Source organism: Chrysemys picta, chromosome 1, assembly GCF_011386835.1.
Source record: "Chrysemys picta bellii isolate R12L10 chromosome 1, ASM1138683v2, whole genome shotgun sequence".
NCBI lineage: Eukaryota > Metazoa > Chordata > Testudines > Emydidae > Chrysemys > Chrysemys picta.
This window is the reverse complement of record NC_088791.1, coordinates 295,326,610-295,614,967: the sequence shown is the minus strand read 5'-3', so window position 1 is coordinate 295,614,967 and position 288,358 is coordinate 295,326,610. Positions and strand designations below refer to the sequence as shown.

At 43.8% G+C, this 288,358-nt stretch overlaps 4 protein-coding genes and 1 pseudogene across 17 annotated transcripts; 3 read left to right on the top strand and 2 right to left on the bottom strand.

The window, feature by feature from the left end:
- The first annotated feature begins 39,591 nt into the window (after nucleotides 1-39,591).
- On the top strand, nucleotides 39,592-41,255 carry LOC135984005 (olfactory receptor 5J3-like; annotated as a pseudogene).
- Nucleotides 41,256-46,588: 5,333 nt separating this feature from the next.
- Nucleotides 46,589-47,694, bottom strand: LOC135984004 (olfactory receptor 5AR1-like). The gene has a single exon (XM_065598171.1). The coding sequence runs from the start codon at nucleotides 47,553-47,555 to the stop codon at nucleotides 46,611-46,613; it is 945 nt and encodes a 314-aa protein (XP_065454243.1). The 5' UTR covers nucleotides 47,556-47,694; the 3' UTR covers nucleotides 46,589-46,610.
- A 29,350-nt stretch (nucleotides 47,695-77,044) lies between these two features.
- Nucleotides 77,045-127,949, top strand: RUBCNL (rubicon like autophagy enhancer). Of its 6 annotated transcripts, none has more exons than XM_042842714.2 (17): nucleotides 77,045-77,181; nucleotides 77,864-77,937; nucleotides 96,767-96,868; nucleotides 98,521-98,641; nucleotides 104,876-105,565; nucleotides 114,375-114,451; nucleotides 117,207-117,414; nucleotides 118,427-118,531; nucleotides 120,728-120,770; nucleotides 121,026-121,158; nucleotides 121,571-121,716; nucleotides 122,520-122,584; nucleotides 123,651-123,889; nucleotides 124,869-124,930; nucleotides 126,544-126,697; nucleotides 126,819-126,909; nucleotides 127,423-127,949. In XM_042842714.2, exons 3-17 carry the CDS (start codon nucleotides 96,797-96,799, stop codon nucleotides 127,530-127,532), a joined length of 2,316 nt encoding a protein of 771 aa, XP_042698648.1. In that variant the 5' UTR covers nucleotides 77,045-77,181; nucleotides 77,864-77,937; nucleotides 96,767-96,796; the 3' UTR covers nucleotides 127,533-127,949. The 6 variants fall into 6 exon arrangements, with proteins under 6 accessions (XP_042698648.1, XP_042698647.1, XP_042698646.1 ...); XM_042842713.2 differs by lacking the exon at nucleotides 77,045-77,181 and adding an exon at nucleotides 77,258-77,429; XM_042842712.2 differs by lacking the exons at nucleotides 77,045-77,181; nucleotides 77,864-77,937 and adding an exon at nucleotides 77,258-77,429.
- A 31,368-nt stretch (nucleotides 127,950-159,317) lies between these two features.
- On the bottom strand, nucleotides 159,318-208,261 carry LRRC63 (leucine rich repeat containing 63). 4 transcript variants are annotated; one of them, XM_042842709.2, is made up of 10 exons: nucleotides 207,972-208,261; nucleotides 202,166-202,284; nucleotides 195,613-196,422; nucleotides 192,027-192,164; nucleotides 191,034-191,194; nucleotides 188,269-188,367; nucleotides 181,038-181,174; nucleotides 165,622-165,705; nucleotides 161,912-162,151; nucleotides 159,318-160,504 (listed from the first exon to the last, which is right to left on the bottom strand). In XM_042842709.2, exons 1-10 carry the CDS (start codon nucleotides 207,992-207,994, stop codon nucleotides 160,321-160,323), a joined length of 1,995 nt encoding a protein of 664 aa, XP_042698643.2. In that variant the 5' UTR covers nucleotides 207,995-208,261; the 3' UTR covers nucleotides 159,318-160,320. The 4 variants fall into 4 exon arrangements, with proteins under 4 accessions (XP_042698643.2, XP_042698644.2, XP_065449612.1 ...); XM_042842710.2 differs by having other exon boundaries at nucleotides 202,166-202,312; nucleotides 207,972-208,208; XM_065593540.1 differs by having other exon boundaries at nucleotides 161,912-161,971; nucleotides 202,166-202,312; nucleotides 207,972-208,190.
- A 27-nt stretch (nucleotides 208,262-208,288) lies between these two features.
- LCP1 (lymphocyte cytosolic protein 1) lies at nucleotides 208,289-275,364 on the top strand. 6 transcript variants are annotated; one of them, XM_065593563.1, is made up of 17 exons: nucleotides 208,289-208,371; nucleotides 208,970-209,060; nucleotides 250,825-250,915; nucleotides 252,696-252,859; nucleotides 253,408-253,537; nucleotides 253,885-254,017; nucleotides 256,192-256,273; nucleotides 258,622-258,787; nucleotides 260,551-260,693; nucleotides 262,208-262,303; nucleotides 262,864-263,059; nucleotides 265,177-265,255; nucleotides 265,556-265,670; nucleotides 269,156-269,289; nucleotides 270,092-270,215; nucleotides 271,820-271,944; nucleotides 273,839-275,364. In XM_065593563.1, the coding sequence occupies exons 3-17, from the start codon at nucleotides 250,849-250,851 to the stop codon at nucleotides 273,969-273,971; spliced, it is 1,887 nt and encodes a 628-aa protein (XP_065449635.1). In that variant the 5' UTR covers nucleotides 208,289-208,371; nucleotides 208,970-209,060; nucleotides 250,825-250,848; the 3' UTR covers nucleotides 273,972-275,364. The 6 variants fall into 6 exon arrangements, with proteins under 6 accessions (XP_065449635.1, XP_023960202.1, XP_042698645.1 ...); XM_024104434.3 differs by having other exon boundaries at nucleotides 208,337-208,468; XM_042842711.2 differs by having other exon boundaries at nucleotides 208,341-208,409.
- The last annotated feature ends 12,994 nt before the right edge of the window (nucleotides 275,365-288,358 follow it).

Genomic DNA, 288,358 nt, shown 5'->3' with positions numbered 1-288,358 from the left:
CATTCTGGTCTCCACGTGTTTCTAGATTGATGAACCAGTAGATCCATCCCTTCACACGTAGTTTTTATCCATAGATTGAGGGAGGAAAACAAGTTTGCCTGTTTTGTGAACTCCCAATGGCTTTCTTGAATTTCAACGAACTAGTCGATTGAACTGAACTGTTTGAATAAACTGAAATGAAGACAATATTTTCTGCACCTTTCAAGGAAGTTATTGCTGTCCAAAGCTAGGCTAGCATTTCAGCTAACTTTCCTTCCAGGGCCTTAGCTACCACATCAGTGGTGCGACTGTCTGAAAAACTTGGCAGTGAACATATTCCACTTAATGTTCTTTTTTCTCTTCTATTTAAATTATTTAAAAGATTGTCATAAATTTTGCCCTTATCAAAGGTTGTCAATTTCACGTTTAATTCTGACAGCGAGGGAGACAAGCCACTGGAACAAATTACCCAGGGAAGAGGTGAAGTCTCTGTTTCCTGGTGTCCTCACATCACAACTGCCTTTTATTCTGGAAGGGTCCTTTTAGTTAATTACAAGCAATTGGGCTTAATAGGGTGCTGAGAGTCTGAAATTTCATAGCCCGTGATATAGAGGCCAGATTAGGAGATTGAATTGTTTCACAATCTGGGCCTCTATGAAAAACTCAGTGTGGGGTGAGGAACAGACTCTGCTGTTTTACCAGGTGGCCTGGTTGCTCCCCAGAATCAATAATGAGCAAGTGGGGAGATCCAGGGTGCAGCTCAAACCTCCAACCAGGCTGGCCAGGGGCAGGCATCAGGCTGCCAGGGAATGGTGAGTGTGGCAGTGACTTCACAAAGGCCTTAGGCAGGAACTCAGCCTATTGGGCAAAGATGATGAGGCGTCTGTGACCTCACAGAGCTCCCTTGACAACAGCCAGGCAGGACAGGGATGCAGGGCAGGGGGAACCTCAGAGACCCCCTGTAGCCTTGCTGCAGCAAGTCTCCATCTCGCGGTTCTCTCAGAGGACCAAGAGACCGTTGTTGTGGAGGACATTCTGAGGAATTTTTTTTCATATCGGTGTGGATTTTTTTGAAAGAAATCGTCATCTGTGTAGAAGGTAAGAAAAAATATAGGCTCTAAGGACAAGATAGGGGACTCTGTCCTAGCAGATTCTCAAGTAGAGGTATAGAGGTTCGATATCTCTGTACTGGGCACTGGTGCAACCACTCCTGGAATATTGTGTCCATTTCTGGTGTCCACAATTTGAGACAGATGCTGATAAATCAGAGACGGTTCACAGAAGAGCCACAAGAATGATGAAAGGATTAGAAAACCTGCCCTGTGGTGACAGACTACAGGAGCTCAATCTAAGAGAAGGTTAAGCGGTGAGCCTATGGGAACAAATATTTACTAATGGGCTCTTCACTTTACCAGATAAAGGTTATGAGCAGACAATGGCTGGAAGTTGAAGCTAGACCAATACACACTGGAAAAAAGGCGAGCATTTTAAACATCAGAGTTTGGAGCAATTCACTGAGGCTTGTGCTGGATTTTCCACAACTTGCCTGTTTTAAAATCAAGATTGGGTGTTTTACTAAAAAATCTGCTCTAATTCCTATGGGAATTATTTTGAGGGACGTTCTATGGCCGAAGCAAAACAGAAAGTCAGACTGCAGTGGTTTCTTCTGGGCTTGGAATTTATGAATCTGTGACTCGCTGGGGGTGTTTGGAATTTGATCATTTTGCTTCCCTCTTCCTCCTTCCCTCTTGTCCCTTACATTGGTGTTGTAAACTGAAGGGCATTGTGACTTTAGAACAGTGGTTCCCAAACTGAGGTTCGTGAACCCCTGGGGGTTTGCGAAATGTTACAGGGGGTTCTCGGGAAAAAATTCCCTAATGGCGGACAGAGCTGCCCCTAGGGACCCCAGGCACCATGGGGCCAGCAGCCCAGAGCCCCTGGACTTCCAAGAGGTAAGCAGATCAAAGCAAGCATATCTATCACACTGAAGAGATTTAAATTTCAAGACTCCTTATAAGAAATGGAAAGGGAGGTAGATATTTTTGGCTGTTTTTAAAATGAAATAGGCAGCTAGGATTGTTTTTAAAATTATTATGAAGAACAAGTTTAAACTTTGTTGTAATGTGCGTTGTTTGCCTGGACTGCTCAAGACCTGAATGCTTGTGTAGGAGGAACTCTTTAAGTTGGCTTCTTAAATACCTTTATGCTTGTTTCACATCTGATACTCCTTGATGAAACATAGGAGCCTTGTCTTATAACAGGCTTATTCCAAGTGATACAAGCTACGAAAGTGAGATCTTGGAAGAGTGTTGCCGTTTTCATAATGTAATAAGAATACTGTAATGATAAATAATAATTAATAATGAATAGTGTGTAATAAGCATGTCATAAAAACAAATTGTATATTTCCAAGATCACTTCTTTTCTAATTTATACTCAGGTAAAGTTGAAAATCCCTGGAAATATTCATTTTTGGGAGGGGGTTCATGAGACTTGACATTTTAGTGAAAGGGGTCCACAGGCTGTTAAAATTTGGGAACCACTGCTTTAGAGTGAATTCAGACATGCAAATCACCTGTGGAGAGTTAGCTCTGACTAAGTCAGTAAATGAGCCTGCAGGTTTCCATGGGAGCGATGCCCAAGGCAGGCCGCAGGCTTCGGGTTGATGCTCAGGGTTAGTGGAGTCAGTGAGTGACAGGGGGGCTGAGTTACCTCTGGGGTCACAGTGTTACTGCTCGCGTTCCTCTGCCTGCTGCACCGCCTCGGCAGTGACGGTCAAGGGGAAGGTTTTGTAGATTTGAAACTTATAAACCAGGAAGCGCAGAAGAGGAATGGCTTAGACAATTTGGCAGTAAAATGGAGGTTTTGTGGCAATATCCTGTGCAATTAATATTGGTCCAGGGACGGAGACAGCATTCCTGCCCCCCTACCACCTCTTAGCTGGGCCAACATAAAAGAGACTAACTAGAGTTTTGGACACTTGTTTGTTTAAGACTGAGTAAATAAGGTGCAACAAATTACTGATATGATGAATTTTGCTGCCTCCTCTCCTTTAAGAGAATATGAGCAGTTTATGATTCTCTCAAATGAAGTAGTTCTTCTAAAATCAAGGGGAATACCAATCAATGGCTTTTTCAGAACCAAACCCCCCCAAAGAGATTTTTTTTTTAAATAAAAAAAAAAAACCTTTTTAAATTTAAATTTAAAAAATCCAGTTTAAAACAAACCTATCAAGTATAAAATTTGAAACTATGACAAGCTATGTTAAGGCCTATAGTTGCTCTAGCCTAGGAAAGTCATTGAAATAAATACATCGATGAAGAAGTCCATGTTTGCTGCCAAGTTTCAGAGGAAGTCAAAGCACTGAACTGTTGGAAGTCATGGCCTAAGCACCTGGGGGTGCAGAAGTTGTTGAAATACTCAGCCAGATTTCGGCAGCAATAGCCTCTTCTGCAGGTGCAAAAAGACTATTTTCTTCATTTCAGTTGATGCAGCTACTTCATTCCAATTTAAGAAACTGATTGGGAGTTGAAAAAGAATGAAGGCTTCTTTTCCTCTTGTAATATATGAATAAACGCTAGAGAGGAGGAGATGTGAGCTACTACCTCTAAAATCTGGAAGGAGGTTTATGACCAGGAACAATCAGCTCAATGCACGAACTAGAGATACTTCTTTACCTCAGTGTGTTTGAAATGAAAAAAAATGTTTCAGTTAACCTTTTTGTTCTTATGTATCCTGCAAAACCAGCATGTTTTAATGGTTACCTATTCACAGAATCCTAGAAGACTAGGGCTGGAACAGACCTCAGGAGGTCTCTAGTCCAACCCCCCGGCTCAAAGCAGGACCAACCCCAACTTAATCATCCCAGCCAGGGCTTTGTCAAGCTGATCTTTAAAAACTTGTAAGGATGGAGATTCTACCACCTCCCTAGGTAACCCATTCCTGTGCTTCACCACCCTCCTAGTGAAAAAGTTTTTCCTAATATCCAACCTAGACCTCCCCCACTGCAACTTGAGACCATTGCTCCTTGTTCTGTCATCGGCCACCACTTAGAATTTCATGAGAATCAATCTTTCATTAGGAAAATCACTCAAAAATATAAATACAAATCATTTGGAATGAAATCAATCCACCTTGATCTTTAGTGTCTGGGGGTGTGGGCCTCTGAGGCTAGACTGAGACCCTCATTGGCTAGAACCACCCAGGGAGCCAGTAACAAATTCCAGTCCTGTTAGCATCCAAGCCTCCATAATCCAAGGAATACCTGACAGCTGCGGGAGACAGAGGGGTGCTGAGAAGGTCTAACTCATGATTGCCAACACAGAGATGTGTTATTGGCTTTGGATGGGGGACAAGTAGCAAATGCGTCAGTCACTACAACAGGTCACCCTCGGAGCCAGGGAGACTAGCACTTCCCAGCTCTGGAAGGGAGTGTTCCTCTAGCGGTTAGTGCGGGAGCCTGGACAAAGGACTCCTGGGCTCCATCCTCGGCTCTATCCCTGACTCCCAGTGCAACCCTGAGGCAGTGGCTTTTCCTGCCAAGGCCTCTGTTTCCAACAGTAGGGCTGGAGACACTCCCCTAGAGCCCTTGGGCCCTCACATTTCAGGAATGTGCGTGAGATACTAGGAGACCTTGAGATGGGAGGTGTCCTGCTGTTCGTCGGTCAGTGTTGTGAATCCCTGGCTGCTCGCCTGAGTTTATCCATCCCCTGGCAATAAAACATTGTCTTGTTTTCACAGTCACTTTCGATCTCCCGACTTCTACCCCCTGCCCTGCTGGCAGGGGATTCTGCAGCACCCCTTCTAGGCCACCTGGGTGCAGAGGATCGAGGAGGAGGGTAAAGGAAGGACCAACAGCAAGCATCTGCCATCCAGCTCCATCCCATCTAGAGTAAGTAAGTGGAGTTCTCCAGAGCCATCCCCAGTGTGGTGGAAATATCCTACCAATAGGGCTCCCAGCCCGTCCCTTGGCAGAGTTTGTTCCCCAGGATGAGGGTTCCTGTGCCCTGGGGTGGGATGTGTGGGGAGGAGGAATTGCCTCAGCGGAGGGGAGGTGGGCAGGGGAGCAGGCAGGCCCCATTAATGAGAGGCTGCCTTGAACCCAGACTCACGGCTGCTCCCCACTCAGTTCCAGGATGGAGCGGCTGAGGCAGATGCTCAGGAGGAAGGCCAGGCAGGTGGCTCCAGAGCCAGAGGGAAAGAACATCCGGCTTTCTGAGGAGGAGAGCGGCCCCTCTGGCCCCACGGGCGGGGAAGAGGCTGGTGGCCAGCATAAACAGAGGAGCTGCCTGGCATGCTGCAGGAAGTGGATGACACCAGCTCCCCTAGCTGACCCTGAGGCACCTTCTGGGCCCAAATGGAGGTGGCCCCGGGTACAGCTACGGAGGAGGGAGCCAGGAGAGGGCAGGAGCCGGGCAAGGCAGCTCTGGGGCTTCCTTCACAGGAAGCCAAGGAGCCAGGAGCTGCACCCCAGGGCCCAGCAGGAGCCACCCACCACCCTGGCAACTGTGGAGCCCTGCGCCAGCCCCACCCTGGCCACTGAGGAGCCCCCCGCCAGCCCCACCCTGGCCCCTGAGGAGCCCTGCGCCAGCCCCACCCTGGTCCCTGAGGAGCCCCCCGCCAGCCAGGAGGAGGAGCTGAGCGACTCTGGGACAAACACCAGCAGCTTCTCGTACTCCCAAGGGGGCAGCAGCTCCTCTGCATGGTCTGACAGGCGTGTGGATGAATGCTCCCTCTTTGCAGGTGAGGGGAGACCCAGGGGAAAGGGAGGAGGACTGGGGCGGTGGGGGACTAGTAACCCCCTGTGCCCATCGGCTCGCCAAGGTGCCGGGACTGACCCATGTGAGCCCCACTAACACTAGTGGGGGGGGCACAGCCACACCCCGCGGCAGGGGATTCTGGGTGGAGTTGGGGATCTCCAGCCTCCCCTGATCATGTTGGGGGGGGGGCGACTGCCACGGGGCCCTGAGGCTCATGGGGCTGAGGGCGTCTCTCGCAGGGGCAGGGTGGGGCCCGCGCTGCCATGGGGCTTCTTACAGAGAAGGGGGAAACATGGAGCCTTCTCTGTCCACTGCATCCCCCCAGCAGCAGAAGGGATTATACTTTCTCCTTCCCCCCTGGTGCAGAGCCCCCCAGTGCCCATGAGGATGAGAAAGAGGAAGAGGAGGAGGAGGAAGATGTGTCCCTGGAACAAGACATCATCACAGAGATCCAACAGTATCTCCAGGGCAGAGATGAGGTACAAAAATCCCCCAGCTGCACTGCCACCGAGTCCGTCCTGCCCCTTGTTCCATCTCCACCCAGGCAGGGGGGTTTTGTCCAAGAGAATCCCTCACCCCCAATGGGGGGACACGTATCCTCCGTTCTCTGGCACCCCAAAGTGGGGACATTTGTCCCACACAGGCCAAGGTTTCCGCTCCCCGCAGACACTGTCCAAGTTACAACCCCGGTCTCTGCCGGGCAACACTGGTTTCAGGAAGGGGCGGCTTTCCCTGTCCAACCCCATGGAGGTCCTGATCCCTAGAGTTGGTTTGGGTTGGGCGGGGAGGTCCCTATGTAACAGGCTCTCTCTCTCTCCCCCCACCCCAATCCTAGCTGATGGGGAGCAGGGCCCATCAGCTCCGCTTCCTCGACGCTGTGCTGAGTCTGTGTGTCTTGGCACAGCAGCAGGGGTGGGACACCCTGGAGCCCTATATTTCCAAAGCGGCCCTTGTGGAGAGCATTGCGGTGAGTGGGACCCCGTGCCCGGCCCCTGGGGCGAGGGAGCCAGACATGGGAGGAAGCGTTAGTTGGGTTGGAGGGGGAAGCAGAGGACAGGGGTTCCTGGGGTGAGGGCTGGGGAGCAGGGAAGGGGATTATTGTGACACTGATCAGGAGCTGGCAGTGGGGAATTGTAAGCCCGGAGGGGAAAGGAGGGGAGGGGAGGGGGGAATTGGGTGGGAGAGGGGGAAGGAAGTTTGATGGATGGGAGGAATGGGGGGGCCCAGCTGGTTGGGGGTGGGGGTGACACTGGCTGTTTCTGCAGAGCACTTTGGCCTCCACCCTGGGAAGTGCCTCTGCGTCTGCGAGGCCTGGTCTCACACATGGTTTTGTTTCCTTGGGGTCTCCCAGGAGCTGATTGAAATTCTCCCTGTGGTGTCAGAGCCGAGCTCCATCATTTCCAGCTCCATGGACGTGGTTTGCAGCCTCAGGTATCAGGACCCTCCCGTCCAGCTGCCCTAACCCTGGTGCTGATCGGGCCCAGAGCTGGGAGTCACAGATCCTCCTCCGCCTAGGTTACCCCCAGCTGTGGCTGTTCCCATCCCCCAGCAGAGGAGGCGGGAACGTCCCCTCTTTCCTGGCTGGGGGGTGGATTTCACTCCAGGAACGTTACAGTGGCCGTAGGGAGGGGATCACTGTGGGGGAGGGGGAGATGTCCATGCCAGTGCCAGCACCATGCTGGTGCAGCAAAGTGTACGACAGGCTCCTCTCTTCTGCCAGCAAACTGAAGCCACCACTGTCCCTGGAGCTGGAATCTCGCCTCCTGCGGGCTCTTCTCCACCAGATCTTCACCATGGGCACTGGGAACGACACCACCCACTTCCGGGTAGGTCCTGATCCTACTTCTCTGTCCCCGGAGCAGGAGCAGGCTCTGGTCCCTGCTCCCTCACATTGATAGAGCTGCTGAGAATAGGGGAGGGGTGAGCAGAGCTGGGAACAGGCCCACAAGAAACTGGCCGTGGGGGCCCCTTCCCTCCAGAGGGGATTGCATTACCCCTCCGTGGCTGATCCCAGCCTTCCCTCCTCTCCTCATTCTGTGCTCTGCTGCCTGGACTCTCCCGGGGATCCTACTTCCCACCCACTGCAGTTTGGCTGTTCCATAGTCTGCTGGGTACCAGGCACTGTGCAGAGAACTGCTAAGAGCAAGGATTGAAGAGGCAGCAGGCATCTGGCCATGAACTTTTGCTTAGTCTCTCTGGAGTGATGTGAATGGGAGAGGCCAGGATGTGCCTTTTGAGTCTTGCCAGGGCTCCTAGAGAATCCTCCTAATTGTCCCCTGACTGGTGTGGCCCCATGTCCCTTGACTGGCGGGTGCTCCCTCCTCTTGCAGGCTCTCCACAAGAGCTTTTTGCAGAGCCTGGACAGCATGCTCAGGGGCCTGCTGAGCGAGACCCCCAGCTTGGAGAAGCTGCAGCACCTCTTGGAGGTGAGTAGAATGGGACGGTCTGGGGTGGAATTGCCCCTGAACCCTGTGGGAGGGCAGCAAACGAGAGATTAGAAGAGCCACATTTCCATTGTGTCCTTCCAGCTTGGACCCAGCCGGCCACACTTTCCCAGAGCTGCCAGTGCAGGGGGAAGGAGCTGGGACTGTCAGCCAGCGCTCTGCCCGATTGCATTAAGCACTAACAGTGAGCAGCAGGCCTGGCTGGGGACTGAGAGACTGCAGGACATGGGCCTGTGAGATGCAGGACATGGGCCTCTGAGAAAAGTCTCTGGCTCCTTTCTAGGGAGACCCTGAGATACAGGAGGAGCCTCAGGGAATCAGCTCTTCTGTCCTAGGGACACTGCAGTTCCCGGAGGGATTGTCCTCACGGCCGTTCCATCCATCCTACCAAGGCCCTTGCAGCTGGGGTCTGGGGTCCAGGGCATGTGCCTTGATCCTGACGTGCTGTTCATGGATCAGGGGTTCAGGGCAAACGGACCAGCCCTAAGACTGACCATTGTCCCAGCCTGGAGAGACGATGAGCTTGTGCTCAGCTAGGGTTACCATATTTCCACAAACAAAAAAGAGGACACTGGGGGGGGGGGAAGCCCTGCCCTAGCCCCCGCCCCGCCCCATCCACTCCCTCCCACTTCCCACCCCCTGACTGCTCCCCTCAGAACCCCAACTCCCCCTGCTTCTTGTCCCCTGACTGCCCCCTGCTGAGAACCCCCTACCCTAACTGCCCCCCCCCCAGGACCCTACCTGTCCCCTGACTGCCCTGACCCTTATCCACTCGCATGGGTGGCAGGGTTGTAGAAATTTTGGTGGTGCCCAGAACCCCACACCCCACCTTAAGGCTCTGGGAGGGGGGTTGGGTGAGGTCTGGGGTGCAGGTCCTGGGCTGGGGATTAGGGTGCAGGAGGGGTGCAGGTTCTGGGATAGCGTTTGGGTGCTGGGTGCAGGCTCCGGGCTGGGGCAGGGGGTGGGTGTGCAGGAGGGGGTGAGGGGTGCAGGCTCTGGGATGGAGTTTGGGGGTGAGAGGCGGTGCAAAGGGAGGGGGTGCAGGCTTTGGGAGGAAGTTTGAGGGCAGGAGGGGGTGTGTGGGAAGGGGGAGGGGGATTGGGAGGGAGTTTGGGGATAGGAGGGGATGCAGGGGTGAGGGCTGTGGGTCTGGGGATGAGGGGTTCATGATGCAGGAGGGGGCTCAGGGATGGAGCAGAGGATTAGGGTGTGTGGGGATGAGGGCTGGGGCTGGGGGGTGTGGGGTGTTGGAGAGGCTCAGGGCTAGGGTGGAAGGGCAGGGTAAGGGCAGCCTGTCTTCCCATTAGTGGATGGGGGCACTAGGACCTGGGGGCAGCAGACAGCAGTTGCTGCTGGCTCTGGCAGTACACGCAGACAAGGGAGAGACAGACAGGGAGGGGGGACCCACGGAGGGGGGGTGGCAGGTGGAGGCTGGGGACCCATCCAACACTCCCCCGCTCCCTGACTGCCCCCCCCTTACCATTCTGGCTCCACGTGGGTCGGTTTGTGTGTTACACAGGACTACAGAGAGAGGGAGGGGGGAGCAGGGGAGGGCTCTGGCTGCTGGAGGCCAATGGGAGTGGGTCAATCGGCCTAGCCGCCCAATGAGCAGCCACACTCTGCATGGAAGGGAGGGAGGGAGAAAACCTCCCCGGACATTTTAACCTTGTTACCAATTCCTCCCGGACGGCTATTTAGAGACGCGAAAGCCGGACATGTCCGGGGAAATACGGACGGATGGTAACCCTAGCTCAGCAAGACGTGGGCAGTGTCATGGACCCCCTTTTCAAGCTCTGCGACCAGGGGTCAGCTGTTCCACCCTGAGCGCAAGGTGTAAGCCCCATGGGGACTGGGAGAGGCTCGTTTGTAGAGCATGTACGCCTGCCCACTGACCCTCCCCTGCCTCCTTCTCCCGCAGCACATCCATGTCTGGCTCCAATCAAAATGGGCCCTGGAGAGAGCTAGGGCCATACAGAGCAGCGCTGCCCTGCTCGAATTCGCCACCTCCCTGCCTGGATTTGACGTAAGTGACCTTTGACCCCAGCATCCTGCAGAGTCAGGGCTTGAGTCAAGTTCCTCATCCCTTGGCTAATTGGTCCCCCCTGGGTCTGCAAGGGACTGCGTTCCATAGGCCACGGGCTGGCAGATTTGTGCCTGGCCTCAGGGCCTTTGTTATTCTGGAGCAGCTAGGCAGTAAGTGCTCATAGAGGGCCTTTGCCGTGGTCCCTTTGCTCCAAGCTCCCTTGGGGGCAGAGAGCTCTCGCTCCTCTCGCCCAGCACCTCCTACAGAGGGGTGGGAGCAGAGCTCTGGCCCAGGGGCTGAAGGGAGAAGGTTGATGGATTCCCCTCTCCTCCTCCTTCCACCAGACCTCCTCTGACTTCTCCATGGCAAGCGACTTTGTGCTGCAGCTGGGTCTCCATGTAGCCCACCCAGCCGAGGACGTCAGCCGGCAAGCCAGGGGTGCGATATATTGGCTGCACAGGCTCCTGATGCAGAAGAGGGGTAAGAACCTAGCTGGGCAATGGGACCTCATGGAAACAATCCTCTCGGAGACTAGCTCCAGCTGGCCATTGGGACGCCTAGAGGACTAAGGCCTCTCTGTTTAGACCCACTGTAGCAGGGAAGAGGAACCCCAATAGTAACAAGGCCCCTCCTTTGAGACTCCCTCTGCTGGGCAATGGGACCCTACAGAAAGAAGGCCCCTCCTCTGAGACCAATCCCACCTTAGATGATGACTCTTTCTCTTCCCCTCTCTCTGAATTAGGGAGATGAGTGTGAAAGTGCCAGGGAAATTGGCTGCTTTATTTCAGAGCCCGGCTCTTTCCCCAGCCCAGGGAAATAGCCCACCCACAGGGCAGCCAGCTCGTGAGGGGACAGGAACAGAGCTATTGAGAGACATGGAGGGAAAGAGCCCATCATGAGGGCAGGGGTAGGAGCAGAGACCACAGGGGAAGGACACAAAGCTTGTAGGATGTCACCAGTTGGGTAGTCAGGGCCAGATCCTGACTTCAGTGGGTGTGGGGGGTTCTCAGTATTAGACACCACCATTAACAGGCACCCACTCCCAGAGCACAATGACTCTAAGGGTCACATGATTACTGTGATGACTAAAACAAATCCCCCTTCTGGTACTAAACCGCCTGGTATGGACCCTGCGATTCCATTGGGCTGTGGATGCCACGAGGACCCTGGCCAGTGTGCACCCAGACGGAAACCGGCAGTGAAAGCGGAATGTCAAACCTCCCCAATGGGTGTGTCTTTCTCCCCCAGGGCTCAACATCACCGAGGGAAGAGAGCTGTGGTGCCGGGAAGGGCTCCAGGATACCGAGCGCCTGGGCTATAGAAACCTGGCCAGGGTGGGAGAGGTAAGGACTCTCTGCTGGTGCATTGCAGCAGCTCAGGTGTGGAGCTGTCTCCCCCTGCAGTGAGTGTGTCATGGACACAGGGCAAGAGCCTGCTACTTATTTGCAGCAGAGTATGTGAGGTTCCTGGGAATGTCAGTGGGGTGAGGCGTGGGAATGAACCAGATCTAAAAGACCCCTCACCTCTAGCGGGTGAGCTGCAGGAGATATCGCTGCTGGGAGCAGTAGAGTGTCTGGGTGAGCTGGTTTCAAAGTGCGGAGACCCATTTCCAGCATCTCATGGCACCTGGGTTGAATCCTGCTCCAGAAAGAGCTATTGGAGGCCTCAGTGCCTGCAGCCTCTTACTGAAGGGGGTTCTTTGGTCCATGGGACCCCAAAGGTTGGCTGCCCCAGGACTCTTCTCCACCTTGTGAGCCACCAGAGGGATTTGGAGCCTGGTTCTGAGCCATTGCAAGGGCTCTGGTTCTGTTGGTTTTAGGTCTTTGGTGAGCTATTCACTGAAGAGCAGAAAAGAACTTTTCTTCAGGGGGCGCTGGAGGCCATACACCACCCCCTGCTCCATGTCAGCCAGGCTGGGCTGCTGCTCACCTACTCCATCATCGGGAAAGCCGGCCAGCTGCTAGGGGACGAGGTAACCAAAGAGGGATCAACTGGGGAGGGAACCCCAGGGCCTTTCACCTCCAGGCCATTGACAGTCACTCCCATCCCATCCCCATGCGCTGACCTGGGAGCAAGGAGAGGATGAACCCAGGCAGGTGCCATTGGTAGGTGCCAGCTTGTCCCCTGAGCAGCTCAAAGCAGGGCAGACCCAGCTCTCCAGCAAGGCTATTTCCTAACAGGCATCACATCAACACGACACGCTGCCTTTGCTCATGCTAGGGGCTGCCAACTCCCCTAGCCACCTCTGTGAGCCTTTCATCCCCTCCGGGCCTCAGGCCGGTTCCTAGTGCTCTGGGATCATGTTATCCTAGCAACCACCTGCTCTGGGAGAGCTGGAGGAGTCAGTCAGCGGAGGCTGCTTAAGTGCCCCATTCCCCAGAGCTACTGCCCATGGCATCATGTTAAGGATGGGGGATCCCTTGGGGAAAGGTGTCCACTTCCTCTCACCCCCCGGCACTACTGCCCAAAGCCTCCCATCCCCTCAGCTGGAGGGGGCGAGGGCGGCTGAGGGGATTCTGGGGAGCGGAGCGGAATCCCCAGCTGTGTTGGGAGGTAGAACAGCTCTCGGGGGGACTGAGAGGAGTGGGGGCAGGAGTTCATTCCCCAATGGTGGGAGAGGGGATGGGAGTCACTGGAGAAGAGACGAGATTTTGTCTCGGGGGTTGGGTGGGGGAATCCGTCCCTCAGACATGGGGGGTAGGGAGGAAATTTTGCTGGGTCCCGGTGCCGTTAATCCCCTTTGTTCTCATGGGTGTCCGAGTCTCTGATTGATCCTTGTTCCCTGGCAACAGGGGGACATTAGAGCAAACGTGATGCACAGGCTCTTTGCTATCAGGAGATCTGGCCTGGTGCCCCAAGGACTGGAGGGGCAGTGCTCCACGTATCGGCCTTGAAGACCCACCCCCCGCTTCACATGACTAGAAGCCCCCAGCCCCTGCCACAGGTACTGCTCTGTCTCACTGTGCCTGGGGGGGAAGGGCTGGGGGAAGCGGCCATAGAGCCCACAGCACTGAGAGAAAGCCAGGCCGAGTACCTCTCTGTCACCACCCTGCCCCACCCCGACCCCTGGAGCTGGGGCCAGGCCAGATACTGGTTCGGAAGAATCAGGCTGTGGGGCTGGCCCAGAAATGAGAGCATCCGCAGAACCAGGGGTTATGCTCAATAGCCATTGCAGTCTGGGAGGGGTGGCCTGACATGGAGCCCCTCCCCTGTCATCACTGCTCACACCTTCCCATGGCCCGTGTCACCCCTGACGCAGCAAATGTCTGACCATCCCCCACCTCGGGCCCAATCCACCCACCTGGTATCTGAACCCTTCCCAGCCAGGAATGAAACTAGCCCCTAACAGTCTGGGGCAGGGAAGGATCCTCCCCATCTGGCAGGTGGGAACTGAGACGTAGAGGAAGGGCTGTGGGCCTGGTCACACAATCCTGGGTGGAGATCTGGGAAGTGGACTGGGTCCCAGCCTAGAGCCTTTCCCGCAGGGGCACTTTCACTTTCTGCCCTTTATTCTCCTCTCCAGCTAGGGGGTCTGTGAGTGTGAAATGAACAGGGAGGGTGATGGGGTCCTGGCATATAGCCTGGATGGGAGCTCCCCTTGGCTTGGACCCCAGGGTCAGAGACATCTTGGTCATCCTGCTGTCCTTCTTCTATTGCTAGGAAGGGAGTCCACCGATGAGGGGTCTTTCGGGCTCCAGTAAGCCATCCTCATTCCCTCCCGCATGTACCACCCTGCCCTGCCCTGCCCTGCCCTGCCCTCCGGTTTCCGCGCTGTTGCCTCTGGCTTGACTCTTGACTCAGGTCTCTGGCTATGACTTTGGTATGACCCTTCTTGGCTCCAGATTTTGGTTATGAACCCCGCCTCAGTATTTTCCTTGCCTTTCTCTAGCCTCGCTCCAGTCCCTCCACCCACCCGCTCCAGCATTGCCTCCTCCTCCTGATCTTCCCCAACCCGTCGGATTTTGACTACCTGGATTTGACCTTCGGCGTGTCTATGGACTTTGGCTTAAGAATGGACTTGGATGATCTTTGGTCTGACCACCCGGCTTCGACCTCTGGCCTGGACTTGGACACTGGCTCTGGTTCTGCTTCTGTTTTGTTGATAGACTCTGATCTCAGTTTTGATCCTGGTGTGTCTAGCATCACTCTTAGCCAAGTGCCATCCATGTGCAAAAGGGGACCCATCACACCAGGTGTGAACCATGGCCTCACTACATGAGCCTGGCCCGGTGCTGCCCCTACTGGAGTTGTGCAATGGAAATGACTGAAAATGTAGGGGTTCCTTTAAACAACCTCCACCAGCATTCTTGACTTGGATACCCGGCCATAGTATAATTGACCTACCATCAATCAAACCCTAACCCCTCCCTTGATTCCTTAAGCCCAACCCCTTGACCCCTTAGTCCCTCCCACCTGTCACCGGAAATCCCGCCCCATGGAGGTATTACTTCCGGGGTCAAGGCGGCCGCATGACCAGATGCAAAGGGATGTCATGTGACACCTCTAAGAACTCCTCCCATCACCCTCTACCAATCAGAATGGGTTTCATCCCAAAAGGACCACCCCGAGAGGAGATTTGACCAATCAGGGTGCCTTCCAGGGTGGGGGTGACCTGTCCAGAAGTGGGCCGTGTGACCCCTCTAAGAACTCCTCCCACCACCCTCTACCAGTCAGGTTGGGTTTCGTCTTGAAAGGACCATCTCAAGAGGAGATTTGACTAATCAGGGCGAGGTCCGGGACAGGCTGACCTGTCCAGAAGTGGGCCGTATGACCGCACTAAGAACTCCTCCCAAGGCCCTCTGCCAATCAGAGTGCAGCACCATTACCCCATCAGTCCCAGCGCTGGACAGAAGAGGCCATCTCTTACCAACGACACATGTTTTAGAAATTGTGGAAAGGCTGTTGAGAGGAAAGATGAACTCCTTCACCAACCCCGTGAAAACTTCGGACTTTGTTTTAGCCCCGACTGTCTTTGACCATACGCAGAGAAAGCGCTACATCAGCAACAGTTTGAGGAGGAGGAGGAGGGAGCGACCGAGGGGAGCCCTTTGGCCCGGCTATTGATGGATATGCCGGAACCCGAACCAAACTGCTTGTGAGACACCCTGATGAGCATGGTGGCCTCTCTTTGTCCACCCCCTTAGAGGTGAAATGCGATCACGGCTTGCGGGAGTCACAGGCGGACAAGGTGAACGGAAAAGACAGCGCTCAGGTAAATGAACGATTAAGAAGAGACGGTCGAGGTCTTGCGGCCAACATAGATCTTTTGGAACACCTCATTGCCCATGACGGAAGATAGTACGTTCATTTCTGCCATGGCATTCAGAAACACACCCCATTGTTTAGGTACATGTCTGCTAGGAACAGAGCGCGTCTGGGTGATGGCCCTGCCTAAGTCGAGCATGTTAGAACCATTAGCCACAGAACTTTTATACACAAAAGCCCCTTTATCGTTCCATGAAGAGATATTTTCGTCCTGGCCCAGTTTATTTAGCAATACTAACGCTTATTCACGTTATCCAACACCTCCTGAGCAACAGAGTCTGAGGTCTTTGGTGTTTCTGGAGGTTTGGCAGTTACACTCTGTTCCTGTTCTGGTAGAAACAGACTTATTTTCCCTTTATCCACATCGTTCTGCTTCACGTACATTAGGTACTTTTGAAGCCCGGCGCTGTAAAGTTTAGCCTTTTTGTATTCGGCTACATCAGTTCTTTGAAGTACAGACTTCATTTCAGCATCCAGTAAGCGAGTTGCGGTCGTTCTAATATTTTCCTCTGCCAGAGGGGGAGCCCTTAATTGCTCCAACGGGTGGCTGGGCACCAGGTACATTTTTTCTGCATACTCCATTATCGATTAGTTAAAAGCCCCGTTATCAGAGGGATAGCAAAACTTAACAGAGGGCCGATAAACCCCCCAGACTTCTTCACCAGATGCTTCTTTCTTTTAAGTGAAACACTTTTATTACAAAAAGAACAGCAAAGCGTGCGTCTCTTTTTCAGCACGCGCACTTGATTCTGTGTTAAAGGTACGTTTCCTTTTAAGGTATTGAGCGCTTTTTCTGAGATGGCCACTACTAGATCGTCAGAGGCCTAACACAGTATAGCCCTCCTTTGCTGCGGGGACGATTTGCTAAGTCATTTTAAAAGGCCCAGGTTGCTCTTCACGCAGCTAGACAGGTTTTTGGTCAGCAGCCCCGGCTGTTAAAAGGGGGCCTGGCAATAATTCATCTCTTTTTATACCCCCTGTTGTTCTTTTCAAAGTATAAACCGCCGGCCAGTCTGGAGGGAAAAGACCAGTTCTTAGCCTATCAGCTTCTGGTGTGGAAGGATTTAAATCCACCACCAGGTAGCCATAAGGTCTTTTGGTAGCATCCTCAAAAGCTTCTAGAAGGAATTGAGCTTTGCCGGGGTACATTTGCCGAGCGAGCGTAGCGATTTGTCATTTATCCCTGGGGTTTTGTACAGAACCATGTACTTTGTATTTAGGTTAATCGGGCGACTCTTTTTTCCCTAGCAAACTCCAGCATTGCAGGAGTTTTCAGTCCTTCGTTTTTTATTCACACCCCCTAGAGCGCATGCTCTGGGTTTGTGAATGTGTGTGGTTCTGGGCACATACAGAGCCCCTAGAGCGCATGCTCTGGGTTTGTGAATGTGTGTGGTTCTGGGCACGTTCAGAGCCCCTAGAGCGCATGCCCTGGGTTTGTGAATGTGTGTGGTTCTGCTCACGTTCAGAGCCCCTAGAGCGCATGCTCTGGGTTTGTGAATGTGTGTGGTTCTGGGCACGTTCAGAGCCCCTAGAGCGCATGCTCTGGGTTTGTGAATGTGTGTGGTTCTGGGCACGTTCAGAGCCCCTAGAGCGCATGCTCTGGGTTTGTGAATGTGTGTGGTTCTGCGCACGTTCAGAGTCCCTAGAGCGCATGCTCTGGGTTTGTGAATGTGTGTGGTTCTGCGCACGTTCAGAGCCCCTAGAGCGCATGCTCTGGGTTTGTGAATGTGTGTGGTTCTGGGCACGTTCAGAGCCCCTAGAGCGCATGCTCTGGGTTTGTGAATGTGTGTGGTTCTGCGCACGTTCAGAGCCCCTAGAGCGCATGCTCTGGGTTTGTGAATGTGTGTGGTTCTGCGCACGTTCAGAGCCCCTAGAGCGCATGCTCTGGGTTTGTGAATGTGTGTGGTTCTGCGCACGTTCAGAGCCCCTAGAGCGCATGCTCTGGGTTTGTGAATGTCTGTGGTTCTGCGCACGTTCAGAGCCCCTAGAGCGCATGCTCTGGGTTTGTAAATGTGTGTGGATCTGCGCACGTTCAGAGCCCCTAGAGCGCATGCTCTGGGTTTGTGAATGTGTGTGGTTCTGCGCACGTTCAGAGCCCCTAGAGCGCATGCTCTGGGTTTGTGAATGTGTGTGGTTCTGCGCACGTTCAGAGCCCCTAGAGCGCATGCTCTGGGTTTGTGAATGTGTGTGGTTCTGCGCACGTTCAGAGCCCCTAGAGCGCATGCTCTGGGTTTGTGAATGTGTGTGGTTCTGCGCACGTTCAGAGCCCCTAGAGCGCATGCTCTGGGTTTGTGAATGTGTGTGGTTCTGGGCACGTTCAGAGCCCCTAGAGCGCATGCTCTGGGTTTGTGAATGTGTGTGGTTCTGGGCACGTTCAGAGCCCCTAGAGCGCATGCTCTGGGTTTGTGAATGTGTGTGGTTGTGCGCACGTTCAGAGCCCCTAGAGCGCATGCTCTGGGTTTGTGAATGTGTGTGGTTGTGCGCACGTTCAGAGCCCCTAGAGCGCATGCTCTGGGTTTGTGAATGTGTGTGGTTCTGCGCACGTTCAGAGCCCCTAGAGCGCATGCTCTGGGTTTGTGAATGTGTGTGGTTCTGCGCACATTCAGAGCCCCTAGAGCGCATGCTCTGGGTTTGTGAATGTGTGTGGTTCTGCGCACGTTCAGAGCCCCTAGAGCGCATGCTCTGGGTTTGTGAATGTGTGTGGTTCTGGGCACGTTCAGAGCCCCTAGAGCGCATGCTCTGGGTTTGTGAATGTGTGTGGTTCTGCGCACGTTCAGAGCCCCTAGAGCGCATGCTCTGGGTTTGTGAATGTGGGCGTTTTCACTCACAGTTTCCTCAGGGTTTGGTGTGGCGGCGGCCGCTAAGGAACTGGAGTTGTAGTTGTGCTGTTGCAATACCTCGGGGAGGATAAAAAAAAAAAAACTTTACAAAACTGAACTTTACCATCCTTCTCACCCACACCTATGTATTTACTTAAAATACAAAACCTCATAGAACAACCAAACCAATAAGCAAAATATATTTACGGGGCTTCATCGATCCATCAATCACTGATGCTGGTGAATTTTCCTTTTCAGCTCTCTCTTTCCTTTTTCTTTTGAGCTTGTTTTCCCTCTGGTCTAAGGATCTCTCATGTTTTGACCGTACTGCGGAGCCAACAACATTATTATAAAACACATGAAACCGTCTTGTAAACTTAAAAAATAAAATATTCACGAAGGTGTTTTTCTATTTAAAAAGTCACAGCTTTAAAACAAATAATCCATTTCAGGCTGTACAACAAACACAGGTTTTGAGTTTATTTCTACCACTTAAAAAACAAAACAAAACAAACAACAAAAAACCCACAATTTTTTTTTTTAAAATACATCTCATTTTGCAGAATAAAAAACCAAACTGCTTTTAAAATCCATTTTAAAACATATTTTGCACAGTAAAAAACCTTGTTAGTTTGAAACAAACCAAGTACTTTTTAAAAACCTACACCTATGCCTTGCACAGACCCCTCTCTCACACAAAACAGCAGCTTTATAAAACACACCAAACCAAGTTTGCAGCCCTATACTTTTCAATACCCCCCCCCATGCATTTAAATGGCCCATGCTTGTTCTGTCCCTCAGCCATGTGTGCTTGGGCCTTTGGGTTAGTTACTATTATTCCCCCAATTGCCTCAAACCCATTAAAAACAACACATTATGCACAGTAAAAAAACCTGTTAGTTTGAAACAAACCAAGTACTTTTAAAAACCCTACACCTATGCCTTGCACAGACCCCTCTCTCACACAAAGCAGCACATTTAAAAAAAAATACTTTTCAATAACGCCCCCATGCATTTAAAAGCCAATTTCAAAAAAGTTCCCTTTCACTATGGGATAAAGTGTTGCAAGCACATGCTTGTTCTGTTCCCCCCCATTTGTGTTTGGGCCTTCAGGTTAAAGAACAAGAACAAATTGTAGTTAGTATTGCCACCAAATCCCTATACAACTTGCGTAATACCTAAAGTTTTAAAAAAAAGTATTAAGCACAACTATAGTTAAAATGGTTTTTACCTTGGCCTGTTGGTGAACTGCAGTTTAAAGTTACTGGTTCCATGCTAAGCAGATCACACTGCAAGGAAGATAGACACCATTAGGGTTACCATATCTCATAAATTAAAAAAGAGGACCCTCCATGGGCCCTGGCCCCGCCCATTTCCCCACCCCTAGCCCCGCCCCAACTCCGGCCCTTCCCCATCCTAACCCCGCCCCTTCCTCCCTCCCACTCCCAGCCAGGGGGAAAGGGCTGCCCTAGCGCTACCGGCTTCAGGGTTTGCCGGGCAGCCCCCAGACCCTGCGCCCCCAGCCGGCGCTTCCCCAGCGCAGCTGGAGCCCGGGAGGGGAAGCGCCCAGCCGGGGGCGCAGGGTCTGGAGGCACGGGGGCTGCCCGAAGCCGGTAGCGCTCGGGCAGCCCGGCTCTTAAACAGAGCCGAAGAGTCGGGGAGGAGCAGAGCCGCCATTTTCCCTGACATGTTCGGCTTTTTGGCAATTCCCCCCGGACGGGGGTTTGACTGCCGAAAAGCCGGACATGTCCGGGAAAAAGAGGACGTATGGTAACCCTAGACACCATTATTTTCCAAAGACAGCATGGGCAAAGAGTGGCATTTCAGAGTTAAAGACAGCAAGCCTTACCTCTTTCTGCAGTCCAGCAGCCATTCAAGAATGTTTCTGTTGAAAAGGACAGTCTCCAACATACCTGAGCTTTTTATAGCATCTTAGCCCATTGTTTCAAACAGACTTCAACATAGTAGCTAGCATGTTAATTTAATCACCACAGCTCTGAAAGAATAGATCCTTAAGGACTTTAGGCACCTCTCCCATAGCACACCCTTTTGTGATCTGGGGTGGGGGAACCAAGTTGTCTGCACAACAGGGCTATTTTTTTAAGTAAGTTAAAATAAATTTTTCAGTAGGGCCATCTTACAGTATCGAACAGTACCCATTTCCAAGTGGGGGGCCCTTTGCAGATATTAATGAATGTCTTGGGGCTTTTTTATTAAACATGTCTTTCATGCTTAAAGTTTGGGGGGGGGGGGGTTCCTAGAAAGAATGACCCATAGCAATCAACCAACTCCAGGGCCATATTTAAACCGTCCAATAGTGTCCCACCAACTCCTGGGGTCATATTTAAACTGTCCAATGGAGTTCTGCCAACTCCAGGGGTTATATTTAAACTTTCCAGTCGCATCTGCGAATTCCTGAGGTTTTATTTCATTTCATATTAATCAGAACTCACCATCCACACCCACCCACCCCCATTACTATGGGTGCACCCCCATCAAATTTAACCCTATGGCAACAAGGGTAAAGAATCGCAGTCACCCTGGCTATTCAGTGAGGGGGGGAGGTGTAGTTAAACCCATTCAGTTCAACTCTATTGTACTCAAACACATGTCTGAACAAGCCCTGTTTGTTTTATTGTAAGCACATTTTTTTAGGATTTTTTCCCCCTCCCACAACATACATTTCAGCTTTTTGCTGTAAATGGGTCACTTTTACACAAAAACCCCACAAGAGCTAGGTGCTCACAAACAATTTATTTTTTATTTAAAAGTCATACAGCTCCTTGAAAACAAACCAAGATGCTTCATGAAAACTTTCAGAAAAGAAATAGTGTAAGCACCCCACTGCTTGTTTTTCGATTTACACAACCCCCAGTTCCTAACCCATTACACCTCCTCCTCGACCGTCGCTTCTTAATCATTCATTTAGCTGTGCGACGTCTTTTCCATTCACTTTGTCCGCCGGTGACTCCCCCAAGCCGTGATTGCATTCCACCTGTAAGGGGGTGGACAAAGACAGGCCTCGGGGCTAAAACAAAGTCCAAAGTTCTCACGGGGGTAGTGAAGGAGTCCATGTTTCCACTCAGCAGCCTTTCCATGATTTCTAAAACACGTGTTCTTGGTAAGAGATGGCCTCCTCTGTCCGGCGCTGGGACTTATGGGGTAATGGTGCTGCAATTTGATTGGCAGAGGGCTTTGGGAGGAGTTCTTAGTGGGGTCATACGGCTCACTTCCGGATGGGTCACCCCGCCCCAGATCTCGCTCTGATTGGTCAAATTCTCCTCTTGAGGCAGTCCTATCAGGGCAAAACACATCCTAATTGGTAGAGGGTGGTGGGGGGAGCTCTTAGAGGCATCACACAAGCCACTTCCAGACGGGTCACCCCACTCCGGAACTCGCCCTGATTGGTCAAATCTCCTCTCGGGGTGGTCCTTTCGGGATGAAACCCATCCTGATTGGTAGAGGGTGGTGGGAGGAGTTCTTAGGGGGGTCACATGACACACCTTGCTTCCAGTCATGTGGTCACCTTGATCCCGGAAGTAACACCCCCATGGGGTGGGACTTCCAGTGACAGAAGGGAGGGACTAAGGGTAAAAGGGTGGGGCTTAAGGGGTCAAGAGGCAGGGGTTAGGGTTTGATTGATGGTAGGACTATTATAGTACTGCTGGGTGTCCGAGTCAAGAATGGTGGAGTAGCTCCAGAGACGGAGATTGGTTAAAGGAACCATAGAATCATAGAATATCAGGGTTGGAAGGGACCTCAAGAGGTCATCTAGTCCAACCCCCTGCTCAAAGCAGGACCAATTCCCAACTAAATCATCCCAGCCAGGGCTTTGTCAAGCCGGGCCTTAAAAACCTCCAAGGAAGGAGACTCCACCACCTCCCTAGGTAACGCATTCCAGTGCTTCACCACCCTCCTAGTGAAATAGTGTTTCCTAATATCCAACCTGGACCTTCCCCACTGCAACTTGAGACCATTGTTCCTTGTTCTGTCATCTGCCACCACTGAGAACAGCCGAGCTCCATCCTCTTTGGAACTCCCCTTCAGGTAGTTGAAGGCTGCTATCAAATCCCCCCTCATTCTTCTCTTCTGGAGACTAAACAATCCCAGTTCCCTCAGCCTCTCCTCATAAGTCACGTGCTCCAGACCCCTAATCATTTTTGTTGCCCTCCGTTGGACTCTTTCCAATTTTTCCACATCCTTCTTGTAGTGTGGGGCCCAAAACTGGACACAGTATTCCAGATGAGGCCTCACCAATGTGGAATAAAGGGGAACGATTCACGTTCCTCGATCTGCTGGCAATACCCCTACTTATACAGCCCAAAATGCCAATAGCCTTCTTGGCAACAAGAGCATACTGTTGACTCATATCCAGCTTCTCGTCCACTGTGACCTCTAGGTCCTTTTCTGCAGAACTGCTACCTAGCCATTCGGTCCCTAGTCTGTAGCAGTGAATGGGATTCTTCCGTCCTAAGTGCAGGACTCTGCACTTGTCCTTGTTGAACCTCATCAGGTTTTTTTTGGCCCAATCCTCTAATTTGTCTAGGTCCCTCTGTATCCGATCCCTACCCTCTAGTGTATCTACCACACCCCCTAGTTTAGTGTCATCTGCAAACTTGCTGAGAGTGCAGTCCACACCATCCTCCAGATCATTAATAAAGGTATTAAACAAAACCGGCCCCAGGACCGACCCTTGGGGCACTCCGCTTGAAACCGGCTGCCAACTAGACATGGAGCCATTGATCACTACCCGTTGAGCCCGACGATCTAGCCAGCTTTCTATCCACCTTACAGTCCATTCATCCAGCCCATACTTCTTTAACTTGGCGGCAAGTATACTGTGGGAGACCGTATCAAAAGCTTTGCTAAAGTCAAGGAATAACACATTCACTGCTTTTCCCTCATCCACAGAGCCAGTTATCTCATCATAGAAGGCAATTAGGTTAGTCAGGCACGACTTCCCCTTCGTGAATCCATGCTGACTCTTCCTGATCACTTTCCTCTCCTCTAAATGTTTCATAATTGATTCCTTGAGGACCTGCTCCATGATTTTTCCATTGCACAACTCCAGTAGGGGCAGAACCGGGCCAGGATCATGTAGTGAGGCCATGGTTCACACCTGGAGTGATCTGGCTACTTACTTGCAGAGAGCCTGCTTTTATGCAAAAAGTTGCACAACCTGATGTCACATGCTGCATCTGATAATTAGGTCCAGTGGTAGGAGCCTAGGTCGCAGCGAGGTGCAGGATGGCACCTAGGCTAAGACTGGTTTCAGAGTAGCAGCCGTGTAAGTCTGTATCCACAAAAAGAAGAACAGGAGTACTTGTGGCACCTTAGAGACTAACAAATTTATTAGAGCATAAGCTTTCGTGGACTACAGCCCACTTCTTCGGATGCATATAGAATGGAACATATATTGAGGATATATATATACACACATACAGAGAGCATAAACAGGTGGGAGTTGTCTTACCAACTCTGAGAGGCCAATTAATTAAGAGAAAAAAAACTTTTGAAGTGATAATCAAGCTAGCCCAGTACAGACAGTTTGATAAGAAGTGTGAGAGTGAGGCTAAGACTGGTGCTAGAATCAAGATCCAGGGACACACCAGGATCAAAACCGAGATCAGAGTCCATCAACAAAGCAGAAGCAGAACCAGAGCCAGTGTCCAAGTCCAGGCTATTACCCCATGCTGTGAATCTCACAATTGTTGGCTCCCAGGAAATCTGCAAAGGTTTTCCTCAAACTTCATCTGCGAGGATTTCCAATCTAACACTCATTTGGGCACGGGACAAATGGAAGACAGATTTCAAAACACACTATGGACATTTTAACTGTCTGATATGCTATTGGAGCTAACTAACAGTCACCTGACCTTGCAACCCTTCATCAGTGATGTATCTGGGAACAGTGTCATCTATTCAGGTGACATACTCCTCTTTTCGGAGAACCCAGAGCAGCACACACACCTCATCCGGACCTGGAGAGGTTTCGGCAGCGTGGTCTCAACACAGAATTGGTAAAGCCTATCTCCAGCGAACTCTCCACAGAGTTTAGGGGGTACATCCTCTCCCCAGAAGGTGTTACGATTGATGCAAATAAGGTGGAAGCCATTCATAAATGGGACAAAGTTTGAAGTCCTCAGCGCTTCCTAGACTTCACCAGCTTTACTGCTGCATCGGCCCAGGGTTCTCAGAGCCAGTAAACCCCGAGAGCTTCCTCCACAAAATGGCCACATTCGTTTGGTCATCCAAGTTCCAACAAGCCTGCAAACAGCTCAGAATTGCCTTCACCACTGCATCTATTCTGACGCACAGCATTCATCATGGAAGTAGACGCATCTACTATGACCACCAGGGCCTGCTTTGTTTGGTGCTGCCAGAGGTGGACTGAAATTCAGACTTAGCTTGACACACGTGACTTCTGCGCTTTCACCAAGGCACCACGCACCTAACTTCTTGGCATCTCTGGCCTCTGAAGACCCTGCTCCGTCCATGGCAGCCATTGCCAAGAATTTCACTCATTCAAATGGCCACATGATGGAACTGACTCTCATAGATCACCTGACCAAGATGGCGAGCTTCATCCCTCTGTGCACGAGTACCTTCGGCTAAGAGGACAGATCAGCTCCAAATTTCCAAAGGCCAATGACACCTTTGTTTTGCTAATTATAGATTTCCCACTGATTTCATGCCACACTACGAATAGTCACTCCGCACTTCCCAGCTATCGACCTGGGTCAACGAATCCACCACATTCAAGAAGAACGAAGGGAGCCCCTCGAGGACACTAGGAAGGAGTCAGATATTATACGGACTGCTGATGACAAGAGGGAAGCCATTTGCTGAAGGGAGGTAGCAAGTCCCTGGCACTGACCGAATCCCTAAGCCCCGTCTGTTGCAGCAGTTCCTGACCCATCCCCCTTGGATGACCTTCTGATCCCATCCTCCTCCCCTGGCTCTAGGGAGCAAACTCTGGGTCCCTTCCCTCACTCTGGCACAATCCGTGCCCAGAGGGACCGAGCCCCTCACAGACAATGGGACTGTCCTACCTTCTCCTCCTTGTGGGGGGGACTACTACCCCCATTTTACAGACAGGGAATGAAGATGATGAAATGACCTCTCCAAAGTCACACCTGGAAATGTGGAGGAGATCTGGGAACTGGACTGGGTTTTACAGGAGTGCCCTCCCCACAGAGGCAGCTTCACTTTCTGCCCTTCGTTCTCTCCTCCCCCCTTGGCCCGTCTTCGATGGGGATCTCTGAACCGGGAATGAGCAGGGGCTTCCTCCTCCTCTGTCTTTGAATGTCTGGGATCTGTCCCCAGCAATGCAGCCTGCAGCTGGCCCAGCTTGGGGAGCCATGACCTCATCCTGTGAAATCGAGACGTGCTGGCTCTCAGTCATGCTTCGACGGAAAACCACGCACCCCACACAGAGGTAGGAACCAGCCATTCCCAGGTTGTTCTGAGGAGCCAGAGGATTCCTCCAGGAGCTGGGGAAGGGCACAGTGAGCAGTCTGTCAGAGGTAGGGGAGGATCGTGTAAGGGGAGGGTCTAAGAGAGGAGGAGGGTGAGCTAGGCTCTGTATTTGGGCTTGGCAGGGATCAAGAGAAGGGACGGGGCTATTAGAGGCAATGCGAGGTGCAAGGGGTGTCGGAGATGGGGGCAAGGCCTGAAAAGTTCAGCTACTTTAGATGAGTTGTGCCAGAGAATCACCGGTTGAGGTGACTGAAAGCTCTGAACTGGGGCTGGCCGAAAGCATCCTCCTCAGATGGGAACATCCCAAAAGTCTGCAGAAGCTCAGCCTCTGAGGTGAATGTTGTGGCCCAAACCTCTCTCTGCTCTGTACCTCGCAGGATTCCAGCCGGCTGTTCCAATCCAGGAGGAAAACTCTGCCACTGAAATCTCACAGCCCCTGTGCAGTGAAGTGCCACTTAAACCCACTGTGATGCACAGACCTTGCCCTGGCTGTCTGCACAGGCCTGAATTTCACCCCTTCAGAGTGTAAGGAAATAATTGGCTGAAGGCCTTTTTTTCTTTTTGGATGGCTGTCTAGTGGGGAAAAACTATGGGGATTTTTAACCTGTTTGGCTCCCATGACTGGTGCTTCAATGATGCAGACAAGTGCTGATGCATTGGTTGATTTCCCCACCTTGTAATCTACTCTCTTCTTCTCTTTTAACAGGTATTCTAAGGGCACCCCGTGCTTCATATGGGCATTCTTGGGTGGGCAGATTGCATCAGACCTGCACTTGAATAAATAATAGTGAATGAAATATGCAGACACTAAAGTTCTGCAGCCAAATTCTCAGAAACCTTCCTCTTCAATGGAGGATCAGGATTTTATTTCTAATTGATTTGTTTAAAAAGTGCTAAGCAGATGCTACACTGTAATAAGAGGAAACAGAAGCAAAAACTGAAAGAATGTTACTGAAACCAATGAACAGATGCGGAGAGTGGAAACACGGCAAAGCAAACAAATGACTACTATGAGTAAATAACCTGAAAGCAAATGGAGAAGAAAAGCTCATCTGGGTAATTGTGGCTCTTGGGACAAAAATCAGGTTCCTGGTATGTAGCCTGGCTGAGATCATACCTTTTCCCTGGATCCCAGACCTGGGCTACAGACGTCATTCTCTGTGTGATGTCCTTATTTTATTCCTAGGGAAAGGATCCCCAACAGAGATGTAAGGATCCTGGACTCTAATGTCTGCAAGAAGCTTCAGCCACCTTCACAGGTAGAAGTCACTGTCTTTCCTACAATGCCACTAGTGCTCTTTCTGCTCTCCAGATCTGCTCCCTCCAGCAGGACAGAGACACCCCTTAACTCCCCGAGTCCTGATTTCCTACAATTCAAGGGGCTGAGGGTTTGCATTGCCTCCACCATCAGAGACTTTTTCCTATGGGAATCTCCCTAGAGCAGGGGAGAAATCTATTCTTCCATTAGAATGAGACTGCTCAGTAAATCCACTCACACTGACCTCATCTCAGCTGCTTTGTTTATCCGAGATTAGTGGTATCTTTGGAAAACACTTAGGGTGCCGGGGTGTGAGGTGGAGCAGGGGAGACGGGCGCTCCAGCAGATTCCCCTGAAGAACACCACCCTGTCTTTCTCTGGTCAAGCTCAGACTCGCCGTGCATTGTGGAAGTGAAGACCGGATGGGTGCTGCTGGATTGACCTTGATGTGCCATGTCCTTGTGTGGATGAAGGACCTACATCTCAGGGATGGCCAGCAGCAGATGTAACACATGTGTCGAGGAATAGGCTAAACAACCTACACTGATAGGTAAGTAAAATCATGGCCATGTGTAGACATCACAGGAATTGGGGATTGAACCAGGGTCCTTCAGCACAAGCCCCTCTCACTCAGTGTCAACCAATCCAGCTCCACCCACTAGATTACATCCTTATCCATTGTCACAGAACCCAGGAGCCCTGATTCTCAGACCCGGGCCTTACATCACCAGGCCAAACCGCCTCCCATTATGGGCGTTGTAGAAGGGACCATTGGCAAAAACCCCTCTTCATTCCCCCTGTCAGAGACTGCAGCCACGGGTGACAAGAGAATGAGCTGAGATCTCCCCTGTGGGAATCCGAGGGGCTGCACATTTGGGGTTTCACAGGGAAGGCCTCTGGCAGCCGTTGACAGAGTGTTCCTGGGAGGAGATTTTCCGTCTCTAACAAAGGGTTTCTGTTCCCCCAGATCTCAGCCGCTCAGCAGAATGCAGGAGAGCCGAGTGCTGATGGGCTAGAGGGGTCCCAGGAGTCGCTGTGCGGCAGGTGCAGTGTCTGCAGTCACCATGGGCCAAACCCTGCGCTCCAGACAACCCAGGCTGTTTCCCTGGATTGCGAAGGGGACTTTGGCTTGGGGAATCAGTTCTGGTGCCTGTGTCTACAACTGGGATGTTTTCATGAGGCTACTCAATGGTCCATGAATCACCATGTGAGCAAGGGGAGAATGGACATTAGAGAGCGAGGCTGGGACCTCTGCAGAGCTGCTGCAGTCGAGCATCCACAGCCAGAAGAGAGACGACGGGAAACGCGCTTAGATGGGGGCCACAGCCACAGCAGCTGTCTCATCAAGCTCTGCTCACGCTCTAGACAGCAGAGGCAGGACAAAGAGCCACACAGTGAGAGCCTGGGTTGCAATTAGCAATATGCCATTTTTTCAGTGGATTATGCTGTCCTGACTGTCTATTTCCTGTAAAGTCCACATCCAACCTCCCTGGATGACCTCAGTGGGAGTTAGGTTCTCCGTGCCCACAGGACAGGGCTGGCCTTACCATGAGGCGAACTGAGGCGGCTGCCTCGGGTGACAGACTGTGGAGGGCACCACTAGGACCCAGAGTGTAGAAAATTGTGTCTGCTGCTGGTGCATATGTATCCTCTCTGCTCTAGACGCACAGAGATGGTGGCGTGCTGGGCTGGAGGAAGGAGGGCACAAGAGATATAACAGGCAGGCAGGAGAAAAGGTGAGATGGAATAACAGAAAGCAACAGGAGCTGCAGGGAGAGAGAGGAGGAGGAGCCTCTTATGTACCTCTCTAGCACCCTCAGGAGCCTGGATTGAGTCACACCAGCTTCTCAGGGAGCTTCCTGTTTCCTGCTGCTTCCCTGAACCCACTTGAGGAGAACAGGCAGTGAATTGAGGTAGTAGGAGCCAGTTAGGCCCTTAAGACGCTGATATCTTCCCTCACTCAGGTCCTGCTACCAGCCTGCTTATTTGTCCTCTGGGGCAGCATTCAGAAAAAGAAAGAAAGCAAAAGAAGCTTTTCTATCTAAGCAGGAAGGAGCTCTCCTGAGATACATAGACACAAATGTTCACGGTGAGCCTTCCGGTCCCAGTGAGGATGTGAGTGGTGAGGAGATGCCTGATCGTCCAGTTAGTCAGAGTGCAGGTGACCTGGCAGCTACTGCAGCATCTATATCTCCATCTCCAATGGATGTAACCAGGCAGATTCCTGAAGAAAAGTGTAGATCAGAGAGGAGTGTGGTGGAGGCGCAAGAAACAGCTGCTGCTGAGTTTAGTTCCTTAAATCTAGATGATCCAGGACGGTGGACCCACTTGAGCAGTAGCCTGAGGGACTTCCTTGTACTGCATGGGCCACAGCAGGTGAAAAACGTCATGTTCCCCAAAGACAATGAAAATAGAAGTTTCCTTCCAACACATTACTTGTGTGAAATCCCCAATGGTGACAAAGTGGAGAGGCCATGGCTTATGTACTCAAAAACCCAGAATGCTGCATACTGTTTTTGTTGCAAACTCTTCCAGTTTAATGTTCCAGCCACATTGGGTTCTACAGGAGCAAAGGACTGAAAAAATCTGGCTAGAAATCTGGCATGCCATGAGAAGGCAGCAAATCAAGCGAGAGCATTCCATAGGTGGAAAGAACTTGAGATGAGACTAAGGTTAAAGGCCACCATAGATGATCAGCATCAAGAGAAGATTGCATCAGAGTCTCTTTACTGGCAAAATGTTCTGAAAAGGCTCATTGCCATTGTGAGAATGCTTGCTACCCAAAACCTAGCACTGCGTGGCACTTCAGATCAGCTGTATGTGCCAAACAATGGAAACTTCCTTAAAATTGTGGAGCTGATGGCTGAGTTTGATGCTGTACTCCAGGAGCATCTAAGAAGAGTCACCACCCAAGAAATGGACACACCCCACGACCTTGGAAAAATAATTCAAAATGAGATCATACAATTACTGGCAACAAAAGTCAAACAGAAGATTGTGGCAGATCTGAAGTCAGCAAGATATAACTCTGTTATTCTGGACTTCACACCAACATCAGCCATACGGAACAAATGACTTTAATGGTGCGTGTTGTAACAACAACAGAACCTAGTGAAAATGTCCCTGCAATGGTGGCTGTCAGAGAGCATTTTCTAGAATGTATTGACACTGATGATACTACAGGAGCTGGAATTGCAAATATGCTTCTTAAAAAGCTGGAAGATATGGGAATTGCGATAGCTGACATGAGAAGTCAGGTCTACGATAATGGTGCCAACATGAGAGGAAAGAAGAGAGGAGCGCAGACACTGATCCGAGTGTTAAACCCTCGAGCTTTTTTTGTCCCATGCAGTTCTCATTCATTGAACTTGGTGGTCAGTGATGCAGCATCAGCTTCTAGAGAGGAGCTGATTTTTTTAATAAAAGAACAGGAGTACTTGTGGCACCTTAGAGACTAACAAATTTATTTGAGCATAAGCTTTCGTGAACTACAGCCCACTTCATCGGATGCATAGAATGGAACATATAGTAAGGAGATATATATACAAACAGAGAATATGAAAAGGTGGGGGTTGTATCACAGGCTGTAGGTGCTCTTCCTAATTTGAAACAGGTACGTCAAAACTGAAGATCTGAAAAACAAGTCCTAGGTTAGAGAATTGTCTTTTGTAACTATAAAAGTAACCTACAAGCTTCAACGAAAGACATGCTGGAGGCATCAGCTCATCCACACATCTTCCCAAATCTAGCCTGGGAAAGAAGATGTGCTTGACCACATTCCCAGAATGTTAACACATCCAAGGGATTGTGGACCAAAGTAGAAGCGAGTTTGAAAGCTGGTGACTCTCTCTCCCCAAAAGATGCTCTGTCCCTAGCCCTCAATTTGAATCAAAATATTTCCAGAGTAAAATTCTTCTTCAGAAGATACCAAGAGGAACTGCCCTCTTTCAAAACAGCTTGCATCTTCTATTCTCAAGGACGGCTCTCTGTGCGGACATGGACTACCAGCTTCTGTGAGGGCAGCTTGACTTTACTGCTTTGGAAATAATGGCCGAGGTGTTCATATTGAAAGAGGATGTCTTTCCTTAAAGGCAGCTTTAGCCTCATTCCTGTCAACAATTATGAGAGCTGGTGGCCATTTTGAAAGGCTGCAATTCTCTGAAGAAGAACGATTCACCATTAAAACTTTCGGAACATGTTCCCCTTGCCTATGGAGTTTTTACACACATACACATAAATTCTTATGCATTAACCATTTTAGCAGAAAATTTCAGCTTTTTCTCAAAAAAAATAAATAAATAAAGCTTGAATGCTGGACATTTTTATTTCGCTTCTCTGGACTTTTTCAATTCTAATATATCTTTTTTTTTTTTAGATAGGGCAACCAGAACTGCACAAAGTATTCAGGGACTGAGGATACAATGTATTTATATACAGGCAATATGATCTTTTCTTTCTTATTATTTATCCCTTTCCTAATGGTTCCTAACATTAAGTTGGCTTTTTGAACCACCACGTCACTTAGTTTTCAGAGAACTGTCCACACTGACTCCCAAGATCTCTTTCTTGAGTGGTAACAGCTAATTTAGACCCATCATTTTGTATGTCTAGTTAGGATTATGTTTTCTAATGTGCATTACTTTGCATTATCAACACTGAATTTCATCTGTCATTTCCTTGGCTGATCGTCCAGTTTTGTGAGGTCCCTCTTTAACTCTCCGCAATCAGGTTTGGACTTAACTATCTTGAGTAGTTTTGTATCATCTGCGAGCTTTGAAACGTCCCTCTTTACCCCTTTTCCCAGATAATTTATTAATATGTTTAATACAGTTCTTTATGGAGCCCCGTTGTTTACCTCTCACCATTGTGAAAGCTGGCCATTTAGTCCTACCCTTTGTTTCCTGTCTTTTAACCAGCTACTGATCCATGATAGAACCTTCCCTCTTACCCCATGACTGCTTAGTTCGCTTAAGAGCCTTTGGTGATGGGCTTGGTCAAAGGTTTTTGGAAAGTCCGGGTACACTATATCCATTGGATCACCCTTGTCTACAGGTTTGCTGACCCCGCTCCAAGAATCCTAATAGATTGGTGAGGCATGATTTCCCTTTATAAAAACCATGTTGACTCTTCCCTCAAAAATCATGTTTATCTATGTATCTGATAATTCTGTTCTTTGCTATAGTTTCAACCAATTTGCCTGGTAATGAAATTAAACTTACTGTTGTAATTGCCAGGATCATCTCTATCATTTTTTGAAATCAGGGTTATATTAATTTTCCTGCAGTCATCTGGTACAGAGGCTGATTTCAGGGATAGGTTACATACCACAGTTAGTAGTTGTGCAAATTTCATATTTGAGTTCCTTCAGAATTTGTGCGTGAATACCATCTGGTCAGTCAGTAAAGACCAATGCAAAAAGTTCATTGAGATTCTTCACAATGACCTTATCTTCCTTGAGTGCTCCTTTAGCACCTCAATTGTCCATTGGTTGTTTAACAGGCTTCCTGCTGCTGAGGTACTTAAAAACAACTTTCTGTTTTTGTGTCTTTTGCTAATTGCTCTTCAAATCCTTTTATGGCCTGCCGGATTTTATTATTACACTTCACTTTCTCTTAAGCTTGGTTTTCCTCTGCTAGCCTTGGGACTTGCTCATGCAAAACTCCAGGTGACTATGAAATGCTACCTTGCTTTGAAAAGGCTGCCCCGGGTCACTGTAAACACTTGCTGGGTTGCATCACCCCATAGGAAGGTAAAATCTCCCCGGGAGTCTGAACTAAGGTGGAGTTGCTATAGGAGCTCACAACGGGACACAGGGGGTGCTGGAGCTCCACCAGCCAGGCCCAGAGCATTTGAGGCTGTGTGTCCTGCCCTTGGGAAAAGAGGCGACCCTTTCGACAGTACTAATGAAAACGAGCTTGCATGCACAGTGATTTCGAAATAAATTACTATGTGAATTGTTTCAAAGACTATGACACTATCAATAGTGGTTTGTTAATACGTCTTGCTGTGAAGGGGACATTTTCAGTTAAGTAAAATAACAGGGAAAAAGACCTAAAAAGTTCTTTTCAAAAACCACCCACTGCCCCAGATCCACCCAAGACTTAGTTCTTTGGTCATTTCCATTGAAATAGGGAGGACCTGGGTTGGGTTATTTAGGGAGAAATAAATGGATTGACACTGTGTTAAATTTTTAAAGGACTTATTTCTAAAATTAATTTTAATTCAGAAATTAATTAACAGATTCACTAGCAAATTCTCAGAAAATTCATTCTTTAGTCAGGGCGTAGTGCTGTAAATATGAGGAGGACATGGCTTAAATATGTCAAGAGGGAACAGCTGGACACAGACAGATTAATAGGGGAGTACAAGGAAACAAGGAGTTAATATTATCAGCATGAAAGGCAGTGACCTCAGCACACCACCATCAGATCTCTTGATGACAGAATCGCACAATTAAGTAACTAAGACTCACGTTGCAGACAGACATTTTTGGTACAGAATAATTGCCCTCAGATCTATTGTTCTGTTGGGAGCGGGGGTGCGAGAAGAGATTTTTACTCACATGCCCACTATTTCTATTCCCGTTTTCTTGCACAAGGATCATTGATCTTCCACATTTGGGTGGAAGGATGCCCAAAATAAAGCTCCAATTTCTGATTCTAGTCTATATAGACTTACATCACCATCATATCTGAGCATCGACCAGCAGTGTATTAAGTGACATGATTATTTGTTCTCACTTCTTCTCCCCATTGTTCCTGGGGGAATTCTGTACCATTGCACAGTGCAGAATTCACACCACATTAATATTCTGTGCAGAATTTCCTCCCTTTCCCCCAGATTTGGCATTGCAGAGCTGCTGGCTGCCACTAGGGGCCGCTGGACCCAGCAGAGTCCAGCTCCCAGCTTGCACATAGGAGATGCTGCCAGGGTAGGGAGATGGAGATGAAGGGCTCCTGGCACACCCTGAAAGGAGGAGGTGACATGCAGGAAACTCCATACAAGCACAGGGCCCAGCATCAGGTTGTTTCTCCCTCTGGCTCCCTGGACTTTGGAAAGGGAGGGGTGTGAGGGTCTGGGCTTGGAAGGCTGCAGCTGGGCTCTGGGGGATGGGAGGGGGTGCAGGTGTCTGGGCCAGGGGGGCCCTGTGGCTGGCAGGTATTTTGAAAAATTACCAAAATAATTGAAACCGGTGTGATTATATAGTGTTATTTTGACAAATTAAATACGCAGAATTTAAAAATATTGTTTTGTTGCAGAATTCCCCCAGGAGTACCCCATGGAGAAAGCTCTGTACAGTGGAGTATATTGTTGTGGTTGAGGTTTTTATTATTATTATGATTATTATGATCTGGTTTGCACAGGTTTTACATAGATGGAACTCCAGGGGATTTCAATGCAGTTCCTCTTGATTTGCATCTGTTTATAGCTGTTTAAGAGAGACCTGAATCAAATCTGACTTCAGATTTCAGTTTTCAGTGTAACGGCCTCGATACCCGCCTGTCACGAGCACCCCCTCTCTGGCCGATAAGTGCCTACGGTCACTCCATTTGGAATGGGGCAGCACCCACTGGTTCAGATTCTCTCTTTAGAAGGAATTTGGTCTGCAGAAGCATTTGGATTCACCGGTCTTTTTATGAAATCCTGGATAAACACATAGAAATTGCCAGATTGGATCAGACCTGAGCTCCATCTAGTGCAGTATCATGTCTCTGATAGTGGCTAGTATCAGAGGTTTCAAAAGAAGGTTTAATAGCCTTCAATAGGCAGATGTGGACTAATCAGCCTTCCCCACATCCTGCCAGGATCTCTAATAATTAGAGATTGGTTTAAGCCCTGAAGTGTGATGTTTAGTATCCCTTAAGCAACCGCATCCATACACTATGCCATATAAAGCTGTCAAATCCCTCCAGTTTCTTTGCAGTTCTGCTTTAACAGCTCTCCTAGGATCAACAGACATTTCCCAACTTCTCAGCTCACCCAGAATAAGAGCTCAGACCAGCAAGGTACTGAGCTCGCTAACCCCAATCCAAGGAAACATAAGCACATGCTTAACATGCTTTAGACTGTAAGAAGCCCCATTGAAATCAAGGACTCTGGGGCTCTGGTCTCAGTTTGCACCTCCAGTCGCTACTGTAAAACTAATAACATTGAGCTACGGGCAAGTTTCAATCACATGCCAGGCTCCTTCTAGGATCCTTTGATTTTATATGTATGACCCAACAGGGCTCTCCTCAGGAATGGAGAGATTGAAGTGGTCTGAGGTATCACAGCCTAAACCCTAGGCCCGCTGCCTTTCAGACCCATGACGCCCAGTCAAACATTTCCCCTCTTTTCCATGCAATTTGCTCCCTTCTGCCTCCTGCTGCTGCCACCCCCTTTCTGCCCTCACCCAAACACCGTGGAGTTTTCATCTCACTCCCCTGCCCCCAACACAGCTCAGACCCAGGGCAGGGGGAAAAGCAATTCTAAAGGCTGGGGAGCCTGCTGCGTGACCTACAGAAGCAGCGGTATCCGAGAGCTGAGAACTGTGCAGGCAGAGGAAGGGGGCAAAAAACAGAGCCATACCCAGCTACTAGCACCAGCCATCTTAACAAAAAGCATCACTTAACCCATGACAGAATCATAGGACTGGAAGGGACCTCGAGATGTCATCAAGTGCAGGCCCCTGCACTCATGGCAGGACTAAGCACCATCAAGAACATCCCTGACAGGTGTTTCTCTAACCTGCTCTGAACAATCTCCAATTATGGAGATTCCACAACCTCCCCAGGCAATTTATTCCAGTGCCTAACCACCCTGACAATTAGGATTTTTTCCTAATGTCCAACCTAAACCTCCCTTGCTGCAATTTAAGCCCATTGCTTCTTGTCCTATCATCAGAGGTTAAGGAGAATAATTTTTCTCCCTCCTCCTTGTAACAACCTGTTAGGTATTTGAAAACTGTTATGTCTCCTCTCAGTCTTTTCTTTTCCACACTAAACAAACCTAATTCTTTCAATCTTCCCTCATAGGTCATGTTTTCTAGACCTTTAATCATTTTTGTTGCTCTTCTCTGGACTCTCTCCAATTTGTTCCCATGTTTCCTGAAATGTGGCACCCAGAACTGGACACAATACTGCAGTTGAGGCCTTATTGCAGCTGTGTAGAGTGGAAGAATTACTTCTCCTGTCTTGCTTACAACACTCCTGCTAATGGTGGATTGTCTGTCACTTGAAGTCTTTCCAACTGGATATCTAGCTAAAAGATGTGTGAGAGCTAAAAAAAAAAAATAATTATGGGCTTGATACATAAATTATTGGGCAAGGTGTTGTTATGCAGGAGGTCAGATTAGATGATCACATTGCCCTCTTCTGGCCTTAAACTGTATGAAAAATCAGTTTGACCCAATCAGGGGCGGTAAATTGTAAGGCACTATTAGGCACTAATTGTAAGGGTAGGGTGATTTCTTGGCATCTACACAGAACAAAGTTACAGTTGTTTGTTTGCTGTAACTGCGCTTTTTCCATAGTTTAACATGTCTGGATTTCTTTTAAGCCTAACGTTGACGCTGAATTCACTGAGTGCTCCCGACGGAAAGAAAGACTGAGCCATTCCTTTGCAGTTACACTGCTCTTGAGAGTTCTTCCTGTGGCTTAGCAAAACAGCGAGAGCTTTCCGTAAAACTAAGCAAAGGCAAATAAACAAATCTACGTAGCATGTTAGGGCACCAAGGAGGGCATTGTAATGAGCCCCTCTGTGCCTGGCTTGAGACTGTAATTGGAGGTGTGACTTCAGAGACTTGATCTCTAAATGACACAGAAGTGAATATATATATATATAAAGGTATTTGGTGCCCTAACATGATCCCTTAGGGATGAAGAGTGATTGAACTCTCTCTTCCACCAGTAGCTATGATACAATACTTCTTTCCTTCAGTGGAGGTGGGATAGCTATTTTCCTTCAGTTCTGATTCCTGGACATAACTTTCCATTTTCTCCATTTACTTGGAAATGTGCTGTTTTTGCAACATTTTTGCAACTTGAGACAGACATTGTTCATTTTTCTGTCTCAGGATAAATTACAGGGGCAATGGATATGGTTCATGGAAGACCCTGAAAGGTCCAGATGGATATTAGGTAAGAATCCGGTATTATACATAGAGATGAATCTGACTTACACACTTCAGATCTGGAATCAGATTCAGATCCGACTTCTGCAATCTTTGAGGATTTTCAGATTCTGGGCTTTGGCTACAGCCAATTATAGAGATAAGTCAGGGCTGTAATTTATTGTTGTTGTGTTATCAATTAGAGGTCAATGCCCCACTGTACTAGGTTCTCTGGAAACACATAGTAAGGGAGAGTTCCCCCCCTCAAGAGCTTACAGTCTATTAAACAAGACAGAAGAGGGTGGGCGAAAGGAAGGATTATTACCCAAATTTTACAAAGAGGGAATTGAGGCAAAGAGGAAATCTTTGCTTTGTCCAGAATCACATAGGAAGCCTGTAGCAGAGCCAGGAATTAATGGCCGATCTCAGAATCGTGCCCCTAGTGCCAGTCTGACCATTATCCAGTGTTGTGTATGCGTGTGAGTGGGGGAGGGGGGAAGATGGACACTGGGATCCGGTGGGTTCTGGTGTGGCCAATCTCTAACCATAAGGGGGAAATAACAATAATTATTTGCACTGCGGCAGCCCCAGTCATGGCCGTGTTTGTTTGAAAAATGTAACCAATGGGTAGCATTGGAAGGGCGGAGGTGGTAGATGACACTGCAATAGCAGATGAGCCTCACGGTGTTGATAGCCTGTGAAGGGCCTTGGATTGAAAACAAGCTGGTTGTGTTTGATAAAATGGGGAAGGGGGAGCCAGAAGAAGGAAACAAATGGAGAAAGTCTCACTTTTGAGGCGTTACATAGTTTTGCCTTCATGTCTCTTCAGCCTTATTTCTTCTTTCTTTCTCTCTCCACTCTCCTCACACTCCTCTTCTATACAGCAATTTCTCCTTTTATCTCATTCTCTCACCTGTGGCTTCATGCAACCCCCCTATGCTCCCTCTTCAAGCATCCTCCCTCCCCCTCCTTCAGATCCTTGCCTTGCACATTGCTTTCCATTGTCGCTTCTGTGCCAAAATTATTTCTTCACCATTTCCCACCTGTATCATATTCCTGTGTCACGGCGAATGACCTAGAGAGATGAAGGACCTGGCAGTGTGTACCACTAGTAGGCATAAGAAATTGGGACTGGAGTCAAGTGGCCAGAAATCTCCTAGAGCAAGGATAGCATAGATTGAAGGCACAGTTGCCAATTCTCATGATATTTGGTGCTTCTCTTAAAGCCCCAGGTCCTTCAGTCATGTGATCAGTTAAGAATCTCCGATTTTTTTTAAGTATGTTTCTAGCCCTAAGGGTTGCTAAGAAAAGCTTGAAAATGTGACTCTCTCCAGGGCCCAGAAACATTGTTCCATTGCAATTTGCTGACTGAGTGAAATTGGGACATTTCGTGAAGAAGGGCCAATTTCACTGCAGCACCATGGAATTGAGGAAACTCTGCCTGCATCCGAATCCTGCCTGGTTTCTGCTAGTTCACCTGCCCAGCTCCTTTGTAACCTGCCCAGTGGCCTGCTAGCAACCTCAGAGCTTCCAGAGTCCATGGCCTTGGAGCAGACACACATGCCGATTGCTCTGGGGGCTGGGAACATCCAAAATTGTCAGTGTCCATGACTCCAGGGATCCGTTCCCTTTTTCAGAAACTTTTCAAAAACTGTGGGTTTGTTCCTAAACCAAATTCTGAAAAATAAAAATCTTGCACAAAACAGAATTATCCTTCCCTGCCCCATCTCTAAACCCCGTGTGTATTATTTTTTAAAGATTTCAAGATTTTAAGCCAATTGCATGATGTTTGGAAGCCTGATTCATGGTTTTCAAATGCTTGAGATTAGCAACACTGCCAGGGGATGTGTTACAAAGCAGTAGTAACCAAGTGACTGGGACATAACAGACATTGTAGTCATCTAAAAGGATTATCTGGAACAGGGTGACCAGATGTCCCGATTTTATAGGGGACAGTTCCGATTTCTGGGTCTTTTTCTTCTATAGGTTCCTATTACCCCCACCCCCGTCCCGATTTTTCACATTTACTGTCTGGTCACCCTAATCTGGAAGGATTTAAAGTATGAGTGCTTTCTAACTTACCCTCAGTGAGCAGACAATATAAAGTACCAATCTCAAACTCAAACACATGCCAGGTATATTTCATTGAAGAACATTTGTGATAATGGACATGAATCTGGAAACTCCCTATGGGGAACTTGATGCCTAATTCCAGTCAATTTTATGGAGACTTGGATGTCTAAATCTCCTAGACAGCCTTGAAAATCTCAGCCCTATTAAAAAGTGAGTGTAAATCTAAAGGTCCATCCCAACTCTTCCCAGACATCATGGCGGTTGGTTTCCTGTAAGATATTCACTACCCACATTCAAGCCCGGCGGTGTCATTCAGATTTAATTCATGCCATGAAATTTCCTTCTTCCATGCAGCTCACTCTTGTTATCCCAGCAGGTATGGTTTCATGCACCCCTGTATAAATGGCTGAGGGCAATCACAGCACGGTGACCCAGTTCATACTCCTGGGGCTGACAGATCGTCAGGAGCTGCAGATACCCCTCTTCGCGGCGTTCCTGGCGATCTACATTCTTACGCTGGTTGGGAATCTTGGGATGATTGTGTTGATCAGGGTTGATCCCCGACTCCATTCCCCCATGTACTTCTTCCTCAGTAACCTGTCTGTGGTTGACCTCTGCTACTCCTCAGTCTTCGCTCCAAGGATGCTGGTGAATTTCTTAGTGGGGAGTAAAAGCATTTCTTACTCTGCCTGTATTGCCCAACACTTCTCTTTTGTCGTGTTTGTGACCACAGAAGGGTTCCTGCTGGCCGTGATGGCATACGACCGCTATGTAGCCATTTGTAACCCTCTGCTCTACACCGCTGTTATGTCTAAGAGAGTCTGTATTCATCTAGTGGCCAGCTCATATGTAGGGGGGCTCGTGAACTCACTGACCCACACATGTGGCTTGCTGAGGTTGTCGTTCTGTGGGCCCAACATCATCAATCATTACTTTTGTGACACTAACCCATTGCTGAAGCTTGCCTGCTCTGATAACCACATCAATGAGATTTTGCTTGTAACGTTCTCTGGAGTTATTGCCATGTCCACCCTCCTGTTTGTCATAATCTCTTATCTGTACATCCTCTTCTCTATCCTGAGGATCCGCTCCACCAAGGGCAGGCTCAAAGCCTTCTCCACCTGTGCCTCTCATCTGACAGCTGTCACCATGTTCTATGGACCTGTGAGCTTAAGCCACATATAACCCAGTTCCAGCTACTCACTGGAACAGGAGAAAATCTCTGCTGTGTTTTATACCCTGGTGGTCCCCATGTTGAACCCCTTGATCTACAGCCTGAGGAACAAGGAGGTTAAGGATGCTCTTAAGAGGGTGATAGACTGGAAAAACATTCCCAGCTAATTTGTCACCATGACAATTCCAGTCAATTGAGAAGAACAATTGGAAGAAGGGTAGGAGTATGCTCTATGTGTTACTGCCTTGATTTGTGTATCACAAATGTTGTACAAGAATTAAATGAAACTCAAAGAACTGATGTAGCATGTGGAAATTATGTTTTACAATTGCTTGAGAGGAACAATGTTACCTAAGGTCCTGTCATTATGTGGCTGTTGGAATATAGACACCTTTCCTTGTTTCTTGACCATTAATCTATTTGAAATGGTGCCCTGCAAGGTTATCTGAGATTAAAAATAAAATAAACTTGCTTCTAGGTTTAATTTCTTAATGTGATGCTTTAATTAATGCTCAGTATGTAACTTGCACTATGAGAATTCAACGCTTTTGCTCTCTTTAGTGTCTGGGCCTCATACGGGCTGCCACAATTGATCTCTATCCCCTTTATAGCAGCCCTTAACCTAGTTGAAGACTGTTATCAGGTCCCTCCTCGGTCGTCTTGTCTCAAAACAAAACATGCCCAATTTTTTTAAAACTTTCCTAATAGATCAGGTTTTGTAAACCCTTTTTGTCATTTTTGTTTTTCCCCTCTGGACTCTCTCCTATTTGCCCACGTCCTTTCTAAAGCGTGGCTCCCAAACCTAGACACAGAACTTCAACTGAGGCCTCACCAGTGCCAAGCAGAGCCATACAATCACTGCCTTGGTCTTACACACAACACACCTGGTAATACACCCCAGACAGCCCTTTTCACAACTGCAGCTCATTGGTGGCTCATACTCAACTTGTGACCCACTTGAACTCCCAGATCCATCTCAGCAGCACTTCTCCTAGCCAGTTATTCCCCACATTGTATTATGCATTTGATTTTTCCTTCTAGAGTGAAGTACTATGCAGTTGTCTTTATATTGATCACATCTGTATTCATACTAGTGCTATATCCATCTATTCTTAACCAGTGTTATCGTATATACTTAGGCTTGGAAGGAATAGATTTTTCTCAATCAATGTTGGTCATTATTGATTTCACCATATGCACACAAACCAATGAAAAAATTATTGCCATCAATAATAATTGAAATTTACAGATAGGCAGAATGAGAAAAACTGCAGCTTGAGAATGTATTAGCGTTTGATTTAAGGATATTTATTTTGTATATTTTGACATGTGATGTTGACAATTTGTGTTTTAACATTTATAAAGCTTTAACTTTTTGAATCTCAGTGTCGGCTGTCATTAACAAAATTATGTCTGACCTCCCATTGTCTGATCCCCCATAATTTCCCGCAATTGTAAAGATTTAAACATTTAAAATAAAAAAGGCTTAAAAATAAAACATTGATATTATCAATTAAAATTATAAAAAACTTAAAAATCAAATTCTGACAAGGCTCTAGCAACTTGTTATTCAGCTTTATTCTCAATCATCTTGTTGTCACCTTGTGTTGCTCCCCATCTGTTTGTCATCTGTACCGTTGTCTCTTATTTTCAGCTTACATTACAAGCTCCTTTGGCCAGAGGTTGTTTTTTTGTTATATGTTGGTACAGCACCTAAAAGAATGGGGTTGGGATTAAGCCCAATACTAATGAATTAATGAAGTAGTATCAATAATAATGGTCATGTAATGTTACTCCCACCAATGCCATATATTTCAGAGGGGTAGTCGTGTTAGTCTGTTTCAGCAAAGAGAACCCAGAAGGTTCCAGCCCACGATAGCTTATGCCCAAATAAATTTGTTAGTCTTTAAGGTGCCACAGGACTCCTTGTTGTCAATGCCAAATAGTGATTTTATAGGTTTACTTACAGCAATGCTATAAATTGATAATATATTTTAAGGGCTAGAAAGGACAATGACATCGTTTAGTCTGACTGTATAACTCAGGTCACAATTCTATACAGTTACCCTCTGTATTAAGCCCATTAACTGGCATTTATTAAGTGTATCTTCCAGAGAGCCATCGGGTCTTGATTTCACAGCAGCTGTAGCTGGATAAACCGTCACTTCCCATGGTAGTTCATTCCAGCCATTAACCACCCTCACTGTTGAAAATGTGAGCCTCATGACTAATTTGAATTGGGATAGTTTTACTCTGAGCAACACGATATATTGTTCATTAGAACTGGGGGGAGAGGGGAGTTGGACCAAAATACTTTTTTTCTGAGGAACGCAGATTTGGGTTAACTGAAATATTTTATGAATCTGTGTCAAATGAGATGAATTGTTTTGCTTTGATCTAAAACCTCAGAAAAATCTAAAAGGTCTCAATATTTTTAGTTTCCCATTTAAAAGACTTTTTGTTTCAAAATTTACTTCAATTTTATTTTAAAAAAATAACAATTGCAAAAACAGCAACTGATCAAACAAAACATTTCATTCAACTTGTCAGTCAGCCAAAAAAATTGAAATTTTTGAAAAAAAAAAATCAATTTGGGTCAACCAGAAACTAAATTTTTCATTTATGTTTCAGACTAGCCAGCAACCCAAGAAATCAGCTATTCACAGAGCTCTTTTGATCATACAATTTTTTTTCTCATCATTGCTATACACTGATTAGCCCTATTCTCACCACTGACACAATTCTATTGCGTTAGGAACCGGAATCTACAGCTAGCTAATGTAACTCCCTACATGGCCGCATAGAAGAATGCCATTTTCTGGTTTAGTTTAATCCAGTAAATTAAGAGTGTCCATACCAGGAGCTATTCAGGAATAGCTCTAGTGCCTTAAATTCACATATTACCTTGCTCAGGAATAGCTTCCCAATGCAAACAAGCCCCTGTTCTCACCAACACTGATTTAGAGCTTTACTTTCACCCCTCCATGCAGAGGTGGGACACTGAACAGCAAGGTTTAGCAGTGGGGAAATGAATTTATTTGATGTTTTTCCATCCCGAAGAACCCAATACAATTGGGCAAACATTCTGGTGTAGCTGAATGTGCATTTTTCTCTGAAAAAAAGTTTCAGCCAAAGAATTTTGGCCAGCTGTAGTTAGGATACTTTCTACCCCATGGAAATGCCTTACACTTAAACTCTGCGAGGTAGACTTGAGCCAAGGGATAATAGAGTTTAGCCCATTGTGATTAATGGTGAGGGGACATAAATCCACTGAAGCACACTCAGATGCAACTTCCTCCGGGATTCAAGAGTTGACCCGCTACCCAACCCCATTCACGGGGGTTCTTTTTATCTTGCATTAATAAAGTTTCAATGAAAAATATTAGAGCGCAATATTGGATCAATCATAGAATCATAGGATTGGAAGGGACCTCAAGAGGTCATAAGTCAGTCCCCTGCACTCATAGAAGGACAAAGCACCATCTAGAACAACCCTGACAGGTGTTTGTCTAACCTGCTCTGAAAAATCTCCAATGATGGAGATTCCACAACCTCCCTAGGCAATTTATTCCAGTGGTTAACCACCCGGACAGTTAGTAAACTTTTCCTAATGTCCAACCTAAACCGCCCTTGCTGCAATTTAAGCCCAATGCTTTCTGCACTGGAAAATACTGATTCATCAAAAATGAAATATTCTTGTGGGAAAATTCCAGTTTCAATGAATTACTCATTTAAAAAAAATTGAAAGAAAAAAGAAGCTTAAAATTGTCTAAATGTTCATTTTTGACATTTTCAAAACGAAAAGTTGCCTTTTTTTAGTTCAAAATTAATGTTTCAAAATGTTAATTAGTTCATTATTTTGTTTAATGTTCATATAATTTGAACTATTGGAACAAAATATTTTGATTGATCAAAATCAACTTCCCCCCAGCTTTTTGGTTTGTGGAAAAAAGGAAAATATCAGCTTTGGGGATGGGACATTTTTAAAATCTCCACAATTTTCATGGGACAGGAAAACCATTTCCTGCCCAGGTTTAATCTTTGGTTCCAAACTAAAATAATCCACTCAGTGAATAAACAAGCATCTCCCCCAGCCTCCAGTAGAAGAGGTTTTATACTGTATTCAAACCTGAAGCCAATTCCTTATGGAAAATTTCCATATAATTTTATTAGAAAAATATGTCAACGTTCTATAATATTCTTAAACCGACTGTAACTGAGCATGCGGCTGTATCCAGTCAATGAGTGTTATGTATTGCGGTATTAATGTTAACAGAATACATGGGCCAAGCAGCTAGCTACATTTCAGGGCCCTGGGGATGTTCCAGTTGGAAGTAGAAACTGATGGGCTCTGGTATTTTGTTTTAATGCAGTCTCCTGTTTCCCTGAACTCAGGAGGTCCTAAGAAAGAAAGGACCAATTTTTTACTTTACCACCCCCAGCTTATGTAGCCGCAGTGACAGAAGCTCTCTCTAGCTTTTTCCGGGGTTATGCTGTGCTCATGCCTACTGCATGGCTCTCTCACTTTTTAGTTAGTTGAGATGGTCTGGAACTGTTATTAATGCTGCTGTTGTTGAAGTCTGATCCTGCTTTTTAGAAGACAAAACAAGAAAAGACTCCGATTGACTTCAGTCAATATTGGTTCAGACTGCAGGAGTTTAAGTGGGGATATAAAGGCACCAAACTCCCATTCCAGGGAGTTGTCCAGGGAACTGGATGTCTAACTGCTCATTGAAAATGTGTATTTGCTCATGGGCAGTGGCTGATTGCACGATGGGGTTTCCAATCCTGTACAGGTATTAAAGTGTTGAAAGGAAAATAGTCCTTTTATGTTATGGCACTATAGCGTCATTCCATTTTGTACATATATGGAAAAATCATAAGCAGTATTCCTAGGAGCACAAGAAGTGGATTTAAGTGATCGATGATTCAGACAAAACTTCCCTGGACTAACCAGAGCATATCCAGTATGAATATTCAAATGTCACCGTGTGTAGGAAGCTTGCTGGTGCTATGAATATTGATAGCCGCATCACACTAGTACTTCATATTGTGTACTAGTACATCACAATCGTACATCATTATAAATTGATTGGACTACATTCATTCTTGATCTGTCCCCATATCATTCTCTCAAGACAAGGGAGTTACTTCAGGGACGAACCTGTCTCACTGTTTACAAAGTCCAAAGAAAGCCAAAGAAAGCAGACCATTGATATACACCTCTACCCCGATATAATGCGACCCGATGTAACACGAATTCAGATATAACGCGGTAAAGCAGTGCTCCGGGGGGGGGGGCAGGGCTGCACGTTTCGATGGATCAAAGCAAGTTCAATATAATGCGGTTTCACCTATAACGCGGTAAGATTTTTCGGCTCCCGCGGACAGCATTATATTGGGGTAGAGGTGTAATTTCAGGATTGCCAGAGAAACTCTTTCATAGGTTGGAGAGAAGATAAATAAACAAAAGCCCTACATAAAACGGCAACAGTTTTCAATGAGTAAAACCAGTGGTTCTCAACATTCTCCAGCCTGTGACCCCATGTTAAACAGAAAAAAAGGTTTGAGATCCCTCTTAAGTTTTGGGATGCTCCCCTTCCATCTAACCGTGAAGACAGGGAGGCTGGTTGTGATGACTGGAAACAACCTCCTCTGTTGAGAACTCAGGAGTAAAACAACGTCCTCTTCATGTCGGCATGATGCAGCGGTGAGAGAAGATACTCTGATTTGGTGCAGGCTAGCTCTGCATGACGAAGGTCAACTCTGCATTATTCAGACTAAGTCCCTAAGCTCACCAGAGAGGACTTTTCTGGGGAATTTATCATTACACATTCCGAGAACATGGCCGATCGACCTAAGCTGAGCTTTGATAATCGTTACCTCAGTTCTGGTTGCTTTGATTCAGTATGTTTAACAGTGCCCTCCACTGGATGAAATCTCAGAACCGAGGAAGGATACATACAATCTTCTCATCCTCTCACCTGAACTCCAACCTGGCCTAAAACATAACAGGCAACGGCAATTGTCCTTTAAGCCAAATATCAGAGCATCTTGCTGATTCTGCATAGTGTCACAGACCCTCATTCATGGATCTTAAAAACAGCAATTTCTAATATTGTATTTGACTGGGTTCCATTATATGATTTTCTGTACATCACATGGAGTGGCTGAGTCATAGAAATAAGGATAATGACAGAGAACTCACTCTTATTCCATCTACTGTTTATTGGTTAAAATATAATGATTATAATGACCAAGAAAAAATCTTCTTGTATATCACCCTTTTAAAGGCATCATTTACCTCCTTGTTTCGCAGGCTGTAGATCAGGGGGTTCAACATGGGGATCACGAGGGCATAAAACACAGAGGTAACCTTGTCTTGGTCCATCACGTGGCTAGAACTGGGTCTTAAATATATACATATCAGCGTCCCATAAAACATAATGACGACTGTCAGGTGGGAGGCGCAGGTGGAAAAGGTTTTGCGTCTCCCCTTGGCAGAACGGATCCCGAGAATGGCCAGAAGGATGCACATGTAGGAGATTAGGACACCCAGGAAAGTAGTCATTCCAATTACAGTAGAGAAAGTGAAAAGTACAAGGTCAGTGACATGGGTGTCAGAACAGGACAGCTTCAGCATAGGGGGCACATCACAGAAGAAATGGTTGACAACATTGGAGCTGCAGAAGGACAGACTGAATATAAATAGAGTTTGCACAACTGAATTCACAGAGCCACATACATATGTACCAGCCACTAACAGGAGACAGTGTCTCTTGGACATAATGGCTCTGTATAGCAGAGGATTACAGATAGCTTTGAAGCGGTCATACGCAATCACAGCCAGGAGGCAACATTCATTGGTCACAAAGAAACAGACGAAGAATAGTTGTGCCGCACACTCAGTCAAAGGAATGGTTCTAGTCTCTGCTACAAAGGTCATTAGCATCCTGGGAGCTATGGCAGTGGAATATCCAATATCTACAATGGACATCTGGCTTAGGAAAAAGTACATGGGGGTATGAAGTCGGGTTTCAACCATGATTAACGCTATCATCCCAAGATTCTCCATCAGGCTGACCACATACATCACTAGGAACAACATAAAGAGGGGGATCTGTAGATCTGGATGATCTGTGAATCCTACGAAAATGAACTCGGTCACCATAGTGTGGTTTCTCTCTGCCATTTATTCCAGAAACGCTCTCCTCTGCTGGTGAAAAAAAAATAAAGATTAAAATTAATCACTGGCCAATAAAGTACTGAGTACAGATCCCTCATAATCCCTGTGATTGTTCCTGGGAAACAGTGTATAAACATAGGAAAGCTGAAATACATCGAAGGACACTCCTAGGGAATGTTCTCTTTGTATTCCCCACATGCTTTCCATTAGAGATAGTACATGTTCCAGCTACAGAAATATTGTGGACTCTGTGTTAGGGTGACCAGATGTCCTGATTTTATAGGGACAGTCCCAATTTTGGGGGCTTTTTCTTATATAGGCACTTATTACCCCCCACCCCCATCCCAATTTTTCACACTTCCCCTCTGGTCACCCTACTCTGTTTTAATATGCATGAAACCATCCAGTGGGTCAAATCTTCTATAAAATAAGAGATACATAGATTGGGAGTGTTTAGTTTAGAAGGGAGGCAAATAATCTATCAATGTATGCAAGTAATCAATGCTATAGAGTTTATTCATGGTGTTTGATTTTCTCTTCCTAATCAAAATGACCTCAAAGGGCACAAGTGATGCTCAGTGCCCCTTTTATATAGGTGCCTAAATATAGGTTTAGGACCTAATATGAGGCAGCCCCAGTGAAAAAGTTTGGTATCACTAAAGTGTCACTGTCCTATTGGAGTCAGTGTATGTTTTACAGACATTCTTTGTAACTACATGCATTATTTTTCCTCCCTGTTACAAATCCTCCTAGAGGTAATAACACTTGTAGGTGGTGTGGACTGTAACTGATTCTATGATTACTTTTGACTCAGATTCACAGAGCCTAGAAATGAGAAAATGCATCTCCTAGGGATAAATACTAAGTTAACCTGTGGAACTCCTTGCCAGAGGATGGTGTGAAGGCCAAGACTATAGTGGGGTTTTAAAAAGAACTAGATAAATTCATGAAGGATAGGTCCATCAACAGCTATTAGCCAGGATGGGCAGGGATGGTGTCCCTAGCCTCCGTTTGCCAGAAGCTGGGAATGGGCAACAGGGGATGGATCACTTGATGATTACCTGTTCTGTTCATTCCCCCTGGGGCACCTGGCATTGGCCACTGTCGGAAGCAGGATACTGGGCTAGATGGACCTTTAGTCTGACCCAGTATGGCTGTTATGTTTCTATGGAATTTCACTGCTACATGCACAAAGATGCTCAAAAGATAATAATAATGACATTTCTTACCAGTCATGGTGTAGGTGTACACGCAGGAAATTCCATTGTATTTGGTGGAGGAAGATATGGACTGGTTTGACTCCTCATTAACCAATTGACTTCAGCTGAACTATACATTCACACTTGTGTGACTGAGATCAGAATCTAGTCAGTGACATGGTAACACAACGTGAGATGTGTGCGGATGGGACCAAAGCACCTCATGTCCAATTGTAGTCTTTAGGATAGAAAGAAAATGAGTTGGAGATAATTTGTGAGTTTCCTAGTTACTGGAAAAACACAGGTCTCTGGATTCTGCATATTCCTTCTGTCTTTACACCTGTGCTAGACGAGTAAAAAGAAATGAAATTATTTTTAGTAAATATAGGGAACATAGGAATTTCCATACCAGATCAGACAAATGATGCATCTAATTGAGTATTGTCTATGCATTAGCAGTCTTTGTTGTGTGCTTCAGATAAAGGGGCAAAGTCCTCACAGTAGGAAGTTATTCAATAACATGCCTATAGGGTGTCGGAGAAAAACAGAGTTCTCACTATTTGTTTAGGTATAGCAAGTCAGATGCTTTATTAACTCTCACAATTGCGCAGAGGGAGAGAGCTAAGCAGGTCTCTCAACAGGTAAACAATTACAGCAAGCATTTATACCTTTTGTTACAGACAATAATGAGCAACAGCTGCATTTTGTTTATACATAGGCCATCTTGATATCTCATTTCCTCACTTGTTTTGACTCTTGCCAACATACAATATTTTCTATACCTTATCTACACAAGGTCTTCTACACCTTATCTATACCAGGCCATAATGACTTCTTACACAGTTCTTTCTCACCCGCCTCACACAATCCTCGCTTCTACAAATCTCGCGTTATCAGGGTTACAGTTAGCCTGACTCTTGCTAACGAACTGTCATGTATTGCATCCCCTTCCTGTCAGTTCTTTCTCTGCTTCCACAACCCCCCCCCCCCCCCTTTTGTACTACTAGTACAACAAACATTTTCAAATCTCTATTTGCATTAAATCTCAGAATTCAGATTCTACATCAGATGCTTCAACCTTAGGGGTTTTGATTGGATGTAATGACAATGCATGATGAGCATGGACATGAAAGGTATTACTATTATTACGTCCTTTACAACAACAATAACATACTCCTGCACAACACAAGCAATAACATTCCCATAGCGATAATATGATGGGGTTGTTGTACAATCTTAGTCATAGAACACAATACATCATACTTAGTACATAAGGTGGTTACTCTATAAGCTGTCTGAAAGGCATACTTTTTAACTTGATACATATTTTGAAGCATGTGAATTTGCCCTTGTACTTCAGAGATTTTCTGAACCTCTGGTAACAGTGAAAGCAAATTTTGAAATCGATCAGGTACTAAACTAGTCCAATTAAAGGGTATCTGGAACCTAAGGACTACTTGCAAAATTCTTTCTGCAGGCCAGTAAATAATATGATTGCCTGCCGTGGTAATGAGATTAAAATGTATGTCTTGCAATGTGGTGGCTTTAACATACACACAGCTATCATTAGCTTAAAAAAATAAGTGTCCTGTCAGGGTAGTTCCTTGTCCCCTACCCTCCCAGCAAACGTAGTCATGAAGAGTAACAACTTCTCCTGGCTTCAGTTTACGGATACACTGAAGCTGTGGGGGTTGTAACGGCCAAAATGTCCATTGACTCCCTAACCCCATCCAAATGTCAGATGTAATCCCAGGAGCACTGACTAAAAATCGATTGGGCATACCAGGAGGTCTAATTTCCCAGATATCTCGGTGAATTACCCAATCCCACATGCATCCTCCCCATGGACCCGGCAGGATTCGGTATGTGGGAGCCCACACCCCCTGAACCGGTCCATATGCTTGGAAGGAGCACTGAGAACGTCCACACTTCCACCCAGAAAGTTTCCAAGTATGTCTCCATGGCCACAGATCAGATGGTACTCCTGATGTGTCTGTAAGGGAGAGGGGCGGCACGTGTGGCAATTCGGCAGCGGCAGGTCCCTCACTCCCTATAGGAGTGAAGGACCTGCCACCGAACTGCCAATCGCAATTACGGCTTTTTTTTTTTTCCGAATTACCACTGCCGATCGCGATTGTGGCTTTTTTTTTTTGCTTGGGGTGACAGGAATGCTGGAGCCAGCCCTGATTAGAGGGATATGAGAAAAGTCTATAAATTGCTGGTAGAGAGTTTTCAGGGGGATGACTGGTAGAGAGCAGATCAAGAATGTGTTTCTCCCTGTCTGACAACACAAGACTATCCATTTACAATACTTTCAGTAAAATAAATATTTTGGAAAGCCTATATGCAAATTTCTCTGCCTGTGAGCTGTTCCTGTGTAGCAGTCCCCGAAGCCTCAGGAGGTGTTTGAGATTCTCATTGGTGAGACATAGTCACTGATTACCTGGCAGCCAAGGGAGCAGGTGTGATGGGAGGCACCTAACCCCCTGCCGAGGAAGAGATGGTGTGGGGCAGCTCGGAGGTTGTGGGAGCCAGTAATGACTGGGGACATGAAGCAGACACTAGTGTCCAGCGTACTGTTGGAATCAGGGCAGTCTGGGATAAGGAAGGAGAGTATGGATGGGGGTCAGAGTGTAATGGGAGATTGAACCATCTGAGAAGCAAAGATCAATGGTTCTTTTCATCGGTGAAATGCCTGAAGTTACACAACAACAACAACAATTGGAAACAAAACTGAGTAAAGGTTAGGAGTACTTGTGGCACCTTAGAGACTAACAAATAAACATGGGGAAATAGTTTTACTTTGTGTAGTGACCCATCTACTCCCAGTCTTTATTCAAGCCTAATTTAATGGTGTCCAGTTTGCAAATTAATTCCAATTCAAAGCTTTTTTTGTTGGAGGATTGTGACTTTTAGGTCTGTAATCGAGTGACCAGGGAGATTGAAGTGTTCTCCAACTGGTTTTTGGATGTTATAATTCAATGTGATATATGCCATCATGTGCCAGCAATGCCCCCTGCCCTGTAAATTGGCCAAACCGGACAGCCTCTACGTAAAAGAATAAATGGACACAAGTCAGACATCAAGAATTATAACATTCAAAAACCAGTTTAGTTTCCCCCCTACTGTTCCTCACAACTTCTTGTCAACTGCTGGAAATGGGCCATTTTGATTACCACTACAAAAAGTTTTTTTTTCTCTCCTGCTGGTAATAGCTCACCTTAACTGATCACTCTTGTTATAGTGTGTATAGTAACACCCATTGTTTCATGTTCTCTGTGTATATATATATCTTCCAACTGTATTTTCCACTGAATGCATCTGATGAAGTGGGTTTTAGCCCACAAAAGCTTATGCTCAAATACATTTGTTAGTCTCTAAGGTGCCACAAGATACTCCTGTTCTTTTTACGGATACAGACTAACACGGCTGCTACTCTGAAACCTGAGTAAAGGTTGTGACACCCAAGCTGCAGCTCTGTTGCTTGCAAGGGAAGAAAGACCCTGAGACCCACCAACACGCATTCAAGGCCAGGAAAGGTTCCTGTGCTGGCCTTGAACCAACAATCACAAAGTAAAATTCAATTTCAACAGCACTGCCTGCCTGACCATGTACACGCCGCTCCCCACTCCCACAACACCCAGCGTTTGCTCACCTGTCCATGTACACCCCGCTCTCTTCCCCCACAGGCACCAGTGCTGTCCCCCATCCATGTACCCCCTGCCTGCCCCACAACCCCAAACGTTGTCCACGTTTCCGTGTATGTCCCCATCCCCAGTGATACCCCTCACCCAGGACCAAAACCAAGTGCCAGATCCCACAGGGACAGCTCACAGCAATACCTCCACAGACTAGGCTAAACTCAGAGTCTGTCTGTGCCAGCAACAATTCGGGCTGTGCAGGGAAGGAGAGAGGGACAGACCCGGTGGGAGGGAGAGAGGACGTGGACACTAAAAGTAGCCAGTGTGAGTAACTCTTTCTCAAAATGACATGAAGCTTTAACATATTGCAGCCCACTAGAAACCCAGACATCCCTTCCTGAAGCTGCTTTTACGTGTTGGCAATTGCTGACATTACCACAAGGCTGTAGAGGGGTTGCTCACAGGAGGAGGGATGGTCCAGATGGGGAAGGTGTGAGAGACATTCTGCTGCAGTTTGGTAGAAATTACATTACAGTCTAACACACTCATCCCACCCCAGGAGGCCTCAATATGCCTCTTTGGTCTGTACATAAGCCAGGATTTCCACATACACACGCAGACACACTGTGCATTCTGGGACCTCCCTGGTGAAATTTCCAACACCATCTGGTTATTTTTACTGCCTTTTGGTGATTCTCGTCCTTTCCAGAGATGCAGGGGCAAGAGAGAGCTGACCCCTCTGTCCCCTCAGAAAAATTGTTATCCTGATTGTTCTGAACCTCTAAGCCTGTGAGTGTTAGATTTCAGCAACTCTCCTGTCAGTTCAGCATTGGTCCAAATGAGCTCACCCGGTCTTAGAGGCCAGGGGATGACTCCAGTTTAAGTCACTGGAGGCTCATGGCCAGGGTAAATCAGGCCATTTATTTAAGTCCCTACATGTGGATTTAGGGTGAACTCCTGTTGGGCCGTGTTGGGAGTTTGCCGTTGATCTGAATAGGACCAAGATTTCACCCTTAATGTTTATCTTTTGGCTACCAGCTGTGAAAATCATGACAGATGGGGATTCCAAAACACATGGGCCCTGATTTTGCTGTCAGGAAGGTCAGTGTCAATTTGGAGTGACCCACTGAAGGCAGAATGTGAGAGCAGAATCTGGCCAGTGTGTGACCCATTCTTCTTGTGAACCCTCTGGTACCCACTGAGGAGGCTTTGGTTGAACTTTCTAAAAGGGGAGTGAAGTTCCTGAACTGGAAAAATTGAGGGACCCAGAGGAAAAACCACACAGCCCAAAAAAGGAAGCTACTGAGACAGATAGAGGGACACAGTAAGAGACAAGGAACTGATCTGAAAAACAAATATTTGTCTAAACTACTTCCGATGCATTTGTATTTCCCATTGTAAATCTCTTGAACTGTTTAGCTTTTTACTACTAAATACTAAACAGTTCAAGTCACCATTTTGGTGAATTCCTGCCTAGATGGTTCTTAACTTGAACCCTGGAACCCTTCCTGATCCCTCAGCACTAACTTTAATGCAGAAACAGGCAACTCACCAAAATCCACTCAGCAGAGAGAGGAAATCTCCTTACAGTGACAGGAAGGCAGAGCCCTGAGAATCAGTGTATGAATCTCACGTCTGACACTCAGTGTGTTGGACAGGAACCTTTATGATTCTCCTGTACAGTCTCTGTGAACTCTCTGGTTGGCCAGGACTCCCAGACAATTCCCTCAGGTCTGTGAACAGCGGGAAGAATAGAAAATTGACTCTGGAGAACTACAACTTGAGAGCCTCCACGGGACAGAAGAAAATATTCACCGATAACAGGAGCTCAGATTGTCAGGGCAAACTGAGTCTTGCAGACTGTTCAACCTAGCAATTGACACTAGGTTTATTTTTTGTGTGTAGTGTACTGCCATCTGCACTATGTGTGGGAATGCTGCCACCATACACGGGACCAAAACCCATTTTCAATTGATCGTAGCAGTATACCGCTGCATACTGCCAAGGCAGTTGTAATATACAGTGCATTAGCTCTGAAAACTCAATGCCACTCTGTGAAGGCCAAATGAAGTGGTCCTTAACTGATGCAAACCTAAGGGTGTGGAAAAGGTTTTCTCCTTCCAGGCTTATGGTATCAAAGCTATTTGCCAGTATCCCTTTGTGAAGTCTAAAGTGGATATCTATCTGGCAGCTCACAACTATTCTAATATTTCATCTACTCTGCATCAGATAAACATCAAATTTCAATACTGTGTTGACTTTTCAGAAATTGATGCAGAAACGGGTTGTGATATCCCGGGTTAGAACTAACACAATGGAATTTCTCCACTCACTGTATGATTCCTTCACTACTCCCAGGGCCAAAATGACCTGGAGTTCATCTCACATGATATCCCACATTTTACAAGGGAACAGCCAGGGAGTTTCCCTGATCTGATGCATTGGGGTTATGTCAGTATGGTGGTATTTTAGGTAGGTGTGCCTGTTGCGTTGCACTCCATATTCTTTATTGAAATATGCTTATGAATATGAATATGACAAAACTGGAATATGTTTTATGCAAAATACCTCATGTAAGGGATCATTGAAAAAGTTATCATCTGCTGAATGTGTTCTTCCTATTTGTATGCATTAATCATTCTTATATTTGAAGTTAGAAATATGAAGTATAAATCTAAGGTCCTATTGTAATTATGCTAAGTGAGGGCCATTAAGGAACTTGATGATTCTTATGCAAAAACAATTGGCTATGAATGGATTTGTTTTCCCGTAAGTCTGTGGGACCCCTGTGAGGAGGAGGGGCATTGGTGATCCCTTTTAAAGACATGTGTCTGTGTCACCTGATGCTGGAATGCATCTTGGATTTTATATTTTTTCACGAGGTGGGGGGAAAGTTTAAACAAAGAGACAAAGATTCCCACCTTTTGGGCAAGTCTATATAAGAGTGTGAAGCAGGACAAAGAGGGAGTCAGTGGGGATACCCCTGCTTACCAGTTTCTTAGTGTATTAAGCTTAGCTTTTCATGTTTGGTTATTTTGCTTAGTAACTTACTTTGTTCTGTCTGTTACCACTTATGATTACTTAAATCCTATCTTTTATACTTAATAAAATCACTTTTGTTAATTAATAAACCCAGGGCAAGTAATTGTTACATTGCGGGGGGGACAGTCTGTGTCTTTACTTCGAGAAAGAGGGTGAACAATCTGAACTTATAATGTATAAAACTTTATACAGTGTCAGACAGATTTATCTGGGGTTCAGGTCCTATTGGGGCTGTGTAGTTGGGTGCTGAGGCAAGTCCCTTTTAACTGAGCCTTCCCCCATCTCTGTGTCTGTGCTGGAGGAGGCCTGGAGGGTCTGACTCAGCAAGACAGAGGCAAGGGGTGCCCAGGCTGGCAGAGAGGTTAGGCTCAGTGGTATCTCAGCATATCAAGTGTCAGTCCCAAGGGGGTTCCCGCGAGGGAACCCATCACAGTGGTGTAGATGCAAGGATATGTGCCCAGCTGATTGCTTTGAGACACTAGTGGTGATTTAAAGTGAGTTTTAAGTGTGGTGCCGGGAGAACAGACAAAGTAGTTACTGGTTGGTAACCGGTGGCCTCAGACTTTTACAAATCTTTCCTAGTAACCACAGATGCATCCGAGTGTGGTGTGGGAGCAGTCTTAATGCAGGAAAGACTGGATCAAGAATTCCAATCTGTCGTGTTTCTCAGCAAAAAACTGTCTAAGAGGGAAAGCCATTGGTCAATCACAAAAAATTCCTTAATAGTCACAGGTTACCCTGCTCACTGTGGAACCTAGCTTTCAAAGGCTCCTGGATGCACAGCGCATCCCGCTGGGCTCTTCTAATCGCCCGGCTGTCTGGCTGGGCGTAATCAGCAGCCAGGCGATGTGCCTCAACCTCCCACCCCGCCATAAATGTCTTCCCCTTGCTCTCACAGAGATTGTGGAGCACACAGCAAGCTGCAATAATAATGGGGATATTGGTTTCGCTGAGATCAGAGCGAGTCAGTAAGCTTCTCCATCTCCCCTTGAGACGTCCAAAAGCACACTCCACCACCATTCTGCACTTGCTCAGTTGGTAGCTGAAGAGTTCTTTTTCACTGTCCAGGCGCCTGTATAGGGCTTCATGAGCCAGGGCATTAGCGGGTAGGCTGGGTCCCCGAGGATCACTATAGGCATCTCCACATCCCCAACAGTTATTTTGTGGTCCGGGAAGTAAATACCTTCCTGCAGCCGTCTAAACAGACCAGAGTTCCTGAAAACACGAGCGTCATGAACCTTGCTGGGCCATCCGACGTTGATGTTTGTAAAACGTCCACCAGTGCTTGCAGCACCATTGAAAAGTAGCCCTTTCTGTTAATGTACTGGCTGGCCTGGTGCTCCAGTCCCAGGATAGGGATGTGAGTTCCAACTATAGCCCCACCGCAGTTTTGGAATCCCATCGTGGCGAAGCCATCTATGATGACCTGCATGTTTCCCAGGGTCACTACCTTTGAGAGCAGTAGCTCAACGATTGCGTTGGCTACTTGCATCACAGCAACCCCCACGGTAGATTTGCCCACGCCAAAGTGATTCGCGACTGACCGGTAGCTGTCTGGCGTTGCAAGCTTCCAGAGGGCTATGGCCACTCGCTTCTGGACAGTCAGGGCTGCTCGCATCCGGGTGTCCTTGCGCTTCAGGGCAGGGGACAGCAACTCACAAAGTTCCAGGAAAGTTCCCTTACGCATGCGAAAGTTTCGCAGCCACTGTGATTCATCCCAGACCTGCAGCACTATGCGGTCCCACCAGTCCGTGCTTGTTTCCCGGGCCCAGAATCGCCGTTCCACAGCATCAACATGACCCATTGCCACCATGATGTCCACGGCGCAGGGTCCCATGCTTTCTGAGAGGTCTGTGCCACTCTCAGACTTCATGTCCTCACCGCGCTGCCGTAGCCTCCTCGCCCAATTTCTCAGCATCTGCCGCTGAAAAAGGTGGATGATAAGGTGCGAAGTGTTGACAACGGCCATAACTGCAGCGATGGTCGCAGCGGGTTCCATGCTCGCAGTGCTGTGGTGTCCGCGCTGTCACTCACCAGAACTGATTGCCCGCCGGCGCTTTCAGGGAAGGAGGGCGGGCGTGACGGTTGAATGACGAGAGTTACCCAAAACCACCCTCGACACATTTTTTTCCCCAGCAGGCATTGGGGGCTCGACCCAGAATTCCAATGGGCAGCAGGGACTGCGGGAACTGGGGGATAGCTGCCCACAGTGCACCGCTTCCAATGTCAACACTTGCCCCGTTAGTGTGGACTCACAAAGTCGAATTACTGTTCTTAGTGTGGATACACACATTCGACTTTGTAATATCGGTTCCACTAATTCGATTTAAGTAAAATCGAACTACTCTCGTAGTGTAGACGTACCCCTAGACTCTGGTCCTCAGTCATCCTGGATTTCATAGTGGAACTCACCAACTCTCATGGCCACACAATGGTCTTGACTGTCGTAGACCAACTGACTAAAATGGTGCACTTCATCCCCTCTGCTGGTGGGTTGGAGCAATGGTCTCAAGTTGCAGTGGGGGAGGTTTAGGTTGAATATTAGGAAAAACTATTTCACTAGGAGGATGGTGAAGCACTGGAATGAGTTACCTAGGGAGTTGATGGAATCCTTAGAGGTTTTTAAGGCCCAGCTTGACAGAGTCCTGGTTGGGATGATTTAGTTGGGGTTGGTCCTGCTTTGAGCGAGTTGGACTAGATGACCTCCTGAGGTCTCTTCCAACCCTAATCTATGGTTCTATGATTCTATGAAAACAAAACAACAAACTGGGGGACTTTGGGATTTAACAAAATAAGCAAAATAACTGGATTTCATAAGCCATCTACAAAACTGATGATGTTCCTGATGCTTTGTCTACATTACAAATGTTTTCCTCGTATAGCTATACCAGCAGAGCACTGTAGTGTAGACACTGCATATGCCAACATAATTATTTTTTCTGCTAGCATAACAACACCTCTTCCCCAAAAGTTATGCCAACAGAAGTGTTCTTCTATCAGCACAGCTGTGCTGGCATAGCTAAATTGGCTAGGGGATGTAGTTTTTAGATACCTCTGGCAGACATAGCTATGGCAAAAACACTTTGTAGTGTAGACCTTGTCTGAGATGTTAAGGTTATGATTGTCAGTTTTTCTATCCTGGTGTTGGGCATAAGAATGAAGGAGGGAGGCAAACTCCCCTTTCTCCACTTCATTCTGGGGCCAGTGCTGCTCCTCACAGCAGTTAGAATGTTAGGCCTGCTTTACTATGGGCCATGGCCTCAAAGGAAATAAAATAGCACTCTTACCACACACCCCTCTCCTGGTCCCTCTCTGCCCCAATCCATCTGTATGCTCAGTGTTAGGATGTGTACACTGGTGGGGGTCCTGGGAGAGCACTCTGGAGTCTGTTTTCTGTCCATTTATATCACCAGAGCAGCATAAAAGGGCCTTAATTCTTGGCTCTTAAGAATCTGGATTTCTTGTACCTTTACCATTATTATATGATCACCCTGCCCCTTCTTTCTACTTTATCCTCTCTCTCTCTCTCTCTCATAATTCTCCAACCCCCAAATAGCTATGCGAGTCTTGTTTTTAGGTCTTGACTGTCGTAGACCAACTGACTAAAATAGTGCACTTCATCTCCTCTGCTGGTGGGTTCACGTTATCCACCTTCATGGGCTTCCAGACCATATCACCTCGGACTGAGGCCCGCAGTTTATTTCATATTTTTGGCGTGAAATATGCTGGTTAATGGATGTTTACACTTTTACCTCCTCCGTGTACCACCCCCGGACAGAGATGGCGAACCAAATACTAGAGCAATATCTGAGGTGCTTTGTCAACTGCCATCAAGATAACTGGTTCTCACTCCTGCCTTATGCCATGTTCTCATACAATGCCGACCATGACTCCATGGGACAAAGTCCCTTTTTGGCAAATTGCAGGTTCCACCCTTGTTTCTACCTGGTCTTGCCGGCAACCTCCCTGAACCTAGCAGCTGCCAACTGAATACAACGAATTCATCATATCCAGGAGGAGCTTAATGGCCACCGTGAAGACACACAAAAAAAGAGTACAAGCAGTACATGGACCGTCGATACCAGGAAGGCCCAGCTCTCACAGTGGGGCAAAAGGTCTGTCTTGAAGCAAAGCAACTCTTACGAACAGGCTGTCCTGAAAGCTAGGCCACCAGTTCTTCAGATCATTCCGGATTTGTCAGCAAATCAACCCCATCACCTTCAGACTACAGCTCACTCAAGATGTATCCTGTTTTCCATGTATACCTCCTGAAGCCTTACACAGAAGACCCCTTTTCTGACCAGTTCTAACATCTGCCTCTGTCAGTTCAGGTCCAAGGCTAGGAAGAATATAGTCTACGCTATCCTTGACTGATACTGTACTATCTCATTGATTGGGAGGACTATGGTCCTGAAAAGCACTCCTGGGAACCTGCTGCCCATGTCCATGTCCCTGACGTGGTAAAAAGCTTCTATCAAGACCATTTGGATAAACGAGGCCCAGCACCAACCCAGAGGAAGGGTGCCCGTAAAGGTGGTGGTGGGTAATGTAAGGATAACCCATGTCTGTGGAAGCTGACATTCCCACATCACCATCAGGAGGCCATGTAGAGCCACCTCCCAGGAGCACTGTGGAGATTAGGCACCACAGGAAATACCACCCAATGGGTCCAGAGTGAAAGCACCCCGGGGCCCTCTGATTGACCTCATGTGCCCTATTTAACACTGGAGGGTGCCCCACGAGGTTGTCTGGGCAACCACACAGACTTCTGGCCTGCTACAACTCCAACCCACACCATGCCTTCTGATTGCCAGTCTCCGACCCCAGCTTGACTCTGACCCTGACCCTTGCTTATCAGTCCTGACTCTAGTGATTACTCCAATCACTGCTTGCTGACTGCCATCTTTTGGTTATCTTTGACTTGTGGACACCAGCCCAGGCATGACCACTAGGCTTAATTGCCTATGTCATGGTCTCTTACACTCATGTGCAAAACAGAGGTAGCTTAATAAAAGATACATCCCACTGATACCTACTTTTTACTATAAAAAAATAACTTTAAGGATTTTAATTAATTCTGCCAGTAGGGAATTCTCTACCAATGTTGGTCAATATTCACAAGTTTATTTTCCTCTTTAGAGCTACACTCCAAAAATAAATAAGTAAACACCTCCCAGCAATGCTTCATCTCATTTCTCCATTGTCTCATTCTAGGTACTTCCTAAATCTTTATCCTAGTTCTGGGCAAAATGACAGGGCCTGGATTCCACATTCTGCAAACATTGTTTCTAAGCAGGACAAGTTTTCAGTGTCTCTTGGTAGAGTGCACCAGGGAAGTTATATACAACTGAAAGTGAGAGTCTGGAGGCGGAACTATCTGGCCGGCCCCGGAGGAAGTGAAAGTGTGACAGGCTAGTCACAAAGAGGACCAGCCAGTTGCCGAGGAGAGATGAAGAATGAATAGCCATGGGGTGGAGTAGGCCAGACCTTCTGTTGCAGGAAACTTGGTTCTCAGGGCCTTAATTAGTCCAATAAAATGGTCCAAAATTTTGTTGTTTGGGAATCTTAACATGCAACAACAACTACTATTATCCTCTACAAGGCCCTACAAGCCCACTTTTCAAAAGTGCTGAGTATCTACAACTCTAACTGACATAAATGAGAGACACGAAGGCTCAGCACCTCTGAAAATGAGAATCTACACTTCTGCATTTTCAGTGTCATGCTTGGGAGAAAGAGGGACACTTGAAAACCAGGCACTACACCCAGGCCTGGTGAACAAAAATTATATAGAAGAGGTTTTCCACTTAACTTGCTGTACATGTCAGTGTAGAGCTCTGGGATGGATGGATGAACTTCTAAATTTCATCTAATTAAATCTAAATTTCAGCTAGTCTCATTAGCACCACTTCATTAAGTCAGTAGTGTTGGGGGGAGCTACGGTGATTGATGTGATGCTGTATGCAATATATGGGACACTTTATGATATTGTTGATACCAATATTAGAAAATTGCAAGGAATCTGAGCAGATATGCCATGTGAGGTATCTGCAAAAATGTTATAATTTGCCAGGTATGATAATCTTGTTTATATATTTGTATCACCTTTGTATTATGATTAATAGATATGTATGGTATATCTATTTCCAAACTTGTGCTGTGTTTCTGGGTGATAGCCCTAGACAGACTGGCATCAGCACTGCCTAGCCTGTTCGATGGCCCACTGAAATAAACCAGGGAATACACCTTATGACTCAGCAAGGCATGCGGGGCATTCCTATGACAGAACTCTAAGGCTTTTCCAGGCCATGTGCTGTAAAGCTTGTGTTTGGGGACAAAGGAAGTATAACCCGCATGGCAAAAGACTGTGAAAGGCAGCTGCATCTTCGCCATTTTGTTTTCAGTCCTGCTTCTGGTCCTCATTCCTGTTTCTTACCTCTGGAGGAACTTTGCTACAAACGAAGCTCTTGTTGGATATATATATATATATACACACACACACATTGTGATTCATATATCCATGTAATATGTTATAGGTCATTGAGGCCTGGTATGAATGACGCGTGCTTGACATGAATGCATGTGTTGCAAGTTAGCAACCGAAGCAAGGACTATTAGAATTCTTTGTGCAAAAACAATCTTACGTTTCGAGAAAAATATGGAAAATCATCAGAAAAGAAAATAACACCAGAGGGACTGATGTAAAATTGTATAAGAATTGGAGGAAATGGCATGCCTTGGATCATGGTGGCCCACCCAGAATTGTCTCTTTGGAATTGTGTGGGTAGAAGGCCTAGTAAACAAAAGCAAAGAATCAATGATGTGATGGAATGGACTATAAATGGATGCCTATAATTTCTTCAAATTGGAGTCGTTCATTGATCCAGAGTCCAGTATGGATATAGATGTGTTTTTTGCCGGCTCCCCACATCTTATGATCTTATCCTGATGGAAGGAACCTCAACTGGCCATTGGGAACAGTCTGACCTTTGGACTCTGGTATAGTATGTTTGGGGTGTGATTGTGGAGTGAATAAGGTTTGTTTTGTAATCAGTAAAGAGCATTTAGAGTATTGTATACCAACACTGTCTGGTATCTGCTTGCTCCCCTCCCATAGGGAGACCTCTATTGCGGGTCTAACAACTGGTGGAGAATGCGGAGGGGGGAGAGATTAAGGAATGCTGGATTTCGAGATGGGGCCTTACAGTATTAGGGGAGTCCTTATTTAAGACTAATAAGGTTGACCCTTATTTGTGAAATTTGTGAGAAAAAAACAACATGTGGGGAGATGCCACACAGTGTTTGTGTAATAATATTTAAAACACTGTTTAAGAAGATGGGCTTAAACTGCAGCAAGGGAGGTCTAGGTTGGACATTAGGAAAAAGTTCCTAACTGTCAGGGTGGTTAAACACTGGAATAAATTGCCTAGGGAGATTGTGGAATCTCCGTCTCTGGAGATATTTAAGAGTAGGTTAGATAAATGTCTATCAGGGATGGTCTAGACAGTATTTGGTCCTGCCATGCGGGCAGGGGACTGGACTCGATGACCTCTCGGGGTCCCTTCCAGTCCTAGAATCTATGAATCTATGAATCTATAAGAGAAGTAAAGGGGTGGAAGAGGCACCCCAGTGGACTAAAATTAAAGCCCCTTCTCTGTTAGAGAAGGAGATTATTGCATTTGGGACATGCTCTTGGATGGAAGGTGCGGTGGAACCTGATGTAATACTTGATACCTTATGTCATAAATATAAAGGGAAGGGTAACAACCTTCTTGTATACAGTACTATAAAATCCTTCCTGGCCAGAGGCACAAAATCCTTTTACCTGTAAAGGGTTAAGAAACTCAGGTAACACTGGTCTACAATTTTTGAGAAGTTGTCTGCTTCAGAGATAAAATGTGCTATTTATTATGTATTTTGATGTGCTGAATTCAAATATGACAATTAAAACAACTGATTGGCTACTGTTTCTAAGATATTTAAGTTTTTACATTTTATGTCTGTGTATATTGTGTAGATAGTAGAGTTTTAATCATAAATTGTAAACCTAGGTCTTTTCATGTGTTTATGGTTGCTTTACATGATAATATTTCACCTGTCCTGTTTATGTAACACTTTAAAAATCAGCAAAAAGGTTATATAAATAAAATTTATTATGAAACAAAAGGCAAAAAACTATTATGTACATAGTTTAGTCCTATTCAGTGTCTACTCGGCGCTTCTTGGCTTGTCTCTTGTATTCATTAAATGGAGCATCTCTTGTCACTGTCCAGCAATAGTCTGCAAGCATTGATGGGCTCCATTTGCCCTGATAGCGTTTCTCCATTGTTGCAATGTCCTGGTGAAATCGCTCGCTGTGCTTGTCGCTCACTGCTCCGCAGTTTGGTGGAAAAAAATCTAGATGAGAGTGCAAAAAATGTATCTTTGGTGACATGTTGCAACCAAGGCTTTTGTATGCCTTGAGGAGGTTTTCCACCAACAACCTGTAGTTGTCTGCCTTGTTGTTTCTGAGAAAATTTATTGCCACTAACTTGAAGGCTTTTTTGCCGTCTTTTCCTTGCCACGCAGTGCATGGTCAAATGCATCATCTCAAAGAAGTTCACGAATCTGAGGACCAACAAAGACACCTTCCTTTATCTTAGCTTCACTTGACCTTGGAAATTTTCCACGGAGGTACTTGAAAGCTGCTTGTGTTTTGTCAATGGCCTTGACAAAGTTCTTCATCAGACCCAGCTTGATGTGTAAGGGTGGTAACAAAATCTTCCTTGATTCAACAAGTGGTGGATACTGAACACTTTTCCTCCCAGGCTCCAATGACTGTCGGAGTGGCCAATCTTTCTTGATGTAGTGGGTATCTCTTGCACGACTATCCCATTTGCAGAGAAAACAGCAGTACTTTGTGTATCCAGTCTGCAGACCAAGCAAGAGAGCAACAACCTTCAAATCGCCACAAAGCTGCCACTGATGTTGGTCATAGTTTATGCACCTCAAAAGTTGTTTCATGTTCTCAAAAGTTTCCCTCATATGGACTGCATGACCAACTGGAATTGATGGCAAAACATTGCCATTATGCAGTAAACCAGCTTTAATACTCGTCTTCGATGAATCAATTAACAGTCTCCACTCATCTGGATCGTGAACGATGTTGAGGGCTGCCATCACACCATCGATGTTGTTGCAGGCTACAAGATCACCTTCCATGAAGAAGAATGGGACAAGATCCTTTTGACGGTCACAGAACATGGAAACCCTAACATCACCTGCCAGGAGATTCCACTGCTGTAGTCTGGAGCCCAACAGCTCTGCCTTACTCTTGGGTAGTTCCAAATCCCTAACAAGGTCATTCAGTTCCCCTTGTGTTCTGAGGTGTGGTTCAGAGGAGGAGGATGGGAGAAAATGTGGGTCCTGTGACATTGATGGTTCAGGACCAGAAGTTTCATCCTCTTCCTCTTCCTCGTCTGACTCAAGTGAGAATGATTCTAGTGCATCAGGAACCAGCAGTCCTTCTCCGTGGGGTACTGGGCGTATAGCTGATGGAATGTTTGGATAATGCACAGTCCACTTTTTCTTCTTTGACACACCTTTCCCAACTGGAGGCACCATGCAGAAGTAACAATTTCTGGTATGATCTGTTGGCTCTCTCCAAATCATTGGCACTGCAAAAGGCATAGATTTCCTTTTCCTGTTCAACCACTGGCGAAGATTTGTTGCACAAGTGTTGTAGCATATGTGTGGGGCCCACCTCTTGTCCTGATCTCCAATTTTGCAGCCAAAATAAAGGTGATAGGCTTTCTTAACCATAGTGGTTATACTGCACTTTTGTGATGCAAAAGCCACTTCACCACAAACATAGCAGAAGTTATCTGCACTGTTCACACAAGTACGAGGCATCTCTGCTCACTTTGGCTAAACAGAAATGTGTCCCTTTGCAAAATCAAACACTGACAAATAAGCGAGCACGACACTGTATGATTTCTAGATCTGATATAGGGCAATTTGTTCAGCAGAGTGATGTAAGCTTCATTATGATTGCATCATTCATGACTTCTAGGAATAACATGATGCAATTCATATCATGTATGACGCAATACCAGCTTCAGATTGCATCATTCATTGTTTTGCCTAAAAAGCAAGTACTGTCCAAACCCAGTCATAGATTTATTCATAGATCCAGTCAAAGATGTATTGTAGTCATTTCTGGTTTAAATTGAGATCCCTTCCCTTTATAACTCACTTATCCTCCACCATTCCCAAGTCAATGGTCGTATATACTGACCCAATAACATATCTTGAAAACTAGAGCCAATCAACAATTTTAAGCATCATTTTCGTTCTCAGTGACCCAGAATTAGTAAAGTTTGACTACATTTATTTCAGAAGCATTTTGGCTGTAGAGCAGTGTAACATGACTGGCACCTGACCAAAAGGACCAATAAGGGGACAAGATACTTTCAAATCTGGGGGGGGGGCTTTGTCTGTCTGTTCTGGGTGCTTGCCGGAGACAGATCAAGAAAGCAAGCAATCCAACTCCATTAGAATTAGTAAGTACTAGCAAGAGAATGCGTTAGCTTACTTTTATTTTGGCTTGTGATTTTCTCTGTGCTAAGAGGAAGATGTATTAGTGGTTTTCTTTGTGTAACTTAAAAGTTTTGCCCAGAGGAAAATTCTGTTTTAAATCTGATTGCCCTGTAAAATTATCTTCCATTCTAATTTTACAGAGGTGCTTCTTTTACCTTTTTTCTTTCTAATAAAGTTCTATGGTTTTTTTTTTAAGAATCTGATTGGCTTTTTAGTGTCCTAAAAAATCCACGGTAGGTCTGTGCTCATCTTCTTTATTCTCAAGCCTCCCCAGGAAAGGGGGTGGTAGGGCTTGGGGGGATAGTAGGGGGGAAGACAGGGCTCCAAGTGGCCCTCCCTAAATGTTTGTTTAAATCACTTGGTGGTGGCAGTGTTTACCTAATCCAAGGTACAAGGGAAAAATTGTGCCTTGGGGAAGTTTTAACATAAGCTGGTAAAAATAAGCTTAGGGGGTCTTTCATGCGGGTCCCCACATCTGTACCCTAAAGTTCAGAGTGGGGAGGGAACCCTGACACCTTAGAAAACATGTTTGAGAAATATGTACAGCTGTACAAGCCTAATGCCAGTAAAAAGCAAATGGCTGTTGTGACAAGCTGTAAAAAAGGAAATTTGCATATAAGGAGGAAGTCTGTGCAGAGTTACAAACATTACAAGAGAATTTTAAAACTTGCCAGGAAAATTTGGAATGAGAAGTGAGGCAGGCACAGATCATGCAAACTCAGTTAGAACAAATGGGGAAACAAAATAGGGAATTGGAGAAAAGAATGATGGATTGGGAAAAGATTAAAGCAGGCAAAGATAAATTAGACCATCAGGTGATAGCAATGAAACAGCTAATTCGAGATTTGACTAAGGAAAAGGAAGAGGAGATCTCAAGCGTTTCTCACAGTTGGTGCCAGAAAACTGTAGCAGCATTGAAAAAGCAAGTAAAAATACAGGAGCTGCAACTTGCCGCTGTGTGTCAAAAAGAGAGAGATTTGGATTTGGATTCCAATAATATCTGGTAAGGAGAGGATCTGTGAGGGAGTCAAGACAAAAGGGAATTTGACCAACCTTGAGAGGGGCTTTATACTAAGTTGAGGGAAGAAATAAGAAACTGTCCGGGAGAGCGTAAGCCAAAAAAGTCTGTAGCAGTGATAGAATGGAGATCAAACATTAAGGATGTAGTGGGGGAGATACAGTCAGAGAAGACACAAATAATTCCTGGAGTTCATCAGACTTACCACTGATGGTAAAATCATTAGGCCCAGTGAATATGAAAAATTTAGCTATATGGCTGGTACAGTGGGCAGAATTAGGAGGAACAGAGAATTTAAATATGAATGAATCTTCTAGGTTAATCAGGGTGTTGAGGGTGATGTTAAGAGGATTTAACTAAGGAAACACATCTGGAATTTTGCAATTATAACTGGACCCTGGTGGTGTTTACTAAAAGCGAAAGTAGAATGGGAGTGGGGGCCCGAACAGGAAAAAGCTTTCTGTAATTTAAAACAAGCTTTGATGCAAGCTCCAGCATTGAAATTCCCAGAGATAAACAAGCCATTTGTAATTAAGTTGGCATCAACCCAATGCAGTCTAGCAGCGGTATTGATGCAAGAAACTCATGGGAAGTTAATACCGGTAGCATATGAATCTAGAAGATTAACCCCTATGGAGCAGCAGTTTGGGATCTGTGAAAGAGAATGTTTAGCTGCTCTGTGGGCCATTGAAGCTTTTTCTTTGGCTACTGGCACAGCCCCTATTATAATACAAACATGTCACTCTCCCCTGAAGTATATTTTATAAGGAAAACTGCAGGGGAAAGGAGTATCAAATACCAGGATGGCCCAATGGACCTTGATGTTAACTAGCAGAGATGTTACTTATGAGAATAACAAACAAGCAATAATGTTACCATATGCCCTCCTGACGGAAGGAGAGGAGCATGAATGCCCACTTCCAGAAACTGAACTGAAGTTAGTTGAAGAAGCACTCCGGGAGATGAAGTATTAAGCCTCGGAGAAAAAGAGGTTTGGTTTACAGATGGTAGTTCATACCATGAGAACTCTAAGCCATATACGGGATATGGAGCTGTACAAATTGATGGGGAAACTATTTCTGGTTCTATGAGTATGACTTCAGCTCAGGGAGCAGAGGTCAGAGGTCTTAGTGATCTGCTTAAACAGAAAAATAATGTTGCAGACTGTCTAAATGGATTCAGACTTTGTGGTACAAGGACTATTATACTGGATTGGGATTTGGAAAAAGAATCATTGGGAAACAGCTGAAATGAATAATTTGCTCCAAAGGAAATCTATCTATGATTGGTTGAAAAAACACCCAGGAAAATTAAGAGTAAGACATATTAAAGGTCATCAAAAGTGAGAAGGAAATGAAAAATATTGGAGTGATAAAGCAGATGCTTTAGTTAAATTAGCAGCAAAGGAACCCTTTGGGAGTTATGGTAGTTACTAGAGCTGAAGCCATAAAACTGCGGGGTTAAACCTGAGGAAAGATGGGGAAACTGGAATATACAAGGTGACTATGCGGTGAATAAGAAAACAGGAGAGGTAAGTGGGTACCTGACAAACTTCAAAGAGAAGAGATTATTAACCTGTGCCACTCTATGGCCCACCAAGGAATAGAGAATACTCTCTTTAAAGTAAAACAAATAGAAATATGGTCTAAGGTGTGAGAGGACGTAGAAAACTTTGTTAAAAAACAACATAAGGTGTGCAGCAGATGGGAATAGACCACCAAATTCGGGACCCTTGTTGCACCAAAGAATTGTGGGGCCATGGAGTGGAATACAGGTTGATTATATTGATAAATTGCCTAATACCCAAAGGGGAATCAGTATTTATTAGTGATAGTAGATTCCTCTTCTGGATGGGTGGAGGTAATTCCCACCAGAAATCATACTGCAGAGACCACTGCCAAGAAGTTGTGGGAAGTAGTGTTTAGTAGATATGGAACTCCAAAAGTAATTGATTCAGATAATGGGCCACATTTTGTAGGAGGAGTCATTAAAAGTTTATTAAAAGCCTTAGGAATAAAGCAACAACTACATATCCCCTATCATCCTCAATCATCAGGGACAGTAGAAAGGATGAATCAAACTATTAAACAAGCTCTACGTAAAGTAGTGCAAGAAATTGGCAAAGATTGGGATGATAAATTGCCAATGGTGTTGGCGGCAATCCAAAGTAGTGATCGATTGGGTACTGGCTACCAGCCTTATCAAATTCTCTTTGGAAGGCCTATGAGATTGTGGAGCCATTTATTGTACCAAGAAGAAGAAGGGGAGGAGGTATCAGTTACACAATGGGTAAGGAAGTTACCAATAGAACTTAAGAAAATTGAATTTAAACTGACTGACGCCATTGAAAAAGCAAGAGACTGGATTCTCGTGTGGCTCAGTACAGTAAATTATGGAAAATCGGAGATAAAGTATTGTATTTGAAATAAACATTGAAAAATCATGCCCTGGAGTCTAAATGGGTTGGACCATTTTCCATCATGAATAAAATTTTACCTACTGTAGTGCAGATTAACAAGGGGGGAAAGGGAAAGTGGATCCACACATCACAATTAAAGTTATGGCCTAAAGATTAAATAATGTTCCTTTCTTTTTCTTTTAGTTTATTTTACAGAGGGAAAAGAATGACCAATTGCACCGAAGATTATCCTCTATGGACCTTGGATTTGTAGTGTGGATACGGTGCTACAATTTTTGTAATCAGTTTATTGCTTATGCTTGCTTTGCTTTGCATTTTGTGCTTAGTAGAAGAATTGTGTTGAGTGCGTTATATTTTAGGAAGAAAAAATATAATACTGGAGCTTGAGCAAAGATAGAAATAATTAGTGTAAGTATTTAAAATAATATTTATTAATAATAATAAAATAAATAAAATAAAAAATAAAAGCATCAGACATTATTCCTATGGAATAAGGGCCATGGCTTCAATATTGAGGATCCTCAGAATTCAAAAAGGGTGGAAATATAGTTTTTGGCTTTTATGTTTTTTGAATATTTGGGGAAATGTATGGGGTACATGGATATACATATGGGAGCACCTCTAGGATGGAGGTATGGATCAAAGGGGATAATGCATTTGACTATTTGTGGGACAGAATGGGAAAAACAGGACCAAACAAAACCAGATGTAAAGAAAAACCCTTTTGAAGTAAAATTTGAAATATGTTGGTAAGGTGGCAAAAATGTGACATGGGAATATCTAAAGCCAAAAGATTTGGAAGAGCAATGGAGATATTTGTACATACTACGGGGGGAAGGTCACCTAAGGTTTAGATTTTGTGATGATGAGAACAATCTGAATATGAGTACTCTGAACTGTACCTTTTGGAGTTTGGGATTTGATGTGGTCACCCTAGATGTGACTAATGAACAAGAATTGGCTAATACTCATGTGGATGGAATGAGTCAATGGCTCTTAAATTATGGGAATATGGTGTAATAGCAAATCCTTCCGTAATGATAAGATTGAGTTGCTTTAGGAAAATTAATGGGGGAATATATTTTCGGGGATATGGTCAGTTTTTATGTTTATTAATCAGATACCAGTAAACAAGAGTGCTCCAAGAATCATGGCAGACAAGCACCCATATAGGAGGGGAGAAGTAATCGAAGCCCCAGCTATTGTGGATCAAACAATCTGGTTGGAAAGAGCGCAAGTAAACATAAGCCCACAACATCCAGAGTGTATGCCATATGCCTTGCCTCTATTACAAGCATGGCAACAACAATGGGGAGATAGGACTACACGAAATAAGAGAGGTATAGGGGAATATATCATAGGTAGTATCGTAGCTGGAGCTGGAGTTTTAAACTCATTTGATATTGAGACATTATAAGGGAAAATGTCAGCTTTGGGTAAGATTTTGGGGGCTATACACACATGTGATACAAAATTTTGGTGCGTTATTGGAACAAGGAATAAGAAGTGTGGAACTCCAATTGAAACAAAACCAGGCCTTAAAAATGTCTCTAAATGTAAATCTATTTGGTGTGTCTGAAATTGACAATAAAACTGTACTAGCAATACGATGTGTACAGATGCAAACTTATGCGATACAATACATAGAGAGAATAGTTAATCTGTTAAGTAATGGGCAATGGCCTTTTGAATGGTTCAAACATCCTCATATATGGACTCAACGAATTACAAGATGGAAGAAATATATAGAGTTTAATTGGGATCAAGCCACTCTGAGGAGAGAGTGGAAAGGCAGAATGCTGTTACACAACACAGGGAAGCAAAGGAAAAGCAGCAATGGCTTGGGTGTTGCCAAAAATTATTAATGGAGAATTACGGCAAATAAAAATAAGTTGGACACACTTGATTCAAGAAGAAGGGGATTATAAATTAGTAGAATTAACGAAACATTGTGAAGAGTGGAGATGAAGCAAATGGGTGTGCCCACAACTAACTTGGTTCCTAGAGAGATGTCATTTGAACCATTCAAGCGGACAATGTACCATGCAATATTTAGCCTCTAATGTCACAAAAGTGTTTGATTTAGGCAATGGGTGTATCTGTGTAGTAACCACTGAAAAACATGTATTTTGGGGAAGTATGACAGAAAAAGGTTCAATTGAGTCATGTAAATGTAATGTAACAGAGGTCATTATTAATGGAAGTATTTACCGATGTCCTCTATTTTTAAAAAAGGAAATTGTTTGGAACCAAAAGATATGGACCGATCCATTGATTTGGGGATACATTGGGAACAATGGGAAAAATTGATAGATGAAAGTGAAAAAAATCAGGCAATATGCAAAAGATATATCTAAGTCTGCTCAGCTGGGGAAAATAAACATTTTGATCCGCAATGTTCAAATATTAAAATTGGGGAAAGAAGAATTGGTAATTTCTCATTGGTATGATGTTTTAAAAGGCTGGTTTCCCAGTGTCACAGCTCTTCTAAATTTAATGCTAAATCCTATTGTAATATTATTTGCATTAATGATTTTGTTAACCTTTATTATGCTATGTTTATACTCCCGAATAAGAAAGCAACAAGAAGTTTTGGAGCAAGTGATATATAAAATTGAATTGCTTGCAAAATTATAAAGTAATACAATAATTAATGGCATTAATTATGTATCAAAAGTGGGTAACGTTGGGATATGTATATATACACATTGTGATTCATATATTCATGTAATATGTTATAGGTCATTGAGGCCTGATATGAATGATGCGTGCTTGACATGAATGCGTGCATTGCAAGTTAGCAACCGAAGCAAGGACTTAAGGTCAAGGACTATTAGAACTCTTCGTGCAAAAACAATCTTATGTTCCAAGAAAAATACGGAAAATCATCAGAAAAGGAAATAACATTAGATGGGCTAATACAGAAGTGTATAAGAATTGGAGGAAATGGCATACCTTGGATCATGGCGGCCTGCCCAGAATTGTCTCTTTGGAATTGTGCAAGTAGAAGCCCTAGTAAAGAAAGGCAAAGAACCCATGATGTGACAGAATGGAGTATAAATGGATGCCTATGATTTCTGCAAATCAGAGTCATTCATTGATCCAGAGTCCTGTGTGGATATAGATATGTTTTTTGCCAGGTCCCTGCACCTTAAGATCTTATCCTGATGGAAGGAACCTCGACTGGCCATCGGGCCCATTCTGACCTTTGGAATTTGGTATAGTATGTTTGGGGTGTGACTGTGGAGTGAGTAAGGTTTGTTTTGTAATCAGTAAAGAGCATATAGAGTATTGTATACCAACACAGTGTCCGTTATCTGCTTGCTCTCCATCCCATAGAGAGACCTCTATTGTGGGTCTAACACTCTGAACAAGGACTGAATGACCTATCCAAGCTGTGGATGTGTTCCAGAGGGATTTTCAAGCTAGCAAACTCACCAACACTGCTAAGAACTTGATATATGGACTTTGTAGTCTTATGTATTTATCTGACTGCTTTACCATTTAACAACTCTCTTCTTGTTCTTTTTTTTTCTTTATAATAAACCTTTAGTTTTAGGCCCTGTCTACACTGGCAAGTTTCTGCGCAGAAAAGCAGCTTTCTGCGCTGTAACTCCCGAGGTGTACACACTGCCAAACCACTTAGTGCGCAGGAACTGCGCTGTTGCAGCGCTGTAAAAAAACCACCCCAACAAGAGGTGTACAGATTTCTGCACGGGGGCTACAGCGCTGCAGTGCCAATATAGACACCAAGGCGATTACAGCACTGCGATTGGCCTCCGAGAAGTGTCCCATAATGCCTGTTCTGACCTCTCTAGTTATCGGTTTGAACTCTACTGCCCTGCCCTCAGGTGACCAACCATCATCCCCACCCCGTAAATTCCTTTGGAAGTTTGAAAGTCCCCTTCCTGTTTGTGTGGTGATGCGTGCAGTGGTCTCAACGCATCTTTCCAGGTGGCCATGCCTGCTCCATGCACCAGGTGATCCCCTGCTTAGAGCAATGGTGACCTGCTGGATCTCATCAGCATTTGGGGAGAGGAGGCTGTGCAGTTCCAGCTGCGCTCCAGCCGTAGGACTTATGATACCCACTGACAGATTTCATGATGCATGATAGAAAGGGGCCAGGACTGGGACACACTGCAATGCAGGGTAAAAGTGAAGGAGCTGCGGAATGCCTACCACAAGGCACAAGAGGCAAACCGCCGCTCCGGTGCTGCGCCCACGAGCTGCCAGTTCTACAAAGAGCTGGATATGATACTCGGCAGCGACCCCACCTCCACTGCGAAGGTCCCTGTGGATACTTTGTTGGCTCACGTGCCAGTCGAGAGTGGACCAAGCCAGGAGGAGGAAATCTTGGATGAGGATGTGGAGGGGGAGGGGGACCCAGGGGCAGAGGATGACTTGGCGACCAGAGATGCATGCAGCCAGGAGCTCTTTTCTACCCCGGAGGAGCCTAGCTGGTCAGAGCTGTCGGAGCTTGGCGAAGTGCAAACAGGAGAGGAGGCCCCTGGCAAGTTGATCTGATTTGGGGAATTGCTGAAGCGAGTTGTTGGGGGTAGAAGGGCCGGAGGGTTGCAGAAAGCAGGCTTGTCTCCCACTGCATGCCTAGTCTGAGCAGCGGAACAGGCGTTGATTGATTCCGTCACTTCACGGGAATCTCCCTCAGAGATCTCCAGGAAACTCTCGTGGAGATACTGGGCAATCCGCTGCCACAGGTTCTTTGGCAGACCTGCTTTGTTTCTTGCCCCATTAATGGTAACTTTCCCATGCCACTGTGCTGTCACGAGTGGGGGAGGGGGGGTGAAGCTGCACACAGGTGAGACACATAGGGGCCAGAGTGGAAGCCGAAGGCTTGGAGAAGACTGTCCCTTAATTCCCTACTCACCCTCAGCAGCGACATATTGATCACATCCTGTGGAAAGTGTGGGGACAGGAATGATTATCAGGCCCCCCCTACAGTGATGGCTCTCCCCAAGACCCATGTGTCCAGTGTACAGCAGGGTCCGGGAGGAGTGATTTACCTTGCCCCTGAGGCTACTCACCATTTTGGGGGTCTTGTGGCTCATGTGTGCTTGCCTGGGTTCAGCCATTTAGTGACAGGTGTGTGAGTACTGGCTGTGTTCTAAGAACATAAGAACATAAGAAAATGTTGCATTTAAACTTCACAGAGATGACCTCAGGAGTGCAGCCTCCCTCTTTGTTATCGGCGGCAGAACAGCTGCGCAGAATTAGAAAGCGGCCAAGAAGAACTAAGGAGGCCTTTCTGCATGAGGTTATGATGCATACTCCACTGCCAAGAAACAGGAATTGAAGGAATGGTGGGACAGCGAGAAGAGGGACCTTTAGGAGAATGTGGCACACCAGAATGAAACCACAGAGTGGCTCTTAAATGTTATGGAGCACAAAGAAGACACGCTCCAGGTGATACTAGCTCTTCAAACCGAGCAACTCCATGCCCGCCCTCCTGTGCAGCCGCTGTCGCAAAACTCTTTCCCATGCTCTCCCCAGACACCACCAACACACTCTTATCAACCTCCTGGCTCCAGTATATACTCATGGCATTCCACTCCTCCCTCCTCACAGTCCAGCACTGTGGACTCCCACTACCCACTGCACTCAACACCCATTCCTCTGCAGTTTTTCCCTGCTGAAATACAGTACCCGCTGTATTGTACTCCAAAGGAGAAGGTTGGATATGATCCCTGGACATACACAAATCTTCAGCTGTCCCGGGACCCCTCCTCTTCCTGGGACTTTCTGTTCCCCCATTCCCCCTCCCTGCTGATGTATTTTTTCAGTTGACTCTCTCCTCCAGTTGTTGTCTTTTAATAAAAGGATTGTGTTGGTTTGAAAGCAATCTTTATTCTATTAATTAAAAGCAAAAAGAGCACTGCAAAGCAACATATAATTATGTTAAACCCCCTTATTGCATCATGTGCACCAATCACCTCCTAGCATTACAAGCACTGCAGTCCCGAGCATAGCAACAAATATTAGTGGCTTTCAGCTTCAAATTGCTGCCTCAAGGCATCCCTGATACTTACAGCCCCACGCTGTGCCCCTCTAATAGCCCTGGTCTCTGGCTGTTCAAACTCAGCCTTCAGGTGCTGAGCCTCTGTGGTCCAGCTCTGAGTGAAGCTTTCACCCTTCCCTTCACAAATATTATGGAGCGTACAGCTTGCAGCTATAAGCATAGGAATACTGTAATTGGCCAGGTCCAGCTTCCCATAGATACATCGCCAGCGGGCTTTTAAACTGCCAAATGCACACTCAACAGTCATTCTGCACTTGCTCACCCTTGTTGAAATGTTCCTTGCTGTTGTCAAGTTGCCCTGTGTAGGGCTTCATAAGCCACTGCATTAAGGGGTAGGCGGCGTCTCCCAGCATCACAGTTGGCATTTTGACTTCCCCTACAGTGATCTTCTGCTCCGGGAAGAAAGTCCCTACTTGCAGCTTCTTGAATAGGCCAGTGTTCCAAAAGATGTGTGTGTCATACACTTTCCAGACCAGCCTGCGTTAATGTCTGTGAAATACCCACGGTGAGCCACAAGTGCCTGGAGAACCACTGAGAAATACCCCTTGCGATTAATGTACTCAGTGGCTAGGTGGTCTAGTGCCAGAATTGGAATATGTGTGCCATCTATCACTCCTCCACAGTAAGGGAAGCACATTTGTGCAGCCATCCATAATGTGACGCATGTTGCCCAGAGTCATGATCTTTTGGAGCAGGATGCAATTAATGGCCCTGCACATTTTCATCAACACGAGTCCAGTGGTCGACTTTCCCACTCCGAACTGGTTAGCGACTGGGCTCCCGGGCTCCGGCGGCGCAGGGTCCTGAGGCATGGGGGCTGCCCAAAGCTGGTAGCACTCGGGCAGCCTGGCTCTTAAACAGAGCCGAAGAGTCAGGGGAGGAGCAGAGCCGCCATTTTCCCGGACATGTTCGGCTTTTTGGCAATTCCCCCCGGACGGGGGTTTGAGTGCCGAAAAGCCGGACATGTTCGGGAAAAAGAGGACGTATGGTAACCCTAATGGTGAAGTTATCACAGCATCTGATCTCAGGGACGGGGAACCCACGGAGCCACAGCAGCTCATCCTGCCCTGCACAGTTCCCCCTGGATGAGATGAATCGCTGCCAGCCCGGGGGAGAGACGCGCTCCCCAGCTAGGGTGACCAGATGTCCTGATTTTATAGGGCCAGTCACGATATTTGGGGCTTTGTCTTATAGAGGCACCAATTAACCCCCACCTAGGGTGACCAGACAGCAAGTGTGAAAAATCAGGACAGGGGGTGGAGGGTTAAGAGCCTGTATAAGAAAAAAAACAAAAACAAAATTGGGACTGTCCCTATAAAAGTGGGACATCTGGTCACCCTACCCCAACCCCCTGTCCTGATTTTTCACACTGGTCACCCTTTCCCCAGCCCAGCCAGCTGTGTGTGACATTCCAACCCTGGCTAGCTGCGGAGGAAGTGAGTTAGTTTCACTTTCATTCCTCAGAGTCCGCACGCAACCCTCGCCCTCCCTCCCCCCACACACTTTCCCTAGCACCTCACCCAACCCAGCCCTGCTGGAGGGGAGGAGGGAGAGAGGGGTGCTCCGTGGGGGGGAAGGGGGAAAGGGGTGGTGCTCCGTGGGGGGGGGGAGAATGGACGTTATGGGGGGGGCAACAAAGGATACTGCCAGAGCCACCCCGTCTGCCTCACCTCACGTCGGGGGAGAGAGTAACAATCACAGGTGAGTTCCTTCCCCCACCCCTTCCCAGAGACCCCAGCAGCCAATCCCCTCCCTCAGACTGTGCTGCAGGCATTCGGCTCTCTCTAGGACCCAGCGCAGCTTTTACATGCTCCACTGCTTGCCGTCTGTCCGGCAGAGTGTGTGGTGCCCCTGGAAGAGCGGTGCCCTACGCGACTGCCTATTCTGTCTATGGCTAAGGACGGCCCTGCTTAGACACAAAAGGATTGGCTGGCAGCGTGGTTTTTGGGGTAAGATCCAACCTACTTTTGACCTGGCAGTGTGGCTGGCCCTTTGGGGTTCAGAAAAACGTTTTGTATAGTGAGCAGAGTTTCTAAAATAACTTCTCACTCTACTGGACCTAGGTGCTGATTGTTAGCCAGAGAACTGGAATGCAATGAGGGAGCTGTCTGATTTCTTTTTTGTTTTACTTCTTGATAACCAGTGTGGGAGATCAGATGTACAGTCTGTGACTGGTTGGTGGGTTTAACTTCAGTGTTAACCACCAATGTTGGGAGTATCTGCTCTCCCTTTTGCAGCCTGCCCTGACGCTGGCATTTCCAGTGAGGGCTACCCCAAGCACATCAGATCACTCACAATGGGCACCATGGAAATGCTTGCAAATAAACAATAATTTGAAATGAATTAGTGTCTCTTCAATTTCTCTCTCACTGTAACCAATTAGCTCATTAGACAGACAACATAACCCCTCATCACCACAGCATTGGAGCAACTGGATATACTCCATACCCATCCAAAGTAAGGAATGTATAACGTTCTTTTAGCTTTGCAGAACATGTTTGGTTGTGCATGTTATACACTAAACTTGGTTATAACCTGTTTTAAATACCTTATGCTCCCTCACTCTAAACCAGATAAATACTGACCTCCCTGATAATTTACTCTTGCTTTAAAATTTATTTATTGCATATTTAAAATTTAGTTTTTTAGAACAGCCTCATGAAATGCATATATCATTTTTGATTGGATCCCATAGCAATCATGTACTGTTACACAAGCATACTACCAATTTTATGACATAATCTGGACTATCAGAGAACAACAGTGAGCAATTAATTCATGTTAGATTAATTTTTTAAAAAAGGATTAAACATTTCTTAAAAACAAGACATGTGGGTGCTTGTTTCAGTGGAACAAGTTGTTCACATGATGCAGATTTTTGGGATTGCAGCACTAGCAGATTTAGTCTTTGGCATTTTAAAATTAATGAACTAGTTAAAAGAAAAGTCATTTGTAACCTGCAAGACAGAAAGTGAACCCTTAATATATTGGTGTCAGCATATGAATGCATTTAATCAAACTGAATTTCTCCATTTTAATTTATCATCATGATATTAATAGCCCAGAATCACAGACCTTGTAAAATTATGGGCAAAAGATAATAATGGATTGGTTGGTTTTAGGAGGTTTCTACAAGGTTTGCTGTTCTCAGCAAATTTCAAGATTTCATTTTTTAAAGAAATTCATTTTTTTAATCCTGTCTACTACAAATGTATAAAGCGACAAAGAGTCCTGTGGCACCTTATAGACTAACAGACGTATTAGAGTGGGGTTCCAAAGAGGATGGAGCTAGGCTGTTCTCAGTGGTACCAGATGACAGAACAAGGAGCAAAGGTCTCAAGTTGCAGTGGGGGAGGTTTAGGTTGAATATTAGGAAAAACTATTTCACTAGGAGGATGGTGAAGCACTGGAATGAGTTACCTAGGGAGGTGATGGAATCCCTAGAGGTTTTTAAGGCCCGGCTTGACAAAGTCCTGGCTGGGATGATTTAGTTGGGGTGGGTCCTGCTTTGAGTGAGTTGGACTAGATGACCTCCTGAGGTCTCTTCCAACCCTAATCTATGGTTCTATGATTCTATGAAAACAAAACAACAAACTGGGAGACTTTGGGATTTAACAAAATAAGCAAAATAACTGGATTTCATAAGCCATCTACAAAACTGATGATGTTCCTGATGCTTTGTCTACATTACAAATGTTTTCCTCGTATAGCTATACCAGCAGAGCACTGTAATGTAGACACTGCATATGCCAACAGAATTTTTTCTGCTAGCATAATAACACTTCTTCCCCAAAAGTTATGCCATCAGAAGTGTTCTTCTATCAGCACAGCTGTACTGGCATAGCTAAATTGGCTAGGGGATTTAGTTTTACATATCTCTGGCTGACATAGCTATGGCAAAAACACTTTGTAGTGTAGACCTTGTCTGAGATGTTAAGGTTCTGATTGTCAGTTTTTCTATCCCGGTGTTGGGCATAAGAATGAAGAAGAGAGGCAAACTCACCTTTCTCCACTTCATTCTGGGGCCAGTGCTGTTCCTTACAGCAGTTAGAGTGTTAGGCCTGCTTTACTATGGGCCATGGCCTCAAAGGAAATAAAATAGCACTCTTACCACACCCCCTCTCCTGGTCCCTCTCTGCCCCAATCCATCTGTATGCTCAGGGTTAGGATGTGTACACTGGTGGGGGTCCTGGGAGAGCACTCTGGAGTCTGTTTCCTGTCCATTTGTATCACCAGAGCAGCATAAAAGGGCCTTAATTCTTGGCTCTTAAGAATCTGGATTTCTTGTACCTTTACCGTTATTATATGATCACCCTGCCCCTTCTTTCTGCTTTATCCTCTCTCTCTCTCTCTCTCATAATTCTCCAACCCCCAAATAGCTATGCGAGTCTTGTTTTTAGGTGGTTGTATTTTTTAAAGCGTGCATACAGAATTTTTTATGTTCTGTAATAGGGCTGTTGATTAATCGCAGTTAACTCATGCGATTAACTAAAAAAAAAATAACTGCAATTAATTGCATTGTTAAACAATAGAATACCCATGTAAATGCATCAAATATTTTTGGATGTTTTTCTACATTTTCAAATATATTGATTTCTATTACAACACAGAATGAAAAGTGTACAGTGCTCACTCTATATTATTTTTATTACAAATATTTGCACTGTAAAAATGAATAACAAAATAAATAGTATATTTCAATTCACCTCATACAAGTACTGTAGTGCAATCTCTTTATCGTGAAAGTGTAACTTACAAATGTAATTTTTTTTGTTACCTAACTGCACTCAAAAACAAAACAATGTAAAACTTTAGAGCATACAAGTCCACTCAGTCCTACTTCTTGTTCAGCCAATTGCTAAGACGAACAAGTTTGTTTACATTGACGGGAGATACTGCTGACTGCTTCTTATTTACAATGTCACCTGAAAGTGAGAACAGGCGTTCACATGGCACTTTCATAGCTGGCGTTGCAAGATATTTACGTGCCAGATAGGCTAAACATTCATATGCCCCTTCATGCTTTGGCCACCATTCCAGAGGACAGGTTTCCATGCTGAAGATGCTCGTTAAAAAAATAATGCATTAATTAAATTTGCGACTGATCTCCTTGGGGAAGAATTGTATGTCTCCTGTTCTGTTTTACCCGCATTCTGCCATATATATTTCATGTTATAGCAGTCTTGGATGATGGCCCAGAACATGTTCGTTTTAAGAACACTTTCACAGCAGATTTGACAAAACGCAAAGAAGGTACCAATGTGAGATTTCTAAGGATAGATACAGCACTCGACCCAAGGTTTAAGAATCTGGAGTGCCTTCCAAATTCTGAGCGGGACGAGGTATAGAGCATGCTTTCAGATGTCTTAAAAGAGCAACACTCTGATGCTGAAACTACAGAACCTGTACCACCAAAAAAGAAAATCAACCGTCTGCTGGTGGCATCTGACTCAGATGATGAAAATGAACATGCGTCAGTCCGCTCTGCTTTGGATCATTATCGAGCATAACCCATCATCAGCATGGACGCATGTATTCTGGAATGGTGGTTGAAGCATGAAGGGACATATGAATCTTTAGTGCATCTGGCACATAAATATCTTGTGACTCCAGCTACAACAGTGCCATGCAAATGCCTGTTCTCACTTTCAGGTGACATTGTAAACAAGATGTGGGCAGCATTATCTCCTGGAAATTGTAACCAAACTTGTTTGTCTGAGCAATTGGCTGAAGTAGGACTGAGTGGACTTGTAGGTTCTAAAGTTTTACAATTGTTTTATTTTTGAATGCAGTTATTTTTTGTACATAATTCTACATATGTAAGTTCAACTGTCATTATAAAGAGATTGCACTAGAGTACTTGTATTAGGTGAAGTGAAATATACTATTTCTTTTGTTTTTTACAGTGAAAATATTTGTAATAAATATAAAGTGAGCAGTGTACGCTTTGTACTCTGTGTTGTAATTGAAAACAATATATCTGAAAATGTAGAAAACATCCAAAATATTTAAATAAATGGTATTCTATTATTGTTTAATAGTGCAATTAATCGCGATTATTTTTTTTAATCGCGCGCTTAATCGCAATTAATTTTTTTAATCACTTGACAGCCCTATTCTGTAGCCATGCAACAGGATAGAAACAAAAGTTGTTTACATTTACAGGTACACATGTGCATTACAGACTTTTCAAAGACCACTATGATCTCTGCCTCAGAAGCTGTATCTGTGCAGATTGGACACTGGATGGGGTGGGCCGGTACCCTGAGGTGGCACTGAGCATTCTTTCTCTCAGGTGCTTGGCTGGCTGGTTCTTGCTCACATGCTAAGGGTCTGATTGCCAGAATGTTCCCACAGGTTAGATTGGGGGGGGGTGCTGCCTTCCTCTGCAGCATGGAGTCCTGGGATTATCTGGGTATATCTCACTTAATCAGTTCCCTGCCACTGTAGGGCCCTTGGGCATGGGTGCACTTCATTCCCTTCTATTCTCTGCCTGTGGCACATAATAATTTAGTCTCCTATGGGCTGTAATATTTTGGTCTTATTTTGGTTGTTGAGTTTAGTGTGTGGGTGCTGGGTGGGGTTGGTGCCTGTGATCAGGAGGTCAGACTAAATGATCTGGTGGTCTCTTCTGGCCTTAAACTCAATGACTCTGAGAATTTACAATCATGTTTTCTCAGCTGCTTCTGATATTCAAATTGTGGCCTCAAGGCTTATTCTTCCTCCATTATGCCAAGTATTCCCATCATCCCTGTAATGGATCATACATGAAAACCTCAGCAACCACCACTAGTGAAAAGCAGTAAACTCTTCTAACCACTCTCCCCACATATTTCTAGTACCAGATGTTCACCCCTATTAGGCTCTACTCTGTCCTTCCTTTGCACTGCTAATTCCATTGGCTCGAAAACCACCTAGATACAAATTTAACCCTGCCTTGTAGTGACACCCCCCAACACTGTAATGTCTCTTTAAAATTAATTTAATCTAATCAGGAAATCACAGAAACTAATATGCATTAATCATCTTTCTATGTTCTTGCATGGTGTTACTACAGGGCAAAGTTAAAATTGTTTGGGTACCTTAACTGTGCATTCCCATATATTAACAGGTTTGGATTTCTTCAAAGGTTAACTTTGTCTCTGAATCTCCTGGACTTGCTTGGTTTGGGGGTAACTATAACATTCCTGTAATTCTTTTTTTTTTTTTTTTACCCTTACATTGACAATATGTACTTTCAATCTTCAACTCTATTTTCATGTAGTTTTTATCTGGGAATTGAGAAAGTGTGATAATATCACCACAGTTAAAGTTGCAGGATGCATTTACTCTGGCCTCCACTTTCACTTCCTTCTAATTTAACAACAGCAGCAGCAAAAAGCACCTTTTAAGCATTTTCTCCCATAAACTTAGCCCAAGCATGTTATTTATAAAGTTAAAAAAAAATCCTTTAAGCTCTTTTATTTTTTAAAGTTATGTGTTGAAAAATCCTTATCTATTCCTCTTTTTAAAGAACAAAGTAGTTTCTCCACACACATGAGCACAGCTTGATATAATCGCTACACATTTAGCATATACCTAGTCTGCAGTGAGGGCCAGTGACTTGAACATACTGGAAGAAATGTATTTAATAAATTAGAGATAAATGTCTGACTCTTGTTCCTGCCTACAAACCCTTCTCAGGCACACCTACACCGAGAAGCTCTGTCACCCTGACTCTTTCATTTGCTGAAGATGTCCAGATGCCGCAACTTGCTTGGTTATAGTTGAACTTCTACATTTCAAAAAACCCATTTCCCAGCTCCAGTTACAAGCCTTAACCTCTTCCTGGATAGCAGAATATTCTATCCACGGCATTTCTAATGCACCCATGTCCACTACACAACTCTTCCCCAACCTTTCTTACACTTTTGTTGAAAAGGCTCCTGGAGCAGGTTTCCTCTGACACATTTTTGGTGCACAAACCAGACAACTTGAACTTGTATGGCTGGGGGACTGATCTTGGTCATCCACTTCACAAACCTGGGTTTATTTCCCTCTGTTGTTCAATGAAGAATGGGACTTACTTATTCTTCATTTGCCTAGTTGTCCACCACACCTATCAATGCCATCAGCAGAAAGGCCTTAACTAGGTCACTAGAGGATGGTTGTGAAAGGGGTGCTGTTGAAGGCACAGAAGGTTAGGGAAGGAGCATGAAATAGGAGATGGAAAGATTTTTGACAAATGAGGCAAGATGAATCACAAATAGCTACAAATTTGTGATTTTATCAGTTGTGCAGTATGACTCAGACATGATTTGTTTTTCAAAGATGCTTTGTGACAAACATCCTACACTACTTAGAACACACGAACCTCTTTTTTAAATAGAGTAGTGTAGATAGAAAGATGCACTGAAGTGATCTGAAAGTCTTTAAAATGCCACTACCCTTCTTCAGCTCTGTTTTGCTCTTTGATATACTGATATTTTGCAATTATATAATCCAAAAGATCAGAGGACTTTTCAAGAATGAATTGAGCCTTAGTATGCCTGTAAGGTAGGGCAATATGATTATTTTACAGGCATAGGTACTGGAGCACAGAAATATTAACTGACTTGCCCAAGGTCACACAGAAAGTCTGGCCGAACCAGAAATAGACCTATATGCCCTTCTGTCTTCATTCATATTTATTTGCCTCTCATAATCATGAATGGATTTTATCCTCACAACGCCCCTGTGAGGTAGGGAAATATTACCTCAGTTCTTCAGCCGGGGAACTGAAGCACAAGGTACATTAAATAATTTGGCCAACGGTCACACAGGAAGTCTGCAACCAAACTAGGGATTGAACCAAGGTCTCCAGAATTCCAGCCCACTTCATCTTCCTGAATGACTCCCAATGCTGAAAGCCCACATTTTTAGCCACAGCTCAGCTTTGGCCTTCTGTTTACTGCTCCCAGTAAATTATTCCTCTATAATTTACACTGCCTTCCATGTCCTCTCTGGTGCTTGAGTTGCTAATAGTTTCCTTTCTTTTTTGCATATACATTATCACTTTACATACTGTCAGCAAGTTTTTAAAACCATGACTTCGGATCTGTTTTTCTTGGCTTTATTTTTAGCACTGACTGAGACTATCAGAAATTGCAGTTTGTTAAATTTAGTGCCACTTTAGTAAAGCCGATTCTGAGAGCTGACTAGCAGATGTTTGCTCTTAGGGCAGATCTTCACTACAGTGGGGGGTCGATTTAAGATATGCAAATTCGACGTATCGGAGCCGACTTACCCCGCTGTGAGGACGGCGGCAAAATCGACCTCTGCGGCTCCCTGTCAACGGCGCTTACTCCCACCTCCGCTGGTGGAGTAAGACCGTCGATTCGGGAATCAATTGTCGCATCCTGACGAAACGCGATAATTCGATCCCCGAGAGATCCATTTCTACCCGCCGATTCAGGCGGGTAGTGTAGACCTAGCCTTAGACTTATAGACTTTAAGGTCAGAAGGGACCATTATGATCTTCTAGTCTGACCTCCTGCACAACACAGGCCACAGAATCTCACCCACCCACTCCTATAATAAACCCCTGACCTATGTCTGAGCTATTGAAGTCCTCAGCTTGTGGTTTAAAGACTTCAAGGTGCAGAGAATCCTTCAGCAAGTGGCCCATGCCCCACGCTGCAGAGGAAGGTGAAAACCCCCCAGTGCCTCTGCCAATCTGCCCTGGAGGAAAATTCCTTCCCGACCCCAAATATGGTGATCATCTAAACCCTGAGCATGTGGGCAAGACTCACCAGCCAGACACCTAGAAAAGAATTCTCTGTAGTAACTCAGATCCCACCCCATCTAACATCCCATCACAGGCCATTGGACATATTTACCACTAATAGTCAAAGATCAATTAATTGCCAAAATTAGGCTATCTCATCATACCATCCCTTCCATAAACTTATCAAGCTTAGTCTTGAAGCCAGATATGTCTTTTGCCCCCACTGCTCCTCTTGGAAGGCTGTTCCAGAACTTCACTCCTCTGATGGTTAGAAACCTTTGTCTAATTTCAAGTCTAAACTTCCTGATGGCCAGTTTATATCCATTTGTTCTTGGGTCCACATTGGTACTGAGCTTAAATAATTCCTCTCCCGCCCTGGTATTTATCCCTCTGATATATTTATAGAGAGCAATCATATCTCCCCTCAGCCTTCTTTTGGTTAGGCTAAACAAGCCGAGCTCTTTGAATCTCCTTTCATAAGAATGGTTTTCCATTCCTCGGATCATCCTAGTAGCCCTTCTCTGTACCTGTTCCAGTTTGAATTCATCCTTCTTAAACATGGGAGACCAGAAATGCACACAATATTCCAGATGAGGTCTCACCAGTGCCTTGCACAACGGTACTAACACCTCCTTATCTCTACTGGAAATACCTCGCCTGATGCATCCCAAGACTGCATTAGCTTTTTTCACAGCCATATCACATTGGCGGTTCGTAATCATCCTGTGATCAACCAATACTCCGAGGTCCTTCTTCTCCTCTGTTACTTCCAAGTGATGTGTCCCCAGTTTATAGCAAAAATTCTTGTTATTAATCCCTAAATACATGACCTTGCACTTTTCACTATTAAATTTCATCCTATTACTATTACTCCAGTTTACAAGGTCATTCAGACCTTCCTGTAGGTTATCCTGGTCCTTCTCTGTATTAGCAATACCTCCCAGCTTCGTGTCATCCGCAAACTTTATTAGCACATTCCCACTTTTTGTGCCGAGGTCAGTAATAAAAAGATTAAATAAGATTGGTCCCAAAACTGATCCCTGAGGAACTCCACTAGTAACCTCCTTCCAGCCTGACAGGGCACCTTTCAGTATGACCCGTTGTAGTCTCCCCCTTAACCAGTTCCTTATCCACCTTTCAATTTTCATATTGGTCCCCATCTTTTCCAAGTTAGCTAATAATTCCCCATGTGGAACCATATCAAATGCCTTACTGAAATCGAGATAAATTACTCTTTCCCAAAGCCTCCATGCAGTATTAATGGATCTTTATATTAACTGATCTTTAAATATTAGCAGATGTCATAGGGTTCTTAGATACAGATCAATCAGTACACCGCTGCATGTATTTTAATAAGGTGATCTTTTGACTAGATGTATGAGTAACCACACTTATTATGTAGCAGGCAAACGATCTTCAGATTAAATTCTTTTTTAAAAAATTTCACTTCAAAGGGATAAGATTGGGCTATTACTATTATTTATATTGTGGAAACACCTAAAGACCCTTATTAGAATCAGGGCCCCATTGTACCAGGTACTGTACATACATATATTTATGTATACAATAAAACCAATAATTGGAGAGTATAACATCATATGGCCATTACACAAAGAAAACTGAAATGTAGTATTAAAAACATGAATCTCTATAAGCTTAATTATTATTTATTTCCACTAATGGCTATGTGGTAAGTGCTAGCCAATGAGAAATGAGGCAAGATCCCCTGTTGGTCCTGTGTACTATACATTAGGAGACACCTAAAACCAGGGTGGATAAAAATCAATGATTAAAAAAAAATGGATTTTTTAAATTTAAATCAGATTTTTCTGATAAAATGCTTTTTGAGGAAAAACCTATCTAAAGATAGTTTTAATTAAAATACGTTATATCTCAAAGATATCTCATCATGGAATAGGGATTATAAATTCTAATTCAATAGTATGAGACAATATATTCATGTAATGTTTAAGAAAAGTTTTGTAAAAAAATTCCAATAGTTCATGGATTAGGGACCCAATTTTATGGGGTTCCAAGGGCTTCTGTATAGGTTATTTAGGTTAATCTTTCTATCTATCCAATGGGACTCAGTGCTCAGTCTAGAAGATACCATCAGAGATGCTTAGTTTTGCAGTTCTCAAACTGTGGATTTGTGTCTCCAGAGATAACATGCTTGTTAACAGCAAAAATGTTTTCAAATAAACAAAAGTGAGAAATAACAGACCTCAACCCTATTGTCCCTCTGCAAATTTGTATACAGAGTCAATCCCTTACTTCTCTCTAAAAGTGTAAAGTTTCAAAAAAGTTCAATGAATAGAAGATTGTTGGGGGCTGAATAGCTCTGGACAAGGAGAAGAAGTCTGGAGATAAATGTGAGACGGGAGGGACAGGCAGTAGAAACAAAAGTGAAACTGTTTGAGCAGCATATCCGAGAAGTCTTGAGGTCTTTCTTCATTGATTTGAGATCTACCATACCATTTTCTTACTAGAAGGGCAGGGCCGGTTCCAGGCACCAGCTGAGCAAGCTGGTGCTTGGGGCGACAGATTGTTGGAGGTGGCATTCTGCCTAATCCTAGGGTGGCACGGCCGCTTTTTTTGTTTGTTTTTTTTTGTTTGTTTGTTCTTGTTCTGCTCCAGCCGCCCTGTAGGGGGCGGTGGTGCGGAGAACCAGAGCGCCCTGCAGGGCAGTCCTCTTCCTTCCCTCCCCACCGACTGGAGCGGAGCCCTCGCGGCAGGCGGCAGGAGGCGGCGCAGCGGGAAGGGCTGCCTGGCAGCGCCCCTGATGTAGCCCTAGCTGCCCCCTTCTCTCTCTCTCCCGCCCGCTCCCTTCCCCTCCCCCCCCCAGCCAGTCCCCTCTAGCCGCGCCGCAGGGTTTTTTTTTTTTTTTGCTTTGCTGTTCTGGCCGCCCCGTTTTTTTTTTGCTTGGGGCAGCCAAAAAGCCAGAGCCGGCCCTGTAGAAGGGAAAACCTATAATGGCAGCAGGCCGTAAATGAGACCCAGTTTGGGAATAAGAACCATTCAAGAAATATATGTTTGCTGATGATGTTTTAAAGAAAGTCACACCAGCAAACTGGTGGAACTCACTTAAGCTCTTGGATTCAGAGACTGTTGAAGTGATAATCTCACTTTTAACTGCTGTTAAAAATATTTTCATAGAATATCAGGGTTGGAAGGGTCCTCAGGAGGTCATCTAGTCCAACCCCCTGCAGGACCAATCCCCAATTAATTCATTCCAAATTGAGAAATCGTTTGGGACCTGAAAAAGCAGAAAAGCTTGTTTTTCTTTTCCAGATTATGAACAAACAGGAAAATGAAGATGAAGGCGGCGGAGTTAGCTGTAGAAGCCAATATTTTAAGTTTCTCGTGTTAACCTGGCTGACATAGTCGGTTTAATTATTGTTTTTTAAATATTTCATTTAACTATTTTAGTTAAAAACAATTTTAACAAAAACAAACCTGATTTTAAAAAACTTGAATGTTTAATTAAATTCAAAAATTCATATGCTTGTTTTGTTAAAATATTATCTGTTTTCTGTTGAAGAAAAAAATCCAGAATACATAACATTGTTGTTTTAGTTAAATAAAACAATTTAAATGTCTGTCTGGTGATGTTCTCTTTCTAATACAGCATGACAAGAAAATCCTCCAAATATTAATGATTAACTTGTTGATTTGGAGATAGTTCACCTCCCAATGACTTCATAAATATCTGCTTCAATTACCTTTGGAAAATGAAATAACCAAACAATCATTCAGTTTCTGATATAGCTGTAAAACTAATCTGAAAAGTTTTCAAAATAAATCATTTTAAAAATGTACAGTGTGTACCTTCTAAAAATGAAACCTACATCTATCTCTGAGTTGTGAAGAATATGTATTAAGGTTATAACAACCAACAAGCATGCACTTTTATGTAGAAAACCATGATTAAATCGAGTCTTCCTGACTAGTGATTTAATCCACCCTGCCTAAAACTTTGAAGTATGTCTCAGGATTGATGCCATAGTTGCCTGGCTGGGTTAGAACAGAAGGATAGGGTATGACAGGGTGCGTGTGTTTTAACAGGATCCCTGGGGCCCCGCAGTCAGTGACACTGCAGCCATGCCCCCAGCCAGCCCAGCCTGTGAGCGGGGACACAGAAGGCTCCCTGGGCGTGGGATTTCCTCTCAGGCTGTTGGCTGGGCGTGCGCCCGGCTCGTACGGGAACAGTCCCTGCCCTATTCCCACCCCCTCGGGAGCGGGAGGTCAGGGCAGGTGGCAGGAAGAAGACCGAGCTAGGGCTGGAAACTCCAACCAGCGTCTTTCGCTTCCCCGCCCGGCGCCGCAGCTAGCAGCTGTAACTCCGCCGGGCAGCAACGTGAGTCCGCCCTTCCCCAGCCCGACAGCCGCCGCCGCAGCCCGGGCAGAGCAGGGCGCTCGCCTCCTACCGGGCAGGCGGCCCCCGGGGCGGCGCAAACAATCACCAGCCTGCGCGCGGGGCGGAACCCCCTGCGCTCCCCAGCCTCAGGGGTAAGGGGCCGGGCGGGCGGGCAGAGCGGGCTGGGAGCGCGGCGATGGGGTGCTGCTAATCCGACAGACAGACGGTGGGACCGGCGTTGTGGAGGGAGTGTGTGACTGGGGACATCTAAGGGGGCGCTGGTTAATGGGAGGCAGGTGGAGGGGGTGCTGATTAATGGTGGGGCGGGGGGACAGGTGGAGGGGGCGCTGGTTGCTGGAGGGGACAGGTGTAAGGGGTGCTCTTTAATGGGGGTGGGGGGACAGGTGGAGGGGGCGCTGGTTGCTGGGGAGGCAGGTGGAGGGGGCGCTGGTTGCTTGGGGGGGCGCTGGTTGCTGGGGAGGCAGGTGGAGGGGGCGCTGATTATTACTGTGCTGTGGGGATGGAGATGCGGGTTGTGAGTGGGCACCATGTGGCTGCACAGAGGTAGGGTGACCAGATAGCAAGTGTGAAAAATCAGAACAGAGAGTGGGGGGTAATAGGCGCCTATATAAGAAAAAGCCCCAAATATCAGGACTGTCCCTATAAAATCGGGACATCTGGTCACCCTACACAGAGGTGTGGCGAGCGCTGCATAGAACCTGTGGCATGAGGACAGCGGCCCTGAAGCTACAGTTCCCCGGGCTGCTGCTGGTGCGCACGGAGGGAGCCGGGAAGAGGTGGGCTGCTCCTAGGGTTAGGTTTCGAAATGATCCAGCCGCATTCCCTATTGCGAAGAGCGAAAACAGTGACTATTGGGGGGGGCGGCGGCGCTGAATCGCTCCTTCGGCCCCATCCCGAGTAGTGCGGGCCATGGCTGGGACTGGAAACATCAAGGGCAGCTCTGGCTTCCAAGCCTCTTTCTGTCCTTGTCAGCCTAACCTGGTGCTTTCCCCAAGCCCTCGATTTCCTATTGCCAGTACTGATCAAAGCCTGTTCAGACCTGAACCAGGGCCGGGGCTCTTTCTGTACGGGGGGGGGGGGGACTGGATAACGGAGGGCTTAAGATAAACAGTCACAGCCAGATTGTCATTCAGATGTTGCACAGAGTGACTCCCCTGGTATACTTGTGAATAGATTGCATCAGCTAATAAGTAGTCAGGAGTGGATGCTAGGAGAATCGGTCATAAGAAACATGCAATACTTGTGTGAGACTAAACCTGTTCTTATTAAAAAACAAACAAACAAAAAATAAATCCCACCAACCACTAAGGGTAAAATTTAAATTAGTTTTCTCTGTAATTTATTTTTTACTTTAGCATGTAAGTATTTTTATAACTTTCTTGCAGGAAACCACGTTTTTGGCTGTTTAGAGTTTGAATATCTTTTGGCAGTAAGATACACAGGAATTTATTTAATGCTTTTATGTGGCTTTCCCCCAACTTACTCTATTTTATGCAAAGTTAGTGGCTTTCTCTGGGGGCATAATAGGCCTACTCAATATTCCATATCTCTAGAATCAGTTCATGTTAACTCAATGCTCGGGGGAAAAAAATACAAGTGGCAAGTAGGAAACTTTACCAGTCAAGTGCGTTTGTGGGCTTGAGCTGTCAATTTCTGAAGAATTTAAGCCCCCTGCCCCATTTTTTAAATTTTATTTTTGCCTTTTTGGTTGCAAAGAATGTGAATGGGTATGGGGCTGTCTTCCTAAGTCTGCGGACATTTCCAGTCCTACTGTTGCTTTCCTAAGGGCAGCAAAGACAAACTGGCCTAATTTAGTCAGCTTTAAGTGCTGCTGCTCAGAATCTTTTGACAGTAGTGAAACCATCAAGAATCACATCAGTCTCACTCTGCTGCTGCTTGGGAAAATTATGAAGTGTAGCAGAGTCAAGCTCTGAGGGTGTATCCACACTACAAAAAAGGATGTGTTTAATACATGCTAGTAGTTAACACATGTTAAAAAGTCCTAGTGTAGACAAGGCAGTTGTAGTTTTAAAATGTATTAGCTGGTTGAGATAACCACATTTTCCCTAGCATAGACAAAGCCTGCATTTATTCACAGGAAAATAAGGGTGAGGTACAAGCAGTTGGAACTACACTCTCTAAAGCCCTGTTTGGACAGGCAAAAAGGTGCATTTTCACTCAAGTTTGCTTAACATAATTGAAAAGCCCTCTTTGTTACTAGTTAAGCTGCACCACTAACATGCTTGATGCCCTCTTAGCTGCCCTCTTGTTGCCAAAAGGTGTGTGTGTGGTGCGGCGGAGGGAAGGTCTAGAAGCTAACACTGCTTCCACACGTTAGCTTACATCTTAACCAGGGTTAAGAGGGCTTTCAATTGAGTTAAACTAACAGGATTGAAAAAAACACACCCTCCTTTTTTTCTGAGACACAAGGTGCATGAGGTAAATATCTTTTATTGGACCAACTTCTGATCAGGTCTGGGAAAGGTACTGAGTGTCACAGCTAAACACAAAGTTTATTTAGCATAAATAGTTAACACATATTCTAAGGGACCATTCAAGGTGAAATGGCCCATTTACATCCTGGCAGTCATAGGACAAAAAAGAGGGGCTGGTGGTTTACAGAACGTTGTAATGAGACACAAATCTAGTATCTTTATTAAAACTGATTTTTAGTGTGTAGCGGAGTTATGAATTTAATTTCCCAGGCTTGTTTTTGAAGGTACGCTGCTACCTCAATATAACGCGACCCGGTATAACACGAATTCGGATATAACGTGGTAAAGCAGTACACCAGGAGGGCAGAGCGGCACACTCTGGTGGATCGAAGCAAGTTCAATATAACACGGTTTCACCTATAAGGTGGTAAGATTTTTTGGCTCCCGAGGACAGCGTTATATCGAGGTAGAGGTGTATTGTGCAGGGTTCCTTTGAGGATGTGGACTGACAGATCAGATATGGAGTGGTCGTTTTGTGAAAAGTGTTTTTCCACGGGTAATATGGTGTTTTTGTCTTTTATCATTTTTTCTGTGTGAATTCATTCAACAGGATAGTGATTGTCTGGCTTCATCCAATAGTAGTTATTGGGGCATTTAGAGCACTGGATGAAGTATACCACATATTGTGATAGGCCTGTGTAGGACCCGTGGATCTTGAAAGATGTATTGTGTGTGGTAATGATCATTATAGCAGTGGAGATATGGCTGCAGGTTTTGCATCTGTTGTTATGCCAGGGTATGGTGCCACTTTGAGTTGGTGAGTCTGTGTCTGTAGAGAGCTTGCTCTTGATGATGAAACTGGGGGGGTGGTTTGAAGGCAAAAAAGAGAGGGTTCGGGAAAGATTTCTTTCAGGATGTAGTTCCCGTCGAGTATGGGTTGTAATTGTTTAATGATACCTCATACGGATCCCAGTGTGGTAGGTGACAACTAGGGGAAAAAAGCCTCCGATCCCACACCCCTTGTATTGAAGAAGGTTCTCTCTGGGGTATTGGATGGCCTGTTCCACGATGTGATCTACTTCTCTAGTCGAGTGTCCTTATTTGGTGACTGCAGTTTTAAGTGTGTTTAGATTTGTGTCCCAGAGGTTCTCCTCAAAACATATTCTGTGGTATCTGAGTGCCTGTCTGTAGATAAGATTTCTTGGTGTGTTTGGGTGGTTACTGGATCTTTGAAGATAAGTGTAGTTATCTGTGAGTTTCTTGTATATAGTCTGTAGGGTTCTATTGCTGAAGCTGATTGTGGTGTCCAGGAAGTTGATGATGGTTCGGGAGTTTGATAGATGGGTGGTGGATGTTGAAGTTGTAGTGGAAATCTGAGTGAGTTTAGGTCGTCTGTACAGAGGATGAACATATCATTGATATGTCTCAGCTATATCACTGGTTTTCTGGTATACTTGTCCAGAAATTCTTCCTCAAGATGGCCCTGTCAGATGGGACCCTGTGGGAAGTAGAGGATGAGAAACGTGTTTATTTCCAAGAGCTGGGATTTCAAGCTTCATTCATCTGTTAGCTAAAGGTGGATACAAAAAATGGGGTCCTCTTCCTGAGAGAATCTCAGAACCACCAAGGCAAATATTGAGTAGGGTTTCTCCAGGGCATTGCTTCTGCTCCTTGTACGTGTGGTTCCCTCATCTTTCATATCAGCCTCTGCCTAGTATGTGTTTCTGGTAAATTTGATATGCTGGTTAAATCAGTTGTGAGTAATGTTTCAGCAATTACTTTGATCAATATGTTATAACAGGGGTCGGCAAAGTTTGGCACGCGGCTCGCCAGGGTAAGCACCCTGGCGGGCCGGGCCAGTTTTATTTACCTGCTGACGCGGCAGGTTCGGCCGATCGCGGCCCCCACTGGCCGCGGTTCGCCGTCCCGGGCCAATGGGGGTGGCGGGAAGCCGTGGCCAGCACATCGCTCGCCCGCGCCGCTTCCCCTGACCCCTGTGTTATAACTAAAATGTTTAACAGAAGAAAAAAATAAGCCTCTTCCAAAATTATGCTTAAAGAGCTGCTGTCTCCTCCTCATTTTAGGTGCTCAGATTCCATGGTGATGAGTGCAGCATAAATGGCAAGGTTCATGGGAAAACCTGGAAAAAAAATCCCAAATATTACATTTACAAACAGATATGCAGAAAACTTCTTTAGATAACTGAAAGTGTAAGAAAAAATATTCACTTTCTTTTTAGCCAGTTTCTCCGCCCCTGCCCCATGAAATTCAGTAAAATGGCTATTTTCATATTGAAAGCATGTTCACTGCAAAGCTGCCTTCACTTCAAAATGGATCTTGTTCTATGTGATAATATATATATTTATTTAATGTGGTGGTCAGTTTTTAGTGAAAGGAATTCACAAAAAAAGTAAGGGCCCAATTCTGCTACTCTTATTCATGAATAGTACCTTCCTTTGACAAGTAGTCCTGTTGACTTAATTTGACTACTCATAGAAGTAAAGTATTCAGCATGAGACACGTAGTGGAATTGGGCCTCAAGTAAATTTTCACATGCATAATGATATTTAAGAATTCCTTATTTGAGTATTTTTCCATTTTATTATAAATGTTTCATACACATCTATAGTAGGCTCATTATTTGCATGAACAAACATTGGACTATACATGCTGCTGTGTAAGCAGGTGTGACTACTGAAGTAGCACCTGCTTTATACCAGGGCTGAACCTGGCCTAATCTGCTTTATAAAGATGAACAGTGATCCTTATCAGAAGATACTTACACATATATCAGAGGATATTTCTGCAACAGCATTTTCTTAAGTTAGCTTTTTTAGGGCCCTGATCCTGCAAATACTTATGCACATTTAATTATATATATTTGAATAGTTATTTGAAGCCGGTGGGTAAAGTTATGCATTTATATAAGCATCATGGTCCTAGATTGGTAATCTCAAGTCTTGAAACGGTTTGAATTTATTTGTAAAAGACAGCACACATCTGTGGTACTGTACAAATATTAATAAATACTGGAGCATAGAGTTGGACTTCGGTAACAGTTGATCTGGTTTAATTCAATCTTCATCAGTGTTTCTAAGACTTTCAATATTCTTACTTTGTATTCTATTGTATGTAAAATAAAGATTATATTATCCTGTTTAACTATAAAATAAACAAGCTTTTGAACTTACACAAAGCTCTTCTTCAGGTCTTCTTTCCCAGACTTGAAGAAGACTTCTGTAAGCCTGAAAGTTTGTGTCTCTCTCCAACAGATGTTGATACAATAAAAGATACTACCTCACCTACTTTGTCTCTCTAATAATTTATTTAAAACATTTTTATTGGAACATGATCTATCATCTAATGGATTCTTGTAAGATTGGTCAGGTTCACTTAAAGGGCTACGTAGTACTATGGAATACATATGTGGGTGGCAGAATTTGATTTTTATTTTTTAGATGGATAATATTGATGTTTACTTTTAAGCATTTGTTTTTATTGATTTTACATTCCCACAGTTGTGGGAAATTGGTGAGGAATCAGACAATAATTATTTCCTGAGAGTAGACATTGAGATTCATAAAGTTAAAGCTTTGTAACCATTAAAACACAAATTGTGGACATCTTGTCAAGATATACAAAGTAAATATTCTTAAATAAAACTCAAATAAATTCTCAAGCAGCATTTTTCTTATTTTGCCTATCTGTAAATTTTGATTATCATCGATGGAAATAATTTTGTCAGTTTGTGTGTACATGGTAAAATTGACATTTACTAACAAAAATCTAATCCTTCCTAGCCATATATAATATAAAGTTAAAAAAAAAAAATCGTTATCATGCCACAGACTTATTTTTTTAAACAGACCCTCATTGGTTATACTAGGGTGTTCCGAGTTCAATAGATATGACACAATAGTGCCCTAAGGCTTTGTCCACAATAGATTTTTTTTTTCCTAAAAATTTTCCACTGTTGTAACATCGATGCTGTCCACATGTGATAGCAAACAAGGCTGAATTAAGGCAATCTAGCACCTTGGGCACATTCCACATGGGTGTGGAAGTAGGTTTCAGAATTAAGATGAGGGGGGCTATTCAGACCACTTGGAGCTATTGTTTTAGCTGTTTGAAGGCATTAATTAACCAGGTCACATTTTCAAGCTTTTCTTTGCTATCAGGAGGACTAGAAACATTTTTCTGATGTGAAAATGGGGACTGATCTCTTCGTGTGACTCTAAGAGACAGGGCCCTGTAATGCCTATTCCTTAATCCAGTCCTGGTACTAGCTGGGAATGCTACTGTAGTTTGGTGGACAGTATATTAACAATTGCATGGTATATCTGTTCTGAACTGCAGTTTATATTATGTATGAATACTGTGAGTGCAGATGGGGAAAAGATAGCTAAAACTGCTAAATCTTAAAGAAGCACAAAATCTTATTTACAGATATCCTGGGCAAAAAAGCAAGAGTTGAAATACACAACAAACAGTTGTTTCCAGAATAATAGACGTTAGAAGGAAAGAGACTGGCAGTTCCAATACGTTTTTTTCTATCTCTTAGCCCAGGCAGGTTCTAAATTGTGCTTGGTAGTAAATGGGAAGGTTAGAAACTGCACAACAGTTAAAGCTTTATGTACTGTTAAAGCTTGTCTGAATTAAAGACTGCAAAACAAAATGAAAGCATGATTAATTTAGTAATTGTTATCACCTTTTCTCAATTGCTTCCAGGTAATTTAAAAAAATGAAGATTTTTCCATCATGTCTCTCCACACAGGATCACTAACGAGGTACGATAGAACACAGGCCTTCAGACAGTTAAGTGCTCAAGAGGTAAAGCAAGATGTTCTTGGTTCCTTTTTTTTTATTAACTGGAAATCAGCTTATGTTATCGCTTTTCGTTTAATTTAGGTGCAGTAGATGCTATATCCTTAAACTGCTGTTGGTTTCATGATGAACTTGGACTTTAGCCCAACACAAATTGAAAACCAAATGTATTATTTATTTTATGAAAAACTAAAATTGGTTGTGACTAGTTAGTTTTGATTACAACAGTGCATTGTATACCTCTGTTAGGTTTGGACATTGACTTCAGATAACTCATTTATGACTTTACAGTAAAATTGTATCTAACTAAAATATTTGTTTGATAATTAAACATATCTAAGAGAGTTTCCCTTTTCAAGCTTTTTCCAAAACCTGAAATATTATCTCATTTAATATGGAGTTGTTTTGAAAGTAATTAAAATCTCTTATCTACATTCTGAGACTAGTAACTGCTTCTGATAAGATCTAACAGGCAGCATCTTAGAGTAAAAATATATTCAGTGTAAATGTTATAGTTGTAGAATACTTGTGGTAAGGTGTGGTGTTGACTTGTGTGATAATTAGGGCATTAGTGTCCTAAAAGGCAGCACTTCTTTACTGATTAATAATGAGTACTCAAAAATAAGTTTTAATCAAACGAACTGGTTGCTAAATATTTATGTTCCTATAAGAAATGTTGGTCTTGATAGTGCTAGTTTATTGTGTGTGTGTGTGTGTGTGTGTGTGTGTGTGTGTGTGTGTGTGTGTATGTATTAAATATGACAAGTTTGGAAATGTCAGGTTTTTAAAAATGTATCTTGTGAAAAAGGGTCTAAAGCAAATCTGATGTTTAACAGAATATTTTCCTAACCTTTTAGGTTATTGAATTCTAAATATGTCAAGCATAAAATAATATATGGTTGTCCCCAGTAACTATTCTCCAGCTAAAATGGAAATACTTCAGTTTTGATTTGGATACCTATTCCTTCCCAGATTCCAAAGGAGCTTTGCTCTGATCTTTAAACTAACGGGACTGTTGTCTGCTGTCAGGCTCTTGTGCAGCTTGTGTAGTTTAAAAACAGTACGTATCTAAGCAGCTTCTCCCTTCCAACTATTAGTTTACAAGAATTACAGTTCCTTTTTCTTTTCTTAACACTTTCAGTGTTATGCCAGTGTGTTTAAACATCTTACTTCAACACAAACTAAGGACCTATTCCTGTAAATGGCACATGCTTAACTTTACCACGAGTAGTTACATGGAAATAAATAATATTCATGGTAGTAGAATTAGGATGTGCATAAGTGTCAGCAGGATTGGGACCTAAGAAAACAGGATTTCTTCCTCTTCCCCTTAGATATTTTGCTTCCCCCCCCCCTCCCCTAAGGTATTTTAGTAACTTTGTTTTCTCAAAAATAACTAAAAATAAAATAGTTGTATTGGCCATTACATTTGTGAAGCATATCACTTTTTGTTGCCAGTACTGAACTGTTATGTTGTTGTGACCTAAACAATGGAAATGCAACAATATTACAGTGAGAGATTAGAGCATTTTTGTAATACAGGTTTGACTAAACTCTGACTTTCTCTGCAGTGCTTAATAAAACATTGTGCAGTGTTCTCCTGAGAGAACTCCATAATCCAATTGTCTTTTTTTATTTGTTTTGGTTTTTTGTCTTAGTTGACCAAGCAAAGCAATAAGGTAACTGTCTCCAAGTCAGTGTATTCATCGAATGCTACAGCGTTTGCTCCAGCAAGGATTAGCTGTCTTGCTCAGACACCTCAAATTTCAGATCTCTCAGGTATGACTTTTATAATCGATTTTCTAATTTATAGTCTTAATTGTTGATTGCATGGCATGATAGTCAGCCTGTTAATAGAAATGGTAGAGATTTGTATAGTCCTTTAATTACCAAGAGCTAACTGACTGAAATTGAAAATTTATTTGTTGGCTGTTGAGATGAGTCAGTACAAAAGTGCCTCCTTCACTCTGCCTCACTTCCTTGCCTTGAGAAGAACTGCCATCCTTTCTGGTCAGAACAGCAATCTGAGTGCTCAAAAGCTAAAATGAATGCTTCTTCCCATTAATAATCTGAATAGTATTTGAAAATAAAGACTTTGCCCTTACTCATGCAAATAATAATAATGTTGTTGACTTCAACAGGCTACTAGCTTGAATACAATTTGCAAGATGAAGCCTTTAGTAGGAATATATTAGTTGTAATTTCAAAATTTGAGCTTAAAGTAACATTTCTGATGTTGGCAACATAGGAGCCCAGAGTAAAGATGAAAGTTTATGATGGTGGGTTAGCCAGTCTAGGATTTTAGCCAGTGCTGACCCAGAATAAAACCCAACCATTGGAAACACTCAATTTTGAGGCAACAATCACATTACTTCTACTTGGACAGTCCCTTCCATTGTTCACTTAAGCTTTGCTTTAAATGATGTGGATAGAAAGCTGGAGAAATCAGTAGAGAACATTGAAAGCCTCAGAAGGCAAAATAATCTTTGTCATTATTACTTTAGTGCCTAGGAGTCCTACTTATGGGCAGGACTCCATTGTACCAGGCACTGTAAAAACACAGAATGAAAAGACAGTCCTTACTCATAGAGTTTACAATCTAAGTATAAGACAAGAAACATCTGGGAGTAGAAAGAAACAATGAGACAACATTGGTCAGTGTAATAGGTAGTGGTACCAGTGACCTAACTGTTTTTTTGTAGGCATCCTGGCTTAGAGTTTTAAGGTGGTAGCTTTGCACATGTTTATGGGGAGCTCCTCCCGAGCATGAGCAGCAGCATGGGGGAAAGCACAAAAGTTCTTGTTTGAAACTTTAACAAGTGGATTATAGAAGCTGATATTATGGGCCGATTGGATGCAGGAATCAATATGGTTGGAAAATCGTCCCCAGAGAATAGTTATCAGTGGTTCACAGTCATGCTGGAGGGGCATAACAAGTGGGGCCCCGCAGGGATCAGTTCTGGGTCTGGTTCTGTTCAATATCTTCATCAATGATTTTGATAATGGCATACAGAGTACACTTATAAAGTTTGCAGATGATACCAAGCTGGGAGGGGTTGCAAGTGCTTTGGAGGATAGGATTAAAAATCAAAATGATCTGGACGAACTGGAGAAATGGTCTGAAGTAAATAGGATGAAATTCAATAAGGACAAATGCAAAGTACTCCATTTAGGAAGGACCAATCAGTTGCACACATGCAAAATGGGAAATGACTGCCTAAAAAGGAGTACTGCAGAAAGGGATCTGGGGGTCTTAGTGGATCACAAGGTAAATATGAGTCAACAGTGTAACACTGTTGCAAAAAAAGCTAACATCATTCTGGGACGTATTAACAGGAGCGTTACAAGCAAGACATGAGAAATAATTCTGTTCTACTCCACGCAGATTAGGGCTCAACTATAGTATTGTATCCAATTCTGGGTGTCACATTTCAGGAAAGATGTGGACAAATTGGAGAAAGTCCAGAGAAGAGCAACAAAAATGATTAAAGGTCTATGAAAATTTGACCTACATATGAGGGAACATTGAAAAAAATGTGTTTGTTTAGTTTGGAAAAGAGAAGACTGAGAGGGGACATAACAGTTTTCAAGTACATAAAAGGTTGTTACCAGGAGGGAGAAAAAATGTTCTTCTTAACCTCTAAGGATAGGACAAGAAGCAATGGGCTTAAATTGCAGCAAGGGAGGTTTAGATTGGACATTAGGAAAAACTTCCTAACTGTCAGGGTGGTTAAGCACTGGAATAAATTGTCTAGGGAGGTTGTGGAATCTCCATCATTGGAGGTTTTTAAGAGCAGGTTGGACAAACACCTGTCAGGGATGGTCTAGCTAATATTTAGTCCTGCCATGGGTGCAGGGGACTGGACTAGATGACTTCTCGAGGTCCCTTCCAGTTCTATGATTTTATGTCAATAGTAAATGAGAGATGATAGGTAGAAGGAAGTGTAGACTGCGAAGGGCCTTGAAAATGAAGACAAGCAGTTCATGCCTGCAGGGGAGAGGGAGGTGCCAGTGGAGGGATAATATGGTCAAAGTGACCGTTTAGGAGAATGATCTTTGTGGCAGCATTCTGAATAGATATGAGTGGGGCAAGGTTGCATTTCTGAAGGACAGAGAGAAGAATGTTGTAGTAATTGAGGCGTGAGATGATAAGAGCTGGGATGAAAATTTTAGCTGTATGGATGGATAGGAAAAACCTTATTTTAAGAGATATTACACAGAAAAATCTGAACGATTTAGACATAGCCTGGATGTGAGGACCTAGAGAGAAGTCCAAGTCACAGATGATAACCAGGCCTAAATGACAGGTGGAATGATGGTGTTGTCCATAGCAATCAAGAAAGTGTGAGAGGGTGGTTGGGGGTGGGAGTGAGACGATTAAGAACTCTCTTTTAGTCATGTTGTGCTTCAGCTGACGGTTAGACATCCATGAGGAGATGTCGGAGAGACAGCCTGAGATTTTAGTTTGGATAGAAGGAGGCAGGTGTGGATTGAGGTTGAGCTGTGAGTCACTAACATCAAGATGATAGTTGAATTCATGTTGGCAGATGAGATGACCCAGAGATAAAGGAGAACAGAAAGGGACTAAGGACAGGACCCTGTGGAACTCCAGTGGAAAGTTGGAAGGGAGGATGAGGCAGATCCTCTAAAGGACACATTGAAAGAGTGATTAGAGAAGTAAAAGGAAAAGATGGAGTCATGGAAGCCAAATGAGGAAAATGTTTCAAGAACAACATGGCTGGCTATCTTGAAGGCTACTGACCAGGAGTGGATTTACCATGAAACAAACCGTGCAGTGGCATGGGGCCCCCAAAATGCAAGACAAATATCTGACAACCTGCCCCCGAGTACCGGCCGGCGATGCAGCAGGGCTCAGGCAGGAAGGCTGCCTGCATGCTGTGGCCGGTGGCCCCACGCCGCCCCTGGAAGCACATCTCTGTGCACCCCTGGCGGGGGGCGGAGGCAGCTCCATGCGCTGCCCCTGTCCTGGGCAGAGCACGGAGACGCGCTGCCCCCTTTTCCCCAAGGGGTGCACAGAGACATGCCAGCAGCAGAGCTAAGGCGGCTCCCTGCCCACTCTGCCTCCCGCTTCACTCCCAGAGGCAGCCAGCATGTCCCTGTGGCCCTTGGGGTGTGTGTGTGTGTGTCTCCGCGCGCTGACTACAGAGCACCCTGAACGCTGACTACAGAGCAGCCGGGAACTGCAGCCAATGGGAGCTGCGGGACAGCGCCTGTGGTTAAGAGCCGGTGCTAGAGGGGTGTGTGTGCCAGTCGCTTTGAGAGCCGTGCCGTCCGAGGTAAGCGCTGTCCCTCAGCCCAGAGCCTGCACCCAGGGCTGGGGGTTGGCAGGCAGAACTTGCGATTGGAAAGACTGGCAAGAGTCAAAGGTAGAGGAGAGGCTGTGTTTTGAATGTTTTGTCTTATATGAAGGATGATGTGCATTTGGGGAGGGAGACATGCAAATGCAACCTATTAAAGTTATCAAACTACTTTCCCCTATTCCCCCCCCCCGGAAAACAAATCAAAGTACAGTAGAACCTCAGCGTTCTGAACATCTCGGGAATGGAGGCTGTTCATAACTCTGAAATGTTTGCAACTCTGAACAAAATGCTATGGTTGTTCTTTCAAAAGTTTACAAGTGAACATTGACTTAATACAGCTTTAAAACTTTACTATGCAGAAGAAAAATGCTGCTTTCCCTTTATTTTTTTAGTAGTTTACGTTTAACACAGTACTGTACTGTATTTGCTTTTTTTGTGTGTGTGTGTCTCTCTGCCGCTGCCAGATTGTGTACTTCCGGTTCCAAATGAGGTGGGTGGTTAACTGGTCAGTTTGTAACTCTGGTGTTTGTAACTCTGAGGTTCTACTGTACTGCCCCTTTTTTGGGTTTCTGAAAGTCTTTTAGCTTTGAGTCTATGCTGCTTAAGTAACAAATCACTAGCAATGTGATTTCCACGAGCAGTGGGATCAGTTCATTAATGTTTAGCAGTTTTTCAGATGCACCTTAGATTTCTCTTTTTGAGACATGCTTTTACAATATTGAGGCTGCTAGGCTGAGCAAAGTGGCTGGAGTTTTTCTTTGAGTCCCTAAATTAGTGAACTCTCTTATCTAACAAACAATTCCAGCACAAACTGGCTCCCAGTTGAGTGGGCCTTAGTGAGATTTGTTGCCAGTTGTTTTTAGTTGAGATTCATTTCCTGACAATATCCAAGGAGACAACTCCTGGACAAAGGTCTCCCAGACTTGCCACTTTGTTCCGCTTGTGGTTCTTGGCATTCCCTCTGGTCCTAATAAATCGCCCTTTGCTCTGGATATGAATCTTGTTGTTTGCACCTATTCTCAGACTTATCTGCCGTCAATGATACACATGCCCATTTCTTTGTCATGTGAGGTCTGATAACTTATCTTGTAACATCAACCACATGACAAGGCCCTTCATTTCATGACTGATGGTAAGTTTTTCCTAAATTTCTTGATGAAGAAATGTCTGGTTCTACAATTCCATAATTTGAAGTTACTGATTGCAGTGCATACTAGTACATCATATTCATGATGTCAGACCTGTTTTTAAAAATCTTAACCAATTTCTTACCTGTTCTGTTGATCTCCAACTTTGCAGTAATTCACTTAAAATTGTGAAATTGTAGAATATAGAGCTTTTGATTCCTTTCGAGGAACTCTGTGTGTTACAGTTGTTTGTTGAGGGTCCAGACAAAATGCTGCTGCCATTCTGAATAATGGATTCATGGTCATTTTGCCCTTGTCTTGTCTGGGATTGAAAGGTACACATAACTTAGTGTAGGCCAAGCAGTGTATTCTTTAACCTGTTCTAAGCTGGCTGAGCCAGTATTGGGCCCATACTTTCAGTTGGTATCTCCTCTGGATCCAGCAGGAGTATGAGTGAGTGCGAAGGCAGCCTGCAGTGAAAGCGCCATATGCCCTTGCTTTCTGTCCCCACCAGCTAGGGTCTTGTCAGGATCCAGCAGGAGTATCAGCGAGTGGGGAAATGCTTCAAGAATGGTAATTTTTTCTATGAAAGAAAGCAAATAAAAAATGTGAAGATTCTTGTAAAAGCATTCTGTAGGTATCCATTGCTGCTTTTTTTTTTAAGTGGATTCTATCATATTTTATGCTTCAAAAATAATTCCTTATAAAGATCTCAACTTGGTGCTTGTTTCCATCTATTTACAGACTCAATAAGAGTCTTCATAAAAATGACGTTTGCAACTGTAAAGGATATAAATAAAGTTTAAATTATAAATATTACACCTTTCATTACCTTTTTTGTTTAGTGGGAATCTTTCTTGCCTGCTTGTCTACACTTATAGTGCTGCAGTGGCTGTAGTGGGAGAACTTCTCCCATCAGCATAGATACTCCACCTCCGCAGTAGACAGTAGCTGTGTCGATGGGAGAAGCCCTCCTGTTGACATAGAGCTGTCTGCACTGGGGATTAGATTAATATAACTGCATTGCCAAGGGATGGATATTCCATACCCCTGAGCAACAGAGTTATATCGACATAAGTCTGTAGTGTAGACCAAGCCTAAGTCCTGCCAGTGAAGACTCTAGCACTTCTTTTTTGACACAAAGTATATGACTCCTTTGCCTTTTGTAGTAATCTGTATTCCTCTGCCTTGCTAAACTGTTATGTTCCATTCTTGCCTTAATGCAGGAGGTAGTGTAAGGACTGGAGCAGTGTGTGTGTGTGTGGTTTTTGTTGTTTGTTTTTCCCTGTTCAGAATTTCCTGAAGGCTCTTTCTTTTGAGCTCACATGTAGTTTCCAACAATGATACATGGGAACATACTGGGACAACCAACCACAGTTTAAATGTTTACTAAGTATACATGCTTGGCTAGGTTGCAGGTGACAAGATCCCTAACCTTCCAGGTGGTGTTGGGGAGGTTCGTTTGGATTTTTTTCCCCATTGAATGTATTCTCTACTCATGCTGTAACTAGGAACCTTTTTTGGATGACTTCCTAACCTCTTGATCCCTTACTTTTCCTAAACAGATGAGTACTCAAGGCCAGCTGTGATTGGGCATGCAGGAAATTTTAGATCATTCCTGGACAGTACTGCAGCCATCAAAGAAATTCTTGCATCTGTTCTAAATGCTTCTGGTATTAAACCATCTTCACTACCAGAGAAAACGGTATTGCAGACAACTGAAGATCCAGACAGCGATATGGAACACTGGGAGGAGAGTACTGATGGTGATTCTAATGATGACAGTGACCCAGATTATACACATCACAATGTTGCTTCTACACAAATGGACATTAGATTTATGAGGCATAAGGCATCTTGGGATAATACTCAGTGTAGTTCTTCTAAATCTTCACTGGATTCCTCATCATGCCCATTTTATCCTGGCAGAAGCCCTATCACTTCGGCTTTAAATAGCTCATCCCGTTTGGAAGTGTCTCCCCTGAAATGTGATTACTTTACCCAAGTGACATTAACTGGAGGCACTATCACATCATTGGCGAACTCTGCTATTACGTGTTCAGAAAAAGATCTTAAAAACTCTTCAAGTTCACCAGACCAGCCTTTGGCTTTTAAAGGAATCTCTCCAGATTCAACAGCTAATGAGCTGTCAGCAGCATTTAGAAATTCTGAGACTTCAGAACCCATGCCACTCAGAGATGAGGGCAGCAATGCTTTCCACCCGCGTTCACAGTCAGTGCCCTCTGATCAGCAAGGTAACTTTCATTTAATCACTTCCAACCTTTTCCTGTTAAGACTTTTGTAGTACTAGGGGATAGACCCAAATGAAACTGGTCTCATTGTGATAACTGACCACGCAAACACTGCCACTTGAGACTTGTCTACACTTGAAATGCTACAGTGTAGACCAGAGGTGGGCAAACTCCAGCCTGCGGGACCCTCCTGCCCGGCCCCTGAGCTCCTGCCCCGGGAGGCTAGCCTCCGGCCCCTCCCATGCTGTTCCCCCTCCCTGCAGCCTCAGCTTGCCCTGCCGCCAGTGCAATGCTCTGGGTGGCGGGGCTGCAAGCTCCTGGGGCAGTGCAGCTGCAGAGCCAGGGCCTGACCCGCTCTGTGCTGCGCAGTGGCATGGCTGGCTCCAGCCAGGCGGCGCGGCTGCCTGTCCTGGTGGTCTTGGCGGCGCGGCTGTAGCGCCGCCAGCCACTGATGCTCCAGGCAGCACAGGCAGGGAGCAGGGGGGTTGGATAGAGGGCAGGGGAGTTCGGGTCAGGGGGTAGGGATGTGGATAGGTGTCGGGGTGGTCAGAGGGCGAGGAACAGGGGTGTTGAATGGGGGCAGTCAGGAAGGAGAGGGGGGTTGGATGGGGCGGCAGGGGTTACAGGGGCGGACAGGGAATGGAGGGAGGGGGGTTGGATGGGGCAGGCGTCCTGGACGGGGCAGTCAGGAAGGAGGGGGGGGGGATGGATGGGGTGGCGGGGAGCAGTCAGGGGCAGGGGTTTCAGGGGCAGACAGGGAACGGGGGGTTGGATGGAGCGGCGAGGGGTCCGGGGCTGTCAGGGGACAGGGAATGGGGGGGTTGGATGGGGGCAGGAGTCCCGGAGGGGCTGTCAGGGGACGAGAAGCAGGAGGGGTCGGATGGGGGTGGGGATGGGCCACGCCTGGCTGTTTGGGGAGGCACAGCCTCCCCTAACTGGCCCTCCATACAATTTTGGAAACTGGATGCAGCCAAAAGGTTTGCCTGCCCCTGGTGTAGACACTACCTACTCTGATGGGAGGGGTTCTCCTGTTGCCATAGATAATCCACCTCCCCAACAGGTGATAGCTATATCAATGGAAGAATTCTTCCGTCAACCTAGCACTGTCTACACCAAGAGTTAGGTTGGCTTAACTACACCACTTGGATGTGGATTTTTCCCACCCTTGAGCGACGTAGCTCTGGGTCAACCTAAATTTATAGTGTAATCCAAGCCTTGGAATGGGACAGAGTAAAGATGCAGGAATAACAAATTAAGAACAGCTGTTCTCTGGGGACAAACTAATCAGTGAGACTCTGAACACATGCTAGTGGGTGCGTCTGCTATTTTCTTGTTATAAGAATGCTAAGTGATTCTAATTTAGTATTGAATCTCTAATAGAACATAAGTCATTTAACTCTAATAATGCAGATAATGTAACTTAAGAGACTACTACCTGACTTTATCTTATCTCAGAATTTCCCTTATGCTAAAAGTAAATAAAGTAAATCTTGGCATTTTTTGCTTTAGCTAATGATTGAATGATGTGCTGGGGCGGCTGCCTGGGAGACCCTTATGATTTTTGACACCAAATTGCATGCAAGAAAGAGTGGTGATTTCCCTGACTCTGATGGGAATTAATCTCCTTTGTGGGTACTGCTATATCATCCTATGCCACAGTTGACTTATACCTTCTGCAGAATATATATATTTTTTGCTTTTGGAATAGACCAGATTTCACCAAAAGGCAGGTATCCTCAAAGGGATGTTATCTTCAGACTTGAACCAAAAGCTCTTCATTTGTCATCCACCTCCTTCAAATGATACAAATCTTAACACTGTGCTGTATTTGCAATATACTCATATTTTGTTCCTAAAAAAAACAAAAACCCCACACCATATTTATTCCTAAGAAAGTGCATATAGTAAGTTTGCTTGTTCTGGAGCATCGCCTCCTGGAATTGTTATGATAAAGAACTTCTGTTTTATAGGAATCTATTTGCTCATCAGTTACTCCCCAATGTTCTTTGTGAGCACATAAACAGGATCAGGGGGAAGAGTTTTGCAGGAGCCCCTTGTTCTAAATACAGTGTGAGCAACATTGCTGCTGATAAGCTTCAGTTTTTGTTTGTTGAGTCATATGAATGGTACAGTCCCAAATTGTCATCAATGGAAAATAAAGTTCTCTATTATGAAGGTGCAGGACAAGTAGTGACAATAGGGGAGATGGCATGGTCTAGTCTAGTGGACAGGGCACTGAACTAACAGTCAGACCTGGGTCTCTTTCTGTCTCTGCCACTGGCCTCCTGTGTGTGTTTGGGCAAGTTGCTTCATGCCCTTTTCCCCTCCCATCATTTGTCTGTATTGTCCTTTAGATAGTAAGCTGCTATTTGCAGCAAGGACTGTCTCTTCTCATGTGTTTGTACAGTGCCTAGCACAATGGGGCCCAATCTCAGTTAAGACATCTGTCTGCTACTCTAATACAGGTAACTAAAATGGTAACTGATTTGATTTCTACTTAAAGGAGACCTAAAGGTGGAGAGAATGGGGGTTTGTGCTCTCTTCCCCTTCTTTGTGATTAGAAAAAAGGCTTGAAATGTAAGGCTTTTCTCTTCAGAATTTGATTTTTTTTCTGTTTTTACCTTAGAAATCTCAGGAATGTCAAATCTTTTGTACCCTGTTTTGCTGAAGGTCTCCGAGGCGCCAGAAACATGGATTGGGCATTCCCTCAAGGCCTGCTCCAAAACCCATTGGAGTTAATGAAGACTCCAATTAATTTCAGTGGGCTTTGGATCAGGTCTTCGGTTATTAAATGAAATGGTGGAGGTGCTGAATCTTCACCAAAAATACTTTCAGTTCCATAGTTTGTCAGGCATTTTGGATTAAACAAAAGGTAATAATGTGAGTAAAAGTCATCCCCAGCCCTCAGTGAATTGGGTTTCCTTTCATTGGTATCTGATATCATAATCGTATTAGCTCCTCAGTCATCCAGGAAACATAAGGTTGACAAGGTGTGAATTGCTGGTGTAAGGGTGGGAAAATCAGGCTGCCCTGGTATCATAAATAACTGCTTCCCCACCCCCTGAAAAACCTCCTCAAACACATTTGTTTCTGTTTTTGTTACTCTAAAATCAACATTGCACATGTGACAGACTCTGTGGCTCCACCCTCACGTACTGTAGTCTCTCTCATCTGTAAATGGCTAATGTCATGTTAATTCAAAACATGTATTGATCCTGCAGTGAGCTCCTTAATGGGCAGACCCCATTGCAGGATCAGGGACTTTAACAATAATTAGTTATTTGGGACATATAGTTTCATAAACACTGTGAGCACTTGATTAATGTGGCTGTGATGATTGTGGTTTGCTCCAGTTAGGCGCTTTGTTCACTGAACCAGGCACAATGTATTTGGATCCTGGCTGGACAGCGGCGGCTCCAGGCACTAGCGTTCCAAGTGCATGCCTGGGGCGGCAAGCTGTGGGGGGCGCCCTGCCGGTCCCTGTGAGGGCGGCAGTCAGGGAGCCTTTGGCGGCATGCCTGCGGAAGGTCCGCCGGTCCCGCGGATTCGGCAGCAATTTGGCGGCGGCTAGGGGGAGGTTGAAGCTGCGGGACCGGCGGACCTCCCGCAGGCATGCCACGGAATCCGCGGGACCAGGGACCTCCCGCAGGCAAGCCACCGAAGGCGGCCTGTCTGCCGTGCTTGGGGTGACAAAAAAGCTAGAGCCACCCCTGTGTCTGGAATAGACAAGGGAAGAAACAAACTCACCTATGTTTGTAACCAAGTACAGCTAGTCATGCAGGTTTGGATAGTTTAATCCTGGCCAAGTCAGCAAACTGTTGCCAGGGATTGTTATGCATTGATGTTGCATGGAACTATCTGTCTTATTGCAAACAATGTAGGCTTTTGGCATGTCTCATGAGTCTGATGATGTTGGCTAGTGTAGTGGTCATCTGGAAAACAAATGCCAGAATGGGTTGAGGGGTGCTAAAGATGAAGTAAACACTCTAAAAATGTCCTTGCCTGTGTTAATACCGAGGGGTGAAAACATTATTTACTGTAGATCCTAATTCCCCCTCCTCCCCCACATCAGTTAGTCCTCAGAGGTGCTAGGGTCCTATCATTTGAGCCCTGCAAATCCATGGATATCCTTATCTGTGGATGTAGATGTGTATATATGCGGACCATTTTTGCAGATTGCGGATCGGATGCGGATACAAATTTTGTATCTATGCAGGGCCCTACCTATCAGGCATAGTGGAATAGGTCTTTGTCAAATTATGACTTCTGTTTTTGCAATCTTTTCCATTCTGTGTGCTGACTACAATTTTGCATTCTGTGCTGGAAAAACCGTTGTCAAGGCCAGTCTGTTGCGCTGCATTCCAGACTGGTGCCCAGCCCAGGAAAGATGCTTGACACCTTGTTGAGTGACTATAATTTAAAAGCCCCCAGATCATCAATTTTGACTGTCTTGCAACTGCACCCAATCCCATGGAATAATGAACTCTCTACTCAGAAGTCTGATGGTGGGAAGGGGCTGGAATGTCTCAGTTTGGGCACCTGGGAAAAAAGCATAGACTGTATTTAAGAAGGGGTGTTTCTCAGTGGAGCAGGGCCATTCACTACCACTTCCAAGAATATCTGGAGGGAGGGGGAGAGAGAGGGACTCTCTACCTAGCCTGAATGCTGAGCATACCTTTGATTCTCAGAAGGATGAGATAAGATTGGAGGACTGGTGTGTATCTCACTCTCACTCTCACTCACACCCCCCCCCCCCGGACATTTGTTGTTTTGCAAAGATATGTAATTTTCTAGTGCTTGTTAAAGTAAAGTGACTGTGCTTAAAAAAATTCCTTTGCTGAACCTGTGCTCCTTGCCTTTCTGCCATGTTGTCCCCAAAGGGATTAAACTAAAAGCCAAGAATGACCAGAGAGTAGGTGGAATTCTGTGGGAGTGTGTCAGCAACTTAAGGGCTCTGGAGGCTGAGGTACTGGTTCCAAGGTCTGGGGGAGGCAGTCCCACATACAAAGGAAGGGCTCAGACATGGGTGGCGGGTGAACCAGGGGGCTTGGGAAAGCTAGCCCTCGGCTGGCCGGTTACTTCTGCCTGGGCCCTGCCCCTCCGCCCCCCCCCCCCCCCCGACTGGAGCCCAGAGTCGCCCCCTCACCAGCCCCAGGCTACCTGAGCATCCCCCACCAGGTGGGCAGGCAGCACGAGCACTGGCTCCAGCCGCCCAGAGTCCCTGGCTGCAGGCCGGCTCCCACTAGCCTCAGCCCAGGGCAAGGGCACCGGAGTACTCCCAAATGTGGGGAGGCCGGGGGGGGGGGGGGGAAGCACCTCATTCAGCTCTAGCAAAGAAAATAGATTCATAGATTCCAAAGCCAGAAGGAACCACTGTGATCATCTAGTCTGACCTCCTGTGTGACACAGGCCAAAGAACTTCCCCAAAATAATTCCTAAAGCATCTTAAAAAAAAAAAAAAAAACAACTCTTGATTTTAAAATTTGCTTTGGTTCTTTATACTATGCTTAGAGCTTTAAACTTACTGTGCCATCTCAGAGATCATACAACTTCCAAAATCCTCAACTTCGGGCCTCTGCTCCTCTCTTCAGTCAGTTAAACCACTGGCTAGTGGCCTAGGGCAGAGAGTGGTATGAGAGAGCTTCTTCCCTCACTGGAACTGTGACTGTGAAATTGCACTGAGGCAGGAGAAAGGGGCTAGTAAAAGAGAGCAGGAAGCCGAAAGACCAGAAATGAACTGCTTAAGTTTAGAGTGGGAATTATACCAGAGTGTTTTCTGGTTGGCATTCCATTAATTGTCAGCTAGATTCCTACCTGAAAGCAAGCTTCGTCCCTCTCAAATCCACTCCCACTATTTAAATGTTGGTGTGATTCCTGCTGTCCTGTCTCCCACTGCTAAGGAAAAAACCCAGGAAAATGAAAGGCTTGATGTTTAAATCCAGACAAACTGGTTTTTAATTAGGGTGACCAGACAGCAAATGTGAAAAATCGGGACAGGGGTTAGGGGGTAATAGGAGCCTATATAAGAAAAAGACCCAAAAATCAGGACTGTCCCTATAAAATTGGGACATCTGGTCACCCTATTTTTAATGGAATTTGCTTTTTAACTATGAAGCTGTTTCTACTTATCCTGTGAAACTTCCTCTGAGGACCCCTCCAATAATCTCTGATTTAAAAGGGCCACACTAAGGACCGTTCCCTCCTCCCCCCCGACTTCAGTACAGTTTAATTTGAAATGCAAATCTCTACCTTTGCTAGGTAACTGTTTAAATGAATTGCTTTTCCTGGTCTTTGAGGTGATAGGTGTGTGGCAAGCAAAATGGCTGTTACTTCCCTTTAGCTTTATTTTTTTGCCTAGGCTACTCAGAGTAACCAGTTTCCTAATGTGACTGTCTGAAATGTCCTTTCCCAGACCCCAGCAGGGTTAGAGCAGCGATGCACAGTGCCTAGCAAGCAAATTGACAATTTTGTCCAAGTGGGTGAGGTAATTTCTTGTATTGGACCACCTTCTCTCTGTCTCTTTCACTAACAGAAGTTGGTCCAATAAAAGATATTATCTTACCCACCTTCTCTCTCTAATATCCTAGGAGCCACATGGCTACAACACTGCATACAGTTTTATCTGTCACAGTTTGCAACATGTTGCTGTCAGGCCCCACCTAGCTTCCTCCTACAGACTGTGTGTAATCCCTGCTGTTATAGCCAGCTGGCACAGTTCTCTCCTTCCACACCTTTACCTGACTAGGCAGGTGGACATTTATCCTACTTGGTAGCTACAAAGTATGGCTAGCTCACTCATACTGCAACGGTGCATACAGTGATCTGTTGCAGATGTAAGTTGAGGCTGCAAAGATGTTAAAATCTGAAAAGGAAGTAAAATTTTTAGATTGTTATAAGTTTAATCAAATGTTTTGGTGAAACTTGGCTGAGTTAAAACTTGAATGAGAAGACAGACTTCTAAAGAGGAAAATACTCTTACTTAGTGTGATCCTGTGTTAGGTCTTTTTGTCTTCCCCTGCCTTATCCTAACTAAGTTCCTTCAGCGAGAAATTGAACCCTTTTGTAGTAAGATGGGGAGGACAGGATTACTTTATCTTCAATGTATGCAGTGTTGTTGTAGCCGTGTGGGTTCCAGATAGACAAGGTGGGTGAGTTAATATCTTTATTGGACCAACTTGTGTTGATGAGAGAGACAAGCTTTGGAACTTAAACAGAGCTCTTCTTCAGGTCTGTGTCACAGCTAAATACAAGATCAAACAGTTTAGCATAAGTAGTTAGCACATATTATAGTTAACACATTCTAAAGGACCATTCAAGGTGAAGTGTCCAATTATAGCCAAATAAAAACACTTAACGTATTGAGAAATGTTCAGTGCTAATTAGTTGGAAGGGATGACTTGCATAAACTATTCTTATGTGTTTTCGGGAGTCTCTCTCTGTTCATGATAGTTTATCATTTTAAGCAGAAGGTCTGTGGTGGAGATGGTCTAGTTTGAAAAAGACAGACTGTTTGCTTGTCATCTGGATGTTCTAAATCATTTTATATTGTGGTATACCCAGAATGTGCCAGATGCTGTGTGAGTACATAAGAAGCCAGGCCCTGCCCCAAAGTCTTTTTAACTGAAACAAGTCAATACATGCAAGGTAGGGAAGAGAGAAACAATATACAAGCAAAGTGGTCAAGGTGGTGGTAAGCACAGGTCTTATTATCATATGCTCCTTTAAAATAAATAAATTAAATATATAATATATTTGTTGTGACTGTATAAACTATCCCCTTGCCCCTCTATCTTGTCAATATTAGTTGGCTAATTTCTTGTAGTAGTGGTTCTTAAGGATTTGAATACAAAATACATATTAGAATATGAGCCAACTCATTTTAATGAAGGTGAGGCTTTAATTTCAACAAGAATTAAGACCCATTCCAGCACATCATGTTGATGTGATTGAATGTAGGTACTCAAGAGCTATAGAGAAACAAAAGTATGCTCTGCTCTGTCATAAAAAGGTGCTGAAAGGGATGAGATAGTGCTTTTGTTTTCTATATTAATCAAAATCACCAGTAAGCACTGTAAAAATGAAAACAGCAGCTGCTACTTTGTAAAATGAGAAATGCTGCATCTCTATGTATGGTGGTCCTACATATGCTATCATGCAGTAGGGATTCAGGAAATATGGAAATATACAGCAAACTTTTCTGAACTTCTTGCATTCATGTGAAACCAACACCCACACTGTCTGCAGCTGGCCCCTGTATGATTAGACCCCCACTGAAACATGTATTGTGCTAGTGTGAGTCTTATCTTCCAGCCAGTGGCTAACAGTTCTGAGCACCATTAACTTTTCATGTGCTTACTGTAATAACACATGAAGTTTCCCAAGGGTAGCATACGGAGTGCCCTGGCTTTGCCATGTGGCTTTTCTTAACTGCTCGGGTCCACACTCCGGTTTGTAGTTCACTGTGGTGGTATTTTATGTGTTTGGTAGTGTACTAAATGAACAGCTTTGGGTTTTGCTTAGAATTCTGAGGCAGGTTTACAATGAAGTTATGTGTTGCAGTGTATTTAAGCTTTGTTTCCCCTAAACTTGACATACTTTCTCCAGGTTGCCTGGATAACTTAAGTACTGTCTGTATTTTCAGAAGACAAAGGCCTCTCAAACTGTCTCTACCTTTGATAATTCTTCCCCCTCCCACCCCCGGTGACAGTTTTGGAAAACAAGGGCAAGTTTTTCTCTTGGAAAGCACTTAACACATTGTGGCTAGTGCAAAGAAACAAATAACTAATAATAATGCTTATTGTTATGCCTACAGGTGCTACTTCATCTTTAAGCATTTCCTTGAACCGTTCCCTGCAGGATATCTTCATGCTTCCTGTAGATGTGGAGAAGGTGAGAGCATTGCTGTCCTGGATCTATTGCACCAATATTCTAGTACAGAATAATCACTTATGAATAATTACACTTGATTGTTTGTTAGTCAGTCTACATAGAATTGATTCCTTCTGATCGGCTTTAGAAGAACAAACTTTAGTGATGCCAAAATTAGTCTTTTACAACTTGCTGTTTTTTCTTTTTTATTCTGTTTTAGGATGAGCATTCTTACAAATGAAAATTCAGCCCAAGCTTTTCAATATTGCCCCATCTACACACCCTCCTTTCACTCACTCCAGGGAATGTAATACTTTAAAGATACTCCCTTTTCATTCCAAACATTTTCCAAACAACGTTTTCCCCTTTCCTATTCCTCCATTTTATCTGCATTATTTCATGCTATTCTGTGAAAGTATAGCACAGGATTTGTTTTGTGCTTGTGTTATGTGAAGGAGTAAATAACACTTCCTTATTCACTTTCTCCACACCAGTCAAGATTTTATAGACCTCTATCATATCCCCTCCTAGTCATCTCTTTTCCAAGCTGAAAAGTCCCAGTTTTTTTAATCTCTCCTCATATGGAAGCTGTTCCATACACCGAATCATTTTGGTTGCCTTTCTCAGTACTTTTTCCCATTCTAATATATCTTTTTAGATGGGGTGACCAGCACTGCACCCAGTATTCAAGGTGTAGGCATGCCATGGATTTATATAGAGGCATTATGATGTATTCTGTTTTATTATCTAGCCCTTTCCTAATGGTTCCTAACATTCTGATAGCTTTTTTGACTGCTGCTGCATTTTTAGCAGATGTTTTCAGAGAACTATCTACAATGACTCCAAGAGCTCTTTCCTGATTGGTAGCAGCTAATTTAGACCCCATCATTTTGTCATCCTGCCAATCAGTGGCAAAGCAGGGAATAAAACCCAGGTCTCTTGAATTTCAATCCAGTGCTCTGTCCACTAGGCAGCACTGCCCCCTCTATATACATGATCAGGAGTCTGTCATCTTAGAGGAAAGATCAAAGTGCTCAGTCATTATGAAAGGGAGAGGGGAGAATATAACAAGCATTAAAGGGTTCAGACACCAGGGATGGTACAAGGGGTTTAACTAGAAGTAATGGGATAAAACTAAGAGGGGGGAAATAAGATGAATATCAGGAGAAAACTTCCTGACAGTTGACCTCTATTAGACGACGGAGTAGTCTCCCAGGGGAACTGGTAGAAGATTGGACAAAGCACTAATCTATGTATTGAAGGTTACAATCCTGCCCTAGGAGGGAGAGGGAATAGATGACCTAATAGGTCTTCTCCACCTTTCTTCTATGACCCTGAGCTGTTTCCTAAAGGGAAGGAGCTCAGTGTATAAAAGGAAGGTGGCGAAAAAGGGGTGAGAGCAGAGTTCATGTAAATGCCACATGGCAACACAAAGTCTTGCAGGAAAGTTCTTAACCATTGGACATGGCAGTATTCTGAGATCTGCCAGTGACCAGGTATTAACCCCCATTCAGCATCCATCAAACTTTCTCTGAACCACCTTGCTATCAGTATTTCCCCTCCAGGAAAAAATGACTGTTTAATTCTCTTTCCTTTTTTAATGGTATGTCCCAAATCTTGTTGAAAGGTTTCTGTGGCAAACTGTTAACCAAAGAAGTAGTGATAATCGAACAACATGTAGTTTAAGATACAGTTTCCTCAGGCACCCGTGTGAACTTCTTGAGACATTATATGAGGACCTGTACTGTTGAGAAAATGCCATTTTATTGGAATTGTTTAGAAATAAAATCTGTTGTTCACCTCTTTGTCCTAAAGATGGTTAAAAAGTTGAAGAATGTCTACTGAAGTTTTCATTTTTAATTGTTCTTAAGTGATGATAATTTAATAGAGCTTATTACTACAGCTTTCCATTACACTGCTGTGAAGAATGTTGCAGTTACAACTGGTGCCATTTTTAGAGCAGTAACTCAATTTTTTAGTGGATTATTTGATATCTGCATTCACAAGTTGCAACACTAGATCCTGAGGGTATTTTTAAGCAATGAGCTTTCCTATCAGGCCTTGAAGTTGCATGCAAGCAAGCAAGCAACTGCACAGTGGGAGCCAGGGGATCTGTGTTCTGTCCCCGGCTTTATCAACAATTTCCTGCGTGACCTTTTGAGCTAGTCATACAAGTTTCCATTTTTCCACCTGTAAAATGGGGTTAATTATACCTTGCAAACATTAAAGAATTAAGTCGGTGAGATAGGCAAGTGCTTTTGCACTTCTGTTATCATCCCTCATCTGAGAATCTCAAAGTAGTATTAAAGCCTGCCACACCTCGCCACTTCAAAATTAATATGCACACGAATGTGTTTATATATACCTCACTCCTTTAATTAAATCCTAGTAAATACGCTACATGGTTTAAAATATGCTTACTAAAATTTATGTTGTAATCTTGGGAATAAGCCCTTAAAAATGCCTAAATATACACACCTGCCAAGAGAGTACTTAATTAAGCATTTTAAGTTTCTTCCTTTTGATTTAAAAGAGGGAAAGAAAATAAATGCAACAAATACGCTTTAAAAAAATTAAGACAGACATAAATTGAGTTTCTTGGATACTGTACCTTTTACCCGCATTGTTTTATTTTAATTTCCTGCAGCTTCTTAAATTAAAGGCCAGGTATGCTTTAACTATGCATTTCTTGGCTTGTTAATGTTGGGAAGAGAAGCTGACACTAATTACACTAAGAAGTAAATTAGTAATTAACATTCCTCTTTTCTGTGTCCAGGAGAATGCACACTTCTTTGTTGCAGATATGATCATAGCATCTTTGGAAAAAATGAAGTGCGGTATCCTAAGTCAACATGCAGAGCCCTGGAATACAGAGGAAACCAGTGGATCACTAGGCAGCTATCAGACTGATTCAGAAATATCCTCTTATACCAGAGTAAAGACACAATCCGCTTCTTCTGCTTCTTCAGACAGTGGCTATGAAGGCAAGTTATTTAATTTTAACCCATAATGCAGTACTTCTTGCCTGCCTTTGTGTGATTACCCTACAGAAAGAGTTGGGATAGGTGTTTCACATAAGTGAATTCCTTGTCCTGTCTAATCTTCACTGACTCCCCAGACAGGCTGTCAAAAATAAAAGGTTGCTTGTCCTATGAGATGTATCCCTGATAAATTTGATTCTCCAAATGATTCCCATGCTTGCCAGTTTTTCTTTAATATTCACATCTGTGTATCTTTTTTATGGTTTGTATCTCTCTTTGGAGTGTACCCGGGGATATATGTAGTTCTTTGTGCTGGACTGTGATTCACTAGAAATTGTAGTTCACGTTCCTTGTTAGTGAAACTGTCAAGTTAGGATTTAAAAAAAAAAAAAAACAACAACCCACCTTCAAGTGCAACGTTTGTAATGTGGTTTCTTCATCTTCCTTTTTTGTATTACGGGATATGGAGTCTGACTATCATCATTTGCTTTATAACTTACTTCATTATTTCATGGATCAGTCACTAGACATTTGAGTAGGATGAAATCTCAAGCAGTATTTGTGCACATGTAGTATGAGTCAGGGTAACAAAGGCTTATGGTATTGTAACACTGTACAGTACATGAATTTGTAAAATGGGCATGTCCCAAAAGGGATTTTAATACATAGGATAACATGAATCTAAATGATGTAACTTCTTGGGGGGAAATCACTGAAGTAGAAGTGTGTGGAGTGGGGGAAGCACATTACTATTAAATATTTATAATTGCAATAGCTAATACAGGCTTCAACCAGATCAGGGCCCGTTGTGTCAGGCACTTTACAAATACAAAATAAATGACAACCCTTCCCCCAAAGAACATACAACCTAAAAGTTCATTCTACATTTAGTGTGTGGCTTTTGTTTGATGGAGAGGGAGGAGAAGACAGTGACAGAATGTTTAAAATAGTGCACAGATCAATATATTAATCCCTCCATGAAACTCTTATTAATGGATCATTTACTTTGTTAAAGGTTGTGCTGTGCTGCAGGTCAGCTCATCAGTAAATCCACCGTCACATCATGAGGCCGGTAGATTTCCCTGCGATAGTGACTCAGACGATGAATTTGTAATTATTGGTAAGACTTTCAAACTATGCAGCTGTAAGTTACAATGAGTCTGGATAGATTTACTAACTACTTCAATGCCACTTTTCCAGAGCTACATGTTGCCATGGTATGTATTTTATAGTACAAACTCACAGGTGTATGATAAAATTTCTCTCTTGGTAATCATGCATTACTAATAGGAAAAGTTGAAATAGCTTTTCGTAAGTGCTAAAACTCTGTCATACATAATAATAATACAGGAGTTCATTTCTACAGCAAGAATACTTTCCAGTGGTTGACGTGTATATTAACGTGCACATGCAATGTATGTGGTAGTGCCCAAATTGCACACACCACAGATTCCCCATATAGCCGCTGAGACACCGGAGTTCAATTCCCTGCTTTGCCACAGGTTTCGTGTGTGATCTTGGGCAAGTCATTTAGCATCTCTGCTTCCATTACCCATCTGTAAAAAATCTGAAAAGCTAACGCAATTCAAGAGAAAGAAGGGAACAGTCTTACAGAAGAAAGGGACATCATCAATAGGTGGACAAATTACTACTCTGATCTATAAAATCACCAGACAAATGGAGATCCTAGTGTAGACAGCCCAGATTCAACAGGGGAGGATTACTTTCCAATACTGCGTGAAGAAGTGGAGACAGCTGTGAAATCACTCAAGAATGGAAAGGCTACAAGTATTGACAATATCCCAGCCGAACTGATGAAATTCGGAGGAGAAATAGTAATAGATGTACTCACCAAGATCTGCAACAAGATCTGGCAGACCGATGAGTGGCCTTCCACGTGGACATAGTCACTAATCATCACTCTGCCAAAGAAAGGTAATTGTATCAAAATTACTGGACCATAAACTTATTTAGCCATCCCAGCAAAGTGATGTTGAAAATCATATTGAATAGATTGAAGTGGAGAATATCATCGCTGAAGAACAGGCTGGCTTTCGTGCTGGAAGAAGTACCACAGAACAGATTTTCAATCTTTGTGTTCTATGTGAGAAGTACTTACAACACCAGCAGGACATCTACCATGTCTTTGCTGACTTCAAGAAGGTGTTGAGTATGGCACGAAGCGCTCTGGGCAACCATGAAGAAATACAATGTTGGTTGTAAGCTTCTTCTTACCATTAAACAACTGTATGCCAAGGCCAGCAGTGCAGTTCTTGTCAATGGCACAATAGGAGAGTGGTTTTGCACCACTGTTGGAGTCCAGCAAGGTTGCCTTCTTTTGCCCACACCGTTCAATATCTACTTGGAGCGCATAATGACTGGTGCCCTAGAAGATCACATATGCACAGTCAGCACTGTGGGGTGAACAATCTCAAATCTTTGGTTTGCTGATGACATTGGGATCAGCTCACATATCACTGTCAGTGGACAAGAGCTGGAGACAGTGAAACAGTCTTTGGGGGCAATCATCACTGATGAAGGATCAAAGGCAGAAATTCTGGCAAGAACTGTGCAAACAGCAGCAACAATGGCAAAGCTAAAGCCAATTTGGAGGAATAAGAACATCTCCCTGGAAAACAAACTGAAACTGCTGCACGCACTGGTCATCTCCATTTTTCTGTATGCATGCGAGACATGGGCCCTTATGGCAGAACTTGAACGGAAAATACAGGTGGTAGAGATGAGATACTTCCCTAAAATCCTGGGCATCTCCTACTTCAACCACGTCACTAATGAAGAGGTGCAGAACGTCATCACCCAATGCACTGGGTCATATGAAGACCTCCTGACAACCGTGAAGAAGCACAAGCTGAAGTGGTACGGCCATGTAACAAGATCATCTGGCCTATCCAAGATCATCCTCCAAGAGACGGTACAGAGGAGGAGGAGAAGAGGTAGACAGAAGAAGAGATGGACTGACAACGTAAAAGAGTGGACAGGAATGGACTTTGCGGAGACTCAAGCACTGACACACAATCATCAGGGGTGGAGACAATTGGTTGATTGCTCATCAGTGATGGCGCCCCAACGACCAATGCGGTTATGGGAGTGATGATGATGATTGATGAAAATGGGATAATAGCACTTCCTTACCTGACAGCCCTCTTGTGAAGATAAATATATTAAGAATTGTCAGGTGCTCAGATACTATGGTAATGGGAGCCATATAAGAACCTAAAGTAGATAGAATACAATGGTAGGAAGTGGAGGGTTTTTGCTTTTGTAGGGCTAACAAATTTTTCCTCCTTTTCTGCAGAACTTGAAGACTTGGAAAATATTGCAGCATCTCTAGATAAAAGGTAACTTTTTGTATTTCTCATAACTTAGTAAATAGCCGGGTGGCAATACTCTTCCCTGCCATATTGTGATTCTCCTAAAGAGAGGCAGGAAGGGAACATAGTTTGTTTGATGGCTGTGGCACAAGGGTCCTAGAGGGCATAGGTGAATCAGAGTGGGGGGGGGGGAGGGAGGGAAGGTGTGTGAGGAATCTTCAGGGATGTGGAGGACACCAATCTATTTATGAAATGCTGCCATTTGGCTTGCTTAATTTTCAGATTATCTTTTGATCCGGGCTGCAATTCTGCTGAAGTAACAGCACAGAAGCTTTACCGAGAGTTCAGGAAACATTGGTTACAGACAGAAACTAACGTTCAGCTGTCTAGGTGCCTGATCAAAACTAAGGCGAAAGTAAGTCTTTGAACAGAAAACAATGTGCTTATTATTCAGAGCGTTCAGTGCAGCTGCCTCATTGGCATGGGGAGAAGGAGGATGCTTAGAATGATATAACTGTGTGTTCAGGGTTTGGTTATTTTTAAGCAATTTGGGGCGAGGGAAGGGGGAGTCTGTCTTGGTTAGAAAGCTCTAATGCATTTAATGCAATGTAGGACAATCATGTAAACGGGATCTCTGTGAACACAAGAAGTCCTTCAAGAGTTGCTACTAAACATGACTGGGTATCAAAACTGTGATTGTACTGACAGCTGTTGGAGTGTTGAAGGTGACATTTCATTGCATAGTCTGCAAAGCATGTTAGCTTCTGTTCAACTACTAGGTTGCAGGTTAAATTCCACACTTAAGTCTATCTTTCTGTCTTCAATAGTATGCAAATAAAGAAAAGATTCCAAAGGAACTTGAGTCTAGTGGGAATCTGGCAGAAGAAATAAAGGTCAAAGCCAGATTAAGAGGAACCGCAGATTGGGCCCCACCTAGGTTTCAAATAATATTTAGTATTCACCCATCACTCAAGTAAGTCTCAAGTACTTATCTGTCTGTGGGACTAGTCATTTTGTTTCTGTTATACACTAAGCCCAGTCCAAAGCCTGTTGAGATCAGTGAAAAGATTTCTGTTGATTTCACTGGGCTTTGGATCAGGCCTATTGTTCAGTACCTTGTTCTCCAGTGTTTCACTGGAAGTTATGTAGTAATGCCTATTTTTGCTGAGTCATTATGTCCTGACTAACACTGTCTATATACTGTTACTCAATATGGTGAGTTACTTTTTTTGAGGGTTGTGGGGTTTTGGTTTTTTGCTTCCCTGCTGGCTCAAGACTTTTTTTTTCAGCAAGCAAAAGACTATGCAGAAGAATTATGAATCTCGCTCTACTTAAAGTGCTGTCAAATGCACAAAGTAAACAAACTAATAACTTTTTTTTCTGCCAACTTCTGTTAAAACAATCTTGGGTGTTACTTGTAATTAATAACGGGTACAAAATGTTCAGACAAATGTGATTTTTTTTCCAGTATCCCTTTAAGCTTTCTTAATGAAAGAATGGGGAAGTATCGTACTTCTGGCATACCATGATCTCTGGTACCAGTGTCTGCATATGCTACAAAGATTAGCTTAGAGTTCCACTGTAAAATAACATACAGAACTTCTCTTTTACAACTGACTTCTCTTCCTACATTGTGGGGTTTTTTTGAGTAACATGATCAGACTTCCAAGTTGAAAATATTCATAAGTATTAGTGCAGCTGTCTGTCATTCTGGGAGAATGTAACTGATCAGATATGCTTTTGGATAGTCTGATTTAATTCTCTCTGTTTGTACAGGAGAGATGCCGTTGTAGCTGCACAAAACTTTACTTGTGCTGGTTGTGGAACCCCAATAGAACTCAGTAAGTATTGAAACACAAACACAACCCTCCAGACATACCACACCAAGCAACTCCCAGTTGTTTGCCAACCTATATTCCTGCGTTGACAGGATATATTTTGCAGTTCTGGCAATACCTTAACTAGAAGAAAACACTCCAGGTTGGGGATGCACGTAGCACAATGCACAATAGGATCATATCACCACCTGAAATGTTATTACAGCCTGAACACAACGCCCTTCTCCATCAGCTGTAGGCTACTTATTTATCCACAGTTAGAAGTGGTGACTTTCAACAATAAAACTGGAAGCATTATTTATGATGTTGTAAAATAGCTTGACTTTTTTGAAGTAGGCTAATAGTAAAATATAAGTCTCCAAGCTGCAAATCATAAATCTTAATTAGAAAATTCTTTTGAAATAGAATTCGTAATCCTTACCAATTGATACTGTCAACTGGCCTTAAAAAGAAAGGGGGTTTATAAGTAGTTTTCTTATTTTTAAAGGCTTGACCACAAAACCCTGTTGAAGTTATAAGAATCTTTGAATACTTTTTTCACAAACTGCTTAATGCATTGTAATGTTCAGATGTATCCACTTCATCGGGTCTCATTGCATGGGAAATCTCCAAAATGAGTGTAAAGCCCTATACTGGTTCCATTATACAAAGAGAGGCATTCGCTCATGCCTGACAGAACAAAATTAATATTTGAGTTGACATCAGGGACTCAGAGAATCATTAACAATAACTATGCAAAGGAATTAGTGAGGTTACACCTGTAACCAGAAGAACCAATCCTGAACTTGTTTTGTGGGAAGCAGCCAAAAGTGTTTCCAGTAAGGATCTGTGTAAATTTTGATGGTGATAACTATGATCAGTCTTGCATAGGCAAAAGAGAGGTTTCCATATTTAATTCAGAATACTAAATCTGACCATGAGTCTACCTCTTAAAAAAACAACCTCACCCAGCCTGTTTTTCTGTAGATCTGACTTATTTATTACTGGATTGACACAGTTAAAAGGCAATACCGTAATTCTTTAAAGAATCATTCTTCTAAAAACTATCTTCATTGTTCATCTTCCACAGAATACATCAGGAGACTCCGCTATTGTGATTACCTGGGGAAGTACTTCTGCGACTGTTGCCATAGTTATGCGCAAACTTCCATCCCTGCCCGAATATTGATGAAATGGGACTTCAAAAAGTACTATGTCTGTAACTTCTCCAAACACCTGCTGCTCAGCATATGGCAAAACCCCATCTTCAATGTGTCGTGTATCAACAAAACCCTCTATACAAAAGCAAAGGAACTGAACAGAGTCAGGGTAAATGCAGCTTCTCTGTAATTGAAGTGTGTGGCATTGTCCTGCACACTGCCAGAAGAATGACTAGACCCCAGGAATCTGGTTTAATTAGGTTGCCGCTTTATTAAGTAACATATCTGGGAACTATCTGGCAATAACTCATCCAGTGCAGGCCATTCTTCATTTGTTAGCTGTACCACCTGCAGGGCAGGAGGTCTGCTACCAGCCTCCCTTTTCTCCCGCTGTTCCAATCCACCTGGTACTAGCACCGTCCACTCCTATGAGGGTTAAAGGGACGGGGAAGAGGGGTTTTTCTCCTTTCTGTACCAGACATTAGGAGCCCCAAACCTATTTCCCACCTTGTTTAAGAGATGCCCTCTCCTAATCCACTTCCAATTTCAGTTTATCAGGGAATTGGATGCCCTGTTGAACAAGTACCTGCCACCAGGAGACACTAGCAGTTTGATTGGCTGCCGCTCTCTGCCCATGAAGCAGCTATGTCTGGCCAGCTGGGGAAAGAAAACAGTTGGCTCCTCTAAGGATTTCACACTCCCCCCTGCCCTTCTTGTGGGCACACTGACCTCCCTGTGGGTTGGGGAGAGGAGGGTGTCTCTGTGGCTGACTGGTTGGACAGAAGGGTGCAGCACAAGTCTATTGGCTCTTGTGTACCCAAGGGAAGGGCTTATAAACCCTTCCCTGGGGCATAGCAATTGGTTCTATATAGTCTTTGATTCTGCAGGAACAACTTGCAGCTTCGGGTTGTATATTTTGGCTATGCATACTCACTTGTGGGGCAGGCCTTTTGGTGTATTATATAGCTGATCTGTTTAACCCTCTGCTGTATTTTTTCCTAATTTTAAACTAAACCTGCTGTATTGGTGAAATGCTAGTTTTTAAATATCACTGTCTAAATTAGTGCTCTTAAACACTTCTGAATGTTTAAGTATGCTGCTCTGCTTTTCATTTTAAATACTACATTTTCCTACCCTTCATCCTTTAGGAGATACAAGAACAGCTTTTGCATATTAAAAAACTACTGAAAACCTGCAGGTTTGCTGAAAGGTATGGAGCATGATTAAGTATAGTAAATACTTGGTAAAAGTACAATAGTTGTTCATGGAGCTTCCCCCTCCAGAAAAAATTTTAATCACGCACTTTTTAAGGATGTTAGTTCCATATGATCATCAAAAATTCTGATATCTTCCTTTCTCCCGCAAATTTATCTATTGCAAATGTCAAGTGATAGTGTATTTTATAAGGCAGCTTGTTTCTCCCCCCCCCCCAGTATCTTTGTAGAAACCCCTATGAGAGATGATTAGATGTGTGTAATTATTTTTGGCAGAATTTTTTTTCATCCTTCTGATACTATTCCTCTTGGAGGAGCAATGTGAGTGTCCTTGCTCAGCAATGTAATTTCTATTCAAAGTTTTTCTAAGGTGACTAGAGTGGTTATTCCATATGTTGCTCAAATGATGGCTCTTTAGTAGACTGTATTCATTCCATCTTCATTTAACTAATGACACAAACCAAGCTGTAGAAAATGTGCATATTCTGTCTGAGTTAGGCAGCTCTGACTACTTTCTTTCATTGCACAATCAGCCTAACTTCTCTGTGGTTGTAGGGAACATTGGTGCGTTTAAAGAAAAGTAAGATGTTCTTCCAGCAAATTTTATTATTTTTTGTCTAAATCAAACGCTTGCCTGCAATGCTTAATGTAATAACTATAAAATGGAAAAATAATGGACCTCTGTTTTGCACCTGCAATTAATTGTGGGTGCATATCATAGCACTTGGACATTGAGCTGAGTTCTAGGCAAGACATTTAAATGCTATTGCTTACACCCACAGAATTAGAGGTCTTTTATAAACCAGGCAAGTAAATAATTTTTTTTTTTTAAAGTAAACTTTTAGTCTCTCTCTCTACTATAGGGCTAGGGACAATAATGATTCGATGACTGATGAAAATATTATTGTCAAAACTAAGCATTTTTGATGCACTCCTTCTCCATCCAGTTATGGTTAGCAAATGAAAGTTAAAATGTACAATAGTGGTCATCTTGCGCTTGTTGCAATGGCTGTATAGTCTAAAAGGCTTTTTAATACGCCCCCACCACCAAAAGCCCCCAAAACAAATCAAAACCAACAACAACCTACTGCTTTTTTATGCATTAAAGTAGCAAATTATCTATGCTGTTTCTGTGTGAGCATTCTATGGATGATCAGTGAATTGGTGGGATTATTGCATATGACAAGATTGATGCCTAAACAATTGAGAACAGATTTTTTTTTTTTAGTTTAAATACTTACTGAACTCAAACTTTGGGAGAAAAAGCTATATTAAATAATGACCCCCATACACCCTCGCCCACAAGTCAAGAAAGTTCTCACTGTAGCCTTCCAACGAACGCTCCAGCAGAAACTGGATAGGCAAGACTTAATATTCTTTCTTCTAAGGTTAGTTAAGAAGCAGGAAAAAAAAAATTATCACTTTCAGGCTTTTTGCAAAATTCACAAGTTTAACTCCGTTAAACTAAGTTCTGCTGTGTATGGAGATATCAGTTTTATGTTCTTCCTGGTTGATTAGACTTAGCTGTCTACACTTAATTACATGTTTTGCTAAACATGCTCTCAATAAACATGTCACTTTGTAATTTATCTTTTTTTTTAATCTGTAGTGTATTGAAAGAATTTGAACAGGTCTCCAGCCACCTGACGACAGAGCTGCATCTGTTCTCAATGGATGACTTGGTGAAGATTAAACGAGGGCTGTTAGTGCCTCTTCTCAGGGATATTCTAAAAAGCTCCATATCTCATGTAGAAAACTGTGAGGTAAGGAAATCTCTGTGTCTGGTGTATAGCCTGAAGAATAGCTACAACTGACCATATATTTTTAGAAATATGAATTTTTAATAAACATCAAAAAAGTAATGAACTTTTTCAATTCTTCTAGCTTTGTCAAGCCAAGGGATTTATTTGTGAATTTTGCCAGAGCTCGGATGTACTCTTCCCATTTCAGATTGCCACATGTAAAAGATGTACAGGTATGTTCCAGCCCAAATCTATTGCTTTCTTGTGAGCGTGTGCGCACATGCATGTATAATGTTTCAGGCCCTGATTCCGCAAGGTGCTTAAGCACGTACCTAATTGTAAGCACATGAGTAGTCCCACTGATTTCAGACTGTCTTGTCTCAGTGAGTTTATTGTATATTTGAAAACTTGGGTGTGTCATCTGAATGTAAGTTAAAACAAAATTCAAGTGTGTTCTTGGTATGGGTTTACATATCTCAGTTTGAGTTTGAAATAGCAAATGTATTACTGTTACATTGGATTTTTCTGGACCTAATCCAGTGCCCATTGAAGTCAATGGAAAGACTCCAATTGACTTCAAGGTTCATTGGCTTGGGATCAAAATATGGAATTAACCTTGTTACTTTGTGCTTCATTGTCCTGGTCATGAGTTGTCTTCAGTTACTTTCATATCTGGATAAACTACCATCCTACAAGGAATACAATTATTGATGCAATTTTTCCCACCTGCTTGTGTGTGTAAACAGTTTGCAAAGCGTGCTTCCACAATCAGTGTTTCAAGTCTGGAGAGTGCCCCAAATGTCTGAGAATAGCTGCTCGGAGGATGTTTTTGGAAGCTCCATCTGTGGCGATGTGAGACTGGATTACTATGAAGAGGCACGCAGGTTTCTGTATATACCTCTGAAGAAACTAGATACAGATACATATAGTGTCTGTCTACAGGTTGGATAATGTTGTTTTAAACATTGGTATTTTTAAATCATCCTGCCATGTTAACATTTTTTAATGTGACTTTTTAAAAAAAGAATAAGGTTTGAATATTATGCTTGAATACCTATCCTGACAGAAAATAGTTTTTAATGTGATCAGTTTAAGTGTATGTTAATGCCATCATTAATATTTTGCTGCTACTGGGTTTTTTACTCTTTTGTTTCTGAACTTAAGTTTTTATTATTATTATTAATATTGTTGTTATTTTATATTTGACAAGTTGACAATTCCCATATGTAACTTTGCATGCAATGTAGAGACAATAAACAAAATTGAAAAACTCTTTTAACCTTGTCAGATTTTTATTACAAGCAAGAAGTGATAAAATGTGAGGAATTTTCTCTCCTCTGTTGAACCTATACTACAGAAATGCCTTGACTTGCGAGTTTGATTTTTAACAAAAACCTGAAAATGTTATCCTGGTAAGCATCCTAACTCAAAATGGTGGATCAGTTTTGTTTTAAAAAGAGACCCGCGCTAATCTCTACAGCAGCACTTTCCAACCTGAGAGATGCCAGGCTACTTGGGGAGGGTGTGTAGAGAGAGGGGGAGAGAGGTCCATGACCCTGAATCCACTCTGTGCAACACTGCAGGCTTGCTGACTCCTACAGGCCAAATACTGGGTATCTCTTTGAAAACTGACTGCTTTCCTTACCTGCTCCTGCAGATGCTTCTAATGAAGCCAGCCATGGAAGCGGCACATGCACATAGAAGTGTTGAACTGTTGCCTGAACCTATATCACTCCTACTCCTGTGGTACTTGCCTCAGCAGTGACAGCACACATGGTTCAAGCTTCACTGCAACACCAATGGACACCCACTGACAGAGATCCCCAAAACTTACAGGAAGGATTATTGTGAGTTATTGTAGATATTGATCTGGATAGCATGTCCCAAAGGTACTTTCACCCTAGCTAAATGCCTTTAAGACACTGGATCTGCTTCTGTCATTCAATGTCTAATTTCCTATGGGACTTTCAAACACCCTTCCTCTTAAATATCCATTCAAACACTATCGCTATACTAAAAGAGAATGGGACTCTGAAACTATCTGTTGCAATTCACTTCCAAGCTGAAAATCTTTCACAATACACATTACAAGTGAGGACATTTCATATACAGTTCTTATCTTCCTGTGGCTATAAACAAAATGTAACTGCTTATTGCAAAGACGTAAGATTATCATCTATTACTGTTATCTAAGATCTGCAAACAGACATGAAACTGCTGAGAAGGGAGTGATGTCAAATGGTGAGATTTGGTGATGGGACACACCTACAGAGTTGGCTGCGTTTAATGTGATGCAAGTGTTCGTTGCTTCATCTATACACAAAACTGAATAAGCCACATTAATGGATTTGCTATAGGAATTTACATTTTATGAAAGAAGTTGCCTTAATCCCTATATAGAACAATTTGCAGGACTACTGGGTTTGTTTGAATAAGGGGAAAGTGTTCACTTAAACTTTATTTGGTTGTGTGTGCTTTCCGTGAATAATCTAATGAATGAGCTTTCTTGCACAAATGTTTGCAGAAAGAGGAATGTTAAGATGAGTTTGTTTTGTGCACGTGCACACACATAACCTATGCTAATTTTAATCGGGCTACTTGAATACCACTTGAATCACCTGACCAATCATTGCTAAGCATCACCACTTGAATTCAAACTTTATCAAAAGTTGAGTTTAAAAACAATAAAATAGGCCTTTGAATAAATTTGAAAATCACAAGGTACTTGTGGACAGCTTGTGAAGAGGGAGAGGGTAAACATGTTTTAAAAAATCCTTACAAGTTTTTTCACTTAGCCCATTTATTATATAACCACAGAACATTCATATCCTACAGTGCTCTTCCCTTCATCTTGTTCTTTTGGAGCTGCTGAAATTCTGTAGTGGACTAGCGCATACCTCAATCCCCTGCAGTATGCTGGCTCGCGTGGCTTGGTGGCTTGGTGGAAGCGCAGATCCAAATAAATGATATGTTTCTTTAAATTAGAAGTGTGTATGTCTGGGGATACAGCATGAGTCTTTCACTCTTTGTTAATTTGGTCATTCATAGGCCCTGTAAAGTTCTCCAGTAGTCAAGGGTATCTTTGGCACCCTACAGTGTTTATAATCTGTCTTGTTTTGGAATTGGCTGTGTATGGGGCTGTTTTTAACAGTATCAAACCCTACTGAAATATTTGTGTCTGTTCACAGCCCTACTTCATGCTCGTGTTGAAGAGTTGCTGGAACAAGTAGCCCCAACAGGACATTATGCCCTAAGACCTTCACAAGAGTTTAGTAAATAGTCATTTGTCTCTTGGCCATGGCTGGAATGAGGCTTTGGGGGAAGCTAAACTTCCCCCACAGTTTGTTTAGTGATACCCGGTTGATAAGATGCGTTTTCTGAGGGGGTTGCTCAAATAAACCCAGTCTATTTTTTTGCTATTGGTATTTTGAACCCAAAGAAACAAAGCCGTGAAACGGAGAACACTAGCATAGTAAACCCCAAATGTTGCTGTCATGTTAGAGAGACAAGACAAAATAAGAAAAGGAGTTAGCTGTAGGTGATGTGAATTAACATGGAAAGAGGGACTGAAAATGCCCAGTCTGTGGAGCATGTGAGCTGAAAGTATTTCATTTTAGCCTGTCTTGAGTGTAATTAACTTATCCCATTACAAACTGTAAACCGTAGACTTGTATGACTAGGCGTAACTTGTTATATTCCCCGCTATGTAGCACAGAAGGTGCCAAGAAGTTTGTCACAGTTCTACACAAGGTTATAGAGGCTGTTGTTACATAAGTGTTTGTAATGAAAAAGCTCTCTTGCAGAAGCTGCCACCAAGAGATCAAGACTCCAATGATGAGGGGCATGTAAATTGTCCTTGGCACAATACAGAGGAAGCTGGTAGTGATGTTCAAAAGTGGTCAATTGCCACCTGTATGGGCCCTGGATTCTGGCAGCACTGGGGCCTGTTCTGCGCCCTATCATAGCAGTCCACTCTGGCAGCTGAGAATAACCTGAACACAAGAGGCCACTTGTCCCCCTTTCCCAGGCTCCATCCCCAAACCAGGGGACAAGGTAAATCCTCTGTGCCAGCACGGGATTCTTCTTGCAGCAGAAGAGTTCCCAGATAGCTATGGGCATATAGCAGCTAAAACAAGTCTGAAAATGGTGCTCTGTGTATCTTATTTGGGGATAACTTTGGAAAATGCTTGGCTTGGACAGAATGGGTCCAAGGCATTAACATGTATCTGTGGGCATTAGGACCAGGTGTCTCCATTTTCCCCCATCACGTGGGCTTCGGAGGAAAGCAGCTACAAAGAGCCAGCCAGAGACTCCAGCTGGCAGAGGCAGAAGCAGCCAAAGTTCCTTTGGGGAACTTTCTACGGTTTTGACGGACTTCCTCTTCTGGGAGTTTTGCCATTGACTTCAATAGGGGCAGGACTTCACCCCAGTTGTTCTGGCTGTTTTAAGAGGTGACTGGCCAATATAGTGTGGTGAATGTCAAACATGTATTATCATTCTCATTCTTAGCCACTTCTGCACTAACTGTCGCTTACATGCATTTGTCATGTCTGCTTAATTAAGATTATAAACTCTTGGAGCAGGGGCTGTTTTGCTAGGTGCTTTGGGGCCTGGCTCCTGATTAGGGCCTGCTACCATAATGTAAATAATGAGGAAGTTAACCTTTGATGGCCAAGCATAGCATGTGAGCACAAGTACAGGTTTCACTGCAAGACTAAGAAGATACTTTGGACAATTCAACAGCTTCACCTGAGCTCTATAATTGCAGCAGTAGATCATGCACCATTCAAATTAATGAATGAAAATATTTACATTATTAGGAATCATGGTTATGAACATGTATTTCTATATGCAGAGCCTAAGTTAATTGTTTCAGTAGATGGAATCTCAACTCTATGTATTTTCCACGTATGTCTGAATTAGTTAACCTATACATTTCCAATGAAAGTCATCCCCAGGTCTGCACTTTTAATGTGGATGGTGATGTTTGAAAGCCAGATGTAGCTGTATTTTAGTTCCATCAGCCAGTGATCTGAACACTGTAAAACAGCTCAAAGCTTCTCACAAAGATTGTATCTGTACTTATTTTTATTTTGCACGTGTTGTAATAATTGTAGTACTGTTCACAGGTGAGTCTTTGACCACTCATTTCACTCTGGAGAATCTATGTTACATCCCTGTCAAACACTGAAATGCTAATTAGGTGGAAGGCATCCTACAGAGCTTGTGTAAAAGAAGGTTTCACCAGTAAGAAGCCTGTTTGACTGGTCTGATGAAGGTGTAACCACAGACAGATAATGGGCTTCCAGAGATTTCAGTGAAGCAAGAAAAAAAGCCATTAAAAGATAATTCCTAAGAGCTCAACAGATGGGTAAAAAAAGGACCGGGGTGATTAATGTGACCTGGAAGGTGAAATACTTGGTTTGTAAGTAGATATGCTATTATAAATATACACACTTCAAAGAAGGGCTGGGCATTTCTCTGGATCACAAGAACATCCAGTTATTGTAGTCAATGCTAACAATTTTTTTGAAGGAATATTGACCCTCCTACTTCAGGATTTAAGCCCATCTAGAATGAGACTTTCATGGACAGCAAGTTCTCCTATATCTGCCCACTGTGGCATTCCTTACAGCTTCCCTCTGAAGCATCTAGTGTTTGCCTGTCAAAGACAGGATACTGGACTAGAGGGACCATGGGCCTGATCCAGTATGGTAATACTTGTGCGCCTTTGTAAACCCACAAAAGAATATGGGCATTGGGAATGAGGTGGATATGTTGGAAGATTCATTAAGCACTTTCTGTAAAACTTCGCAGAAGTTCTTCAGCGCAGGAGATGAGTGTCTTTTAGGTAGAGACATTTAAAGTTAGGTGGCAAGAGATTGAAGGTAAATATCGGAGAAGGAAGCAGTTAAGAAAGACAAATCTGAGACCAAAGAGAGACTATTTGGCAAAGATAGTGACATGGTGAGAGGGTCAGAAGTGACCACTCGTTCACAAGGGAAATGCCTGGCTGTGAAGTGTTGCATAACGTTTTATTTAATACATTTCTATAATTCAGTGTTTCCCAATTGCCTAGTCTTTCCAGAAATGGTGAAGTGGTTACTGTTTAAAACTGACCTCTAAAGAGAGAAGAAAATAGCATCACTCTTTTTGCTTCTTTATGAGGTATATGCATGACCTGAAAAGTTTTTTTTTGTGCATGTTCTTTGCTTAGAAAAACCAGGAATGTCAAATCATATCCATTTTTTTTTAAACTGATGACTCAAATTTCATTTGGAAGCTTTCTCAGCACTGTTGTAAAACCTTTAATCAGGTTTTACTCCTACACATGCAGTGGGGATTGAATTAAGTCACCAATTTTCATCATGATTTAAATCAACAAGCAGGAACCCTAGATTAAATACTTGATTTTAATCTTATGTATATTTTTATTTTCCCAAAGACAGGCTAATTTTCATTGGTTGGTATAACCATTAAAACATGTTGATTGGCAACCAGATATAAACTTTACACTAAATGTGGTACTTCTTTTTACTAACCATGAGGATACACTATATCGATTAATCTCTCTTTAACCAATTGTATAGTTTAAACAATAATTTGGATTCTTTTTTATATTGTTTTTATGTTAGAAAATGGTGAGTGATTCATTTCTTATTTGCTAGCTGTATTTGATTACAAATTGGGATTCAATGGAAAATGCACAAAACCAGCATTTTAAAATTGTTTTTTTATTAGTTAAAATTACCTTAAATGTATTGGATACGTAACAACAAAAGTCTATTTGTCAAAACATGTTTTGCATTTAATATTAACTTTTATTAACCAAAGGAAATAGTAACTGTGGTTAGCCAAGTGACAGATTGTTTCTGGTCAACATGGGCCAGATTTTTAAAGGCATTTAAGACTCCTAAAAATGCAGAGAGGGGAGTAGTGAGGTTTTCAAAACCACCTAAGCAGGTTGGGTACCTAACCCCCAATGAAACCAATGGATATTAGACAGCTACTTTGGAAAATCCCACTAGCTCCTATCTGCATCTTTAGGTGCCTAAATACCTTTAAAATCTGGCTCTATAGCTTTCAAATTTTTAGAATTAGTAGAGCTCATACTCTCCCATCTGGTTTTGATTGATGAATTGGAAGAGGAAATCAAACAGTATGAATAAAAATTGCTTCCTATCTCAGTCGGGGTTTGCTTGCATGTTTTCTCTGATATTCTAGCCTTAACTTATTGGGATCCACAAGGCAGCTTCTCTGCCCAGCTCTAGTTTTCAGTCTGAAAACAATAGCCTTGCAGACCCCTCAGTTGCAACAACTGTGATTGATGCTGATGGTTAGCATCCTGTTACACGTTTCAGTTCTCTTTTCATAGTGCCAATACAGATTAACTGGAACTGCAGTAGTGCAGTGACTGACACCTTTGCATTGGATATTATTACTAAATCATAGCATGAGAGTTGCTCTGAAGCATGCAATATGGCAGCTGAATGCACAGGAGCAGAACACCACCCCTTCACCTCTGCTCATAAAAGGAGCTGTAATGGGGGGTACTGGTCCTTTATACCTAAAGGGGGCCAGAAGATGCCATCCCAGGGGTATGTTAGTGTTAGCCCAGGCTCAGGAAGCAGCCAAAACTGGAAGAAAGGCAGCACTCCTGGGGAATTAACAGTGGGATGGGAAGATCCCAGGACACTGTTATTTTAAGGGCCTTGAATCAGAAGCCCTGTAGTGTGTGTGTGGGGGGGGGGGGGAGGGGGGGGGAGGGGCAGGACTCCCCTCTCTTTCAGCCAATCGGGAGGGATGCTTAGCAGGAGGGTAGGATATATGCCACCTTTTCTTTCAGAGAAGGGCATGTGCTGACAGAGGAAGAAAGGCAGAGCTGGAAGGCTAGACTTCTGCTGGATAGAATAAAGGCTCTGTGGTAAGCAGGAGCATTAGATATGGGTTGGAACTATGGGGTTACTGTGGTGGACTTTGTGTTTGGGATACTGAGGACTATTTTGGGCTACTGACCCAGTTTCAGGGGAGGTCTGGTGATAGCCTTGAGAGAGGCTATCCAGCGCTCCCAAGGGGCACCGAAGAGAGGGTGCTATTGAAACACCTCTGGCCACAAGGGGGAGACAGGCGAATGGTGTCCCTGCTATGGAAACCACCGCTAAAGTCAATGTCATGCTGGGGATTTCCCCAGCCTGGGTGTGTGCCAACAGAGTTGGCTTTCACTGCCCTCTCTGAAGCCCCAGTGCAGGCTGTGGGGCAGAAGTGGGAAGGGGCGGGGCAGAGGTGGGGGAACAGCCAGAGCAATTCTTAGCTCACAGTGGTCTCTTAGGAACTATGGCAACTTTATGCAGGCCAGAGAATCCCGTGAAAATCAGTGTCGGTTCTGAGCCCAGCGTAACGAGAGCACAACAGAGAACTTTAATAAAGAGTGAGTGGAACATGCTGCTTCAGGGCCAACACAACGCTTAACTTTAGTCTCTTAATAATTTGCATAGTATCGTTTCCAAAGAACAAGACGTAAGCACGTTGCTAGCAGTCATAGAAAAGCAGAAGTAACTGCACAGCTTCCTCTTTTTCAGAACCAATGTCTGTTTGGTTAACTCATAGTCTTCCCTTTTACAGGGCGAATGTGCTTGAAAGTGTGGTTTTGAATTCGGCATGTGTCTTCTTTTATTAGTAACACACTGACTCAGAAGTAGGGTGATCAGACAGCAACTGTGAAAAATCGGGACGGGGGTGGGAGGTAATAGGAGTCTATATAAGAAAAAAAAAAACCCAAATCGGGACTGTCCCTATAAAATGAGGACATCTGGTCACCCTACTCAGAAGGTGGTGCTCAAATCCCAGTTTGGTTGAGGCTCGGGTTTGGACTTTGAAGCTGAATCTGGGCCAGGGTTTGGGCTTTAATGGCACTGAAATCTTGGAGCTGTTCTAATGAGATTTTGGCCCAAAAGGAGAGTGGCTGTTCCAGCTTGTGAGATTTTGGGTGCATTTAAGAATATAGTTCAGTACTTGCATCCATCTGCAACCAAGTCCACAGGTGTTGGTTTGGTTCCGGGGATTTTAATTGTTCCTCCTGCCAACCACTCAGTTCTAAAATTCAAAGGGCTATACGGTTAATGTTCTATTTCTGACCCCCTTTAACAAGTAGTAACCTTGTATTGATGTAGCTAGTTTTTGACAGACCCCTCTGCTTTAATAGTTTAAATAGGAATCACTTCACTATTATAAGAACAGGAGTACTTGTGGCACCTTAGAGACTAACAAATTTATTAGAGCACAAGCTTTCGTGGGCTACAGCCCATTTCATCAGATGCATATAGAATGGAACATATATTGAGATATATATACACATACAGAGAGCATGAACAAGTGGGAGTTGTCTTACCAACTCTGAGAGGCCAATTAAGTAAGAGGAAACAAAACTTTTGAAGTGATAATCAAGATAGCCCAGTACAGACAGTTTGATAAGAAGTGTGAGAATACTTACAAGGGGAGATAGATTCAATGTTTGTAATGGCTCAGCCATTCCCAGTCCTTATTCAATCCTAAATTGATTGTATCTAGTTTGCATATCAATTCCAGCTCAGCAGTCTCTCGTTGGAGCCTGTTTTTGAAGTTTTTCTGGTGTAAAATAGCCACCCACAGGTCTGTCATTGAATGGCCAGACAGGTTAAAGTGTTCTCCCACTGTTTTTTGAGTATTATGATTCCCGAAAGCTTATGCTCTAATAAATTTGTTAGTCTCTAAGGTGCCACAAGTACTCCTGTTCTTTTTGCGGATACAGACTAACACGGCTGCTACTCTGAAACCGTTCACTATTATAATGTAGCTACCTCTAGGCTGAAATGCAGCAACAGTGCACAGCTGCACTGCACAACCATTTAGAACAGGAGGGGAAGGAGAATCATGGTTAAGCGAAATGCCAGGAAGAATTCACTGCAGAAGGTGGGATAATTGAAGGAAAATGGGGTTTTTGGTGGGATAGTCTCTGGCTGAGCCCATGGTTTTTGCCACTTCATCAACCTCCTGAATTGTAGCAAGCTTCCTTTAACCAGGAATTGAACTCTTTGATGTCCATTTGTGCAATTGTTAGATTAAGTAGAGAGCTGGCATAAGAGTGACGTGAGAACCCGCCTCACTACAGAAGTGCACTGCCGCTGCAGGAGCTAGACTTGAGTGCTAGAGTATTAGCCGGAGGAGCATCCAGTTAGCTCATAAATGTTAATTTGTATTTAAAAGTCAGACAAGAGAAAAGCCAATGAAAGCTTCCCAAGATAGTTAAGACTATTGTCCCTCAGCCTGCGCCGCTTCCAGAAGCTCCCATTGGCCTGGAGCAGCGAAGCGTGGCCAGTGGGAGCCGCGATCAGCCGGACCCGCGGACGCGGCAGGTAAACAAACTGACCTGACCCGCCAGGGGATTTCCAAGCTTGGGAAACACTGGTTTAGTGTAATGCTGCCTTTTTGAGGCATTTTCTCTTTAAATATGGCTGCCCTGGGCCAGAGGAAGTGGGGCCTTTCCCCACCCCTTCCATTGGCAGTTCCACCCCTGTTCTGCCCCTTCCACCTGCGGCCCTGCCCATGGCCTCACCCCCTTCTGCCTCTTCCCCTGCGGCCCCACTCTGTTCCAGCCATGGTCTGCCCCATTCCATCCCCTCAGTGCGGCCCCGCAATGTGTTTGCTCCTTTCTGCAGCTCCCCAGACTGGAGAAGTTCTGTCCCCCCTCCAGCCATAGCCCTGGGCTGCAGTGAGGAGTGAGAGCTCCCCCAGCCCTGAGGCCACGGCACAGGGCGAGAGCTCCTCCAGTCCTGGGACTGCAGCCTGGGTTGGGATTCTGGGGCTTCCCCCACCATCCCATGCTTCTGCCAGGGTGTGGGATCAGGGCACAGGGACTTCCCCTGTCCTGCCCAGCACTCCTGCCATCAAGCGGGCTTGGGGAATGGGGGCACCCATTTTTCCAGGACCCCCAATTGGTCGTGGCCCCTGGGCACAGGCCCCATCGTCCCAGTGGCTAATCCACCACTGGCTATGATATATGGAGATATATATGTCTAAAGATGCTGAATAACGGCCTTAGCTGTGGAATTAGAAGGCCTGGTCCTGTGAGTCTGCAAGTGTCCTCAGTACCGTCCTTGCAGGACAAGTTTAGAGACAGGTGGGGCATGGCTGCCCTCAGGATGCTATTTGTCTGATAAGCAAATTTCAATAACTTTTATATGTTCTGTTTATGGCCCCGAAAGCAGCTTTAAAGTGTTACAACCACTGTACCAGAAAAAGCCCAATCACTGCAGGATCCTTGAAAGGAGGAGTGCATTTTATCCATGGACATGTCACAGTCCTACTTCAACAGCAGGTGGCAGCAAAACTTGCTTTCCACTTGTGCTGATTATGTTCATCTACTGCCATTTGTTTCAAACATCTGCCCTCAGATATTGGTCTGTTAGTGACAAACCTTCTCACTTCCTGAATCACAAGAGATGTTGTGCAAAATACCCTTTGATTTACAGAGGGGGCCTGTAGTAGGTCCTAGCCGGGGCTCGACCCTTCCGGGCAGGAGGGGAGCCACACCGACTCACTACTATGGGAACAAGCAGTCAGTTAGTCCCGAGTCTCCGGCTCTTTTGTGCAGAGTCGGAGCAAACACAGTAGGCTCAGGCCCTTGTTGCAGGGCTGAGCGAGCAAATAGTTCAGAGCCCAGGCCCTGGGTCAGGGCGGGGCAAACACAGTTAGCTCAGGCCCTTGGTTGCAGGGAGCCGAGTCAGCAAGCAGTTTAAAGCCCAGGCCCTGGATCAGGGCGGGGCAAACACAGGTAGCTCAGGCCCTTGTTTGCAGGGAGCTGAGCGGGCAAATAGTTCAAAACCCAGGCCCTGGATCAGGGCAGGGCAAACACAGTTAGCTCAGGCCCTTGGTGCAGGGCTGAGCGAGCAAACAGTTTAAAGCCCAGGCCCTGGATCAGGGCGGGGCAAACACAGGTAGCTCAGGCCCTTGTTTGCAGGGAGCTGAGCGGGCAAATAGTTCAAAGCCCAGGTCCTGGATCAGGGCAGGGCAAACACAGTTAGCTCAGGCCCTTGGTGCAGGGCTGAGCGGGCAAATAGTTCAGAGCCCAGGCCCTGGATCAGGGCGGGGCAAACACAGTAGGCTCAGGCCCTTGTTGCAGGGCTGAGCGAGCAAATAGTTCAGAGCCCAGGCCCTGGATCAGGGCGGGGCAAACACAGTAGGCTCAGGCCCTTGTTGCAGGGCTGAGCGAGCAAATAGTTCAGATACGGTACGCCTAGGCCTTCTGTGGCCGAGCGCTGGGTGAGGGGGAAGCCTGCCACCCGTGAGCGGAGGGTGGCAGGGGGGAACGCAGGCCCACCCACTCCACTGCGTTCCAGCCCGGGGCCCTAACAGCGGTTGCTGCCGCTGCTGGTCAGTGGGGTATCCAGACCGCAACACACTGACATAGGCTCACACTCAGTTGCAGCCGGACCAGGGTCGGCTACCCCCGGGCTACTTCCGTGATCCCCCTCAAAGCCTACCTCGTTCGTAGCGCCGGGATCGGGCCAGTCCACCTGCATGGGCTCCTCTCTGCCCGGGCTCGGCGGCAAGTCTGGTAGCTCTGTTGGGAAGTCCGGCCAGTGGTCCTCAGGCGGCTCCTCTGGATAGCAGCAGGGGCGAAGGGGTTCGGGTCCAGTCTCACCCTCAGGGTTAGTGGGGTGCGGTTCCCAGGGGTTCTCCCAGTAGCGGGCGTGAACGGGCTCCGGCAGCTCCTCCTCGTAGCGGGCCCGGGGTAGCTCGGGCCAGCTAGGGTCCAGGCCTTGGTCTTCCACGGTCTCCTGGCCGGGAGCTCCCGGCCGCACGTCTGCTCCCTGTGGTGGCTGGCCGCCGACTGAGCTCTGGCGGCCGGCCTTTATACTTCCTGTCCCGCCCCTTGACTTCCGGGGGGCGGGGACAGGCGGTGGTGGTCCCGCCCACTCTGGTGCCTGCACGTGGGCTCCCTCTTCAGGGCAGGAGGGGAGCCACACCGACTCACTACAGGGCCTTTCCCACAGCTTCTGCTTGAGCCAGGTGAAGTAGGAACAAGAGGAAAGCAGCAAGCTGAGATAAAATATTTTCCCCACAGCCAAATGTAATAGTTGTTGTGCGCTCTTTTACTTCTCGATTAGAGTGGCAGCACATACAAACAGCTGGGAAAACAACTTCCTAGGCATTTGGTTACTCTGGTAAAGTTTTGTCCACCTTTTATCACATCATTTTTATATCCTCTGTCAGACAAATTGCACTCAGATGTTTTGTGAACTTGCATTCTAGAAGGCAGCACACCAAATGTGGCTTTTAAGGAGCTTTTCTAAAACGTGTGAAGTTACCGAACTTATTTGTGCATTGTTACCTTACTGCACATGCAAATTGGGGGTTTGCACATGTAAATAGCCACTGAAGCATCTAACTGTCCATTTTTGCAAGCAAATGCATCTGTACAAGTTCAGCAAATGCACCTACGAATGAAGTGCACAAATTCTGAAGATCTGGCACTTATATAAATCACAGAAATCAGAACATTGTATCATCACTTATATTTGTGTCCTGTTCAGAACCAGGTACATTATTGGTCCTTAACAAATAATAATGGAGCGCCTAGTCAAAGCCAAATAATAGAAGAAGGGAGAGCAATTAAGAGGAATAGGCAAAGGAGAGAATGTCTTTCAGTTGCGATGTACGAAGAAGTGTAGGCCTTGCCTACACTGGAGATTTGCTCTGGATACAGCCATCAGTTGTCAGCAACCGTATAGCTGTGGCAGTGCAAACCCCAAGTGCATACAAAGAAAGCTGTGATTTGAAATTGGGGGATCTGTAGTAGTGCAGCAGGATAAACTTCACCGGGGCAAACTCCAACTTTCCTTGTCTACAAGAGGCAGGGCCAGCCCACAACATTTTGGCACCTGAGGCAGGGAGCTCAAATGATGCCCCCATACCCCCTTGCTTGGGCCAAAACTTTGAAAGGTCTCAATTCTGCCTTCTTCCTGTTCTACTCCTCTGCTATCTACCCCAATAAAGGAGAACTAACAACTTAAAATGCCTTGTTCAAAAATGTTAAGTAACACTTAACTGTCAAATGCCTGAACAGCAAATGTAACTTTTCTTGTCTGCATAGTAAACACTGGCATTTTTATCTGTTTGAATAATCAAAGTGGTGCTTTCCGCGCCTTCTTGGTTGCAAAGATTTGAACTGCTTCCTGCTGAAGGTCCACAGTCTGGGCCAGCTCATGCGCTGTTGAGATGGTTGCAAGGCCGACCAGCCTCTCCTGTGTCATTGTGGAGTGTAGATGTGTTTTTATTAACTTCTGCTTGGAGAAGCTGCGTTCTCCACTGGCAATTGTTACAGGAAGTGTTAGAAGTAGGTGCAGAGCAACAGAAGCATTTGAAAAGAGGTTGGTCATCTTATTTGTGCACATATATTCCAGAACAGCCTTTGGAGTTGATCCTGCTGAAATGTATCTTGAAAGGGCTTTCAGTTCATCACCTAAATCACTTGCATCAATATTGCGCATGTCATCATGTGTCAACTCTAGTGCCCTGCATTGCTGGTGTAGGTCTTCTTCAGGTATAGTGTGGAGTTTTGGAATATCATACAACATCCCAAATAGACTGCTGTGTTCCTTGAGCTGCATGAAACGTTCAACTGACTGTATTGCACAATCTAGCACCTGGTTAAAGAATTCAACTTTGAATTGTTGTTTGGGGTCTCTCATGGGATTATCCTGTGCCTTGTAATCAAAATGTCGTCTTCTTTGGTGACTCTTGTATTCTTGAATGGGTGGGAAAATAGCTTCAGTGTGAAGTTCCTCTGCCAACTTCTGTGCACTCTTCAGAACGTTTTGAAATCCCTCATCTGACCGGTAAGACTGTAGGTATGACTTTGCTTTGTCCAGTTGTTCCATTGCTCCAGGTATATCAAGCACCTTGGAGTCTCTTGCTTACAACTTTTATTTCAAACAGTATGTCATGCCACAACACTAAGTCACACAGAAATTTGAAGTTATGTATGTTTCTGGTGATTCTATTTCCCTCTGCCACTGTTCTCCCACGAACAGTTCCTGTCTTAACATTATCCTCCATAGTGGCAACTATGGCATCATCTATCTTCCCAATTTGGTGTTTGATAGGCTTTATCACCTCCACTCAACTTTCCCATCGTGTAGCACTCAGTGGTTTCAGTGTCAGAGAGGATGTTCCCAGATGTTGCTTCAAAATTTGCCATCGATGAGTTGATGCAGAGAAAAATACATAGATGCTTTGAATTAAATTAAAAATTCAGCAGCCTCACTAGAAGCTGATGCTGCATCACTGACCACTAAGTTCAATGAATGAGAACTGCATGGGACAAAAAAAGCTTGAGGGTTTAACTCTCAGATCCATGTCTGCATTCCTCTGTTCTTTCCTCTCATGTTGGCACCTTATCATAGCCCTGACTCATGTCAGCTATCGCAATTCCCGTATCTTCCAGCTTTTGAAGAAGCACATTTGTCATACCAGCTCCTGTACTATCATCAATGTCAAAAAATTCTAGAAAATGCTCTCTGATAGGTACCATTGCAGGGACAATTTCACTACGTTCTGTTGTTGTTACAAAACACACCCTTAAAGTAATTTGTTCCGTATGGCTGATGTCAGGTGTGCAGTCCAGAATAACAGTAATATCTTGCTGACTTCAGATCTGCTACAATCTTCTGTTCGACTTTTGTTGCCAGTAACTATATGATCTCATTTTGAATTGTTTTTCCAAGGTAGTGGTGTTTGTACATTTCTTGGGTGGTGACTCTTCTTAGATGCTCCTGGAATACAGCATCAAACACAGCCATCAGCTCCACAATTTTAAGGACGTTTCCATTGTTTGGCACATACAGCTGATCTGAAGTGCCACGCAGTGCTAGGTTTTGGGTAGCAAGCATTCTCACAATGGCAATGAGCCTTTTCAGACTCTGATGCAATCTTCTCTTGATGCTGATCATCTATGGTGGCCTTTAACCTTAGTCTTATGTGACAAAATTCCTACTCTATGTTGGTGGGTTCTGCGCTTATTGGCGGATTTTCTTGCCTCAGAGATTCACCATGGGGTTGGGGAACAGCCCAGAGACCTTCCCCTCTGGAAGAACCCACAGTCCAGGTCAATTGGGAGGTTTGGGGGGAACCCGGGCCCGCCCTCTACTCCGGGTTCCAGCCCAGGGCCCCGTGGACTGCAGCTGTCTCTAGTGCCTCCTGTAACAGCTGCATGACAGCTACAACTCCCTGGGCTTCTTCCCCATGGCCTCCTCCAAACACCTTCCTTAGTCTCACCACAGGACCTTCCTCCTGGTGTCTGATAACGCTTGTGCTCCTCAGTCCTCCAGCAGCACACCCTCTCACTCTAAGCTCCTTGCACCTCTTGCTCCCAGCTCCTCACACTCGCACCACAAACTGAAGTGAGCTCCTTTTAAAAGCCCAGGTGCCCTGATTAGCCTGCCTTAATTGATTCTAGCAGCTTCTTCTTAATTGACTCCAGGTGTCCTAGTTAGCCTGCCTGCCTTAAGTGGTTCTAGCAGGTTCCTGATTACTCTAGTGCAGCCCCTGCTCTGGTCACTCAGGGAACAGAAAACTACTCATCCAGTGACCAGTATATTTGCCCTCTACCAGATTCCTGTACCCCACTGGTCTGGGTCTGTCACACTCATCTCAAGCTCTTTCCACCTCTGGAATGCTCTCTGGTGATTTGCTGCCTTCTCATGGCATGCCAGATTTCTAGCCAGATTTTTCCAGTCCTTTGTTCCTGTAGAACCCAATGTGGCTGGAACATTAGACTGGAAGAGTTTGTAACAAAAACAGTATGCAGCATTCTGGGTTTTTGAGTACATAAGCCATGGCCTCTCCACTTTGTCACCATTGGGGATTTCACACCAGTAATGTGTTGGATGGAAACTTATATTTTCATTGTCTTTGGGGAACATGAAGTTTTTCACTTGCTGTGGTCCATGCAGTACAAGGAAGTCCCTCAGGCTACTGCTCAAATGGGTCCACAGTCCTGGATCATCTAGACTTAAGGAACTAAACTCAGCAGCAGCTGTTTCTTGCACCTCCACCACACTCTTCTCTGATCTACACTTTTCTTCAGGAATGTGCAGGTTACATCCATTTGAGATGGAGATATGGATGCTGCAGTAGCTGCCAAGTCACCTGCACTCTGACTAACTGGAAGATCAGGCATCTCCTCACCACTCACATCCTCACTGGGCCGGAAGGCTCACTGTGAACATTTGTGTCTATGTATCTCAGGAGAACTCCTTCCTGCTTAGACAGAAATGCTTCCTTTGCTTTCTTTCTTTTTCTGAATGCTGTCCCAGAGGGACATTTTCTTCTTTCACTCATGACTGCTGTTCTGTGCCAGCTATGGTGGCTCTCAACACTCAATTGAAGGGGACAAATAAGCAGGCTGGTAGCAGGGCCTGAGTGAGGGAAGATATCAGCGTCTTAAGGGCCTAACTGGCTCCTACTACTTCAGTTGACTGCCTGTTCTCCTCAAGTGGGTTCAGGGAAGCAGCAGGAAAAAGGAAGCTCCCTGAGAAGCTGGTGTTAATCAGTCCAGGCTCCTGGGGGTGCTAGAGAGGTACATAAGAGGCTCCTCCTCCTCTCTCTCCCTGCAGCTCCTGGTGCTTTCTGTTATTCCCTCTCACCTTTTCTCCCGCCTGCCTGTTATGTCTTTTGTGCCTTCCTTCCTCCAGAGAGAATACATATGCACCAGCAGCAGACACAATTTTCTACACTCTGGGTCCTAGGGGTGCCCCCCCACAGTCTGGCACCTGAGGCGGCCGCCTCAGTTCGCCTCATGGTAAGGCCAGCTCTGACAAGAGGGATTTGCACTGATGCAGCTACACTGGTCGCTGTCTAAGCATGGCTGAATTAAAGCCAAGTCCTTACCATACGCGAGGATGGCGAGTTAGGCTGGGACACATGTAGGCTGTTCCAGATAGCAATAACTGCTGAGGAACAGACTGTCACACTAAGAGTAGCGAGGTTGTGAGTGAGGACAGAAAGAAGGCTTGCATCTGATGAGCAAGAGAAAGTTTAATAGCTGGAGCAATTTTGTTGACACTTTTGTAAGCCAGATGGAGCAAATGTGTAGTATTATTAGGCATTAAGCTGTTGTAACTTTTCCTGTTTTTAATTTTGGTCCCCAGCAGTTGCTTGCCCAATATACATGTGCTTGTTACTGCACTGAGTTACAGTCTGCTCTGTCTGCACGTTTGTAGAGGCCTACAGCAAATGATCACTCTCCGACAGAAGAGGTCTTAACTTCTGGGATGAGTTATAGCAGGGGTCGGCAACCTTGGCATGGCTGTAAGCACCCTGGCGGGCTGGGCTGGGCCGGTTTGTTTTCTTGCCACGTCTGCAGGTCCGGCCAATCACAGCTCCCACTGGCTGCGGTTCGCCGCTCCAGGCCAATGGGGGCTGCGAGAAGCCGCGGTCAGCACATCCCTCGGCCCGCGCCGCTTCCCGCAGCCCCCATTGGCCTGGAGCGGTGAACTGCTCCAGTGGGAGCCGCGATCGGCTGAACCTGCGGACGCGGCAGGTAAACAAACCGTCCCGGCCTGCCAGGGTGCTTACCTTGGCGAGACGTGTGCCAAAGGTTGCCAACCCCTGAGTTATAGGATGTACCAAGTAATCACTATCTCAATTCTTTTTGCCTGGAAGATAAATGGTATAAAATCTACTAACAAATGAAAGAAATACATATTGGAGAGGAGCCTCTACTGCAGGGAAGTAGTTAGCTGTCAAAAGTCCAGATACAATCCAAACCTACAACATTTCATTTCAGAATTAATGTTGCCAAGTCAAGACTATAGCATCAGGGAAAAGAGACCATGCACTTAAAAGCAGAAGAAGTGAACATAAGACTCCTGCTGCCCTTTGGACATGCTTCTTTTGTATGCTGGGGCAGCTTTGCAAACCAGTGTCAAAGTGTACCTGTATTAGGTGTAGAGCTGCAGTCTCCTGGCACAAGCAAACAGACAGCACATGGTCCCAAAACATAGGCTTCTTCTATTTAAGGGAGGTAAATCTATAGCTAGTCCAATAGAGAGAGGGGAGGAGTTGATGGAGACAGCACCAATTCTGGGCCCTGGGAGGATACAGGATGGCACTAGGGGGCCTATAAGGGAAAATAGGAACAGACAGGGGTTGCGACTACAGGGAACAGGGGATAGATTAGTAGATCGCACTGTCATCAGGCAAAGGCAGGTTTATGTGATTGGGAACTCCTTACTGAGGAGGTTAGACAGGCCTGTGACCAGGGCAGACCCAGAAAACAGAAGTGTGTGCTGTCTACCGGGCGCTAAGATACGGGATGTGGACCTGCAGTTGAAAAGGATCCTAAAAGGAGCAGGTAAGAACCCATTGATCATCCTTCACATAGGAACGAATGACATGGCTAGGTTCTCGCTAGAGAGAATCAAGTAAGATTATGCCAGGCTGGGGAAGACGCTTAAGGAAATCGAGGCTCAGATTATCTTCAGTGGGATTCTGCCTGTTCCTAGAGAAGGGCAGCAAAGGGCTGACAGAATTGTGATGATAAATAGTTGGCTAAGGGAGTGGTGCTATAAGGAGGGCTTTGGGATGTATGGCCACTGGGAGGCTTTCAGGGACTGACAACTGTTCTCACGGGACGGACTTCACCTGAGTAGGGAAGGAAATAGATTTCTGGGAGGGAGGCTGGCTCATCTCATCAAAAGAGCTTTAAACTAGGAAGTTAGGGGAGACGGTTGGGAGATGTCCAGTTAATCTCCACGCCAGATTCCAACATTGAAAAGGAGGGTGATGAGATAAGAACAGATATAGCTAGGGGGAAGGGATTGGACATAAGAAGGAGGGGGGGGGGGATGGACAGTACGGGGTCCGTACCAAATTCCATAACTAATGGGAGAGAGGCTAAACAGCATACATTAAGATGTTTATACACCAATGCGAGAAGCCTAGGTAACAAAATGGAGGAATTGGAGCTCCTGGTCCAAGAAATGAAACCAGATATCGTAGGAATAACCGAAACATGGTGGAACGGTAGTCATGACTGGAGTACAGGTATGGAAGGGTATGTGCTGTTTAGGAACGACCGGAACAAAGGTAAAGGCGGGGGAGTAGCATTGTATGTCAATAATGAGGTAAACTGTAAAGAAATAATAACTGATGGAATGGATAAAACGGAGTCTGTCTGGGCAAAAGAACTACTAGAGCCTCCCCTGGGATAGTGTTTGGGGTGTGCTATAAACCACCGGGATCTAGCCTGGATACGGACAGAGAACTATTTAATGTTTTTAGGGAAGTAAATACTAATAGGAACTGTGTAATCATGGGAGACTTTAACTTCCCAGATATAGATTGGGGAACAAATGCTAGTAACAATAATAGGGCTCAGATGTTCCTAGACGTCCTAGCTGATGAATTCCTTCATCAAGTAGTAGCTGAACCGACGAGGGGGGATGCCATTTTAGATTTGGTTTTGGTGAGTAGTGAGGACCTCGTTGAGGAAATGGTTGTAGGGGACAACCTTGGCTCGAGTGATCATGAGCTAATTCGGTTTAAACTAAATGGAAGGATTAACAGAATTAAATCGGAGACTAGGGTTTATGATTTCAAAAAGGCTAACTTTAATAAATTAAGGCAACTAGTTAGGGAAGTGGATTGGGCTAACATATTTATGGATCTAAAGGCGGATGGTGCCTGGGATTATTTCAAGTTGAAGTTGCAGGAAGTGTCGGAGGCCTGTATCCCAAGAAAGGGAAAACTGTTAGTAGGCAGGAGATTTAGACCGAGCTGGATGAGCGAGCATCTCAAAGGGTGATTAAGAAAAAACAGAAAGCGTACAAAGAGTGGAAGAGGGGAGGGATCAGCAAGGAAACCTACCTTATTGAGGTCAGAGCATGTAGAGATGGAGTGAGAAAGACCAAAAGCAGTGTAGAGTTGGACCTTGCAAGGGGAATTAAAACCAATAGTAAGAGGTTTTATAGCCATATAAATAGGAAGAAAACAAAGAAAGAAGAAATGGGACTGTTGAAGATTGTAGATGGAGCGGAGATTAAGGATAATCTAGGCATGGCACAATATCTAAACGAATATTTTGCATCGGTCTTTAATGAGGCTAATGAAGGGCTTAGGAATAGAGGCAGCGTGGCAGAGGGGAATAAAGGAGGGGGGATTGACATTACCGTATCCAAGGTAGAAGCCAAACTTGAACAGCTTAACGGGACTAAATCGGGTGGACTGGATGATCTTCATCCGAGAATATTGAAGGAACTGGCGCGAGAAATTGCAAGCCCGTTAGTGATAATTTTTAATGAATCTGTAAACTCGGGGGTGATACCGTTGGACTGGAGAATAGCTAATGTGGTTCCTATTTTCAAGAAAGGGAAAAAAAGTGACCCGGGTAACTACAGGCCTGTTAGGTGGCGGCATAAGGGCACCCGGGCCCTCCCTCTCTCCTTTGACCTTGGGCCCCTATATGTCCAAACTGCCTCATTTCCTAGTCTCCAGGGTCACTTCCTATTTCCACCTGTTTGTCTGTATTTGGGGCCTTTTCCCTGACCTCTTCTCAATTGTGTTCCACCAAACCTCTCCCAGACTCCATTCCTGGCTCCATCTCAACATGCTAATCTCAGTTCAAATGCTGGATCCCTATTGAGCTCTTCCTCCACAGAATTCAAGCCCCTCATAAACACCTGCCTCATGCCTGGTCTCACCCAGTAAAAAGCTAGGGCCTTTTATATAGTCCTGGGCCCTGCCCTATGGCTGCAGCAGGCCAGGCTTACAGCCTGTGGTCACATGATCCCCTATTGGATTACAGTTCCCAGAATGCCAGGCCTGTTGCAACAACATACCCATTCATGTACAGTGCCCGCTCCTGCTCCAGCTGAAGTCGATGGCAAAAACCTTTCATTGCTCACTGTCAACAGGATCAGGGTTGGGCCCAAAACTAATCACACATGAAAATCTCTCTATTAAATGTAATTATTCGCTTGATCAGAACCTGTTTTCTTCAAATAGAACCACTGTGAGGAAACTGAGTTGTAAGTTTGAAGGGTCAATAGCAAGCCATTTTTGAGCTAGAGAGGGCAACGAAACATTAGAAAAGGGTCAAGGTTTCAAATCAGGGTAATATTCTTAATGAGTTTTAGCTAACGAGGTTTCTTCAGCTTTTACTGAACCGTTTTCCTTTGCCTTCAGGGTAAATGGGAGAATTTTAAAATCCGGAATTATAGGGAAGCTAAAATAGAGCCATATAATGCAAGCTGGCTGTGCCCTTAGCTCTCGTACCGTCTATCCATAATGACCTATGTAAAAATGAAATGTATCGTCATGTATCAGTATGGCTCCTGCTTTTTCAGGGTTTATTTATTTCATTTTTCAGGGTTTATTTTTTTTTTTTTACCAATTTTTGAGTTTTATATACTTTACTCATTACAGTAGTATATGCTGTCATGAGTAATCTCTTTGTAATGTCCCCTAGGGCGCTTTAACATAGTACATTTCAAACGGCACTGCGTTAAAGCACACTAGGGAACCTTTAGTGTGCACCAGCAGGGTCTACACGGACTAGTTAATGCACAACACGTTAGCACACTTTAGCCAATCACACTCCAGTAGTCTGCATTACTGTTCTTTGGAGAGAAGCCCTTAGATACAAGTAACCATTTCCAGTGTTCATTGGATAAACACCAATTTCAAATTTTTTTGGTATTGTTTTTTTAAAGTCTGTGTTTATCAGTTAAAAATAATAATAAAAAAAAAACCAGAAGCTCTATGCATAAATTCCTGAAGTAGGGACAATACAGTTAATATTGAAATAAATTAATCTGGCAAAGAAATGTAACAGATTGGTCATTGTTGCCTTATTAGCATGGCATGGTCAAGTTTGAGCCTGATTTTCCTCTCTCACCAGTTTGACACCTCTGTTACCTATTGATTTGAATGGCGTTTCTCTGGAACTACACATGTATACATACCCTACCAAATTCACAGTCCATTTTGGTCAATTTCATGGTCATAGGATTTTTAAAATAGTAAATTTCATGATTTCAGCTATTTAAATCTGAAACTTCACAAGTGTTGTAATTGTAGGGGTCCTGACCCAAAAAAGAGGGGTTTTTTTGGGGGGGAGGGTTGCAAGGTTATTGTAGGGGGGTGGAGGTACTGCTACCCTTACTTCTGCACTGCTGCTGGCAGCAGCACTGCCTTCAGAGCTGGGCACTTGGCCAACAACCACTGCTCTCCAGCTGACCAGCTCTGAAGGCAACACAGAAGTAAGGGGGCAATACCATTACCCACCTAGAATAGCCTTGCAACCCCCCTGCAACTCCCTTTTGGGTCAGGACCCCCAATTTGAGAAACGCTGGTCTCCCTGCTGAAGTCTGTATAGTATAGGGTAAAAGCACACAAAAGACCAGATTTCACGGTAGGAGAATAGATTTCATGGTCCATGATGCATTTTTTATGGCTGTGAATTTGTAGGGCTCTACGTATAAATGAGAGGAGAATCAGACCTGAACGATTTAGCAGAGGCAGTTAGAAAAAGCAGTGTGATGTGAACAGGTGTCAGTGTTTATTCAGCTGAGATGCACCAGCTTTGTTTTAATCTGTATGTTTTGATTACATTTGTCACCTCACCTTGTCAGAAAAATGATGTGAGTTGCTCCTGCTACCTTGTTTTTTAAGAAGAGAATGATACCAAACAATACAGCTTAAGACCTTTTTTTACATTGTTCTATACAAACACATATCAGAGGTAGTTAAAGCTTCAGAATAAAACATACCAGTAGGGGCTGCTGGTACACAAGTAAAGATTGTTCTACATTAAAGGCTTAGGAACAGGTCCTTCCTTTCTCCTCTCACCCCCCCTCCCCCTTTTCACGGTGAGTGGGCGGAAGTAGATGTGTGTAAGTGGGTGCGTAAAGCCCAAGTGGCACTGGTCTGAGCTTGGTCCTAGCTTCTGCAGAAAGAACAGCTGGATTCTCCACACAATCCCTGAGTACACTTCATACCCTCCCATTTTCTTTATCTTTGTCCATCCTTAGACTATTTTTTTAAAGTTTATTCATGCATAACAGACACCAAGCTTTTCACAGTGGTAATGTAGCCATGTTGGGCCCAGGTTACTAGCGAGACAAGATGAGTGAGGTAATAGCTTTCATTGGACCAGCTTCTGTTGGTGAAAGATGCTTTGGCACTCACATAGAGCTCACATAGATCTCTTGTTCAGCTTTAACACTATCCATTACCACCAGGCTACATAATGCAAGCACTCGGTTTTCTGCCCCTTGGAACCTGGCAGATGTGACTAGAAGCTGGCTTTTATGCGTATGCTACAGAAATGCTGCGCAATGCAGCCTCTCATTTGGAATTCCATTAGCCTAGAATCTATTGCTGAATTCCCCAGGGCAAGCCTTTTCGCTGGTCCTAAAAATAAAGAAAAACAATACTTGAAAAATCTCCCGGGCATCTGATGTTATCAAATGTTTGGCCTTTGGAAGAAATGGGAACATGAGTGCCTTAATGATCTTCAATCGGCAGAAAAAGCCCTTATAACCATAGTTGTTTGCAGTGGTGTGGTAGCTGTATTGGTCCCAGGATACGAGAGAGACCTGAAGAAGAGTGCTGTGTAGCACAAAAACTTGTCCCTTCCACCAACTGATGTAGGTCCATTAAAAGACATTGCTTCATCCACCCTTTTATCCCTTGTGACCATAGGCAGCCAGGCATACGTAAGAGAAGCTTCAGGCTGCTCTAAACCTTGATGCTGGTCAAGTTGGCCATTGGACGGGGGACAATAGAGGTGGTTTAAACTGACTTTTGCGCCCCAGCTTTGATCCTGCAATATGTGTAGCATGATAGGACTAGAAGATCAGGCCCCAAGAGCTTTAAACAGTTAAATCCCCCTCCTCAATCACTGAGCTTTTTTCTCTTCACTATTGTGATGTCATAATCTCACTTGAATTCAAGATTCTCATGTGCCATTAAAATTTATTTACACGCCACTTCTTGTGATCACACAGGTCCTCTCACACTGATGTAAATCAGGAGTAAATCTCTTGAAATCAGTGTGGTTTGGCAAAGCTAGTGTGAGAACACCATCTTAATATAGTTTTTTTGCTGCACAGTCACAAAACATCATCATTTGCAATAGTGTTATCTCAGGCCAATCTTCATTAGACAAAGCACAGATACTTGGGACGCTCTGCCCTTCCTCATGTAATGAGCTCATTCTGTGGTTTGCCAACAGCTAAAGTGTGGCCATGTTGCAACACATTTCTACAGTAATGATGAAGTGACCCAGAGATATGCAGCGATGGTATCAAAATACAGCAACACCTTTGCTAAGTGACTAGAAATGTGGCTGTAACATGCAAGTCCTCTGCTGGGTAAGTTGCTGGGTGAGCCACTTCATTTCAAAGTTTGCACTTCTTAGCATACTGAAGCAGTTCCTGCTACATGTACGAAACTGCATATTGCTTTCCTGTGCTGCTGTGGTTTCCTGAGCAGAGTTCGCAGAAAAATGTGAGGTGCCTGCCTGTACCAGTACAGGCTACATTTGCTAAGGGTGATAGTACTAATACTTTAAACAAAAAGAAAAGAGAGAAAAAAAGCCTTTTCTGGAGATTATCCCTCCCCCATTGTAATCAGTGCTGACGTCCCCCAATTTAGGACCACAAAAATAATATCTCCTGCAGTAAACAGGGCATTCCATTTTCTACCCTGAAAGTTTTATGCAAATAATGCTATATCCTGTTTTGCACATCTGAAGAATGTATTCTTTCATTTGCATAAAGGCTCCACCCTCAAATCCTTCAGTTACTTATTCCTCCTCCTTGTAAAATCCATACATTTTCTTTGTCAGACCCATCAATTCCCACTTTGTTTTCCCTCCGTTTCCATGTCCACAACTGGTTCTGCACTGGAATTTCCCCAGGTCCCTCCCAAGTCTTCCCCCTGCCCAGATCTCTGGGTCCCCAAGACTGTCTCTTCACTAGGAAAAAGGTGTGCTCATAAACTGAGTTAACTAATTCGAGTTAATCTTAGTGGACACAGCACAGTCTGTAAGCTGCGCTGCACACAAGTCAGCAGGCCAAGTTAAAGATGAAGGCCCAGATCCTTAAATGTACATGCCTAATTCCCATTGAATTGATTTGATTGATTTAAGTTAGGGGCCCCCAAAATGCAGCACAAATATCTGGCAACCTGTCCCCCAGTCCTGGCCGGCGACGCAGCAGGGCTCAGGCAGGCAGGCTGCCTGCATGCTGTGGCTGGTGGCCCCATGCCACTCCTGGAAGCAGCTAGCTGCTGGCACGTCTCTGCACACCCCTGGCAGGGGGGGAGGTGGCTTCGTGTGCTGCCCCTGTCCCGGGCAGAGCACGGAGACCCGCTGCCCCCTCTCCCCAAGGGGCGCACAGAGATGTGCCAGCAACAGGGCTAAGGTGGCTACCTGCCCGCTCTGCCTCCCTCCCTCAGTGCCGCTTCACTCCCGGAAATGGCCAGCGTGTGTGCGTGCGTGTGTGTGTGTGCTGCTGCCGCGCCGATTCCACAGCTCCCATTGACCGGGAACTGTGGCCAATAGGAGCTGCGGGGGCAGCGCCTGCAGGCAGTGGCTCACGGAGACCCCTGTTCTCCCCCGCCTAGGAGCCGCTGCTGGAGGGATGTGTGCACCGGTCGCTTTGGGAGCTGCACTGCCTGAGGTAAGCACTGCCCCCCCTAACCCCCTCCAACACCCCAACCCCCTGCACCAGCCCAGAGCCTGCACCCCACATCCAAACTTCCTGCCAGAGCCCACACCCCTTCCTCCTCCCCTACCCCAACTCCCTGCCCAAGCCCAGAGCCCGCACCCAAACTTCTTCCCAAAGCCCGTCCCCCCCCGCCCCACCGCACCACAACCCCCTGCCCCAATCAAGGTACCTCACTCTATTTTCATTTACTTCCCATTACTTAAAATATAGGAGGAGGAGGAAGAAAAAAAGAATGAAAAACGGGGATGGGAGATAAGAGAGAATGTTCTTTTTCTTGGCTGGGTTCCCGGGGGCGGGGAGGGGCGGGGGCTGAAAATGAAGCTGTGCACAGGGCCCCACTAACTCTAAATCCACCACTGAGTTACGTGGTCCAAACTTTTCAAAAAAAGAGGTATCAATATTAGGTTCATTAGGTTTGGGGTATGAGAACTGGTGGAAAGTTAACTGACAACATTTTTTTCCCCATAGAAAAATATCATTTTGTCAAAGCTGAAATGGTTTTCAGAAACGTATCTGTTTCGACAATATGGTCTCAGGTCCAAAATAGAATTTCTGGTCAAAACAAGAAAGCCACTTCCCCAGAACAGTTGCTAGCTGGGTGGGTAAGGCACACACCTGGTTGGAATGCGGCAGACCCAGGTTCAAGCTCCTAGTGAGGCAAATAGAAAGGAGCATAAACGCTGCCAAATTAAGTGCAAGAATGTAATAAGAAAAGCCAAAGAGGAGTTTGAAGAACAGCTAGCCAAAAACTCCAAAGGTAATAACAAACTATTTTTTAAGTACATCAGAAGCAGGAAGCCTGCTAAACAACCAGTGGGGCCCCTTGATGATTGAGATACAAAAGGAGCACTTAAAGACGATAAAGTCATTGCAGAGAAACTAAATGGATTCTTTGCTTCAGTCTTCACAGCTGAGGATGTTAGGGAGATTCCCAAACCTGAGCCGGCTTTTGTAGCTAATCTGAGGAACTGTCACAGATTGAAGTGTCACTAGAAGAGGTTTTGGAATTAATTGATAAACTTAACATTAACAAGTCACCGGGACCAGATGGCATTCACCCAAGAGTTCTGAAAGAACTCAAATGTGAAGTTGAGGAACTATTAACTAAGGTTTGTAACCTGTCCTTTAAATCCGCTTCTGTACCCAATGACTGGAAGTTAGCTAATGTAATGCCAATATTTAAAAAGGGCTCTAGAGGTGATCCCGGCAATTACAGACAGGTAAGTCTAATGTCGGTACCGGGCAAATAAGTCGAAACAATAGTTAAGAATAAAATTGTCAGACACATAGAAAAACATAAACTGTTGAGCAATAGTCAATATGGTTTCTGTAAAGGGAAATCGTGTCTTACTAATCTATTAGAGTTCTTTGAAGGGGTCAACAAACATGTGGACAAGGGGGATCCAGTGAACATAGTGTACGTAGATTTCCAGAAAGCCTTTGACAAGGTCCCTCACCAAAGGCTCTTATGTAAATTAAGCTGTCATGGGATAAAAGGGAAGGGCCTTTCATGGATTGAGAACTGGTTAAAAGACCGGGAACCAAAGGTAGGAATTAATGGTAAATTCTCAGAATGGAGAGGGGTAACTAGTGGTGTTCCACAAAGGTCAGTCCTTGGACCAATCCTATTCAACTTATTTATAAATGATCTGGAGAAAGGGGTAAACAGTGAGGTGGCAAAGTTTGCAGATGATACTAAACTGCTCAAGATAGTTAAGATAGTTAAGACCAAAGCAGACTGTGACAAACTTCAAAAAGATCTCACAAAACTAAGTGATTGGGCAACAAAATGGCAAATGAAATTTAATGTGGATAAATGTAAAGTAATGCACATTGGAAAAAATAACCCCAACTACACATACAATATGATGGGGGCTAATTTAGCTACAAGTCAGGAAAAAGATCTTGGAGTCATCGTGGATAGTTCTCTGAAGATGTCCACGCAGTGTGCAGAGGCGGTCAAAAAAGCAAACAGGATGTTAGGGATCATTAAAAAGGGGATAGAGAATAAGACTGAGAATATATTATTGCCCTTATATAAATCGATGGTACGCCCACATCTCGAATACTGCGTACAGATGTAGTCTCCTCATCTCAAAAAAGACAAACTGGCACTAGAAAAGGTTCAGAAAAGGGCAACTAAAATGATTAGGGGTTTGGAACGGGTCCCATATGAGGAGAGATTAAAGAGGCTAGGACTCTTCAGCTTGGAAAAGAGGAGACTAAGGGGGGATATGATAGAGGTATATAAAATCATGAGTGATGTGGAGAAAGTGGATAAGGAAAAGTTATTTACTTATTCCCATAATACAAGAACTAGGGGTCACCAAATGAAATTAATAGGCAGCAGGTTTAAAACAAATACAAGGAAGTTCTTCTTCACGCAGCGCACAGTCATCTTGTGGAACTCCTTACCTGAGGAGGTTGTGAAGGCTAGGACTATAACAGCGTTTAAAAGAGAACTGGATAAATTCATGGTGATTAAGTCCATTAATGGCTATTAGCCACGATGGGTAAGGAATGCTGTCCCTAGCCTCTGTTTGTCAGAGGATGGAGATGGATGGCAGGAGAGAGATCACTTGATCATTTCCTGTTAGGTCCACTCCTTCTGGGGCACCTGGCATTGGCCACTGTTGGTAGACAGGATACTGGGATAGATGGACCTTTGGTCTGATCCGGTACGGCCGTTCTTATGTTCTTATGTTCTCTACCTGCGTCTGAGTGCTCTAACCTCCAGGCTGTTCTGGGGTGCATTGGTCAGTCTCTCTTGAAAGATTTCAAGAGTGCTTGTTTTTTGTTCTGTATCAGAATGAAAAAAATGTCAAAGCCTCAACATCTGTTGCAAAATGGAACTGTTGTCTAGCCTGTCCTCCGTGGCCTCTTTTTCAGCAGTATAAAACATTCCCAAGTCCAAATGAAACCAGTGGCAAAAGTAGTTACCCCACACCTCTGAAAGTCAGGATTTAGGTGTGTTAAATTGCGCAACCAAAAACAGGAGCATCCCAAAGTCAGTTGACATTTGAAAATGTTCCTTTTGGTTCACCACATCTTTTAGGAGCCCAGTTTAAGGGTGTGGCAGATAGTTTGCCACCTCTGGAAAAAAAAAACTGGGCCATATCTTTAGCTGTTGTAAACGCTCATAGTTCCATTGACATTAACAAAGTTCACTGATCATCTGCAACTAAGGATCAAGCCCGCTTTGCTGAGTTGTTTACACTGCTCTAATAAGCAAGGTTGAAAACATATCTGGGGATATAGTGGGAGAGGAAGCCTTTTGCTGAAGCACTCTCTCACTGTTGGTGTGCCCCCTTGTGGCTGGGTGTGGTGTAACAGGCTTTTCCCCATCTGGTTCCCCCTGCTGACAGCTGCTTCAGCCCTGTGTTGGGCTCTCTTCCCATCACTTGTCCCTTTGGCCATGTTTACTCCTGGGGGAATTCTGCGCTACTGCAACACAGACTTCATGTCCCCCACAGATTTATTTTTTCTCTACAGAAAATATATTCTGCTTGAGAGGAGCTGCAGTTACAACTTTCACCCACCAGTGGCTGCTGTGGCACCAGAACCGAGAGCAGCTGGCTCACTATAGCAGCCAGCAGCCAATAGGGAGGAGGAGAGGCTGTGTTTCTCACAGCGCCCTGCCCACAGGGCCAGATGAGGAGGCATATGATAGGGGGAGGGGGACATACAGAGCAGGGCACACAGGGCTGCTGGGGTGGGTCACATAGACTGGGGGACTGAATGGGACTAGGGGTGCAGAGACACATGGCGATGGGGGGCATAGGGGCAGGGCCACATGGGGGTGGGGATTGGCTGAATGGCGGTGCAGGGATACATGGGGGTGGGGGTTGGCTGAGTGGGGGTGCAGAGTTATATGGGGAGAAGGGGAAGCTTAGTGGGGGGTGCAAGGACACACGGGGATGGAGGGAGGAAGGGTGGCTGAGGTGGGGGTTCAGGGACACATGGGCACAGGAGCAGATGTGCCTGACTGAACGGGAGCAGTTAGCAGTCATCCAGGGGCTGCATGGGGGAGGGTCCCAACTCCCTGGCAATCCCCCCCCCCCCCCAAAAAAAACCCTTGTATACTTCTCCCACCTGCACACAACAACCCTCCAGTTTCATTCCCAGGCTCCTTCCCAGCACTTACTTCCCTCTCCCTCAGCTCCTCCATTACCCCTGACTCCCCCCAGCCTTTGCACTGCTTCTGAGGGGTGCTGGAAATACATTTCTGTATAGTAGTTTAAATGAATTATTACTCAGAGTTCTGTATTAATATGCCTAGTAAGGAATCTCTTTGTCAGAAAACATTTCCTGAATCTTTTTTGTTGTTTGTATTGTTACAGACATACTTGTGGACAGGTATTTTGAAATAAATTGCCAAAATAATTGAAAGTGGCATAATTATATTGTGTTATTTTGACAAATAAAATATGCAGAATTTTGCAGAATATTTTCTGCAGAATTTTTAGGTGCAGAATTCCCCCAGGTGTACAGGTCAGTTTAGTCTTAGCCCTTTTGGGGGGTAACAAAGTCCAACAAATAAAAGTTCAAATATGCTGACAAAAAGTTCTTCAGTCCTCAGAAACCTGTAGTCCTCACACCTTTCTTTCAGGGCTCTCCATCATCCTTGGCCCTTTCTCAGAGCTTCACACCACTTTACCAGTGGCTGGTAGGGAAACCCAGCCCTCCTACTCCACTGAGCTCCAGTCCAGGGACCATAGGTCAGACTGGCAAAGTTCATGGCCCCAGATTTCTTGCTGTCACCTCCTTAGGACACATCTACACTTAAAATGCTGCATTGGCCAACTTGTGCTGCTGTAACACTTTAATGAAGATGCTGTAAGTTGACAGGAGAGAACTCTTGTGGGTGTAGTTAATCCACCTCCTTGAGAGGTGGTAGCTACATTGATGGGAGAAGTTCTCTCACCAACATAGTGTTGTCAACACAGGAGGTTAGGTTGGTATAACTATGTCGCTCAGGGGTGTGAATTTTTCACACCCCTGAGTGATGTAGTTATACCAACATAGGTCTGTAGTGCAGACCAGACCTTAGACTTCTTCCTCCCCTACCTCACTCACCTTACCGCCTTCTCCCCTACAACCTCTCTAGGTTATTCTTACTTTCAGGGCCCTCACCTGGAATCCCCCAACAAAATCCCAAACCCACAATTAAAATTTAACCCCACTTCTGCCTTCCTTGGGCTTGACCTTTCATCCCTCTTTCAGTTCCCCTGCTGTATTCCCTGACTGACTCCCAGGACTCCCTCCTTAGAAGTCCAGCTGTTACTTTCTTTCAGGGCATACCTCTAGAACCAGCTCCACCCCAGTGGCTGCTCCCTGTCTCTCCTAGCCATATACCAGCCTTCTCTACACACAGGCAAGGATCCCAGGGCTTACTCCTCAACTGTCCTGGTCTCTCTAATCCCAGAGAGTGACTGAAGACTTACTTTTTCTCCCCCCACAGCATTCTTCTACTCTGGGTTCCCTCTCTAATAACCACAACCCAGTTTGGCTTCTTCTCTAATTATGTCTGGCTCACCCTCCAGTTGCCACCACGTGGGTTAAAATTGGTCTCTCAGGCCCCCATTAACCCCTTCATGGTCTGTGTGGGATAAACACCATTATAACTTCAAACAAGCAAAATGCTGAACTATGAGCATTTCTGCTGTGACTATACTTCCCTGAAATAGAGGAGATTCTGGGGAAAGACATCAGCCATAAAAGATCTCTCCACAGATGCCACCAAAATCGTGTGCTCCTATTGGCTGCTGCTGCTGGTCATTTTGAGGACAGCAAGCCCATCAAATCAAAACTGGCAACGGAGGGTGAAGAAATTCAGACTTCCTACTTAGGAAATCTGACAGACAATCTTTTGAAATTTGCAGAGCAAATTTTTCTCCTGCCCTCAAGTTTAAGTTTTATTAATTTTCCAGCAACCAATGTTTTGTATTTGACAATGTCACATTATATACAATGTTATTAAAAGCAGACATAGCCCCAAAAATCCTTTAAATACAAATTACAGGGTTCCTTTGGCAATCTCCTATCTTAGATTTTCACATTAAAAAAATTAAGGACTATACAAACATATACATACATGTAATCGGCCAGACATTAGACTATTGGAGTCTCTCTCGTATTCAAATAAATGAGAACGCTATCTAGCAAACTTCACTTTAGCGTGAATTTCCTTTATCAAAGCTATTTGTAATAAAATATGCACTATGGCCAAGATTTCCAAAAGCAACTAGTGATTTTGGATGCCAACCTGAGACAATTTAACAAGGTCTGATTTTCGGACTGAGTGCTCAGCACTTTCTGAAATATCAGGCCTCCTTGAGGTGTCTCCAGTTGGGTATCCAAAAATCATTAGTTTTTGAGAATTTTAGCCCACATACAGATTCTGCACCTGGATTACCACCAGTATATTAAGTATGGGTTGCAGACATGTTCAAGAGGCACCTTTTTGTAATTGTGCATTTAAGTTACTAATAGCCAACTTAGTGTAGCACTTTAAAGCACTTTTTATACCAGTGGAAAAAAGCAGTTTTACTAGCATACTTTAATCATGTTCTATTCAAATCAAAACCAGGTTACAGCCACACTATTCCTCTGGGAGCTATGGGTCTGTCTACACAGCACATGAGAAGGCTAGTGAGTGATCCCGAACAAACCTAAACAGACAAAGACTCCTTTCGAAATAAAAATAGAACATTTAGGCCAGAAAGCAGCTTAAGGAGTATATGATAATTGCACAGAGAAAGTGATCCTAAACATTCCAGTATCACAAGCTATTTTCTTGTACAACATGACCTACAAGACCTCATATTTCTTAACTGCATTACATCATCAGTTTCTCTGCTGCAACCCAGATCAATTTCCATAAAGCATTCGAGTCAAAGAGTCAGTCTGAGACATGAAGCTGCTGTAACAGGATGGTGAGCAGGCATTAAAGAGAAAAGGAAGTTTGCGGAATCTAAATATGTTCCTGCAAGATCGAATGAGACGAAGTCCTTGACCATACAAGGGTCCTTTGCAGCAGTCACAGACTCTACAGCTAAAATGGAGAGAAAAATGAGTTAGAAACATTGCACATGACTATACACACACAGTACATTCCAGTCAGGGCCGGCTTTAGGAAGTGCGGGGCCCGATTCGAATAGTTTCGACGGGGCCCCGACAGGGATGACTAAAAAAAACCCACGTTAAAAAAAAGCACGTGGGGCTTGTACTCACCAGGCGGCACTCCTAGTCTTTGGCGGTGGGTCCTTCACTTGTTCCGGGTCTTCGGCAGCACTGAAGGACCCGCCGCCAAAGACCTGGAGCGCCGCCGGGTGAGTAAAAATTAAAAAGGTGCCTCTAGCCAGGGAAAGGATTCTCTGCCACTTGCCCCGCACTCTGGGCGACCCTGCCACTGGGTGCAGGGCCCTCTTAAGCGTGGGGCCCGATTCGGGGGAATTGGTGGAATTGGCCTAAAGCCGGCCCTGATTCCAGTATCAGAGGGGTAGCTGTGTTAGTCTGAATCTGTAAAAAGCAACAGAGGGTCCTAACTAACTGTTAGTCTTAAAGGTGCCACAGGACCGTCTGTTGCTTAGTACATTCCAGTTCACTTTCTGCATCCTCAACTAGAAATTAAGGGATCTAGCTGGCCTCAGATTGATTCTGAGACTGATGGTTATGGAAAGTTCCTGCACTTCCTGAACTACATTATGGTGTAGGCTGCTCTCTATTCCAAGGCGGTAATTACTCTAGCCCCAAGGGTGTAGTTATTCTTGTATGGCTCCAGTGGGGAAGGAGGAGAAGTGGAAGTCTGAGGCAGACAAAATGAAGATAGAGAGATGCAGTGCATGGGTGGAGATAGCGCTGCCACTCCCAGAAATGGAGCTGGTATTTCTTTCAACTTAGGTTGTTCTGAAGCTCACAGCTCTCTTGAACAGACTGGTTCAGTGCACAACCTCAACATGAGGCTGCAGCAAACATTTCTGGCTGGAATATACTATGGTGATAGGTGGCAGTACAGAACCCTAAGCTAGTTAAATGGATCAAAGCAGTCATTTGCACATGATGTTTGATGAACTTGATTAAATGTACAGTTCCATGTATTATCAAAAATACATAGGTCTGGTATGCATTCAGATACATGCTTAGTATACCTGCATGGGACTTGTTATATATTGACCAATAAGTAACAGCAATATTATTGATCAGCATTATTTTAGTTTAATGTGAAGATGTCAATAACTTCTCTTAGCCTATTCTGTGGCTCACAATGCATGGCATGCAGCTCCTACAGTGGAGATCTACAGAGGTGGTTTCATGATGGAGAAAGTACACATTACCAGGTCTAAAGCTGGTGTCGTTCTGACATTGCCAGAATAAGTGATTAGGGGCCATTGGTACATTTCTTGTGTAACCAAAACTCCCATGGAAGCCAGAGTGGCAGCTGGAGATTTTTGTCACTTACTTGTTTAATATTTCTTGAGTATCCTTTGAGATCTCAGTATATCTTTGCCACATGTTGTTTCTGGAGAAGCAAAGGGCAGCCAGATCAGTAAGTCTCTGTGGTTGGTTCTGGCTGTTTTCTTTCCATAAGAAGGGATGCATTAAATTATTTTCTGTGTAAAGGAGTTTCAGGGGAAGTTTCAAAACCTCACAAGGCAAAGCACAAAGCTGATTTCCTTCAACATTCAGACACTCCAGTGCTCTGTAATTTTAAAGACCACCAAATTATGTACACAATTCATCTCAGCTATAATTGTACACACAGCCTACTTCCCACTTGCTGAGTTACTGCACCAAGATGGCACAAGTATCTGTATGTATAGAAGGCTAAGATTTAAAAAAAAAATACATTTTAAGTGTTGATGCAATGATGTGCACAAAGAGAATTATTTTCCAAAGTACAATTTAAACAACTAGTGCAACTGGAAATAAGGGATTGTGTGTGTATCCAACGGAATGCTTAAGCAGGGCCGGCTCTAGGCACCAGCAAAACAAGCTGGTGCTTGGGGCGGCACATTTTTAGGGGCGGCATGGCCGGCGACAGAATGCCGCCCCTAAAAATGTGCCCCGGCCTCCGTAGCTCACCTCCGCTGCTGCTGCCACGGCGCGCGAAACAGTTGATTCGCGTGCTGCTGCTCCCCCTCCCTCCCAGGCTTGGGCGCCTGGGAGGGAGGGGGAGAAGCGGCGCCCGCGCCGCGGCCACTCGGAGTCTCCCCCTCCCTCCCAGGCTCTCAAACCTGGGAGGGAGGGGAGATCCCGAGCGGTCGTTTCGCGCGCCGCTGCTACCCCTCCATCCCAGGCTTGAGAGCCTAGGGGGAGGAGGCAGGGCTGGGGATTTGGGGAAGGGGTGGAATTGAGGCAGGGCAGGGGGTGGGGTAATTAAATAAGAGGGGGGGCGGCCAAAATTGTTTTTGCTTTGGGCTGCAAAAATCCTAGAGCCGGTCCTGTGCTTAAGACAGGTCTCCAAAACACACACACAGGCCATCATCAGATTGCTCAAAAACTTAATGGTAAGTGTGTATGTTCTTAACTTCACACTCTTGCTTATTAACATGTAAGTATACTTCAATATCTGCCCTCCTTCTGCTCACATAGACAGCTGCTGATATACCCACAAACTTTCTAACCAAAAACAGAGACAGATTGACCTTTTGTGGGAAAAAAATTCCTCTTGCATACTGTCACAGTTTAGGGCAATGGCACCTGTTTTCCCCCTCTACAGTCCAGCAAGGGGAACCGTTCTCAAGTTACCAGCTCTCCCAGTCATTAGCTGTTCTGGGCAGAGACCCATCTCTCTCTCCCTTCTGACTGGAGTATCTCCAGGATGTACAGTTCCCTGCCTTCACTGTGTTACTCCCAGCACAGACAAGTTGCCCAATGGCACCTACGTGCTTTCTCTTTAGGGATGGTTAACAGGTGTAATTGTTGCACTTATAAGGTATCATACAGCACTTCCTATGCAAACCTACTTTATTCTTAAGTTACAAAGCATTACAGAAAAAACATATTAAAACAATAAAAGAATCTACACACATACTAATAAACAGACCAATCCTCACCCCAGACCTAACATGGGCTCTGGAAGGAGCAGTCCTTCAACACCCCACATTAAGGGTTGCTTTTTAGAAACAAATGAATCACAGCTTCAGTTCAGAACATGCCAACAGTCATATGGGGCCTCAGTGGGCCCTGCCCTTCCAACCCTTCCCTAGAGCAGTGGTTCTCAACCAGGGAGACATATACCCCTGGGGGTCAGGGCCGGTGCAACGTATTAGGTGATCTAGGGTGCTAGCATTTGGGGGGGGTGGCATTTTCTTCAGCGGCGACTGCGGCAGCCGGATCTTTGGCTGCCCCGGTCGTCGTCGGAGCAGAAGTGAGCTGGGGTGGGAAGCTGCCACACTGCTCCCCGGGCGGGGGGAGCTGCCTCAGGGTAGAGGGGGGGTGGGGAGCTGCCACGGGGGAGGTGCCTCAGGACGGGGGGGGTGGGGAGCTGCCACAGGGCTCGGGGAGGGGGCGGAGCAGAGGTGAGCTAGGGTGGGGAGCTGCCGCACGGCTCCCTGGGCCAGGGGGTGGGGAGCTGCCACGGGGGGGCGCCTCAGGGCAGAGTGGGCAGGGGAGCTGCTGCAGGAGGCAGCGCCTCAGGGCGGGGAGCTGCCACAGGGCTCGGGGAGGGCGCAAGGTGGAAGTTTCGCCTAGGGCGCGAAACATCCTTGCACCGGCCCTGCTGGGGGTATGCAGTGGTATTCCACGGGGTACATCAACTCATCTTGATATTTGCTTAGTTTTACAACAGGCTACATAAAAACACAAGCTAAGTCAGCACAAACTAAATTTCATAGACAGTGACTTGTTTATACTGCTCTATATACTGAAAAGTGCAATATTTATATTCCAATTGATTTATTTTATAATTATATGGTAAAAATGAGAAAGACAGTAATTTTTCAGGAATAGTGGGCTGTGACAGTTTTGTATTTTTATGTTTAATTTTATAAGCAAATAATTTTGAAGGGAGGTGAAATCTGGGGGTACACAAGACAAATCAAACTCCTGAAAGCGGTACTGTAGTCTGAAAAGGTTGAGAGCCACTGCCCTAAAGGACTGGGGCCCTTCCTGGAACACGGGTCCTGTCCGTTTGCTGGATCAGGAAGAAGGCCATGAGCCAGTTTAAAACCAGGCTGTTTATCCAAAAACCTTTTCTTTGTCTAAAAACCCTTTCTTTGTCTGTTGGTCCCTGGAGAATCCACTCTGAACTGGTATATGTGAATCTCTCCAGAGGGTGGCTTCAAAGGGTTTATAATGGAAGAAGTATATTAGCATCCCCATCCCTACTAGAGAAGGTACATACAATGCCACAATAACACATATACAATTGCTTTTAATACAATATACCCCAAAGGTGTTAACCTTAATTCTAAAAGGTATCTGAATTCTATGTTTTTTTCAGAAAAACCTTTTCCATCTGTCACAAAGTTTCTGTTGTATCATTCCCATGAAGCCAAAGTATTAACCTCCCCTGCCTATCACACACAAACACACTGAGGATATGTCTACACTGCAAGTGAAGGTGTAATTGTGGCACAGGAGACGTACCTGTGCTAGCTTTAACCTAGCTAATGTGTAATAATAGTAGTGAAGAAATGGGAGCATGGGCTAGCAATCAGTGTACAAGGGGATCCCGGGTATGTATTCTGGTGCCCATGCTAAAACCCCTGCACCCACATGGTCACTACAATTGTTACCCATGCTAGCCGGATTAAAGCTAGCGCACGTATGCCTACCTGCACTGCAATCACACCTTCACTTGCATATTCTGAGAAAGACAATGTGGTTTACATGATTTGGGTGCATACAATTACAGGGCTCATGCATGCAAATTAGGCAAGTGCACATGCATATGGGCACAATGATCATAATTTGTGTGAAGTTACCTGATTTACAAGCATAATCATGATATTTAAGCAACTGGACACACATTTAATCGTAAAAATCAGACCCCTGTCACAGGGCAGTGGGCCAGATTGTGATTTCTGTTATATTGGTGCAAATCCAGAGTAAATCCATGGACATCAGTGGCGTTACTCCAGATTAACTAATAACAATCAACTTCCTAATAGGCTCACAATATTTTTACACATAGGTCTGGTTCCAGTGTATATTATGTATCAATACCTGAGATTCCTGATTTCATGAGGGATAACGCTAATATCATTGAAGGAAACATCCAGATAACTAAGATATGGTAATAAAAACAGCCTGAAAGAGAGAAAACACAGTACATTACAGAAGAACTAGTTAAATACATTGATCTATGCTAACTGATATATTGTCTATATCTTATTTATATCTACTGTGGCAGAGCTCTGACCTTGTCCCCATGGGTCCTGCGCTTCTAGGCGGTATATGCTAGCCTCAGTGGCTCACTGTGACCCTCCACGTAGCCCTTCTCTCTCTAGAGCCAGGGTTACAGTCTACTGAGCCCTTTTCATCATAAGCCAGCAAGGAGGTTGGTGAGAGAACTCCCACAGTCTCTGTTGTCCCTAGGGCTTGTTTTAGAACAGTTTAGCCTCCTGTCCTGACAGGGGCCTGACTTCCCCTCCCAGGAGGTGTTCCTCTAGTGGTGGGTTGGGGGGAACCCAGGCCCACCCTCTACTCCGGGTTCCGGCCCAGGGACCCTAATGGTAGCAGCTGTTGGCAGCCAACCTTTCACTGCCAGCATTGCTACATTTCCCTGGGCCACTTCCCCACAGCTCTCCTGCTTCTCCCTTCTTCATCCTTACCTTAGGGCTCTCTTATCAATAATTTGAGGGTATCTTCATTAACCAGCCACACTACCTCTCCTCTGGCTCCCTGGCTCTCCTCTGCCTGACTGGAATGAACCCTTTTTAGAGTATCAGCGGGGCCTTAATTAGAGTCAGGTGGTCACATTAGCTTAATGGCCTCACCTGACTCTTTGCAGGTTAATTGGAGTCAGGTGTTCTCATTAGCCTGGAGCAGCCCCTGCTCTGATCAATCAGGGAACAGAAAACTGTTAATCCAGTGGCCAGTATATCTGCCTTCTGCTATTCTGCTGTACCCAACTGGCCTGAGTCTATCACACTACCTATAAAATCTGTGATGGGGCAGCTGCTATCAGTGTTAACTGTTGAAAGTTTAAAAAGACTGATTTACTCCCATACAGGTGTCTGGAAGGGAAGAAGTCCTTTCAAAACCATCCATTTCTTAGGCTCATGGTGGTCAAAAATGAGCAGAAAACAGAAAACATTCCACTAAGATGTGGTGTCACCCCAAAATTGGAAATAACTCCAGGCACAGAAAACAGAAAACATTCCACTAAGATGTGGTGTCACCCCAAAATTGGAAATAACTCCATGCACAGAAGCTAATGTGCTGACAATATAAAGCAATATTATGAGTGAAATAGCTGCATTATGAATTTATTCCGAACAGGATTCCTCCTCACCTCCCTCCTTGGTGTGTGTGTGTGTGTTTGTGAGCCAAAATCCCCACCCAGAGAGAGCGAGAGAGAAAGGTTGAAGTACTGGTAGGTTAAGAGTCCCAAAGCGTATTCAACTCCTTCAACTCCTATACTATATTCTGCAAATCCTCAGAGGAGTCACTTGAGTGAAGCCAGCAAATGGTACACAATAGCAGCAAGACAATCAGCCAACTGTACTGTCACTGCTGGCAAGAGGTTCAAAGAGCCACACAGAGACAGACCTGATAGGTGTATTAGGCTGAGGACTGTGGCATTGGGTTTTCCTGTGTAACCATGGCCTGTGTGCATTTGACAGGCCAATGCAAGGAGTAGAATAAGCCCAAGCAGTGGCTCCATTAGAGACCTCTAGAAATTGTGAAAATATTATTCTCCAGTACTATTTGTTACTAGCTGTGATGCTGGCAGGCCAGGTACCAGCTCATGCGAAGGGCCAGGCCCTCACTGAACACTAACAAATACATAGCTGGAAACCAGTCTGACTTACCTGGGTGTTAGTATTGTTAAGATAAATATTAGAGTTGTAAGAATGTGTTTGGTGTTTAGACCTTATGAATAGTGTAGGATGCTGCATGTGCGAAAAAAATGGAACCAGCTGTGAAGCAACTCAGAATACCATGGCTCTACTGTCGCGACAAAAAATATGTTTTGTGTTGTTTGTCTTGTCTTGTTGCTAGCATTGTTGTGTATTGTGTTTTTTTTTTAAAAGAGATTACTATATTAGGAAAAAAAATCATGAACATAAAATTTAAGCACAAAATAAAATTACCAAGGCTACAGAAGTGGTATGTAGGTGTGGACCCCCCAAGGTTATAGATGCAGACAATGGGGTGCATTTGTGGGGGAAATTTTTACCATGATGATGCATGCTTTGGGAATTAAACAAAAGTTTCATATCCTGTACTGACCCCAATCCTCAGGACAGGTGGAAAGAATGAATCACACCATAAAGAGGCACTGCGAAAAGTAGTAGACCACACCGGTAAGAACTGGCCTGAAAAGCTGCCCTTGATCCTGGCTGCCATCTGCAGCAGTGACAGGCTGAAGCCAAAAATCCAGCTGTACCAAACTGGCAACCGATGCGGTTAATGATTAATCCTGAATGCCTCACTAGAGATTCTGAAGAACACCCTAGAGCAACCCAGCATGACTACTTTCAGTGGCTTAAACAATTGCAAGAAGACAAAACTATCTTACAATATAGGGTGAATCATGCCATTGAACAAATGAATACAAAATTGTACAAGCAAAAAGTCACCGACTCTGAGCTATGGGAAGCCGGTGACCAGGTAATGTATTTAAAGCTAGGGAAAAAGGATCATGCCCTGGATTCTAAGTGGACAGGTCCCTATTCCGTAGTTGACCATCTTGGCCCACTAGTGTACCATATTGAAAAAGACGGCAAACTTAAGTGGGTTCATGTGTCACAGATAAAATTGTTTTCCTAATTTGTTTGTGTTTAATTATTACACAATTATATTTAATATTTTATATATTTTATATTATATTACATATTATATTTAATATGGACTAGAAGTATACCTGCCAATAATCACGTGAATTTCTCACGATAGAGATTCCCTCACACACTACCTGATCCTAAGGGAGTCCTGCCAGAAACCTGCTAAGGGTAAGATGTTGTTATTTTGGGGGATATTCATAAGCTTTTGGGGTTCAGGGATAACATATGTACATTGGGGGCTACAATAGTTTAATTGGACAGAGTGGAACAGGGTTCAGGAAATACCCATACATAACAATACCCTGTATGGGACCTTCACACAAATTACATTGCAAGCCTGAGTTAATATAACCAATGAGGATCATGACTGCGTGATTGAGGTGATAACCCCTATGGAGCCGATTATGGATTTGAATCCTTTTTGTGAACCCAGTGAACCTGGTTCACACACCTTTCTACCATTCACACCAGGACCATTAGAGGCGTGCACGATTACAGTGTGGGTGAACAAAACTATTTTTGTGGGCAACCTAACAGTGCTACTGTTAAACGGCCTTCCAATCATGGAAAGTCCCTACCCACATTTACTTAAGAAATAACCACCAATTAAGGCATACATGGCACCCAGGATAACAACGCTACACATCACAGTTAATTGGACAAAGGATAATGTAACCATCACACGGCCCGAATGTGCACCATACAGCACCCCCTTATTCAACGCTTGGTATGGCTCTTTGAAACAAAAACATTCTCCCCTTCAAGGGAAGAGAGCTCTAGCCAGTACTATACTGGGAGGCAGAGGAGCTGGAACAGGAATATTAAATTCAGTGGATCTGGAAGCATTAAAAACAAAGGCCTGTGCGGTAGAAGCTTTACACCACAGAATAGCAAAAAGGCAAGAACACCAAATCACTGAGTTGGTACAGACAGGGGTGGAAACGTTAAATCTACAGTGGCACACTTGGGACCACATCAATCATCCATTTTGGGCTTACTATGCGAGACATAGCTGATAAAATAGCTATAGCCTTATGGTGTTCTGAGCAACAGCTGTTAGCCATTGTTTTAACAGAAAGAGAGATGGATTGGATTCGAGCCAAGGATATGTCTGCCTTAACTCCCCTTCTCAGCAGACAGAGAAATAATCTTCTCCTCCCTTATATTTCAGAATGGTATAAGCTTATGGACTCAGACGTATACACAAACACCCTAATTGGACACATTGCTAGCCAGGTGATGCGGATTCACCCTGCCAGATACCTGAACACCCTATAGTCTTTCTTAGCACTCCCAACCCTACAGGGAAGGCATATTTGGGCCCCACGATTGGCAGGAATGTATTTAAATAATAAAGAAGAAATCAATGATCGCCCCATGGGTATAAAAAAATGGACTACTCGACAGTGGATATGCCCCAACTTGGCAATTTTAGAGGAGCATTGCGCCGTTCAAATAAAAAATTTAGCAACATGCTACTGGGATGAACTAGATAATAGCACCACCAAAGTATACTGTGATGGGGAAAATTATGTTTGTATTATTGGACTGGAAAAAATTGTGTGGCAGGAAAAGTATACTCAGAGGCCACCTGTACAACAATGTATGTGCAATGTGACAATATTGCGAACTCCCACCATGACTTACTAATTTCCAGTTCATAAAAATAAGGATGTTAACCTAGTAGATACCAATAATATGCCCTGAGTTTTATTTTTATTTTGGGGGTTAATTGGACCACTTCATACCAATGGCTAGCAGGGAATAAGCAGATTAGTCAATTAACTGCAGCAACCCGGACAAAAGTACTAACACGAAGTCTGGCTATTTTGCACCAAGGAACTGAAATTCTGAAAGTATCCACACAAGCTCAACAAATGATGGTGCACCATTGGTATGGCATTTTTAGAGGCTGCTCCCCTTCATGGACATCAGTTTTAAATATTATGATTCATCTCATAATTGTTTTCTTTGTACTAATTGGAACAATATTTGTCATAATGTGCATTATGTGCTGTTGGATGAAAAGAATGTACCTCAGATTAAAACCACAAGGGCAGGTCTACACTGCATTGGTATAGCTGCACCGATGCAGCTATGCCGCTATAGCACTTAAATGAAGACTCCCATACACTGATGGAAGAGAGCTCTCCCGTTGGCATAGTTAATACATCTCCCCGCTAAGCTCTCCGGTTGACATAGTGCTCTCTACACAGGGGTTACCGTCAATATACTATGTCACTCAGGGGTGTGGATTTTTCACATTCCTGAGTAGTGCAGTTATATGGACGTAGGTCTGTAGTGTAGAACTGGCCTCAAACAGGAAAAGAAGTATTAATTAACGTAAAGTGCTAGTCCTTCAGACAAGAGAGTCTTTGAAACCAAATGAGCCATTGTAAGACATCAAAAGGACAAAGACTGTTGATTGCCCTCCTGTAACGATGCTGGTTCTGGCGGGACCCAACTGAGAGTGCCAATTCAGGACAAATTGCTAAAACAGGGCAGTCACCGCCCAAAGCTGGGGTTTTTCCACCTCTAAGGCAAACCAAACCAGCCAGACAAAGAAGACGTTGATCTTACCCCACTGGCTAACCACAAGTCACACAAGCAATTGCCTTAGACACTCCAGTTTCCCAGTATCACCACCAGTGCCACTCGTTATGGGGACAAATGGTTATGAAAACCAATACCCTAATAAAAGAAAAAAGGTTCTCTCGATCCCGAAGGACCAAGCCCCACACCCAGGTCAATATACAAATCAGATCTTACCCACAAATCACGCTGTTGCCAATCCTTTAGAATCTAAAATCTAAAGGTTTATTCATAAAAGGAAAAAGTTAGACATGAGAGTTAGAATTGGTTAAATGGAATCAATTACATACAGTAATGGCAAAGTTCTTGGTTCAGGCTTGTAGCAGTGATGAAATAAACTGCAGGTTCAAATCAAGTCTCTGGAATACATCCCCAGCTGGGATGGGTCATTCAGTCCTTTGTTCAGAGCTTCAGTTTGTAGCAAAGTCCCTCCAGAGGTAAGAAGAAGGATTGAAGACAAGATGGAGATGAGGCATCAGCCTTTTATAGTCTTTTCCAGGTGTAAGAACACCTCCTTGTTCTTACTCTGGAAAATTACAGCAAAATGGAGTCTGGAGTCACATGGGCAAGTTCCTGCATACTTTGCTGAGTTACAAGGCGTATCTGCCTTCTCTCAATGGGTCAATTGTATAGCTGATGGTCCTTAATGGGCCATCAAGCAGGCTAGGCAGAGCTAACACCAACTTGTCTGGGATGTCTCCCAGAAGCATAGCTTAAGTTTGAAATACAGACAGTATAGAGCCAATATTTATAACTTCAACTACAAAATTGATACACACATATAGACAACATAATCATAACCAGCAAACCATAACCTTGTCTTAGACACCTCATTTGACCCCCTTTATACAAGATTTGGTGCCACTACAGGACTTTGGTTGCAACCATGTTCTATATGGTCCCAGTTCAAATCAATAACATGACACCTCCCCACTCAGGTGAAGAGGAATCAGGAGCCGACACTTGTTCTATCAGTGTGGACTCTGGGGAGAAGGGGATAAAAATCCCTGACAAGGAGAAACTGGATCTTTATACATCTGGACTCTGAGAGGCAAGGATTCCTAAACATAAGCAAGCGATCCCCATGCTGCTTGGCATGGGTCAGTCCTAAAGCACATATAGAGCTGCTTATTATAGAAGCTGATATTACCTTTTTAAATCCAAGACTGTAACTAATTTGTGTCTGTATGTTTCTTGCTTTAACCTTGTAAATAACTCTTTTTTTTAGTTAATAAAACTTTGTTTTATTACACGATTGGCTATTGCCTTGATTTGAGATCGGAGTACAACTGACCTGGGGTAAGAGATTGGTCCTTTGAGACTGGAAGTAACCTGAATATTGTTGTGATTTTTGGTGTAAAGTGACCATCTGTCACATAGTCCAGCTTGCCTGCGTGGCAAGATAGATTGGAATGCTCAAGGCGACCGTCTTTGACTCCATGGTAAGACTGTTCTAGTGCTTTAGGAGTTCACACTTGTTACTGGGTTGGTGAAATGTAATTATAGAACAACCAGTTTGGGGCGTCTGCCCTGCTTTTTAACAGTCTGTCCTGAGGTTGCCACTTTTGGTCAGGAGCCACTCCAGCCAGCGTGACACAAATACTAAAATAGCACTGAAGCCTCAATCAAGGTCAGGCACTGTGCAACTACACAGTAAGAGCGAGAGCTTACAAACTAGATATGAAAGATGGAGGGTAGAGGAAAAGGGGTACCTACAATTAAAAAGCAAAGCGATCAGGGAAAGGTTGGGAAAGCCATGATCTGAAGTTTGTTTTATCGACTATCTTATGGGAAACGGCCCAAGGATGGTGGAGTGGATGAGTTGAGGAAAGCATGGGTGAAGGAAAGGGAATAAAAGTACTGAGGTGGGAGGCAGGAAAAGAGAGTTAGGAGTACAGAGGGTTGGAATTATACAATGAGCCTTCCTTACACAGAAGATCCACGGCTTTTTACATATCTTTACATGGCATAAATATAACAATGCATCCTGCCAATTTCAATGAATGCACGCCACTACTTTGCATCCAGTAAATATATTATTAAAATTTTCCAGCTTCTTGTTAGGCAATTAGGTTGCTTGGTTTCACTTCTACAGCAGTTCTTCCCATATTGTAATGAATCATTTGTTTTGCAAGATATCAAATGTTCTTTCCCTTCCCAGCCACCTGTAAGCTGTGTTTTAGGGAACTTAATGTTAAATGGTTTACAAGGCAATCATTTCAGGAGTAGAGAGGAGCATTATTTTTGACTATTGTTGATTAGTGGAAATTAGTTGTGTGTCTTTCTTTCACTTTCTGTGCACTGTCTTCTCAATTAAACCCAATAAATAAATTTGCCAGAAGAATAGTAGTTGAGTTACAGAATTCCTTATGATATATCCATAACTAACAAGGACAATACCAAAGAAGGAAGATCTACAGATCACTTAAAGAGGCAGTGCCAAGAGAAAAGAGGTTATATGTAGATATATAATAAAATTTCAGGATTGTCACCTGGTTGTGGTCTGATCTACACTACAAAGTTAGGTCAACCTTGCCTTGCATCGACCTACACTTAAATTTGTCTCCCTCCGAATGTAAGTGCCCCATTACAGAGATGCAGTAACACCACTTACCCAAGCAGCGGTGAGCCATGGTAACGTACTGGGGTTGAGGAACCACAAGCGTAGACACTGCATTACTTATGTCGACGCTATCAGTCCTCCTGCAGCTGTCCCATAATGCCTGACACTGACCACTCTGGTCACAATTGTGAACTCTATTGCCCAGGGGTCTGGAGACCCGAAGGCCTCCCGCCCCTCTAAAGTCCTGGGAGTTTTTGAAATACCTTTTCATGATTGTCCAGCCTGGTAAACACACCTACCAGCTCTCCATTGTTGTATGCAACTGCCTAGCTGACCATGCCAGCTTCACGCCCAGAGATGCTCTGGCTTGGAGTAGACAGGAGGTATTGGATCTCCTGGGCCTGTGGGGAGAAGAGGCTGTGCAGGCGCAGCTACAGACTAGCCATAAAAATGTGGACACCTACGAGCAGATTGTACAGGGGATGCAGGAGAAGTGGTATGGCAGGGATCAGCAGCAGTGCTGCATGAAAGCAGAGTGTGGCAGGAATACCATAAGGTCAGGGAGGCCAACAGTTGATCCAGTGCCAAGCCTCATACCTGCCGCTTTTACAAAGACCTGCATGCCATACTTGGTGGACACTCCATCACCCACAGACAACCCTGGATACCTTTGAGGAGCCCGTCAGAGGTCCCTGGCATGAACAGCGAGGAAGAGGAGGAAGAGAGATATGTAGCTGTGGGGTGCAGCTATGCCGCAATCCAGAGCCTGTTTGAGATTTGCTTGCAGACCAGTGAATCCTGGCAGTTGAGCAGGGTAAGCCCAATGCAGGGGAAGGAACCTTGGATAAATGTGTAAATGTATTTCCCATTACGGTGATGTACTAATGAAGCCCCCAACTTAACAGGACACAGCTATCGACGTTTCATTAAATTTACTCATACTACAAAGAGAAGTGGAGTTGTTTATGTGCTTTTCATTTCCCTGTACAGTTAGGCAGGGCGGACCATGTGAAGCAGTTTGTTTATGTACACAGGGGTGTCCCTTGAATCCTCCAGAGAGATCTTGATGAAACTTGCATGGAGGTACTCTGCGATCCCCTCCTTATTTCTTCCTCTGAGGTAGGATGTTTTCCCATGCCAGTCGGTGATTACTGCAATGGTGCCAGCCCATGTTAACAGGCCAGCACCATATGGGCCTGAGCAGCTTCGGGCAGTCAGCAGCAGCTGTGCTCTCTGTGCCTTTGTTCCTCTCCGGAGTGAGATATCTGCTACAATCACGACCACCTGTGCACAATGGTGCCATTGTTCAGTGCCATTGCCATATACTCATGGTTTTATACAACTGAGCAATTCCTGTCTCATTTCCCTCACCTGTGGTGGGCCATGCTCACCATGTTTGGTGCTGTGAGTGGTGCCATGCACAAGCACTCCAAAGCAGAAGTGTCAATAATCATGTCTGGTTTAACACTTTAGGGGAGAGAGGGAAAGGAGTTCTGAATCTTAACGTTCACTTTCTTTGACACTAGTACCTCTGTGTGTTTTATCTGTAGCTGCTGCCATTGTGGCTTTGAGGGGTTCCCCCTCCACACTGATGGACTGGCTGTGTCAGATAAGAAGGAGAAAGAAAAGGTCTCAGGATAACGTGTTCAGTGAGATTCTGCAATCCAGGGCTGCATCAGACTGTGAGCAAAGTGCCTGGAGGGTGAATATTGCAGACTGTATTGAGAAGGAAAGAGCAGACAGGAGAAAGACCCAAGAGTCACAACAGGAAAAGGAGAGGGAGATGCATCAGGATATAATGGGGCTTCTCCAGCAGCAAACACAGATGTTGCAAACTCTTGTGGCCTACTGGTTCAACAAGCCCATCTCACTTCCTTTTGCAGTGTTTGGAGAACTCCATTATAGCACCTCACTACATCACTTTCCCCCAGCATTCCACATGGCCTCGGTGGCTGCATCCCTACCCTATCACTCCACCCCGGGAGCCATAAACAACCACAGCTTCACATGCACCGACCTATGAAAGCCCCGGTTGCTGTATGTGTAGCTAAAATGGACATGAACTTTCTTTCGCCCTGTTAAATTCTGTTCTATTAATTGAGTAAGTTTTTAATGTATTTGCTTTTAAATTGCACAGATTTTTCTTTGCACCTGTTTTGTTACTCAAATTCTATTATTTGGAGAATAATTCATCTTTATTAGTTCAGAACATATCCCTAGCATTACTGAAAGCAACCACTTACTGCTTTCCGTACCGCGTGACACAAAACTCATAGAATCAGTGGCAAACAGTGTAATAATCATAAATGTACAGCAAGCACCACACATTTCCTAACAGGCCCCCACACTGCAGAGCCAGGCAGACTACAGTACATCGCAGTGCATGACTATGGCTCACTGTTAAAGTGCTCTTTCAAAGCCACCCTGAGCCATATAGCTCCATGCTGAGCTCTTGTAATCACCCTTGTGCTTGACTGTTCAAACTCAGCAGACAGCTGCTCTACCTCTGCCCTCCACCCCAATGGCGACTTTCCCACCTTTGCTTCACAGATATTGTGCAGGACACAGCAGGCAGCTGTAACCAGTAGGATATTTTTTTCACTGAAATCCAATCTTGTGAGTAAGCACTGCCAGCATCCATTCAATCTACCGAAAACATATTCAACTGTCATTTTGCACTTGCTGAGTCAGTAGCGGAATCTTTCCTTGGTGCTGTCGAGGTGGCCAGTGTATGGTTTCAGGTCCAGAGGAGCAAGGCATAGGCTGGGTCCCCCAGGATCACTATTGGCGTTTCAATATTGCTAATGGTAATCAGCTGGTGCTAAAAGGAAGTCCCTGCTTGTAGCTTTATGAACAATCCTATGTTCTTAAAGATATGAGAATCAGACTCTTTCCTGACCAGCCAACATTGATGTTGGTGAAACTTCCCCAGTAATCCACCAATACTTGCATAACCAGAAAAAAGTAGTCCTTTCAGTTGAGTGGCAAGGTGGTCTGGTGCCAAAATAGGATACATGTCTATTGCCCCACCGCAGTTCAGGAACCCCATTGCTGTAAATCCATCCACTATGTCCTGCACATTGCTAAGAGTCACAATCCTGCATAGCAGGAGGTAATTAATGGCTCTGCACACTTGCATGACAATTGCCCCGACAGTCGATTTTCTAACTCCAAAATGATTACCCACTGACTGGTAGCAATCTGGTGTTTGAGACCATCACTTGCTTCTTCGCTCTCAGTACAGCACTCATCGTGGTGTCCCTGCGCTGGAGGGCTGGAGCAAGCTCAGCACACAGATCGAGAAACGTGGCTTGGTACATCCGAAAGTTCTGCAGCCACTGCTCACCATCAGCCTGAATTACAATGCGATCCCACCAGTCAGTGGGCCCAGAAGCAGTGCTCCGCCATCTGCAACTGCTCCATGAATGTCACCAAAATACTTGAACTGATTCTTGCTATGTCCCACAGCAATCTGTCCTCCATAACATTGTGATGTTCCCTGCTGATTCCGTTCTTCTTGCGGCTCTGCAAATACTGGAGTATCGGCGTGTGTTCTGTGATTGCAACACTTACAACAATAGTGCAGAGCTGTGCAGGTTCCATGCTTCTGTCAGAGATGGTGAACAGTGAGGAGGGCTGTGCAGATTCATGGGATTTTTTAAAAAGCTGTGAAAATTATGGGCTATGCATGACATTATGGGATGGAGAAAGTTGCACACTGGAAAGTTGACCCCTTGCTACCTGTTACCCCTCATGACTCATTTTTTTCCTCACCATGCATTGCCAAAACTTCCCCAAGACAGTGCACAGGATGGTGGTGGGTTGCACCCTGGGACACCTAGCTATGGTGCACTGCATTGTGCATTGACACACTATGCTTACGAAGTTGCTTATTTCCTACAGAAATCTTTTCCTTATTTCCCTTCTCTGGGCCTCCCTCTAGGACACACTACAGTAGTGAGCACTACTATGCTCACTACAGTGGGATCCTGCCTTTGTTCAGCTGCAAAGGGCTTGCAGCTAACAGCTGGAACAGTTCTGTCAGTGACAGGCACTCCACCCCCCTCCCTTCCTGATGAGGTGCTGCCTTCAACTGCAGTGCAAGAGAGAGTCTCAACTCCACCCACACCTGGAAGCATGCTGCTTCACTTTGCTGCAGAGGAATCAAAGAGACTTTCTCCCTTTCCTTCAGCAATTCCTGGGACTTTACCCTTTTCCTCTGGGGTCCGAGCATAATATTCCTTCTTGCAGAGCTCCATGGAAAAAATCATTCCCAATAAGCATGTCAATGGGGATATTTTCATTCTCAACTGATGCTCACAGTCTCTCTCTTTTTCTGCTACCTGCAGTCTGTTCAACTCTAACTTTGCAACTGCATCACTCTCATCCATTTTTATGCCTTTCTGCTCCTATTTCCCTTTCCCAAAATAAGCAAACAGAAAATAACAAGTGTAACTTTTTTTTACTGTATTCAGCCAACCCACGTAAAATCTCAGCACCAGTGTATGAAGTGCAAATCTCACTCAGAACAACAAGCTGTGCATTTCAGTCTGCTCGCTGCACCACTATGACATGTCCCCGGGATACAACCTAGACTGTGAGACCACTGAGTCCCATTACATTCTCCAGCCTGGGCTGTCTCTCACAATGCTATGCTAGTGACAAGCAATAAATCTCTCCAGATGTTATGATCACTCACCCATCAATATGTAGCTACACACACCCAGCTGAGTTGTATGAATGCTCCCTAAGCCACACATGAACTGTATAAAGAGACACAAGCAAATGTCCCCAGCCCCAAGCCGTGCACTCCAGTAATGTGCCAGCTTACACTGCTCAAGACTCCCTAGACAGTGCAAGCTCATTAATTAATTTGCCACTTCGTCAAAGGAAAGTGAACATGCACCAATCTTTGTAATCTAAGCAGATTCCCCAAGCACTTCAACCCAAAACACACTGTTTTAGATAAAATATAAAAGAGATTTATTAACTACAGAAGGCTAGATTTTGAGTAATTATAAGGGGTAGGCATAGAGATCAACGTTGGTTATATAAGAAATATAAATAAAATTTCAGCCTAAATTCTACAGACAAAGCAAGATTTCAATCAAGCAGTTTCTTGCCCCTCTAGATGTTCTAGCAGTTTACAGTTCTTATTACACAGGCTGAATTTCCTTCTTACCCTGGGACCAATCTCCACAGTTCAAAGTTTTTGTCTTCCAAATTTCTTGTTGCCTTCAGAGTAAGTATTTCAGCTAGGGTTACCATATTTTGAGTGTCCAAAAAGAGGACACTCCACAGGGCCCCGGCCCTGCCCCCAGCCCCGCCCACGCCCCTGCCCCAACTCCACCCCTTCCCCAAAGTCCCCACCCCAACTCCGCCCCCTCTCCTGCTTCCCACGAACATTTGATTCGCGGGAAGCCTGAAGCAGGCAGCAGGTAAGCGGGGGGGGGGAGGAGGCGCGGCCCAGTCTGCCCCCCCCAACCGAGCGGCTCCCTCCGGCCCAAGCCCCCGGCCCAGCACCTCCGACCCCGCACCGCCGGGCCCGTGCCGGCCCCGCACCCCGGGCCAGCCCCCGGCTGAGCGCCTCCGGCCCAGCACCTCCCTATTTTCCCGGACGTGTTCGGCTTTTTGGGATTTCCCCCCGGACGGGGATTTGAGTACCAAAAAGCCGGACATGTCCGGGAAAATCCAGACGTATGGTAACCAATTTCAGCCCTTTCCTTGCCAGCTTCTGTGAGCAGGGCCTGCCTTTGGCTCACAGCTTACCTTTGCTTTATGTTAGCAAAGTCTTGACCATTACTTTAGTTCAGGCCTTAGGCCTCATACCAGGCCTCTGATGCCAAGGTTTATATCTCAAGGCCTCCTCTTACTACAATATGCACTGTAAAAATGATAAACAAAAGAAATAGAATTATTTAATTCGCCTCATACAAGTCCTGTAGTGCAATCTCTTTATCACGAAAGTATAACTTACAAATGCAGATTTTTTTTGGTTACATAACTGCACTCAAAAACAAAACAGTGTAAAACTTTAAAGGCTACAAGTCCACTCAGTCCTACTTCTTATTCTACCAATCGCTAAGACAAACAGGTTTGTTTACATTGACGGCAGATACTGCTGCCTGCTTCTTATTTACAATGTAACCTGAAAGTGAGAACAGGCGTTCACATGGCACTTTTGTAGCCGGCATTGCAAGGTATTTATATGCCAGGTATGCTAAACATTCGTATGCCCCTTCATGCTTCGGCCACCATTCCAGAGGACATGCTTCCATGCTGATGATGATCATTAAAATAATAATGCGTCAATTAAATTTGTGACTGTACTCCTTGGGGGGAGAACTGTATGCCTCCTGCTCTGTTTTACCCGCATTCTGCCATATATTTCATGTTATAGCAGTCTCGGATGATGACCAGCACATGTTGTTTGTTTTAAGAACACTTTCACAGCAGATTTGACAAAACGCAAAGAAGGTACCAATGTGAGATTTCTAAAAATAACTACAGCACTCAACCCCAGGTTTAAGAATCTGAAATGCCGTCCAAAATCTGAGAGGGACGAGGTGTGGCACATGGTTTTAGAAGTCTTAAAAGAGCAACACTCTGATGCGGAAACTACAGAACCCGAACCACCAAAAAAGAAAATCAACCTTCTGCTGGTGGCATCTGACCAGATGAGGAAAATGAACATGCGTTGGTCTGCACTGCTTTGGATCATTATTGAGCAGAACCCATCATCAGTATGGACGCATGTCCTCTGGAATGGTGGTTGAAGCAAGAAGGGACATATGACTCTTTAGCGCATCTGGCACGTAAATATCTTGCACTGCCAGCTACAACCGTGCCATGCGAACGCTTGTTCTCACTTTCAGGTGACATTTTAAAGAAGAAGCGGGCAGCATTGTCTCCTGTAATTTGTAACCAGGCTTGTCTGTCTGAGTGATTGGCTGACCGAGAAGTAGGACTGAGTGGACTTGTAGGCTCTATAGTTTTACATTGTTTTATTTTTGAATGCAGGTTTTTTTGTACATAATTTTACATTTGTAAGTTCAACTTTCATGATAAAGAGGTTGCACTACAGTACGTGTATGAGGTGAATTGAAAAATACAATTTTTTTTTTACAGTGCAAATATTTGTAATCAAAAATAAAGTGAGCACTGTACACTTTGTATTCTGTGTTGTAATTGAAATTAATATATTTGAAAATGTAGTAAACATCCAAAAATATTTAAAATAAATGGTATTCTATTGTTGTTTAACAGTGCGATTAATCGTGATTAATTTTTTAAATCGCTTGACAGCCCTACTATATATACATTCCTAGAAAGCCTTTTTTGTAGGTGTAATTTACAAAGCCAGTATGGAAATGAATTAGTGAATGAATATAATGTAGGTCACACAAAAACCTGAATCCTTGTTTGAGCACAGAAATAGTGCAATCTAATCTATTAATTAATAGTAAACACCTTACCCAGTGGGAAGGACAGATAGTAAATTGAAGGACATGTTAAGGATCCTAAGTGTCTTGAGTTTGTGGACATCCTCAGGGATCTCTTTGATGGGGTTGTTTCGGAGCTTCAGTACTTCTAAGTTTTTAATATTATATACCTTAGGGGGGAAGAGGTAATGGAAAAAAAGTTATTACCACAAAGACAGTCTGATTCCTGTTATGGCAAGAGTTTCTACATTTACATTACATTACATTAGTAAGTGACACTGTAAGAACTAGAAACAAAGAAACTGTCCTAATATTGTATGAATCTTGTATTTAATGTATAGCAGTAGCTAATTAGTAATGTTATTTTAGTTAAAGTACCTTATCATGTGGTTTCTGGGCCTGATCCTGATCTCACTTATACTCCTATAGTATTATAGGTTGGGCTGGTAGCACTGTCTACTATTAAGATTGCCCTACACTTCCCATTACAAAAACATGTTTTCAGTTCCTTATAACTTAGCCAAACTAACTGTTTTGGCTGAAATTTTCCATGCTGGATGTCTGCCACAGGCGAATCTTTTTGGAAAATTTCAGCCAAAACAGTCAGCCATTTTGAAGAATGAGGCTAGGGAAAAATACATTATTTTGACTATGTTAAAAATTTGATTAAAATCTTTTTTTAAAGTTCTAGCACTCCCATACTTTGGGATTTAAAATGTGGCAGAAGGGTGGCCTTTGTGTCCAGTGGCGTAGCCAGCTTCTCAGTGCAGGGGGAGGAACCATAAAAAAGGTGCCCCTACTTGGCTCCTCCTCTGGCCATGCCCCTCCTTGGCTCCTCCTCCGGCCACTCCGAGTCCCCGTCCCCGGCTCCTTCGGCCATGCTGCGGCCATGCTGCGCCCCCCCCCCTCGGAGGGGCTTGGTGGAGGGGGGGGCCGGGCACGGGGGAAGGGGTGGCGGGCGGGCGCTGCTCGCTTCTCCCGGGGGTTGGTGGGGAGCGGAGCAGTGGGGCGGGCAGCAGCTGGCGGGCAGATCCCTTCTCCCCAGCAGCTTCCTGGTTCCCTCGCCCGGGCAGCCCAGCATTTTTTTCAAAAGCGGAGCCTGCCGGGCCGCTGCTAGGCTCCTGCAGGCAGGGCCGGCTCCAGCATTTCTGCTGCCCCAAGCAAAAAAAAAAAAAAGCCGCGATCGGCGGCAGCAGTTCAGCGGCAGGTCCTTCGCTCCTAGAGGGAGTGAGGGACCTGCCGCCCCCGAATTGCCGCAGGTGCCACCCCTCTCCCTTAGCCGCCCCAAGCACCTGCTTGTTAAGCTGGTGCCTGGAGCCGGCCCTGCCTGCAGGCAGGGGGGAGGAGGGGCAGCACGGCCGGACTCCGGAGGAGCCATTTGGGGGGGTGGCGGGCGTGGCCGGAGGAGCGAAGCAGCCAGACTCCTCAGCCATTGTGCCCCACGCTCAGCGCGGCTGCCTCCTGCGGCGGCTCAGGGCTTGGCGGCCGAGTGCTCCACAGCTGGCAGGCAGATCCCCTCTCCCCAGCAGCTTCCTGCTTCCCTCGGCCCAGAAGCAGGAAGCTGCCGGGGAGAGGGGATCTGCCCGCCAGCTGCGGAGTGCTCGGCCGCCGAGCCCTGAGCTGCTGCAGAAGGTGGCCGCGGCGGCGATATTGGGGCCGTGCTGAGCGTGGGGCGCGATGGCTGAGGAGCCCGGCCCGTTTGCTCCTCTGGCCGCGCCCGCTGCCCCCCCCCCCAATGGCTCCTCCAGAGTCCGACCATGCTGCCCCCCTACTTGCCTGCAGGACCCCAGCGGCGGCCCAGCAGGCGCCGCTTGTGAAAAATGTACTGAGGGGAAGCGGCTGCTTCCCCTGATCCCCCCTAGCTACGCTACTGTTTGTGTCACGGATGTGACTTTTGCTGTCCCTATGAAAATCAGCCCAAATTTGGCCAAGTTATAAGCCTTTGAAAAATTACAGTTCACATATGATCAGTAGAGACTTCTTTAGATTTTAGCAGCTAATTTCCCTAAAGATTCTGTCTGCACTAAGTATGCACTGACAGGTCAGAGCAGGACTTTCCCAATGATGGCAGCTATGGGCTGCTGCAGCCAATACCATATCTGGGTCCAAGCACATTAATTGAGAGATTGAGAACACGGGTGAGCTAATGACCCCCCCGCCCCGCTTGGCCAATGCAGCATGGAGGAGTCAGAGAATGGGAGTCAGGAGGGAGTTCGGGGACTGGCTGGGTACAGAATCTGGGACAGGTTGGAAGGAGACTAGGAGACAGGAGGGGACAATGGGAATGGGGAACCAGTATCATAGAATAGAATCATAGAATCATAGAATATTAGGGTTGGAAGAGACCTCAGGAGGTCATCTAGTCCAACCCCCTGCTCAAAGCAGGACCAATTCCCAACTAAATCATCCCAGCTAGGGCTTTGTCAAGCCTGACCTTAAAAATCTCCAAGGAAGGAGACTCCACCGCCTCCCTAGGTAATGCATTCCAGTGCTTCACCACCCTCCTAGTGAAATAGTGTTTCCTAATATCCAACCTAGACCTCCCCCACTGCAACTTGAGACCATTGCTCCTTGTTCTGTCATCTGCCACCACTGAGAACAGCCGAGCTCCATCCTCTTTGGAACCCCCCTTCAGGTAGTTGAAGGCTGCTATCAAATCCCCCCTCATTCTTCTCTTCTGGAGACTAAACAATCCCAGTTCCCTCAGCCTCTCCTCATAAGTCATGTCCTCCAGACCCCTAATCATTTTTGTTGCCCTCCGCTGGACTCTTTCCAATTTTTCCACATCCTTCTTGTAGTGTGGGGTCCAAAACTGGACACAGTACTCCAGATGAGGCCTCATCAATGTCGAATAGAGGGGAATGATCATGTCCCTCGATCTGCTGGCAATGCCCCTACTTATATAGCCCAAAATGCCGTTAGCCTTCTTGGCAACAAGGGCACACTGTCAACTCATATCCAGCTTCTCGTCCACTGTAACCCCTAGGACTTTTTCTGCAGAACTGCGGCCTAGCCATTCAGTCCCTAGTCTGTAACAGTGAATAGGATTCTTCCGTCCTAAGTGCAGGACTCTGCACTTGTCCTTGTTGAACCTCATCAGGTTTCTTTTGGCCCAATCCTCTAATTTGACTAGGTCCCTCTGTCTCCTATCCCTACCCTCCAGCGTATCTACCACTCCTCCCAGTTTAGTGTCATCTGCAAACTTGCTGAGAGTGCGTCCACACCATCCTCCAGATCATTAATGAAGATATTGAACAAAACCGGCCCCAGGACCGACCCTTGGGGCACTCCGCTTGAAACTGGCTGCCAACTAGACATTGAGTCATTGATCACTATCTGTTGAGCCCGATGATCTAGCCAGCTTTCTATCCACCTTATAGTCCATTCAGCCAGCCCATACTTTTTTAACTTGCTGGCAAGAATACTGTGGGAGACTGTATCAAAAGCTTTGCTAAAGTCAAGATATATCACATTCACTGCTTTCCCCATATCCACAGAGCCAGTTATCTCATCATAGAGGGCAATCAGGTTGGTCAGGCATGACTTGCCCTTGGTGAATCCATGTTAACTGTTCCTGATTACCTTCCTCTCCTCCAAGTGCTTCAAAATGGATTCCTTGAGGACCTGCTCCATGATTTTGCCGGGGACTGAAGTGAAGCTGACTGGTCTGTAGTTCCCCGGGTTCTCTTTTTTCCCTTTTTAAAATATAGGCACTATATTTGCCTTTTTCCAATCATCCGGGACCTCCCCCGATTGCCACGAATTTTCAAAGATAATGGCCAAAGGCTCTGCAATCACATCAGCCAACTCCCTCAGCACCCTTGGATGCATTAGATCTCGACCCATGGACTTGTGCATGTCCAGCTTTTCTAAATAGTCCTTAACTTGTTCTTTCACCACTAAGGGCTGCTCACCTACTCCCCATTCTGTGTTGCCCAGTGCAGCAGTCTGGGAGCTGCCCTTGCCTGTGAAGACTGAGGGGGGAAAAGCATTGAGTATTTCAGCTTTTCCCACATCATCTGTCACTATGTTGCCTCCCCCATTCAGTAAGCGTCCCAAACTATCTCTGACCTTCTTCTTGTTGCTAACATATCTGTAGAAACCCTTCTTGTTACCCTTCACATCCCTTGCTAGCTGCAACTCCAATTGTGCTTTGGCCTTCCTGATTACACACCTGCATGCTCTAGCAATATTTTTATACTTCTCCCTAGTCATCTGTCCAAATTTCCACTTCTTGTAAAGCTTCCTTTTTGAGTTTAAGCTCAGTAGGTGGGAGATGGGAGAGACAGAGATTGCATGAGGAGCTGTGGGGAATGCGGGACTGACTAGGTAAAGAGACTAAGATAAGAACCTGCTGTGTGTGTGTGTGGGGGGGGGAGTATGTTATCATCTATCAGTTACTCTGTTAGTTCAAATGGCAGAGGTCTTTGTGATGGATCCAAAGATTCCAACCCTGCTGATGACCCATGTGGGCCTCAGTACAATGTTTTTCAGTTTGCTTTTTCAAAAACCTAGGCAATTACACAAAAACTATGTTAAGCAAACATTATTAGGCTTGCAAAGTCAAACACTCAAAATTTGGAAATGCCAAAATTAAGGTTGCCAGGACAACCTTAATTTGGCCGTTATATGTATGTATTATGATACAGTCTAATTACAGGTTGTGTAATACAGGAGGCTGTTGTCTGCAGGCACCCTGCTTCATTTATTGCAGTTGGAAGGTGTGTGGTGAATGAGACAGGGGATTGTAGGAAGAGGAATGATTGTCTCATAGAATCATAGCAGTGTAGGATGGGAAGGGACCTCGAGAGGTCATCCAATCCAATCCCCTGCACTCAGGGAAGGACTACGTAATAACTAGACCATTCCTGACAGGTGTTTGTACAACCTGTTCTTAAAACCTCCAATGATGGAGATTCCACAACCTCCCTAAGCAATTTGTTCAGTGCTTAATTACCCTGACAGTTAGAAAGCTTTTCCTAATGTCCAAACTAAATCTCCCTTTCTGCAATTTAATCCTATCCTGAGAGGTTAACAAGAACAATTTTTCTCCCTCCTCCTTATTACTATATTTTATGTACTTGAAAATGGTTATTATGCCTCCACTCAGTCTCCTTTTCTCCAGACTAAACAAACCCCATTTTTTCAATCTTTCTCATAGGTCATATTTTTTAGAACTTTAATCATTATTGTTGCTCTTCTCTGGACTTTCTCCAATTTGTCCACATCTTTCCTGAAACATGGCACCCAGAACTGGACACAATACTCCAGCTGAGGCCTTATCAGCACAGAGTAGAGTGGAAGTGGTTAAAGAAACCGAATGCTGCCCTGGAGAATTTGATTCTACTCCTACCTCTGCCATAGAGTTCCTATGCGATACTGGGCAAATCACTTAAACCAAACTTTTACCAGGTGGTCACTAATTGTGTGTTCCTCATTTTATGGGTGCCCAGAGTGAGACCCTGGGGCTTTATGTGCAGAAGTGCTGAGCACTCACAGCTGCAGCTGAAGTCAATGGAAGCTGTGCTTTGAACATACATAGGGCCCTACCAAATTCATGGCCATGAAAAACGCATCACAGAGCATGAAATCTGGACTCCCCCTCCTCCCCCGGTGAAATCTGGTCTTTTGTGTTCTTTTACCCTACACTATACTGATTTCACCGGGGGGTGGGGGGGAGACCAGCGTTTAACAAACTGGGGGTCCTTTCCCAAAAGGGAGTTATAGGGGGGATCACGGTATTACCACCCTTACTTTTGTGCTGACTTCAGAGCTGGGTGACCAGAGAGTGGCGGCTGTTGGCCAGACGCCCATTTCTGAAGCTAGCTTCCCGCCAGCAGCAGCGCAGAAGTAAGGGTGGCAAAACCATACCATGCCACCCTTACTTCTGCGCTGCTACTTTCAGAGCTGGGCAGCTGGAGAATGGCGACTGCTGACTGAGGGCCCAGCTGTGCAGGCAGCAGCGCAGAAGTAAAGGTGGCAATACCATACCATGCCATCCTTACTTCTATGTTGCTGCTGGAGACGGCTCTGCCTTCAGAGATGGGGTCCCAACCAGCATCCACCGCTCTCCAGCTGCCCAGCTCTGAAGGCAGCACCACCGCCAGCAGCAGCGCAGAAGTAAGGGTAGCAGTACCGCCACCCCTCCTACAATAACCTTGTGACCTCCCCACAACTCCTTCTTGGGTCGGAATCCCTACAATAACACCACCATGACATTTCTGATTTAAATAGCTGAAATCATGAAATTTACGATTTTTAAAATCCTATGACCATGAAATTGACCAAAATGGACCGTGAATTTGGTAGGGCCATAAACATACATATACTGTGCTATATAATGGTAAGTACTCTGAAAAATCAGGTTCCAGGATCACAAACGGGGCTCCCAAAATTAGTGGATAGTTTTGACTTTAATCTCTTTGTGCCTCAGCTCTCCATCTGCAGAAGAGGGATAATAAATACCCACTCGTCTCACAGAAGTGTGGTGAAAAATCAAGTCACCAATGCTTGTGAAACACTCAGATGCTATAGTTCTGAGCGTTATACAAAGCCCCTGAGAAATTTAATACTTCTGACTTCAGAGTAGGATTTGAATAATGTGCAGTAAGTAAAGCCTACAGCCACACACTGAACAATGAGGAGAAAAAAATATTGACTAGCTGCTTATTAGTTGAGTACTGTCCATCCTGTGCACTGAACGAGGCATGGATTCTGTGGAAAAAGTAGTATGTGATCATGTAATTGAGGACTGGATCATAGCATATGCACAAGGGAGTTGAATAAAGATTGCACAGGCAACTTTAATTCTGGAATTTCCTAACTTTTGAGTTCTTGACTTTGCAACTGGATTAAGGTTCTTTCAGAGTATTTTTTGTGTGTAATATTAGTATCAACCCATAGATTGGTGCCCTATAAATGAGGATAAGTTTAAAACAGGAATAACTTCCCATTGAAGTCAACTGAGTGACACTAGTATAAAGCAAGATCGGAATGAGATCTTCAGACACAGATGTAGAGATATTTCTAAATCTTGTTGGAATCTTTCCAGGCTCACATTGATTCTTACTATCCCATAAATAACCAGAAAAGTAAAGGAATGATGTTTTTCCAATATCTGAGCTATGCAATTTGCATCTCTTATTAAATCATTGTTGTTTGGAAGTTACATTTTTTTATGTTTAGTTTAATATTAAACTGTAAAAATTCAGGCTGTCTTACAGTTTTACTCTTAATAACAATAAGGAAAATAACTGGTACATACCTCCCTGGGAAAGAAGTGTAAGTCATTGAATGACAGGTTAAGATACACCAAAGTGTCGACTAAAGGTGTAAGGTCTGGAAGGAGAGTCAGGAAATAGGCCTAGAAGACATAAGCAGTAGAAAAGATATATTAACTAAATAAAAATCAACTTTTTTTATCAAGAGGAAAAAAAACAAGCTAAGAACAGGCTCCACCAGGACTTAATTTAAAAGATTTATCATTAAAAAAATAGACAAATCAGCAACATGACTCCATTGATAGATACATAGAATCATAGAAGTGTAGGACTGGAAGGGACTTTGGGTTATCTAGTCCAATTTCCTGTACTCAAGGCAGGACTAGACTATTCCTGACAGGTGTTTGTCTAACCTGTTCTTAAAAACCTTCAATGACGGAGATTCCACAACCTCCCTAGGCAATTTATTCCAGTGTTTAACTATCCTGACAGTTAGGAAGTTTTTCCTAATGTCCAACCTAAACCTCCCTTACTGCAATTTAAGCCCATTGCTTCTTGTCCTATCCTGAGAGGTTAACAAGAACAATTTTTCTACCTCCTCCTTCTAGTAACCTTTTATGTACTTGAAAACCGTTATCATGTCCCCTCTCAGCCTTCTCTTCTCCGGACTAAACAAACCCCATTTTTTTCAATCTTTCTTCATAGATCATTTTTCTAGAACTTTACTCATTTTTGTTGCTCTCCTCTGCACTTCCTCTAATTTGTCCACATCTCTCCGGAAATGTGGTGCCCAGAACTGGACACAATACTCCAGCTGATGCCTTATCAGCGTGTCTTGCTTACAATATTCCTGCTAATATATCCCAGAATTATGTTTGCTTTTTTGCAACAGTTTTACACTGTTGACTCATATTTAGCTTGTGACTCTAAACCCCAGATCCCTTTCCACAGTTCTCCTTTCTATGCAGTCATTTCCCATTTTGTGTGTGTACAACTGATTGTTCCTTCGTAAGTGGAGTACTTTGCATTTGTCCTCATTAAATTTCACCCTATTTACTTCAGGCCATTTCTCCAGTTTGTCCAGATCATTTTGAATTTTAATCCTATCTTCCAATGCACTTGCAACCAACCCCTCCCAGTTTGGTATCGTCTTCAAACTTGATAAGTATACTCTTTATGACACTTTCTAAATCACTGATGAAGATGCTGAACAGAGCCAGACCCAGTACCAATCCCTGTGAGTCCCCACTTGATATGCCCTTCCAGCTTGACTCTGATCCACTAATAACTACTCTCTGGGAATGATTTTTCCAACCAGTTATGCACCTACCTTATAACAGCTCCGTCTAGGTTGTATTTCCCTAGTTTGTTTATAAAACGGTCCTATGAGACAGTATCAAATCATTATGCAAGGAGCATCAAAAGATTTGCCTAGCTGAGGGCCATATTGGCAACTCAAAATTCTGTCTGCCTTGCCTCTCAGCTCCCATTTCATTGATCTCCCCTTCCCTCTTGCATCAAATTTAAGCTACTTGTTCCCACTTTCTATGCTCTGCATGGCCTAGTTCCTACTTTTATCTCTTATTATGCCCTCTTTGAACAAAATATACTGGGCTCTTTCCTGTGATCTTCCTAAGGTGCATGGAATGAGTACTCTGGGGCTGTCTAGCTAAATAGGTTCTGGGATGTACACATGATGTTTGCAACTCAGAGCTCCAGAGTTCTAGAAAGTGAAGCTTCTTCTTTTCATTTTTTAAAAGCCTTTTCTTTCAAAGCTAGGGAACCCCATACAAAAATCTATGGTAAAAAAATATGAATTAATGATTTTGACTCAAATCAGGAAATTAAGTTACAGTTGCATGCACAATCTTTGTCTACACCCTTGGTATAAATAGTTTGATACAGTATTTAATTACATCATATATTATAATCTCAATACATTAATATACTTTTCTCTACAACCTTACATCTATTTATGTGCAGTAACTATTTCCTTGTAAGCTAGAATTCATGAGTCATTTCTATGAAAGTTACATAGTAAACCACACCTACTAGCAGATACTACAGATTGAATACAAACTGGGAGCAATAATAAATAATTGAATAAATATTAAGCATTATTATACTGACAGATCAATTGTCAATGCTTTGACTCAACAGATCCATACATTACATGAAAACAGAAATAATTAAAAACAGCAAGTACATAACAGGGCCGAATTGATGCCAGGCAAGGTTCTAGAAACTTTAGACTGTGATGTCTCTGGCCTTCTAGAAAGAGGGTTGGGCACCTTTTCCCACCTTCAGGATCTTGCCACTCCTACTTGCATGGTGCTGAAGCAATCTGATGGCACTACAGGAGGAGAAGAAGCAGCAGTGTGTTCAAACTCTGTCCACTATTGCTGGAGGTGCTGGGAGCCAGCAGATGTCACATAAATCATGAGGTGCATCGGAAAAATGAGGAGAGACACACAACATAACGGAAGAAGAGTGAGGGTGAAAAAGGGGAGGAAATAGATAATACAGAGGGAGACCAAGGTGAGGCAAGAGAATTAAGAAGGCGCATCTAGAACAACCAATCTTAAGACTACTCTAAAATTACTAAACAAATCTTAAATGATTTTAGCCATTTTTAATTTTTAAAAAGTGGCCATATACTGAGAATTTTAATACCAGGTTCTAGGTGGATTAAGTTAAGAAAGCCAAGTTATGAATCCCAGGGAAACTGTGTTTCTAATTAAAGCAGCAGTTGACCATTAAGGATAGCGATATGGAGAGTGGGTGCAGTTGTAATTTTTAAAAGGTATACCTTAAGATTAAGTTCAGTTCTGCTATGCATTATGCAATATAAAACTGCCATTCTGGCCCTGGCCATCAGTTGTTCTTGTTCATCCTGCTCACTTAACAAATTCTGGTACCCGAATCCCTGGATACCCTTTATAGTATCATCATCAAGGGTACGATCAGGTTCTGCAAGTAAAAAACACATGTAGTCAAATATGGAAATAAACATCGAGATTAGGAAATAAAGAACTAAAGCTTCATTATGTAGATCCCAAATTTATAGCCAAATCCTTCCATGCACTGTTAGGCCTTACTCAGGCAAAATTCCCTGATACAAATCAGCATCTTAGCAATGCCTGGGTAAAGACTCCAGAATTTGACCCTTTAAAAGCATTCAAATTTATTCAACTTTTTTTTTTGAAGGGTGAGCAGCAGAATGGGTTTCAGCTATTGATAAAAGGGCCTGAGCAGTGACTTTGGAATTGGAGCAGAACTTTCCTAAAGTTTGGGAGCATTTTGTTCCGGTCCATCTGTAGCTTCAACCCACAACAGATGATGTTAAAGAGATTGAAGATTTTGATTCTGTTTAGATAAACCATTACAGTTTACATTTTCAGAAGTGGCAATTGATTCTGAGGGTTTTAATTCTGGGAAGCTCAAACCATGGCACAAGCTTGGGATGAATTTCAGGTTTGGTTACAAAAGCTTTCTACCACTCTTACTGTTAACAGCCCAAATGGATTCCTCACTCACTAGTTTAAGACCTTAAAATCCAAAAGCCCAACAGAGTGAAAAGCTTTGTCTCTGAATTTCCTTCCTTTCTTGGTTTTATTGTAATTGTACATTTCTATTATTTATTATTATAACATCCATTTCATTCTCCCCTTAAAAATGGCATGCATTATTGGGAGTTGATAGTAGGACTGCTCTTCATCTTTTATATTGCCATTACAAAACCGCCACTACAGTGCTGTACATAGTTTATTTCATACACGTAATGTATATATCTTGCCCCTACCTGAATAAGACACCTTTTTGCTCTGTCCATGAGGGTACAGCTTTATATTGTCCATAAAAGATCCTTTTCCTTCATCACCTTCTTCTAAAATCTGTTCAAACGAGTTAGATTTTCTCATTTTCTCCTCCAAAGCCATTTCTGAAAAAAGTTGGGAGTGGTGGTAGAAGGGGTATGTGAGAAATGTATTAACTTAGTCAGACTACCCCATTTCTCATTTACAGAAAGCACCATTTACACAGCTCTGGCAGCATAAATGGACCAGCAAGTCAGTGTTTGCTTTTAAGGCCCCTTTACATTACCAGAGCAGCATAAAGGGACATAGGCCTGGTCCACACTAACCCCCTACTTCGAACTAAGATACGCAACTTCAGCTACGTGAATAACGTAGCTGAAGTCGAAGTATCTTAGTTCGAACTTACCACGGGTCCACACACGGCAGGCAGGCTCCCCCGTCAACTCCGCATACTCCTCTCGCAGAGCAGGAGTACTGGCGTCGACGGCAAGCACTTCCGGGATTGATCCGGGATCAATTTATCGCGTCTAGACAAGACACGATAAATCGGTCCCAGAAGATCGATTGCTTACCTCCGGATCCGGAGGTAAGTATAGACCTACCCATAGTGTAAATGACCACCAGAGAACGGAATTTCTTATCATAGAGAAGCTGGCATGTGTCATAGGACAGCTATCTGCAATTCCTGATGCACTATTTCGCTAGTATTCCTAGCAGTCATTTAAAAAAAAACCCCATACCTATATTCCCACTAAAATGCACTGTAGGCTTATCTTAGAGTTAAGATTGATGCACTGTTTTTCCAGCCAATGCAAACCATAAGAAGAAAGGAAATATGCATCTATGTCATCAACAGCCCATCTGCACTCCACTCATCAGTTCCCTTTCTCAACCTCAGCTCTCTCCCTTCCACCAATCACAATTCACTTATCTCCACCCATTTTGAACAACCAATGTGCAGCCTCAACACCACAACCACATTAATGGTTGTGTTCATATGATTAAATATAGAGTTGGTGTGGTTTCATGTTCCATTTTACATAATTCTATACATAGTTTTGTACTGGGGTGTGTAAAAGAGATAGAGGGTAAGATTGCAAATGGTGGCTGCAAACTATGTTTTTATATAACATTCAGGAAATGTTAAATAAATGGGTGATTTATCTGGTTGGTGATGGGCCCAAATTTGGAAGCAATTTTAATGTAAAAGTAACAGAATTGAAATATGCACATGTGTCTGCTGGTGTGTTGTATTTACAGTGGGAGTTGAGGGCCTATTTGTTCAGGATGAGGGTGGAGATATATATTAATATTGACAGTTCTGAACTACAGATCGTGCAATCAATTTAACGACAAAATGCCATTACTATCTGGTTACAGTGTGTATTCATTTTAACGTTCCATGCAACCCTTGAAATAAGTGTCTCTCTAAGAAATATTTTAAGAAAATAATGGGTGAATATTGCCTACTCAACTTTTTTCTACTCATCACCCTTCTCCAGAAAAAATACATTAAAAATGTTTACAATATTTCAGGTCATAAAAGGTCAAACCTGTAAATTAGCACAGAGAAATAACAGAACTGGACTGTCTGACCAGTCCTAGAATCAGGTCAGATTCTTACATTTTCATTAGCAAACAAAAATTACATTTAGTGACAGTTAAGGCTTGCTTACTTCCCCTTTGTGAATCACTACTAATTTAGCTACAGGAATAATTGCTCACCCCTTTCTAGAGGCATCAGAGGAGACTAGACACACTTTCACAGTGAGTTACCCACCTATTTAGTAGTTAATATAAAATTGGTGAGTGGGAATCACCAGTTGATTCTATCCCTGGCTCTGGAAGAGGAGTGCAGTTTACAGTGGTGAAAGATAGGCTAACCAAAACTAGGTTAGTTGTTCTAAAAGGTCATGGCACAGTGGCTAAACTTGGGATTGTGTATGCCATAAACTTGGCTTTTAGGCCACCAGTGATTTCACAGTAAGCCCTATCTCTTGGCATGTTATTTATCGTTGAATTAAAATTCAGTGGGTTTGCTTTGGCACACATTTTCTGTTACAGCTGAAGAGGTATAAAATATAGATGAACAATACCAATGTATAACTGATATTCTAGGAATCAGCATGTGAGGATTAACAATCTGGACAAAAGATAGGTCCCAGAGAGTTGCAGAGTTTTTGCAAAAGGGATGCAAAGAAGAGTGAGGCAATCCAGGGAGGCAGTGGAAGAAGGAATCATAAGAAAGGGTAATTTTATTATTATTCTCTATCAATTCATTTTTCATCACACCATCATGAAAAATTCAAACAATGCTCAAAGTTTATATTCTATGTTTTGGTTTTTGCCTATTCAATGACATATTTTCTATATATATATAAAAGGTTAAAAGTTATGCTGTAACACAATCTTAACTGTAGCACAGGCCCTGCTGCACCATAATTTTATCAAACATTATTTACTTAGAGGTAGAAAATTGGAAGAAATATGGTTCTCTAGTGCCTGTCTCTCTTGGGAGCAAAGGAAGTTGATTGTGGGAGATACACTCATCTTCTCCTAATCAAAGATCTCTGTGTAGTGCTTTAGACTTGGAGGAAAGCCATAACAACCCAAGATCCCTGGTAACATGGGGCCTGATCCTGCAAACCATTACTCTCCCGTGTGTAGTCAGTGGGGCCATCTACATGAATAAAGACTACTTGCATGGCAACAAGCCTTTGCAGGAATGACCCCATATTGTTGCCTTGATTTGTCAACCCGTTCAACCCTGTGCACATAAGCAAAAACCACTATGGTTAGAAAGCCCAATCCATTCATTACCCAGAAATACCATCAGAGTCCTACTGAAGCCAGTGGGCCCAATTCACTGTTGTCCTGCACCTTATGTAGTCATTTAGACCTAGATTCTTAAAGGTATTCAGATGCTGCTGTACTCAGGAGCCTAAACCTTATTTTCACTTAAGAGCCCAAATCCTACTTACTGGCAATGGGATTTAGGCTCTTCAGTGCCTAAATCACTTCTGAAAATAAGATTAAGGCTCCTATATCAATTAGGCAATGCAACACTGAACTCAGCAACACCTAAATACCTTTAAAAATCTGGGCCTTACACTAGTATAAATGATGGCAAAATGATAGTAAATCAGAATATTAGCATTTTACACTCATTTAAATGACTACACAAGATGCAGAGCTACAATGAACTGGGCCTAGAAGGACTCTGTGCAGGTGTTAGGACCATCTTTCATGGATCCCGTTGCAGGATTAGGGGCCAGTTTTCAAAGTCTCAAGCAATGGGGCTTTAAACACTTTCCTTATATTATTAAGTATTTTAAGATATTCTTAGTATAAATTGTTACCTGTTGTTAACGTTTTTAAAAATAAAGTTAGTTTAGTTATTACTAGCTACAATTTTGCACTTTCTAGTTCTTAAATGATGATGTAAAATTCTCACAAACAGACAAATGGCAAAGTTTTTTTCCTGTAAAGGAGGCCTATTTTGGAAATACTTTCAGTAAAAATCATGCACAGACAAAAGTGAATTAGAACACTTGACAATGTAAAATACAGTACCTATGATACTCTGTCTCTCAGGCTTTCTTCGTGAAATTACTGGGAACTCCTCATTATTGGACAATACTGTTGTGTTAACTTCAGTCTGTATGCTCTTTCTCACTTTATTGGTCAACTGGGCACTGAGTTTTTGATAGTTACAGCGAGAAACAACTGGCTTTCTAAAGGCTGACATCACAGGTGATGGGTGAGAAGAGGACACTGCAGCTAAGCTCCCAAAGGTAAACTCTGGTAAAGTAAAATAAGCAGGCTCATCCTTCGGTAAACCAAGAAGCTGCATGCGAAAGGATTTACGACGTTTGTGTAATGGGAAGTTGGAGGGACCACTAGGAGTTGGAGCTATAATAATATCTTTTTTAAGAATTTGATCAGGAAAAAGATTTTGGACTTTGAGTTGGACTGATGTTCGACTGCTTGAATAATAGCCAGAAAGAGTAATTCTATCCTTGTCAGTTGTGCTTGCAGCAGCAGCAATGTCTGGTAAAGACCAACAAACAGAGTCACTCTCCTCGGGGGGAGCCAGAACCTCCATGTCAGAGGATCTACCATCTTTCTGCGATGGGCAGCCAGCAGGTGTACAAAAATAAGGAGCAGTAAGAGTCAACACCTTTTTTAGATTTTGATCAAGAAGGACGTGTGTATCTTTGGGATGGACTTGTGTTTGACCACTAGAATTTTGGTCAAGAAGGAGATGTGCATCTTTGGGCTGGACTTGTGTTTGACCACTGAAATAACTACTGGAAAAAATATTACTGTCTTTCTCATTTGTGCTTCTTATCACTCCAGGTCGGTCTTTTCCAGGAATCCTGTCTGGAGAACACAAAAGAAAGAAAAGTGAGGATACATTTATAACTAGGCATACATTTCACACCTTTTCCAAGAAAATATTGCGATTGACTCAAACTGGATGCTTCAGAGAGAATTTCCCCTATACTGAGTAAACACAGACAAATAATAATTTAAAAAAATCAACCCTACTGCATCACAAAATGTTTTACTTTGTACATTTATTTGACAAGTATAATTTAATTTTAAACAAAGTAAACAACACCGAATGATCTGTAGTAATTTTGTAAACATGTGAGTAAGTGTTAGACATCTATATTTAGAATGCTTACAATGAGCCACACAGATTAGTGAAAAACTAATTACTGAGGTTCTACTGCACATAAAACTTGATTACTGTGATAGTTCTGAGAGTGCTGAATCAAAGATCAGGGTCCCACTGTGTGAGGCACTGGACACACATAACAGAAAGGCAGTCCTTGCTGCAAGAAGCTTGTAGGGGCTCTCTCTGGGGCAGGGTTCCTCCACAGAACCCTACCATGGGGCTGTGACTGAAAGCCACAATTTAATCCTTTATGAACTGTGTTGCTCCAAAGAACAATATATACCACCTTGAACAAGAAGAAGCAAATTAAATTAATGTCCACTGGTTAAATTACCAAATGGCTGATTTGTTAATTTACCAACAAATAATTTCAAACTATTAGCCAGTCATAAACTGACATATTTAGTTTCTAATAATGGTCACTTGGACTAACATCCATCCCATTATGAAGGACCCACATAAGGCTCTCTATACCATCTAGGCCCCATGATAGCCATGCTTGTGGGGAGTGGAGGCTCAGGCAGAAGCAACCATTCAGGGGGCTTCCACATCCCCTAAACTACATGATGTGGGCTCTGTGCCGGCTTCAACTAGGATGATGCAAATGAGACCAGCATGATAAGCCTGTGAGAAGACACTTAAATGGTGAATATAGGGTCCAGTGCCAAAAATTTCCACAGAAGGGCTGCAAAGGAGCTGCAGCCTTTTTTCCAGGCCACCAGCTAGAAGAGCAGTCACATAGGATTCCCTGTGTATTGTCTGGATTAGTGCCCCACCTTCCTGGGAATAGGTTCATCTTATTCTTAAGGAGTGAACTGGTCTCATACTTGATGAAACACAGAACCAGTGTGTTCTCCAAGGTGATCATATTACCATTACTGAAAAGCTGGATTCTGATCAATGGTCACTCCACTTTATAAACATACATCAAATGTAATGGCTGCATTTTGTGGTGCGTGAAGTGATCTTTGAATGTACTTTATTGTGCAGCACTTTCATTCTTGTCAGGGTACTGTATAAATCTATACGTTCTAAATAGCATTCATCACTAATCATATGTTATAATAGAAAAAAGCCATTGCAACAGAACACTGTCTCTGGATAAAAGGTTTATCATTTTTAAATAGTTTTAAATCAGTGGAGCAGAGCTCTGGTATTGAGCCAGAAATATTTAGATACATTTTGGATGGTGCCAGACTGGAAATGTGTTGTACAGACATAGATGGAAAATTTCACCAACAACTTTAACTAACCCGGTAATGGACTTAATAATATCAAGAGAACAAGAACTGCAGCTTCTTACTTAACTCACTGAGATTTCCCTTCTTACTTATTTTTTACCATACCATTATAATGTTATGGGTATTCTTTATCAATTAGTGAAATAATAAATGATAACAGGAATTAGTATGATAACAAACACACTACAAGTGACACTATATTAATAAAACAATATAATATTAATGTTAAGAAATTTCAAATTAGTTACGCATATCAAATACTATGAAAAAATTGTTTTCAGAACTTTTTCCTTTAGTTTATTTATTGATTATGTTCAGATTTAATAGTTTTATCTATTTAAGTAGTTTTACATATAGGTCATAGTATCGCAGCAGTTAGAGACAGAAAAGACCTAGTAGGACATCTTTTCCAGGTCCCTGCCAAGGCAGGATTGTTCTTTTACAGTGCTAGTTTATTTTAACATATTGTCCAGTGTAAAGTACTGATCCTATATCAGAATCTGCACAGCAGACTCTTGTGGGAGCACAAGTGACTGAAGTCAATGGGACTGTTCAGGAGTAAGAGCCCTTCTGCAAGACTCAGTTGTAGGATCAGGACCTAGTTTTTAAAAAGTCTCAAGCAGTGGAGTTTTCAGCTCTTTCTTTGAACTATTAGTTACATAAAATATTCCTACTATCAATTGTTATTGGCTGTTAACTCTATCTTTAAATTTAGTATTTAATTATTAGTTACTAGTAGGGCTGTTGATTAATCGCAGTTAACTCACGCGATTAAAATTAGCTGTGATTAAAAAAGATTAATCACATTGTTAAACAACAGAATACCAATTGAAATGTATTAAATATTTTGGATGTTTTTCTACATTTTCAAATATATTGATTTCTATTACAACACAGAATACAAAGTGTACAGTTCTCACTTTATCTTATTATTTTTGATTACAAATATTTGCACTGTAAAAATGATAAAAGAAATAGTATTTTTCAATTCACCTCAGACAACTACTGAAGTGCACTCTCTTTATTGTGAAAGTGTAACTTACAAATGTTTTTTTTTGTTACATAACTGTACTCAAAACCAAAACATTGTAAAACTGTAGAGCCTACAAGTCCACTCAGTCCTACTTCTTGTTCAGCCAATTGCTAAGACAAACAAGTTTGTTTACATTTACGGGAGATACTGCTGCCTGCTTCTTATTTACATTGTCACCTGAAAGTGAGAACAGGCAGGCATTCTCATGGCACTTTTGTAGCCAGCGTTGCAAGGTATTTACGTGCCAGATATGCTAAACATTCATATGCCCCTTCATGCTTCCATGCTGATGACGCTTGTTAAAAAAATAATGTGTCAATTAAATTTGTGACTGAACTCCTTGGGGGAGAATTGTATGTCTCCTGTTCTGTTTTACCTGCATTCTGCCATATATTTCATGTTATAGCAGTCTCAGATGATGACCCAGCATATGTTCGTTTTAAGAAATTTTTCACAGCAGATTTGACAAAACGCAAAGAAGGTACCAATGTGAGATTTCTAAAGATAGATATAGCACTCGACCCAAGGTTTAAGAATCTGAAGTGCATTCCAAAATCTGAGAGGGATGAGGTGTGGAGAATGCTTTCAGATGTCTTAAAAGAAAAATACTCTGATGCGGAAACTACAGAACCCGAACCACCAATAAAGAAAATCAACCTTCTGCTGGTGGCATCTGACTCAGATGATGAAAATGAACATGCGTCGGTCCGCTCTGCTTTGGATCGTTATCGAGCATGGAAGCATGTCCTCTGAAATGGTGGTTGAAGCATTGAGGGACATATGAATCTTTAGTGGGTCTGGCACATAAATATCTTGCGATGCTGGCTACAACAGTGCCATGCGAATGCCTGTTCTCACTTTCAGGTGACATTGTAAACATGAGGTGGGCAGCATTATCTCCTGCAAATTGTAACCAAACTTGTTTGTCTGAGCGATTGGCAGAAGTAGGACTGAGTGGACTTGTAGGTTCTAAAGTTTTACATTGTTTTATTTTTGAATAAATTATTTTTTGTACATAAGTCTACATTTGTAAGTTCAACTTTCATGATAAAGAGATTGCACTACGGTATTTGTATTAGATGAGTTGAAATATACTATTTCTTTTGTTTTTTACAGTGCAAATATTTGTAATAAAAAATAAATATAAAGTGAGCACTGTACACTTTGTATTCTGTGTTGTAACTGAAATCAATATATTTGGAAATGTAGAAAACATCCAAAAATATTTAAATGGTATTCTATTATTGTTTAAAAGTGCAATTAATCACGATTAATTTTTTTAATCGTGCGATTAATCGCAATTAAGTTTTTTAAATCGCTTGACAGCCCTAGTTACTAGCTATTGCTAAATAAATGGTGAAGCGCATTTTTGCATCTTCTAGGTCACATATAGCATGTGAAATTTACAGACATTTCTGAACTGTATTGTATCATCAGTTATATCAGTTTTTAAGCAAAACTCCCCCTTGTCTTCAAAGGCAACATGACCCTACATGTATATATGCAAGTGCTTATTTATGCAGCTGTACACCAGGAGGGATGGGACCATCTGCAAATGGCCTTAATCTGAATCACAATATACCTCCCTGTATCTTTACGTTTGTTCCTGACTCCATCCTCTCTAATCTCTCTCAGCACCTTCTTTATCTCTTGCTACACCTGTTTCTTTGTCATTTGGTAACTGACCCTCATAGTGACAGGCCTTGGTTGGATCATAACATAAGCCTTCATCATGGTGTTAGGGAAATTAGTTTTAGCCTGGTGTCTGATAATGGATACTTGTGGTCTATTCCTGATCCCAGAGTTTTGCCATCAACTTCAATGTATGCAAGAAAGAGCCTTATATATCCTACATTCTAATTATAAATTTATTTTTAATAACATTGGTTTGTTCTGGGATTAGAGGGGAGACCATGTGAAACCAAGCATTTATTTTGTCACAGATTAAAGATTCTTTAACAAGTTATCTCAGCACTAACTGTAGTTTTGGGTCATTTCAGTTAATGTATGAACTTATGATATGTTGAATGTATGAAACCATCAGCAAGTGTTTTAAGTTAAATCCACAACAGCACTGGAGCAGTTTCCATTCCCTACCCTGATGCTAATGGTGACTATAGGGCCAAACAAGCTTCAGCACAAATTGGAGCAGCCTAGGAACTGCTCTAACTTGCACCCGCATTTAATGCCCCCAAGAGCCCATTACATAAAGGACAGCTGAAACACAGCATGCTCTGGTCCTGCCTGCTCCAGTTCTTTTAAACCCTCCCCATTGTCTGTGTCATGGGACACCTGAAGCAAGTGGCATAGAGCCAGCTACATTGGCTTTATGCCACCTGGCATGTGGCAACTTCCCAACAAATTGGAATACTCGGAGGCAGCTTTCTGACTGTTCCGCACTGCCTGAGCAGTGAAAAGCAGTTGAAAGAAAAAGGAGTCTGAGCTACTCTCTCTTTAACTTTATCCTAAAATGGCTACCAATTTAAAGCCCTGATTCCGGGAAGCACCCATATTCAGGAATGGCATTTGAGCCCATGCTTAATTTTAAGTGGGTAATTTAAGTCTCACTGAAGTCAATGGGACATAAGAACATGCTTTTAAGTTAAGTACTTTCCTTAATAGAAATGGAGGTGAGCATGTGCTTAGTACCTTCCTGAATTGAGGCCTAAGGTAGGGCCCCGATGCAATCTTCTCTTGTTCTCTTTATGCTGCTGCGCGGGGTGCTAATTAATCAATACTCTATTCTGCAAGTTAAGTAGTTAGTAAACTTTTTGTACAGCTGCATCTTGAAGTCAGTTCAGTGGGACAAGAGACTGTATGGGTCTTCTTCATACTTAATCCCACACTCTCATTCAAAAACCAGGATAGCAATCTCAAATTTTATCAAGTGCTGGCTTTCCTTTGGGTTGTGAACACATGCAACGATCATCTTCCAGTCATATTCACACAGCATTACACCTCCAGCTCCAATCTTTGTTGTCACAGTGCAGTCTCATTGAGGAATTATTCCGGTTTGATTTATTATTTGCTGAATAATGATGGCAACTATATAGTGTTTAAATGAATGCTTAAATAGATTAATACACATTCTTTCAATATTGTCTGCAAAGAATATGTAAATCTTGGAACTATGCATTGTGAAGACTATCTATTATTAGTACTGCTTACCTTTATAGGTGTTCTCCCTTGGCATAGGCAGTTCAGGTAGCAGCTTTGGAGGCAGAGGCCTACGAAGTAGTTTTGGTTGCTCAAGCATTTTCGGCCTAATAATTATTCTTGCTGGACAACTGAGGAGGATTCAAAAGTTTGAAAATTCTAGATATAAGGCAAACAAAAGAAAAATCATCTCTGGATTTATGTATTGACTTGTAAATGTCTGCCCAGATATAGTCGCTGTTAGAAAACACCAGTATAAATGGATGAAAATGGTACTCTGTTTACTTAGTAACTAATTTGACAATTTGCTAATTATCAGCAGCGTTTTTGGAAGCTAAAAGGTGACATTATTAAAAAATAATCTAGCTGTTCTGTTAATTTAGGTTTGGAATACTCATATTAGAGAATGACGTATGACACCGTTGTTATAAAAGTGGTTGGTTCTGTCTCTAAGAAGCAAAGGGTGAAAAAAAGGAAACCTAATTTTTGCTACATGAAACTTTTTGAAAGATCACAAAAAGCAGCATTTCTAAACATGGATAAACAGATGTATAGTTAATAATAAAAAATCAATTTTAAATTGGTATTTCTTAATGCTGTGGGTAACAGTTAATTCTTCTGATTTAGTGAAGCAGCTGGGCATAAGCATATTATACTTGTGTTCCATGCTTCAGATTGGCTTCTCATCTGCTTCAGCATGTTTTCAAGACCATTGATTTTAATTTATAAAAGTTTAATTTTAATCTGTGTTTTAAGTGCACCATAAATTGCTATTATAAAATATGTATGTGGTGGTGTACAGTACATGAAAACAGAGATAGCCTCTGTCCTAAGAAATGTATCTATCTTGTAGATTTTTGGAGATGCAACACATTGGTGAGAATGATTTTATTTTTTTGTTTGTAATTGTAAACTCACTCTTTAGGGCCTAGTGGCAAAAGGTGATTATAAAAGGGACTTTAATGAAGAGAAAGTGGTAGCTTGGTACACTGGCCTGGGGCTAGCATTCCATGCATAGGGGTATTCCTGGAAAAAGCCCACACAGATGGGAGTGAGAGAAAGGAAGAAAGAAACAAGTAATTGAGACTGGCATCATTCAGAGATTATAAAGTAAGAAGGGACCACTGTGATCATCTAGATCTAGTCTAGTCTGACCTATATAACACAGGGCATTAGGCTTTCCTGAATTAATTCCTGCTTGAATTAGAGCACATCTTTTAGAAACACATCCAATCTTGATTTAAAAATTGTCAGTGATGGGGAATCTACAACAACCTTTGGTAAATTCTTCCAGTGATTAATTGCAGTTACTGTTCAAAATTTGTGCTTTATTTCCAGACTACATTGTCTAGCTTCAGCTTCCAGCCAGTGGATCTTCTTATACCTTTGTCTGCTAGATCAAAGAACCCACTATCAAATTTTTGGTCCCCATGAATTACTTATAAACTATGACTAAGTCACCTCTTAACCTTCTCTTTGTTAAGATAAATAGATTGAGCTCTTTGAGTCTATCACGATAAGGCAGGTTTTACATCCTTTAATACTCTTTTGGTCCTCCTCTGAACCCTCTCCAATTTATCAACATCCTTCTTGAATTGTTGGCACCAGAACTGGACACAGTATTCCAATAGCAGTCACACCAGTACCAAATACAGAAGTAATATAGCCTCCTTACTCCTACTTAAGATTCCCATTTTACTCCTAAGGGAATTCTGCATCAAAAAATAAAAACAAATGTGCCAAAATATAAAATAATGCTGCACACAATATTTTTAAAAAACTGCAAAATTCTGCAGATTGTATTTGTCAATAAATGTGGAAGTTTTAGCATGGCAGTGGGGAGCACAGGCCACTGGCTACATGGAGGTGGGAGATCACCCTGCACTCCCCCTACCCCCCAGGACACGGACTCAGTGGTGAGGCTGTACTTGACCCTGACACAGTGCAAGGGCCGGGCTTGCCCCAGAAACACCTGAGGCCCTGCCTCTCCACATCAGGTGTGGGCAGGCAGGCTCAGCCTAGCAGGATCCGAGTGTGGAGGGGCTTAGTGTGGGGGGGGTCCAGGTGTGGGGCGAGAGGGTTCTGTGTGGGGCAGTCTGGGTGCGGGGCTTCAGTGGGGGGGGGTCTGCGTGCAGGGGGATCTGGATGCACAGCACCTTGTTGGGGAGGTTCAAGGTACAGGGGCTGGGTACAGGAAGTAAGGCTTGGTTGTGGGAGGTTCAGATGTGGGTGGCTCAGTGCGGGGGATTATGGTTGCGACGGGGAGGTAAGGCTCAGCAGAGGGTCCAGGGAGGTCTGGATGCACAAGGGTTGGGCAGATGGGGGGTGGGTCTGACCTGGCACCAGCCAGGGTGTCCCCAGCCCTCCTTTCCCTCCATAATTTACCTCTCTGCCAGCTGCTCCAGATGCCCAAAACGACATGCCTATGCTGCTGGGGAGGGGCACATGACTGCTCTTGTGGCTTCCCTTTGCTTCCCTGTCAGAAAGTCATTTTTCTGTGAGAAAGCAAAAAAAATCTGCGGAAGCCATGAATTCTGCGCACACTCAGTGGTGCACAATTCCCCTAGGAGTACCATTTATACATCCAACGATTGCATTAGCCTTTTTGGCCACACAATCACACTAGAAGCTCATGATCAGCTGATCATCCACTACTATTCCAAACCTTTCTCAGTGTCACTGCTTCCAAGGATACAGTCCCCATCCTATAAGTATGAGCTACATTTTTGTTCCTAGATGTATAACTTTACATTGGCCCTATTGAAACACATCCATGACCTGTCCTCTTCATTATTTACCATCTCACAATCTTTGTGTCATCTGCAAACTTTATCAGTGATGATTTTATTTTTCTTCCAGGTCATTGATGAAAATGTTAAATATTTTAGGGCCAAGAATGGATTCCGGTAGGATCTTATTAGAAACACACCTGCTTGATGAAAATTCTCTGTTTAAAATTATATTGAGACCTATCAATTAGCCATTTTTAATCCATTTAATGTGTGCCATATTAATTTTGTATTGTTCTCATTTTTTAATCAAAATGTTGTGTGGTACTAAGTAAAATGGCTTACAGAAGTCTAAGTATATTATATCAACTCTAAAACCTTTATCAACCAATCTCATGAAAAAAAGATATCATATTAATTTGACAGGATCTATTTTTCATAAACCCAGGTTGATTGGCATTAATTATATTACCCTCATTTAAATTCATTATTAATCAAGACCCATACCAGCTGCTCTATTATTTTTCTCAGGATTTAGGTCAGGCTGACAGGCCTATAATTACTCAGGTTGTCCCATCTACTCCTTTTAAACATTGGCACAATATTAGCTTTCTTCCAGACTTCTGGAATTTCTCCAATATTCCAAGAGTAATTGAAAATCAAAGTTAATGATCCAGCGAGCTTTTTGGCCAGCTCTTTTAAAACTCTTGGATGCAAGTTATCTGGCCAAGCTGATTTAAAAATGTCTAACTTCAGTAGCTGCTGTTTAACATCCTCCTGGATTATTATTGAATTAGAAAGTGTTTCATTATCATCATGATACATCAGCTATTTTTTCCACCAAATAGAGAACAAATATTTATTGAACACTTCTGCCTTTTCTTCATTATTTTATTGACAATTCTACCATTTCTATCTAGTAATGGACTAATACCATTGTTAGGGTTAATTGATGATGCAGAAGTGTCAAGGGGAGACAGGATAGGAGACAAGGTCTATAACATAGGCAGGAACACAGCTCTAGAAGACACTGAAAGGCAGGACTAGAAGTTTAAGTTATATACAGTGTGTAAAGAGGCTCATAGAAAGATTAATGAAGTTTTCATGTGACTCTGGGCTTACATGCAAGTGAATCTCTGTTGGTTTGCTTTCAAATAATGCAATATTTGGTTTTGAATGATTTCATATGAAATTAGCATCAATTTGATGGTTTCATTTGGAAGTCATTTTGACTTTGTTCAAACCTGAATATATGTCCTGGACTACACACAAAGATTTACTGGTTTAACTAAGTGTGATGTACCAATTTAGCTAAACTGATGCAACTTTGTGTGTGAAGAAACCCTCAAAGTGAAACAACAATTAAAAGATGACTTGATCATAGTCTGGAAAGTACCTACATGGGGAAGAGATTTCTGATAGTAGACTGTTCTTTAATAAAGCAGGGGGAAAAAAAAGCATTAACGAAATCCAGTTCGCAGAAGCTAGATCAATTCAGGCTAGAAATAAGGCACTTTTTTGTTTTTTAAAAAACACTGAGAGTATTTAACCCCTGGAACAACTCACCTAAGGACAAGGTGGATTCTCCTAGACTAGTTATTTTTCCAAAAGATAAGCTATAGCTCAAACAAAAGTTATGGGCTTGATGCAGAAATTACTGGGTAAGGTTCTATGGCCTTATGCAAGTAGTCAGACCGGATTATCATAATTATCCTTTCTCATCTTAAAAAACTATTAAGTTGAAGAATATATAAACCCTTGCAAGCAAAACTGCAAGTTTGACACAGCTGTAGTAACAAGATCTCTTTTCTCATATCTAATTCTAGCACTCTTCTTCAATCATGTTATAAATTTGCACTAAAGGCCAAATGCTTTCAATGTCTTTCACTCTAAATTTCCTCTCTTCATCTTTTGTGATTAATACAGTATGGGACGCAAATCAGTTTAAAGTGTGAACCAGATTCTATTTGGCTTTAATAATTGCTAAATATCAGAACCACTATGCTCTGTATATAGCAGAAATAGATTTATACCCACATTAGGGTGACCAGATGTCCTGATTTTATAGGCATAGTCCCAATATTTGGGGCTTTTTCTTATATAGGCCCCCCACCCCCTGTCCTGATTTTTCACACTTGCTATCTGGTCACCCTAACCCACATGTTATTAACTGCCCAGGACAAAGCACCTGCTTTGCATGTTAAATGAAAAAGTAACTTTTTCCATAAATGTATACTTTGAAAAGAATATTACAATTAGGGACAAATAAAGATTACTGTACAAAAACTACTGGTAATACACAACATTATACTTGCTTTTGTTTTGTAACCAAGAATCCCCCCGATCCCTCCTCTCCCATTTTGGGCTCAGCTTCCAAAAAAATTCTTTCCTATAATACATTATTTCTGCATATCCTTTAAAAAAAAGCACATTTTGGTACAGTAACATCCCCGCTATAGTCAAACTATATTTTAATTTTATTAAAGTGAAGATTTATATATATGTGTATACACACACACACATACATAACAATATAATACTCTGCATGTCTATCGCTCCTTCCGTGCAAGGATCTCAAAACACTGTACAAACAGTTGCGATATTTTGCGCCATTTTCTGACAGCCGCACGCTTTGTTTCATCCAAATACAGCACTGCTGACCACAAGTGGTAAAAAAATCACGAGATTGGCTTAAAAATCATGGGATTTGACAAAAATAATTGATTTAGGGTTGTTTCTATTGGTGTTCGAGCCATGGGGGTGCACTCAGCCCTGGTTTTCTGATTCCACCACAACCAGGGGAGCTAGAAACTTTCACTGAATCAAAGCAGGTTGAAATTCCGGCTTGCTGGGGCTCTAAGAACAACCCCGGCTGTCAGAAATCTGGCAAGCTGGCAGCATTACAGCCCCCAGGGGAAGTGTGCGAGAGGGGATCCATCCAGGATCCCTTTGTCATAGAATCATAGAATATCAGGGTTGGGAGGGACCTCAGGAGGTCATCTAGTTCAACCCCCTGCTCAAAGCAGGACCAATTCCCAACTAAATCACACTGCTCTGCCCCCCTGACCCCAGCCACGCCCCAGCCGCACCTTACAGCCCAGGGGCCTGGCATTGCCTCTTGCAGCCCTGCAGTGACATGGGCTGAGCGCCCCAGCCTCTCCTCAGGGGGAGTCAGCCGCACAGCAGCCTCTGCCCATCCCCTTTAGCACCAGGAGGAGGCGGGGGTGGTGGGGAAGGGGCTCCTCTCTGCCCAGCAGCAGCCGCAGGCCTCACATGCCTCCTAGGCTGCCCCAGGCGTCCTTGGAGACGGGCCCTAGCAACCCCCAGGGGAGCCTCGTTCTCGCCAGCCCGCGCGGCGAGAGAGAAAAAGAGCGCGAATGCGCGTTCCCGCGTATTCCTCCAGAGCGGGGGGAAAGAGAGCGAGAGAGGTTGGCGCGCTCCCGCCAGGGGCTCCTCCGCCGCGCGGCGCGCGCGCTTGAGCTTGGGCAGGTGTGGTGCAGCTCATCTGCAAGGTGCTAGTGGCCAAGGTGGGGAGGCAAACAGGAGGCGGCGCTGGACCCACGTGCAGCAGCATTGCACTACAGGGGTGGTGAAGATAATTATTAATAATATTGAGTTTATATATATGACACACTCGTAATTAGCATGGGCTCGTCTAGATTCATTTGTTATTGCAGGCTTCATTTGCTTCCTAGTCAGCATTTCCATAGTTAGTGGTGTCGCTGAATAGTTATGGATGATGCTAGAATAGTCCTTATCACTACTGCTATAGGGTTAGCTTTATCATAATTAGTAATAAGTAATTATTGATGTGATTATTATTGCTGCTACCTTTTTGTTGTACTTCCTTTATTACCATCTGCAGTTATTTATCAGCCGTGGCGTTACAGTATTCCTTATAATTTATGTTTTTCATTGTTCTGCTTGTCATTGCTATTTATGGTTGTGATTTATTACTGGCGCATTACTTGTATTAGATTTTTCTGTACTGATTATTTTTTAATAATCTATAATGCTGTTTAATACATTGATCCTTGTTAAGGAGGAGACTTATTGAGCATGCTTTTTCCTCATCCTTTCCTTTCAGTGCAGGATTCCAATGCCTGTTTGTGTGCCTAGGAACGAAAACTACTGGCTGAAGGGCAGCAGCACCAGTTAAAAAGAAAACAAAGCAAACAGTGAGTTTTGAAACCATTATCTACGGTCACATTCATCTTATGTTTGTTGCTCTGGATGTTTTGTCTGGTTTTCCTCATGTTTCTTGTTGTGTGTTAAGTTATCAGCTTTAAGATAGTTGACAAAATAGTTTTTGTCTGTGTGTAGTCTGGAAAGGTGCAAAGTAAAAGGGAATTGTCCTTAGCAGTGATTTAAAAAAAAAATCAAAGAAACTTCAAATTTAGCTTAGTTGTATTCATTTAACCTTGACCCATTGTCTTGTTATCTACTGGACATAGAGTTACTAATTGCATATAATAACAGTGCAGGCTTCTTAGTGGTTTTTATTTCCAAATTGACTCAAGCTTCCTTCAGATAACATTAGATTTCAGCAGGGTCACCAATACTGCAGTCCTGATTTAAGCAAAACTCCTATTGATTGACTGCACTAGAAATGTTGCCTGAGGAAAGACTACACTGGGTCCATTCCAGACTATTTGTAAAAAGGAAAGGGTGAGAGGGAAAGCAGAGATGGAGTTGCTTTTTATATCTCTGTCAGGTGAAAACGTTAAGTTCAGTGACATGTTTAGGAGAAGCAGGAAGATAGTATCTCTGTTGTGTGAATAGTGATGGCTCTTGTTTTTTGTTTCAATGATTCAGCTAATCTTAGTTTTTTAAAGGGGCACATTAAAGAAAACTTCTTTATATTTGTAATTATTTTCACCAACATCGAAGGTCATTTCCTCTAACTCAGGGGTGGGCAAACTTTTTGGCCCGAAGGCCACATCTGGGTGGGGAAATTGCGTGCAGGGCCATGAATGTAGAGCCGAGGTGGGGCTTGGGGTGTGGGAGGGAGTGTGGGGTGTGGGAGGGGGTGCAGGGTGTACGAGGGGGTTCAGGGCAGGGTGTTGGGGTGCAGGAGGGGTTCAGGGTGTGGACTCCGGCCTGGCGCTGCTCTCCTTGAGTGGCTCCAGGGTGGTAGTGACATGCAGTGGTGCTAAGGCAGGCTCCCTGCCTGCCCTGGCCCCGCGCTACTCCCGGAAGCGGCTGGCACCACCTCCCTGCGGCCCCTGGGGGAGGGAGGGCAGAGGGCTCTGCGCGCTGCCCCCACCCCAGGGACCACAGGGACGTGGTGCCAGACGCTTCTGGGAGTGGCGCAGGGCCTGCAGCGCCACAGGGGTGGCAATCCCGTGGGCCGGATCCAAAGCCCTGACGGGCCAGATCCGGCCCATGGGCCATAGGTTGCCCACCCCTGCTCTAACTTATTATGGAAATAAAGAAACTGTTTTGCATGTTGCTGATTTAATATGTTGTTTGTCCTTTATCTGCAAGGTTAATGTTTTTCAACTGGACTGTCATCAAATCGATTGTCCTGTCTTGTGCTTTTTTTAATGTATAAATTCAGCTACATGGAAGATTACAGATCGGGGATGGGAGGAGGGGAGACATTTTATATTTTTTTTTATACAAAACAAAACCAAAGGTATTGACTGTAAAGTAAATAATAGAAAATCGAAGGGGGGTTATTTGCTAAATTACATCAATATGTTCAGATTTTTCCATATAAGTATCATCCCTTAATCAGTAACCAATAACAATGTAATATCTGGTCTACAACTCATATACTTCTGTTGTGTTTAGTGATGTGAAATCCAAAGCAATGTTTTTATGTCTAAGATGTGTTCTCACAGCAATGTAATGCGAAATGATGAACTCTAGATTAGATTGTAAATTCTTTTGGGCAGGCACCACATCCGCTAATAAGTTTGTACAGCATGTAACACAACAGGGCCCTCATCCTGATTAAGATTTTTAAAGAAATCCTCTTGTTTAAACAGATCTCAAGAAAACTGTAGTGCTGAAACTAATTTACATTTTCACATTGTCCACAGTGAAGTATTTGGTTGGGTTCCTTGTCTTTGGCTCTGAATGGGCCATTTTGTGACTCGTGTATCGGGCAATCATACAAACCCTTACTGAAATAAGTACTTCCTCATGTAAGTAATACCATTGAGCTTAATAAAATCAGCAGTCTGAGTAAGAACTGCACATGAGAAGTGTTAGAAGCATTGGGCATTATATAGTTTTAGGAAAGGCAGATCATTGTATTTAGATATTAAACAGTATTAGCCTTCCAACTCTTTAGGAAGTCAAAACCAAATAGTAGGCCTGATCCTTCATTACTTGCATATGGAATGCAGGATTGGGCTCCAAATTTTAAGGCCCTGATTTTGCAAACCGTATGGGAATGTCTACACTGGAGCTGGAAAGTATAATTTCCAGCCTGAGTAGACATACCCGCACTAACTAGTTCTGATTGAGACAGCACACTAAAAATAGAATAGCTGCGAGTGGTTGGATGGGTATCCTCTGATGCCATCCAAGACCATAAGTACATACTCGGGTAGCTAGCCCTTCTGCCACTCATGCTGCCGTGGCCATGCTTCTCTGTGTCGCATGCTCGCTGAATCAGATCTAGTGTGGGTATGTCTGCATGAGCTGGAAATTACACCTCCAGCTCTAGTGTAGACCTACCATTTAGGATGAAATTTTGGCCGCATTGACATCATTGGCAAAACTCCCATTAGGTTCCAAAGGGCAAGGATTTCATCCTTAGTGTTTATGTGAGTAAAGTTAAGCTTATGCCTAAGTGTTTGTAGGATAAGGGCCTATGTTTTGCATTTCAGCATATAAAGCAGGGACAAGAGCGGTCTTAAAAAACACAAACTAGCTGAGTTTAAAGTTAGTAGAATGTACTGTAATTGTGACACACCGATATAATACTGTAAGTACATTTGTGAAAATGCACAAATTCATGACAACATCATGAGCCTGCTTGGGGACTTTAATTCCCTAAATTCTTCAATATTCAGCACAAGGAAGAAATCTGCTGCTGCTTCTTCAATATTGTTCTTGTAGGGGCAAATCCAACTCCCTCCTCTGTAGCCACAGAAGTCCCCTAAGTAATGAAACTGGTGCAATTCTTCTGTGGAAAATGGAAAAGCCGGGGGCAGTACAGCCAGTGCACGCTCCAAGAGGCAGTGGAAATGGCTGGGCTGTCATCAAGGGGTCACAGAGTAGATCTGCGGTCTGTACTTGAGGATTCTCCTCCTGCTTGTCATCTTGGTCAGCGTCTCATGCCGGGCACTGGGATTTGGGTTTGATCCTTAGTGTTTGAAGTACATGAATTTCTTCTACAATAATATTAGTGAGTGGAGGACAAGTTGTTAATACATTTGATTGCTCTTTTGGAATGTAACGACTTCTGTTTTTGATGATTACCTGTTGTGATCCTTTTTATACATTTTTTTAAAAAATGGCTTTATTTTTTAATGATATGTAACAAACTTTCCCTAAATATGATTAATGTTATCTCTAGCTTTACATTGCTTTGCTTTTGTTCCTTTTTGTGACTAAAGCTTTAATATTTAATCTTTCTTTCCTGCTGTGATATATTATTGCCAGAGCAAGGTGATTATGCTTTGAATGAATGTCCTTGGCAAAAACAATGAGGAGTCCGGTGGCACCTTAAAGACTAACAGATTTATTTAGGCCTAAGCTTTTGTAGGATGCATCTGAATAAGTGGGTTTTTTACCCACGAAAGCTGAGGCCCAAATAAATCTGTTAGTCTTTAAGGTGCCACCGGACTCCTCATTGTTTTTGTGGATACAGACTAACACGTCTACCCCTATGATACTTGTCCTTGACAATTACCATTTTAAAAAATCCTTAAGTAGATGTTTCTGTATTTTTCTGTCATTTCTTACTGTAAAGGCAAATGCCATAATAAGATTATCCTGTTTCATTTTGTCCTCTAAGGCCCTGATCCTGCAAGCACTTAATTGACTTTAATGGGACTAGAGAGATAAGGTGGGTGAGGTAATATCTTTTATTGGACCAACTTGTGTTGGTGAGAGAGACAAGCTTTTGAGTCACACAGCGCTCTTCTCTGGTCTGTGAAAGATACTTCAAGCTCTGTGAGGCTTGAAAGCTTGTCTCGTTCACCAACAGAATTTGGTCCAATAAAAGATATTACCTCACCCACCTTGTCTCTTTAATATCCTGGGACTGACACAGTTACTTCAACACTCATACATTTAATGGGACTACTCAGATTCATTGCTATTACATTATAGTTTTATACCAGTGAAACTCGGTTGATTTCCCTGAAGTTACACTGATGTAAAACTGAAGTAATGAAGCTGTGAATCAGGTCCTTGGATTATCTTTTAAACCATCTTTGTTCCCATAAACCAGTGATCGGCAACCTTTGGCACGCGGCTCGCCAGGGTAAGCACCTGGCGGGCAGGGCGGTTCTGTTTACCTGCTTCATCCACAGGCTTGGTTAATTGCAGTTCCCACTGGCCGCAGTTTGCCGCTCCAGGCTAACGGGGGTGGTGGGAAGTGGCGGCCAGCACATCCCTCGGCCCACGCCGCTTCCCGCAGCCCCCATTGTCCTGGGAGCTGCGATCGGCTGAACCTGCAGATGCGGCAGGTAAACAAACCGGCCCGGCCCGCCAGGGTGCTTACCCTGGCGAGCTGTGTGCCAAAGGTTGCCGATCCCTGCCATAAACAATCACTATTCTCATGAAAGGGAAGTTTCTTCACTTTTTCCTATCACCACATTGTTATGTTTTCTAATCTTGACATGTTACATGACAGTAGCACCGTTAGCATTTTAAAAGTGCTTATTGCCCTGCTTGGGTTGAGTTGCCTGTCCCTTACTTTTATTGACAGGAGAAACTCAGAAACAATTTAGTACCCCTGTCTATTTTGGTAAAATGAATCTATTTCTGGGTACAGTATGAATTGAGTGCCATCACTTTGGAAATAGAGGGAAGAGCGCACTCCAAGTATAATACAGACAGTTGTTGCTACTTATTTTTTAAAGTTAACCTTTATAAATTGCTTTGTTGTGATGTTCATGGAAAAAACAAACATACAAACAAACACAATATGCTAGCAGTTCTTAAGCAGAAGTCTCAGATGAAATTACTGTCTAAAATGATATACCTAAGAAACAGATTCTACATTTTAAGGTTGTGAAATAATACTTGAGAACATCCTTTAATGTATGTGAATATAAGTCTCCAAAAGATTAGCTACAATAGGATGCCAGCAAGTTCTTTTTGTAATGCTCATGGGGAGAACTGAAGCACGATATCTCAGTGCATCTTGTAGACCATTGCTTTCTTGAATGTAGGAGAAGATAAATCATTTAAACTCCACACATTTTCTGACTATACAACCTCAGCTCTATTGTTATATTTGGAATCTTTAAATCTCCTGGGTGTGTTTCAACAGTTTTTAAGTTCTAAGCATTTGTAATTCTCTGCTGTTTGTACACAGTCTTCAATCACTGATGTTCTGTTTAAAAAAAAATCTGAGAGATTTTTATCATGAAATGTATATAATAAAATATTGAAAATTTAACTTGATGTTAGTAGATTAGACTTGACAATGTATTTTCCCTTTCCCACTCCCATTGCATACATTTGTTGGCTATATACCAGCAGGTGTTCTGACTGACCTTTGCCCTCAGATTTTTTTGATTATATACTTGAGCCAAGATTTTGAAAAGTCATTTGCAATGTTGGGTACCTTGGTTTGGGTGTACAAATTAAAGGGGCCCTGATTTCCATGAAGTGCTGAGCCTCTTAAGACAAGGCTCTAATTTAGGTGTCAGACATGCAAAAACTAAGGGTATGTCTACATTGTGATTAAAAGCCCTTGGCTGGCCCACGCTAGTGGACTCAGGCTCAAGGGGCTTGGGTTAAGGGGCTGTTTAATTGCAGTATAGACATGTGGGCTCGGGCTGCAGCCTAAGCTCTGGGACCCTCCCACCTTGCAAGGTCCCAGAGCCCAGGCTTCAGCCTGAGCCTGAATGTCTATACTGCAGTTAAACAGCCCCTTAGTCCAAGCCCCACAAGTCCAAGTCAGGTGGCAGAGGTCAGCCGCAGATTTTTAGTAGCAGAGTAGACATACCCTTATGCATGCAGTCTCACTAATCACTGTTGAAGATCTTGGGCTTGGTCTACACTACCCCCCCTAATTCGAACTAAGGTACGCAACTTCAGCTACGTGAATAACGTAGCTGAAGTTCGAAGTACCTTATTTCGAATTAGTTCAAACTTACCTTGGTCCACACTCGGCAGGCAGGCTCCCCCGTCGACTCCGCGGTACTCCTCTCGGCGAGCTGGAGTACCGCAGTCGACGGCAAGCACTTCCGGGTTCGACTTATCGCGTCCAGACTAGACGCGATAAGTCGAACCCAGAAGTTCGATTTCCAGCCGTCGAACTTGCCGGTAAGTGTAGCCAAGGCCTTGGACTCCAGTTCCTCGGATTCTTTGAACTCCATTCATTGATCTATAGGGTTAAACCTGTCCAAGAAGAGCATTATTGGATTATATTTCATTTTGCAGGTTACAGTGAGATCATGTATGTATACAAAGTCAATCAGAACTGTAGTTCTGTGCACACAAGCAGTTAGAAGTGCTAATGGGGATGAGAGAAGATCTAATAAAGCCTTTTTTAACTTATACATTAAAATGAACAACTAATTTAAGTATTTTTAAAAATACTTAAACTTGCCCCAAAATCTATGTTTATTTTAAAGTGGTCTGATTGTCTTTTCTCAGCCAAACTTCTCTTCCACTAACTAGAACTTTGATTATTGGGCAGAAGTGTGATGTCACCCAAGATATATCACTTTAGGAAAAAGGAGAATAATTCCTAGAACCAAAAAATGTTCCAGAAAGGAGAAGTTCAAGCAGATATGGGGCTCCCTGCAATACCGCTTAATTGGCCCGTGCAACTAAAAGGTCCAAACATCAGTAAGAAATCTTCTACCCTACTCCTCAACTAGCCCAAACTCCTTTGCCATGCTAACCGGTGAGGTAGACACTGAAGTGCAGTGACGACTTTGGATGTGTTTGAAACTGATATGAGTGGGAGAAGGTTTCCTGTTAAGTAGGCGAGGAGAGAACCTGCTATGTGCCCAAGCCAGGCAGAGATACATTGAGGAGATTTAGTCAGCCTGCAAGGAAAGATGTTTTTGTTAAAGATTCATCACATCCACCCTGGTCCTCCAGTAAGAACAGTACAGAAAAGATTACGTAGACCTCATGTGTAATGGCAAAAGAACCCATTTATCTTTTTTTTTTTTTTTTAAACATACTGAATTAAAAAAATGTACCATCTCTTTTTTCTCTTTGCAGGTATTTCTTAAAAAAATGTCTGAAGCTGAATTCACAGACCCTGTAAAGTTCCAGTTCCAGGTTTAAGCCACTGGCTACTGATGTGCCTCAACTCAGTTCTTCAGGGACCAAGTCTAGGTGTGCGAGGGCAATTGACTTTTCAAGCCATTTCAAACCTGACTTCTCTACTGAGACTGCCTATTAGGGCCAAATTTCAGTTAGCCTCACAGGAAAAGCTGTGAACACAAACACCTGCATCTTCATGCACAATACTGACTGGCATGTGTAACCTGCAACATTTGCTTTCACAATTACGTATTAAGCGTAGACAGATAAAAAAGTTATGTGCAGACAAACAGATTTCCTGGTCCACTAGTTAGAGTGCTAGCTTGGGCCACCTGAGACCTGGAGTCATTTCCTACTCTGCTATGGATATCTTGGGCAAATAACTTAGTCTCTAAGTGCCTCAGTTCTCAATCTGTCAAATGGGGACAATAGTTAACCCCTCCCTCCTGGGGGTAGTGTGAGGATAAGTACATCAAAGATTTTGAGGCACTCACATACTACAGTACTGAGGGCCATAGAAGTACCTAAGGTGTTTGCAAATTTTAAAACTGTAGGTAAGAAGATCTGCTGAAAATGTGGCGAGTAGAAGGGTTTTTTTTTTTTTTGTATTGTAGATACCTGTCCCCTGGGAAGGAAGTGAGATCACCAATTAATGGCCACAGAACATCTATTAGATGGCCATTCTTTACAGTCTCTACCAGTCTGGACTAGATTTGAACTGTTGATTAAGAGGGTTTATAGCCTGTTATTTATACTACATTTCTAATGTACCCATCACGGTGTTGGTAAGGCAACAATATTACTAGTGGGAAAATAATTGCTAATTCTTTGAGTTCCTCTAGCCACCCAACATGAGCTTAAATGAGCACATAGGCGATACAGTCTCCCTCTCTCATTTCTGGTGCCCAGCACCACAGTAGCCCCAGGGGACTGGGAGGAACAAATGCAGGGAAAGTCTTGCTCAGCCCTGCAACCCAGAATAGTGCATGCTTGGTACAGAGAGAATTTTCAGAGAACTTAGCTGCCAAACTCTGACAAGTGTTTACTGAGCATGTGTGAACTGAGATTTTTCAGAGGCTTATAACTTGGCAAAATTTGGGTAAATTTTTACAGGGATGGCAGAAGGCACATCTCTGACACAAGCTATGCCCCATGCCAGATTTCAAGTCTCTTCTCTGAAGCACAGAGGCACTAAAGCTTATCCATGAAATGGATGGGGAAAAAGTTAACGTGGATCAATGTATTTTTTTTTCCCCTTTAACTTTGTTCTCAGAAACAGCTAAACTGTTTTGGCTAAAACTTTGTAGAAAGATTCACCGTGAGCAGACACTCAGCATGGAAATTTTCAGCTTGAATGGCTGGCTATATTTTGGCAAAGTTATAAGTTACAGAAAACAAGATCTTATAATGGGAAGTGTAGGTTAACCTTAACCACAGGCAGTCTATCTGCTCTGCCTATAATAAGTAATTAACTGAATTTCCAAAGTGTGCACATGCTTTAAACAGAGTAACTGAATGATAGACTACACTTGGATCACTTATTTGTTACTGAAATGCAGCCACCTCTGACATGACACATGGCCACTGTTCAGCAGGAGAGGAAGTGAAGAATACAGTATCCAGCTAAAACTTCAGAGGCAGGCAGAATTGCCAAAACTACAATTTGGCCAGGACACCAAGGTGTAACTATAGTGACATCAGTTTTATGTATGAAGTACAAGAAAGAGTCTCCCAGTTGTGATTGAAAGATGGCACCTCCAACAGCAGAGTGCCCCCGAACGGCATGCTAGGACTTCGTGGCAACACTGAGGGAAAAAGTATTTGGGTTCCTGGGAGACCACTGCAGCCCAACAATGCTATCCCAGTCAATTTCTTCCCTTTCCTATAGCTGTTCAGGGATAACTCTCATGGCCCCAGCTGAGGGGAGAAAGGGATCAGGACTAGTACAGAGTTTCTTGGGCAGAGGATGTGAGAGCTTTGCCTGACTGCTATAATTTGATTATCCAATGATTCTGCATGGTAGTAATGATTTCCTCATATACAGCAGCGTATTCCCTGCACTCTACAAAAAAAGGAGGGCTTGAGGAATGCAAACCAGAGGCAGACTGTTTGGGTAACCAGTGGGGACCCAGTTCTTGGAGGAAGTAAGCGGCTGCCCAAATTTAGTAAAGGGATTTGTTTCTGGGCTGTGGGGGCAGGAGAGAACCTAAAGTGTTGTTGGGGCAGCAGCTTTGTGTATGTGGGGGGAAGTGTCAACGTTGAGGAGAATGGGAGCCTGAGGCGTTGAGGGTGTGCCGAATTTGGCACAGCTTCCCCCATTCTACTCCTCTCACCATTAGCCCCATCCCCTTTTTGGGCAATGCCTCTTTTCATCTATTGATCTCTCCCCATTATCAGTCCTTGCTCACTCAGCCCTCCTAGTTGACCCCCACACGTCCCTGATAGCAATACCCAGCTGCCCACTCCTTTTTCTCCTAGCTGAGGGCTGACTTGGCACCAGCAGGGAGCAGATTGATGATGTAGAGATGATGATGAGTCACAGCATCCTCTGGCAGCTGGGAGGTAAATGTGTGAACGTCACTTGAGATGTAGGACCTTTGACAGCCCTCAGACACTTATGGACTGTTTTTCAGGAGAGTTGTTCATCCACAATTCCAGCTCATGGCAATGAGAGCTGTGAATGCTCAGTAACTTTGAAAGTCAGGTACGGTATCTCATGCTGGGAACTCAGAAAAGGAGGCACCCAGAGTCAATGGTCACTTTTGAAAGTTTGGCTACCAAGGGCAAATCCTGGTCATCATTGAAGCCAATGGGGAGTTTGGCCAGGGACTTATATCGGAGGGTGCTGAGGGAGTTGGCTGATATGATTGCAGAACCAGTGGCCATTATGTTTGAAAATTCATGGTGATCAGGGGAGGTCCCAGACAATTGGAAAAAGGCAAATATAGTGCCCATCTTTAAAAAAGGGGAGAAGGAGAATCCAGATGCCTGCAGACTGGTCAGCCTCACCTCAGATCCTGGAAAAATCATGGTGCAGGTCCTGAAGGAATTCATTTTGAAGCACTTGGAGGAGAGGAAGGTGATCAGGAACAGTCAACATGGATTCACCAAGGGCAAGTCATGCCTGACCAACCTGATTGTCTTTTATGATGAGATAACTGGCTCTGTGGATATGGGGAAAGCAGTGGACGTGATATATCTTGACTTTAGCAAAGCTTTTGATATGGTCTCCCACAGTATTCCTGCCAGCAAGTTAAAAAAGTATATATTGGATGAATGCACTATAAGGTGAATAGAAAGTTGGCTAGATTGTTGGGCTCAATGGGTAGTGATCAACAGCTCGATGTATAGCTAGCAGCCGGTATCAAGTGGAGTGTCCCAGGGGTTGGTCCTGGGACCAGTTTTGTTCAACATCTTCATTAATGATCTGGATGATGGGATGGATTGCACCATCAGCAAGTTCACGGATGGCACTAAACTGGGGGGAGAGGTAGATACGCTGGAGGGTAGGGATAGGGTCCAGAGTGACCTAGACAAATTGGAGGATTGGGCCAAAAGAAATCTGATGAGGTTCAACAAGGACAAGTGCAGAGTTCTGCACTTAGGAAGAAATAATCCTATGCACTGCTAGAGGCTGGGGACTGACTGGCTATGTGGTAGTTTTGCAGAAAAGGACCAGGGGATTACAGTGGACGAGAAGCTGGATATGAGTCAGCACTGTGCCCTTGTTGCCAAGAAGGCTAACGGCATACTGGGCTGCATTAGTAGGAGTATTGCCAATAGATTGAGGGAAGTGATTATTCCCCTCTGTTCGGCACTGATGAGGCCACATCTGGAGTATTGCGTCCAGTTTTGGGGTCCCGCTACAGAAAGGATGTGGACAAATTGAAGCGAATCCAGTGGAGGGCAACAAAAATTATTAGGGGGCTGTGGCACATGAATTATGAGGAGAAGCTGAGGGAAATGGGCTTATTTAGTCTGCAGAAGAAAAGAGTGGCGGGGGGGATTTGATATCAGCCTTCAACTACCTGAAGAGGGGTTCCAAAGAGGATAGAGGTAGGCTGTCCTTAGTGGTGGCAGATGACAGAACAAGGAGAAATGGTCTTGTTGCAGTGGGGGAGGTCTAGGTTGGATATTAGGAAAAACTATTTCACTAGGAGGGTGGTGAAGCACTGGAATGGGTTACCTAGGGAGGTGTTGAAATCTCCATCCTTAGAGGTTTTTAAGGCCCGGCTTGACAAATCCCTGACTGGGATGATTTAGTTGGGGTTGGTCCTGCTTTGAGTAGGGGGTTGGACTAGATGACCTCCTGACGTCTCTTCCAACCCAAATCTTCTATGATTCTATGACTTCAATAAAAACAGAGTTCAAGTCTGAATCCTTCGTTTTATACAATTACTATGCAGAATTATATAAAAAAATTAACTAGTCAAAGATGTGCATTCAAAAGTTCACTCACTATTCATGATGTCTTTATGCCTTTTCAGTTATGATAAACATTTAGGGATCCAGGCCCAGATCCACAAAGATACTTAGGTGCCTAAACCCCAGACATCGGGTCCAAATTTTAGGCTCCATTGTGATCCACAGAATTCCTGCTCTGCTGTCACCTAACTCTGTAGGCACATAAGTTTTCAGGGTTGAAGTTCTCTAGGTGCCTGAACCTCTTGACAAGCACACTGCTGCCTCCCTCTACCCATTGTATGCTTTTACCACATAAGCTCCAATGTGATCCACAAACTGTGGAAAGATAGGCATCTGCATGTCTATCTTGCCTGCAGGGCCTGATCTGGTAGGCATGCTAAGAGGCTGCCTACTAGATCAGGTCCTGTTCAACACCTCACTTTAGGTGGTGCCGCCCACTTTATAACCTTTAGCCCAGTGGTTAGGACACTCGGGATATAGGAAATGTAGGTTCCATTTCCCCCTCTGTCTGAGTGGGAGAAAGGATTTGAACAGGGGTTTCCCACACCTCTCGGAGGAGTGTCTAACCACTGAGCTATGGGATATTCTGGTGTGGGTCTTCCTCAGTCTCTTCTCTTGAAGCTGTTCCACTGTATATAAAGACTTAGAGTTGTTGGGCCACAGAGATAGCCTGAGAGTGACTCTGTATCCTGGTGGAGATGCCAGGTCAAATCCCCTGGCTCCCATGACTCTTCAATTATTTATAAAAAGTGGAATAGCTTCAACAGGAGAGACTGAGGGATTCTGAATATCCTGTAGCCCAGCGGCCGGAGCACTCTTATGAGAGGTATAGGAGATCCCTGATCATATCCTTTCTCCCCTTCAGGGAGAGGAGGGAATTGAATGGGGGTCTCCCACCTCCCAAGTGAGTGTTCTAACCACTGGGCTAAACTTCTAAAAGGAATAGCAACTCCTCCTCCTCCAGCCATTGTGTATGGAATGAGGCAGGTGCCTAACACTTTCTCATCAGAAACCACTTAGCACCTAAGCCAGTGTTTCTCAACGTTTTTGATATCAGGGACCGGCTTGCTGCCTCCCTAAACTGTGTCAGGGAGATCTCCGGGACCGGTCCATGGACTGGTCGTTGAGAAACACTGACCTAAGCCACCTGATTCCAGGAGTGAATCTGGTTGTACAACATTAGTGGAGATAAGCACCTATCTCCATGAGAGGGGATGGCCTTAGGATACCCCCTTTTCCTTGGCATCTCTCATTAGCTAGCATGCTGGCTTTTGTGGTTCTCATTCCTGGATGCCTGTCTCTCACCATTCATTGTACAAGGAGTCTAGGTGCCTAACTTTGTGGATCATCAGTGTTGTTATTGTGATTTTCTAGGTGACTAAAAGTTAGGCATTCCAATGCCTAAGTCCCTTTGTAGTTCAGGCCACAGTCTGGAAGTGTGGTCTTGTACAGAACCTGCTACTGGCTCTGCTACCAACTCACTCTGAGAGCTTGAATACAAAGTCATAGTTAAGTTTGTAGGATGTGTGGCAATAGGCCAGTCCCTTCCCTACCAACTTCCCCCTCTGCTGTTGCTCTTTTATAGACTCTCTTCTCCTAGTGCTGTTTTTTCAAACAGCTTACTTTGTTTTTATAAACTTCCTGAATTACTGAGCCACTAGAGTCAGTGGGTAAACCATTCTGTCACCAGTGGTGTCTTTGCTACATCCTCATTTATTTCCAGGCCAAGTGACTTGCAGGGGAGGTCAGTATCAGCATTCTGGTAAACAGTTGTTGAAAGAAAATGTTGCGCAGTAGCACTTTCTCACTCCGCCTCCGTGACTCTCTCTCCTCCAACTCCCCACTTCCTGTCCCCCGACTTCTTTCCAAACTCTGTGGCCACCTCATACACTGCAGAAGCTCTATCATACCAGCGAGGTTTAAACAAAACTCCCCCAGTGATGGCAGTGCTTACAGCAGGGAGTTTTACTTGAAACTGGATGGGAAAATGTGACTCCAAAAATGCAAATTATTATGACTGGTTTATCTTGAATTATGGTACACAAAAAATATTGTTGTTTGCATTTCCCTCATAGCATTGTGTGCAGATCTCGGAAAACATGACACTTGCACAAGAGAAGGTTATACAAGGGTATGCTCAAACAGGGAGCGAAGCAGGAAGGGAAAAGAGGAGGAAGGAAGAAACTCAATTAAGCATATTAAATATTTTCTTGTCAATAGTGTTTTCTTAAACATTGGAAAATCTGAGTATGTAAGTTAAAGCTGCCTGGGCAGACCGTGCTTACTCATTGGATTCCATAAATCACACTGATGTTACCAGCATATTTTGTTTCGATGATTTCTCTAATTCATTCATCACATGCTGTTGTTGGACTTGAAGACTTAATATTCTCCATCTCTAATTTGTATGGGACAGATCCTTCAGTCCTAACTCAGGTCCAAGTCCTGATTATCTTACTCCTGCAAATAATCCAATTATCTTCAAATGGGACTAACTGCATGGGTAAAGTAAGCAAGATTTGGCCTTCAGTCCATACACAGCTAAAACTCTGACTGCAGTCTAAGGAGGTTTTGCCTAAGTAAGGAGTTCAGGATTTGACTCGATACTATGATTGTGTTCAACCCATACTTCTTTTAACAGTAGAAAACAAAATTCCACTATGATTTATATTACTGTATTGTATATGTCAATTGTTTGAGTTCCCCTATGTTCTTTTGGTATTATCTCAGGATAGTGATGAACACAGAATCTTGATTCAGACTTGTCTGTCTTTTAGATAGTTTTAGTGCTTATTGCTCTTTTTCAAAAATTGGCCTAGGGTTTATTGGGAAAGCTTTTGAGAACCATCATTCTCATTTTAACATTTGAAAACACATAGAGTCTCTTTGTCTCATTTCTCCCCAGTGTGCATTGGCCCTAGCCGCAGAGAATGTGAAGCAGCAGCTTATGATATTGGAAAGATCACTAGGAAAGGGAATGTGTTCTGATTGTTCTAGCTCATATTTTCTATGCATCCAAGCAGCTCCTGTATATTACCCACTAGTGGAGAGCAAACTGCCTTTCTGTGGGCAAATGACACCTGCAGCCAAATTTTCATGTGGTCTTGCATTCTGGATGACTGTATTTTTTCAGTGTCCAACCTTCAACACCCTGCACGCCAGACTCAGGGTGTCCCAAGTTCAGCACTCAGAAATGGAGGCACCCCAAATTAGAGGCCACATTTGAAAATTTTGGCCTTAAAGTGTAGGTTGGACTACTTCCTTATTTATATAGTCAATAAGAAGATTCTCTAGGCCTACATTTTAAGTATTTAAATACACCATTAGCTAACCTTGTCCAAACCTCCTCATACTCTTCCCCTATGCTCTATATCTAATAAAAAACAAAAAGAAAAACCAGCAGTCATGGGCACTGCTACTGACTAATCATCCAACAGCAGCTGAAGATCTAGCTAGATCACCAGATTTTGAACTTTAGAAATAGTAAACAAACACCGTCAATCCAAGATGCACATACAATCCTTAGTGTATCTTCTCTTTGCTTCCACAACCTACCAACATCACCTTAGTCTTATTTCAGTTGAACCAGAGAAACCTAGATCTCATCCACGCTCCAGTGTCAACCAGTCATTCAGGCTTGGTTTCTATTACATAGACTCAGTTGTGCATGTGTCTACATGTAAATTTGTCCCCCAATGATGTAAGTGCCTGTTATGGTCACACTGTAACACCACCTCCCCAAATGGCGTTGAGCCATGGTTGATGTACTGGGGTTGATGCAGTGTGAGTATAGACACTGTGTTACCTATGTCAACCATAACATCCTCCAGCAGCTATCCCACAATACCCAACACTGACCATTCTGGTCACAATTGTGAACTCCACTGTCCAGAGATCTCAGATACTGGAAGCCCTCCCTCCCCCTTCCCCGTTTCCCTTAAAACCCTGCAAATTTTGGAAATGCCTTTTCCTGATTGTCCAGCTTGGTGAGCAAATTAGCAACTTTCCATTGTTGTGTGCAACTGCCTGGCCAGCCATGCCAACTACATGCTCCAGATGTGCTTCAGCCTGGAGAAGACAGGAGATATTGGATCTCCTGGACCTATGGGTAAAATAAGCTGTGCAGGCACTGCTACAGATCTGCCATACCAATGTGTACATATAGGAGAAGATTGCACGGGGAATGCAGGAGAAGGGGTACGACAGGGATCACCAGCAGTGCTTCATGAAAGCGAAGGAATTGTGGCAGGAATACCAGAAGGCCAACAGTCGATCTGATGAGGCGCCTCAGACTTCTTGCTTTTACAATGAGCTGCATGCCATACTTGGCAAATACCCTACCACCACCCTTTAGACCACCATGGATACCTCTGAGGAACCCAAGATGCAGACCCCTGCTGTGAACAGCAAGGAGGAAGAGGAAGTGGATGGGGAACAAGCAGCTGGGGGATCCAGCTATACTGAGAGCCAGAACCTGTTTGAGACTCCACTGCAGTGCAGTCAGTCCCAGCAGTTGAGCATAGGTGAACCTGATGCAGGGGAAGGAACCTTGGGTAAATGTGTGAATGTAATTCCCATTAAAATGATGCACTGATGGTACCTACAACTTAGCAGGGCACAGCTATTGACTTTTCATTCATTTACTCATACTAGAAGAGGTAGAGTACAACAAAGAGAGGCAGAGTTGTTATCTGCAGTTCATTCCCCTGTACAGTGAGGCAAGAGGGAGGGGGTATGTGAAGCAGTTTGTTTATGTACACAGGGATGTCCCTTGAATCCTCTGGAGAGATCTCAATGAAATTTTCACGGAGGTACTCTGAAATCCTCTCCTGAAAGTTTCTAGGGATGGCAGCCTTGTTTTTTCCTCCCCAGTACGACACTTTGCCACACCAGTCGGTGATAACTTGGGCAGTCACCATTGCAGTAAACAGACTAGCAGCATTCGGGCCTGGGCAGCTTCAGGACACCAACAGGAGCTGTGCTCTCTGTGCCTTTATTACGCTCAAGAGTGAGATATCAGCTAAAATCACCACCGCCTGTTGAAAATAGTGCCAGTATTCAGTGCCATTGCCCTATACTCATAGTTTCATGCAACTGAGTCATTCCGTCCTCATTTCCCTCACCCCGGCAGGCCATGCTCACCATGTTTGGTGCTGTGAGTGGCGCCGTGCACAAGTACCCTGAAGTATTAATAAGCATGTCTTGTTTAAAACTTTAGGGAGCAAAGGAAGGCAGTTCTGAACCTTAATTTTTGCTTTCTGTTGTGACTATCCTGACAACGGTACCTCTGTGTGTTTTATTGTAACTACTGTTGTCGTAGCCTTGGGGTTCACCTTCTACACTCGTGGAATCAGGGCTGGCTCCAGGCACCAGCATTCCAAGCAGGTGCTTGGGGTGGCAATCTGCAAGGGGCGGCAGTCTGTGTGTTTTTGCCCCCCCCACCCAAGCAGCGCGCCGAATTACCGCCACGGACGGCGGGGGCAGTCCGTGTGCCATTAGGGCGGCACGTGCGTTTCCGCAGCGGCGGCAATTCGGGTGCAGCTTCTGTCTTCAGCTGCCTGCGGCGGCTGCCTCTGGCTGAAGACAGAAGCTGTCGCCGAATTGCTGCCGCCGCGGAAACACGCGTGCCGCCCTAATGGCACATGGACTGTCCCCGCCGTCCACAGCGGCAATTCGGAGTGCTGCTTGGAGTGGCAAAAACAGTAGAGCTGGCCCTGTGTGGAATGCCTGAGTCACATAAGGAAGAGAAAGAAGAGGACTCGGGATGACATATTCAGCGAGATCCTGCAAGCCAGTGCTGCATCAGATCATGAGCATAGGGCCTGGAGGGTGAATATTGCAGAATGTATGGAGAAGGCAAGAGTGGGTAGGAGAAAGACCAGGAATCCTAACAGGAAAAGGAGAGGGAGCTGCACCAGGACATAATGGGGCTTCTCAGGCAGCAAACACTCATTCTGGTGTCCATGCAATGGACTTCTGGGGCAAACTCGTCACACAGATCCAGGAATGTGGCTTTTTGCATCTGAAAGTTCTGCAGCCACTGCTCACCGTTCAAAACGTGCATTACAATGCAATCCCACCAGTCAGTGCTTGTTTCTCAGCCCAGAAATGGCGCTCCACTGTCAACCCTGTGAATGCCACCAACAACCTAGAATTGGTTTTTGTTCACTATGTCCCACAGCAATCTGTCTTCCATGAAATCATGATGTGGTTCTTTTTGTGGGTGTGGCAATATCGGAGGATCATGTGTCCTGTACTTGCAACACTCATGACAATAGTGCAGAGCTGTGTAATTTCCATGCTTCTGTTAGAGATAGTGGACAGTGAGGAGGGTCATATGGGTTCATCGGATTTTTAAAAAAGGCATGAAAATTATGGGATAGGGCTCACATTATAGGCTGGAGAAAGTCTCATGCAGGGAACTTGACCCCTTCTCCTAATCATGCCTGTGTGACTTGTTTCTGCCCCACCATATCTTGCCCAAACTTCCCAAAACAGTGCTCTGGACGGTGATGGGTTGCACACTGGAATATCTACACCTGGTGCACCTCACTGTGCATTGACACAAACATTGCTGGTGAGTATGCTCAGCGCTGATGCAAGGAGCCAAGTATGCACGTGCATGAGTGATATACTAAGTGTGGTGGCTTTATGCCAATGTAACATGCTTCAGCCAAAGTTTGTGCTACGAACATGGCCTCAATAAGGCATTTAACCAACAAGATAAAAAAAAATCCTACTGCCATTCCTGCAAACTTAGTTTGACCTCAGTAAGTCAAATTGGGTTCCTTCTTTCTAGTGCATCACCAGTAATAAAGGTTCTGCAGGCCGAATTAGGTCTTCATGATGCTGTCAACGGCACCAGTACAAACTGGTGCCTTCGGTGCTAGGTTACCTGTTGGCGATGCATAAGAAGGAATAGAATCCAGCTCCCACGTTTAGCTGTGTTAGCTCTGTGGGACTAACAGAAGTAAACATTAATTTTTGTCACGGAGGGCAGCAGATGACTCAATACATATTGGGGGGGGGGGTGATCTGTCAGGTAAGATGATAGCATTTTTACACAGTCATTTTTCAGGGTAAAGCTGAATTGAATGGGGATTGCTAGCCCAAACCATTCAGACATTCCCTGCTATGGTCCTTATATTTCATTCTTGCAGGATATTTCAGTAAAGTTATTAGCTTCATTTCTTTACCAACTCCATCCCTCATCCCCCACCTTGTATCCATCTATATTTTTCTGTCCTTCTGTAGCATCCCTTTCAGTCAGTGCCGGCGTTAAGCATACACAGACTAAACAATTGCTTAGGGCCCTGACCAGTTCCAGAGGCCTCCCCTATTCACTTTCTTAGTATGTGTTGTGTGTGAAAGGGGCCAAAATATTTCTGCATAGGGCCCCCAAAGAGCAGCACTGCCTCTGCTTTCAGTCTAACACTAAGGCGCACAATCAGCTCTGTGACAACTGTCATTGCTTTTTTTGCTGGAAAAAAATGGAGCCCATGATCTTCAAAACAACTATGGAAATGTTGAGAATAACACTTCTGTATTTCATCCAGTCCTTCACTTTTGGAGTTTACTATCCCAATTCCGTGCAAAGATTTTTATGTGTTGTGGAAGGGTAGCAAGTTCCTCATGGGGAAGGCCTAGTTCCTGTCCTCACGGGGAACTGATAGCAAGTTTTACAGTCTCCTATCTGCAAAATGCTACAAAACTGCTGAGTTGTATGAGCTATGGGTTAGAATGGAGAAGCCAAGTGCTGGGGCATTCTTGGCATGGTAATTCAGAGATAAGCAGGGAGCGAGGCTGGGTGCTGCAAAGAGAAGTAGGAAGGAGAAGAGGGTTGGAAGAGGCCACGTGACTGGGTGAGGGCAGGCAGAAAGAGAATGAGGGGAAGACTCAGAAAAGGGTAGTTAGAGGGAGAAAGTGGAAAGGGAAAGAGATTAAAGGGAAGTAAGGTGAAATAAAAAGAACCCGTGGAAAGAGGGAGAGAATGCATTATATGAAAGAGAGGGACAAATGGGAATAAGGGAGATAGAAAAAAGTGAACAGCAGACACCGAAAGACAGAGGAAGAGACACAGGGATATAATTTTCAAAAAAACTGAGTGAAGGAAGTGAAAAGAATAAACTAAGAGCAAAATGAACAGAGATTGGCAAGTTAGAATGTTAACATTTTAAAGCCAAAATGTGACAAAGTACACCAATTATTTTAGTTTGCAAGTGTGTATATGTACAAACACAATTACACATGCACGTGTGTGCAATTTTCTGAGTGAAATCCAAAAGCAAAACAAATTAAATTGCTGTTTATTAGGGCTGCCAAGTGATTAGACTTAAAATTAATCATAATTAATCGCACAATTAAAAAAATTAATCACGATTAATCGTGCTGTTAAACAATAATAGAATACTATTTATATAAATATTTTTGGATGTTTTCCACATTTTCAAATATATTGATTTAAATTACAACACAGAATAAGAAATGTGCAGGGCTCACTTTATATTTATTTTTTATTATAAATATTTGCACTGTAAAAATAAAAGAAATAGCATTTTTCAATTCACTTAATATAAGTACTTTAGTGCAATCTCTTTATCATGAAAGTTGCACTTACAAATGTAGAAGTATGAACAAAAAATAACTACCTTCACAAATAAAACAATGTCAAACTTTAGAGCCTAGAAGTCCACTCAGTCCTACTTCTTGTTCAGCCAATCGCTCAGACAAACAAGTTTGGTTACATTTGCAGGAGATATAATGCTGCCTGCTTCTTGTTTACAATGTCAATGTTTACAATGAAAGTGAAAACAGGCGTTCGCATGGCACGTGTCAAGGCTGCTTCCCCACTTTGAACTTTAGGGTACAAATGTGGGGGCCTGCATGAAAACTTCTAAGCTTAACTACCAGCTTAGATCTGGTCCGCTGCCACCACTCCCAAAATGCTAATTCCCTTCCCTGGGTAGCCTTGAGAGACTCTTCACCAATTCCCTGGTGAATACAGATCCAAACCCCTTGGATCTTAGAACAAGGAGAAATTAACCATCTCCTTCCTTTCTCCCACCAACTCCTGGTGGATCAAGATCCAACCCCCTTGGATCTTAAAAACAAGGAAAAATCAATCAGGTTCTTAAAAAGAAGGCTTTTAATTAAAGAAAAAGGTAAAAATCATCTCTGTAAAATCAGGATGGAAAATAACTTTACAGGGTAATCAAACTTAAAGAGCCCAGAGGAATCCCCTCTAGCCTTAGGTTCAAAGTTACAGCAAACAGAGATAAACACTCTAGCAAAAAGTACATTTACAAGTTGAGAAAACAAAGATAAAAACTAACACGCCTTGCCTGGCTGTTTACTTACAAGTTTGAAATATGAGAGACTTGTTCAGAAAGATTTGGAGAGCCTGGACTGATGTCTGGTCCCTCTCAGTCCCAAGAGCGAACAACCCCCAAAACAAAAAGCACAAACAAAAGCCTTCCCCCCACCAAGATTTGAAAGTATCTTGTCCCCTTATTGGTCCTTTGGGTCAGGTGTCAGCCAGGTTACCTGAGCTTCTTAACCCTTTACAGGTAAAAGGATTTTGGAGTCTCTGGCCAGGAGGGATTTTATAGTACTGTACACAGGAGGGCTGTTACCCTTCCCTTTATAGTTATGACAGCACGGTTGTAGCTTTCTCCAATTTGTCCACATTTTTCCTGAAATGTGGTATGCAGAACTGGACACAATACTCAGTTGAGGCCTAATCAGAGTGGAGTAGAGCGGAAGAATTACTTCTCGGGTCTTGCTTACAACATTCCTGCTAATACATCCCAGAATGATGTTCGCTTTTTTTGCAACAGTGTTACACTGTTGACTCATATTTAGCTTGTGATCCACTATAATCCCCAGATCCATTTCCGCAGTTCTCCTTCCTAGGCAGTCATTTCCCATTTTGCATGTGTGCAACTGATTGTTCCTTCCTAAGTGGAGTACTTTGCATTTGTCCTTATTGAATTTCATCCTATTTACTTCAGATCATTTCTCCAGTTTGTCCAGATCATTTTGAACTATAATCCTGTCCTCCAAAGCACTTGCAACCCCTCCCAGGTTGTTATCGTCCACAAACTTTATAAGTGTACTCTCTATGCCATTATCTAAATCATTGCTGAAGATATTGAACAGAACTGGACCCAGAACTGATCCCTGCAGGACCCCACTCTTTATGCCCTTCCAGCATGACTGTGAACCACTGATAACTACTCTCTAGGAACGGTTTTCCAACTAGTTATGCACCAACCAGATTGCATTTCCCTAGTTTGTTTGAGAGAAGGTCATGCGAGACAGTATCAAAAGCTTTACTAAAGTCAAGATATACCACGTCTACCGCTTCCCCCTATCCACAAGGCTTGTTTACCCTGTCAAAGAAAGCTATCAGGTCAGTTTGACATGATTTGTTCTTGACAAATCCATGCTCACTGTTACTTATCACCTTATTATCTTCTAGATGTTTGCAAATTGATTGCTTAATTATTTGCTCCATTATCTTTCCAGGTACAGAAGCTGACTGGTCTGTAAGCTGACTGGTCTGTAATTCCCCAGATTGTCCTTCTTTCCCTTTTTACAGGTATTTTTTTAGTCTTTAACCACTTGAGCCGCTGAGGTCACATTTTCATCCTTTCCCCCATAGTCATGAGAGTTTGAAACTTACTATTAAAAAAATGAAAGCTGAGATTCTTACATAATCACTTGTCTCCAGGCGCTCAGGCTTTAAGAGATACACCAGTTTTCATGAGCCTTGTGATTAAAATCAAGAGTGTTGGCATCGCTATAAAACTGTTTGCGAACCACTGCTGTAACTCATGCCCTTTTGAAAATATTCGTGCATTCAGCATAAGACTCAATTTGAGACATAGCATGATCCAGCAAGATTACATTTTTTTTTCTTGACAGCCAAAATAAGCACTTCTGTATTTCACAGCCACTATTTTACCTTAGTTGTGTAAGTAGAGTGCCAAGAGGCTAGTTGTCTAACAAAAAAAGATACACCACAGCTGTTCTGTTTCACTTAATAGTAGGCAGAGACTCCTCTAAACTGGCCTACTTCCACCTAGCTGTATCTAAGAGAAGCTCAAATTGTATCAGTCATATTTAACCAGAACTCCCTATTACAACCAGTGCAGGGATCTGCTTAAAAACAGATGGCAGATTATGTCCTATTAAATTTGCATTAAAGTGTATCTTTTATTTCACTTATTTATCATTGCTTTAGTTTTACACTGTTGTGTAGCCAATCATTTTTCACTTTTTTATACACCCGTTCTCCCCTTGCCCTCCTCCCAAAAAATAGAATTGTTCACAGGGAATCAATGAGACTGCTTGTTCCTTTTAAGTCAGGTTATGTTTCTCTTTATGTCAATTGGATTTTTGCCACTGGGTAAGATTTTCAAAAGCAACTAGTGATTTAGGCACCTAAGTCCTATTTTTACAAATGACTTGGGCATTGAGAAGTCTAAGTGCTATTGACTTGCAATGAGATTTAGGTGCCTAAGTGCCCACGTTACTTTTGAAAATGGGACTGAGGCACCTAAATTGCTAGTTGCTTTTGAAAAGTTTATCCACTGACTTCAATGGGAGCAGCAGCAGGCTCTCGCTGAATAAGGTACTGATTCAATTCCCATCGAATTCATAGAGACAGCCCTGTTAAGGTTGGGAACTCCTGCACTGGGGGCCAGATTCACTTTACTCTGTGAATTTGGGATAGCTGGCAAAACTGTAGTTGCCACACACACATCAGGGGTGGGCAAGGGGAGTTTGAAAATCAACAAACACACCAAAACCACAACATCATCTTTACTAAAATCAATCACTTAATGAGTTGTAGACCAATCTCAGGAGTTACTGGGGTCTGACTCAATATTTGAACTTTTAAGGTTGGTAATACTGTAGAAGGAAGGGCATTTATACCTAACCTCATCCGGTCTTGCTAGTGCACTGGACTCTGCTCACTGGGACCCAGGGAGATTGGCTGGGTGGAAGCTCACAGCCCTAGTTTGACCCTCAGCACTGAGGGGTGAGAGGAGTTCCAGCCTATTCCGGCACTGGAACTCTAGTCCGAGGCCCTAAACAAAGGAAGCAGCCTGGGTTTTGTTCCAAACTACTGCCACAACATCACTTCCTCCTGCTCATCATCTACATCCCCTGTCCCACAGGTTTGTCTAGTTCCAGAAAAAATCTGGAACAGGATCATACTGTCTCCAAAGACTTCCCCCACCAACCTTAAATGGCTAGTATGCCCTCTTACAAAAATGAACAGGGCATCAACCCTGGGAGAAGGGAAAGGTTGCTAAAGGACATAGTGAGAGACAAAGTCCCAGATCTATCAGGTCAAGGTGGAGTTGAGGGAGAAGATGAGAAGTTCCAACTCAATGCAGCATGCAAGGGGAAGCCAATGCAGGGATTCTGAGTTGGAATGGCCTTATCTCATTGACAGGCACAGAAGAGTGGCTGTGTATTGGGCAGATAGGTGGGGGACAATGTCAGTGCTGAGAGGTTAGACGTGAAAAGGCACCGTTTGAGGTGCTGTGTTAATTAATGATCTTGAAAGAGGGATGTAGGTAGCAAAATTTGCAGATGATACAGAGTTATTTATTTTAGTCAGGACTAGAGAGGACTGGGAGGAGCTTCAGAGACACCTAAACAAGAATGAATGGATGGTAGATGAATGGGCTACATGATGGCTAATGAAGCTTGGTGTTGTTAAATACAAAGTAATTAATACTGGAGGGAAAATAATTAGCTACTCCTACACTTTACAAGGTTCTCAATTGACTATCAATTCAGGTAAGGGACCAGGGTGTCACTGTAGACAGTCAATGAAAATCTCTTCTTAACAGGGCCGCCCAGAGGATTCAGGGGGCCTGGGGCAAAGCAATTTCAGGGGCCCCTTCCATAAAAAAAAGTTGCAATACTATAGTAATGTATTTGGAAGTACATTCAAAAATTAATTTTTAATAATTTGAAAATACACAAAATACATTATTTAAAAACATTAAATGCTTTAATGGTATGTATACATTTGCAATTACATAATGGGCTGTCGCTGGGTGATGGTGATGGTTGGTGCCAATGGGCTGTCACTGTCTGGGGGTGGTGCTACTGTTGCCCAGGGCTGGATGGGGAGCTGGGCTCTGGGTTCGGGGGTGCCCAGCTCAGAGGGGCTGGGCTCGGAGCTGGGGGTCAGGGCTTGGGGGGGTGGGATCGGGGGAGTGTCCGGTTCAGAGGGGCTGGACTCGGAGCTGGGGGTCAGGGGATTTCCGGCTCAGAGGGGCTGGGCTCGGAGCTGGGGGTCAGGGCTGGGGGGGGGTGGGATCGGGGGAGTGTCCGGTTCAGAGGGGCTGGGCTCGGAGCTGGGGGTCAGGGCTGTGGGGGGATGGGGTCGGGGGGATGTCCGGTTCAGAGGGGATGGGTTTGGAGCTGGGGGTCAGGGTTGGGGGGGGGGGATGGGTCAGGAGGGTGTCCGGCTCAGAGGGGCTGGGCTCCAAGCTCGGGGTCAGGGCTGTGGGAGAATGGGGTCGGGGGGGTGTCCGTCTCAGAGGGGCTGGGCTCAAAGCTGGGGGTTGGGGGGTGCCCGGCTCAGAGGGGCTGGGCTCAACAGGGCTGGGGGGCAGGGCTGGGGGGGTGCCCGGCTCAGACGGACTTACCAAGCCACTTACCCCCTCTCCCAGAGCCTCAGCGAGCTGCGTCCAGGAGCTCCTGCCGCTCGGCCCACTGGAGCTTGCAGCTCCGCCCCCTTACCACATGGCTCCGAGTGGGAGGACCTCAGGCCCCGCCCGAGCCAGGCCGCTGCAGCGCTGTCCAGGGCCGCTCCTGGGTGCGGCGCGCTGAGGCAATGGGGGAAGGCGAAGGCGGAGGCCGGGGGGAGCCTCTGACATTCTCGTGGGGGCCTCTGCAGGGCCCAGGACCTGGGGCAAATTGCCCCACTTGCACCCCCCTCTGGGTGTCCCTGCTGCTTAATGCAGAACTGTGATAAAAACAAAACAAACAAAAACACACTGAACAAGATGTTGAGATGCATCGGGAATTGGATGTAGAATACCAAAAATATTATAATGTCATAATCTAAATTCCCTGGGGTGATCTCATCTAGAATACGGTCTATAGAACCGACCAGCCCTGGGTTTGAGATGGGGGACATTGGACTCCCTGTTTGTGTACCTGTGCAAAGGCCCAGTACAATAAGGTTCAGTTTTGTCCCATAACTAGTACTAATAAGTAGCCTGCTGCATTCATAGCACATGAAACGAGATGGTGTTCTGAGCGTAGGGCTGGGCCTTCTGCATTCTAATCCCAGCTCTAGCACTATGTGGCTTTGAATGAGTCCCTTAACTTCTCTGCTTCATGTTCCCTATTTGGAATATGGGGATACTAGTACTTATATACATCACAGGAAGACCGTGAGGATTAATTCATGTCTGTAAAACACTTTAAAAATGAAAAACACTATATAAATGCTAAGCAAAATCAGGTATTATCTGCAGTAAAACCTGCCTTCAGCAGCCACATCTTCTTCGGCATCTCCACTACTGCAGGTTTGCAACTAAGTGTAGCCCATGGTGTATGATTCTCTGCTCATCTCTTTTTGGCTGAAGCCAAGATACCACATTATCCATCCATGATCTTCTTTTTCTGTTTCATTTTCTTCTGTCATTAACTTTCCCTTCCAGTGCTTGTAAATATGCATTGGCTGCTGAACATCGCAAAATGTGCCCTGCAAATTGAATCTTTCTTTTTCATAAGATCTCTGATGAGTGTTTGCTGAGTTCCAGTTATTTCTAATACTTTTTTTGATGATTACACAACCACATTAGGGACCAGCAGAAATCTGTTGCTTATAAGAGGTAATCTACTCATAACAGTTGAGCAGAATTCATAGAATCATAGGACTGGAAGGGACCTTGAGAGCTCATCTAGTCCAGTCCCCTGCACTCATGGCACGACTAAGTATTATCTAGACCATTCCTGACAGGGGTTTGTCTAACCTGCTCTTAAAAATCTCCAATGATGGCGATTCCACAACCTCCCTAGGCAATTTATTTTCAGTGTTTAACCACCCTGACATCTGGGAAATTTTTCCTAATGTCCAACCTAAACCTCCCTTGCTGCAATTTAAACCCATTGCTTCTTGTCCTATCCTCAGAGGTTAAGAAGAACAATTTTTCTCACTCCTCCTTGTAAAAACCTTTTATGTACTTGAAAACTGTTATCATGTCCCCTCTCTGTCTTCTTTTCCAGACTAAACAAACTCTGTTTTTTCAATCTTCCCTCATAGGTCATGTTTTCTAAACCTTTAATCATTTTTGTTGCTCTTCTCTGGACTTTCTCCAGTTTACAATATTCCAGTTGAGGCCTAATTAGCGTGGACTAGAGCGGAATTATTACTTGTCATGTCTTGCTTACAACACTCCTGCTAATACATCCCAGAATGATGTTCGCTTTTTTTTCAACAGTGTACACTGTTGACTCATATGTAGCTTATGGTCCACTATGACCCCTAGATCCCTTTCTGCTGTACTCCAACCTAGGCAATCATTTCCCATTAATTGGGGTGGTCTCCTAAAACAGGAGGTTGCCTACTGTGGAGAGAACGCCTGTGCAAGTTTCACTGTAATACCATACTGTCATATGATAATATCCACCCCCAGATCGCTGTATTTTCATCAGAGATGGGATCTTAAGCAGGGGGTTATAATTCAGGTGTGGGGGGTTCCAAAGCACTCTGTATCTTCAGGTGTAAAGTGGTCCAGTTAGTCAGTTTGTCCGATTAATGGTGCTCTATTTGTTTTTGATGAAGGGTCTTTTTTCCTCCCCAGCAGTAACCTTACTGAACTTAAACAGTGAGAAAAACTGCTCAAAAGAGTCAAAAGAGAAAGGGTGAAATTCCGCCCCCCATGGAAATTAATGGGAGTTTTGCCATTGACTTCCATGGGGTCAGGATTTCACCCCAAGTTCCCATAGTACCGAAGAGTTATTTTTACATACCAAGAACCTGATTTTCAGTTACTTTAAGGCCCCTATACAGTACTCTGGCAGAGCAGAGGTGGGTTAAAGTAGGTGTAAATTATATTCACACCCACTTTAAAGCACCTTTTACTCTGAGCCTGAGGCCTTGGCTACACTGGCGCTGTACAGCGCTGCAACTTGCTGCCCTCAGGGGTGTGAAAAAACACCCCCCTGAGCACAGCGAGTACAGCGCTGTAAAGCGCCAGTGTAATCAGAGCTTGCAGCGCTGCACCCTCGCTCGCAGTGCTGCAAGCTATTCCCCTCGGAGAGGTGGAGTACATAACAGCGCTGCCGCGGTAGTGCTGGGAAGTCCCGAGTGTAGCCAAGGCCTCAGTGTGACTGTGAACTGTGACCTGAAACTGTAATTGTTCAATTTTGAAAGAGAAAAGGCATAAATAGTGTGTGTATGTGTGTGTATATATATATAGATAGGAGAGAGAGAAAGAGAGAGAGAGAGAGATGCTTTTAAGAGACATAAAGAGGAAGCGGAAAGAACTCTACATTTCAATGTGACCTGCTCTGTGTGAGTAATCAGGTGATGGGGGGGGGGGGGGTTTGCCCAAAGTAAGTAATATTTCCTTATAAAGACAAAATCTATCTCACTGCCACATGACGTTTGATCACTCTAGTCACTTCCTTCATTGGGGTCACATACTGAAGGTTGACAAGTTGCACTTCGGATCAGAAAGGAGGGTTTTCCTAGGCACACTCCAAGCTGCTTCTACTTATTTTTTTACAGCTTTCAAACAAGGTAATTTTACAAAAAATCTTTCCTTTCAGTTTGAGTTGGATCTCACACTGCCTGGTAATTTGGACCACAGCATTAGATTTCTAGTATGCTTACAGCACCTGTTATTTTTCTGTGCACCCACCCTCAATGTGCACTCTAGCAGTTTAACTGCACAGGAAACCTGTGGTCACCAGGAGCAAGAGCATCGGATCAGTAACAGCATGAATCATTTTCCAGTCTAGTGCAGATTATTTCTATAAACCTTTGGGAGTATATGTAGTGTGTTATTTTGGTATATTGCCGTTCGTTCGATTTGTATCGGCGTTATCGGCTGTATTTGATCCATTTGAAAATGTTGTGAGAATGAGTGGATTGATGTGGAGGGGTAGTTTAATTTTAGTTCCAGTGGTCTGAAAAAGGCTGATATTTTCTAGATGATTTACTTTTTCTGATACGGCTTAAAATTGTTGCTTGTTAGGAAGACATACAAGCTAACCTATTATCTGTCTCATTTCACTATGCTGTCCCTTCCCCGATAATGGGAGCCATATTGGGTTATCAATTTTAAGGCAGAACGTATCACTGATTTCAATAGGGACTACTGCTTAAAAACATGTGGGATGGCCCCAGAATAAAACTTCGTTTTTAAAAGCCTGAGCCAATGTGCATTTAAGTCAGTCAAAGTATTGCCATTGACTTGAATAGGCTTTGACTTAGACTCTAAATTTATTGTGTGTTACAAGTCTCTGGATTCTCCGGGTGGCTATATCTCTTCTGAGCATTCAGAGGACATTTGCACAAACAAGGATCTTCCTGCTGATCCGTCCATTCCATAATTTCCAGACTTTCCTGCCTCCCTCGGCCAGGCAGGTGTGGATTCACTATGAAGTTAATTCAAGCTTCATTAAACATTGGCTGTATAGAACTGTGGAACATTATGTCTCTGGATGACTTTGATTTCCAAATCATAAATGAAATAAGATGTCAGGGTTCTAAATACATGACACTAAAATTTCAGGGAAAGAATAACAAATATATATTAACCAAGATACAAAATCTTCGTTAACGTGACACAAAACGTAATGGCCAAATCCTGTAGTCCTTAGTCCACTGACATCGAAGGGAGTTTGTCTCAATGCAGGATTTGTCCACTAGCTCCTGCAAACAACAAGTGAAGATAATCTTAAAAACAAATTACAAATGAGGCTACTTCTTTAGGGATGCAGATGGATTGTTGACAAATGGAGTTTTGATTATTTTGGTGAAATCTCAGGGCCACGTGTGTAGAGGGGACCCTCCATACACATATCTCCCCCTCCTTATGCTAAAGGGGTGGGTCAGACCTCTATGGTGTCTGAAAGTAGAGAATGAGTGGAAGGGGAGGGCAGGGAAAGACCCAGGCAGTCTCCGCCTGCATCGAGTAGAAACAGAAAACTCCCTTCTTATTGGAAAATCCCATTAAGAGCTGGCACAAGCTGCCTGAGCCATTTGGGAAATTCCTGATAGCACAGTTAGGTATTTCTGCATAAGAGCGTGATTTGGCTGATAGAAAGTTCTGCTCTCTCTTGATATAGTGTCAAAAAGTATTTACTGTAATCCCAGATGTTGAAGTAAATGATAATACATTCTTCCCCACCCCAGAAAAAAATCATATAGTCAGTTTTTAATCAGAAGCCTCCATTGAAATACATTAAGAGTTCTGCCTAAACATGGATGATGTAATATGGCTCTAGAATTTGCAAGATACTTTTCAAAAGTAACTGACTGTAAGCGTATGCAGAATGACATTCACTGAGTATAGTCTCCTCTCTTCTGCCCACAAAATTAGCATGAAACAGATAGTGTTATACCATGCCATTGATTTTTAAGCCCCGGTACTGGTATTAGGGAGATGAGCTTAAAATTCAGTGGCACAATATGACTCCATGGAAATGATGACCTTAATACGAAGATTTTGATGGAGATCTTACAGCAATGGTTATCACAAAGATGTTATTAAAATATGTGCTTACTTTGGAAAGTGTGTGTATATAGGAAATGGGTGGCGAAACAGGGAGATAAATTAAAATTAAACGGTGACTTGCTTTCAAAATACCAGTTAATTAATTCATCTACTTATCTGTTTCGTACACAGCTGCAGAATCTAGTCAAATTCTGATGTTTTGCAATACGTTTAGCAAATCAAACCACATTTAGCATGCTAAATCCTATCTTGTTCTAAATACATGACATACAGTGGTAGGCTCATCATTGGTCATTCTGTACTAAACCAGGCCCTTTACAATTAACAAAAAGGAAAATGAGTGCTGAGGATACAGAATAAATTGGTGCTGAGGGAAAGAGAAGGGTTTTGATGATGATTTTCATCAGTTACATTATTGTTATTAATGATTTTTATTACTAGTAATTACCCATTACGGTGATGATGACTAGATTGTGGTAGCAACCTAAATATGCTAGGCATTTTCTGAACACAGGAAGACACTGCCCCTGAGGTGGAGAGTGTGCATGCAATCTTAAAGACGAACACAGATGATTGATGGGAGGGGAAAAAGGATGAAACACACAAACAGGATGATCATCAGGGTGGTAATGGGCACATGACTTCTTAGACAGGTGTTTATTTGTTGTCATTTTTGTTCTCTTTTTTCAAAGTTAGACACACTAAACTCCCCTTATCCCCCCTTCCCTCCACAATTTAACCTTCCCAGCTTTCTCTCATGCTGAATCCCAGATTCAGTTCCAGTGTCCTTAGGCCTCCCCTGCCCAACATTTCACCTCCCTCCCACCATGCAGAGGAGCAGTTCATTTATGAATCAAATAAACAGGAAAGTGGATGATTTAGTCAGATAGTTTCTTGAAGGAATCACAAAAGTGAGTTTTCTTGAGGGAAGGTGCAGAGGTAGTTGTGGGAGAAGCAGACAAACAGGGCACTGGCAGAGTAGAGAGGGTGAGGTGATAAGAACAAAGGCAGGTAGGTAAGGAGAGGCAGAATTATGTAGGGTCTGAACAGGTTTAGAACAGCAGGCATAAGGAAACTTTAGTTTACCTAGAAAATAGTAACTAATTGGAAGCACCTCCTAAGCAAGGTTGTTGAAGCAAAGACACAGGGACAATTAAATAGAAGTCATTCAAGAGCATATAGGAAAGCAGTACACCACAGTCAAACAACAGTAGGATACACAGAGTTTTCTTCCATTTCTAGTATTCTTGGGATAGCTGAATGAGTTTGGGCCATATCATGACCTCAATTTTAAAGCAGAATTCCCCACTGAAAGCAATAGGAGTTCTGCATAACTGATAACACAATATGGCCCTTAGTATGCCCCAGGAAGAAATCTACCAGCAGATTTTCATACTGGGGCAAAAAGAAAAAAGGACTGGAGAATATGAGAAAAAATCCTTCATAAATCCCATTGGAACACCAAACTCAAATAGATATTAATAGTTTATACATAAAAATATTTTGGCAGCTCTTTGTTTTACCTTCTGAATATATTTTGAAAGTTTAGCTGGTTATGATTATTTTACATGCACCATGTTATTGGTTACGTACTAATACGCTTGAAATACGTACAGTAATTTTCTTCTATGAATTTATATCAAATACATTTATTATACTGTAGATATTCAGCATACTTTAATTGAGTAAACACTTTGAGGTACGTCTAACAACCCACCATCATGCAGAGTGCCATCACATTTTGCAGAGCCCCTGGGACTCTAATGCGTAGGGATGGGGGATCGATTGGAGAGAGACTGTCCTCTGTTTACCTAAAATTTCTTTATGCAGTCCCTCTCTGCACTTAGTAGGTGCTGAACATGTAGATTAAGTCTGCTTGCTAATATCCGAAGTGGACTTTGCTGGGAATTCTGCTCATTGCCCTTCTCAGGTTCTAAGAAGTGTTATGTCGGCTATTTCTACAGCAGGAAAAAATTGATGGATTTATTGCACAGAAGGGCAGGGCTAGTGATTCCACAACTCTGCATAACCACTGGCCAAAAATCCCTGCAGGATTAGCAGGTACTACTACAGCCCAGTAGTGGCTGGGCTGGTGTGTGGGAAGGAGGACTCCATTCCCCTACAACCTCTCTGGAACTCTCTTGCATAAACTCTGTTTACTTAAGCTAGGTCTAGGATCCAAGATTTGGCCTTAAGCACTTAATAAATTATATTGAGAAACAATGTCCTTTCTTGAAAGCTTATGAAATTAAGACTTGTGTAGCACCACCATGTTGTCTTTCAAGCAGAGATAAATATGTCGTTTTACTACAGTCTCTTCAAATTCTCTGATGCAGCATCTTTATCATTCAGCAGCTATATTGGGGATGGTTATAGTCTTTTGGGGGATGGTATTATCATTTACTGTGGACCAGTTGTGAGCCCCTTATTCACACTGGGGAGCAGTTACTCACAGAAGTAATCCCATTGACTTCATGAGGGTTGCACAAGCTTGCCCTGTAGTTTTATACAATGCCTTGCACAGTGCGGTCCCAACCTAGTTGAAACTTCTAGGCGTTACCGTAATAGGAATGTTACGTATTGTTAATGGAGTTAGGTACATTTTGGGCTGTTTGGGATTCAGAATTTAATTCAACACCCTTGAGAAAATTAGAATGAAACATTTAACTTTATTGTGTATTTGTAGCTATTTAAGTAGGCCGATGGACACACTACAAAGAATATACACCTAGAAAAAGAGCATTTTCTTAATTGCAGCATATTCAAAATACCTTAGTCAGTCTATACCCTTCAGTGATCTTGGAAGTCATTTTATTAAGAATTACATTTTAATTTGATATTTTGTTCAGAAATTGTTGGTGTTTCCTAATGTAGTTAACCACAGTGGCCTAGGAAGGAGTACTGCGGAAAGGGATCTGGAGGTCATAGTGGACAACAAGCTAAATATGAGCCAACAGTATAACACTGTTGCAAGAAAAGCAAGCATCATTCTGGGATGTATTGGCAAGAGTGTTGTAAGCAAGACTCGAGAAGTAATTCTTCCGCTCTACTCCACTCTGATAAGCCCTTAGGTGCAGTACTGTGTCTAGTTCTGGGCACCACATTTCAGAAAAGATGTGGACAAATTGGAGAAAGTCCAGAGAAGAGCAACAAACTCGATTAAAGGTCTAGAAAACGTTACTTATGAGGGAAGATTGAAAAAACAGAGTTTGTTTAGTCTGCAAAAGAAGACAGAGGGGGGACATGATAACAGTTTTCAAGTACATGAAAGGTTGTTACAAGGAGAAGGGAGAAAAATTGTTCTTCTTAACCTCTGAGGATAGGACAAGAAGCAAAGGGCTTAAATTGCAGCAAGGGAGGTGTAGGTTGGACATTAGGAAAAACTTCCTAACTGTCAGGGTGGTTAAGCACTGGGACAAATTGCCCAGGGAATTTGTGGAATCTCCATCATTAGAGGTTTTTAAGACCAGGTTAGACAAACACATCAGATGTTTATTATTTAGTCCTGCCTTGAGTGCAGGGGACTGAACTAGATGATCTATTGAGGTCCCTTCCAATCTTACATTTCTATGATTCTGTGATGATAAATAACCAGTGAAGGACAAGGTGTTGCAGTGGGTCCTTTCACCTTGGGAGATGTGGGTTCAAATTTTGTCTTAGACTGCTAGTGAAAAATCATTAGACCACATAACTAAACCGCCACACAAATAGGAAGGATTACCAGTCTGGTCAAGAACCTCCAGACTGAAAAAGTAAGAGTGTTGTAGATTAGCATTGGAGCATTGATGGATCTATCTAGCTGTCTAAAGCATTGCTGTCAGCTAGATTCTTGTAGACCCCCCATCTATAAATTAATCCTGCCCCCACTCTGACAGAAACTCTGAGGGAAGGTTGACATGCTAACACTGCCTGTCCTCCCGGGCTGTGAATACATCCTGGGTTTCTTTCTTGGCACAGAGAGATGCAATTTACCTCTGACAACACTAGAGAATCTAGGGTTTTATGTACATTACAGCTTGAAATAACAAAAATAGAATATAAAATGTGTCCTGAGGAGTGAGAGAGAGGAAATTTTAGACTATGCTGTAACTTCATTAAATATGTTTTGCTGAGCATCAGCAACATTATTTTGCTCTCTCCATTTAGTGCCTTTATGGATGTTGATTTTAAAGAAGTTAGGGCTTTTTTCTTTTTTTTTTTTTTGTCAGTGAACGGAAGACTAAAGTTGAGCAACTTTTAAGCCACAATGTTGTGGTTTATAGCATTGATTCTTCTTTTCACATGAGATCAACTGAATAATTTCTCTTTCTCTCTCCTTGTGTGTGAGAGCAAAAACGGAAGAAAATATTATGTGCCCTCCCTGCAAGACTATCTGCAGTTGTCAAACATTTATAAGGCCCAAAAACATAAATGCCACCTTCCCTGCTGTACAAAATATGCAAGTTGGACACATAGTCTGAGCAGGACACCTTTGCATGGGGGCTGTAGCTGGGTCAGAGGACATATGGGCAAAACCATGAAGTCTATGCATGCTAGTCCCCATTGAGAGAGAGAGAGAAATATTCCAGGAGAAGAATGTCCTACCAGAGACATTCTGATCGCCATCAGTTACATGCACATGGATGAGGAAGGGAATTTAAGAAACTTTGGTTGGAGGAAGGATTTAGTGAGGAAAATCCCCCAAAGATACCACCTACTCCCATAGGTGCTGGAAATAGGGTAGGTGGGAGTGCTGCCACACCCCCTGGCTTGAAGTGGTTTCCATTATAGATAGGGTTTACAGTTTGGCTCAGTGGCTCTCAGCACCCCCACTATATAAATTGTTCCAGCACCCCTGCCGACTCCCGTATATCTTTATGATATTCAAGCACACTTGGGATACATCAGAAGATGCAGAACTCCTTTTCACTTCCTGAAAGCTCCTTCTCAATCGCTGTTGCTTATCTCATTGCCCAGATGCTGTAGGTAAGGAGAATTTTCCTGATGCATTTTGGGTCAAAAACTCTCCTTGAAATTGATCAGAAAGAAATGCTAATTCAGAAAAGTGGAAAACTATTCTATAATCCTGATGAAAAATCCTGCAGAAAGAAATCAGGTCTCAGATAACCGACAGCTTGGTTAGGGCAAAGAAGAGTAAAGAAAATAGGAGTTAAAGGGGTCCAGCTCTGCCAGAGAAAACAGTACTGTGTTGTTGGGGAGAACTCCGTCTTGTGTTTTTCTTCTGCTGCTCTAAATGCTCTATTTTGCAGGGATGACATGTTTCTTGTTCCAGCAGCCTAAGAGAGAATAAACCATTTAGAAGAGGGTGGCTGAGGCAAGGCCGGTGCAACCATTTAGGCAAACTAGGCAGCCGCATAGGGCTCCTAGTGGTTGGGGGTGCCTAAAAGCCCGCTCAGATGAGGAAGTGGAGTGGAGGTGAGCTGGGGCGTGGGGAAGGCCGCCCGCAGTAACGGGGGGGGGCACATAGGGGAACCCTCCCCACCCCAGATCAACTCCACTCTGCCTCCTCCGCCGAGCACACAGCCCCCGCTCTAAGTCTCCTCCAATCGGCACCGCAAGCCTGCGCGGGGAGGAGAATTAGAGCGGTGCCGGCATGCTCAGCGGAGGAGGTGGAGCTGAGTTGAGCTGGGGCGGGCTCCCCAGGTGGGGTTAGCTGCCGCGGTGGGGGTCTCCCCAGGTGGGGTTAGCTGCCGCGGTGGGGGTCTCCCCAGGCAGGGTTAGCTGCCGCAGGTGGGGGGGGCTCCCCGGGCGGGGTTAGCTGCTGCAGAGGGGAGGGCTCCCCGGGTGGGGTTAGCTGCTGCAGAAGGGGGATAGCTGCTGCGGGGGGGGGGGGGGCTCCCCGGGTGGGAGGGGTGGCGGGCTCCCCGGGTGGGGGGCTGGGTTAGCTGCTGCGGGGGGGCGGGGTTAACTGGGTGGGGGGGTGCAAGGTGGAAGTTTCGCCTATCCCAATTGTCGCCACTTCCAGGAGCCACTTGGAGCCGAGTAGGGAGACCAACCTGGTCAGTGGTGCTGAGTGTTGGTTAAGGTAGACTAGGCACCTGGCCCTTGACAGCTGTCTACTTTCTCAGTGCATTTGATTTAACCACCTCAGATAATTTCAGAAAAGTGACAATAATTCTTAAGTATAAATTAATGCACAGGAAAACTCCCTTGACATCCCCAACAAATCAGACTCTCAAGCAGCATCTTTCCAAAATAAATCACATTGACATTAACACAAAAATTGTTTCTCTTACTCTGAAAACTTTCTGGACAAGATTCTTCTCTCAGTTCTTCCAGTCTACATTTGGGAGACCTTCACTGACGTTACTGAGCAAATCTGGCCAAATATGAGACTATAAGTATTAAAAATAAAGACTTGGTTCTTTCACTCCCTTTACTGCAATCTCTTGCCAAATTGGGGTTAAAGGTAATCTTGAAACAGTGTAGGAGCGGTGTTCCACTAGGGACTTTGCTGTGGATATTATGTACCTGCGATGAGGTACTAAGGTGCCCAACTTTACAACTTAAACAATTATGTGACTTGCAAAGTCCTGTGATAGAGTTGTGCCGATGGCAGTTTAGGGTTAACTGACAAAAATAGAATCTGGGGATCCAATTTTGATCGCACCCCAGGGTAAAAAGGGAATAACTCCATTGAAGTAACTATTACAGGACCGCTTGGAAATAGTGACCATAATACAATAGCATTCAACATCCCTGTGGTGGGAAGAACATTTCAACAGCCCAACACTGTGGCATTTAATTTCAAAAGGGGGAACTATGCAAAAATGAGGGGGTTAGTTAAACAGAAGTTAAAAAAGTACAGTGACTAAAGTGAAATCCCTGCAAGCTGCACGGGCGCTTTTTAAAGACACCATAATAGAGGCCCAACTTCAATGTATACCCCAAATTAAGAAACACAGTAAAAGAACTAAAAAAGAGCCACCATGGCTTAACAACCATGTAAAAGAAGCAGTGAGAGATAAAAAGACTTCCTTTAAAAGGTGGAAGTCAAATCCTAGTGAGGCAAATAGAAAGGAGCATAAACGCTGCCAAATTAAGTGCAAGAATGTAATAAGAAAAGCCAAAGAGGAGTTTGAAGAACGGCTAGCCAAAAACTCCAAAGGTAATAACAAAATGTTTTTTAAGTATATCAGAAGCAGGAAGCCTGCTAAACAACCAGTGGGGCCCCTTGATGATCGAGATACAAAAGGAGCGCTTAAAGCCGATAAAGTCATTGCGGAGAAACTAAATGGATTATTTGCTTCAGTCTTCATGGCTGAGGATGTTAGGGAGATTCCCAAACCTGAGCCAGCTTTTGTAGGTGACAAATCTGAGGAACTGTCACAGATTGAAGTGTCACTAGAGGAGGTTTTGGAATTAATTGATAAACTTAACATTAACAAGTCACCGGGACCAGATGGCATTCACCCAAGAGTTCTGAAAGAACTCAAATGTGAAGTTGCGGAACTATTAACTAAGGTTTGTAACCTGTCCTTTAAATCCGCTTCTGTACCCAATGACTGGAAGTTAGCTAATGTAACACCAATATTTAAAAAGGGCTCTAGAGGTGATCCCAGCAATTACAGACCGGTAAGTCTAACGTCGGTACCGGGTAAATTAGTCAAAACAATAGTTAAGAATAAAATTGTCAGACACATAGGAAAACATAAACTGTTGAGCAATAGTCAACATGGTTTCTGTAAAGGGAAATCGTGTCTTACTAATCTATTAGAGTTCTTTGAAGGGGTCAACAAACACGTGGACAAGGGGGATCCAGTGGACATAATGTACTTAGATTTCCAGAAAGCCTTTGACAAGTTCCCTCACCAAAAGCTCTTATGTAAATTAAGTTGTCATGGGATAAAATGGAAGGTCCTTTCGTGGATTGAGAACTGGTTAAAAGACCGGGAACAAAGGGAGGAATTAATGGTAAATTTTCAGAATGGAGAGGGGTAACTAGTGGTGTTCCCCAAGGGTTAGTCCTCGGACCAATCCTATTCAATTTATTTATAAATGATCTGGAGAAAGGGGTAAACAGTGAGGTGGCAAAGTTTGCAGATGATACTAAACTGCTCAAGATAGTTAAGACCAAAGCAGACTGTGACGAACTTCAAAAAGATCTCACAAAACTAAGTGATTGGGCAACAAAATGGCAAATGAAATTCAATGTGGATAAATGTAAAGTAATGCACATTGGAAAAAATAACCCCAACTATACATACAATATGATGGGGGCTAGTTTAGCTACAACAAGTCAGGAAAAAGATCTTGGAGTCATTGTGGATAGTTCTCTGAAGATGTCCATACAGTATGCAGAGGTGGTCAAAAAAGCAAACAGGATGTTAGGGATCATTAAAAAGGGGATAGAGAATAAGACTGAGAATATATTATTGCCCTTATATAAATCGATGGTACGCCCACATCTCGAATACTGCGTACAGATGTGGTCTCCTCATCTCAAAAAAGATAAACTGGCACTAGAAAAGGTTCAGAAAAGGGCAACTAAAATGATTAGGGGTTTGGAACGGGTCCCATATGAGGAGAGATTAAAGAGGCTAGGACTCTTCAGCTTGGAAAAGAGGAGACTAAGGGGGGATATGATAGAGGTATATAAAATCATGAGTGATGTGGAGAAAGTGGATAAGGAAAAGTTATTTACTTATTCCCATAATACAAGAACTAGGGGTCACCAAATGAAATTAATAGGCAGCAGGTTTAAAACAAATACAAGGAAGTTCTTCTTCACGCAGCGCACAGTCAACTTCTGGAACTCCTTATCTGAGGAGGTTGTGAAGGCCAGGACTATAACAGCGTTTAAAAGAGAACTGGATAAATTCATGGTGGTTAAGTCCATTAATGGCTATTAGCCAGGATGGGTAAGGAATGGTGTTCCTAGCCTCTGTTTGTCAGAGGATGGAGATGGATGGCAGGAGAGAGATCACTTGATCATTGCCTGTTGGTACACTCCCGCTGGGACACCTGGCATTGGCCACTGTCGGTAGACAGGATACTGGGCTAGGATGGACCTTTGGTCTGACCCGGTACGGCCGTTCTTATGTTCTTATGTAAGTTGGTGGCACAAGGGGATATTAGGTACTAGGATTAATTGGGTGAAATTAAAAGGTACAGTTAGACTGAGAATATAGAAAAATTCCAACTAACGTGTGTGTGTTGGAGGGGAGGAGACATCAGGGTACTTTAGTGGTCTGAATACAGCAGCATGCTGGCAGTTCCAATCTCAGCTCTGACACTGACTCTGTAGCCTTGGGTAAAACATTTAACTTTTCTGCTCAGTTTCCCCATCTGTAAAATGGGACTGATAATATTGACCTCACAGGGGTATGTGAGGATTAATAACAGTGAAACCTGTGCCTTTGGTGGCCATTATTATCAGGTTGCATTGTACTTCATGGACCAAATTCTCCAGCAGCATATGTGGGCACAACTCCATTGGTTTCAATGGGACCATTTATGCAGATGGTGAACTTGACCCAATATTTGTAACTGAATTGTGTGATAGTATGTATGTGCTATTATTGTTGTTTACATTAGCTATTGTACTATGGAATAATCTTCCTGGAGCAGTGTTAGACATCATATTGCTTGATAACGAATCTAGACTGGACAGTATAAACCTGCATTGGAAAATGGATTGAGATGCCCTAATAAGTCTTTTCCATGATTTCCTGTCCAGTAGGTCCCTAATACTTCTCAATACTATTAATAAGAGTGGCCCAATCGTACAAAGCACTATACAAACACAAAAAGACAGTCCCTGCCTTTACAATCTTATTTATGTATTGTGTTATTCTTCTCTATAGGCAATGCTTCAAAAAAGTTTGAGCAAGATGAACCAGCTTTCTCTCCTGATGAAGAAGTCTTTTAGTTCTGATCCAGAACTTGCAGAGATTAGGCAGCTAAACTGTGCTACTGTAGGGACAGACAGGATGAAAGAACCAACCACATTTTATTGCCTTTGTCTTATTTTTAATCCATTTCCATAAAGAGTTCTCTTTGTACGCCACACTTACTGACATTATAAATCAATGCATAAATTCAGGAAGGCATTAAACCTGAAATCCAGATAAATGGTGCCTAACTGTTATACTCAAATTATTGTAGCAAATGTGTCAAGTATCATCTTCCATTTTTCATATCTACCCTGAATATCTTTTACAAAACAATACAAATGTTTGCAATCTGGGCCTTCTCAATGAAGTTATGGAGTTGGGGTTTTTTTAGGTCTGAAGTGGTTTTAGTGCATTCTTTTTTGATTCTTTCCTAAATAAGGGCACTGCAACTGCAGCAGCCACCCTCAAATCCTCTAACTAGGGCCCATATAGTATTCTAGTCTAATACAGTCCTTATATTATTTTGTAAATCATATTTTATTTATTACACTAGTGCCTAAGGACCAACCAAAAGTGGGGCCCCATTGTGCTAGGTCCTGTACTATCCCAGAACTGTAGACATTCTGTGCCCCAAAGAGCTTATACTATAAACAGACAAGACAGGGGCGGGGCAGGACAATCCCGGTCCTATTACCATGGTATAGGAGCACCCTTCAGCAGTGCATGAAGCAATGTGACAAGCATCTGTCACAAGTGGAACTGAATCTTCCACCTCTGTGCAGTATTCTCAATGATATCAGAATGAAGGCAGAAACGTGTTTAGAACCTAATCCTTCTTTGTGTTGCATTGGTGTACTGAGAGGGAGAGGGCACAAAATGCCTCTTTCTCCCACAGTGTGCCGGTAAAACAATAGAGCTACAGTTTCAACCTCGAGCTGAGGAGAGCGCTAAGATGAAGGCCCTGTTACAACACTTGCCAGTGTATCCCACTCGAAGGGATACATGTTCTGCTAGCTGGAAGACCCAAGTAGGCCCTTAGCATGTATGCTGCAATGTGAAGCGTTTGCTAATTGGTGATCCAAGCTGCCCCCCATGGCAACAGTAGCAAAGTGCTCCCAATCATGTGTTTGCCCCCAAACATCCTGAGCCATCCTGACCCACACTTGCAGGATGGCTTTGGGAATTCCTGAGTGTCCAGCATAATTCTGTTCTGTCCCTCCACAGAGAATTAAGGCAAGTGAGGACGGGATTTAGGTATCAAAAGTATTCACCAGCCTTGACAAGAATTTTGGGCAGGACTTGGCAAAACAGTGCAGTTTGGTAACAAATCAATGTGGATTTACATCTATAGGATTCAAAAAAGGTCACTTCTTAGTTACACTACTGGATACAGATGGAAACTGTGTTGTAAATTATAAAGAATGATGCAGTGACTTCGTGTCATGCTGTTAATTCTAACTTCTAAGTGAAATTGCTTTGAACTTCTGACTCTTAAAAATAAAAGGCACAAACTAATAACATGCATTTTCCTGCAGATTTGTCATTCAAAGAAGTAAAAAATGGCATCAACAGCACACATCTCAGAGGAAGAGATGACAGACTTAAGAGAAGCTTTCAATAAAGTCGGTGAGTACAGTTAGCATGTAACATACGACACTAGGCGAAGTTGTATTGTATCCCTCTGTACTGACCAGCTTCAGTTAAATGAGCCATGCTTCAGTACTGTCATACTGTGAAATGGAAACTATATGAAGTAATGTTCATACAACTGCAGTCCTTTTCAAAGAAAACCACTTTAGCCTGCCGTAGCTTTCTGGAAGTACAGTATTGGCATTCCTTTGCTGAATGAAGACGACAGAAAGTTGTGAAACAGGTTTTATGAAATAATTTGAAAACCTTTTTGAAAATGATACATGAAGTATTTTAAAGTATTTTCACCCAAACATTTATTTGAGGCAAATTGCTGAGAAGACAAAACAAGGATTTTTGATATAACATAATACATTGGTTCACATCCCCTAGGGAAACTGAAACAAAGGCAAATTAAAAAAACCTCAAATGTACAGCCCCTTTTCCTTGATCATTTTGTGCTCGGTGTGTTTTTAAATTCATATCCCTTTTTCTACTTTTAAGCCCCATTCTGTTTTTCTCTACTTATACTGGACCATCTTTCTCCCCTGATTCTAAGGATATGCATTTCAGTCTCTCACAGCTCACTTATTCTCAGCCATTAAGTCCTTTCATTGCTACCAAGCATTTTTCCTCTCCCAGTCCTGATCCTCTCTCTAAGTCCTCTTCTCTCTACTAGTTTCTGTTTCCACTGTGAGACAGACATTGAAAGGACACTCTTCACAATCCCATATTAATCCATACTTCTGTTGCTAAGAAGCAGCCTCAAATGTAGATCCTATGTGGCTTCGCTGCAAATGGCATGGTCAATTTCCAGCTCAGCTCAGGAAATCACAACATATACTTCTTTGAAATCTCTCTCTGGGCAAATGAAGACTACAAAACAAAATTTGGGACAATATATATATACTGAGAGTATAGGAGAGTTTCTTACAAATAACAAGTTGCTAGCATTTTCATATGTCAAAGAAAAAATCTGTCTACATGACATCTAAATAGTTTCAACATATAAATCCCCTCATTAAAAATTCCTTACAAATCACAATAGGCTGTGGTACAACTGAATGTTTCATTTTTAAATTCCATAGAATTCTGCATTTTGATGCCATGGGTTGCTGATGGCTAAACATTTGCACGTACAGGACCCTCACCAATATCCAAAGCAAAATGAGAAGCAATGAAAGAATGGGACAATATTGGAATAATCATACTTCTGTTGTTATTTGCCTGCTACTGTTCCACATAACGTGCAAGGTTACTGTCATAGAAAGAGATTAGAGAAATAAAATTATTTTACTATTTTTTCTCATTTGCGTAATTTGTGCATTCGAGAGCAATTTGTGGATAGTCATTTTGCATATTTTCAGAAATGCTCCTACAGACAGGGTAATCTCTGCCTAACTCACACTCTCATTTTGGGCCTTAATTAAAGAATGTAGTAGGAGAAAGCTAATAACTTTTGGTTTTGAGTTTGTTTTTGTTTATTTTGTAAAAACCATTAATTCAGTGTAAATTTAATAAATTCAAACTATAAATACATCCACATATCATGTTGCTACTGTAACATATATCCAACTAACATGCAAATTATTCCTTCTTTTTTTGTTTGATGGTCATTATAAACTTTCCCTGGGGTTGAAAAGGTCACTGCAATTGTTAAAAATAATTTACTATATTTTTGTTATAAGATTAAAAAATCATTACACATAATTCACATTTCCTGAAAAAAAACTTTTCTGTGAAGACAGGTTCATTAAGCTGTTTTTTTCCTTTACAGACATTGATGGAAATGGTTTCATAAGCAGTTCTGAATTAACAGAGCTGTTCAAAGCAGCCAATCTGCCTCTGCCAGGATATAAAGTCAGAGAAATCACTCAGAATTTGATGGCCACGGGAGATCAAAACAATGATGGCAAAATCAGCTTTGATGAATTTATTGCAGTGAGTAAAATGTTATTTTGGAGAATATCCTCTAAAAAGGGAATTCAGAAAAAAACAGTCTAACTTTCAAAACTAGAGCTGGTCTGGAATTGTTTGTCAACATGATTTTTCAGTGGTAAATGCAGTTTCCACAAACTGGGACAAAAACAAATGTCAAAGTATTGGAATTTACTGCAGGATGGAAATTTCAGAATTTCACTTACCTCTGTTCAAAACTTAAACTTCTAAGGGCTTGTCTCCAAAATACAAAGATTGTAGATTTCTAATACTCTTTAACTTCCTATTAATTAGTTAAAATATAAAAAAATTAAAAGGTGCCAATTCTGCAAAGGCAGCCACAAGTGTGAACTCTTGCTTCTGTGCAGACTGCCCATTCAAGTAATTGTTATTATTTCAGATTATTTATTCATTCGATGCCCACATTGTTTTCAGCTCTGAAAAAAACATAGAGGACAGCATGGTCCCAAGAAACTTACAACGTAAAAGCTCATAGTTTTACTCTAGTTTTATAACTTGCAATTTTAAAATCACTCTATGTATTTTGAAAGGTTTTCCAGGGCCTGAAGAGTACAGATGTCGCTAAAACCTTTAGAAAAGCAATCAATAAAAAGGAGGGGATTTGTGCTATCGGTGGAACTTCAGAACAGTCCAGTGTTGGAACCCAACATTCTTATTCGGGTATGTAGAGTCAATTGATATAGGTAGTAACTGCAACTAAATGGTTCCTTGGAGATCATTTCGTAACTGTCTGTGTGAAAAACCTTCGGGAATTGCAGTATCGGTAAGGGTGACTTAAAATAGGCATATTTTGGACAAACTGTAATAAAGCTGAGGAGAAGTAAGAGCAGTATTTTGGCCAAAAATGCAACCTCTTTTATTTTAAATAATAGTTCGGTTCCCAGGTAGAATAGATAAGTAACAGAAAAGGTGCCAAATCACTTTTAATAAGAACTGAGATTTTCATGTCAAGAGAATTGGTAAAAGTTTTAGGCTTCAAATTGATAGATCTGACCTTTTGCTTGCAGAAGAAGAAAAGTACGCCTTTGTGAACTGGGTTAACAAAGCCCTAGAGAATGATCCTGATTGCCAACACGTGCTCCCAATGAATCCAGACACTGATGACCTCTTCCAGGCGGTTGGTGATGGCATCGTGCTGTGGTAAATACCACCTATGTTTCCCTACACAGTTAGGCCTTGACGCTGTGAAAACTGATGCATGTGCTTACCTTGAAGTGCTTACCTTGCATTGCTTTTAGAGTTAGGCATGTGTGTAATTCTTGCAGGATCAGGGCCCTAGTGATTCTCTTTCTCACACATCTTTTCTCTTAGGAGATTATAAGCTTTTTTTAAACTATTGTTTATAATTGAAAAATAGATATTTTATATGTTAAAAGTGACTGTCTCTGTCCATTAGAATCAGGGGAGAAATAACGGAGCCAACAGGAGTGAGCCTGAGTAGAGAATGAGTAAAAACTGGGTAAGGACCTCAGAATATAGAACCCAGTGAGTTTTATATACTTATTTGCCTAGCTGAAATGTCCTGCATTACACAACATGAGCCAAATCCCGAAGTTCTCACTCAGTCCTTACTCATATACAATTCTTATGTAGGATTAGTTGGAGATTTAGATTAATGAGGACTTCAAGACTTGGCACAATGGAAATTTTGCTTAAAATAAGAACGGAATAACTTAGTAAGGGCTTCAGGAGTTGGTTCCTCCTTTTCCATTAAATGATACTGAAACACAACCAACCTGCCTAAATGTGAAGGGCTCTGAGCAGCCCAAGGCTTTACAATTTACTATGAAAGAACTATATTGTTAGATACAAAGGGAAAATTCCATGTCAATCATGCCCAGTAAACCCATGAACGTGTAGTTCTTTTTCTTCTGTATTAACTATGTTTTGTAATAGTAATAAGAAACTTGAGACAGGGAATTTCTAGGGGGCTCCTATCTAGAGGCATGCAAAATATTTGTGATGCAAAAATTATGGTTTTCACATTTTATTGTGAACGTTAAATTCTGCTGAAGTCTGCCTATTTTTTGAGCAAAATTGAGGCCATTTTTGTACAGACTGATCCATTTTTGAGTGAACATGGCTTTCTGTCAAAAATGTGTGTAAATTTGAGGATTTGTTTGCAGTTGTGGACAATGAAAATAGCTTTTTTTTTTTCAAATTTTGCATAAAATCTTTGGCGGTAGAGGGTGAAAAGCAACATGAAACAGTGAATATTTTGACATGAATTTTCACAAAATGAACATTTTGAATTTCACACAGGTTTACTTTATTGCCCTTTTTGGCCACTATTCAATATATCTGCTTGTCACCTTCCCTGCCTCCACTGGTTAGGAAAAAACTGTGCTAAATATTGCTGTACGTGTGTGTGTGTGTGTGTGTGTGTGTGTGTGTGTGAGAGAGAGAGAGAGAGAGAGAAAGAGAGAGAGAGAGAGAGTCTCTCTCTCTCTCTCTCTCTCTCTCTCTCTCTCTCTCTCTCCAGTGTTCCTGGACTTTCTAATGCACTAAGAAAGTTCTTGTGTCAATTCAGTTTCTGGATATCTGATCAACATGTCACACTCTGCACTGATTAGGTCTCAACTGGCGAATTGTGTCCAGTTCTGGGTGGCACATTTCAGGAAAGATGTGGACAAATTGGAGAAAGTCCAGAGAAGAGCAACAAAAATGATTAAAGGTCTTGAAAACATGAACTATGAAGGAAGACTGAAAAATTGGGTTTGTTTAGTCTGGAGAAGAGAAGACTGAGAGGAGACATAAAAGTTTTCAAGTACATAAAAAATTGTTACAAGGAAGAAGGAGAAAAATTGTTCTCCTTAATCTCTGAGGATAGGACAAGAAGCAATGGGCTTAAATTGCAGCAAGGGAGGTTTAGGTTGGACATCAGGAAAAATGTCTAGCTGTCAGGATAGTTAAGCACTGGAATAAATTGCCCAGGAAGGTTGTGGAACCTCCATCATTGGAGATTTTTAAGAGCAGGTTGGATAAACACCTGTCAGGGATGGTCTAGATCAGTGGTTCCCAAACTTGTTCCGCTGCTTGTGCAGGGAAAGCCCCTAGAGGGCCGGGCTGGTTTGTGTACCTGCCATGTCCGCAGGTTCAGCCGATCGCGGTACCCACTGGCTGCAGTTCGCTGCTCTGTGCCAATGGGAGCTGCTGGAAGCGGCGCGGGCCATGAGTGCAGGGGACTGGACTAGATGAGCTCTTCAGGTACCTTTCACTCCTATCATTCTATGATTTTATGATGAAGGTTCAAAATGACTTTGGTGTAGGCAAAGTGACATATTTCTCACTTGCGTTTATTCTTTAATTTACAGTAAAATGATCAACTTTTCAGTGCCAGATACAATTGATGAAAGAACAATCAACAAAAAGAAGCTCACTCCATTCACTATACAGGTACTGAAACATCAAGTATAAATGCTGAGTCTCTGTTATGTAATTAGGTATAATGCTATAAATTTCATGGCCCTGCACAATGCAGCCAGACACAGTTTGTGGCAAAGTAGGGTACTTGAGCTGCAATTCTGCAAAGATTTATATCCACGCTTAATTTTGAACTTGAGAATGATCCCATTGAAGTCAATGGGACTACTCATGTGCTTATAATTAAGCAAGGTATATTTAGGTCCCTAATGAATACTAAAGATGAGATGAAGACAATGACAAATTCAAATATGGGTTAACCGCTAGAATACTAAATGCAGGGGTGGAAGTAACATTAAACACTTACTGGTACAGGGGACTGGAAGGGGCAGGGCCTTGGGAGGAAGGGGCGGGGCTGGGGTCAGCTTCCCCTAGCCAGCCCATCCGCGCTGCTTGGCCTGCATCGCCCCGGGCTCTGGTGGCGATTTAATGCATCCGGGGCTCTGGCTGCTGCCGCGGTAGCAGCGGCGGTGGCCAGGAGACCCGGGCCCTTTTAAATCACTGGCCCTGGGGTAGGTGCCTCTTTTGCCCCCCCGTCATCAGCCGGGGGGGGGGGGGGGAGGCGCAAAAGGGGCAACGATGTTAAAGTGCTGCCGTGGCAGCGCTTTAATGTCGGCTGCGTCCAGGCCAGTACTGGCGGCCACTTTTTACCGGTACACCATACCGGCCTGTACCAGCCCACTTCCACCCCTGAGTAAATGACACCTGAGCACTGTGATTAAGTGACTTGCCCATGGTCACACAGGAATTCTGTGGCAGAGCCAGAAACGGAACCCACATCTCCTGAGTTCCAGTCCAGTGCCTTAATCAAAAGGTCATCCTTGCTCTAGAAAATACCACATATGTGAAAGATGGCTGAGTTAATGTTGTTGGGCCCTTAGCATTTGCATTTTCTTTTGTGATTTTTATCTGTTCAACCAGCGTGTTGGATTCATTTTGTAAAAAATACATTGCGTGCATGTGTGCACACCTTCATTTTTTAAAGATGAAATTCTGGAAAATAAAATTCTACCTGCCAAGATCTAAATTCAGGTTTATTCTATTTCCTTTACAATAATATGTAGAGATACATTGATACAGTATATATGTACCTCTGTACCAGGATATAAATAAATATCTAATAATATATGGAGATATTCTATCTCCTAGAACTGGAAGAGACCTTGAAAGGTCATTGAGTCCAGCCCCCTGCCTTCACTAGCAGGACCAAGTACTGATTTTGCCCCAGATCCCTAAGTGGCCCCCTCAAGGATTAGAACTCACAACCCTGGGTTTAGCAGGCCAATGTGCAAACCACTGAGCTATCCTCCTCTCCCCCCCTCCCCTACTATATATGTACACATAACCCACTGTAGCCTTCAGTTACTCTGATTAAATGGAACATTAGCCAGGCTCAACTAAGCTTAGAAGCCATTAAATTTGGTTTCTGTGCTGCAGTCCACATTTTTTCCAGTTTTAATCCTCTTGGTCTTATTGATGCAGCACAGATCAATCCCTGTCAGATTTAGACATGATTTAATCAATATAGCTTATGCTTTAACTTAACCCTTTTACAACTGTCAAATAAAGAGAGGGTGATTATTTTTCAATGCTATAAATTTTTCATTTTATGACAATTTACGCTTTGTGTCCCTGTGTATTTTCTACCTAATCGAATGTACCCCTCACACTCACGGTGGTGAAATCCATGTGATAAATTGCAGAGCCAGGAAACAAATGGCATTTGTCATGCACCTTTGCCTGCCTCACCTGCCCTCTGCCCACTAGTCCATCTCCCCAGGGGCTTATTCGAACAACCCAAGCCTTTGAGCAGATTCAAACTGCCCTTTTGAAAAAAAAAAAGAAAAAAAAAAAAGCCACCTGCCCGAAATGTTTCTTCTTTCCATCCCACCACCTTGATATATTGAAGCTCCTTCTTTCCACCCCACACTCCTCAAAATATGGATTTTCTCTCTCATCCCATATTCCAGCAGTGTAAACACCAGAATGAGCAATATCCAGACAAGGACAAGTGAGGGACTTAAGGTCCAATGTCTTGTAACACTTCAGGACAAGAAATGGAAGCTTTTTAATTTTGCAAAGGAGAGGTTCCCTGTGCTGCAGAAGGGCACAGGACTTGCTTTTACTCCTGGGAGTTCTAAGCTATCACACCCTAGGCCCTGATCTGAAAAGGGTTATACCTAATTTTGCTCACTATATTTCCACTGAGTTCCCCACCCCCTCTTTAGTTCTCCTCCTCCCTCCCCTCCACTATTTACTTATTGCATAATAAGAAACCTCTTTCTCTCTCTCTCTCTCTCTCTCTCTCTCTCTCTTTTCAGGAAAATTTGAACCTTGCTTTGAACTCTGCCTCAGCCATCGGGTGCCATGTTGTTAACATTGGGGCTGAAGACTTAAAAGAAGGGAAACCTTACCTGGTCTTGGGCCTCTTATGGCAAGTTATCAAAATTGGCTTGTTTGCCGACATTGAGCTCAGCAGAAATGAAGGTACATGCGGTACACTCTCTCAAACCAGTGCTCTCATCTTTAGAAGTGTTATTTCAAGGAGTCCTGTGGACTCTTAGGGCTTGTCTCCACTTACTGGAGGAATTGACGCACGGTGATCGATCCACTGGGGGTTGATTTAGTGGGTCTAGTGAAGACCCGCTAAATTGACCGCCGATCACTCTCCCGTCGACTCCGGTACACCACCGGAACGAGAAGCATAAGGTAAGTCAACGGGAGAGTTTCTCCCGTGGATCCAGCGCAGTGTAGACACTGCAATAACTCAACCTAAGGTACGTTGACTCCAGCTACATTATTCAAGTAGCTGGAATTGTGTAACTTTGGTTGACTTAGCCCCATTGTGTAGACCTGCCCTTAGTCAAGTCTTCATTGCCTCTCTTCTTCACTACTCTGATTCACCCAGTTCTAGTCTCCATAAGCCCAGAGGCCCCAAACTTTCAGTCCAACCAAAATGTGTATCCTTGTCTCCTTACCTACACCTGGGGTCAGGAGCACATCATGCTACAGTCAGGAAGCCCTGCTGGTTTCCTGTTCTTCATAGAATCCAGTGCCAAATCTCCCTTCTTTTAAAAATGACACAAGCACACTGCTCTCCAACCATATATTTTCCTGCTGCTTCTTTCCCTTCTCCCCTGGATTTGATACCCAGTCACCAGCACTTCTTATAACCTGTACCATCACCGCCTCTGCCGTCTCCCCTGAACATATTGCTTGGCTTCTTCATTCTCCCCTCCACACTGCTGTCCTGCTGAGGGCTGGCAGTCCCACTGGTATCTCCAGTTGCAGAGAATGGCTCCATTTTCCTCTCTTCCACTTATTATATAGTGATGGTATTTAGAAGAGGCAGCAAAGCTCACTCTTCTTCCTTGTTCCCAGCTGTTTTTAAAGGCCTCCAGGCTCTCCTTGCAATGAAGAACCTGGCCACCTGTAGAAACAGCTGGAAACAAAGGAGGGAGCCAGCCCCAGGTGACCAGCCAGCTCTGTAAATCACCAGCCATTGCTCCAGAGACTACCAGTGATCCATAAACCACAGCCGGGAATTTCTGGAATATTCATACCTTACTTTCTAAACTGCCTTGCTCTCCATACTGATGCTCTTCATTCTTCCTGAAACTTAGTCTCTGTACCCTGCTTCACCGCTGCCCGGCAACATCTGTAGAGGTTACATGCATGAGACAATACACTGTAAGCTACAGATGTTACTTTTCTTTGCATGTTTAGTGTGCAAAAAGCTGGAAAGCATTCTGTGTCACTTGTGAATGAACAATGCTCTAATACATTGTGTTGTATTTTTTGTCTATGTAAAATGTAGCTCCTTAACATAAAATGAAAACCAAACACATTTGAGAATGTATGGCATGTGAAATAGAAAAACAAAATTAAAAAGCCAAAATGTAAATCTGCCAGTAGAATAACATTTTTTATTTGAGCACGGAAGGAGGAAGTGGGGTTTACAATTCTGTGATGCTACAGTTTGACAAAGCGCTGCCCAGAACAGAGCAAAATGGCTGTAACATCTCTAACAACCAATTAATTCCTTAATAATAAAATAACTGTAGGCTCAAGGGACAGCTTTCGCTTTACTTGAGCCTCTCAAATATATAAACACACTGATCTCCCCCATTTTCTTCGGTGGGAGAAGGATCAGGCCCTTGCTCAGTAAAGGAAGTTAAGAAGGATAAATTAAGAGCACAAATATTCCTGTGCATGGTGTTTATTTTTCTTTCAATTTTGTGCTTGCCCAGCTCTGATTGCCCTTCTGCGGGAAGGAGAGAGTCTAGAGGATCTGATGAAATTATCCCCAGAGGAACTGCTGCTGAGGTGGGCTAACTATCACCTGGAGAACGCTGGATGCAACAAAATCAATAACTTCAGCACAGACATCAAGGTATGAGAAACACTGATCAGCTACAGCAAAAATAACAACCCCAAGCTTCAGCTTTCTCCTCTGGACTGAGCTTGTTCACCTGGAGGTGATGGCTTAGGCCACAATCCTGAAAGCACGTATGTGTGCGCTTAACTTTAAGCTTGTAAATAGTCCCGTTCAATTCAATACGACTACTCACTTGATTAAAGTTAACCATGTGGGTAGAGTGTTTCCAGGGTTAGGGCTTTAGGGTATGTCTACACTGCAGCTGGAGGTGAACCTCCCAGTCTGGGATAGACAGAGTTGTGTTGGCAGCGCTTGCATTAGCATGCGAAAAATAGCAGTCTGGATATTGCAACACAGACCGAGGCTTGGGCTAGCCACCCAATAACAAATAAGAGTAGGAAGAAAATATGAAAGATTTTGAGCCCAATTCTGCAGTCACCTCATGCATAACATTTCCACTGAACTCAATAGATTTTTTTTTAACTCAATAGATATTTTTCCTGGAGAAGGGCTGTGGGACCCTCACCCTTACATAGGCAGGCTGGAGAGTTATCTAATGTAGCTAATTAAATCTAAACTATGATTTATGTCACATCAGTATTGGAAAATATAAAGTAAACATTGACTTCAACAGGGCCAGGATTTCAGCCTATGTAACTATTTACTACTTCTAATCAGCTTTGCCTCTTTTATAAATACATATGTTATACAATGAATGTATGCTTACAAGGAAGCATTTGGGTAGAAATCTGGAAACTTCAGTGGAATTACTTGTGCAATGAAGACAAATCTCAGCAGTAAAGGTTTGCAGGATATCACCTGGAGCCTTTTTCCATGTATCTAAATAGTAACAATTTCTTGGTCTTTTTTTCTTTTTTAAATCTGAATCTTTATTTGAAGGGCTGTATTTATGTTTAAGATGATTTCTGACGTGAGATTATTTTTTTGTACACATGGAACCAACACTATGCCTTATAAAGATGAAAGCAAACAGCCTGTGAAATCTTTGTCTTGTTCTAGCCTTTTCCTGAAAAAATGCTTGTTAACTTGTGTCAGCTTTAATGTCTGTCCTTGAAAATTTTACTTTGTACTTTGTGACCATTTCAACATTTCTTTAAACTCTGCTTTAAACTTCTGCTTCCTCCTTCTGTCTGTTCTTTTACTAAACCTTTAGCTGACTGACTTCTACAGCCTTATAAAGGTATATTTTTCATATCTCTAATTTAATATGTTCATATTAAATCAATTCTATCCTTTTTTCCTAAATGCAACATGCAGTATTGTCTAATGCTTCCAGCTTTTCCATATTTAACGTTTTAATTACTTTATAAAACAAACAGCTATGCAAACCAGAAGGCATACAATGGAAACTGTTAAATGCTTTCAGCTTGATTAATTTAATTATGTTGTCAAATGGTTGATGTAATAAAAACAAAGCATGCTTGCTCATTGTTCATCGGAAGTATTGGCAAGCAAAACCTGGCTTTAGATGTGACTTTTCCCCCCTTTGATTTCTTGGTCTGTTGCAGGACTCCAAAGCTTATTATCATTTGCTGGACCAAGTTGCCCCAAAGGGAAATGAAGAAGGTATTCCAGCTATTGCTATTGACATGACAGGATTAAGGGTAAGATGATACACACTTATACACTAACATTCCTAGAACCTAGGATGCGCTGTAATACCTAAACAAGCAAACTAGATTTACCATTGGAGTGTAATCCTGCATTCAAAAACCAAAAATGCAGAATTAAATTGATATGTTTTAGGTTAGATTGTACTAATGATAACAAACTATCTTCCAGCATGAGTTATCACAGAAGCTTTAAAAGCCAATGAACCAGCTAGACACATTAGCACTACTTTGCCAATATATGTTTACGGACATTTTTCTGGGTTATTTCTCAAGCTTATCCTATGTGTTAAGATTTATCTTAAACATTCATTTTAATGTCGCATGGTGTAGCACATTGATTTTAGTTAAAAGCAATTTGCAGATATTGACGTGATTTGTAATGTGGAAAAGGAAAATGTTATGGATTTAAACAAGAATGTGTTGTAGTTTTTACAGCATCAGTATGAAAAGAGACAGCACGTTCATGTGTATTATGAGTGTGATATTTCAGTGCTATTGGATGTCAACATATTTTCATGTTTTTGCTGACTGACGCGTTTGATATCTCTTAGGAGAAGGATGACATCCAGAGGGCAGAGTGCATGTTGCAGCAAGCAGAGAGATTGGGCTGCCGGCAGTTTGTTACTGCCACAGATGTAGTCCGTGGCAACCCCAAGTTAAACTTGGCTTTCATTGCCAACCTTTTTAACAGATATCCTGCCCTCCAAAAACCAGAGAACCAGGACATTGACTGGAGTTCTATTGAAGGTAAGGAAAATACAAATAAGAATTGGCATCCAACTGAGGCCTCTGACTTTTAACATGTAATTGAGACCTGGTTGGGTAATTCAGCTGTTAGCTCAACTTTCTCCTGCCATGTACTTACTGCAACATTAGCCAAGGCAGGTTTGAGGATGGGATATTGCTGTGTGTTACTTGCATGTGGCTTCAGATATAGTTGGCTCCCTTCACTGTAGGTGTATTTGTTTGAATGCACTGTGGCTTTATGCCTCCTTGGTTTGTCTAGACTAGAATTCGTGGTCCTGTTAAATTAGAATTAATTGACTAGGGAGGTTGTGGAATCTCCATCATTGGAGATTTCTAAGAGCAGGGTTAGACAAACACCTGTCAAGGATGGTCTAGATAATACTTAGTCCTGCCATGAGTGCAGGGGACTGGACTAGATGACCACTTGAGGTCCCTTCCAGTCCTACAATTCTATGACTCCACAAATGGTTGTTCCAGTTTTGTGTCCTGGAACAAACATTTATGGGATGTCTGAACTAGCATTTACAATTGTATTTGTCAATTAACTTGATTTAACTAACAAACAGCTAAGTTAAAACAAGAGCAAAAACTCTAGTCTAGACAAATCTCTTATGGAGTTATGAGAAAGGCACAGTTTGCTTTGTTGCACATCAGATCTCCTTTCTGAGCAAAGTGAGTTCTTGTCTTCTGTGGCACTAGAGCCACCTAAGCTTATTGACTTGAATGACTTCAGTATCTGTGTGGCTTACAGTTATTGTGAGCTGACCTTAGTTCTTTTATCCAATATGACAACTTGGAAATGTCCATTATAAACTTATTTCCTTTGTATGTAAACCTCCTAAAAAATTTTTGGACTGAAACTTCCTGCTTGGTCTCAGCCCAAAGTTGAATTTTTCTGGGAGGAGGTTCTGCTTGGAGATGTTTAAGTTAAATGAGCAGAAAAAAAGTATAATTTTCCCTCTTTGCTAATATTTTAGAGACTTTTTCTATGCACAAATAACTCACAAACATCTGAATGCAAAACTGTAAACTTTGCATCAATCAGCAACAGTCACTGATAGCTTTTTGAAGAATTCTAAAATATAGGTAAATTATAATCAATGAAAAGCAGGCTTTTGCACATGCTCAGTGTGACACTTCTATTAAATATTGTTGTGTAGCTGACAACAACAACAACAACAACTAAGGAGTTCTTTAAATGCAATTTCACCAGTCTGCAGTAGCAGCGCAGTTTTGCAAAGTGCTGATCTTTCTATCCCAGTGCAGCAAAAAACCTAAATTGTGTGCTCAAAACTAAGCATAAGCATATGAATTTCTTCACACACTGCACAGTCAACCTGTGGAACTCTTTGCCAGAGGATGCTGTGAAGGCCAAGACTATAACAGGGTTCAAAAAAGAACTAGATAAGTTCATAGAGGATAGGTCCAACAATGGCTATTAGCCAGGATGGGCAGGGATGCAAAACCATGCCCTGAAGTGTCCCTAACCTCTGTTTGCCAGAAGATGGGAATGGGCAACATGGGATGGATCACTTGATGATTACCTGTTCTGTTCATTCCCTCTGGGGCACCTAGCATTGGCCACTGTCGGAAGACAGGACACTGAGCTAGATGGACCATTGGTCTGACCCAGTATGGCCGTTCTTATGTTCTTATATGTTCTTATGAGTAGTCCTATTGAAGTCAATGAGATTTTTGTGTGTGCTTAAAGTTAAGTAAGTGCTTTGCTGGATTGAGGAAGAATGCTCAGCTCCATACAAGATCAATCTCTTATGTGGTGTGACTGCAGACAGCAACTCATCATAAATCTGTATTTTCAATTGCTTCTGACTTTCTCACAAAGCTCATGCTGAAATGTCTCATGATTCAACACAGACTAAAGTTGAATTTCTTAAGTAAGTTTGAGAACAATCTGCTCAAATATGACAGTGCATATGGTATGTACAGAACATTACCTACTGTTCTGTACTCTTGTATTTCACTGCCTGTTGATATCTCATTCTACATGTCATTTTAGCATATAGTAAAATCTGCATTTATATTTTCCTTGTTGTAAAAAGTTTATTTCACTGAAGTGTTGTCTTGAGGATCTGTTGATTGATATTCTGTTATTTTAGGTGAAACAAGGGAAGAGAGGACATTTAGGAACTGGATGAACTCCTTGGGTGTTAGTCCCCGTGTCAATCATTTATATAGGTAAGGAAAGTTATCCTTCCTTTAGATGACTAATGTGATCTACATCTTAAGAAAAAAGTATTTCTAGAAAACATGAACACATTGCTAGTCCTTATGAAAACAGATGCCTCTGTTTCATTCTTTAGGAAAATGTGATTCGTTCTACTAATGCTTAAATTAGAATCATAGAATATCAGGGTTGGAAGGGACCTCAGGAGGTCATCTAGTCCAACCCCCTGCTCAAAGCAGGACCAATCCCCAACTAAATCAACTGGATTCCTTGCTCACATTGTAAGTCACAATATGTTTCCATTGTTTCAGTGACCTGTCAGATGCCATGGTTATCTTCCAGCTTTATGAAAAGATTAAAGTGCCGGTAGACTGGAGCAGAGTGAACAAACCACCATACCCTAAGCTGGGTGGTAACATGAAGAAGGTAAAACAAATTGGCATGGTTCTTATGAGGTTATCTATTCCATTTCATCTACACTACTGCTTAAGTCGATGTAAGTTACATCGCTCAGGGAGAGGGGGGGTGAAAAAAGCTTACATCAACCTAACTCTTCTGCCTCTCAGGGAGAGCAATTTTAATGAGGCCAATGAAGGGATTAGGGATACTAGCACCATTACAGAGCGGCGTTCGGGATGCGGGATTACCGTATCCGAGGTGGAAACAAAACTTGAACGCCTTAATGGGGCTAAGTCGGGAGGACCGGACGATCTTCATCCGAGAATATTGAAGGAATTGGCGCGGGAAATAGCAGGCCCGTTAGCGATAATATTTAATGAATCTGTAAACTCGGGGGTGGTCCCGTTAGACTGGAGAATAGCTAATGTGGTTCCTATTTTCAAAAAAGGGAAAAAAAGTGATCCGGGTAACTACAGGCCTGTTAGTTTAACATCTGTAGTGTGCAAGGTGTTAGAGAAAATTTTGAAGGAGAAATTAGTTGAGGACCTGGAGGGTAGTGGCAATTGCGATAATTTACAACATGGTTTTACGAAGGGCAGATCGTGCCAAACGAATCTGATCTCCTTCTTTGAGAAGGTAACGGATTTATTAGATAAGGGAAATGCGGTGGACCTAATATACCTGGATTTCAGTAAAGCGTTTGATACTGTACCCCATGAGGAATTATTGGTTAAACTGAAAAACATGGGGATCGATTTGAAAATCCAGAGATGGATAAGGAATTGGTTAATGGGGAGAATGCAGCGGGTCGTATTGAAGGGTGAACTGTCGGGTTGGAGGGAGGTTACCAGTGGAGTTCCCCAAGGTTCGGTTTTGGGACCCATTTTATTTAATCTATTTATAACTGACCTCGGAACCGATTGCAGGAGTAGGCTGGTAAAGTTTGCGGATGATACGAAGGTGGGAGGCGTTGTAAATTCGGAAGAGGATAGGGATATCCTGCAGGGAGACTTGAATGAGCTTGTGAATTGGAGTGTCAGAAATAGGATGAAATTTAATAGTGAAAAGTGTAAGGTGATGCATTTGGGGATGACCAATAACAATTTTAGTTACAAGATGGGGACGCATTGGTTAGAAGTAACGGAAGAGGAGAAGGACCTAGGGGTCCTTGTAGACCGCAGGATGACTATGAGTCGACAGTGTGACGTGGCGGTGAAAAAAGCCAATGCTGTCTTGGGATGCATTAGGCGAGGTATATCTAGTCGGGATAAGGAGGTCCTGCTTCCGTTGTACAAGGCGCTGGTGAGACCTCATTTGGAGTACTGTGTGCAGTTCTGGTCTCCCATGTTTAAAAAAGATGAACTCAAACTGGAACGGGTGCAGAGAAGGGCCACTAGGATGATCAGAGGAATGGAAAACCTGTCGTATGAAAGGAGACTAGAGGAGCTTGGGTTGTTTAGTCTGACCAAGCGAAGGCTGAGGGGGGATATGATTGCTATCTTTAAATATATTAGAGGGATTAATACAAGGGAGGGAGATGAATTATTCCAGCTTAGTACTAACGTGGATACGAGAACGAATGGATATAAACTGGCCGTGGGGAAGTTCAGGCTTGAAATTAGACGAAGGTTTCTGACCGTCAGAGGGGTGAAATATTGGAACGGCCTTCCGAGGGAAACGGTGGGGGCGAGGGACTTGTCTGGCTTTAAGATTAAGTTAGATAAGTTTATGGAGGGAATGGTTTAATGGTAAAACATAGTTGTCAAGGAAAACCAAGCAATGGTAGGTAAATAGCATAATGGCTAAAAGGGGACAGGATGGAGACTCTTGCCTATATGCTCGGGGTCTTACTGATCGCCATATTTGGGGTCGGGAAGGAATTTTCCTCCAGGGCAGATTGGCTGAGCCTCTGGAGGTTTTTCGCCTTCCTCCGCAGCATGGGGCAGGGATCTCTAGCAGGAGGGTCTCTGCCGATTGAGGTCACTAATAACAGGATTGGGGACTTCAGCAGCAGAGTCCAGGGAAGGGGCGGGGATGGTTTTATGGCCTGCAGCGTGCAGGGGGTCAGACCAGATGATCATAGTGGTCCCTTCTGACCTTAAAGTCTATGAGTCTATGAGTCTATGAGTTATCTATTCCATTTCATCTACACTACTGCTTAAGTCGATGTAAGTTACATCGCTCAGGGAGAGGGGGGGTGAAAAAAGCTTACATCAACCTAACTCTTCTGCCTCTCAGGGAGAGCAATCTCCCATTGACTTATCACGTCTTCACCAGACCCACTAAATTGACGCCACTGCATTGATTGCAGTGGCGCTGATTTAGCGGGCCAGTGTAGACAATCCCATAGAGAGCAATAGACCCATACATAGCCCCATTCATTACAGATTGACTATGCACATGTTTGAAAATGGAACTGAGTCCTTAATCAACAAATTACAAAGTGTAAAGTCTGATTTGCCTTTGTTACTGTGGGTTACATTTTCAAAGAATTGTCAATCTGGCCTCCTTTTGTGTGTATGTAATTTTGCACCTACAGACACTTGCATCTGTATTCTTTCGAGTGCAAACAATAGCATGTAGCATCTGCATGTGACAGATGATTGTGCTTAAAAATGTCTGTGTAGGGACTTGCATGTGCCAGCAGACATTGTTCTCAAGTCATAAGTAGATCCAACCAAATTATATTTTTATAGTCTAATCAGTGTCTACTTTCCATGAGTTTCCTAATAAATTCAACAATGTTTCACAAACTGGATGGATGGTCAAACATTATTTGTGATATCAAGAAACTTGACATTTTTCTATCAATCTTTAAAAATGTATTAGTGAATAATTTTTCCCACTATCCAATTCGCTCTAATCACAAGTCCCGATATATGTCCAGGATGAGTCATGTGACACCCACATTAATTCCAGCCCTCCAGATCACCTCCACCACATGAAAGAAATAAGCAGATTTTAAACATTCCTGACACAGATACCTGACAAGCTGGCTAAGAGTTCCCCTCTGAATCTCCACTAACTACCCAGCTTTCTCCCAGCTCTACCACAGTGAGGAATTTTGGTCCGGAACATTCCCATACTATTTGTGAGTGAAGCAGCACAAGATGACTAAAGGACCGAAAACATTAATACTTAGGGACTGAAAACCTCAGTTATTGTCCCACACAATCACTCTGCGCTGCTGGAGGTGGGCATGACTGCACAATGCTGTACACTGTGTCTCCATATTTCCTGGTCTGTGTGATGGCATTTAGGCTTTGATGATATACACTAGCATTTCTATGTTAGATTTGTCTAAGCTGCCTATCCTCATAGAATCTAAGGGCCAGATCCTAAAACAGCCAAACCTCTGTACCCACATTGACCCCCATTGGATGGAGCTGCTGCCTGGATCCATTGGCAGGATCTGGCCTAAGTTCCCTGTAACAATTAAAGATAGCATGAATGCCCTGAACAGCAACTGTTTCACATTTACGAAGCACACTAACTGACTCTGTCATTAACAGCTTGAAAACTGCAACTATGCAGTGGATCTGGGAAAGAATCAAGCCAAGTTTTCCCTCGTTGGAATTGCTGGGCAGGATCTCAATGAAGGAAATCGCACACTAACCCTGGCCTTGATCTGGCAGTTAATGAGAAGGTACGCTAGTTGAACATATACATACTGCTGTTCTGGTATGGAGAGATTCCATGGAAATGGGGTGCCAGCACTCACCACTGCACAGGAGGATCAATACCATTATTATTATTCCTATTGTCTGTATTGCACCATAAGTGTTCCTGGCCCTCCACAGACCATAATTAAAAGGCAGGTCTTTGCACCAAGAAAGGAGAGAGAGAAAACATTGGAAGGTCAAAGGCTGAAGCAGTGGTTAGAAGTCCTGATCTTTGCTTTCTGTTATGGAAACACCTTGTTAGATCCTTTAGGGATGTCATGGATTTTCCATCCCTTACAGTCTGTAAGTCAAGACTGGGTGTTTTTCTGAAAGCTAGGCTCTAGCACAAACTGAAATGTTTGGCTTGAATCTCAGGGTGAGGTTCTACGGCCCATGTTATGTAGCAAGTCAGACTAGATGATCACAATGGTCCTTTCGGGCCCTAAAATCGACACATCTATTATGATTTGTAGATACTGTGGGCCTGAGTCTCCTTTGCACCACTCAAGCCATATAAAAGGGCCTCCTTAGCACATGGGAGTAAATGTAATTTGTACCTATTCTGAAGCCCCTTGATGCTGCCAGAGCAGTGTTAAGGGGCCATACTGTAAATGAGAATCAGCCCTGTACTTTGTATAAGTTAACATACCATGAGGGAACAGAATCAAGTGTGAGTGAAGACTGCAGCATTTGGCCCTTGTCAGGTTTCACAGATACACTATGCTACAATGCCAAGCTTTTTATAAAGCATGAAGTAGTAGACAGCATTTTGTCCTCTGTGTTAAGGTACACTCTGAGTATCCTGGAAGATATTGGTGGTGGACAGAAGGTCAATGACGACCTCATTGTCAACTGGGTAAATGAAACACTGACTGAAGCTGGAAAAAGTTCAGTCATCAGTAGTTTCAAGGTACAGTATTTCATGATAAGTCTCTGTTTTGGGACCCCGGGTGGGTACATGTGTGTACTGTTGTTTATTTTTCACTGCATTTTCAAGGGATGTTCAGATCTGGGGGTTCGGTTCAGGCTCATCTCTAAAGCTTTTTTAAAAATTACTGCATTTATGACATTCAAAACCTGAAGCTTTATACCCTGCTTGGATCCATCCCAAAGGGACCTTTATGCTAAGTGAGGTGATAATGAGAGTTTTAATCTCTGCCAGTCATGGTCAGCCTCACACAGCTGGAAAGTCACTTCATCAGTGAATGGGGTTGTAGTGAGGCAGTGAATTGTACAGTAGTGTCTTGTATAGCGCAGTTGTAGCCGTATCGGTGCCAGGATATTACAGAGACAGGGTGGGTGAGGTAACATCTTTTACCGGACCAACTTCTGTTGGGGAGGGAGAAGAGCTTTCGAGCCATACAGAGCTCTTCTTCAGGTCTGGGAGAGGAGTCTGGTGAGGCTGGGAGTTCCTTTCCCAGACCTGAAGAAGAGCTCTGTGTGGCTCGAAAGTTTGACTCTCTCACCAGCAGAAGTTGGTCCAATAAAAGATGTTTCCTCACCCACCTTGTCTCACGCAATGCCTTGGCATTCTGTGGTCATAGTTGTTCATGGCGTTCAATTTTTGTGACACAAAATCATTGCCTGTAGATCAGGGGCAATGGATTCTTCCTAAAAGTGTGTGGTGGGGGGGGGGGGGGAGAACACAGCCCCGCCCCCTCCGTGGCCCCACCCCTCCTTTTCCCTCTGAGCCTCCGGTCCTCCAGCCAAGCCAAAAGCTGTAGCTGAGTCAGGAAGCCCAGGACCCTCCACCTGCCCAAGGTGGGGGGGCCTAAGAACAACCCTCAGCCCATGTTCCTGCCCCCCGGGCCCTCTGCCCAGGACAGGTGGAGGTTCCGCAGCTCCCCACAGCTGCCTGCGTGGCTCTTATCCCGATCCAGCTCCAGCTTACAGCCTGGCCTGGGGGTGGGGCCTTGGGGGCTGAAGAACTGCAGCCAGGCCATGGTAAGAGCCACCGGGGCAGCTGTGGGGAGCTGCAGACCTTCCATCTGCCCTGCGCGGACATGGGCTGGGGGCTGCTCTCAGGCCGCCCAATCCCAGACAGGTGGAGGGTCCCTGGCTCCCCCCACAGCTGCCCGGACTCTCTGGGCCACTCTTACCCAGGTCAGGCTCCAGCTTCTGGCTGGCTTGGGGCGGGGTCTCAGGGGGAAGAAGAAGGGCAGAGGGCTTGCCTCCCCGTTCTGGCACCCCTGCTATAGATATAATAACATTGTGACACATATATTGCAATGCAGCAGCAAGATAACCATGCCAGGGTTATTGTGTGGCCATTGCAGCACCTTTTGACTCCATGTCACCTTTCGCTTCTTCTGCCCACCTCCTGGCTGGTTGGAGGGACAAGGTGGAATCCTGGTGACTCATTCCATGTCTCAGCACCCGCTGTGCTGCTTGTTGCAAAGTTCTAAACAGTATGTCATTTGAATGACCCATCCACTGTCCTTGAGCCATGATTATGGCTTTGTAGGACATCTGTCAATCTGTGTTTATATCCAATTGTATTTTCCCTCTGTGCAGGACAGCAAAATCAGCACAAGCATGCCAGTCCTGGATCTCATTGATGCCATTCAGCCAGGTTCCATCAAATACGACCTTCTGAAAACAGAGGACTTGAATGAGGAAGAGAAACTTAATAATGCTAAGTATGTGCATGCCATGGGACACTAGGGTTACATTACACTGTTTGTTCTTTTTGAAAAAAAAACTAATCATACTGTCTGCTTTTAATGTATATTTCATTTCCCCCTCCCAACTGTTCTGTTCCTTTCACTGCTTCCTGCACTTGTCTTTCTTCACATGGCCCCTTTCTCCCCCTCTCCTCATGCTCATGTTTCCCTGTTACCTACTTCTCTTCTCCTTCACATGCATCCTGGCTGTTTAGTTCCTTTCTCCTCTGCTGCCCTCAACATATTGCCCCAGCCCTTTCTCACTCTGGTGGCTGGCAGCTCCAGTCCCACTGGCGAATCCAGGCCGTGAGGGCAGCTCCTGTTTGCTATCCCCCTCCTCTGTAGCAGCACCCCGGTAAAGGCAGCTAGGTTGGCTCTTCTTTCTTGCTTCCAGCTGATTTGTAGGTTTATATTCTTTGTGGTGAAGTGCCTACACACTAGTAGAAGTCACTGGAAAGACAGGTGAGAGCCAGCACCATCTGACCAGCCTCTTCTCTGCAGGTCACCAGTGCTCCTATGGGCCTCAGGATGGGAACTGCTATACTACAAAAGTGGACTTAATCACAGATATATTTCCATTTTAAAACAAAATACCTGAAATTCAGCACTTCCTTTCCTGATCTGTCAAGTCTCTTCACCAAAGGAAAACTCCAGCTGGCAATAAAGGACCTGTGCAGCCTCACTGAAGTCAAAGTGATTGCAGCAGGCATAAATCAGGGAAGGGACTGGCTGAGAATTTTTCTCTTTATGTAGCATTAATAAACTTTACTTATTTAAAACAGGAACCAAAAAGTATTCTAGGAATATCACCCTCACCTCTGACTCCTTCCTCTCACAATAGATGTGTGCTTTGCTATCTCCTGTCCTTTAACCTCACCTATAACTACTGCCTAATGGATTCACTTCTTCCCTAGTGTTTGGAGGCACTCAGATATGATAGTGATGGGGGGGCCATAATAGTCCGTAGATAGAGAGAAGCTTATTGAATACCCTGTCTTCAATTGTTGCCTCACGTACCTCTAATCCATCTTCAGTCCTTTCTGGTTTGGCTTCCAGCCTCTCTGCTCCACTGAAACTGCTCATACCTCGGTCTTATGCCAAATCTCAGGGTCCCAAGGCCATTCTCATCTTCTTTGACCTGTCCTGCTGCTTTTGACACTGCAGATCATTCTCTCCTGCTTCCCAGCTTATCCTCCCTTGACTTTTCCAACACTTGTTCTCCCTGGCCATTCTTTTTGCATTTCTTCTGGTGTATCATCTTCCTCCCTTCTGCTACAGCCCATGTGAGTCCCACAGGTCTCTGTTCCCTCCTCTTCTTACTCTACCTTCTATATCTGGGTGAACTCATCAACTCATAACACTTTACTACTATCCATATGCCAACACCTCACAAATCTACCTTTCTACTTCTGGTCTGTCTCCATCCGTCTAATCTTGAATCTTGGCTTCACTCTCCAACATCTGGATCTGGACATCTTGCCACCACCTTAAATTTAATTATCAGAGGGGTAGCCGTGTTAGTCTGGATCTGTAAAAAGCGACAACAAGTCCTGTGGCACCTTATAGACTAACAGATGTATTGGAACATAAGCTTTCATGGGTGAATACCCACTTCGTCAGATGCATGCTTATGCTTCAATACGTCTGTTAGTCTATAAGGTGCCACAGGACTCTTTGTTGCTTAAATTTAATATAGTTCAAACCAAACTCATGATCTTTCATCTGAAACATTGTGCACTCCCCCATTCTCTGTCACTGTTGAACTCACCTCCAATCTACTGTTTATCTGTATGAAGCACAAGAAGTTGTTAAACAAATTGATTACTAAGGTTGCTTCTTACATTTCTTTTAATTTTTCCCCCCAATGTAGATATGCCATCTCTATGGCAAGAAAAATTGGAGCAAGAGTCTATGCCCTTCCAGAAGACCTGGTTGAAGTAAAACCCAAAATGGTCATGACTGTGTTTGCTTGCCTTATGGGAAAAGGAATGAAGAAAGTTTAAGCCATAAAAGACTGATACTCATGACTGGTATATGCCCCCTGACTCCCTCAGACCGGACGTTCCTCAGACTCAGATATCAAGGAAATATGCTGTCTTGGTACTTTCCAAAGCATGAATGCTAGACAAGGTTCCAAATCATACAAAAGATGACATGCATATCCAGCAAAACAATCTACCATGTTCTGTATGGAACAGCAATGTGCTTGATTTCTTTGCCACATTATCCCCTTTGCTAGATGTAGCCTTTTCTCCTTCCTGAATATGTTTCCAAACAACACGAGCTTTACATGTGCTGATATTAATGGCTGTCCAGGTCATAGTCTGGAGATCACCTGGCATATTTGTTTTGGAAGCAGGATTAGGTTATACACCTTTTTCAGGATTGTGAAATGTTACATTAACTCTCTTATAGGTGTTCATGCTTGTAACATTTACGCTATGCTTTCCTTCAGCTTGTACCTGGAACTACAAAAGAGATTTCCTTAAGCCAATGCAGGTACTGCATAGTGTCCTTATCAGTGTTTATTTTTCAGTGATAGTAAAATCCACTCTGTTGGGAAACTCTTGTGGCAACAAAAGTGCTAATTAAGGACCTTATTGTGGCACCCTTATTCAGACTAAGTAGTACTTTACACCACGAGTAGTCCCAGTGCTATCAGTGGCATTACTTGCAGAATATGACATTAATCATTGAATAAAAGTCTGGCCCTCAGAGCATCCTAATTCTGTGAGACCTTCACAGCCCACGTTGTGCAAGATGATCATTCATTTTTATTTCATGACATGCTTTAAAACACAGCAAGAACATCCTTAAAATGAAATCTGTGCTAAAGAACTTAAGGAGAGGTCTACTCACGTAGTAGCAACAATACAGCTGGGACCAGAGTGAAGTGAACATAAGGCCACATAGTGACAGATTTATTTATCAAACAATAATTCAGCCCTGCTAACAACTTTGAACAGGCTTGCAGACAATACAAGGTATGCTACTGAACACACAAGGGGCCAGGGCCCTGATTAAGCAAGGCAATTCAGCATGTACTTATCTTAATTAGGCACATGCTTAAGTGCTTTACGGAATTGGGGCCCATTTCCTCAACTGGGGTAAAAAAGCATAGCCCACATTGACTTCAACATAGCTCTGTCAGTTTACTCTAGCTGAGGATCTAGCCCTATCTGTTTAGAATAATTGAAATACATTGCACTGAATCTATTCTTTGGCATGTGGTATTCATTGTTATGCTCATTAAGTGCATTCTACTGTAGTTCAAATGCAAAAGAAGTGAGTTTTGCCTTAATGCACATTCTTTCCCCCTGCGAAATTGCCTTAATGAAGAATAAATATACAATGATGAGAAAAGCCTCTCTAAATAAAACATTCTATAAGTCAAAATTTAAGACTTTTCCTTTCAGTGATATATGTGCTAATGATGTGATAAGTACTGTATGCTTGTACAACTGACACATACAGATTTTAAAACAAACTCATGGGACTCAATATATGTAGACTTGTATGCTGGACTTGTACATTATATAATCCACCACTCCGTATCACCGCACTTTATGGACACTAGCCATCAACATTAACTTTACTGCTTTATTTGTTTTGTAATGGAAATATGCTGTTGGGTGTACAATATTGATTAGAAAGGCTAGATTCTGCCACCCATATTCATCTTGAGTAGTAACTTGCTCCTGACCAGATTCTGCTCCCTTACTTGTATTGAGTAATACCTTACTCTCTGAGTGGTCCCAGTGACTTCAGTGAGACGGTTTGCATGGAAAGGCATGGAGTGAGGATAGCAGAATCTGGCCCTTTGTGTTTAGTTCTTTTGATTGAAAAGGGAATGCTGATGGAATCAAGTGCAACTCGATGTGAGTAAGGGTTGCAGAATCTGGCCCTAACTGTGTACTAAAGATTTTGAAAGGAATATAATCCCATGGTACATTTAATTATGTCATTATATATCCCATCGTGTGATGTGTTGGTAGAGCAGAAGAACTTTTTTTATGATACATTTAGCTATGATTGGCATTATAAAAAATCATGGTTCTCGAACCCAGGTCCACAGGCAACCCTGATAGCCCAGCTGTGATCCAGCAGCATGCTAGTAGCTGCTAGGCTGAGTGGTTAATGGAGCCTAGACCCACCAGAGGCACCACCCCCAGGAGTCCTGACTGGAGGAGTGCGTGCTCCCACGGATGAGTCTGGCTCTTCTACGTAAGCCAGAAAGAGGCACAGGAAGTTGTCTGGGCAACTGGGTGAGTTCCTGGCTGGCTGCTACACTGGCCCCTGCCTTCTCACCTGACTCCTGAGCCCTGATTCCCTGACTGGTTCTTGCCTTCTTACTGTGTTCCTGATCCCTGCCCCTGTTCTTACGCTCCAGCTCAGACCCTAGGCCCTGGTATTCAGCCTCTGACTCCAGTTCTGACCTTTGGCTCTGATTCCTGGCTCTGATTCCAGCTTGATCCTTGACTCTGGTATCTGGTGTCTGCCTCTGGTTCTGACCCTAGGCTCTGGTTTCTGGCTCCTGACTCCTGCTCTGACCACTAGGTCAGACTGTCCACATTCCGATCCCTAACAGTTTGCATGGACCTTTAGCCTCCCAGGGTTGACTCTTCTGGGAAAGATGCAAGCAGAAGAGCTCTCCCACTGCACGTGTGCCAGAATCACCAAAGCAGGAAGCCTGCCAGCAGGCAGACATCCAAGCGATGCAGACCCAAATTACACAGCTGCCAACCGAGAACCAGATGTTACAGGAACAAGTACTTCAGCTTTGCACTGAGAAATCTGCACTTTGGACCTGGCCTGCAGCATTGATCCAAGACCTGTGATTCCGCTGCCAGAACCATCAGAGAGTCCAAGGTCTCATGAACCACTGCTGCTTCCTGTTCCTACTTCACCTGCAAGTTTACTTTTCCAATGAGGCCAAGGTAGGCCTGGTAATTAGCCTGTTGACTGGGGAAGCATTGGCCTAGGCCTTCCATTTACTAGAGATGACAGTCTAGTACAAGCCAACTGGAATGCCTTCCTAGGGTTGAGCTTGACTATCTTTGACAACCCCTATCGTGGCTCCTCGGCCAAGTCTTCCCTATGAAAACTCCAGTGAGGGCAAGGCACAGCTGCCTCCCGCTACGTGGTGCATTTCTGTCAACTCATATCAGACACTGAGTGGAACAAAGTGGCCCAGCTGTAACAAATCCGATGAGGCCTACAAGAGGAGGTTAAGGACAAGCTGGCTCAAGTAGAAACCCAACAGGTGTGGATGCCTTCATTGACCTCGCTATTTAGATCGACAATTGTTTATGTGAGCGGCAGGAAAAGAGGGTTGTCACAGCCACCTAGCCCATGGCCCCTGCTGTTAAACCCTGCTCAGCACACTACTCTGATGCCAGTAGACCAGGCTTGTCGATAACTTAACCTTGAGGGAAAGGAACAATGACGACACCTCAACCTTTGCTTCTAGGCCACCCCATCTCAGAAACTCATAGACTTTTAGGCCAGAAGGAACCATCATGATCATCTAGTCTAAGCTCCTGCACATTGCAGGCTGCAGAACCTCACCCATCCACTCCTCCAATAGGCCCATAATCTCTGGCTGAGTTACTTGAAGTCTTCAAAACTTGATTTAAAGATTTCATGTTACAGCAAATACACCATTTACTCTAGTTCAAAGCATGGCCCATGCAGCAGAGTACAGTGACCCTCTTCCTCCCTTCCCAGGTCTCTCCATCTGCCTTATTCAGAACCCAGCCCAAAAGGAGACAGGAAACAAGCCGGCCAAGGCTTGGTAAATGAGGGCTGGCTTGGGCATCACAACAGCATATGCCATCAAGTCTCCAGCCCCAGTCTTGATCAGAACACGCACTGGGTCCTGCCGGTTGACTCCAGGCCTTCAGGTACTGACCTGATTACATATTTCTGGACAGTCCAGATGTCTTCCTGTGCAGTGGGCCCTCATTGACACACATGCAGCTGATAACTTTATGGATATGTTGATAGTCCCAGTCTGCCCTGGACCTGGGAGACATAACTGATGGGTGCCATCTATCCTCAGGGCTGCTGAGCATAGAAACTGTATCTTTCGAGGTTCAGCACTGGGAAATGCTGCAATTTCATGTGATCCACACACAGTACTTTCTCCTGAGCCTAGGCATCTTCTGGCCGACTGTCCACAACCCTCTTGTCCATTGGCAGGAGCAAAGGGTCAGTTTTCTCTCAGAACTTTGCCAACAGCATTGCCTTGTTAAAGAAGGTGTGGGGTCATGTACCTCTCCTTAGTGGGACTCCAATGGAGGTGACTGACCTGCCAGGTCTGTCACTGATTCTGCACCCTAACTCCCTTTTAAATATAGTGACTTTGCTGATGTATTCAAAAAGAAAAACGCTGATTCCCTGTCTCCACAAGTGCCTTATAGACTTGCAACCAGGGGTGAAGATTCTGTTTGACCACGTTTATGCCATGTCAGAGCCTGAGTTGGTCATTCTATGCAGGTATCTCCAGGAGAACTTGTTTGTCAATCCACTTGCTCACCAGGGCACCTGTCCTCTTTTAAAAAAAAACAAAAGCAAACATAAAGATGGCCATCCCTGCCTCTGTTTTGAACCAGATAACTATAAGGAATAGATACCCTTCTACTCCTGCACCCCAAACTATTGGGTCATGTGGGGGCCACTTGAATATTCATGGAACTGGATCTCCAGAGAGCATATAACCTCATATGTATCAGAGTGGGAGATGGGTGGAACCAGGGGCGGCTCTATGTATTTTGCCACCCCAAGCACGGCAGTCAGGCGGCTTTTGGCGGCATGCCTGTGGGAGGTCCGCCGGTCCCGCGCCTTTGGCGTACCCACCGCCAAATTGCCGCTGAAACCGCGAGACCGGCGGACCTCCCGCAGGCATGCCGCCAAGGACTGCTGCCCTCAGGGCAACCGGCAGGCCGCCCCCCGCAGCTTGCCACCCCTGGGTGGAAGACCTCTTTTTGGAACCGCTACAGCCATTTCAAGTACCTCATAATGCCATTCAGTCTAATGAACTCCCCTGCCACATTCCAAAATCTCATCAATTATGTATTTCTGGACATCCTGGACCAGTATGTGGTAGTATGTCATGATGATATACTTGTTTTCTTGGGCTGTCCTGAGCAATATACCATACATGTCTGAACCCTTCTGGAGAGACTTTGCCAACATGTCTTTTATGCCTCTTTGGAGAAGTGTGCTTTTGACAGTGCCTCCGTAGAATTTCTGGGGATTAGTCTGTCTCCAGAGAGTTTCAAAATTGACCTGTAAAAAGGAAGAACTTTTCATTGTCTCTTTCTCCCTACTTTTCTATCTCCCCAAAAGGCACCAGCTGTCTTTTAGTCTTCACTTCCAAAGCAAGCTTGCTTTGTAAACTGTTTCATGATTGATTTTCAGTGCACAAGTCATCATAATTTAGAAAGATTCAAAAAGGCTTAGACGTTTATATGAATAAGAATAGAGCATCAGCAGTTGCACTGGCTAGGATGAAAATTACAAGGGCTCAATCAGCATGCTCCAGGGCATAATCTGATCACCAGATGGAGTCAGAAAGAAATGTTCCCCCATGGTATAGTAGAACATAATTAGGTGCATTATGAGGATTTTACACCTTGCTTTAAATCATGTGGTCCTGGCTTCTTTCAGAAACAGAATACCAAATTGGATGGGTGCTTGCTATGTTTTACTGTGGCTGTACCAAGGGGTATATCTACATTATAATGACATCAAACCAGAACTCTAGTTCTGCAACATTTTGTTCCCCCTCTGAAGTTTGGTAAAGTTTGGATCCAGATATTAACTTTACAACTGGCCCATACCTATGGCAGGGCCAAATCAGAACATTAGATTCTGGTTTCTAATGTGTTCAAACTTTGGGGTAATTCAGATCTGAATCCAGATCTGAGCTTGGGCCCATCTCTAAGAGATGCTGCAATAATCAAAGTAAAGGTGACTCTATTGCTGACTATGACAATTTGTACAACATGGGCTATATCTTGCTTTCATTCCATGTGTGGAACCCAGAGGATGTAGCCCGTAACTTTCAAAAATGTGTTAAAAAGTCCCAGAATTCTGCATCAGTAGCTTTTGTGACTTTGCTAGGTATGACGCTTCCCAGAGGTACCCAGGGTTGTGAGCCACCTCGCAACCACCTGCCCTGAACATGAGGAAGTCTTGTCTGTGCCTGCTGTGGGTCAGGTCCCTGACTCCAGCAGCCACGGGCAACACAAGCTCTCTCTTCTAGGCCTACAGAGGCCCCACACTCTCTCTCTACAGGTTAGCGGTAGGCATACACCAACCATGGAGCCCGCTGAGCATCTCCCTGGAGCGTCTATCCCCTGGTCCACTGGACACATGCGGTATTCACAGATTACCTCTTCCAAAGAAGCAGTGCACCCCAGCTTACCAGTTCTACCCCAGATCATCGCTCCATTTGACACATAGCACTTAGATATGTTTTTAGGGAAAACAAGTAAAAGATTATTTAACAAAATACTGTGTAGAGATTCAAGTGACATATGCCATCATATGCCAGCAATGCCCCTCTGCTATGTACATTGGCCAAACTGGACAGTCACTACGCAAGAGGATAAATGGACACAAGTCAGATATCAGGAATGGCAATATACAAAAACCTGTAGGAGAACACTTCAACCTCCCTGGCCACACAATAGCAGATGTAAAGGTAGCCATCTTACAGCAAAAAAACTTCAGGACCAGACTCCAAAGAGAAACTGCTGAGCTCCAGTTCATTTGCAAATTTGACACCATCAGATCAGGATTAAACAAAGACTGTGAATGGCTATCCAACTACAGAAACAGTTTCTCCTCCCTTGGTGTTCACACCTCAACTGCTAGCAGAGCACCTCACCCTCCCTGATTGAACTAACCTCGTTATCTCCACACTGATATATACCTGCCTCTGGAGATTTCCATTACTTGCATCTGAAGAAGTGAGGTTCTTACCCACGAAAGCTTATGCTCCCAGTACTTCTGTTAGTCTCAAAGGTGCCACAGGACCCTCTGTTGCTTTTTACAAGTGACAGAAGGTAGAAGTATTGGAAACAAATGGTTACATATAAAATAAAATCATAATTTGCATTCTAGACTTACCTAACTAGTTACTTTCATGTCTTATAGAGCAATGCTCAACCAAGGCGCTTCCAGCGATTTACAGCCAGGCTTGATATGATCTTCCATTCATGAGACAAGGCATAATGTCAGCTTGCCTCCTTGATGAAAGACGCCGGGAGTCTCTTGTGCCTTAGACATAGCAGGACAGTCCTTTATTCTTTTTCATAAACAGGACCCCCTCATCCTCCCTTCCCCCTGCCCCTCCCACTGACTGGGTTTTCCTGTGGCTTCCTTTGTTGTCCATTTAGCAATCTTTTGATTAGCATCAGGCTCAGTTTGCAGCTAAACCACACAATGGACAATACATAATGACCAGATAGGGAGATAAGCATCTGCTGCACACTACCTAGAAGGAACCTATCCAAGGCATGCCACCTTCTGGTGACCTGCCTTACCTTAAGAATGTAATTTTCAGTATCAATACACAATGTCTTCAATAAACCTCTACCCCAATATAACGCGACCCGATATAACACAAATTCGGATATAACGCAATAAAGCAGTGCTCCGGGGGGGTGGGGCTGTGCACTCCGGTGGGCCAAAGCAAGTTTGATATAACGCGGTTTCACCTATAACGCGGTAAGATTTTTTGGCTCCTGAGGACTGCATTATATTGAGGTAGAGGTGTATTACCTTTACATACATTTCACAATGATTATGATGACCTGGAGGCTACTGGCTCTTCGTAGAGACATCACATGCCTCCCTTTGGTGAACTAACATGTATATATATATATACACCTGACTTAGGGGATCTCTGTTCACCCCATGTGTCCTCAACCAGTTGGCATCAAGAGGTTCCCTGGGTCACATTAGGATATGCAAAAGGTTTGTGTGGGTCTGTTGCAAAAGTGTGAACTTTGTAACTCTGTGATCCTATATGCGAGATATTATTATTATTTACTTAGATTGTGGTTGTGACTAAAGTGTGCCCTGAAGAATGTCCAATCTAAACAAACTAAAAAAAAAGCAGTGCAGTGAGAAATTGTAAACATTTAAAAACCTTTCTGAAGATACCTTTAAATGTTATCATCCTAGAGGGCAAGACTGTCTTGCTAACACAGAGCCACACTTTTGAAAGGGGCCCCAACCTCCCCTCCAAATATGTACCTTCAACAGATATAAACAGGTGCAGGTGCAATTGATGGCAGTTAGATAGCTAACCATCTGAACAATGGATGTGGTCACATACTTATGCAAATGCTCATTTGCATCTCCAGCATTCATCCATCCACCTGTCTACTGCATATCTATGCAGTGGTGTTGTAGCTGTGTTGACTCCAGGATATTAGAGAGACAAGGTGGGTGAGGTAATACCTTTTATTGGACCTACTTCTGTTGGTGAAAGAGACAAGCTTTCGAGCTACACAGAGCTCTTCTTCAGGTCTGGGGAAGGTACTAAGAGTGTCACAGCAAAATAAAAGACCAGACAGATAGACACTGCGTATCTATGGCAGTTCTAATATGCCTGTTGCTGTAGCAGCTGGGCATCAGTGTACTAACAGCAGCAGGCACAAAACTGCAGTCAAAAATTGGAGACTGTTTTTAAAAAATTAGTCCATGATGTCTATTTCCTTCTGAGGAACTCTCCAGCTATGATTCAGCATCAACAATGATGTTGCCTCCTTTCTTAGGGTACGTCTTCACTAGCAATCGATTTATCTGGGATCGATATATTGCGTCTCGTTAAGACGCGATATATCGATCCCCGAATGTGCTCACCGTCGACTCCAGAACTCCACCAGAGCGAGCGGCGGTAGCGCAGTCGACGGGGAAGCCGCGGCCGTCGATCCCGCGCCGTGTGGACCCCAGATAATTCAGATTTCAGGAATGGCAATATACAAAAACCTGTAGGAGAACACTTCAACCTCCCTGGCCACACAATAGCAGATGTAAAGGTAGCCATCTTACAGCAAAAAAACTTCAGGACCAGACTCCAAAGAGAAACTGCTGAGCTCCAGTTCATTTGCAAATTTGACACCATCAGATCAGGATTAAACAAAGACTGTGAATGGCTATCCAACTACAGAAGCAGTTTCTCCTCCCTTGGTGTTCACACCTCAACTGCTAGCAGAGCACCTCACCCTCCCTGATTGAACTAACCTCGTTATCTCCATACTGATTTATACCTGCCTCTGGAGATTTCCATTACTTGCATCTGAAGAAGTGAGGTTCTTACCCATGAAAGCTTATGCTCCCAATACTTCTGTTAGTCTTAAAGGTGCCACAGGACCCTCTGTTGCTCTCAACTCAAATTACAGCTTTCTAGAAAGAAGAAACACTGAGGTGAATCCTAAGGATTTCGTCAGGAATCAGGGCCTACAGCAGAGCCAGTCTCTGGGTAACCTGACGAGTGCCTGATCAGTTGGAAGAGTCAGCAGACTGGCTCTTAAGCCCAGCAGCAGCAGCAGTTCGGTGGCTGTTCAAAGCATTTGCCCACAGTTGTGACTGCTCCTGAGCCTGCTTGTTTCTTGTCCTGCATGGACCCAGCCGTGCCCCTGCCTTGATAACCCGGCTCTGATCCTCAGCTCTGATTCCTGATCTCTGACTTTGACTATGGGCTCTGAAACCAGTTCTGATCTGGGGCCTCACTCCTGGCTCTTGACTCCGGCTTTAACCCCTGGCTCTGCCCTCTGACCCTGGCACTGACATTGGGCTCTGATTCCTAGCTACAGACGCCTGCTCCAACCACTAAGAATGACTGCCCGAGTCCCAGTCACGTGACAGATCTTTCCTTTCTTAAAATGATCTTTCCTGTTTGTGGCTGATTCCATTATTTATGATTATTCTATTTATTTTTTCAACTAAAAAAATACAGAATGTCAAAAATTAAGAAAAAAGCAAGAATTAAGGAAAATATAAAAGTACATCTACGAGGGCTGTTTCCGAGGACACATTGCTAATGACTGACTTCTGGTCTTGGTACTGGGAGCAGACAACCCAATGTAAAAGCTAATTCCTGGTCCAATTGACTTCAGTAGGACCAAGATTTAGCCAGAAGTGAATTACAGAATCGTATTGATTCAGACATACTCAAGAGTTTCTTATTTCACTGGTTTGATAGGCTGCAAATTGTTTCCTCAACAAGATGACAGAAGTTGGTGACATTGCCCATGTATGTAAATGATCACAGTATCCTGTGGAGATGAACTGATTGATCATGAATAAAGATGAGGAGCAGAGGTGTGGAGGGAGAAATAATTTATCAATTATATGCCATGAAAAAACTGAAAGATGGTGTGGCCTTAATGGCTGAATGAATTTGAGAGGGAGACTTTTAAATTGAGTTCTAATTCTGTTCTGCTGCACTCATAATAAAAAGCTGTTAAACTAATTGCATCTTTCCGTGGTTCATGAACAACAGCATTATGCTGCATAGTATGGAGGACAGTGGAGATCAGAGTTTAATTAGACTTTAGTCATTGTCCTTTCCATCATATAAAATGGAGAGCAGCTAGTTATTTTTCCCCACTGATAATAATAATAATAATAATTAATAATACCAGAGGTGGGAAAGGGGACAACTTTTTGTTTCAGAAAATGGAGGAAGTAACCAGGGGGACAGCCATTTTAGACTTGATTCTGACCAACAGAGAAAAATTGGTTGCAAATGTGAAGGTGGAAGGCAATTTGGGTGAAAGTGATCATGAAATGACAGATGTCATGGTTATAAGGAAAGGAAGAAGTGAGAGTAGCAGAATAAGGACAATGGAGTTCAAAAAAGCAGTCTTTAACAAACTCAGAGTGAGAGAGGTCCCATGGGAAGAAAAGCTAAGGGATAAAAGGATTCAGAAGAGCTGGCAGTTCCTCAAGGACACAATATTAAAGGCACAAATTCAAATAATGCTAATATGAAGGAAAGGCAGAAAGGATAGTAAGAGATCAATATGGCTCCACGAGGAGCTCTTTAATGATCTGAAAATAATAAAGGAATCCAACAAAGAATGGAAACAGACAAATTACTAAGGTGTACAAAAGAATTGCACAAGTATGTAGGGATAAAATCAGAAAGGCTAAGACACAAAATTAGTTACACCTAGCCAGGAACATAAAAGGCAATAAGAAGAGGTTCTATAAATACACTGGGAGAAAGAGACAAATGAAGAAAAGTATAGGTCTTCTACATAGAGGGGGAAAAGGCAAATATCATTGTTAGGGGTATTAACAGGAGGTAAGACATAGGAGGCAATTGTCCCATTTTACTCGGTGCTGGTGAGGCCTCAACTGGAATACTGTGTCCGGATCTGGGCACCATACTTTAGGAAAGATGTGGATAAACTGGAGAGTCCAGAGGAGAGCAACATAAATGATAAACTATTTAGAAAACATGACCTATGAGGAAAGGTTAAAAAAACTGGGCATATTTAGTCCTGAGAAAAGAAAAGAGAGAGGGGACCTGATAACAGTCTTCAAATATGTTAAAGCCTGTTATAAAAGAGGATGTGATCAATTATTCTTTGTGTCAACTAGAAGTAGGATAAGAAGTAAAGAACTTAATCTGCAGCAGGGGAGATTTACCTTAAACTTTAGGAAAAACTTTCTAACTATAAGGATAGTTAAGTACTGGAATTGACTTCAAAGGGAGGTTTTGGAATCCCCATCTCTGAAGGTTTTTAAAAACAGGTTGGACAAACACCTATCAGGCATAGTCTAGGTTTACTTGGTCCTGCCACAGTGCAGGGTGCTGGACTTGATGACTTCTCAAGATCCCTTCCAGCCCCACGTTTTTATGATTCTATGCTAATGAGCATGAAGCCACAGCCTCTCACAGATTCATCTAATTCAGTGTTTCTCAAACTGGGGTCGCCACTTGTGTAGGGAAAGCCCCTGGCGGGCCGGGCCAGTTTATTTACCTGCCCCGTCCGCAGGTCCGGCCGATTGCTGCTCCCACTGGCCGCGGTTCGCCACTGCAGGCCAATGGGGGCTGCTGGAAGTGGCGGCCAGTAAGTCCCTCGGCCCGCGCCACTTCCAGCAGCTCCCATTGGCCTGGAGCAGCAAACTGCAGCCAGTGGGAGCCGCGATCGGCCAGACCTGCGGACGGGGCAGGTAAACAAACTAGCCCGGCCCGCCGGCACTTTCCCTACACAAGCAGCGATCCCAGTTTAAGAAACACTGATCTAATTCATCTAGGAATAGTGTAATAATATTATGAATGTAGTATATATGGCCTCGTAATTGAGGCAGACTGTAAAACTAGATGAGGCTAGTGGAATGTTTATTATATGCCTATATCGATTTAACTCAATGAGAGTTGTTGGATGAGTAAGCAGGAAAGAACCGCAATAGATCTAGATAAGCAATCTCCAACACACCTTCAAAGATAATGGGGAAAACTATTCGCTTTGGGGATCCTATATTGTGTCTCCAAGGCAGATGCAAGCCTGGTTTTGCCAGACTGGGAGCTGAGAGAGCAAAAGGACACAAAACAATTAAAAAGCCCTTCTCAGGAAAGAAAGGGCGAGGTCAGTTGTCAGAGATTGACAGAGGCTCTAAAGAAGCTGGGCTTTCCCAGATCCAGGGGATAGCAAGGCTTAGGGAGAGGCAGGCATGCCAATAGACTGGTTTATTATTTTAATATCTATTTGCTTCTTAAACGCTTTGGTTCTAAATAAATAATACTCTGCTTTAAGAAGGCTGTCTGGTGACTGGTTATCACTGTCATTGCTCTCAGTGGGACCAGAAATGCACACATTGAAAATAAATCAGGCCTGATGACATAGTTGTGGTTGAGAACAGGGGACTGCAGCCCAGGGCAGATTCTGAGAGTGAGAGAATCACATGATTCCATCCCAAGAGAGAGGAGCATCTTAAGGCCTGAGACCTGAGGAGGGTGCACTCAAAAAGACCAGGAGAGCTCAGAAGTACAGTTAGTCTAGTAACCATTGACAGAGAGCAACAAGACTTTCTAGTGTCAAGTGAATCTTGTGAAACAAATTATTTTTTTGCCTTCCTAGGAGTGACTTCGGAGTGATGTTTGTGCATGTATGTAAGAGGCTCTGGTTTCACAGTGGAATAAGACTCTTTAGTGTTATTGTCCAGTAAGTTGTTGTTTCTATAACTAATACAATGACTAGAGACTGTGGTGATGGGTACTTTTATCAATTAATCAATCAGCTGACTACATAAATTAATAGTCTGGATGACTATAATACATTATTTCCTAGGGTCCCTGCTACATTGTCATGTGCTTTGAAGCTCAGTCTTTAGATTGCACAATCCTCCAATATTCTACTTTGCTACGCATTTCAAAATGAAGATAGACCGTTATTTCTACAGAGAAATTGTTGATTTATCCAGAGCCCTCTGGAAACCTGGTCTCAATGCAGCAGGCAGCTTTTCTTATGACAGAGGATCACTTGAACCATTGGTTTAAACATCAACCACTATGGCAGAGTGTTCACTGCTTCCTTATCTGAGAACTGTTTGTGTAACTTACTAGAAGCTGATATTTATTTGTACAAAGTTTAGAAAAGATAAAAAAGGGACTTCGAAATCTAGGCAGTAATGGGTGGCATTGTAGTGATTCTTTTTATTATTAGTAATTATTTTTCATTTCCTATGTCCTGCTCAACCAGTCTTGCCCTTCTTTTGTAATTCAGGTTCTTTTTTATGATTCATGTATTTTTACTAACACATTAGAGGTATTTTCCTTTGGCTTATTTTCATTTTTGGCTGTGTTGGGATCCATTATTTGTCTTATGATACATTCAAGAAATGTCCTTAGTTTAAAAGACTCAACTGTTTTTTGTTAAATAATACTGTGCATGTCTATACAGCTTTCATCTGAGGATCTTCAAGCACTTTGGAAACATTAATGAATTAAGGTTCACACCATTCCTTTGAGGGAGGTACGTATTATTACATATATTTATATAGGTAAACTTAGGCACAGACCGCTACCAAAGCTAGGAATATAACTCAGAAGTCTATCCCCTGCTGCTCCCCATTGATCCTCAGGTTCTTCACCCCTGTATCATCACCTATCTTACTTCAAGTATTACATGAAGCAACTAACAAAGATACAGGAAAAGTTTTGGGCCTTTACTTTTCATTTGAAGCACTATTGTTTCTATATTTCCCCCTCTCAGTCTCACTGGGCCTAAAAGCAGAAAGCACCAATGCTCCTCTCCGGATTGTAAGACAGGAGGAATCCTATGCAAAACAGTTAGTACTTCCATCACAAAGCTAAACCTCGAGGGCTGATTCACAACCTGGCTTCCACCAGTGGAAA

Bases quoted from the DNA above. Each gene is read 5' to 3' on its own strand.
- LOC135984004 (XM_065598171.1), bottom strand. From the start codon at position 47,555: ATGGCAGAGAGAAACCACACTATGGTGACCGAGTTCATTTTCGTAGGA.
- RUBCNL (XM_042842714.2), top strand. From the start codon at position 96,797: ATGTCTCTCCACACAGGATCACTAACGAGGTACGATAGAACACAGGCC. The intron at 121,717-122,519 runs GTAAGTCTCAAG...CTGTTTGTACAG, and splicing joins AGTATTCACCCATCACTCAA to GAGAGATGCCGTTGTAGCTG. The intron at 126,910-127,422 runs GTATGTTCCAGC...GTGTGTAAACAG, and splicing joins CACATGTAAAAGATGTACAG to TTTGCAAAGCGTGCTTCCAC.
- LRRC63 (XM_042842709.2), bottom strand. From the start codon at position 207,994: ATGCCAGGCCCCTGGGCTGTAAG. The intron at 191,195-192,026 runs GTAGGGGCAAGA...TTTTACTTGCAG, and splicing joins CAAAAAGGTGTCTTATTCAG to AACCTGATCGTACCCTTGAT. The intron at 181,175-188,268 runs GTATGTACCAGT...TTCCCCCCTAAG, and splicing joins TACACTTCTTTCCCAGGGAG to GTATATAATATTAAAAACTT.
- LCP1 (XM_065593563.1), top strand. From the start codon at position 250,849: ATGGCATCAACAGCACACATCTCAGAGGAAGAGATGACAGACTTAAGA. The intron at 253,538-253,884 runs GTATGTAGAGTC...TTTTGCTTGCAG, and splicing joins AACCCAACATTCTTATTCGG to AAGAAGAAAAGTACGCCTTT. The intron at 263,060-265,176 runs GTAAGGAAAATA...CTGTTATTTTAG, and splicing joins TGACTGGAGTTCTATTGAAG to GTGAAACAAGGGAAGAGAGG.